General features: G+C 33.3%; 22 protein-coding genes, 7 long non-coding RNA genes and 3 other non-coding genes across 68 annotated transcripts; 16 read left to right on the plus strand and 16 right to left on the minus strand.

Moving 5' to 3' along the window:
* Nucleotides 1–3,220: 3,220 nt before the first annotated feature.
* On the plus strand, nt 3,221–4,247 carry LOC135150881 (uncharacterized). The gene is made up of 3 exons (XR_010289342.1): nt 3,221–3,592; nt 3,673–3,729; nt 4,059–4,247. It is a non-coding gene; the product is annotated as an uncharacterized LOC135150881 (long non-coding RNA).
* Nucleotides 4,248–4,624: 377 nt separating this feature from the next.
* Nucleotides 4,625–10,329, plus strand: LOC108222939 (pentatricopeptide repeat-containing protein At5g11310, mitochondrial). Its single transcript, XM_017397317.2, has 3 exons — nt 4,625–5,732; nt 7,042–8,338; nt 9,804–10,329. The coding sequence occupies exons 1-2, from the start codon at nt 5,198–5,200 to the stop codon at nt 8,262–8,264; spliced, it is 1,758 nt and encodes a 585-aa protein (XP_017252806.1). The 5' UTR covers nt 4,625–5,197; the 3' UTR covers nt 8,265–8,338; nt 9,804–10,329.
* Nucleotides 10,330–15,904: 5,575 nt separating this feature from the next.
* LOC108195412 (probable indole-3-pyruvate monooxygenase YUCCA4) lies at nt 15,905–18,718 on the plus strand. Its single transcript, XM_017362374.2, has 4 exons — nt 15,905–16,780; nt 17,065–17,313; nt 17,400–17,522; nt 18,366–18,718. Exons 1-4 carry the CDS (start codon nt 16,151–16,153, stop codon nt 18,579–18,581), a joined length of 1,218 nt encoding a protein of 405 aa, XP_017217863.1. The 5' UTR covers nt 15,905–16,150; the 3' UTR covers nt 18,582–18,718.
* Nucleotides 18,719–32,151: 13,433 nt separating this feature from the next.
* Nucleotides 32,152–35,049, plus strand: LOC108207000 (V-type proton ATPase subunit c''1). The gene is made up of 4 exons (XM_017377461.2): nt 32,152–32,344; nt 32,447–32,524; nt 33,758–33,928; nt 34,615–35,049. Exons 1-4 carry the CDS (start codon nt 32,232–32,234, stop codon nt 34,781–34,783), a joined length of 531 nt encoding a protein of 176 aa, XP_017232950.1. The 5' UTR covers nt 32,152–32,231; the 3' UTR covers nt 34,784–35,049.
* A 1,974-nt stretch (nt 35,050–37,023) lies between these two features.
* On the minus strand, nt 37,024–42,975 carry LOC108205367 (uncharacterized). Of its 2 annotated transcripts, none has more exons than XM_017375307.2 (7): nt 42,756–42,971; nt 38,720–38,762; nt 38,546–38,638; nt 38,402–38,464; nt 38,130–38,225; nt 37,968–38,045; nt 37,024–37,354 (listed from the first exon to the last, which is right to left on the minus strand). In XM_017375307.2, the coding sequence occupies exons 1-7, from the start codon at nt 42,869–42,871 to the stop codon at nt 37,268–37,270; spliced, it is 576 nt and encodes a 191-aa protein (XP_017230796.1). In that variant the 5' UTR covers nt 42,872–42,971; the 3' UTR covers nt 37,024–37,267. The 2 variants fall into 2 exon arrangements, with proteins under 2 accessions (XP_017230796.1, XP_017230795.1); XM_017375306.2 differs by lacking the exon at nt 37,024–37,354 and adding an exon at nt 37,432–37,779 and having other exon boundaries at nt 42,756–42,975.
* A 3,651-nt stretch (nt 42,976–46,626) lies between these two features.
* LOC108197311 (la protein 1) lies at nt 46,627–52,881 on the plus strand. The gene is made up of 10 exons (XM_017364923.2): nt 46,627–46,788; nt 46,890–46,968; nt 47,512–47,661; nt 47,800–47,942; nt 49,244–49,392; nt 49,638–49,733; nt 49,817–50,234; nt 51,699–51,846; nt 52,242–52,320; nt 52,507–52,881. The coding sequence occupies exons 1-10, from the start codon at nt 46,738–46,740 to the stop codon at nt 52,607–52,609; spliced, it is 1,416 nt and encodes a 471-aa protein (XP_017220412.1). The 5' UTR covers nt 46,627–46,737; the 3' UTR covers nt 52,610–52,881.
* Nucleotides 52,882–54,018: 1,137 nt separating this feature from the next.
* On the plus strand, nt 54,019–57,215 carry LOC108222729 (GTP-binding nuclear protein Ran-3). The gene is made up of 8 exons (XM_064084125.1): nt 54,019–54,160; nt 54,252–54,321; nt 55,205–55,261; nt 55,344–55,461; nt 56,068–56,157; nt 56,253–56,432; nt 56,522–56,599; nt 56,958–57,215. The coding sequence occupies exons 1-8, from the start codon at nt 54,158–54,160 to the stop codon at nt 57,025–57,027; spliced, it is 666 nt and encodes a 221-aa protein (XP_063940195.1). The 5' UTR covers nt 54,019–54,157; the 3' UTR covers nt 57,028–57,215.
* Nucleotides 57,216–67,157: 9,942 nt separating this feature from the next.
* On the plus strand, nt 67,158–70,067 carry LOC108222737 (GTP-binding nuclear protein Ran-3). Its single transcript, XM_064084118.1, has 8 exons — nt 67,158–67,348; nt 67,439–67,508; nt 68,080–68,136; nt 68,214–68,331; nt 68,911–69,000; nt 69,096–69,275; nt 69,365–69,442; nt 69,790–70,067. Exons 1-8 carry the CDS (start codon nt 67,346–67,348, stop codon nt 69,857–69,859), a joined length of 666 nt encoding a protein of 221 aa, XP_063940188.1. The 5' UTR covers nt 67,158–67,345; the 3' UTR covers nt 69,860–70,067.
* Nucleotides 70,068–71,866: 1,799 nt separating this feature from the next.
* On the minus strand, nt 71,867–78,359 carry LOC108194104 (boron transporter 4). The gene is made up of 14 exons (XM_017361006.2): nt 78,245–78,359; nt 77,135–77,261; nt 76,955–77,037; nt 76,660–76,852; nt 76,424–76,562; nt 76,174–76,339; nt 75,898–76,064; nt 74,947–75,120; nt 74,704–74,799; nt 74,056–74,172; nt 73,623–73,942; nt 73,004–73,283; nt 72,537–72,674; nt 71,867–72,310 (listed from the first exon to the last, which is right to left on the minus strand). The coding sequence occupies exons 2-14, from the start codon at nt 77,236–77,238 to the stop codon at nt 72,287–72,289; spliced, it is 2,001 nt and encodes a 666-aa protein (XP_017216495.1). The 5' UTR covers nt 77,239–77,261; nt 78,245–78,359; the 3' UTR covers nt 71,867–72,286.
* Nucleotides 78,360–80,039: 1,680 nt separating this feature from the next.
* LOC108205381 (BIIDXI-like protein At5g11420) lies at nt 80,040–83,383 on the minus strand. The gene is made up of 3 exons (XM_017375324.1): nt 83,225–83,383; nt 81,448–81,945; nt 80,040–80,791 (listed from the first exon to the last, which is right to left on the minus strand). The coding sequence occupies exons 1-3, from the start codon at nt 83,352–83,354 to the stop codon at nt 80,250–80,252; spliced, it is 1,170 nt and encodes a 389-aa protein (XP_017230813.1). The 5' UTR covers nt 83,355–83,383; the 3' UTR covers nt 80,040–80,249.
* Nucleotides 83,384–86,615: 3,232 nt separating this feature from the next.
* On the minus strand, nt 86,616–88,476 carry LOC108199103 (ammonium transporter 2 member 5). Its single transcript, XM_017366852.2, has 3 exons — nt 87,813–88,476; nt 87,429–87,714; nt 86,616–87,340 (listed from the first exon to the last, which is right to left on the minus strand). Exons 1-3 carry the CDS (start codon nt 88,416–88,418, stop codon nt 86,790–86,792), a joined length of 1,443 nt encoding a protein of 480 aa, XP_017222341.1. The 5' UTR covers nt 88,419–88,476; the 3' UTR covers nt 86,616–86,789.
* A 700-nt stretch (nt 88,477–89,176) lies between these two features.
* Nucleotides 89,177–93,062, minus strand: LOC108222747 (protein neprosin). Of its 2 annotated transcripts, none has more exons than XM_017396646.2 (7): nt 91,552–91,924; nt 91,236–91,322; nt 90,879–91,139; nt 90,600–90,761; nt 90,426–90,479; nt 90,035–90,181; nt 89,177–89,767 (listed from the first exon to the last, which is right to left on the minus strand). In XM_017396646.2, the coding sequence occupies exons 1-7, from the start codon at nt 91,693–91,695 to the stop codon at nt 89,378–89,380; spliced, it is 1,245 nt and encodes a 414-aa protein (XP_017252135.1). In that variant the 5' UTR covers nt 91,696–91,924; the 3' UTR covers nt 89,177–89,377. The 2 variants fall into 2 exon arrangements, with proteins under 2 accessions (XP_017252135.1, XP_063944563.1); XM_064088493.1 differs by lacking the exon at nt 91,552–91,924 and adding an exon at nt 92,923–93,062 and having other exon boundaries at nt 89,180–89,767.
* Nucleotides 93,063–93,619: 557 nt separating this feature from the next.
* On the plus strand, nt 93,620–98,402 carry LOC108204244 (uncharacterized). The gene is made up of 6 exons (XM_017373591.2): nt 93,620–93,911; nt 94,002–94,058; nt 95,741–95,894; nt 96,624–96,721; nt 96,810–96,875; nt 98,002–98,402. Exons 1-6 carry the CDS (start codon nt 93,792–93,794, stop codon nt 98,038–98,040), a joined length of 534 nt encoding a protein of 177 aa, XP_017229080.1. The 5' UTR covers nt 93,620–93,791; the 3' UTR covers nt 98,041–98,402.
* Nucleotides 98,403–101,025: 2,623 nt separating this feature from the next.
* LOC108193712 (large ribosomal subunit protein eL37z) lies at nt 101,026–102,330 on the minus strand. The gene is made up of 4 exons (XM_017360502.2): nt 102,197–102,330; nt 101,957–102,101; nt 101,367–101,468; nt 101,026–101,269 (listed from the first exon to the last, which is right to left on the minus strand). The coding sequence occupies exons 1-4, from the start codon at nt 102,197–102,199 to the stop codon at nt 101,226–101,228; spliced, it is 294 nt and encodes a 97-aa protein (XP_017215991.1). The 5' UTR covers nt 102,200–102,330; the 3' UTR covers nt 101,026–101,225.
* Nucleotides 102,331–104,991: 2,661 nt separating this feature from the next.
* Nucleotides 104,992–124,270, plus strand: LOC108203182 (uncharacterized). The gene is made up of 23 exons (XM_017371965.2): nt 104,992–106,109; nt 108,992–109,107; nt 109,900–110,108; nt 110,923–111,042; nt 111,978–112,106; nt 112,190–112,315; nt 113,182–113,237; nt 113,328–113,427; nt 113,514–113,631; nt 113,861–114,067; nt 115,480–115,816; nt 116,771–116,864; nt 117,035–117,143; nt 117,479–117,750; nt 117,891–118,018; nt 118,442–118,676; nt 120,806–120,994; nt 121,098–121,384; nt 122,591–122,807; nt 122,913–123,155; nt 123,425–123,504; nt 123,583–123,747; nt 123,837–124,270. The coding sequence occupies exons 1-22, from the start codon at nt 105,283–105,285 to the stop codon at nt 123,728–123,730; spliced, it is 4,347 nt and encodes a 1,448-aa protein (XP_017227454.2). The 5' UTR covers nt 104,992–105,282; the 3' UTR covers nt 123,731–123,747; nt 123,837–124,270.
* On the plus strand, nt 115,824–116,500 carry LOC135149166 (uncharacterized). The gene is made up of 2 exons (XR_010287337.1): nt 115,824–116,013; nt 116,136–116,500. It is a non-coding gene; the product is annotated as an uncharacterized LOC135149166 (long non-coding RNA).
* Nucleotides 124,271–126,821: 2,551 nt separating the features above from the next.
* Nucleotides 126,822–132,256, minus strand: LOC108209866 (glutamyl-tRNA(Gln) amidotransferase subunit C, chloroplastic/mitochondrial). 2 transcript variants are annotated; one of them, XR_001804746.2, is made up of 7 exons: nt 131,985–132,216; nt 131,861–131,901; nt 130,509–130,564; nt 128,137–128,188; nt 127,952–128,031; nt 127,396–127,451; nt 126,822–127,110 (listed from the first exon to the last, which is right to left on the minus strand). XR_001804746.2 is itself a non-coding variant. In XM_017381045.2 (6 exons), the coding sequence occupies exons 1-5, from the start codon at nt 132,195–132,197 to the stop codon at nt 127,956–127,958; spliced, it is 438 nt and encodes a 145-aa protein (XP_017236534.1). In that variant the 5' UTR covers nt 132,198–132,256; the 3' UTR covers nt 126,822–127,110; nt 127,952–127,955. The 2 variants fall into 2 exon arrangements, 1 of the variants encoding a protein (XP_017236534.1); XM_017381045.2 differs by lacking the exon at nt 127,396–127,451 and having other exon boundaries at nt 131,985–132,256.
* A 521-nt stretch (nt 132,257–132,777) lies between these two features.
* On the minus strand, nt 132,778–134,550 carry LOC135149173 (uncharacterized). Its single transcript, XR_010287354.1, has 3 exons — nt 134,371–134,550; nt 133,861–133,944; nt 132,778–133,415 (listed from the first exon to the last, which is right to left on the minus strand). It is a non-coding gene; the product is annotated as an uncharacterized LOC135149173 (long non-coding RNA).
* A 2,953-nt stretch (nt 134,551–137,503) lies between these two features.
* LOC108195375 (uncharacterized) lies at nt 137,504–141,442 on the minus strand. The gene is made up of 5 exons (XR_010287346.1): nt 141,250–141,442; nt 140,756–140,835; nt 140,220–140,317; nt 140,055–140,131; nt 137,504–137,931 (listed from the first exon to the last, which is right to left on the minus strand). It is a non-coding gene; the product is annotated as an uncharacterized LOC108195375 (long non-coding RNA).
* Nucleotides 138,219–140,121, plus strand: LOC135149172 (uncharacterized). The gene is made up of 2 exons (XR_010287353.1): nt 138,219–138,672; nt 139,817–140,121. It is a non-coding gene; the product is annotated as an uncharacterized LOC135149172 (long non-coding RNA).
* A 2,283-nt stretch (nt 141,443–143,725) lies between the features above and the next one.
* Nucleotides 143,726–146,993, plus strand: LOC108212327 (transcription elongation factor 1 homolog). The gene is made up of 5 exons (XM_017384060.2): nt 143,726–143,865; nt 145,017–145,155; nt 145,883–145,953; nt 146,581–146,602; nt 146,692–146,993. The coding sequence occupies exons 2-5, from the start codon at nt 145,043–145,045 to the stop codon at nt 146,795–146,797; spliced, it is 312 nt and encodes a 103-aa protein (XP_017239549.1). The 5' UTR covers nt 143,726–143,865; nt 145,017–145,042; the 3' UTR covers nt 146,798–146,993.
* Nucleotides 146,994–153,271: 6,278 nt separating this feature from the next.
* LOC108205482 (serine/threonine-protein kinase AFC3) lies at nt 153,272–158,054 on the plus strand. The gene is made up of 12 exons (XM_017375464.2): nt 153,272–153,557; nt 153,698–153,797; nt 154,685–154,711; nt 154,796–154,949; nt 155,045–155,093; nt 155,451–155,565; nt 155,725–155,816; nt 155,899–156,046; nt 156,966–157,030; nt 157,109–157,209; nt 157,352–157,454; nt 157,610–158,054. Exons 1-12 carry the CDS (start codon nt 153,477–153,479, stop codon nt 157,742–157,744), a joined length of 1,170 nt encoding a protein of 389 aa, XP_017230953.1. The 5' UTR covers nt 153,272–153,476; the 3' UTR covers nt 157,745–158,054.
* Nucleotides 158,055–159,472: 1,418 nt separating this feature from the next.
* Nucleotides 159,473–163,828, minus strand: LOC108205212 (uncharacterized). Its single transcript, XM_017375069.2, has 2 exons — nt 163,604–163,828; nt 159,473–160,430 (listed from the first exon to the last, which is right to left on the minus strand). The coding sequence occupies exons 1-2, from the start codon at nt 163,734–163,736 to the stop codon at nt 159,751–159,753; spliced, it is 813 nt and encodes a 270-aa protein (XP_017230558.1). The 5' UTR covers nt 163,737–163,828; the 3' UTR covers nt 159,473–159,750.
* Nucleotides 163,829–166,124: 2,296 nt separating this feature from the next.
* Nucleotides 166,125–169,867, plus strand: LOC108209927 (polyadenylate-binding protein-interacting protein 5). The gene is made up of 3 exons (XM_017381147.2): nt 166,125–166,260; nt 167,840–168,297; nt 169,502–169,867. Exons 2-3 carry the CDS (start codon nt 167,863–167,865, stop codon nt 169,652–169,654), a joined length of 588 nt encoding a protein of 195 aa, XP_017236636.1. The 5' UTR covers nt 166,125–166,260; nt 167,840–167,862; the 3' UTR covers nt 169,655–169,867.
* A 426-nt stretch (nt 169,868–170,293) lies between these two features.
* LOC108196556 (pentatricopeptide repeat-containing protein At2g22070) lies at nt 170,294–172,865 on the plus strand. Its single transcript, XM_017364006.2, has one exon. It carries the CDS (start codon nt 170,367–170,369, stop codon nt 172,722–172,724), a length of 2,358 nt encoding a protein of 785 aa, XP_017219495.1. The 5' UTR covers nt 170,294–170,366; the 3' UTR covers nt 172,725–172,865.
* A 1,950-nt stretch (nt 172,866–174,815) lies between these two features.
* On the minus strand, nt 174,816–185,193 carry LOC135149181 (uncharacterized). Of its 8 annotated transcripts, none has more exons than XR_010287385.1 (8): nt 185,066–185,193; nt 184,353–184,550; nt 182,623–182,722; nt 181,881–181,950; nt 181,201–181,299; nt 176,287–176,412; nt 176,045–176,151; nt 174,816–175,977 (listed from the first exon to the last, which is right to left on the minus strand). It is a non-coding gene; the product is annotated as an uncharacterized LOC135149181 (long non-coding RNA). The 8 variants fall into 8 exon arrangements; XR_010287377.1 differs by having other exon boundaries at nt 182,619–182,722; XR_010287367.1 differs by adding an exon at nt 184,852–184,986 and having other exon boundaries at nt 181,881–182,722; nt 185,066–185,167.
* A 2,528-nt stretch (nt 185,194–187,721) lies between these two features.
* On the minus strand, nt 187,722–206,773 carry LOC108212698 (protection of telomeres protein 1b). 3 transcript variants are annotated; one of them, XM_064084179.1, is made up of 11 exons: nt 206,577–206,773; nt 203,328–203,464; nt 198,456–198,645; nt 195,880–195,944; nt 195,636–195,721; nt 192,307–192,594; nt 191,903–191,979; nt 191,697–191,755; nt 189,791–189,943; nt 188,811–189,014; nt 187,722–188,025 (listed from the first exon to the last, which is right to left on the minus strand). In XM_064084179.1, exons 1-11 carry the CDS (start codon nt 206,707–206,709, stop codon nt 187,939–187,941), a joined length of 1,479 nt encoding a protein of 492 aa, XP_063940249.1. In that variant the 5' UTR covers nt 206,710–206,773; the 3' UTR covers nt 187,722–187,938. The 3 variants fall into 3 exon arrangements, with proteins under 3 accessions (XP_063940249.1, XP_017239908.1, XP_063940255.1); XM_017384419.2 differs by having other exon boundaries at nt 187,722–188,028; XM_064084185.1 differs by lacking the exon at nt 203,328–203,464 and having other exon boundaries at nt 187,722–188,028; nt 206,577–206,717.
* On the minus strand, nt 204,412–204,504 carry LOC135149990 (small nucleolar RNA snoR113). Its single transcript, XR_010288345.1, has one exon. It is a non-coding gene; the product is annotated as a small nucleolar RNA snoR113 (small nucleolar RNA).
* LOC135149989 (small nucleolar RNA snoR113) lies at nt 204,954–205,046 on the minus strand. Its single transcript, XR_010288344.1, has one exon. It is a non-coding gene; the product is annotated as a small nucleolar RNA snoR113 (small nucleolar RNA).
* LOC135149991 (small nucleolar RNA snoR113) lies at nt 206,237–206,333 on the minus strand. The gene has a single exon (XR_010288346.1). It is a non-coding gene; the product is annotated as a small nucleolar RNA snoR113 (small nucleolar RNA).
* A 2,620-nt stretch (nt 206,774–209,393) lies between the features above and the next one.
* LOC108194221 (uncharacterized) lies at nt 209,394–216,081 on the minus strand. Of its 17 annotated transcripts, XR_010287420.1 has the most exons (15): nt 215,783–216,080; nt 215,480–215,550; nt 215,012–215,343; nt 214,387–214,483; nt 213,843–214,128; nt 213,585–213,674; nt 213,257–213,310; nt 213,106–213,150; nt 212,819–212,994; nt 212,593–212,693; nt 212,387–212,448; nt 212,120–212,245; nt 211,447–211,588; nt 210,765–210,839; nt 209,396–210,490 (listed from the first exon to the last, which is right to left on the minus strand). It is a non-coding gene; the product is annotated as an uncharacterized LOC108194221 (long non-coding RNA). The 17 variants fall into 17 exon arrangements; XR_010287438.1 differs by having other exon boundaries at nt 209,394–210,490; nt 212,120–212,693; nt 215,012–215,149; nt 215,274–215,343; nt 215,783–216,081; XR_010287427.1 differs by having other exon boundaries at nt 209,395–210,490; nt 212,120–212,693; nt 215,012–215,149; nt 215,239–215,343; nt 215,783–216,081.
* Nucleotides 216,082–217,641: 1,560 nt separating this feature from the next.
* Nucleotides 217,642–226,350, plus strand: LOC108195570 (uncharacterized). 9 transcript variants are annotated; one of them, XM_064084200.1, is made up of 7 exons: nt 217,649–217,864; nt 222,818–222,911; nt 223,766–223,919; nt 224,030–224,078; nt 224,184–224,276; nt 225,696–225,830; nt 226,063–226,347. In XM_064084200.1, the coding sequence occupies exons 2-6, from the start codon at nt 222,845–222,847 to the stop codon at nt 225,813–225,815; spliced, it is 483 nt and encodes a 160-aa protein (XP_063940270.1). In that variant the 5' UTR covers nt 217,649–217,864; nt 222,818–222,844; the 3' UTR covers nt 225,816–225,830; nt 226,063–226,347. The 9 variants fall into 9 exon arrangements, 8 of the variants coding, with proteins under 8 accessions (XP_063940282.1, XP_063940285.1, XP_063940288.1 ...); XM_064084207.1 differs by adding an exon at nt 217,993–218,159 and having other exon boundaries at nt 225,696–226,085; XM_017362561.2 differs by adding an exon at nt 220,532–220,683 and having other exon boundaries at nt 225,696–226,085.
* The last annotated feature ends 1,681 nt before the right edge of the window (nt 226,351–228,031 follow it).

Consider the following 228,031-nt stretch of genomic DNA (forward strand, 5'->3'; position numbering starts at 1 on the left):
AGTTAAAAGTTGATCAATTTGACATATATAGTTCATTATAAAAACTAATAAGAAAAAAAAAATATAAAAAAAATTCAAAATGATTGTGCCAATTTAATAATATTGTACGAAAATCGTGTATAAATTAATCTTTCATAAATATTTTAAAATTTCTGAATACTCTTACGTGAATATGGTTTGATCACATTCAACTTATATATGTTTCAAATCTAAAATAGCTACATTAATCTCTATTATTTGGTAATTACATGTACTTAATTAATCTTTTACAAATCTAATATTACTAATTTTTTCAATCATGTAAAGTTTAAACGTATTTTAGTCACTTTCTTATTCGTTTTTATTTAATAAAATTTGAGAAAAAGTGTTTGGTTATGATATGGTCAATCAGACGTCTCGAAAATATAAAAACGGTTGTATTAAGAACCCTAGATGGTAAATCTCATTAATGATGTTCAAAATTCATTATAAATGAATTAGACAAAAAAATACCTTACCCAATCCATGCAGAATACCCCGCCAATAGGTAGACCTAATGACGTGACAAAAAGGTAGCTAAATTCTGATTCAAAAATGTTACGTACACAAAAACACCGAATTGACACATATTTACCGACACGAAACAAGATAATAAAGTCCCGAGAAGCCCACCCAATATGCAATCAAAGCACACGTCACCTCGACCAACAAGATAAGAACTACAATCGTATATAAATTTATGTGTTTTCATCATAATCGTAATTATCGAATATATAATCTAGATTTTGGAGAGATGGCGTTGCTAGTCTTTTTAATTATGTCACAATTCTAACCACTTGATATTTATTCTGTCCAACTATATAACATCTCACATTGATTAATTAAAGAGTATTTAGGCCTTTTATAAGCATAAGCAAATAACTAATGTATACCAATTTGCACTTTTGGACGTGGTGGGTTTTTAGGTCCAATATGCATCTAGTTGTGGGTTTGGATGTTATACTCTATGTGTACCCATCCTTTTTCGGTAACTGGTAGTGCTCGCACTCGGACAGACGCCCTCATCTCAATAGCGTTAATCTCTTTCCTAGCAACTCGAGGAGAAGTGAATCTCATCCCGCCTTTGGTGGAGTATCAAGCACTACGCTCAGCAGCCAACTACACCTTTAACTCGTCTACTCGGACCTCAGTTACGGCTAAGTCCAAGTGAGATGCCCTAAGATTTAATCATGTCCTGAAAAGTAGAGAACCAAGATCATCATGAGGGGCCACGTCTGAGTCGGAGGGGTCTAACTGAGCTCCTCAAAGTCTTAGCTAAGAAGTAGGGAGCTAAGTGGAGGCAAAAAGGGGTAAAGGGGTCGTTATTGCAGGGAGGGGGTACATATGAACATCCCTCCTTCCTACATCATCATCAGATCGCTCTCCGTCGTCATCATCTATGGGGTCAGGTTAACATCCTCAGCTCAACAGCTTATGGCTCTACATATAGCCCTTTTTGGGTCAATAGAAACATCAAATGTCATCTATTGCAACTTAATTTTTGGGTTGCAATAGGCTTTCTATGGTGTGGTGAATCTCCATCGGTACTGCAATCTCCAGAGAAAGATCAAGATAGATATACAAAATCGGTAACATTCACATTAAGATATAGTAGAGATAAAATTGAACTAATATGGCATACTAACCATTTGAATATTCATTGCTTGATGAATTAAAAAACACATGGTCTTGAACAGTAGAGGGTAAAAGTATACCTATTTTTGACAAACTAGAGGGACTTTCATTGAAGCTTTCAAAATTTGCATATGATGAGTTTGATATAACTGCATGATGTAGCGGATTTAGTCTTAATCTCATTACATGCTATACTTAAATCTTGATCGTAATTCCCAAATTCATGATCAAACTTAATTAGTGTCACTAGATATTCATTTATGAAGTTTCTTTGATAATTTTAGCTTATTTTTTCATTTATTGTGCTTGTCATTATTCTTGCTCTTACTTGTAAATGTTTGTACTTCGACTCATTCATTTATTTCAAAATATCTCGATCTAGAATAAGCAGACTTATTCTTACGATTTAAATTTTCCGCCAATTTCATCTAAAATTCGTATAGAATTAAAAGACTCTAAGAACAACCGACTTATCATAAACTTTTAGACTGGAGTTTGAGGTTTTTTTGTTAGTAGACTTCCAAGTGTTAATTTGCTCAATTAAAATCAAAAAAATGTTTGAAGATTTTTGATTGTGAGAAAGGAGCTATCAGACTTTCGGTTCTAATTTAGCTTTGTAGTGAGTCATTAAAATAATTAACTATATATCCAACATAGGATGTTAGATGAAGTCGATGAAAGTACACACAAAGAAATAAACTTATTGAAAGTAGAGTACTCCCTTCGTCTTCTCAATTATTTGAATTGAGGACGATGACTTGATACGGATCTTGAGACTCTCATAAAATATAGTTTGATAATTTTTTAAAAAAAAATTCTCAACAAATATGTATAAAAATGATTTTTTTTAAATGGATTTATGAACCAATTTAGATGTACCTTATAATACGCGTCAAACCGTTAATTTTTGGGCTTTTTTCATAAATACCCAAGTGGAAAAGAATTTTTGCAAAAATACTGTCACTTTTTGTAACAAATTACAAAAATACTATGTTTCAAAAAATATTTGCAAAAATACGACCCGGTCCGATCCAGGAGCTAACGGAGCGGATATGGATCACCTAAAATAAAATCTGATCCGAAAAAATCCGATCCGGAAAAAATCCGATCCGATTTGTATAGGATATGGATTTAATACGATACGAAAAAAATCCAATCCGACTTTATATATTTATTTATTTATATTTATATATTTATATATTTATATATATATTACTTAACTAATATAATATATATATATATATATATATATAAGTAAATAAAAGTAAAACTAATACAAAGTATAGACAGACACAGACTTACACTTGGAATGATGGCAGGTCCTATGAGGTTAAAATTTTCAAAATATTGGGATGAATGTTGTTTGTGTCTAGCTATTGCTGTGATTCTCGATCCGAGATTTAAGATGGATATCATCGAGTATTACTACGATAGACTATACGGAAAGGGACTTTCATTTATACATGTGGAAAGACTTAAAATTGTCTTCTTTGATCTTTATATTGAGTATGGAGGTAGAGTTATTTCGAATGAGAGTACAGTAGCATGGGATATGATGATCTTATGTCTAGCAGCCGTGCAACTAATTCTGCAATACCAGAGACTAGTAAGTTAACTGACTTTAGGAAGTGGAGGCAAATGGAACGTTCTGCTGGTAATCGTTACCTGCCAAAATTTGAGTTTGATCATTATCTGGAAGAAGAAGCTCATCCTACAGTTGGTAAATTTAACATATTAACTTGGTGGTCAGTTAATGGTACAAGGTTCCCGACAATCAGCAAAATAGCACGCGATGATTTGGTTGTTCCAGCTACAACAGTAGCATCAGAATCTGCATTTAGCGTAGGAAGAAGAGTGATTGACGAAACACGCTCTTGTTTAGTTCCCGAAGCAGTGGGGGCACTGATAACCACAGCTGATTGGATTCCGTCAAGGAAAAGTAAGTCCATGTTCTTGTTTTTTGATTAGGCCTACACATGCTTTTTAATATTCTGATTGTTTTCTTGTTCCTTTATTCAGATTCAACAGAAACAGAACCATAACTTGAACAGCCATGGATCTGGCAAAAAGAACAGAGTAAAATTTTTATTGCTTTAAAATTTTTATTGCTTGTGTTGAACTATCTAGAAACTTGGAATGTTGATGCTTAGGAAAGTAATTACTAGCACTGTTAATTTCAGCTTAAAATGTGTGAAATATCTCTGAGATGTGAAATTTCTTAAAATGCATGGTTGGATTTAAGATAATATCCCCGAGCTTACTATATGATTTAAATTCAGAACATGAGACAGTTTCCTGGTCTACTGTTAACTATTAAGAGTGTTGTAAGACATCTTAGTTATGTAGTGACATCGTTAGTCTGTGCAAGTTTGGCCGCGTAACTCTATTTTTTGTTTGTTTTGCAGAAATGTTTTGCCACTAGCTTTGCTTCGTACCACATCTGCTCAAGCTCAACAATTGAAAGCTGATTGCATTCCATTGCTTATGTTTTATATTTCCTTTAAACTACTGTAACGTGACAATGGATTAATATGTGTACTAATGTGTGTTTTTATATAACTTCGCTTTTTAGTTTTTATTTTGTAAGATTTCAATTTTTCTGCCATCTGGAAGTTCTAAATACAAAGAATGGAATTTTTTTATAAATATACATGGAGCGAAGCTCCGATCCGAAGATCTGTTATCCTACGGATTCAGATATAGATCATGTTGTAAAAAATCCGGCTATAATTCGATCCGAATCCAAATCCGAAAAAATTTAATGGATCAAGGCCGATCCCGATCCAAATCCGATCCATCGACACCCCTACCTTCAACCACCATGAACTCCACCAATTCACCGCCATCGCAGCTTTGTCAAACAAATCATATTTCAACCTCACGCCATCAAACTCTCCACTTCCGGCGGAGACCTCACCAACACCTCTGATTCAACAACCAAACTTGTTTCTTCAACCAACAACCACACCCAAAGCATCGATCCAACATCTTACGCGGATCCTCCCATTTCATTTACAAGTCCAATCAACACAAAAGCTTTATAAAACATAATATTTGTATTCTATAAATATGCACGACTATATATGTATATGTGTATAGAAGATGTAGATTCAGATGAGAAGGAGATATTTATTGTAACTTGAGAGAGAAAAGCAGAGAAATAGAGAACAAGAAGAGAGAACGAGAGGAGATAGAGAGACGGGGGAGAAATCGTAAAACAGCAAATTGTTGATATTTTCTTTGATGAAAACGTATATCTGCAATCATTACAAGGAAATCGTATTAATGCAATTAGTTTGTTAAAAAGGGTGTAGTTGATGAATTCCGTTAATTTTTTTTATTAAGATGAGTGTGATATATGTAGACTGTAGTATGATCCATGCTAGTTTTAAGAGTGTGATGTAGAAATCGCAAGTAATCTTAAACAGTTAAACCGGAGGTACATAAAGTGCAGGTTTGTCGAACTCGAGCGAACCATCACCTATTCACCTATTACTCTTGGGTTGAAAAAAATCCGGTCATAGAAACTCCGGCGGCGACAACCATGAACCGCCTCTCTTCCCACACAGGCCGCCGTGTTTCTCTCTCCACACTCCCCTTGCTCCACCCAATCAAAAACCCCAACCCCATCTCCCAATCACTCACACAACCCCACAAATTCTTCTCACATTTCTCCCCAAAACCCCTTCTCAACTCTCCCAAAACCCAATTTGATCCAAGCCCCACCAGAACCCATTTGACAACTATCACTGACCTTCTGAGAGACCCCAACATTTCACCAGGCAAACCCCTGGAAACAGCGTTAGAGCAAACAGGGATAAAACTCACTCATTCCCTGTTTCTTGAAATTTTTGAACATTTCGATTCGTCTCCGAAACCTTTGCTTACTTTGTTCCGATGGGCGGAGAGGCAAAATGAAAGGAAACTTCCGTTGAGTGTGTTTAATTCTATGGTTAATGTTCTTGGTAAAGCTAGGGACTTTGAGTCTATATGGACTTTGATTCTTGAAAGGAACGAGGGGGATGAAAAGCCCGATTTTGATACATTTGCTATTCTTATTCGGCGATATGCTCGTGCAGGTATTGCTTAGTTGCTTGTTCGCATCTACATCGTGAATTATCTTTTTTTCAGAGCATATTGTGATGGTAATTAAACAGTTTTCGTTATAATAGTAATAGTGATATAGAGTCTACATTATAACTGTAACCTGGTAGAACTGGGTGTAATTTCGGGTTTTTTCTGGTCTTCATAGGCTCATAGTGTTGCTCTATAACTTATCAAATTTGATAAAAATGTATTGATCAACTTAATGGCTTAGAGTTTTGATTAATTGGTGATTTCAGGTTGATCAAGTCGTGTTATGTCTTAAGTATTAAGTGGAACTAGTCATTGCGGAAATTGCAGTTGATCAGTGATTTGTTAGTCATTGTTTGTCATTTTACTCCTGGAGACTTATTTCTCGTCGAATATATCGTGTTTGATACTTCTATGCAAATCAAAAGTCTTCTAGAAAGATTATTTTACTTGGGCAGAATCAAATGAGTGAATATTAATAATATTGGTCAAAGTGATACTCTGTACTTCAAGCACATCCTATGTTACTCAGACTCGGGTTCGGAGTGTCCGACACGACACATATCCGAGTGTCAGATTCGTTAATCTCGAAAATTTAGGACACGGGGACACCGTCCAAATTTCAGACACGGGTACGGGGACACGGCAAATTTTAAATATTATTATATTTTTTATAGGTTATAAGTAATTAAAAATATATTATATATTTTTAAAATAAACTATTTATTCGAAAAATAAGTGTAACGTGAAAAGTAAACCCATTTTCTACAAAAAGAAAAAAGTAAACCCTTTTTAACAGTACAGACTTGATGCCAGCTGGTTCCCTTCATTATATTCAAAATGGATGTGGACTAAATCAAGTCCACATACATTATAATATTTAATAGAGTACTGTACAGCTTTGTATACACGCATATACATCCACAATTCCACATCGTCTTCTTCATTCCATTTTTCTCTTCATCTCCTTCAGACTTCTTCTTCTTCATTCTTCTTCTTCTTGATCTTTAATATCTTCTCGCCTCTCCTCAAAACGTGACTTGTCTCTGACGAGTTTTGATTTAAATTGCTCCGACGACCTTTAACTTTTCCGGCGACGGAGAAGAAGTGTCGGATTTTCAATGGACGAATCCGCCCCATATCCCGTGTCGTGTCCCGTGTCGTGTCGTGTCGACACGGGTACGGTCGCCAACTCCGGCGAGTCGGAGTAACACAGAGCACATCTAATTTAATAGGTGCATACAGAAGTGAAGTACATTTGAATCACCATGTATGTTGTACATCTGAATAATTGCTGTTTTTGATGGATTGCAGGTATGTTCTTACCATTGACTCGAGCTTATGAATATGCTTCTAGTCTAGAATTAGTATCTCATTCAAAATCAGAGGTGACCTTGTTTGAGATTTTATTGGATTCTCTCTGTAAGGAAGGACATATAAAAGAGGCGTCAGATCATTTTGATAGGAAAAGGGAACTAAACCCTGCCTGGGTTCCGACAACAAGAGTTTACAACATTCTTTTAAATGGTTGGTTTCGATCAAGAAAACTCAAAAAGGCTGAGAAACTTTGGGCTATGATGAAAAAGGAGAATATACCGCCGACTGTTGTAACTTATGGTACTCTTATTGAAGGATATTGTCGCATGCGACGAGTCAATATCGCTATTGATCTGGTTGACGAAATGCAGAAAAAGCGAATCGAGCCAAATGCCATTGTGTACAACCCAATAATTGATGCCTTAGGAGAAGAAGGTAGGTTTAAGGAGGCATTAGGGATGATGGAGCGGCTTACAGTCTTGGAATCAGGTCCCACTATTTCCACTTATAACTCTCTGGTTAAGGGTTTTTGCAAAGCTGGAGATCTTGCAGGGGCTAGTAAGATTCTAAAGATGATGATTAGTAGAGGTTGTGTACCAACTTCGACGACATATAATTACTTTTTTAGGCACTTCACAAAATTCGGAAAGGTTGAGGAGGGGTTAAACCTTTACACAAAGATGACCGAATCTGGATACATTCCAGATCGTCTCACTTACAATCTATTGGTTAAGATGCTATGTGAGGAGGAGAGGTTGGACTTGGCATTACAAGTTACCAAGGAAATGAGAGCTGCAGGATGCGACTTTGAATTGGCAACATGTACTATGCTAGTTCATTTAATGTCCAAATTGCATAGATTTGAAGATGCTTTTGGATTGTTCAAGGATATGATTCGCAGAGGAGTTGTTCCTCAGTACCTTACATATCAGAGACTGTATGATCAACTGCAGAAAGAGGGAATGACTGATATGTCAAAAAAGCTATCTGATATGATGGCCTCTGCACCTCATTCAAAAAAACTGCCAAATACTTATACGGGAACTCGTGATTCCTCAGAAGATAGGCAAACATATACCATCCAGAAAGCTGAAGAAATGTGTAAAATCTTAAAGACATCAAAGAATTCAGGAAATATTATGAGACAAAGAAGTTCAGTCAAAGATTATGTATCACATGCGAAGCGTTTGATAGATGATATCAGCAAAAGAGTTGATTAAAGCTAATATTGTGATAAATGTATTACCAGAGGAGCAAAGTATATTCACAGATGCCTTTCTCTTGGTCAACACAGGTATTACTAACTTAAATTTGATGAAAGCATGTTTTATTTTTATATTGTGTCGGTTGGCTATTTTAAATCTCTCACAGTGGAACAAAGTGTTTTTTAATGATTGGTTATCTAGGGTTGCAAATAGACCAATAGGGTATGGATTTATGTCATGAAATGAACACCAATTCATTTTGTTGAACTAGCTGTTCTATTTCTTCTGCCAGCTATAATTATGTAAAACAAAGAAATTATGTTCAACTGCTTTAGGGGCACCATTGAAGAGAAGGTGAGGAGAGGACAATCCTACCTTGAGATAAAAATCTCTAGAAAGGTACAACAGGACTCAACAACCTAACATCAAACAGATAATAATCTCGTAACAAACTTAGTAGATAAGAAGTGAAAGAGTGGGATCCTGCAGTTTCTCAAAAAGCAAATTACTTCTGTGAACTTTAAACCATACCGTTTGCTTAAGCTGCTCCCATTAATAAGCAGCAAAGTGTGGGGTTATGAAGTGCTTTCAGCAATCATGCTCCTTACATAACAGATAAATTTCAGTCGTTAAGGATGAACACAAGACCAGCACTTTGTTGCTGAATAGAATTACTTTTAAGAAGTTGAAGAAAAAGGAATAACATGCAAGGCTCATATCACAAAAGAGTAGGGGTTAAGGACAGGTGATCACAAGTCTCATTATGGCCATTTCAAACCATACGAGTTTTGATTGGCTACAAAACCTAAAATGAAGAAGACTGTCAGCAGTAGAGAGTCTCCATTTAATAGTGATCCAAAGTCATGAGGAGATTCGGGAATTCTTAAAGGGTGCTAGAGTACTCTATACCAGGTCTGTTCCAAATTGTAGAGAGATGAACAAAACATTTACTGTTTCATTTGATTAAATTGCAATTCCTGGAAAAGAGTAACTACTTCAGAAAAATTTGGCTGCGCCAGTACTTGACTCAAGTAAAACAGATATAGATCATATGTTATGTCGAAGATATTAAATGTGTTTTAGAGGTGAAATTCTGTCTTGTATGGTGCAAGTATTATTATATATCATTTGTCATTTTAACCCAATCCTATTATCGCAATTTATCCGCAAACTGAAGAACTCTATTAGTAAGTTATCAAAAGGCCATCGGCCTGGGTAAGGGGCGGTTTAGATGGTTGATGGAAATGGAAATGTGGCATATAGGGAGTGGGAAGGGGGAGATTAAGAATGTAAATTATTAGGAATCTTATTGGGCAAGTAAGGTAAGGAAATTTTTACTTGATTTAGGAAATTGTTTCAAATCAAACGCTGACACACGGGAAATAACATTTATTTTCCCATGAATAATACCTTGAACCGAACGGCCCCCAAGGTTTACTGCTGTACCAAGTACAGTTTGGAAAGACTAATTATAGTATTTGTTACTAGTGGTAGTAGGATTTCTTTTTCTCTTTTTCCATGTTCTCTAAGAATTTCATGTGCTTGGTTTTGCAGATGCTAAATTCTTGCGAAGCACAGTTTCTCAAAAGAACACCATAACCTGACAACAAATTTGAATAGGAGAATGATCTCTAGTCAAACCTCTCAGCCGTTTTGTCGACTTTGCAACTTTTGCTACCTGAAGAGAATGAGATGTGGCACAGGGTCAGGGACGGGCGGCTAGACATTTGCAGGGCCCTAGTCAAAATCAGTTTTCGGAGCCCTAATCTCTACAAAATCAGCATATTTCTGAGGCGTGAGTCTTGTCAGCCTATAGCCAAGACCACCCACCCCTGTATGTGGGAAGATGTCACTTCCAGTCAAGCTCCAATGGCAACATCTGCGTACATTATATTGCCTTTGAACGAAGCATCTCAGCCTTATGATGGACCAAACCAATCCAGCTGAAAAATCCCAAGTGGGAACCTTTACTCTTAGAGCCAATATCTAGGAGAGCTGTGATTAAGAAAACCTAGCTGAACTATCAGAAATATATTGTAAATTAAGTTGGTAACACAAGCATGCACTTAAACTTTTTATACACATGCATAGCAGTTGCTAGACAAGATCAACATATTGGGGATAATAGATTTGAAGTACTTGTATGCAAAGTAAAGCATGTATATTAATTTAAATTAATATAATAATATATAAAAAAGAATAATTAAGTTAGTTATAAAGTCAAAACATTTCAAGTCACTGTGAAGAGATTGTCATATTTTTCGCAATTATATCTTATTTCATTCAGAAAAATATAATTTTAAAATATAGAAGTCATGTATATTTATTTTAATTAATATTTTAATTTATGAAAAAGAATAACTAAAGTAGTTACAAGTACAAAACATTTGAATAAGTGACCAAAATGTCTGGTGATAAAAAAAAAAGGAGGTATTATAAAAAAATTGAAACTATGAAATTGGCGTTTAATAAATAATTAATATCTGCAAATGTATTAAGAAATGGTAAGAAGAAGGGAAAACAGATATTTTTACCATCCAACTTATTGTGTTTTTATAAACATACCACTTAACTAAATTTTTTCCTCTTACTCCCTGATGTTAGGTTTGGATTTTTTTAAGTCACCAATTTAGGTTCGGATTTGATTATCAGCATTATGATAATTTTTTGTAACATCATTTATATACAGTGATAATATGTAATATTTGATGATGTGATGTATGTTTATATCTTTATATATAGCAATAATAACATAAAATGAGCCGATAAAAAAATTAAAATCAGGAAAAATCGTAATTAGAATTCTAAAAATTCAATAAATCATCAATATGAAATCAATGACTTCAAACAATTCACCCACTCTATGAGAAGAAGTCTAATTGAGTGATATGATGCATCATCTTATCTTTCGCTATTAAAGTTTTAATCAACTAATTCAGTCTAAAATCTCTCTTAAATTTATTTTCATAAATTTTAATAACCATATCTTATTACAATTTTCAAGATAGATAAATAGAACGGAAAAATTAATCTTCGATGATTGTCCTCTATAATACGTCACTTTATGTTATTAAAACTCCATTCGTCCATCTCATTAGTTTACAATTTTTTCTACTGCTTAGCACGTATATTAAGACTCTTATAAAACATAATTTCATAACTTATTTTTGTGATTCATTTTTTGTGTGTAAAAAGTCACATGCTGAATTTTTATTCGGAAGAAAAAGATAAAATTATTTATAAAACTGCATCTTTTAGAATCCGTAAAATGCGTATAAAAATCTTATCACTCAAGGTAAACGACCATGGGGACATAAAAAGTTCTATATATAAAAATACAGACATATATCAAATCATCAAAATATTACATATATTTTAATAATGCTACAAAAAATTAGTGTAATGCTAATAATCAAATCCGAACCGAACTTTAGTAGCAAAAAAAAATTGAACCTAACATTAGTGAGTAAAATTTAAAAAATTATGATTGAGTGGTAAGTTTCTAAAGACGCAGTAAGTTTAGTGGAAAAAAATCCTAAGAATTAGTGGATTACAAAAATTAATGATAAGTGAAAGATGAGCCGGAATTAGTGGAAGAACATAAATTTAAACAAAATAATTATTTTAAAAATGAGATTTAATAAGAAATTGACATATAAAATTATTGATGTATAAGAATCTCGATGTTGTCATTCTCCTTGTTTCAAGGTTTGTCTAGTGTGTGTCCATGACCGCATGCTAAGCGCGGAATTTTATATGTTCGAGAGATTTTGATTGGTGTGGTGTTTGTATATGTAGGGGGTCCATCATTATTAAGATATGAGAGCCAATAAGAATGAGTCAAACTTATAAAATTCCGCGCTTAGAATGTGCCCATAAGCACACACTAGAAAAACCGTTTGTTTTAATAAATAATTTTTGGCGGCCTCTCTCTCAAAAATCTTAAAATCCTCTTTATTTTTGAAATAGTTGTCTCGTTATTTTAAGGGTTTTCGGTGGAAAGCCCCAAACTTTTATTTTGTTTTTATCTTATTTGTTTTTTTCCAATAATCTTCCTTTTCGAGAATTTCTTTCGTTTGGTTTGTTTTTCTGAATCAACATAATCGAATCTTTCGGTTCAAGCGAAGCTTATCCGATACGAGAGTTAGTGGTATGTCTTGTGGTTTCGACTATCAGGTTTACGTCTTTCATATCATTTGTTTTCGGTGCTTTTATTTCAATTTTCAACTTATATTTTGAGGCTCTCTCTCTTATCCCTCGATAAGAGAGGGTCTTGATTTGGTGCAGAAATGTTGTTTGAAATCGCGATTATGATCGATAACTCTGTCAGGCATGATGAAAAGGGTATCAGTGAATCAAAGAGAATGCAGAAAACAGATACTTGTACTTGTATTTATTATATATATATATATTATTTAATACCTAAAAAGTCAAATATAGAGATAATTATATAATTTTTTTTTATTTCATTTCCGGATTAAAAACAAATAGATAATACAATTCACTATTATTTCTTCTTCTTTATTCGTTTCTGTTTCTAAATTCCATTCTGTTTCATTCTGAATTCCATTCTGTTTCCTTGAGTTGAACCAAACGATCCTCGAGAACTTTTCAATATATGTTAATAAAGATAAAGATAGTTCAGATGAAACTAAAAGGTACTCCAAAAGTTTTTTATAATTCTAAGAATTTTTCTCTCTAATCTATTTTATCTTAACAGTTTTCACATCTTAATTAGTTTTTGTTATTTAAAAAACTTGCTAGCTCTACTACCTAGAATATATTTAATATAACACAAAAAATATGGGGTTAATAATCAAATGAGTCATCAAAATGGCTCGATATATCAAGTTGGTTACCGAATTCAAAACGATCTCAAATCGGTCACTTAACTCAATTACAAGTACCTCTAAATAAACTTAAATATGAATTCAAGTAAAAAATATTATTTATAGAGATCACATTATTTTAGAATGTTACTAGAACTAAATACATGGTCATGACTTCTACTATTTATAATAGTGTATTTAGATTTTATCAAGTTTATTTACTATTTATTCCAAATTTTATTTGACCTATTATATTTAGAATCATTTACATGACTTCAAAAGTGTTGTCGCATACTCCCCCGTCCCAATCAATTGTATACGTTTCTTTTTCACTGCTCAACGCGTATTTTAAGGTTCTTATGAAATATAATTTTATAATTTATTTTTAATTTTTTCTTTTTTCATATAAAAATATAGATGTTATATATTTTTAAATTAAAAAAAATATCTTGAAAATAAATTATAGAACTATATTATATTAAATTATTAAAATTCGTACTGCGTCCCCGTACTATTGTCCGGAGGGAGTAAGATATTTGAAAACAACGAATTGCTGTAATGTTATATGCCTTGTTTGTTGTGCGAATTGTATAGCAGTAGATACGAGAGTACCCTTGTTGAAATAAATCCGAGAGCAAGTCACAAACCCCGAAAGGAACAGTGTTTACATGGATACACCCCCATGACATAATATAGACACAGAGATACACGCAAATATGAGAGCAAGACTGAAGCAGCACATAAATGTATGAGTAAATTACAGTATGTGTACATCAAGTTTTGACAATATACGAGTTGTGTACCTCAACTTACGTATATATCAAAGCGTGTATATTGAGTTTGAGGTGAGCGTGCGATATGTGTACAACCGTCAACTTTTGCTAACTCCGTTTGTAAAGAAGAGAGGCAAGTGTGGGCTTTCTTGTAATTAGAGATGTTCAAAAAATCTGAAATCCGAAATCCGATCCGATCCGATCTGGAAAAAAATCTGAAAAACCCGATCCGAAAAAAACCCGGTCTGGCCCGGCCCGGTCCGAGGGCCTAAAACAGGCCTAGTATTTTCAAAAAAATCCGGATAAAATCCGGATTTTTGAAAAATCCGGGTTTTTTATAACTAAACCAGGCCTAGTATTTTTGGAAAAGCCCGGCCCGGTCCGGCCCGATTTTTAAAAAAACCCGGCCCGATCTGGTTATAAAAAAATCCGGATTTTTTTGGCCCGGTCTGGATCTGGCCCGAACAGATCTTTTGTGCATCTCTACTTGTAATAGCACCACATAAAGTGAGCTACCTCCCTTCTTGAGTTTGTTTTGCTGCCGATCTTCATGACACTACTCATCTTTACTGCCTAAGTTGCTTGTTGTCTAAACATATCAACTAAAGCTTAATAGAATTTACATATGCTGTTAGATTTTTAATGTTAGAATAAGTCTAGTTAACACTAACCTTAGACCAAACTCCACACGGACACCTTCATACCTTCCTGCAAATGAAAAAGGTTAAGCTCTTTTTATAAATTTATAAATTATCTTTTTGAAACAATAAATTTATAAATTATTGATAATAATAGATAATTATTATTAAAATATGGATTATTCCTATATATTAATAACAAAAAATTGTTATACTTAAATTTTAAATTTAAACACTTGTAATTTGTATACCAAATTTGATTTAAAATAAATTTAAAAAATAAAAAAAATATTAATATCATAGTAGCTGTCCGACTACTATTCCGAGTCCTCTCCGATCTTAGAGTACTCATTTTTTTTGGAACAAAACTGAGTCGATCCGATTATCAATTTTTACAACCTTAATTATATTTTAAACTTTGCATGTACGTTGACGAAAAAGAATAATAAATTTTGAAAAACATTTTAAATTACCTTTTAAAAATTTACAAAAAGATTTGATTAGTATTAAATATGATATTAATAATTTAATAATTATTTTATTAATTATCATGAAGATAAATATTACTCCCTCCGTCCCTCTCATTTCTTTACAGTTACTATTTTGGGATATCCCTCTCATTTCTTTACGTTACCATAAATAGTAAGTTTTTTCATCATTACACCCACTATCTTCTCCCACTATCTCATATTTAACAATAAAAACTACTATTACACCCACTACTTTCCTCCACTATCTCAAATCTATAATTAAATATTGATGGGTCCCACCAATTTACTCACTTTTCACCTAACTTTACACATTTTTCATACATTATCTTGGTCTCCGTGTCCCCCTCCAATGTAAACAATTGAGGGGGACGGAGGGAGTATAATATAAATATTAAAAAAACATATTTGTTCGTCGAAAGTAAGTCTAATTGAATATTTATTGATTGAAGATTAATTCAATTAAATTTACAATAATTTGATTTTATAATTTTTTAATGATATTTTATGTATTAAATTTTCAAATAATATTCCAAGTAAGAAAAATTATATTGATGATATAAATTTAGTAATATAAGAAAAATTATATTGATAATATAAATTTAGTAATATAATATTATTTCCAAATTATGATTTAAGGATTAGAGTTTTTGAATTTGAGGAAGAAATAAGTGGTTTTGGTTCGTATCGGTGTTGTTGAAACCTTCGCACCAGCTGCTTCAAAAACTTGCTAACGGCGTTAAGTAAACTTAACGTCTATACACCATTTGCAGCGTTTTTAAAAGTTGATGTACACACTTTGCAATATATTGAAATGCAGGTACACAAATCGGATATATCGGAAAGTTGGTATACACATATTGTAGTTTACTCTAAATGTATTTATATCTCCTCTTTGCCCACTGCCCATAACACTAACCCCCCAACTCTGCAACAGAGAGAGAAGAAAAACACCTTGAGAAGGTGAACCAAACCAAATCCTTTCTTAACCTTCACGCCTCCATTAAATCACTCCCTCTCTCCCACTCTCTCCCAATCTCTCTCCCCCCCACCCCTTGTTATATATGCACTGAAAAGGCCTCAACAAAACAGAGCCTTTTCTTGACAAAACAGAGCAACTTGTTGTCAAAAGCCTCATCTTTTACCTTAATTTCTTGTCCTTAATTTTGATAAATGGGGTCTTGTAAAGAAGAAGAGAGAAAGCAACAAAAGAGTGTATGGGTTCATGGACCAATCATTGTAGGTGCAGGACCATCTGGTTTAGCCGTAGCAGCTTGCTTAAAACAATCCCAAATACCCTCTCTAGTTCTTGAAAGAAGTGATTGTATAGCTTCTTTATGGCAACAAAGAACTTATGATCGTCTCAAGCTCCATCTCCCCAAACAGTTTTGTCAACTCCCTTTACTAGATTACCCTAAGCACTTCCCAAAGTACCCCACAAAGCATCAGTTCATTTCATACATGGAATCATATGCTAAGCATTTCTGCATTGAGCCTAAGTTTAAACAGCTGGTTGAAAAGGCTGAGTTTGTCAATGGGATCTGGAGGGTGAAGAGTCAAGATTGTGAGTACATTTCCAAGTGGCTTGTTGTGGCTACTGGTGAAAATGCTGAGCCTGTTATACCTCAGATTCAAGGCCTGGACAGGTTTAATGGAAATGTGGTGCATACCAGTGGGTATAAGTCTGGTTACGAGTTTCGAAAACAGAAGGTTTTGGTTGTGGGCTGTGGGAACTCTGGAATGGAAGTTAGTCTGGATCTTTGTAGGCATAATGCAAGCCCTCATATGGTTGTTAGAAATTCAGTAAGTTCATCTACAAATCTGCTTTTTTATATGTACATGCAGAGTATAATGTATTTGTTTCTGTGTTTTTTCCATCTTGGTCTTTATAACAAGTACTCATTTTGTCAATTTTGTCAATTCACTGTAGAATTAATAGTTGGGTAATTGAACTTTCCTGTATGTTTGTATGTGATATATTCATCAAGGCACTTACATGGTTAAATAAATCACCACTGTTGTCTGCACTTTAATTGGTACTTTTGGCTAAAGGGATTGTGATTTCATGTTATTTGTGATTTGTTCAGGTTCATGTTCTGCCTAGGGAGATATTTGGGTGCTCAACATTTGGAATAGCTATGGCACTTCACAAATGGTTACCCCTAAGGCTGGTAGACAAGTTCATTCTACTAATGTCCAATTTGATACTAGGGAGTACAGAGAATTTAGGGCTCCGGCGCCCAGAAACCGGACCAATTGAGCTCAAAAACATCACTGGGAAGACACCAGTCCTCGACGGAGGTGCTCTGAATCAGATTAAGTCCGGTAATATCAAGGTAAAAAATAAGTCGAATGACTTCGGATTTATAATTGGTTATAATTAATTGATTTTTGCCGCGTAATAATCTGTGAGTTTTTTTAGGTGATGGAAGAGGTGAAAGAAATAACAAGGAATGGGGCTAAATTCATGGATGGCCAAGAGAAAGAATTTGACTCAATAGTTTTGGCTACAGGCTACAAGAGCAATGTCCCATTCTGGCTCAAGGTGTGCATGAATATCATTTAAATTTTTTAGTTTTTATAAATAAAATTGCAAAGGTGTGCATGAGCTATCAGTACCTCAGTATGTGTGTGTAGAGTTTCCAGTGTTTTCTTATTACCAATCTTATATCGCTTTCTGGTCTTACACATGCAGAATACTACAAATAAGTCTTATATGCAAATTGTAATGCTTGTTGCAGCTGCCTATTACTCTGCTGCTGCCACTGATCAAATAAAAGTGAAAATCTGATGCCATTTGTTTGGATTATTCCCCTTGCTTCTGAGCAATACTTTTCAAAATTATTTCTGAGGTGTAACTATCATGTAAATCTTAATATTAAATAATATATACACTGGGTTGAGGGGATGAGGGGGAAGAAAAGGTTTTGTGAAAGTTTTCTTTTTGCTCTTTTCCAGAGACATAGTCCAAATAGGATGTCAAGACAGGAGGCACTAGGAGGGACTGTTTCGAAAAATCTTAGCAACATTCTTAAATGCCCCTTTTTAATAAAGATACTTGAACCTTGGCTTTTCCTGTGTGCCTTAGTGTGTTACCCGGGCTCAGCTAAAAGTGTCCGATATGAATACGTCTCGGACTGTCGGACTTGTCAATAATATGAAAATTTTACATGTTTTTGGCTTAAAATAAGTGTTGGAGTATCTATACTCATGTCGGAACGGCAACTACTTGAGACAAAATGAAGATACCGGAAAACATAGGTGCCTTATTCAAGCTTAGATACAAAATCAAGACATTTTTACATAACTTTACCATGCATAATTTATGTTTTAGATGATTCGATTTTTATCGGTTTCGGTTTTGTTGCTCACTGTTTCTTAAATGCAGGGGAGTGATTTCTTTACGGAACAAGGAATGCCTAGAAGACCATTTCCCAATGGTTGGAAAGGGGAGAATGGGCTGTACACGGTAGGGTTCACCAGAAGAGGTCTACTGGGGACTGCATCAGATGCCATTAAGATTGCAAACGACATTGCTGATCAATGGAAGATTAATAAAGAATGGGATAATATATGTAGCTCTTATGTTATTTTACAAATATAACGTTCAATAAGCCACCAATGTAAATTAGGATATTAGGAAGGTAGTTTTCTTCTTTAGAAAATTTATGCTATTTTTCTAGCTTTTATTTTGTGCGTTTTATGTTTTTGCTATTCTTCACCTGTAAATCAATCAATTTTGTTTCAAGCTCTTGTTCTACCATCAACTCATTATTATTTATTTTAAATTTATTGTTCTATAAAATTTTTATAGTATAAAACTAAACATGATTGTAGTGTGTATGATTTTTAATTATTTTTTACAAGAATACATGACATTAATTAAACTACAAGTGGTTAATAATAAATACTTACCCCCTTTCTGTCCACCTAATCTAAAACCACAGAGAAGATGCAGAAGTAGGCATATGTTTATGTTAGAGTAGCTACGTTACGTATGATGGCACAACGGATAATTACAGAGGTTTGGGTACTTGCAGATGAATGACAGCTCCACCAATTTTTTACATTAACTTCACTTTGACTTGTGCTTAATACTCAAACCTATATTCCCAGGTTTTTTAATATTCTGCACGGTAAACAGGCTACGAGCCTGTTTGCGTGGACCAAAGCCCGGACTTTAAGTCGGGCTTTAAGCTGAAAAATGTATGTTTGTATAATAAGTCAGAAGTCAACTTAAAGTCAGAAATAAGCCAGAGAATGACTTAAAGCATAAGTTAGTTTGAGGTATTTTTTTTGAATTTTTTTTGATAAAAATTACTCTTAAGTCATAAATTACCTATAAATCATTTTTATTTTTTTATTATATTTTTAATAACTTATAAATCATTAATAAGTCAAAATTACTCAAACAGACATTTTAAACTAACAGCTTGTTATGTCACGTTAAGTTATAAGTCGCGTTAAGTTATAAGTCATAAGCTCAGTCAAATAGGTTCTACATCACTGCCCTTAGCACCATCTCCAATGAATTGGTTAACATTTTTTTTAAGGATGAATTGGTTAACATTGATTGAACAGTAAAATATTGTGTAAATTTGATTAGCTAAAATTATATATTTATTAATATTTTAAATCGTTGTATATAAAAATATCATTTCAAACAATAATAAATAATGTGAATCATATTCTTTTAGGGTTCAATAAATAGAAAATGTTAAAAAAGGTTTTTGGTTAACAAGAATTTTATGATTTTGGGTGAGATTGAGAGATGTCTCGATTTGTCTCGGCTATTGGATCTCATATCCCAGGATGTTTGCATGCCTATATTTTTATAGTTACAAGCCCACGCAGTTATGTTATTGTTGGGCCTATCTCGAGAGACTTTGAGGATAACCTATATTAAATGCTGAATTAATTGATTTTTTTTACTAATGTGGCTTATAGTCTTATAAATGAGTATTTGAGAATTTTCAAATATTCTCGAGACGAGGTAGAGTCGAACTCATAAACCATTAACCACTGGACCATATTTGAGTTGTGATATCTTTCCGAATTAAAAGATATCGTTTGAAGAAATTTTCTGCAATAGGTTATTCTTTCCACATTTCAGAGAGAAGATAATTACTTGTGGTCAAGCAATTAGTTATTACTCTGAATTAATAAAAAAAGTAGACGACTATTAGAAAAATAGATTTTGCCAATGTTTTAGTTGAATACTATAATATGTATTAATAATTTTTAGTTAAGAGAGATATTATTAGAGCAACTCCAACGGGAGTAGTTATACTAGTTAGTTACTCCCTCCGTCCCCTTCAATTCTTATCGTTTGGAATGGAGTGTTCGGCCCCGCATTTTAAGACTCATATAAAGTATTGTTCCATAACTTATTTCTATTTTTTTTTCTGAATAAAAATCTAATGTCTAAATTTTTATTCAAAAAAAAATTATAAAAATAAGTATGAAATTATATTTTATATGAGTCTTAAAGTGCGTGTCGAGCCCTCCATTCCAAACGATGAGAATTGGAGGGGACGGAGGGGAGTAAAATAGTGTAAATACTCCCTCCATCCCATTTTAAGTGTCCACTTTGCAAATTTCACACATCTTAAGAAACAATTAATGTAATGTTTTTATCATTATCTTCACACACCTATTCACCTTGTTTTTATAAATATTAATTATGTATAGCACCACTCCTACTATGTATTTGACCTTTTTTCATGTTGGAACTAGTAAGTTGTATTTAATACTATATTGGAACTAGTAAAAAGTTGCATGGGTTAAAGAGTATGACACATATATTGGGAAATTTTTTTTTGACAAAATGGACACTTAAAATGGGATGGAGGGAGTATTAGTTAGTTGTATAAGGGTTTGTTTGGTTACGAGCACCTATGGCTTCTTTTGATAAGAACCGGTTTCTAGTTTTCTTGAACCGCCTGTATAAAGATCAGAAGCATTTATAAAAAGATAAGAATGCTATTTTTTGTTTGTAAACTTCTATTTTTTTTCCAAACAATTTAATCGCTTATAAATTTTAATTTAATTCTGACTTTTAGTACACTTCTTTATTTAAGCATTCTTTTAAGATTACCTGAACCGTCCTTAAATACGTATATTTATGTAAAGCGGCAGCAGAGTGTAAAAGCAAGTGCTGAGATCAGAAAATCTTAAAGGAACCAAATTGACGCCATACCTTTATCTACTTGCTTTTGCTGATGCCACAAGTAAACGCAGCAGTAACACTACTCCTACTTCCTTGCATTCATTACTGATATCAATGGGGTTTACTTGGTAAATGGTACTGTAAGTACTATACAGCTTTGACCGTTGTTATTTAGGGGCCGTTTGGATGAACTTAAAATAAGTGTTTATTGCTTAAAATAAATAAGTGGAGTAAAAGTTAGAAGCAAGATAAGACTTATAAGTGATTAAAGTGTTTGGGAAATAAGCAGAAGTCCTGAGACAAAAGCTAGCATTCCTAGTTTTTTATAAGTGCTTCTTGACTTATTACACAAACGGTACGAATAAGTGCTCATAACTTATAATCCTGGAAGATGGACTTATAAGTGTTCCCCAAACACCCACTTAATCTTAAATAAATTAATATATGTGCGTACATTAATACCGTCATATATCGATCTACAAAAATTAACTTATAAATTATATATCTAAAGATATCTTAAAGAAAAAAATGTTTAATATATTTAATTTTGATGACACTAAGATTCGGTACATTCATGAACAGAAAAATACAAAATCTCCATGTTGATCTAACCTGTTTTTTAAGTGCAAACTAATCTACTATTCGTTTTGAATATCCATAAGTAGAGAATTTCTTATTTATTATATATATATATATAACATGGTTTTTTAATAAAAATTATTTCAAAAGTTTATAATATAAATTATATTATATTTTAATAATATATTTTTATTCATAATACATTTGTTTTAAGTTTTAACCAAGTGTTTGTATGAGGTCTATTCATTAATCTGTGTGCTTTATACAGTGCATAATTTATCTATTTTTTTATCTTTTTTAAATTGTAGTAAGGAATAGGAGTCTGTCTTTTTCTCAAGACAAGGTTATTAAAATTTATGCATAGATTTAGTTGCATTCAAAACGTTTCAATAGAAAAGAATTATATATTTTTATTAGTGATGATGAATATTGTAATTTAATAAAATTCATTTTTACAATCAGTAGTGATTCATTTTTCTCAAAAGATAAAATACAAATGCTTTTGTTCAAATTACAGATTTCCCAACATTAAAAATTCATTTATATCTTTAAGAAACATTTTAAGTCTTTGTGACTTTCCTGATAGTCATATGAACGAAAATCAACAATCTTTATTACAAACTATAATTCCAAATTCATTACACATCCCAATTATTCCTCTAAAACACAAGTAGCCTATAAGAATAGAGGTCAATAAAAGACAACTGTACTTGTTGCAGCAAATAAGTATATGAGGATAGTGTAACCACAACTCTACCTCTCGCGGAGAAGATGTATATTCAAATTTGAGGTATCTATTGCTCGTCCATATTCTCTTAATAGAATGTAGAGTTGAAAGAGACAATAAAACAGTCTTTGGAAGCAGTGTAAATTCAATGAAATTCGCTCGTCAGCTGGAGTATCTTCTATTGAGCCAATCACATCATCAGTACTCACTCTGATGAAAAGTCTAAACAAAATATCTTTGAGACACAATGCAAGAGAATGAGGTTATTGGTTTATTCTAGAACCAACTTCTTCATTTACTAGTGGCGAAGGCGATACACTTAGATCAATAAATTGAGGTGATTATGATGGTTCATTGAGATCAAACAATTATTATCTCTTTGATGTAGCAGAAAAGTGCTTATTCTTTGAATCCATTAGGAATTTCTTTTATAAAAAAATGATGACTGAGTTGATATGATAATCGTTGCATATATGATGCAATGTACAAATATATTCAACATTATCGTTGCACTTTTTTAATAGAAATGTGTAAATTATAATATTTCATGTAATAAGAGATAAACATTAAATAAGGTAACCAAGAATATAGAAGTAATCTGGTCCAAATATAATAATGTCAGTTATTCATAATTTAAAATCCTTTACCGTCAAAAGTTTCCATTCTTGGTTTCCTTTACCGTCAAAAATTTAAAATCCAAGCCTAATACTCCCTCCGTCTCTCCCATTTCTTATCAAATGGGTTGGTAATGGAGGTTAAGAAATATGTATAAAATAGTGGAAAAGAGGAAGAAAAATGAGTAAAATGGTGGGACCCATTGATTTTAATGTATAAGGTCAACTCCAACCATAGATCCAAATTTGGATCACCTAATGATCTAAATTTAAGGCGAGATCCAAATCCTATTCCAACCATGTGATCCAAATATAGATCCAAATTCACCCATCCTTATAATATTCATAGATTTTGATTTTAAATATTTTAAAAAATGATTAATTAATTTCATCATTAATAATAACAATACAATTAATGAGTAGACAAAGATAAAATATTACAAAATAATTCGAAAAAGTTAAAACGGTTCAAGATGGGCAATATTTATCTTTGATTTTTCTGTAGGGATTAATAAATTGTTGAAATTTTAATTTATAATTAATCGTTGTTTTAATTATATTCTAATCTTAATTAATCAATCTTTAATAACATAAACAAAATCATCAAATAATAAAATTAATAATATTTTAATGTTCAAAAGATTTGGATAAGTGAATAGTAGTGATCCAAATTTGGACCAGTACCATTCACTGATCCAAATTTGGATCACTTTTTAGTCCACGGTTGGAGTGGTTTGGGGCAGAACTGCCCCAAATTTAGATTTTTGGATCACGATTGGAGATGCCCTAAATAGAAGATAGTGGAGTAAAAGCAGTGTGAAAAGAAAAGTGGAAAAGTGGTGGGACCCATTGACTATTTTTGATAAGTTTTGAAATGTAAAAAATTGGATAAGACAAAAAAAAAAGTGTAAAGAAACGAGAGGGTCGGAGGGAGTATTAAAAACGGGGAAGAGCAAAAAGGCTGATTTGGAAGGACAGGAAAACATACATAACTCGGTGCCGTCACAAGAGAACAAGATGAAAGAAGAGAAAAGAGAGAGAGAGAGAAGCAGATACAATGACGCAACAACAGCAGCGAATAAGAAGAAAAGTCCAAAGGGAGGGTGAAATAATAATACAAAGTGGAAAACCAGATGACACGCTTCTATATGCACGCGAAACGGTAAAACTCCTTTCTCCCATTGCGTCATTCACCATCACTCTATCTAATATCACTCCAAATCATATACTACTCCTCCTGACATACTCACTCCCCCTCCATTCTTTTTCACATTCAATTCTACCAACTGCTACTAGTATCTTTCCTGCATGCACAGGGTTAAAAATGGGGCGGGTTCGGGGCGGGGACTTCATTTCTCAGCCCCGCCCCATATATATTTTTTCTGCCCCGTTCCCGCCCCATTCCCCGCGGGGATTTATTTTTAATCCGCATCCCCGCCCCACCGGGGATTTAATATAATTTCGCCCCGCCCCGCCTCGCCCCGCTGTTATAATATTACACTAAAATTTAGTAATTTTTTCTTCAGAATTTAATAAAAATATACGAGACATGTATATTAAAAGCAAAAAACTAAATATAATAGAAATCAAAGAGACATGTTATACATTGTAAAATTATAGTTTTGTATATTATAAAATAATAATATTAAATATAATAAATATATTATATTAAATATAATAAATATATTATATTAAATATATTTATTTATTTATATTAAATATATGCGGGGCGGGGCGGGGAATCCCCGCGGGGATTCAACAAATACCATACTTGCCCCATATTTTGGCGGGGCGGGAAATTATTCCCCGTCACTACCCCATTCCCCATATTAGCGGGGCGGATCTGCCCCATTCGGGACGGGTTGGGGCGGGTTCCCCATTTTCCCCACCCCATTTTTAACCCTAGCATGCACATCTCAGCTCTCCCAGATTTGCTTGCATTAGTCTCGACCCCGTATTCTAAAAATCGGTGATTAATCATCGACTGCTTGTCTCGCATTTCATCGAACTGATTAGACACTGATGAATCTTATTAATTTCTAGTTAATTCTTGTTTCGTGATTTCATTGATTAATTCTGATTCTCGCTTTTTATAACACTGGTTTCGGCTGGATCACTTAAACATTTTATATATTTAAGTTTAATATATCTTTAAACCAAAATGATGGAAAAAAAATACAATTTTCTTTTAACTGTTATAATAAGGAAAATGTATATTAAGTCGAGATATTCTTAAGATTTATAGGGAAGCTGACCCCTGCTTACTTATTTACTGGTAAAAGACCAGACATAACAGAAGTTAAAAATATCAGTACCACCTTAGATCCTACGTAAGCAGGCGAGGGTGGGTATGTTCACAATTAGCAAGGAATAAGTTCTGAGAAATTATGGAAGAAAGTGCAAGATTTAGATACTGTCAGTTGGTTGATAGATTCACCTCATACTTGAAGTTTTTCTTTTTACTGTAAATGGTTGTTTCATTGGTTTAGTGAAGTATATAAAAAATCACTATTAAAGAAAGTCTTATACCATTGTCTTACTCTCGAAATTTAAGCCCTGCTACCGAGTTTTTTAGGAGAGAAAATAAGTGAAAGCAAATGTGTTTTCACTTTCATCCCACTTTTGAAATGAAAGTATGCTATATTTGCATCTATTTTCACTTGCTTTCCTTCTTTTAAAAAATTCAGGAGCACAAACGAGACCAAAAATCACATAACTTTACTTCATTTTGACTTGCTTTCCTATCTAATTATAACTCGGGAGCAGGGCGCGCGTCAGAACATATGACTAAAGCACATAGGACAATGCCTTTCTGTATATAGAATTGATATGGTTTTCTACCGAGTTGGTCCCGGTCCCTGAATATCGAACGATAAAGCTTAGTGTGAGCCTGCAAGTTATTATTGTTATAGGTTGGAAAGTTTGACACTTTCATAGTCAGGGTGGGGCTAAATATGGATTACATACACACCTTTCAATTGATAAATACAGGGTATCCTTGTGTCAGATGAAATAGAATGATGGGAGAAAAAAAACCGAAAAATTATAAAAAGATTTCATGCATGGAAGAAGAAAAATCGATGAAATTAAGTAATTAACTAATAAAATTTGTAGAAATTCACTAAATTCGGAAAAAGTTTGAATTAAGAAACTTTTCATGATTACATAGTACTGCATGGTTGGAAGGTCTTGTACCATGACTGTAGTGTCTTGAAACTTTTGAAGAAAGTACAGACTCCATGTAAAGCAAAGTCGCAGCTGAGCTTGCCATAAAAAGGGCTTATAACAACGTCGGAAGCCAATATATTATTGTAAGAGGTAGTTATTTATATATATAAAACTACCAAAAACCAGCAGTTGCTTACTTGCTTGTGATAGTTAACTGCGTGCAATGATGATTCTTTTCAGCTTTTAGAATCGATTGTTCTCTATTTTTAAGAGCCAAACAATCCAATGAAGTACCGTACAATCATCTACTCCCTCCGTTTCTTTTTACTTTGCTCATTTGAGATGTCGGGACTGTTCATAACATGAGACAAATGATTAATTTACGCCAAATTTATAAGACGAAATATAGTCATGAGTGATCTTGTTGGATTCGTATTTATGATTATTTTAATACAATAAAGTTTTTATATTTAATACTAATATGAAACTAAAGATATTAACGATAGAAAGTGTGCATTGGCAAACGTGTCCAAGGCAAATGAGAAAAGTAATAAGAGACGGAGGGAGTAGCTTAAAGCAAATGCATGTCAGATTGAAATGAAAAATGCCTTACTGCCCTTATAAATTTATCAAGTGCAACTTGTATGAATTGAAAAACATATATAGGTAAGAGAGTTTAAGCTAGCTACCATGGTTTATTCCATATTAAATCACAGGAGATGCCCGCGGCTGAAAGCTGTGATACCGGATAGTGTGCCTGTTTGGCTAACGAGCTTTTGACTTCTACTACTTTAAGTTGTTTCTACTTCTTGCGTCCAGTTTCACAAAAGATGTAGAAGTGCTTCTTATAAGTATAATTAACCAAATGTTTTTAATAACTTATAAGTAAAGTCCGTTGAGTTATAATTTTTTTTAATTTAATTTTAAGCAATAAATCACCATTTTGAAGCTAAGCAGTCGGCACCTATTGTTGAATTTGAAAGCTTATGATGAATTTGAAATTTGTGTGGAAGAATAGATCCAGACAGTATATATGAAAATGGAAAACAGGCGTCGTATCACATGTGATGAAATAAGCTTGTGAAACGTGTTTTTCATAGCGGTACTCTGCTGGACCATCTCTACAATGAAAGAGGGTACAATAATATTATTGAGTTTATTATTGAAACCGTACGATAAAATTAACGTTGAGCTGGAGGTGAATGTTTACACACGAAACCCTATGCTGCAGCAGTACTGAGGGTGATCTGAATCAAAGTATAGATTGGAATGATATGACATGCAAGAGTAGTAATCACCACCTCTGAGTCTCAGGACGCATGCATGCCACCAATGTGTATTGCCATGCATAACAGTACCCAATACATTATGGAGTATGTACATTACTCAATGTCCATACAAACCAATTTTCAAATATAAAACTAAGAGTTAGGTACATAATTTTACACAAAATGACAAGTTAACACATGCTCTTCTCTTTCCCACATGATTGTTCACACTTTTTTTGACGTCCTACTCATTTTTCTGCATCTCAAAACTTTCCAAAAATAATAAAATTTTATAATATAAAACTCAATCTCACCACTTTCTTCATTTTTCTTTCTCTTTCCTATTATTTTATACTACTTTATGCATCCCAATATAAAGAATTCATTTTATACTATTTTATATATCCCAATGTAAGAATTCATTGCAATGGAGGGATTAAATTTAATTTCATGCCATCCTCAAACCCTTTTTTCCTTTAAAGAATTTAATTTCGGAAATTTTCCAAGTACCACCATTTTCTTTTATTTATACAAGTTGGTATGGTGATATCTGTGCATATATACTTCATAGTTTATAGCAAAGCAAAAAAAAGAAAAAGAAAAGACTACATAAGATACCTATGTCTCCGGCGGTGTGATCCAAACCGGTTCAAATTATTATACAGCTCAAGAAAGAACCAGTCTTTAAAATAGAACCATGGAACCATTAAATTTTAAACAGATTTTTAGGATCTAAATCTAAATAGATGTTTTTTTTATGTTTTTCATCGTTGTGTGTGTTCAAAAATAATTTTAAAATATAATGCATAGATATTGACATTTTTTTTGCATGTTAAGTTATGCTGCAGAACCCTAACTAATGTGCTGCACAACTCTATTAATAAGGTCTCTAATGGTTCTCTCTCGAACATGACCCATATATTATATTAAAAAATATTGTATTAAATTATTTAATTTAAAATTATAATATCTAATAATCATGAAGTATTTGTATTATAATTTATAGATTTTTTAATATACTTAAATAATTATATATTTAATTAATGATAAAACACATTCATTTAATTAAATAACATATAAAATATAATTGATACATATTATTATTGATTAAATAATTAAACAATTACAATATCAAATTCCCCTCCCGCTCGGAAGATTTTTAAGCGATGGCAGTGTTGCCAAAGACATTCATGTGACACTCTTACGGGTTCTCGATCTAGACCTTGCGGGATGCTCCGGCATAGACATGATGAGAACTTGAATTCTTTCCTCTCGGCATGGGATGTCAACTTTTTTGTCCACGGATGACGCTGGTGCTTGGCGCTGCTAGGGTCGCGGAAGAGTCCTCGGGCTCTTGGAATTTGAGAAAAAGGTTGGTGTGAATATAAAACACTAAAAATATAAAATTAACAAAACAATTATATATCCTCAACAGATTCAAGTTCGGATCACTTCTTGAAAGAATTTGAGGTGTTTAGGGTATGTCCTAATACTCTGCACTTTGGAATAATACGGTATACGCGTATGTAAATGCAAATCGATGCAGAGGACAAAACGAACAAAATATACACTGTGATTCCCACTGTTGGAATTTAGTGTGTCTAGGAGGTGGTTTTGTCTTGTGGGAAGTTGATAAATTGATGATGAGCTAAGAAATGGAATTGGAGAAGGAGGTCCACATGCATGCGGCAGAAGCACGGACACGAAGCTAGGCTGGGAGCTAGCTAGAGATCACAGAATTCTCTCCTCCCTTTTCAAATCCTTCTTCTGTTCATTAAGAGATTGCTTTCACTTCTGATATATGTTGGGTCCACTCTTTTTTGGTTCCAATCTAATGCTAAATCTTGACTAGTGATCTGCACCACTGACCTAAAGAGTGCTCAGGTATGTTCATCAGCTTATGGGTTTATGTGTGTTTGTTTATCTATGGAGCTGCACCCACACCTGTCTGTTGTAGATTGTACAATTTTGCAGTTGTAATTCATTCATTTTACATATATTTATTTCCATGTTTCTTGCTAACATATTCATTTTACTTTGTTGTTAAAAATTGTTATGTTGTCAGAAAATTTAATTGCATATATGATTTTACTGATAAGATACACCATGCATGAAAATATTTACATTAAATTAAGATAGAAAATATTTGATTGTTAAAATACAAAATTATTTAAACTAGGATACCGAAATATATACCGCTTTTAAAATTTGTTGCAGCTGGACATTAAATTAAAGGTTATCTCTGTTGTTTACCAGACTTGTTTTAGGAAATTGTAAGAGTATGAGTGGTTTAGTCATGTGTAACCTATAAGGCTATAATTGTAATTTCAAACCAGTTTTCAGATTCTTGCGGTTGCATGCAAGTATGGGTCTGTAAACTAAAGGTTATGAAATATATTTTTTCACTGTGTACAATGTTTTAACCTTCCATACAAGAAAAAAGTAATATTTTCTAGCTGTATTAATTCATGAATTTTAACATAACAAGCACAAAAAAGAACTAATAAAGCAGTAAGGTAAAGTCTGTAGTTATATGTTATTAATAGAGATGTAATTGAAAAAATTTGTTGATTATTCTTATAAAACCTTCAACATATAATGGATCAAGTAAAATAGAAAAATAATATATAAGTTGTTTAATACTTTTAGAGGGAAACAAATTATGGTTTGTTCCTCTATTAATACGGATTAAAATATATAAATATGTCCTAAATAGTGATTGAGTAGGTGAAAGCAAAAGAGTTTAGCTCTCCCGTGTTAATACTCACTCTACAAAAAAAGAGTGATTATTAGATTAATCGGATAATAAGAGTGAGAGACAGCTCGTGCGGCTGATCGACTATAAGAAAATATGATTTAGGATTTTGTCTTGTATTTTTAGAGATTCTTATTTTTTATGTAATATATTAATATAATATATTATAATAGAATACAATATAAAATATATAAATATAGTTAAGTATGGATCGGATCGGATCGTTAACAGATCGGATTTGACCATATCCATATCCATTTCTTATCGGACCGGATTATTATCGGATCGGATTATTAGCAGATCGGATTTTTTTAATAAGAATCCATATCCATTTATTTAACCACGGATCGGGTAGGATCGGATCGGATATCCGCTCCATTTACAGGCCTATGCAAGTACATCTACATGGTTATGTACATAAATAAGTACATAGTGATGATTTCCTAGGCGTATTATTTGCGGATGGAGTGATGTTTGGCCCAAATGCGCTCCCTTCAGGGTCCTGTTGGGCCTTAGCCCACAAAGATAAAAGCCACCACGAAGAAAGCAGTCTAGATAACATCTTTGCTGATTCTGTAAAATGGGTTGGAAATATTGAGATGACATAATCCTACAGTAATTCTAAAATATCCTATTTAGTTGTCAAATTGTTTTCTCTCTCTGTGTTTTCGAGTAATTCTTTTTTTTTTTTTAATGAAATTTACATTTCAATTAAATAATAGATTAATTTAGTTGTAACTTGTATTTACTTTATTGAAAATCAAGGTACTCCCTCTGTCCCTCTCATTTCTTTACAGTTACTATTTTGGGATGTCCCTCTCATTTCTTTACATTACCATAAATAGTAAGTTTTTTCAATCATTACACCCACTATCTTCCCCCACTATCTCATATTTAACAATAAAAACTACTATTACACCCACTATTTTCCTCCACTATCTCAAATCTATTACTCCCTCCGTCCCTTTTTATCTGTCCATTTTGGAAAAAAAAACACATACCAAGGAATACTTGATTGTATAAACTTTTTCATTAAATACCTCTAATTAATGTCTTGAAAATGGTGGAATATCCCTACTTTATGTCTTGAAAACATGAATTCAACCAAGTTTTAAATAAGTCAAGCCTTGAAAATTGAAATTATGGAGATATATTTGAAAAACTATCAATAAATTAGTTTTGAAAGTATAAATGGACAGATAAATAGGGACAAATTTTTACTTCCAAAATGGACAAATAAATAGGGACGGAGGGAGTATTAAATATTGATGGGTCCCACCACTTTACCCACTTTTCATCTAACTTTACTCATTTTTCATACTTTGTCTTGGTCTCCGTGTCCCCCTCCAATGTAAACAATTGAGGGGGACGGAGGGAGTACTAGAATAGCACAAGAAGTTACTATGATACCATTTTTAGTTAATTGTCAAATTACTCCATTCGTCCCCCCATTTGTTTACACTGAGAGACGGGGTTTCGGCACGCATTCTAATACTCTCGTAAAACGTAGTTCGATAAATTATTTTGAATTTTGTTTTTTAATAAAAATTTGATGTTTAAATTTTTATAAAAAAAGAACAAATTTAAAAATAAGTTATAAAATTATATTTTACATGCGCCTTAAAATGCGTGTCAAACAGTGGGAAAAAATTATAAAGAAATGAGAGCGTCAAAAAAGGATTTTCTCACCTTTTATATATTTGACGGGGACTATTTGAAGTGATTCTACCATTTAATAAAATTTACATTTCCTTTCACACAAAATGGATTATTTTTCTTTCAATTTAAAACACATTCAAATGATACTCATGTAACCATCCTAATACAAATCTAGTTATTTCAAAAGTTTAGAAGCGTCAAAAATTGTTTTATTTTAAATAATTATATACATTTATTCAAATTTAATACATTTATTTTGCTGGGGAGAGACCGAGAGAGAGAGCGAGAGAGAGATTTGACGGAGGATAAGACGGGATGGTGGGAGGATCAAGCTCATGGTCGCGCGCGCTGCTGCAGATCTCACCTTACACTTTCTCCGCTATTGGTATTGCTGTTGCTATTGGTGTCTCTGTTCTTGGCGCTGCCTGGTACCTCCTTGTTTTTCTCCACCTCTTCTTGTATATTTCTTCTTATGGGTTTTTCAATATTTGATTTTTGTGTCAATGATTTATAGTATTTGATATGATCAGGGGTATTTACATTACTGGGAGTAGTTTGATTGGTGCTGCCATTAAGGCTCCCCGTATCACTTCCAAGAATCTCATTAGGTATTTTCATTTTCTTCTTATTACTTATGTTATTACATCAATTGCTTGCGTTATGTTTGATGATAAGTGCAAGTGAACATGATACTGACATTTATCTGGGCTATACTGGGTTATAGGATTAAAGGATTGCATCTTTTTTTGTGATTGCGCTTATAAACAGGCGTTTTGTTCTTTTAAATTCCGCTTTTGTGTTTATTATTCTGAATTGTTTGCAGCAATCAGCTCTATCTGTATATGAATGAATAAAGAAGTAGTGAAACATTTATGTTTCACAATTGATTGTATCAAAAGAAATAAATTATAAAGAGATGCTATATCGAAATACATGGTAGCTAATTTTTGCTGATAGTAGAAGAGTTGAAGCCTAGGCTAAGGTCTAATTTTCAGCTTAGGCAGAGTTAAGTTGAGATACTTGATAGTGGTGTGTTAATTATCACTAGCATTACCATATACTACTATTATGCGTTGCTAAATAGTAAAATATTTTACATTTTAGAATTAACACACAAGCCAAAAGTTCCATCCCACTTAGGCCTGCTCAAAAGAGAAATCAACCTTAGTTGGACCTTGCCTGTCTGGATCATAGTATATCAATGTCTGTCTGTGGTTTTCTGAAGCCAAATATATTTGAAAAAGCAATCAGGTCATGTGCAGACCCAGTAAAAATCATTCCAGGCTACTTTGTGTCTAATTAATTTGTGTGGAGACTTGTGTTTAGCAGCTGACATGTTATTCTCATATTTTGTTAAAATATAACTACTGGTTATGGTTTTAGGAAAGTTACCAATATTTAGTAACATAGCTAATGTTTTATCTGTTTACAACATTCATTATTTACGATCTATACATGATAGCTAAAATACTTATGCAGGTTTGTTCTAATATTCACTTTCTCTTCTTTTTTTTTTCCCCAAGTTTGTGAATATGCAGAATGAATATGCAAGATAATTATTATTTCATTCTGTCATAAGACTTACCTACGAATAGGCAGATTATAATACACACATAGTTGTAAACTCCCTAAATCAGGGATGTCGTACTAAAGTCCTAAGAATGAGGTATATACATTGTCAAAGACGTTGACATTTCTCTCTTGTAGTTCACACCTAATATGTACACCACAATTCTAAACTTCCCCTCAAGCCGGGTTATGTATATCAAACATTTAAACAGTACTGTCTATACACCATATAAGCAACACCATTTTTTTTTTTTTTTTTTGCATCATCCCAGTGTCATATTTTGTGAAGCCGTTGCTATATATGGTGTTATTGTGGCAATCATTCTACAAACGAAGTTGGAAAGTGTTCCTGCATCCCAAATATATGCACCTGAGTCTCTTAGAGCAGGATATGCCATCTTTGCCTCAGGAATCATCGTGGGCTTTGCAAATCTTGTGTGCGGGTATATATCAAATTCCCCTGTCTTATATTCATATAGTAACAGTCCTTATCTGTGAGACAGTATCTTGCACATAATCAATAAAATATGTGATGCTGAGATTTCCTTTAATTTGTTTACTGTATAGTTATGTTCGTAAGATAGAATATATTTTGGATATATTGGCATATGATCAAATAGAAAGCAAGCTTAGCCTAGAAAACAGAAACCACTCCCAAAATTACATAATGGCGTCCACCCTGGCCCACCCTCGGGTCCCACAGCCCCTTCCCCTTAAACCCTTATGTTGTGTTTGGTTGGGGAGATGGAATGCAATGGAATGAAATGAGTAAAAATTACTTGAAACTAATAGAGATGGGAGGAGAGTTTTGAAAAAATATCAAGGGAGTGCAAAATTGCTATGATGAGATTTTAGAAGAAATTTGGGGTAGGAGAGAATGGAGCATTCCATCTCAAATTGAAGGGTTGATTTCTAAAACATGAGGTAAGAAATGGAATGAAAGAAGGAATGAAATTTCTAAACAAATGTGCATAACATAGTTCATTTTTCATTCCATTCCTTCTGGAATCGTTCATACCAACCAAACACAACATTAGTTTTTGTTTTAGAATTGGTTTATATTTGATCAATTGTCTATATACATATAATTTTAACTTTTTTGGTACGTTTTTAATCTCTCTGCTTGCAGGTTGTGTGTAGGAATCATTGGGAGTAGCTGCGCACTCTCTGATGCTCAAAACTCGTCACTTTTTGTGAAGATCCTTGTTATTGAAATTTTTGGTAGTGCACTTGGCTTGTTTGGAGTAATAGTGGGTATAATTATGTCAGCACAAGCTTCTTGGCCCTCCAAAGTTTAAAGATGATCCAGTTTGGATGGATGAAGCAACCTCTGTGACTCAGCTTGGCCTTAAAAATTGGTATCTAGTTCGTCCAACGTTAAATTAGGCAAGTTGAGTAGTAATATGCCCCTTATGCTTGTTCCAATATTTGCCATAGGAGATCTGTGCATCCAATAAGATTTTCTCCACTACAAGGTGTGACCTTGCATCCAATAAGATGTTACATGTGTTTCTTTTACCATTATTTGACTTATATAAAATTTGTATATCTTTTGAACGTGCAACTTTGAGGAACTAACTAGCATTATTCAGACTGGTTCATAAAAGATTGGTTTGCAAATATGTGAACAAGAGTAATACATTATATGTAAAATACAAGGATGGAGAGACCTTGGGTTACAATGAACACTTGTGACCTTCAGGCCAAAGGTTATTGTTTGTTCATTATCACCTCGATTATGTATTTGGTGAGGTTTAAGCACGGAAGGAAAACACCAAACCACTTGGAAGGAAAGCGTAGATTGTAAAAGCATGTTTAATGATTGTGCTTAAAATAAATGGAGTTGTCTCTATAATTTAGTATCAAAATACAATCATGCACCACATATCACTTCATAGCTCATCAAGACCTCAAGCTCGTACCTCAACATACAATCACGAACCCGAATTTTGGGTTTCACAAGCGGGCTTGCCCACCTTCCCATGCCTCACCGCTTTTTTTATTTCCCTCCGATTCATGTGTTTGCTTGCCAGATTACTTTACGCAGAAAATATTTACTCGCCAGATAACTTCACAGACCCCCGGTCAGAAAATAGGCTTGCATTCGAGATGCCTATGAGCCTTCTACCGACTCAGGCCGGTTACATGGCCTTTTGACCGCCTAGATGACTCGTTGTCACGTACTATGAAATAGTGGAAGTGGAATGGACAAACCTTATACCTGATTTCAGATACCCGTGATCCAAACGACTCCAAAGTTTCTTGCAATTTTTAGTGAAGTTTCAACTTCACCATCCTTTCAGCAAAGTTTCATGCGAAATTTCTTGAGTTTCGACCTCTCTACCAAGATCCATGTCTGATAAGAACACCGCTCGTGTCGCAAAGATGAATGCCAGCTCTTCAAAGAAAGGTATCTTATTTCTTAACTCTCTATAAATGTTATTAATCGAGTTGATCAATCTTAGAGGGACGAGCACCTAAAAGTACCCTATTTTTATTAACTCTCTATAAATATACTTTATTTCTATCAACTCTCTATAAATGTTATTAATCGAACTGATCAATGTAAGAGGGACAAGCACCCTGACCATTATGGCCTAGAATCTTACGATCATAACAGTAGATTTCCCAATAATTTCTTAAACGCCTCTTATAACAAAAGATTTAGGGGTTATTTGATAACGCATGAATGAGAAGATTTAACTGGACGAGAGGGAGAGAGAGTCATCTAGATCATTTGTTTGGTTTTTTTACGCTCTGGACGAACCAAAATTCAGCTGGACGAATGGGCTTCACAATTCTATCCGAACGGTTCGGTATGCCACTGATGCATCTTTCCCATAGGGTACGTGTTATTTCTGAGTTCATTGTAAATGTGTTATATCAGTGTTTAGTTAATGAAATCAATTTCATAGAATAAATTTTAAAAAGAAAGATATGAACTTATTTAATTATTATTCCCATTAAAAATGATTTTTTATTTATATTAGTTAATATCTTTATTCATGATTAATATTAATTATAAGACTTATAACTAACAGAGACTCAGAGAGGTATAATAAAATCTTTTTAAATTATTAATTATTTCAAGATTATGAAGTGATTATAATTTATTTTTAGATTAAAATTTATTATATGTTCAGTATATAATTTAAAAGTTTTCATCCATCCAGAAAATATTGTTCAGATCAGTCAAATGACTCACATGAATGGTTCAAAAACTCGAATGATCCAGAAATTTATGTCGTTCAGAAAATATTGTTCAGTTTTATCAAATGACCCCTTAGGTAATATGTTAGCCCAAAAGCTTAAAAGCTACTAATACTTCAGAGTTCAGGGTAGGGTAGAGGAGCCGAACACTGAATTTTAAAGCTCTTCCAGGCTTTTTAAACACCCGACAGGTAGCATTCAATCTCCCCACCCCTCTATACTTACGAATCTAATTCATTTGAAAAAATGTAGCATACTGAAAACAAAACTGTTGTAGCCTGTTACATATCCGGTAATGCTTCAGTTGATGTTTTCTATACATTCACTATTTTCATAAAATAAAATGAGTTTTCAATATATTGTAATCTTTGTCCTAAATGTAGTTCAAATGTAGACACGAACGTATATTTACATAGGTCATCCACCTCTACAAGACCAGAAGAAACAGTCAAGTGAGAATCGGAGTGTGAACCAGCCATATACAAGTAACTACTGCTAGTACGCAATAGGTTTAAACTTTTTACACAAGCATGAAATATACAAATAAATCTATGTGTTTCATGAAGGATACTTCAGTAGGCCACAGCACCAGTAAAGCCATCACCATCATGAAGCACAGATTCTGTAAGCCAATAACCATCCCAACAACTGCCAATTCTCTGCAACCGGAAATGGCACGACAATTAACGCTTTCATCGTAGTGAAGATGAGGATACTTGGCAAAAACAAATTAATGATCAAAGCACACATAAATCTCTTAGTACCATGTCCACATTAGGGTATATATTCAACAGCAAATTAAATGTAAAATACAATGTGATTCATTATTGAAAGAATAGTATCTATATATATAAAATTATAAAGGGTAGTAAGGAATGTTTAATTAGTTTATAGACTATAGCAATGTAGACTCTGCAATGGAACAGAAGGCCCTCCTTAGAAGGTGACAAGAATCAGCATCTGCTCATGGGTAAGCGTAAGCCTATTGAGCAAGACATCGAAGCTGATCTATCTCCCAATCCCTCCTTTGTTGTTTTTGATTTTTTCTTACCCTATCTTCTGTCACGAATTCTCCACAATCATTCTGTTTCATTACCATAAATTATTCTTCCTAATAGCAACAAATATGATCACAAAAAAAGAATGATCATTCAAAAAGGGTTAGTCCCATGGGATGCATGTTCCCAAAGTATACTTTTCACAGTTGAGGGATAAATACTTTTACCAGTAAACAGGTTCAATTGTACACAGAAGAGCTGGGGAATTAATAACCTGAACCATAGTAAACTGAAATGTTTCCTCTTCCTCAGGCCGAGCTCCTAGTATCCATACCCGCTGCTTGTATAGATTCTGAAATCACCATATTTATTTTGATGCATTAGAAAAAACATTTAATGCTCCTAGTCACAAGTATAGTTGAACCTCTTCAATTACCTCCTCAACCTGCAAACTACTTAAGATCTTTCTCTCTCTGTGACCAAGCAATACTCGGTACTTCGAATGATGAAATATTCGTCTAAATCGTTCAAACTGGAGTCATAGAATGAAGCCGTTAGAAGATACAAGATTACAAGGGCATACAAACTCCTGAATATTACAATGAGGCAACTGTTCTTACTTCTTACTAGTCAGTTTGAAGATGAAACTTCAACAAGACCTTAAATATATAGATAAACATGACTATTGGGCATTATACAGTTACTGACCTGTCCCAAATCAAAAAAGGGTCCAAAATAGGTAGATCTTTCGAATGGATCGAAACCTGCAAACTGACATTGCACATAGGTTCATAAACTACTTAAGGATATAAAACAACCACAGGAGTATCGAACAAGTCAATATAATTATACCCTATACATGACTTCAATCCCATAATCTTGTCGAGGTTGATCATTGAACATCAGGGCATCTAGCTGATGCCCAACAGCTTCTTCTGCACTAAACTATATAGAAAAGTAATAGTAAACTAAAATACCATACTATACAAAAGTGAATATAATAAACCAGATAGTAAGAGAGTTTACACTTAATCTTGGACCAAATGGCCTCTTTCTGCGAGATTCAAGCCTGAAGAAATGTTTCTAGGTTAGTATGTCAGCAAACAGCAGAGACTCATATTCTGTAAAGATGATCACAGCTCGTAAAAGTTTAAATGTATATACTAATATACACCGAAAAAGTATGAGGTCCGGTCCAAAATTTTTTGCTTGGACCAGAGAGGAGAGGGGGTAAGTGATATATTTCAGAAATTACTAATTATTTATCTGACTTTAATGACATACTGGAGTGTAAGTTTGTAACTAAAAACCAAATTTAAAACTATATCAAATTTAAAAAAAAAAGTAAAAAAAAAACATGCAAAATATAAAAAAGTATGACATCAAAAAGTCCACATTCACTCCAACTTAGTTGTGATGTTGCAATCAAATTATTAAAATTAAGAAATATTATAATATACTGACCTTTTTCTATCCAAATAACACATATACGAAACTAGTAATTATAAACCATTATGTACATATATTATAACAATTTAGAAACCATGCATCACAAGGGTATAAAGCTGGTATTTAAGAAAAGTTGGGTAATGCTGGTGTGAAGGTGCTAGAAACAGCATCAGCAGCCTCTTCAAACCACTTGAAATTGTCCTTGTGTTATGGCTTGGTATGATCCTTAGCAATCAAAACTTAATCTTTTACAATACCCTGCAATATGTGGTCAGCTTGATGTATCTCAGTTCCTTCACTAAAGATGGTAAGGGACATTTCACCATCATCCCGGCAATTTATAGAAGATAAATATATATCCTCCTTGATGGATGATATCACCTCTATCACATGTTCACATGTACTTTTTCATTCACTTAGGCAGCTAGGCCTGATTAGAGCGCTAAGTTATCTGCTTAAGCATCATCTAAAAAGTGTAAACACTATGAAAGAAACAAAATCTATCAGTTCTGCATAAACCTTTAATACACTGATCTAATAAGCACAAGTTTCACTGAAAGGTGAAACCTGAGAAGAATGCTACCAGTGACTGCATCAGCTCACTTCAAACTACTAATACAATTTGTGACCATTATATATATATATATTTTGCAATCACATTTGCAGATTAAGGTCCATTGTCATTTTATCAGTATTTATAGTTCTCATGTTTAGAACTTGAGAACAACAAGATAGTCCAGTGGCTGTGAAGATTTTTCTTCATTTTAAATCGCTGCCCAAAGTTACATTGTGATAAAAATTCCATACTCAGCAACAATGGTAAATCGTTGATTATAATATATATTCATCATGAGTCTATTGAAATTGGCCTAAAACATCAAACTTGCATCTTTGGAAATGCAAAATTGCATCATCAATGATATACATATTATGATAGCAGTCACTAGCAGATAAAAACACACATAAACACACCCAAGTATATAGTAATTCATAGCATATCTTAGTTTGAAGAGTATCAGATTCTTGGATATGGATAAGAAAAAGACACAGTTCATGGGGATTGACCGTAAGAGTTTAACACGCAGAACTTTATATAATTATATTTCATAGTACATCATAGAGAGTAGCGCCTACTGCCAAAAAATCGTATGGACTTAATTACATGTGCTTAATTCATATTTAAATTGAACGGCAAATATAGAATCAAACTCCCATGAGCTTGCTATATAAATGATTTTTATCTAGATTTTTTTTACTGCAAGGTGAAGTGTCCGGGTTTAAAATAAAGAATCCAAATCAAATTACCTATGTTATGTTCTTATAGACACAGGTATGAAGCCAATATTGGCAAGTCTGAGTGACGGAGCTTAAATTTAGAACTTCATCTTAAAAAGGCTCTCATTAAAAATCATGGGAATCTGAAGTTAGTTTCTGTTAAGAGCAGACGTTCATTCGAGTCGGCATACTGCAATACTTACAGCAACTCGAATTATTATTTATCTTATTATTTTGCAAGGCAAGTAGGGTTGATGTAGGGGACAGCTTACCCCCCCTCCCTCCCTCTCTTCTCCAATTTAGTTGAAAATTGTGGAATATTAAACCCTGAAATACAGTTTGCCACTTGTATCACAAAATACAATTTTCGTAACATCCTCAGACAAAGAACTAGAAATCTGATGCAGGATCTGTATATTCAGCGCTTTGAGCTTTAATACAAAACAAGTAATACTGGAATAGTGAGTAATAATGAACTGATTTTATGGGATAGAAGGGAGACTAAAGTAGGCCTCACACCTAGATTACTTAGGCCTCACACCCAAGAAAGTAATAGAACTCAGGTCTCGCACCCAAGAAAAGTAATAAAACTTAATTCATTCCAATCTGCCTCAAAAAAACCGAGTACAAGAATTTATAGCTCTCTTTGGAACATTCTAGCTGAATAACATTCAAACTATTCAGTTCAAGGAACCTTCAAACTTCTACTTCTTGACTTGTTTGACTAATTTACTTGGACCTTATGACTCCTTCATTAATTAATCATGAACTTGATATTTTCTGGAACCTTCTTCTGCCTTCTTGAATATGTTTTTCCATACTTCCTTGAATTTGCATCAAAATCATATCAATAGATTCTACATTATAAATATTTGCTGCTAAAGCAACATGCACTACTTAGTTTCCATGTACACATGATGGCGTATGAATTCTTCATTAAAGCTAGCATCTTACTCAGTTTGCTTACATGTGGTGCCCTTGCCAAGTAGGAATCATGCTTCCATGTTTCAGAATTCAGAAAACTCGCCACATTTAGAGAATCAGTTTAACCTTAGCTTAGTAAGTCTCTATCCACAAGCTAACTGGACTCCCTTCACAAGGCCCTTCGTCTGTCATAGTGATGGATGGGATTCTAGGATTCTCTGTTTTTTGCATAAACCACTTCTTCTGCAGTGTTCCTGACCACTGCAGACCATTTCCCCACATGACCTTGCAGAGTGTTATCTGTATTGAGGCCTGAGGGATTAGCTGGCCCTACCAGATAACCAGGTTTTTCCAGGAACAGTGCTCCTGAGTCTTATGACTGCACCTAACTTCTTGTGCTAAAGACTTATCATATTGCTTAAACGAGGGTTCCACTTATACTCGGGATTCTAATCTACCATTCAGAATGGTCCCGGCACAAGATCTACAATTTCTTTTGTATACATCATCACTTACTTTCGACCACAACCTGTTTCTTTCTTTCTTTCCCCCACTGCTCCCAGGCAGCAAAAACAAAGAATCAATTACCTGAACCATACCTCGTTGGGCTGCCTCGCTCTCTGATCCTACAATCACATCAATTTCTCCTCCTGTCATGGTGGATGGTTTTGTTTTCTTACGTTTTCAATTAAATTAATTATTGGAAATCGGCTACCTAAGCTGCTAGTACTATTAATAACATGCAAAGATTTTTTACAGGAAGCAAACACTAGTAAATCAGGATTTTTATTTTTTGCTATGAACTAAACCCTCAACTCAAGGCTCAAAGATTTAATGTTTTAGAAATTACATTTCGCGGTAAACAATACAATAGGCCAACTTGCTGTCCGCATATGTAAGTTATTACTCACCAAATCCCACTATATCTAAGCTAATATGTTAGGGTCCTGGTCTGCCAGGGACCTTTTAACTGGCATATCAGTTTCTGGCCGCTGTACCCGTCCAGCGGTTAAAAGCGCGGGACATATTAAAATTTTGTTATAATCCTAACCGCTGGATATTCATCCGACGGCCTGAAACTGATATGCCAATCAAAAGGTCCCTGGCATACGACTGCCGGGGACCATGACCCAATATGTAAATACAGGTTACACTGTAATGAGAAGACAGGACGGTGAAAACAATTGTTCAGCACTCGAAAAATCTATAATTAGTGCAAAACAATAGTCGTCACGCTCAAACACGATAATCTGACAAAAGGGGTGAAAACATTTGGCATAAATATGGCAACTACAAGTACTATCATTCATCCTACTTTAAGCCTAAAACAAATCATATTGTTTAACTAGCACAAATCTTGATTAAAGAAATATTAGAACATAAAGGCAAAAGAATATAAATAGAGAGAGGCTACCAATTAGCAGACAGGAAATCAGGAACATCAGAAGCAGCTCTGAAACGACAACTCGTAGTATTTTCATGTGTGGGTTTGCAGCGGAACAGGGTCGTGGAAGAGAAGCAAAACGACATCGTCCCACTAATCTTCTTCTTTACTCGCCTTGGCTGTTATGATATGGTGCTTACTTTGGTATTCTTGACTCGCTGTGTCACATTGTTGTGTAAATTCCCTCCATACTATTTTTATTTCCTTATTTTATTACGGGTTGTCTACCCTGTGCCCTAGGGCACTGGTTAAGCGGTAATAAATGGATCTCCAGCTACTCTCTCTCCTGATTTTCCAATGCACTGCTCTCTCTTTCCGATATTTCATTAATTAAGTTTTTCTTATTGTGTTTTTTTCTTCAACCACATATTTTACTCTTTTTATATATTATATTCAAAAAAATATTATTTATAAATTATATACGAATTAAATTTTATTAAATACTAACTATATATTTACTTTTGATTTATCTTTCAAAATTTTATATTCATAATAAAATGTAATTTATTATAAAAAATGTCAAACATAAAACAAATTTTTTATCAAATTTTATGTGACAACTTTTAATTAATTTCGTCCCACAAATAATAACGAGCCCCCGTGCATACACACTAATTTTTTAATTAAAATCATCCAATTTGATATTTAATAAAAAAAATAGTTAGAAGGTGATTTTAATTAGAAAATTAGTGTATATGCAGGGGGGGGGCTCGTTATTATTTGTGGGACGAAATTAATTAAAAGTTGTCACGTAGAATTTGATAAAAAATTTGTTTTATGTTTGACATTTTTTATAATAAATTACATTTTGTTATGAATATAAAATTTTGAAATATAAATCAAAAGTAAATATATAGTTAGTATTTAATAAAATTTTAACTTGTATATAATTTATAAATAATATTTTTTGAATAATATTATGTAAAAATAATAAAGTATGTGGTTGAAGAAGAAAACACAACAATTAAATATTGGAAAGGGAGAGAGTAGTGCATTGGAAAAGCAGGAGAGAGAGAGAGTAGTTGGAGACATTTATTACAGCTTAACCTGTGCACTGAGGGCACATGATAGACAATCCGATTTTATTATTGTTTTTTTTTTTTAGAGTTTGCAGGAAAAAAGGACTTCTGTGTTATGTGTAACTATTAATTTTTTTATTTAAGTTTTATTTTGTCTAACTAGGTCCTTTTTTATATTTGTATAATTTTAACATAAACTGTATTAACTCGATCACTTTTAAGATTTTTATTATTGATATTGATATATGTTTAGGTGTCAAACTAGCACTAGTCTCGTTTGGTACCGTATAACCCAATGTAGTAACTCATGCTAATATACACAAACACACACACATACACGCGCGCGCTTGTGAGCGCATGATATACACAGCAACGCCGTACAGACATACAACCTCACATGTCTTACATGTCTTAGTAGTTGTACATTATCCTTCCACATGATATTTAATAAAGCTTATTTACCTTTTTTATTATTTTAATGTGAGACAAGCCACATTTACTCATTTCAAATTCTTTCAAGTTCCCCACTTTAACTCAATTTCTTTATGATTTACATTAAGAAAAACCCTTAGATCCAAACATGAGAAATTAAGTCTTCATTACAAGGAACAATCTCCAATTATTAGATTTCAGAAATATCATCAGGAGCATAATATAATTATCCCCTACAATCTCAATTTTTCTAACAATTCCCCCTAAATCCGTACAGAAATGTATATCACTCCTCATAATGACTTATTTCTCAAAATCAGTACCCTTTCCTGATTTGAACCCTCCTAAGTCTCCTATTTCGGTGACTATCAGATACAGATCGATTGTTTCATCTTGAATCTTTATCCGTTGGGTGTAACCACACTCCATAGACGAATACAAGTCAAAGGTTATGGTGCCAGTCTACGGCTTTGAAACATTGTGATCATGTCTCGATCCCGTTCGTCGAATGCTTCAAGGAATAACTCTTTCCTCTAATTGCGACCACATAATTACATCGGTTAGTTGGGCATTTTTGGATATGCGCTGCTATCATCTCATATAATAACTTGATCCTATTGAGAGTTCTACAACGCTTGCTATACTAGCAGTAACAACACCTTTTAAGTTTACAAGGGATGGACTCAGATATGTGAGCATCAATCTATGTAGCAAAGGTATTGTCGATTCACCGCTACAGCTTGTCATTACCATTTGAATACACTTTGAGGGATTTCCTCTCATGTGTATTAGGCTCCTGCTTTAGATGAACCACTATGGTTTATCAGGCTCATCCCCAATCTCGACTTAAGGACAACATCATGCTCAAGTCTTTTAATCAGTGGATCAGCTGTATTATCTTGAGTTCCAATGAACTTTATAGCTATAGTCTGATCAGACACCAAACCCTTTGTAGACTTAGTTTTAACTTGGACGTGTCTATTTGTTTTTGCATTATACTTGGCACTTCTGATCTTGTCAATAGTTGTACGACTATCACAATGAACAGAAATTATCGGCAGTGGTCAACTTACTACTGGTAACATTGACATAACTCCATGTAACCATTAAGTTTCCAACCCCGTGACATCCAATACACACAACTCAGTCTTAAAAGTAGACCGAAATAATATGTCTAGTTGACTTTCAAAATACCGCTCCACCCGCAAGGATAAACAAGTATCCAGTCACTCCATTGAAACTAGTCTACTCACTAAAGTAGTTCTCGTATTTGCATATAAAAGACCTCTCTAATACTTTCACATTCAACAAATGAAAGAGGTAGATTGTGTCTTACCACGTCACCGATTATCACATCTCTGAAAATCTTGGGATCAAGCGCTCCATTATTCATGAACATGGATCCTTGGCTCTTAGAAAAAAGCATCCGTCTAATATCGGGAGTCTTCACACAGATTTTTGATGCTTTAACAAATTTATATGCGATTGTATGATTACATTGCTTGCACTTGGCTGTATCTGACACACCTCTAACACTTGCGAAGTGGTCAAATGTGTCCCATGTTTTTGACCATTTTCTTTTCATACCCTTGTTCGTATCATCTACTAGTTTCACATAATTTTCTGTTGTTAGTCTCGTGTCTTCATTCTCATTTTTATCCATCTCATCTTCGTTTAAAGATTCATATTACTAAGGAATCACAAGAAGAAACCAATTGACTAAACAAAAATCGAAGATAAATAACGAAGAATCCAATAAATACTAAAGAATACAAGATTTGATGAAATCGAGCAACTATGAAACAAAATCTAACAAATTAAAACTAATATTAAAGACAAAAAATATGTTGGGCAAATTGAACATTTAATGAATTATATTAGTGATTCATACATCATCATTTGAATTCAATTGTCAAGATTTTCTTCCCCAAGTTGATTCTTGATTCGATTTGATGAGAGATGCGGCGGTCAGTCTTCACTCTAATCCTAAACTCTCTACGGTTTGATACTTTGATGAGTGCATGTGTTTTTTATTACATAATCACTAGTTAAAAGACTTTTTGACTCTCTTGTACACATCACAGATTCACAAATCAATTATATTTTGAAAATAAAAAAATTGTATATTTTATATAAAATACATGTTATAAAAATTGAATACTGGATTTTGAATTGTATCTACCACTTATATATTCTATACATCTCATACCCTGTCGTATACCCAAAAAATTAAAACTTGATTATGTATTCGTGTTCGTGTATCAAATACTAAATTTATGTGTCACGAAATATATATAAACTTGATGGTCCTAATTCATTATTTAAATAATCAACTAAATTAAAACATATTTTAATATAAAATTTTGGACAACGGGAGTAAAAACAATTGGACATCTGTGAAACTGTGAAGATAGAGAGACTAGTTGATATATTTACGCCTCTCTTCAGCAAAACCCTAAACCCCTTTGTTTTTCCTTGTCACTTCTACACTAAGTGCAACAATGGCGACTGCTGCTTTGGACTCTGAAACTTCGGCCAAAGTCATCAGACAGGTTTATTTTATCGTTCTTTTTATTCAGTTGATTTTTAATTCGGTTAATTATTGGTTCAGTTTTTGCTATATTAACACTTGTTTGATTAATTTTGGGTGCAGGTTGAGTTCTACTTCAGTGATAGTAATCTTCCCAGAGATGGGTTTCTTTCGAAAACTGTTAGCGAAAGCCAAGATGGTTGTATCCTTTCTTTTACTGCCTCACTTGTTATGTGTCTGGTTATGTATGTTTTGGCTAATGTACTTAATTGATTGAATTAGTTTTTTGGTGTAATTATTCGAATAATGTTGATTATGGCAAGTCCTGTGGAGAGTGGTTGTTGAAATGAACCTCTGCGTATTTGGGTTTTTTTTTTTTTATTTATTTGAAATAGTTACGAAAAGGGATAGGGGGTTGGGAAAGAGGTATAATTATTTTATGAAGTTTTGTCAGAGAAGAAACTATAATGATCGTGCTTTTAGTTGAAGGAGTCTAGTTATGAGACCACTACACGGTTATGGTGTTCATATTTTATGCAATTTTGAGAAGATATAAAGTTCTCAAGATCACTGCTTGTATCATAAATTTATTAATATTCTTAAAGCTAACCGAAGATATAACAGGGAAAGTTTTTAGACAAAAAGAACAGATGACGTGATTTTTTTTGGATATCTAAAAAAACCGAGTTGTGTCAATGCAAATAATTGAGCAATTAAATTGGTTTCTCTTAACTAAAATTTCTAGTTGTTAGCTTGGCTTTGATTTGCTCATTCTCTAGGATGAGAAGTCATTTGGGTCTGGGAGATGTAAAGGAAGAAGATGTATCTGAAGACACAGTGAAGGCTGTTGCTGAAACATTAAGGAGTTCTTCTTTTCTTAAGATTTCTGAAGATGGTGAGTGTTTTTTGTACCATTTTTACACTTTAGCTCATTACAAATTCCGGAAATTTTGCATGGTGTTTGTCAGATTCCATATCGTTCAGAAAGTAAATTGAACTAAAAGGTCAACTTTTTTCTTTTATTGCACTTTAGGTAAGAGAGTTGGCAGGACAATTGAATTACCAAAGCCAGAGGAGATTATTGAACAATTAGATGCTAAGACAATTGCTGCATCTCCGTTGGAGTACAACGTAAAGCGTGAAGATGTGGAATCCTACTTTTCTCAGCTCGCCAAGGTATTGGGTTCTTTCTTATTTGCACCTGTGTGCTGAATGCTTTCATTGCTTGCTCTAAACTCTAACTAGGTACTGTACTGTTTGACTGACTAATCTATAAAACTTACCACTACAGTTTTTTTTTTAATTTAGTTTCCTTTTGGTGGGAATTTTTGATTGCCACTATATAGAATTGTCATTTCTATGAAAAATTCCGTGTTTAAAAAGATAGAGGATAATTATTTGTCCATAGGTGCGTCAAAGTTGGATATATATAAGTAAATTGATTATATGTAAAAATATGAATGTGAGATGTGATGGATATTGTTTTTTTTTTTAGAATAAACATCCGAGTTTAAGGAAAGAATATTATCTCTTTATTGTTATTGTCTCTTTTTCTAGTGTAAAATTTTGCATTTCAAATCTCTTGTTTCAGTATCATAGTTCTGATTTCATACCAGAAGGAAAGATATCCTGTAGTTGTGGTGGTTAATATATTACTCTCTCTGTCCCACCAGGTTCTTTACGTTACTTTTTGACGCGCATTTTAAGGCTCCTATAAAATATACTTACATTATATATTTTTGTTTAAAAAATTCCTGAAACAAAGTTTGAAGTTTAAACTTTTATTCAAAAAAAGAAAAATTTAGAAATACATTATAGAACTATACTTTACGAGAGCCTCAAAATGCGTGCAAACAGTGTACGTAAACTTCATGGCAGGACGGAGGGAGTATAGTATAGTAGAAAGTGTTATATTGTATCAAACTAAATATCTTAAAAATGCTTTGATATTCTCCAGTCTCATCTGTAACACTCTAGATATGAGACAAGTAATGTTTAGTGAAGTCTTAAGAAATTCAGGTAAAACTTAAAAGCGAATCTTAAAGTAATAGCTTTAAAATGTTAAGTCGTTAAGACATATTCTAAAGTCGGATTAAGCCTATGTTAGATAAGCTCTGAGGTTGCCGGGGAATCGGGCATTCCCAAGTAGTTGAATAATTAACATCCCCTACACATGATAAAGGTTATGTGTCAATGTAATATGCTCTTGTTTTCACATTTGATGTATTTTCTAGCTATGCTTACTTTACTACTATTCTATATTTTATATGCTAGTTTCCTGTTTTGTGTAATTTGTTGTGTTGTTGATCATTAAGATGATAAGTTGAGAATTCTTTTGGATACATGCTTCAGTGGTTTGATTTTAGTGTTCGAGAACATTATAATATGAAAGAATAGAAAGGACGCTTTGTGGTGATTTGTATAATGCATTGTACGTGGCCATTAATTACCTTGCACATTTCTGTTGTATGTTCCAGGTTAATAGTGTGAGGTTGCCTCGTCATGTTTCAGACAGCAGGCAGCTCTGTGGCACTGCTCTGGTTGAGTTCTCAACCGAGGAAGAAGCCACAGACATTTTGAAGCAGAGTCTGGTATATGCAGGCGCCAAATTGGAACTTATACCAAAGTAAGCAGTGATTAACTGATTATATGGCAAACTAAAGTTTATATGATGTTACTTGTTATGCTACTTAAGGCGACCTTGTTTCTGGATGGGGGGTGTCATATTTTTAGATAATTTACTTACCTATATTGATTAGATAATTTACTAAATTTTGCAGATAACTTAACTGAATAGTTAGTTATGTTGTATACTGTTTGCAGTTAACTATATTGATAGTTAGTTATGTTCTGATGTATCCAATGTCTCAGGAAAGAATTTGATATGGAGCGAGAAAAGCTAGAAGAAGCTGAAAGTTCTCGTCCGAAAAACGACTTGAATCGTAAAAAAAATCCTAATGAAGGAAAGTAAGTGATAATTTGATTCGACCATGTTCATTTTGCTGGATTTTTTTTTTGCTGAACTGCTTTGTGTTTTTTGTGTGTTAAAGTTATCCCAAAGGCTTAATCGTTGCATTTACACTGAAGAGCAAGTTGAGTGGTGATTCTGCAGTAAATGGTGGACCTAGTGAACCAGCAAGTGAGAGTGACCTTTCTAAGGTAAATGCAGAACAAGATTCATTTAAAGCTGAGCCTGAGCAGACTGACGAGAAATCCAAAGATGTTAAAGTCAAGGAAGAAAGCACTGAAGAGAATGTTTTGACCAAGAGTGAAGATATATGTGAAGAACCACCGCTGGAAGTTGATCAAACTGAACATGGAAAGGAATCTATTGAAATTCCTATTCAAAAAGAGGAAGCTAAAGCAGGGGCAGAGGGCAACTCAGCTGCTACAATTTACAAGGACAACAAGGATGTTGTTCTGCGCGAAGATCTTAAAAAGGTCTTTCAAAAGTTTGGCTTTGTTAAGGTAAAGTTATGGGGTCTCTCTTGCTCTTTTTACGGGGCACAATTCTGGATACGTTTTACTTATACTGCTCTTGCTGTCTGTAAATTATATTGTTATCTAAATTACAAAGTGAATGGTTTCGTGTTAATAGGAAGTTAGGAACTATAAATCAAGTAGAAGCAGAATATAGCATGTGATTATTACATCTGTTAACATAAGCCACAATTTTTTAATTAAATAGTTTGAGATTTTGTGTTAGTATTGCATTTCTCCTTTCTAATCATGGTCAGGGTCGGCCTACTTTATATGGATTAGATAGGCTTAAAATGCCTTAAACAAGCTTTAAACAGTACTTAAGTATACACTTTGGTGGAAATTTCTTTTACTTGTTTATTTTTATTCTAAGAGCAAGGGTTATTGCAGTGTATGTTAGGGAAACCTACTTATGAATTACTCTAATAATTGGCTGTTTAAAACAGTTTATTTAGGATATGCGAATGGTTCAGTGTCATCCATTTGTCAGTTTTAGTGCCTTTGAGATGCAAGTATGGTACCTATGCACGTATAGATAAGCTATGTTTATTTTGTTGTATATCACACTTGCTGTGAACCCTATTCTAAGCTCATTTGACAGTTCGGCAATGCAGGACAGGTTTTTGAAAGGTCTGACATTAGATGGAGAGGTAGAACAGGGGGTTTAAAGATTCAAGAGGAGAGAAACAGCTTTGAAATGATAGTTCATATTAACTTGGAGCAATTAAGATGAACGATGACTGTGTATTGTGACGAGTCTACACTATAAACTAATACAATCAAATTCAATTTCTAGAACTTCAAGCGACTAAGTAGGTTGCCCTAATAGTACATTGAGCGACAAAAAGTAAGAGATGACTTGCTATTTATTTTTTATTTTTTAAAATTATGAGTAGAAGTTTTATTTCTATTTTTTATTCACAAAAACGACATTTTAATAATAATAATTTTAACTATGTTGTGAATGCTCCTAAAGTGTGTGCATAAAGTCAAACCTCTATTATTTAAAAACAGAGGCAGTAATAGACTATAAGTGAACACTTAAACTAATTACTCATTACAATTTGATCTTTTCCAAATATTAATTTTGTCATAACTGTTCTGTAATACTTAGGTTCATGTGTCTCGTCATGAATTCTACCCTATCTTGTTATGTGTATTAAGTTACTTTTCTTCAGTTTCTCTTCACTGTGATGGTGGTCTTGAAATAGTTAATTTTTTTTTGAGAAAAGCATTTTTTTTAATTTGTCATCTAAGGAAAGCGTAAGTAGTAATTATGCAAATTAAGAAGTGCTGCTTCTAATAATGTAGATAAACCAAGGTGTTGTATCACTGTATAGTTGGAGTTTTTGAAAATATTTAACGAAATCATATAGTATTGTTTAAGATAATTGCTACAGCTATTATTGAAATTATATTATGATATCTAATGCATGTTTTTGTTCCCTGCAGTTCATTGATTTCACAATGGGAGCTGAGTCGGGATACATCAGGTTCGAAGAAGCAGAAGCAGCGCAGAAAGCGCGTGCGGCTGCCGTACTTTCTGAAGAAGGTGGTTTGATGGTGAAAAACTATATTGCTACATTAGATCCTGTAACTGGTAGGCAGCAATTTCAACCTTATCTACAATGTTTTAAACTTCTCTATTCATGTTTTAGTTGAAATTTTGGTGCAAGTTGTATTTATCTATTACGTGTACTTGATGAGAATGATTAAGATGGCCAATAAAACAGTTGATTGCAGGATTTTTGTTATCGGGTCAAGTATAAGAGTTGATAGTTCAGGGAAGAGCTCTGTATAGCCTATAGTAAAAATGATCTAGTCTAGCCTGCTTCATGGAGTTGATTTAGTTTCTTCCTTGCTTCCACTAACTTTATTAATTACTATCTCATGCCAGTTTGTTTAGATTTCTCTCAGTGTTATGATTGTGTATATATATCACTAAATGCTCCATTTTGAATTTTAAATATTAACTGAAGCAATATATCCTTTTAGGCGAGGCTGAAAAAACGTACTGGGATTTACTTCGGGGTAATCAGGAGAAATACAAGGATAGGATGGACAATCGTGGAAGGTATGATATGTTATTCGCCTATTGCCCATCTTCAGTCTGTCTATGTTCCTTTTATTATTGTAATCTACTTGGTAGACTTTATCAAATTTATGAAGAGATGAACTTGCATTCTAATTAAATTTCACGTTCTAGAAAAGTGCTTAGTATGCAAAAAGGAAAATGCTCAAAAAATTTGTTCTTTTTTAGGGGTGGAAAGTCCAATAGAGGCGGGAGACAATCATATGGAAAACACTCACGTACAAGGGATAGTGACTATTCGAATCGCCCAAACAAAGCACAGAAAGTCTGAGCAAACTTGACTCGGCAGTAGTCAACTGTTCAAGTGCCAGTGTTGCCCGACACATCACAGTTTTGTCCAATAGTCACCTGGTTTCCTTAGAGATCGGCTTTACTTTATGCAGAAAGGCTTCGGAAATGTCCCCTAGTGTACCCTGTTAGCAAACTAAATGTGTTAAGAAAATTATAAATTTGAATTAGATATGAGTGCTAAGAACATTGCATTCCTTTTCTTTTAGCTCAAAATATTGCAAGTTTGGTTTATGGAAGTATTGCTAGTTTATACTGGTTGGTGCTTTAAGTGAATGCGAATAAATACGGTAATTTTTGACATCGGATGAAAGAAAAAATAAGAATTTTTTAATTTTTTACCAGTCTGCAAGGTACATTTAGCGGAGATGCTCAAAGAAAGAAGTGCGTTGTTTCATGATATACATGAATCCTCCAAAGTCACATCGTAGATATTACTAGATTATTTTGGGGAGGCTCAAGGAATAACCTGGAATTGTTTGAAAATCTGATACCTTCTTCGTCAGGGTTTAATTACGCTTTGGGACAGGGACAGAGATTCGATGTAGACTCTTATAAATTATTTTCGTAGCTATATTTTTTGAATTAATATTTGAATTTTTTTATAAAACATATAAAATTATAAATATATGTATATTTTAAAATGTGTGTGAAAACAACGAAAAAAAACCGTAATATACATTTTGAATTTGGAGAGATGGTATGAAATTATAAACTGTTTAAAAATACATGACCGTCAAAATCTCATGAAATTTGGTGGGATTTCAAAATCCCACAAAATCCATCATTGTATGAAATTTAAAAAAATTTATCAATATTTGAATCCGATCAGAATATGTTCCAAACAATCAAAATTGAAGCGTAATTTAAAATCCTGATTAAATACCAACAAATTTTGTAGTACAATTTAAAATCTCAATTTAATATCCTAAAATTCTGTTACAGTTTTTAAAATCCTGAATTCTATCGAATATCATCAATGGAAAAAATTCTTTAAAATCTCAATTGCCCTTATATGCCAAAGGATGCAATTGCATTAGTATTTAATTTTTGTTATTATAAAATAACTAGGTTCAATATGTCCAAAACACGAATAAATAATTTAATACTATATATGTTTTTATATCAAATTTGAAATAAATAAAAAAAATGTAATTATGATGCTCTAATATTTTTATAATATACTTATAAATAAAAAAATTCAATAGGCATATTGAATAGGATTTAAAAATCAAAAAGATATTTATTTGATCCGTCCATTTATCATGAACCGAATTCAAAAATAAAGTAATACAGTAGTAGTAGCTTAAAATTTAAGTCAAAACCGAAGCAACGCCAGTTTGAAAAAAGGCGAAAGGGGTTGGCAGTTGTGATCCGACGGTGGAGATACACTGCGTCAGATCAAAGCTAGGAGGCCATTTAAATTTCAAGCCTATTTATACCAAAACAAATTGCTCCTATATAATCTATACATACATACATCTCCAAACCCTAAATACAACTACTCTCACTCGATTTCTCACCCTCGCTAATGGTAGTAACTCATCTCCTCTTTTCACTAATAATATATCTTTATCGATTTCGATTTAATTAATCGATGATGAATGTTTATGTTTGTGTTGCAGGCTTTGCCCAATCAGCAGACTGTTGATTATCCGAGCTTCAAGCTTGTCATTGTCGGCGATGGTGGTACAGGTACTCTTTTTTAATTTTTATGTTTTTGAGTCGTGTTTTTTCTTTAATTTGTGTATCTGTGGAATCTGTTGTTGAAGTATATTTTGATTTGTGTTGTTGCAATTAATTTTTTTTAATTAGAGCTCAAATCTGAATGTTTGATGGGATTTGGACGAATTAGGGCAGATATACGATTATGTTATAGTGTAGCTGAATATTCTATTGGTGGATGATATTTGTTTTCGAATTAATAATGATTATTATTATATATATGATTTTCGACATCAGCCGTCGTTTCTGTGTGATTATGTGTGGGATTATGGATTGTAAGGAAGATGCAATTCTTCTCTAGTATTATAGCTTGCGGTACTGCTAGGCTGTTTTAATTGATGATTCTTGCTCATGTTTTATTTCGAGATTAAGAGGCATATGCTTGTGTGGTGAAAATAAATACTCTTTAAAAATTCTTTCAATTCGTGCTCAAATATAAATGTTTGATTGGATTTGGACGGATTGGGGCAGATATAAGATGATATTATAGTGTAGCTGAATATTCTGTTGATGGATGATATATGATATTTGTTTTTAAATTAATAATGATTTGTTGTTATACACGATATCAGCCATGGCTTCTGTGTGATTATGTTTGGGATCATGAATTAATAGGGAGGTTGCATTTCTTTTCTAGTATAATAGCTTGTTGTACTGCTAGGCTGTTTTAATTGACGAATCTTGCTCATGTTTTATTTTCGAGGTTAAGAGGCATATGCTTGTGTTGATAGTAGGAAGTGACAGATCTGATGATTTTAAAAGTCGTGATATTTTTTGTATTACATTGGACTTTTTTAAGTGATGGAGCACAAGCTGTAATTGTTTCTGAATTTTACTTTATTGCACATTGTAGGGAAAACGACCTTTGTGAAGAGACATCTTACTGGAGAGTTTGAGAAGAAATATGAGCGTAAGTGTGATACAGGGGATTCATGTCTTACAGCAGCCCTTATTTGTTTGTGTATTAATGAACGAAAATGTTTTTTTTTCAGCAACCATTGGTGTGGAAGTTCATCCATTGGATTTCTTCACTAACTGTGGAAAGATTCGATTTTATTGCTGGGATACGGCAGGGCAGGAGAAATTTGGCGGGCTTAGGGATGGTTACTAGTAAGTTTATTGAATATTTATATGAACCTTTGTTCTACATTGATACTAGTAAATTTATTCACTGCTGTTTTGGACTTGTTAGCTTGTGCATATACTTCTCAGTCATCTTTACATTGACTAATTTAATTATTCTCCCCAACAATTAAAACTGTTATATTCTGGAATACTGGATCAGATAATCTATGTTGTATATAATAATGCAAGATCACAAGCGATTGCTTTGTTAATAGATGGTTCCATTCAGAGTGGGTTCTTTAATTTGTAGTATACTTGGAACTTGGAAGTAGATAGTTGTTCATGTTACTTCATTTTCACCCAAGGAGACTGTTGAAACTGTAATACAATTCTGTATTTTGTCCTTTTAATTGCATGAGACGACCTTTTCTGAAATGGCGCAGTCTGCTTACCGTGGCCATTTGTGCAGTGTTCTCATACCATGTATTATCATGTGTAAAGCATCCAAGCATCCAAGTCTCTTTTTATTCTGGCCTTGATTTCAGAATCATATACTTGGACATGTGTAACGTACATGCATAAAATGCCTCATATTTGAAATGCATATCTGTTACTAATCAAGAACTGAGAGATTGATTTCATCATATGCAGCATTCACGGGCAGTGTGCAATCATCATGTTTGATGTGACAGCTAGATTGACTTACAAAAATGTCCCGACTTGGCATCGTGATCTTTGCCGGTTTGTCCAGAATTCCCTTTATTTATTAGAGTAGATAAAACTGTAATATGTTTAAGTGATTTGATTTTAATATTTTCCCCCTTGTTTGTCATCAGTGTCTGTGAGAATATTCCAATCGTACTTTGTGGGAACAAGGTTGATGTGAAAAACAGGCAGGTGAAAGCGAAGCAGGTTACATTCCATAGGAAGAAGAATTTGCAGTACTATGAGATATCTGCAAAGAGCAACTACAATTTTGAAAAGCCATATCTCTATCTTGCCAGAAAGCTTGCAGGGTAAAGTGACCAACTAATCATGTTGGTGCTTGGTTCTTTGAGGTGCAAGTCTTTTTTATATAATATAAAGACGTTATTTGGTTTTGTAGGGATGCCAACTTGCACTTTGTGGAGTCTCCGGCGCTTGCTCCACCAGAAGTACACATAGACATGGCCGCACAGCAACAGTAAGTTTTTTTCTTTGCATGGTTACTGGCAATTGAACCTGTGTTCTCTCGTGTTTTTTAATTGAAAAATAAGAAGAGACTAATTTCTGGAGTGATTTAGAACTTTATGATTTTCATTAAAGTTGCCAAGATACTAGCACCATGGTAATAAGGTATTAATCACCATGACATGTTTCTAAATTGTATACATATCAATATGATGTAAAATTTTGTGAACCTTTGCTTACGTTGGAAGAAGGCAAATTAGTGTCTGATATGTGACTAAGCTACATGAATGCTACAGCAGATCCTTTCTATGAAACTTGCCCAAAGTTCTATATATTTTCTCATGTGTGGTGGTGATTGTCCTTTTCTCCAGGCATGAAGCAGAGCTTCTTGCAGCTGCAAGTCAGCCTCTCCCTGATGATGATGATGATGCCTTTGAATAGAGGGCGTAGCTTGGTGATGCCCCGGTTTTATGCATAGCCTTGTACCCCAAATTTTTTGCGAGGATTTGCTCCTCCAAAATTACTTTTAAGGGTTCTGAGTGGCATGAGATAATTAGGAATGGATTGATGTAATGTATTTAATTTGATTCGTCTCCTGGGTGATGAGTTTAAAGTTTTTTTCATGGATATTTTATCTGGAATTGTGTTATGCATGTTTTAGTTGATTGTGTGCGCTAGGTCTCACTATTGAGAATCCAGTTCACACGTAAGCTGCGCGTATCCTTTTCACCCTGCTTCTCAGAGTAAAAATCGAACCGAAAACCGAATCTAAAACAGCACCAAATAAAAACCAAACTGAATATAAACAGAACTGATATCTTGGTTTTGGTTTCTAACGAATTTAAAACCGAATACAAACGGAACTGTGCTGCTTTAATATTTATATTTTATTTGTTTATTATATTATATATATATATATATATATATATATATATATTAAAATATGTATTATGTATTATGAAATATATAATTTATTGTAATTTGTAAATTATATTTATTTCAATATCGATATAGTATATTTTTCAGTCTGTTATGAGCTGTTACTGTAGTGCAGGGATGCTATCAATTTTATTGTCATATGATTCATATCAGCAATAGCGATATGCGATACTGTATTGCAACAAGCAGCCTATAATCTGGTTGTGCAGTTTCACCTTCTGGACCCTTGCACGACTTTTTAATGGTGATAGCACAGCAACACTAGCATTTCACAGTGGTTTTTATCATGGTGTAACAAGATGTTAAGTGCAAGTTTCTTGTCTTTCTTCCACCCAAATTCTCTAATTATTCATTGTACTAGACTTTTTGTGCTCATGGTTTTCAAATCGAACTGCACCATTTTAAAACCAAAACCGCTCAAATCATAAATCAAGCCGCACCAATGATGATTGGTTCGGTTTCGGTTTTCAATTTTTGAAACCGCACTTTTGTGGTTCCGGTTTTCAATTTTTGAAACCGCACTTTTGTGGTTCCGGTTGGTGCAAACCGCACTACGCATATACCTACTGCTTCCCAGGTGGGATAATTAGTTGTGTCCCTCTTTCTCTCCGCGGATGCGTGTCTAAATGCCAAGCCTTGGTAAAAAGTAGAAAGAAGTGGACATTCTTGCAACTCGAAATTTTATCCTCAGTGACCTCGACTTTAAAGCCCTGACATGCCCATTCAAATTGGTGTAGTATGTGAACATGAGTATCCGATCAGAATTCTGTTGCGGCAGTCTGTTTTCAGATTCGAAGCTTAAAAGAGTGTATTTGATTGGGATTTTAATGTATTATTTTTTAATCCATAAATTTTAATGATTTATATATGATTTTGATTTTATTCGGATTTTTCGGTAGTATGTCGTAGAGTTGATATAGAGTTATATAATGTTTTTTTAAATTGTTCTTTTTCTGAATAAAAGTTTAAACGCCAAACTTTTTCCCAAGAATTTTTAAATACACACACAGATATATATAGATATATAGATAGATATATATTAGGGCTTTTTTTATTCATAACCACGATTTCAATCTTATTTCTAAAAATACTACCTTATCCAATCTTATTTTCAAAAATACTACCTTCTCTAAAATATTTTCAAAAATACTGTGGTTGCATATGCAACCATATATGCAACTACAAATCCTGATTTCAAGTTTCAGATTTCAAATATCATTTTCGACCTCATCGTTGGAATCGATATATATATATATATATATATATATATATATATATATATATATATATATATAGGGATAGGATCAAATAAAAACTTTTTTAAGTTACAAACTTACAAATTTTTTTTTATTCTCCCATCGTGTTAATCCTTAGTTATATAAAGTATCCATAATGAAAATTCTTCAAAAAAACATCACATTTTTAAAAATAACGCATAAATAAATCGCTTTTTCAACACATTTATAACTGGGGTTCAACATCGGGTGTTGAACACTAATTATCATTGTGTTGAATATATCTAAAAAGATGTTTAAACTATACCTCTAGGGTTTGGGTAGGGTCTAGAAACATAAATATTAGTTATACAACATGTTTACCTTAGTTCTTACATTTCAAAATTGGTTTACGTACTTCTCCACCACTATTTTAATCGATGTTCAACAAAATATGTTAAAAAAATGTTGAACTCAAGTTATATATGTGTTGAACAAAAAAAGTTTGTAAGTTTGTAAGTTTGTACCAGAACCCTCCCCTATATATATATATATATTATAGGGGGAGGTTCAAAAGAGACCAGAGCTTAGGGAGAGACTCGAGAGACCGTTCATCTGACCATTGATTATTATCTGATCCTATGGCTTAAATGATATACATCTATATTAGTATTAATACATGTTTAACACTACAAGGATAGTATTTGTCAACTTTAAATACGATTTCCATATACATAATAAATGTGTATTCAATCATCATTATTACCATATTAAAAAGATAATCAGTTTTATTACTATGTGTCACAAGATTGTAAAGAATATTCACATAATTGCACACGCTTTAGTTGCTAAAGAAACGTAAAGATCATTATTGCATATTATTCCCATAATTAGAACAAATCTTTTCATAATTTAACGATCTATCTTTCTTATTTGTTATAATTTCATGTTTACTCCTATCTTATATTACACAAGATTCTTTAAGGTGCTCATCAGAAACATGATAAGAATTTCATATAGAAAATTGAAAATGTTGCTATTAATGATTTAATTTTTTAATTATGGAGATGTCATAACTTGTTCATATAGTGATAAGAATAAATACATTTTAATATTAAAATAAATAAAATTACAATGATATCAATGAGGTTCTACTTGTGATTTCCGCAAAATATATTGTATTTATTGCTATATTTTATTGTCTAATTTATACCTTTTTATATTAAATTATTAACTTAATTTCACAAGATTCTTTAAGGTGTTCCTTATACACACGATAAAATTAAATCTTTTTGTATTATTTTCTATAGAACAGGAAGCCGGTTCAAGGTGGGAAAATATGATCGGGAGATTTCTTAGGGTGTTCGTAAAGGGGGTGTTAAGAATTATTCATTTTCTTTTAATCTTAGTTGAATTCCTATTTTTAATAATTTTCAAATACATAATAAAATCAATAATGTCCTTTTACCATTAATTAAAAGTAGATAATGTATTTTAAATTTTTTTTATAGATATTGACGTTATAAAATTTAAAAAAACAAATATTTCACTAGATATTCAAATTAATCTCTCATAAATTTATTATTTTTTAAAATGTGAGAAAATTTATCTGGAAATTTGGGAAGGTGAATAGAGATTTGAAAAGTTTGTATTAAAGATCTAACGTTTAATTTATAAAGAGATTCCATAACATGTTCGTGAAAGTGATAAGAATAATTAGTATCTTCAAAATCGTTTATATTTATTATTATTGTGATTTAAAGAAGAAAATCTCATACTTCCGTTGCATCTAAGTATATTTTACCTACAACCTCATATCTTTTTTATATTAATTTACCAACTTATTTTCACAGGATTCTTTAAGGTGTTTTCTTAGACACATGATAACAATTTCACATCAAATATCTTGTTTTATTAAAAGTTAAATGACAAGATATAAATATTTTAACTTATTTCATTAAGTTTTATATTAATTAATGATTTCTTCACAGATGTAACATATCTTATGAATAATTAATATTTTAAAATTTATTTTTTCTTACTGATTTTATAGATATTCCTTAAGATGTTACGTACACATACGGCAAAAATTGCACCTTTGTGTTTTATTTAATTTTAGATAATAAATTTTAAAACAATTATTCGATTAAGTGTCTTGTGTGCCAAGTGGGCGATATTTTTATAAATTATTTTACATACTAATTTAAAAAATTTAAATATTAATTCAATATGTTCTTTTGTAGAGATTCTTTCAGGTGCTACATTGCAATTGAATAAAAATACATGGTTGTGTTTTTTTTAATATTTACAAATAGAGATTCCTTATTTTGATTAATATGGAGATTCATTAAAGTGTTCTCAAAAAACTACACGTGTGTTTTTTTTAAAATTTACTAATAGATATTTATTAATTTAATTATTATGGAGATTCATTAAGGTGTTCTCACATACTAAGATTCTAATTAGAGATCTAACAACATTTTTTGTTTTGCAAACATAGTGTTCTATATCAAGTGTTTTGAATTATGATATAGGATCATAATAACATATTGAACGTTAATGTTCTAAAAATATCAAAAGAACAAAAAAAATAATCGAAGTTTAAATTAGTGTTCTTTAGACGAATCCAAAGGATTATGATATATACTCTAACTAATATAATAAAAGGACAAATCTTAGCAAAATGAGCTAGATTAAAGATTAAAGATGATTATATAATACTAGAGCATTCAGTGTTTAAATTGAATTCAAAATGTAATAAATGACAATGATTTCTTTCCAAAATAGAAAAGATCATGCAATCCCTAAATATTAGCAACATACCATATAGAAATAATTAGATCGTATGCTGAGAGTTAGAATACAACTTGAAAGCCTTCATTATAATATATATTTACAGTAATGCCATTGAATGATGTATTTAGTAATGTATTCAAATACTAGTTAATCAATGGTCTAGATGTGGTCTCTCAGGTCTCTTGAGATGAAGGGTCTCTCTAGAACTCAACCCATATATATATATCGATTCCAACGATGAGGTCGAAAATGACATTTGAAAACTGGAACTTGAAATCAGGGATTCAGTTGCATATATGGTTGCATATGAGGTTGTATTCAGTTGATTCTATTGTAATCTAATGGCCCCGCAGGGGCACCCATACATCAGTTGCAACTTATAGTTTCGGTTGCATATGAGGTTGCATGCAACCTCATATGCAACTAAATGCAACTGAAAACTGTAAGTTCCAAATGATGTATGGGTGCCCCTGGCGGGGCCATTAGATTGCAATAGAATCAACTGAATGCAACCTCATATGCAACTAAATGCAACCTCATATGCAACTAAATGCAACTGAAAACTGTAAGTTCCAACTGAAGTATGGGTGCCCCTGGCGGGGCCATTAGATTGCAATAGAATCAACTGAATGCAACCTCATAGGCAACTAAATGCAACCTCATATGCAACTGAAAACTGTAAGTTGCAACGGATGTATGGTGTGCCCCTGGCGGGGCCATTAGATGGCAATAGAATCAACTGAATGCAACCATATGCAACTGAATACAACCATATGCAACTATATATGCAACTGAATTCCTGATTTCGAGTTCCAGTTTTCAAATGTCATTTTCGACTATATATATATATAACGACACCAAATATGAGGTCGAAAATGACATTTGAAAACTGAAACTTGAAATCAGGATTTGTAGTTGCATATATGGTTGCATATGCAACCACCGTATTTTTGGACAATATTTTCAAAAAGGTAGTATTTTTGAAAATATTTTAGAGATTTGAAAATAAGATTAGATAAGGTAGTATTTTTGAAACTAAGATTGAAAAAACAATATACAAGATAATTCCCCTATATATTATGCAAATATACTTTATTGAAATTTTAAAATGCGTGCCAAAAAATAACGTAAAGAACCTGATGGGACAGATGAGTATATAAATAAACAACAGAGGGAGGATAATATGTTGGGAATAAATAGTTGCTGCAACTACGAAACATTTGATCGGTGTAGAAACGAAATCTGATCATGGTTTCCGTGCGTTATAATTAATTAAAAGTACAAACAAGATTTCTTCTTAAGCTCATTACTTTTTCTTCCATCGCTATTTTTGTTCGATATGTCCATTCTATTCCATCATCTTGTCTTATCAAATTTGATTTGATTTATAAATATATCGATTTTTTTGATTCTAATAATACGAGATTGATTTGGTAGAAAGTTCAAAATTATGTAGATTTGAGTATTGTGAATTAGAATTAGGATTTTTATTTATAATTTAAATGTGTTTTACGTTTTGATCAATGTGCTTTTTATGTATTATGTTGATTTAGAGACACGATATAATTCTTATAAATCACATGTAAGAATTCTTTGACATCTTTGTCGGTGGTGATGCTGATGGTGTAGCGGTGCTTAACATGGATGTAATGGTGCCTGAATCTGTTATATTTTTGAATCCCTAATTTCTAATGATTGTTTAATTTTAGGCAACGGTTTAATTTTAAATTGGATTGGATTTAATGACGGGATCTTTTTTATTGGCTATTCATTGTTTGTCTCTACTAGTTGAGAAGTTGCGCGTTGCGGCGGCCTATAAAAATTATAAGACATCTAGTCATATACATTGATTGACCAATAATAGCCAGTAAGTTTGTAAGAACATAAGTGCGTAAAAATCAAAAACATATTAAGATGCAACTCCGAAACCATCCCCAGTTTTAATAGAGATAAACATTACTCCCTCCGTCCCAATGAATAATATACATTGGGATTGGACACGGAGACCAAAAAAAAGTGTAAGAAATGAGTAAAGTTAGATAGAAAATGGGTAAAGTGGTGGGACCCATTTATTTTTAATAATAGATTTGAGATAGCGGAGGAAAGTAGTGGGTGTAATAGTGTTTTTATTATTATTGAATGGAGATAGTGGAAGAATCTAGAGGGTGTGATAGTGTTTTATATTGTAAAAAGTTGCTATTTTGGCAATGTATAGAAATGATGCGACATCCCAAAAAGGAAACTGTATAGAATTGATTAGGACGGAGGGAGTATGTTTTAGTTATACGAACATTAATCATGTCGGGACGTATGAATTTCAATCCATGCTGGTGTATATTAGTGATTACTTCCTTCAATTTCTTTGGATTGTTTGTCTGCAAAAACATCAGTTTAAATTCATGAGATAGCAGTCTACTCCCACAACCGACAAACTCTTACTCTTGTCAATCAATCATCTCTATCGTCATTCCAAACATTTATCATAGTGTAACTCATTATTGTATTAAATGAAGAAGATAAATAGGCAAAATAAAATTGTTTATAAAACGTATTCGCCTCTCACTGTATGTGTTGAACGATAGCACCACGAGCGAGTAGGGTTGTGGTATTGAGAGAGAAAGTAGGTTGTGTTTAGATGATCCAAAAACCTACAACCTATAGGGGTATTTATAGGTGCAGAGAGACTTGTGTGCTACTCTTTTCCATAATTAAATAATTTGAAACAGAATCAGATTAAAAAACCTGCAAGTTACTATATTCCATAAATAATTTGAAACAGGCGCCACCTACACACCCCTCGCTTCTAGTTTATATAAGTATATTGATTAGCTTTAATTATAATTGTTGCGTTAAATTGCGATTGTGATTGGATAAATATTCTTTATGAATATTTAGTACCATCTATGAGGGTCATTATTGATGACTTTATTGTGTCGTTAATGAATTTTAGTGTCATTTTTATGGTTTGTGTTACCATCTTGATGGTCAAAATAGATGATATATTTAATTGTCTTTTAAACTTTATTTTTTTATTCATTAATTAAATTATTAAATTTTTATGTGTCTAACCAAGTGATTTTCCTTTGGATAGAGATTAATTAATATTTCTACATTATTTTTATTTCTTACCTATTTTTGATATATATATACTCTTCTGTTTTTGTTTTTTTATTAGATTTACTATCATTTTACATTATATATATATATATATATATATATATATATATATATATATATATATATATATATATATATATAGGGTCAGGTTCCACATAGATTATCTTAATTTTAGAACCCTAGAACCTTCATTAAATGACAATATTTAATTCCATGATTAATGTAAACTTTCCAAAATTAAATAATTCAATCATATAACTTATAGGCTTGTACTGCTGCAGAATATTCGTTAAAGATCTTCAATACAAATTACTACGTCATACTGCTGCGGAACATATATTAATATAATTAAAAATGATTTTATAATACAATATTTTTGTAGGAAAATACGTCTGCGGAACATATATTAATATAATTAAAAATGATTTTACAAATTGTAGGAAAACACAAAATATGCATATACTGCTGCAAAACATATATTAATATAATAGAAATGATTTTATAATGCAATACATTTGTAGTAAAATGCAAATTATTACGTCATACTGCTGCAGAACATGTATTAATATAATAGAAAACAATTTTATAATGCAATATTTTTATAGGAAAATACAAATTACTGCGTCATATTGCTGCGGAACATATATTAATATAGTAGAAAATTATTTTATAAAGCAATATTTTTGTAGAAAAATACAAATACTGTTATAGCACGTAAATATTATACACTAATATGATTTAATAATTATACCGATACTGCCGTGTAACATAGGAAGTATGTTATCAACTAATATAACAAGCAATTTGATTAGAAGGTAATAATTAAATTTTAATACATCTAATTATAGCATTTAATGCATTCATTAATTACCTATAATCAAGTAAAAAAGGATATTAAATGACTAATATTAAATGCAACATTTGATCATAACCATTGATTTAACAATAATCTAATGATTCTACATGAGTTCTAAGTTCTAATTTAAAACAGGTTCTAATTTGAAACTCGCCCTACATATATATATATATATATATATATATATATATGTGTGTGTGTGTGTGTGTGTGTGTGTGATTTTCTTGTATATTGATTCATGTTTTGTTTGGTTTGTTTTTTTCTCAGGATACTTGGGAAGCGAGCTGTTTCGTGACTTTCTTAATAAGTTTTATTGTCTAAACCTTCAGAATTATGCTTGCATGACTATCAGTTAGATAATAAACTTTTTTGAAAGGAAAAAATCTCGGACTTAAAAAATTTCGATACAATTCATTTATGTGTATATAGACTTTAAAAAAAATTAAAATTATTTAATTTTTTTAAAATAGAATCAAATATTTCTATATGAGAATCTATATAATGTGATTCTTTAAAGTTTATGAAACAATGATACACACGTGCACACACATAAATAATATATCTATACAGGGTCATATCCAAAGGTTTTAAGGAATAATATTTTCTTTTAAGAAAATATAAACCTATATTCATATATAATAAAATTGTATAAATAATATTTAAATATTTTATATTCAAATTTATATATTAATGAAATTATTTTTATAATAGAATTTACCGCTTGATATGTGTTAACATGGATAAGACGCTACTATGCATAACAAGACACATATTGTGTTCACTTCATGGAATGGATTGAGAGGAGAATGAAATAAAATTTATATTATAAATTGTGAGTGATTAATGTAATTGTTTATAATTTTCATTTCTTTCTCATTCCATTCTAACTATTTTAACTAAAAATCTTACCAACATGTTTTGAAAGGAATGTTGATTCCATTTGTTCATCATCTTTTCCTATCATCTTTTTCATAAAAAATTTTAACTCACTCATATTTAATCATTATAGTCTCATACTTTCTCCAATCTCCATAAAACTTGTTCATATAGTTTATTCCATTCTCCCCTCGTTCCATTCCATGAAGTGAACACAACCTCAAATCTCAATGTTGTTATATTTGTTATTAATAATTAATAAATTAACTAAGGTTTAATATATCATAAACACAAACAATAAAAAATTTAATACTCCCCCCGTCCCATAATTCTTGGCTTGTTTGACTTTTTCTGGTCAAATTGACCGAACTTTGATTACAAATTACATGTAATTCTCTTGTAATTTTAAAAATATAAAATATGCATAATAAAGCACGTAAAGTATATTTTTTAATGATATAATATTTATGATTATTCCTAATCATGTTATATATGTAATTTATGGTCAAAGTTTGATCAATTTGATCAAGCCAAAAATTATAGGACAAAGGGAGTATTATGTATATACTCTTATACGAGAGTATGAAACAAATAAAAATTATAAATATGACGCTCTAATATATTTATTACATATTTATAAAAAAAATTCAGCGGACATATCAAATAGAATTTAAAAGTAAATAAGATAAATATTACCCCATCCGTTTATCTTGAACCGAAAAATCCAAAGTGTAGTAGCTTAAAATTTAAGTCAAACCGAGTTTGGAAAAGAGGAGAAAAGGAGCTGGGAGTTGTGATCCGACGGTGGAGATACACTGCGTCAGATCAAAGCTAGGAGGCCATTTACAATTTTAAGCCTATTTATACCAAATCAAATTACTCCTATATAATATAATCTATACATACATACATCTCCAAACCCTAAATACAACTCTTCTCACTCGATTTCTCACCCTCGCTAATGGTAGCAACTCATCCCCTCTTTCCGCTAAATATATCTTTTATCAATTTCGATTTAATTAATTTTTGATGAATGTTTATGTTTGTGTTGCAGGCTTTGCCCAATCAGCAGACTGTTGATTATCCGAGCTTCAAGCTCGTCATTGTCGGCGATGGTGGTACAGGTACTCTTTTTTAATTTTTATGTTTTTTGACTCGTGTTTCCTTAAATTTGTGTATCTGTGGAATCTGTTGTTGAAGTATATTTTGATTTGTGTTGATGTAATTATGAATCTATGTGTGTGAAAAAATCTTCTAATTAGGGCTCAAATCTGAATGTTTGATTGGATTTGAACGAATTAGGGCAGATTTAAGATTATGTTATAGTGTAGCTGAATATTCTGTTGATGGATGATATATGATATTTGTTTTTGAATTTATAATGATGATTATTATATATGTGATTTTCGATATCAGCCGTGGCTTCTGTGTGATTAGGTGTGGGATTGTGAATTGTTAGGAAGATGCAATTTTTTTGTAGTATAATAGCTTGTTGTACTGCTAGGCTGTTTTAATTGACGAATCTTGCTCGTGTTTTATTTCGAGGTTAAGAGGCATATGCTTGTGTTGATAGTAGGAAGTGATAGATGTGATGATTTTATAAGTCTGTGATATTTTTTGTATAACATTGGACTATTATAAGTGATGGAGCACAAGCTGTAATTGTTTCTGAATTTGACTTATTGCACATTGTAGGGAAAACGACCTTTGTGAAGAGACATCTTACTGGAGAGTTTGAGAAGAAATATGAGCGTAAGTGTGATATATGGGATTCATGTCTTACAGCAGCCCTTATTTGTTTGTGTATTAATGAAAGATGTTTTTTTCAGCAACTATTGGTGTGGAAGTTCATCCATTGGATTTCTTCACTAACTGTGGAAAGATTCGATTTTATTGCTGGGATACGGCAGGGCAGGAGAAATTTGGCGGGCTTAGGGATGGTTACTAGTAAGTTTATTGACTATTTATATGAACCTTTGTTCTATGTTGATACTAGTAAATTTATTTACTGCTGCTTTGGACTTGTTAACTTGTGTATATACTTTTCAGTCATCTTTACATTGACTAATTTAATCATTCTCCCCAACAATTAAAACTGTTATATCCTGGAATACTGGATCAGATAATCTATGTTGTATATAATAATGCAAGATCACAAGCGACTGCTTTGTTAATAGATGGTTCCAGTCAGAGTGTGTTCTTTAATTTGTAGCGTACTTGTAAGTAGATGGTTGTTAATGTTACTTCATTTTCACCCAAGGAGACTGTTGAAACTGTAATACGAGTCCGCGTTTTGTGCTTTTAATCGCATGAGACGGCCTTTTGGCGAAATGGTGCAGTCTGCTTACCATGGCCATTTGTGCAGTGTTCTCATATCATGTATTATCATGTGTAAAGCATCCAACTTGCCTTGATTTCAGAATCATATACTTGGACATGTGTAACATACATGCATAAAATGCCTCATATTGGGAATGTATATCTATTACTAATCAAGAACTGAGAGGTTGATTTCATCATATGCAGCATTCACGGGCAGTGTGCAATCATCATGTTTGATGTGACAGCTAGATTGACTTACAAAAATGTCCCGACTTGGCATCGTGATCTTTGCCGGTTTGTCCAGAATTCCCTTTATTTATTAGAGTAGGTAACTCTCTAATATGTTTAAGTGATTAGATTTTGATATTTTGCCCTTTGTCTGTCATCAGTGTTTGTGAGAATATTCCAATTGTACTTTGTGGGAACAAGGTTGATGTGAAAAACAGGCAGGTGAAAGCGAAGCAGGTTACATTCCATAGGAAGAAGAATTTGCAGTACTATGAGATATCTGCAAAGAGCAACTACAATTTTGAAAAGCCATATCTCTATCTTGCCAGAAAGCTTGCAGGGTAAAGTGACCATCTATTCATGTTAGTGCTTGGTTCTTTGAGGTGCAAGTCCTTTTTATATAATATAAAGACGTTATGTGGTTTTGTAGGGATGCCAACTTGCACTTTGTGGAGTCTCCAGCGCTTGCTCCACCAGAAGTACACATCGACATAGCCGCACAGCAACAGTAAGTTTTTTTTCTTTGCATGGTTACTGGCAATTGAAACTCTGTTCTCTCGTGTTTTTTGATTGAAAAACAAAGAGACTAATTTCTGGAGTGATTTAGAACTATATGATTTTCATTAAAGTTGCCAAGATACTAGCACCATGGTAATAAGGTATTAATCACCATGACATGTTTTTTAATTGTATACATATCAACATGATGTAAAATTTTGTGAACTTAATTTGGGAGAAGGCAAATTAGTGTCTGATATATGACCAAGCTACACGAATGCTACAGCAGATCCTTTTTATGAAACTTGCCCACAGTTCTATATTTCTCATGTGTGGTGGTGATTGTCCTTTCTCCAGGCATGAAGCAGAGCTTCTTGCAGCTGCAGCACAGCCTCTCCCTGATGATGATGATGATGCCTTTGAATAGAAGGGGCGTAGTTTCTTGCTGGTGTCGGTGATGCCCCGGTTTTATGAATAGCCTTGTACCCCAAAATTTTTGCGAGGATTGGCTCCTCCAAGATTACTTTTTAAGGGTTTTGAGTGGCATGAGATAATTAGGAATGGATTGATGTAATGTATTTAATTTGATTCTGTCTCCTGGGTGATGATGAGTTTAAAGTTTTCTTTCATGGATATATTATCTGGATTTGTTTTATGCATGCTTTAGTTGATTGTGTGCCAGGTCTCACTAATGAAAATCCAGTTCACAACTTGAGCTCTGTATCTTGTTCACCCTGCTTCCCAGGGTGGGATAATCAGCTGTGTCCCTCTTTCTCTCTAGGGATGCGTGTCTAAACGCCAAGCTTTAGTAAAAAGTAGAAAAAAAGTGGACATACTAGCCACTTGAAATTTTATCCTTAGTGACCTCGAATTTAAATCCCGACATGACCATGCAAATTGGTGTTGTGTCTGAAGAGTGAAGATGAATTTTCAATCTGAATTTTGTTGAGGCGGTCTGTTCTCCGATATGAGTTTAAGTATTTGTATTCGGATGATGCATTATATTTATTTCACCCGAGATTATTGCATTTGCATATGTGCAAGTCCATCTGCTGTGCAATCCTCCCCGGCTAGATGGATGAGTTACACAGCTCAAGTAGGATTGTAGGGAGTGCAAATGGCGTTGAGTTGTCATAGCCCATTGGCCATTGGTTGGAGTTTGGACTGCTTGTTGGTGACTGTAGGAGGTAGTTTCTCAACCCCAACATGTTCATTTGGTGTTTATTTATCATTTTGCTTTCTATACTCACTCCTACACGTTTAATCAGGAACAATAGTATTCCTGCTGATATATCAAGTATTAAGCTAGCTGATTATGGAACAAAAATTCTTCTTTCACTTACAATATTTAGAAAAAGATTTTTTTATGGTGTGTCCATGAGCACATGCTAAGTATCAAATTCTTTGCACTTGACTCATTTTGATTGACTTATATTTCTTGATAATGGTGGACCTCCCTGCATATATAACAACCACACTAATCAAATGGAGCTAAATGCATAGAATTTAGCTCTGTGCTCATGGGCACACACTAGACAAACCGTTAAATAAATAACAAATAAATAACAGATGGAGGATGACTTGATCACATCGCAGTTTATAGTTAGTTTAATCGTTAAATAAATAACAGATGGAAGATTGATCACATCGTAGTTTATAGTTAGTTAAACCGTTAAATAAATAACAGATGGAGGATGACTTGATCACATCGCAGTTTATAGTTAGTTAACATGTGATAAGGGATATTTACTAGTCTGCTTGCAGGCAAAAGTTCTAAAATCAGACATTTTTATGATATAGTCCTCTCCATTCAAATCAAAATTTAGACTTAATGTCTTTTGGCGCAAATTATAGACTTATTGTTTGCACTGATAGATTATTGCATCGATTGTCCAGAATTCTACTAATAAAAGCCATTAGTCTGTCGTAGGTTTAAATCAAAGGAGCAATTGAACTTTGGATTTTCCACCTAAATCCTCCAAGTTCTGCATTTAGGGAGGAACACCTAAATAATCCTTAAACCAATGTTAAATGTTGCTTGCAGGGAATTCAAGATCAATTTGAAACACCGGTTAGTGGTTTAATAAAGCGGATTCATAAGCAACATATCTAAGCTGGGGAAACGCAAGAAATAGATTAATTATAATTGATGTTTCATGCAAAATATGGAACCTGCACTAACAACAATCTGAACTATATTCAAACCTGATACATAGCAATCTGAAGCATACTAAAAGAGAAACTGATCAATACTAATTCTTATTCATGTATTGGCTATGTTAGCCTTTGTGTGCATGCTCTACTCAGCTCTTGATACGTAACAATATGAAATATACAAAAACCTTGACTAATTGTTACTAGTTCAATAAGGTCAGGCACTAGAAGTGCATATGCTATGGGGATGGGGGAGACTACTAAGCGGGGGCACACGGGCTTATGCATAATAAGATCTTGCTTCATTTATCAAAGAAATACTAGACATACACGAGTATAACCAAGCATAATAGAAGATCTCCATATGCTTTTCAGTGAATCGTTGTAAAACAATTCATAGAACTATAGGTTCCTAGAAACTTCTCACATCAAATCATACCAGAGAATATAACAATTTATATTAGATAGCAGTCTACATATCCTCCACTTGTTATCAAATAGAGATATAGTCTACACTGTGCAGACAATATGTGTGAGACTCTAGATCCAGCTTCCTTGTTCATCTCTGTGTCGTATCTATCTTCCAATAGTGGAGGTTATCCACATACACAAATGGAGATACCGTTCTATGGTTAGTACTCTCTTCTTCTCTGGAGATCACACACAAAAGTTTATCCTTGTATGATCATCACGTCAGAATTTATGCACCACCTGTTGGATAAATCTGAAAACAAAAAAGAAACTGTCTGATTCAGTTACTTAAAATACACTGACCAGTTATTCAATTGATCATATAAATTATCATTTTTTGAATAGTTAAACAGAATCGGTTGTATTTGACAAGCAAACTCTACTACTCTAGGTCTTTTGTAAATTTTAATTCTCTAGAGAATGCATTCGATATTCTATATGAAGAACATTAAGATTTTAAAAAATCGACGAGTCAAAACCTGTTGCTGTCTATCGTTGAAGCTTATGGTCCTAAGCTTCAACTCGCCTCTGTGAGTTGTCATCTCATCCAAAAATTCTGCAGCAGATAAATCACCTTCATCTTCCGTGCTATCAGAATAATTTTCTGTTCCGTGCTCCTGCTAACACATCAAAGACCATTTATACTTCGAGTAGAAATACATCAAACACATGGTATTTTACTTTCACGATAAAAACAAAATTAGCATTTACATAATAAGAAAAGGCAAGCTCTAAATATACCAATATTAAGATACGTTAAGCTTATCATGTTCGTTTTTGTTGGAGTTCTTTGTTCTTTATTAATGACCACGGATTTAATGAGCATGTAACTATTAGAGTCCAGAATAAAAGCTGATATTTGTTGTATGCACATTGAATTCATGCGAAGATTGACAGATTTTGACTAAAGAGTTTCATAAAATTGAAAAACAAGGTAAATAAATACCCTCATCGAGGTAGTCCTGTTGTGGATTGGAACACCAGTTGATTCCTCATACTCAGCTGAATCCAGTTCCTGAAGATACTCGGGCGGGAAAAACTTGGGTAGAATATGTTCTCTGATCCATATAAGCATAAAAAATGGCAGTGGGAATAATATCCCAGCTATGGGAATCCATGTCACTCCGAAGATCATCAAGAAATACACCAGTTGGAAGAGTGTAAATGCGGCAATAATTTTGAATGGTACTGATTCAACAAAAGAAGCATGGGTGCCTTCCAGGACTCTACAACAGATGGCCAATTGATAATTAATAGTAGTTAGTCTGGGTCTAAAAAATCATAACAATTGATATTAGCTTCAATACTTTCATTTGTACTTTTCCTAGGGGTCCTTGATAAACAGAAATTGAATCAAGTGAACTTGTTATCCTCCAGGAGTTGAAACGATTTAGTTTGATATGATTTAATGAGATTATTGAAGACTCATATTAAATGGCAAAACAGCGTAATGGACTAGATATATAAGAAGTTTAAGTCAATATGATCTTGATCAAATAGTTGACCAAAAAACTATAGACGGCTGAAAACAAAAATGGAGATGGATCAAAAGGGGCATGGCTTACTTGAATCGCCGATTTGAAGGAATAAAGAGCAGCAAAAACCTTTCCCAAAACTGGTTACCAGGGAGGCTATCAATGGCCATGTAGGCAAAATACCCCCACAGAACTGAGGTAGGTATCCGCTTAAGCACAGGTATAGCAGCGACACAGCATGCCACAAGCAAGGATTGCAATAAATTCGTGACTCTTTGTTCATTAACTCGGACAGGCAAGTGATCATCAATGTGCTTTGTTGGATCGAATTTCCCATTAGCCTTTTCTAGATCTTCAGAATTCAGAACAGCATCTTTCAAATCCTTCAACTCCTTATCAACAGAAGTAGTCTGCAGCAGAAACAAATCCTTCTAAACTAATACATTCAATTGCATAACTTACAGATTCATGCATTGCAGATACCATAAATATTAATTGCATAATATGTTAGTATGTTACATACATTTGCTGAACTGTCCATCTCAATGAACACAGCATGCATCTTTCCATAAACTTCTGAGCTGGTCCCCTGATTTTTTATGCATTCTTTTGCTCCCTTAACCATTTCCTTTCGCATTAGCTGCATACCAAAAACCATATAGTGTGTATGATTATGTACAGTGGCATAACTAGGAATCAGAGTCGCTTAATCAAATTTACTTTTAAAATTTTGTAATGTACTTTTTTATTAAGAACAACCATAAAGTGTTTATGATTATGTTAAATGACATACCAGGAATCAGAGCCAAATTTAGTATCGTAAATATTTTTCTAAAAATATTTAACATATATAATCTCTGGAATCTGGATTGAGTTCTATTGAGACCACTTTTATTAGAGACGTGAGACTATATACGTATATATGTTCTGCAAGCTGAAGATAGCAAAATATTTTGTTATGCAGACATGTTCTGCAATGCAATGGACTCCGGGGTCTCCAACAAAATAGTGGTCTCCATATAAATTTTCCTTATTATCTCTGTTGTTTTAGATCTCGTTAATTGAAAGAGGTCAACCGGTGACAATACAGTGGAACACCCTTAAATATGTAAACAATATTCCAAAATATAAATGGGAAAGGGAAAATCATCTGTGATTCATATATCCTTGCCTGTTTTTTCAGGACCGCAAGACTCTTGGTGTGCATTGGCGACTGAGGGAGAACTCCATTAGACGGAGGGAGTCCAAGCAACCCACAAATTAACGTCTGATCCCAAAGAGAAAGCATAACAATTAGAAAGAAAAGGTAAATCTTTGAAAATATAAAATAAGGAATAACTTATCGAATGATGAATATAAAACTAATAATGTGAATCTAAGCAATAGAATTACAATGTTCCAAAATAACAAATACCGTGACTCCAAGCACGAATATGTCATAATGGTAAGCACTTGGTTTCTTAAGATTGAACTCCTTTTGCTGAGCCATTTGCGAAGCTACACTATGGTCAAAAAAGTATAGACCTGCTACCATTAGAGCTGGTATAATGGCAAGAAAGATGTATTCCACAGGAACTTTTCCCATATCCTGCGGGAAAAATTGTAATAAACTTCAGCACATCACCTTTGGGTTCCTTGTAATCTATTCAAGATAATAACATATAATATAAAATAAAGACAATCACGTAAACGTCCATTAGTTCAATCACATGATCCTAACTTAATGTTGGAATAGATAAATTTTTCTTTAATACAGAATTTTAAATATATTATATTCACAGGGCCAGTTTATTTTAGTCTCTATAAATTTGTTGAATGTAAAAAGCCAACTTTATATAGCATCAATTCAACCATCTCCAACCAATAACTCCAAGACATTTTACACTGTGTATTACACTAATAAGAACTTTTTATCCATTAGTCAGAAGACATATTCCTTAACTTTTTTCAAATTGTTTTGTTGGGATAATCGGAATAAACAGGGACACAGAGAGAATAAATTTGTTTTGCTTAAAACAAGAAGGTATACTTGGATGTTTGGAAAACGCCAAATCTGGTGCAAGACTTGACACCATATAAACATCTGACACCAAATTTAGTGTCCCGCTAATCATTCATTCATTTGGTGTAATTTTACACTATTATAGAGTTGTCTTGGAGTTTGGTTTACACCGTAGTAGTATAAAACTTACAATATTATAAAGTTGTAGCGTTGAGTTGGAGATGCTCTTATAGCATTGCATTGGACATGCTCTAATAAGAACATAATTATGATTATGAGTTGGACTATTCTACAATCACATGATGCCTTTAATTATAAAGTCATCTTGATGGTTACTGGAAATATAGGTTTTTTCATATATACCTTAATCACTGTCCAATGACGTGCTGATTCAGAATCCCAGGGAAGAGGACTTTCTAGCCTGCGGGGAACTCCAGAAGGAACTTTTGCAGGAATTGCATAAGACAATGCTGTCCACAAAATGGTCATAACTGGAACTCCATAATCAGCAACAAAGCTTCGAAACAACCCTGAATAAAAGAAAGCCATAGAGGGGAACAATTGTAGTCATTGCGTCCTTTTTAATATAAATTCAGAAAAAGAAGGAAAAGAATTAATGATTGTGGCCGTCTGGTGTACCAGTTCCATATCTCCAAGATCTAGCGGTTCTACTCTTGATGGAAGTAAAGAGTACACCAAAAGAGAAGATGATAGCAAGTAGACCATTTGTATACAGCCAAGTGAACTGGTACTTTTCTTCAGTGGAATCTTCACCTTTGGGAACGTTAAATTCACTGACCAGTCCCTAGGATTGATAGGTACCTCTTAGCTTAAGAACCTTAAAAGAATATAATAGATTTAATAGACTATCGTATGCGTGAGCACATACTTTGACGGCCTCTTGAATGAACAGAACAACAATCAACATGCCAAAGAGTTCATCAGCAATCCTGGTGAATCTACTGATGATATTGCCAGCATTGAATATTGCTAAAAGAAAAAGAAAAATGGAGGTCCAAATACAAACCCTGTTGATATTAAAGCTCGAAATCAAACGTACATTTCTGTTTTTATAAAATGAATCATGTATAGAGTTAGTATAGGAAAAGAAGGCGACAAACATACCATCCAGCCCATGCTATAAAGAGGTGTCCACCTAAACTGCTGCTATTTTTGGCAATTTGGTATAGGACTGTATACATATAAACTGTTGGTTCCGCGACTCCTACGATCAGCAGTGGTTGTCCCCCAAAAATTGAATGGATAATCCCACATATAGCAGTAGAGGCTAATGCTTCCACCGTGCTTAAAGAACCATCTAAATTCAAGAAGACGATATATTAGTATATTACTCCAGATAGAAATTAATATTGAAATGTCTTATTTTTAAAGAAATCAAAGCAATTTATTAAATATTTACCTGTGTCTCTACTCAGTTGCTCCCCAAAGGCAATGACGGGAAGGGCAGAAGCAAAAAAGATATATGTTGTTGGTGCCAATAAGCTAATTTAAGGATAAAATTTCATCAAAATGAATTTCACTGAAGACCGTGGTAATAGATTTTGTTACATTCTTATCAAAATACGCAAGAAAGCCATACCTTGCACCTGTACCAAGTGCACTAGTCCAATCCTGTCTATAACATGCTTTTCTTCCACGGAAATCTGTAATCATCCCCTTACAAGGGGATTTCAGGCTATTCATTGCGGAGACTATGATCTGAGATACTACATAATTAAGTTACTAATCATGTTAGCAACCAATATCAATAACATAAACAACAAAATTTGTACAAATTATTGAGAACAATAGAAATCTAACTCAAAACCAATGTAAGTATGATCCATAAAGTCAGTGTACAATACAATTGAGGCGCGGAATCACAATTTAAATATTAATCAAGGGCCTGCATCCCTTGTAAACAATGTATCATGCATTGCACACACTACTGTACTATAAAAGAGTCTAATATAACTGATACATAACTGGCATACTATTGCTTGAAACTACAGTTGTGATATATACATACATTATTACATTAAAAACATAAGCCGATTTTTTTAAAGAATATGTGTATATGATGAATATATGTTCGCGGTAAATCATATTTCTGTTTTCTGAAAAGAAATTTATCATTATTCGGCATTTTAATACAGCAAGTCCATAAGTCTTTATTTGATTTCTCTTATTACACGCACTATCTCAAATAGCTGCACAGCAAACATACATAATCTACATTAAATACATTATACCGGAAATCCAAAGGAAACTACAAAGATGCTCCCCATCCCAAATTAGATGACCTCGTTGATTTTATACAGAATTATCAAAGTGCATATACCGCATAGCTACGTAATTAATTTATTTTTAAAAATCCTTGTCAACAAAATTTTAAGTATGCAATTTTTATTTATAAAGAAAAAGATAACTACAGATATAGACGATCGATCAACTAACTCATCTAAATTGGGACGAAGGGAGTAGTAGTTTTATATATAATCACATGATCGAATTTCGCGGCGCGCAAGAATTTGCAGGTTTTGGCAACCAAAACTTTCCATGCAGGCATTTACAAATCTTGAATAGCTCATTTAAACAAATAAGCACGACATGCATTTAACATATAATACGCGAGATCGTAAAATAAAATGACAAGATAACAACAAGAGATCGACAATGTAATTTAACAAGATTGGGTAAAGAGAATTACAATGTGAGCTGCAGAGAATAGAGAGTTGCCACCGGAAAGTTCCGGCGACAATATTTAATTGACTCGCCGGAGGGGAGAGGTAGGGGTGATTTTAGAAGGTCTCTCTCATCTGTTTCGTTTCTCTATGTGCACATTCATATATACACACTCTCTTTCCACTCTTTTTTTGGTTAATATTTATTTAATAAATTTCTTAGTGTTAAGAAATAATAATTTTCATTTGTTACATGTCTAAATATAGAAAATATTGTGTTTACTATTTTTAATACATTCTTTTGCGCTTAAATATTAATAATACTCCTCTTTTTCAAAAAAATTAAAATAATAATACTCCTATGTTATATACTCCCCGTCTCAATATATATGTCACTTTTGAATTTTGACCAGTCAAATTCACTAATACTTTGACTATTTTATTTTTTTAGCAATTTGTAAATGATGAATAGACTTGATACATAGGTGATGCAAATAATAAAAGTTCTAGAAATCACATTATTACCGTAGGCTTTTAATGCATATTTGAGATCTTTTTTATACATTAGTCATCTGAATTCGGAAATAAAGCTTAAATGGATTAATTTTCTGTAAATCAATCATCTGAATTTGGTACTATAAATCAATAAACTGAGTTTGGAAAGTGAGCTGAGAATTTACAAATCCAGCTAGCTAAGTCCACACAACAAATACAAATTAGAAAGCAGATTATAAATCGATACTCAAAAATAGAATAAACAGATAAGAGGACTGATTGATTTAATTTCCTCTTCCTCATCGAAATGTTTACCATGTCTTTAACACTTTTTCAGATTTCCAAGGTGCTTATGAACTTTGATAGTTTGATGTTTGCGGTCTCCTATTTCTTTTGCGGTTATAGTCTTTCTTTTCATAATAACCAGCTATGTGAACAAGCCTGCTATTAAAATGATAGTACTACCTCCGTCTCACCCAATTGTTTACATTGAGTTTAGGCACGGAGGTTAAAAAATATGTATAAAATAGTGAAAAAGAGGGTGAAGTGGTGGGATCCATTGATTTTTAATATATAAAAAAAAGATAGTGGAGTAAGAGTAGTGTGAAAAGGAAGAAAAAGTGATAAAGTGGTAGGACCTATTAACTATTTTGGAAAAGTTTTGTAATGTAAAGAATTGAGTGGGACGTCCAAAAAAGAAAACTGTAAATAACCTGATGGGACGGAGGGAGTACTAGTTAAGGCCACTCCACTTCTAAAGTTGGTTGACTAGTAATGGAGTTTCCAACTTAAAAATTATGCCCAATTCGAATTAATCATTCCAAAATATTAAATTGTACGGTTAGATGGAAACAATAGAATTAGAGAAACCTCCTCCTTTTGTGGATTTAAAAGATTCACTCTCATTTTTCTTTCAAGAGTATTGGTCCGGGGTCTAGACAATCGAATGTCGTATGAAATCCCAGATTTTTGACGTATATGGGGTTATAGTGTCATCTAACGGAAAGCTGACCTATTTTAGAATTTTCTCTTCCAGCACTCTTTTTTCGTCGGACATATGTTAATAATATTGGATTGTTCTGAACCACCCGAAAGTATATCCGCATATGAACTACGAAGAGAAAGTAACTGACAATATCTTCTTACCTGAATGATCTTTATGTAGCCAAGAAAAGCTAGCCTAGATGCATGCTTTGTAGCCTTGATTCAATTAAACAATATGATTTTATCAACAAACAAATTGAGAATCATCATGCAGAACAATTGCAATGAACCTCCATTATATATTTTATTTTACACAAGTTAAGAAAATAAGCAGTTAAGCACTTGTAACAGAATCACACTGATATACATATACCATTTTGGAAAACTACAATAGTGTATATATATATGAAGGTATATTAGTCCTTCATGCCCAAACATCAATATATATTGGATGAAACTTAAACATCTTGTTTCACTCAAACAAAACTACTCATATTCATAGTATACAACTTAAAACTTATTAGTACTCAGACATAGTCAGCAAGAACATCTTCACACAACCTTGTTACGCGGATAACGGACACTCAACAACTTGACATCATCAACAACAGGGCCACAGAGTGAAGCAAAGTCATCACTCCTCATAGTGTAAAATGTGCTAAGGAACATGATCTGAGTTCTAGTAGTCGTGGCAACGAAACGTAGCACTGCACGTTTGAAGCCTCCTTTGCCCTTGGATTCATAAGGAACCTTTAAAGTGTCTCTACCAGCAAAGGCCTCGACGATCATGGACCCTTCACAAGAGTTGCTAGCATCTCCAACCGCAAATGACAGATGGTAAGTCTTGCCAGGAGTGGTCCGGGCTATTTGAGTAATGACACTTTCTTTTCCAGCCACGAGCTCAACAGCTCGTCTGCCTTGTGGCACCGAAAAATGCTCTGAATCTATGTATTTGACAGCTTTGAGAGACGGAACCATCCAGGCAGGGAGAGGTGAATGGTCATCCTCAATGTTTGGAGGAATCAGAACACCCCATGTTGTGTTAGGAAATACATATGGCCCTTCTTCAAACCCCCCATTTTTCAGTATATTTTCTGTTTATTAAAAAAAAAATTTATTAGAACCAAATAGTTTCCTTTTTGGCATCACATCGCAAAGTCGAAAGTGATTATCTGAATGAGACTGAATGGACCCTGTAATAAATCTTGCTTACCCCATAACAAGTTGTGCCAGTAATGATACAGGTATCTGATACAGAGTCATATGACAATAATGTAACAGGACCACACGTTATAAATATCCAGATCTCGGTGAATATATAGCTAGGCCATGTATGTTCTCTAAGAAGATTTAAATCTAAGAACTTAAAGTCAATAGACAATCATCTACAAGTACATGCATAACAAGGCATGGACGGATATACTAATTAATCAACTGAAAGAGTCGCATATGAAGGTCTAATTTTGTTAATGTCCTAAACTTACACTTCAGTCCTTGTTACTTGTCGTTTCTTCCCTCATCCAATTAATACTAGATTCCGCTTGTTTGAGTTCATAAGTTGCTGTATAAGTTAAGGAAAAGACCTAACTTAGCAAGAAAAGGCCTTTGTGATCAACTATGAAGTCGACTTGACTGTTTGGCCAAACTTTAAAGAGCCCACTTAAGCTCACACAATTAATCAAGGCCTTAGGACGTGCAACTGAATGATAGTATAATGGAACAAATACGTAGAAAGGTGAAAATATCTTACTGCTAGTTGCTTTAGGAGGGTAAAGAGCCTTGATTGCGATGGAATCAATAAGTGGTCCGCAAGCAGGATCCTCTTCAACACCAGGATTATGAATGACAATCTCTGAGTAATCATACTCAGCTTGATATGCCCAAGCATACGAGTCCCATCCATTACTACTATACAATGTTTGCATGGGCAAAACGCCTGAATCAGGTGCCACCGACACGTTCAATTTCTCTTCTTGAGCACAAGTTCTTGCTGCACTAAACGTAAGTGAATAGTACATTCCCTTTATCACACTCACTCTCTGTTTAATAGATGCCTCATTTCCTAGCCTGACTGCATACGCTCCCTCAGGCACCACTAGCAACATGTCACCTTGTGTCTGTCCTGATTTGATGTACTCGACAAATCCTGATATTTCCCAATCAGGTATTCCGTTGTGTTTTAGAACTTCGGTTCCATTCAATTCGGATGCCTTTGGTCCGAGCTCAAAGTTGCCATTGCTCAGTAGCCCTGTGGTACAAGTAAATTCGAATTGATGATACTAAACAAACAATATTCTTTTTTGAAAAGTTAATAACAGAACAAGATGTTACTTGTTACTATCTTTTACTGCAAAGTTTATGATGTGGTTTCCTTTTGTTACAAAATAGCCCTACTAACCAAACGAATATCAAGAATTCAAGTTAACAAATCCCATTCAATTTTTAACCTGAAAACAGACAATTTGAACTAGAACTATGCTGGTTAAAATCCAGTTGTTGTTGCTTTGGCGATGACCCTTTACGCGATCAAAGACATACTTGGTGCATAATATATCTTTCGTGCTCCGTGTAACATTTAGCAAACAAAAGTGTAACACCCCGGGATTGTAGAAACTTTAGTTGCATAAGTAGTTGAGTACTATTATCAATTACACCAACAAATCATGATCTCTTGGGGACTTGTGATGGGACTTGACCCGATTTTTGTAAAAACTCGGGATTTGACCCGGCTTGTCACAAAAAGGCACATAAATTATTATGCAGTTGGATAGGAAACAGTAAAAGAGCTTACAGAAATTGGACCAGTAGTCATATACTAGTAATTAGCATATGGACTGACATAGATACATATATAGTACTATGTGCCCGTTTGGCTTACATTGTAAGTTGAAATATTTGACAGGCTGTTGATAACCAAATTCAAATTGTATGGCAGAATTAGCTACTATGCTGCCCCTGCATTTTATTGTGTCATCACCTCGACTCATTCTCCTGCTACTACTGCTACTTTTTACAAAGGACCACGTGCTCCCCCCAGAGGACCAGGTAACCGTTTGCAAGCTTGTTTTTCAAGACCTAAATCACCCTTATAACCACCACTTTATAGTACATGTACTGATGTACACTTGAACCTTGAAACCTTAACAAGTTGAATTTAAAAGCCTAGAACTGTACATGAGTAAATCATTTGTGGACATGGATCTCAGATACTTGTTTAACACATAACTCACTTATTTACTCTCCCCACAAAAAACTAGCCAACTTTAGGATACTCTATCCCAAGTAGAAAATTACAGAAATTTAAATACGCATGCATATATAATTCGGCTAACATTGAAACTCTAGTACTCTTATGACCATGTGTAGAGTGTTAATGTTAGACTAAGCCTACAAAGTAGTTGTTAATTTCTGAGTTTTGTGGAAACAAGCTCATGGTAAAACAAGTATGTTTGGATTGATACATCACAGACAACATACATCTATGGTGAACACTGAGCTTAAGAGATGGACAGAGAGCAAAAACTCACCATCTAAGACAGCCAAGGCAGGATTGCACAAGGTGCAAAACAGGAGAAGCACTCCTATGTTCACTGCTTGCATTCTTGGAGTTGTGCTCATTTTTATGGAAGGAGGAGAGGAGCAGAGGAAAGAGAGCATAAACAAGTGTTTTGTTGCAGAATGAGTGTAGAATTTGTGGCTTTTTATGCATGCCAGCTTGTTCTATGCCATTAGATTCTTGCATATTTGCAGTATTGCCCTTGCTGTATGTTTCATATGTATCCCCTAGGTTCCAGTGAACTACTGATCACTCTATCCTTTAAAATAAACCTGGTTTCTTTTTAACTTTATTTAATTTTGATTTTTATGCATGAATTTATTAAGAGATTTTGGAGAGGTAAATGACAAAATGTTTCAAGCATCACATGTTGCTTCAGCCAGGCATGATCCTTTGTATTTACGTTTCCTTAAATTTAGCATGGCAAAATAAAATACAGTTTGCTCTAAGCTTCATTTCTTTCCCCGTTTGTTTCATCATTGAAGGTTCCCCAAATATTAATAGTTAATTCTGTTTTTATAATTTGATATAAATGTTGAAAGATAGATTTGAAGGAATTTTATTTTTGATGTAACTATACATAAATATAGTATTATTTATATATCTAAAACGAAAAAAAGCATTTATATGTTGTAACTGCATCATCGTTCACTAATTAAAGCAAAAATAGATAGATAAGTTTTTATTGTATATCACAAAATCCTGAAAAAAATGAAAGTCAGTAAAGGTTAAAAATAATAATAAAAAGTGATTTGTAATTAAAATAGCACTAGAATGCAAGTATAATTATAAGTCACTCTATATTACATGATGATAATTGAGTAGTACTACTACATATAATTTTTTTTCTCTAACAAACAAATATCGTAATATATAAGCACATAATGTGGGTGAAGTACCTCACAATTTTATGATAATTGTAATTATTTAACATCTATTTTTTTCAGGGTCGAACCGAGGAAGTACCTCACATTTTTTATGATAATGATAACAATATTTGATTATTTAACATTTATATATCTTAGAGTCCAACTCAGGAATGATAAACTCTTAACTGTACTCGTTTAACATCTATATTTGTTTTTTTTTTTTTTTGAGAAACATCTATATTTGTTGAAACACTTTAGTGAAGTGTTAGTAGTATTTGAGTATCGATCTGCGAATACGGTGATTTACTTGTTCGCTCGAACTGCGTTTTCTATTTCAGGTCTAATGGAATGATATTATACTGCTCTTGAGTTTATTCGATGTAATCTTATTTCTGAAGCAAGTTAATACAAGCAAGTGCATTATTTCAAAGAAAAAAAAATGGACCAGAGAAAGTTTGCCATTCACGTGAGAACGCGACACATCGAAGAGAGAGAGATGTGCATGAATTTGGGGTGAGATAAACATCAGCCTCGATGCTAGATGTCTTTTATTTATCAAACCAGGGCTGTGACGAGGACACCTCTCGATTATTTTATATTATTATTGTTTTATCAAAATAAAATTTCTCCGTGACAAAATAGCTGGAAAATACATGTAGTTGTGTCGGTTTAGCTTCTACCCTATTTGCAAAATTTGTTTTTTGACGGAATCTCTCCCGGTGGCCTTATATAAAAATTAGCAATGAACTGGTGGTAACTAAATAATACTAATAATTTAAATAATTTATATTTTTATGTTCCTTTTACAATATTTTCTTTCGATATTTCATGTACATGCATTTCCATCACGCTCAGAAACGAAAAATACTTGTTTTGATGGAAGGGAACATAGCACGAGGAAAAATAGGGCAATGATGAGGATAAAAGGCCCACAAAGAGAAAAATCCAACAGAGATTGTGCTTGGTTTTGGGCTTTTATGGTTGGGTTTAAAAGCATGTGGGGGCTTTAAAAGCCTATCCATCTTAAAATCTATTCGTCGGCCTAGTTGAAACCCAATCTTTTCTCTCAACCATATGTCATTTACCATTTCCTTCTCTTCTCTTCTCTTGTCTTTTCTTTTTTTTTTTTGCTTATGGGAAAATATTTATTATACATTGCTTGTACACGTGAGCTTGTCTTTCATTGTTTATTTTGTTTTTTTGAGATTTAATTTCTAGTTGCACAGAATATAATATGAAAGGATGCAGGTGATAAGATATTAAGATGAATGAATTAGTTATACTATCAATTCAACTTAATTGCACTCCCAACATGTAATAAATGGCCGATGCCTTACGTGTTTTTAAGCTACTATTAGTAAACGTTGGAAAATACTAGTTCCAAATTCCAATACAGTTTAAATTTTATGATTAATAGTTTTTTTGTTGATGAATTTTATTATTATATTATTATTATTTAAGTGAAATACAATGATCATGTTTGCTACCTAGTAGTTGAGCAGTCAAACAATCTCATGGTTTGATCTTTAAATATAATATAAAATATTATGTCACTAAGATATATTCACTTAAATTCGATTTCAATAATGTGTCTTTACTAGAGAGAAAGAAAAGGTGAGTATGTATAATTATTTATTATAAAAATATAAGATAGCGTAAGAAAAGAAACGATTTAAAATAAGATAAGATGTTACGACATGGGACAATATAGGATAGAATCTGTAACACGACCGAATACATTATTGAAAATTTTCCACACCTTTCGTTGACAAGGTCTCGATGAAAGGGCAAAAATATTAAAACCATATTTTATTCCGAAAACACAAAATATATAAAAAGAACATATTACATAAAGGGTTTTGGTCCAGAGCAGTCGATTGTCATTGAGCCCTTATCCAACACACAACATAAAACCTTTAGATCTGTATTTTAATGGTGGGGATGAAAGCTTTTCTTTTTTATCAATCCGCTATAATTTTCCGCGGATCGGAGTTTTTCCCTTCCACGGATCAGTAAAAAAAAAAAGCTTCAATCCAGACCCTTCGAATAGAAATCCGACGGCCCTGGTAGTGTGTTATATAAACGGTCCCTGACAAACGGTTGTCAGGGACCAGGACCCTTACATAAAATAGATATTTCCACTTTACTAGCGTGTGAAAACATATATTGTAAGCAAGTCTAGCAGGGAAAGAAGTAAATCAAGACAGACCATTATTGAACGTTACATGTATCGAGGACCACAACTTGCAAACAGGAGTTAACATATCTACTATTGAAGATTTGCAAGACCGGTCAATTTAATCAAACATGGGTTTTTCGAGATTTATTTAAGTGAATCATCCACTATTTTTTTCATCCGAATGAGTCACATTCACAGTACTTGTGCCTATACTTATTTGCCTATCTTTTGTCAAGCACTGAAGCACATTAAACTTACTCCAAGGTACAATTGAGTGTGTTGAGAAATGAAACCAGAGCCTCACTCCACAACTGGAAGTACATGAAAGTTTTTATTAACTCTTAGTGTGGTCTTGCATAACAGCCTTCCTACAATTTTATTAATGTTCTTTGCCACACATTCATGGTGTCTACATAAACTATAAGAAAACCAACTAAGCAATACAAACATTACATTCAAACACATGATAAACCAGACCAAATGCAGCTTCACATCATTTCAACATTACCTCCTGCCTTGACCTTCTTCTCTGGATCTTCCAGATCATTGTAAGTCGAAAACCTGGAATTCTCATGAAGCCTGTCTCCTTGTCCCCATATAGCATAAGCTTCTTCGCCATGAGCAGCTTCGTCTCCTATTTCCATATCTTCGTCGGACATCCTCAGAGGAACTATGAGCTGAATGACTAGGCATACAATGCTTGTAATTATAACATTAACTCCAACGACGAATAAAATGCCAAGAAGCTGGATTCCAATCTGCCTTATCCCGTCATGGGTAAGTCCGCTTTGGAAGCCATAGAATAGGCCTACGTATTGTTTATAGCTTCCATAGAACAAATAGCACAAATGAGGATCTGCAAAGAGACCGGTGAGGATTCCTCCCAGACATCCAGCAATCGCGTGTGTGTGAAACACCGCCATGGTGTCATCAACTTTCTGTAGAAGCCCTGATCTTTTGTGCACAACCATCATTGTGAACCAAGGTATAGAGCCGGAGCAGAGTCCCATCACAATTGCAGCCCATCCTTGCACAACCCCTGATCAACATATTTGGCCTTAAGTAACAGCAATAAGCGAACACAAATTAAAAGAAAAGTTTGGGAATTTTTTTTTTTATAGTAGTACCAGCTGCAGGAGTGATGGCAACTAAGCCGGTGATCATGCCTTGAACAGCGCCAATAACAGATGCTTTCCCGAAAAATGACATATCAAGTATGAGCCAAGTTAACAAGCTTGTGGCAGCACAAACATGGGTGTTCAGAACAGCCAAAGCAGCATCAGTGCTCGCGCTGTAAGGATCTCCTCCATTGAACCCCGTCCAGCCCATCCACAACAGGCCTGCTCCTGCCAACATAAGAATGATGTTGTTTGGGGGAAATCTTTCCCTGTCTTTCGTTAGCCTCGGACCTACCTGCATACATTCATATATCATTTCTTTTATCTGCACCAGCACTTGAGGCTCAAAAAACACGGCAACTTATATACTAAGAAGAAATATAAGTTTCCTACCCAATACGCAGCTGTGAAACCTGCCACTCCAGAAGACAAATGAATGACATAGCCACCTGAATAGTCGATGATTCCCATAGTTGCCAACCAACCTTCAAGTGACCAGATTGAAAACGCTACAAAAGTGTATGAAAACGTTAACCACAACGGAACAAACAACATCCATGCATGAAAGTTCATACGTCCCAACAAAGCCCCAGCTATCAAAATCAAAGTAATAGCTGCGAAAACAAACTGGAAAAACACCATGGTAGCATTAGGAAATAGCCCTGAAAATGCTTGTTTAAGGAGATACTTTTGCTCCAGAGCAACATCAAGTTTTCCCCAGATGGGAATAAGCTTGTCACCGAAAGATAATCTATAACCCCAACATACCCAACAAACAAGAACGGCAGCAAATGCATATAGCGCCATAAAAGCAGAATTTACAGCCCATTTCTTCTTGACAGCACCTCCATACAAAATAATAAGCCCGGGCACGCTCTGCAACCCGACTAGAGTTGCAGCAATAAGCTGCCATGCATTGTCAGCTTTGTTCATCCATTCTGGACTTGCTTCACTAAAAGCTAAATTACTAGGCAGCCCTGTGAAAGTACTATTAGACATCGCGTATTAGTGACAGAAAAAGAAAGATTCAGGGTGCCATTGACACACTGCAGAACAATTCTATATATAACATATTCATAATGTTGAGATGATTCTTATATACGCTAGCTGTCAGCTAAACTAAGGGGATCCTTTGTATCGTAGTTGGAGTAAACAAATATAAGTCTCTGTCAAACACAATACTTTCTGAACATATGTCCATTGTTGTTTCTGTACCAATACTACATTGTTTAAGATTTGGCGGGCATCACAATGATAGACCGATCAAAAGACAGTTCTGAAGTATAAATCATTAGGAAACTATTATAAAATTTCTGCATTGTGTATACTGATTATCATAGAAATCAGCACCATATTGTTAATAGATTCTAGGCGTTCTTAACATGTTCTTAATGCAAGTTTAAGCCTTTTATTATGATAACACATAGCGTGTGTGTGTGTGTGTGCCTGTGCCTGTGCCCGTGTGTGTAATTTCAGAATCAAGGCTTAGTAGGGTCACCTCATTGTAAAGATGTCGTATCCTAATTAACAAAAATATACATAATACCTAGTGTTGTGAGCTGTTTTTAGAAGCAACTAAGATGCTTTAGAATGAATAGCAGAAGTCTAAGAGAAGACGAATTGAACAGAGTAAAAAGCACACATAGCCGGGGAAGAAGTTATTCGCCTTTGGTGGAAATTAGTGTCACCATAGTAATCAAAAACATAGTTAACTGCTAATCAGGAAATTATACATATGTGGTGTAGAGCCACTAAGAAGCTGCAACCTATCTGAATCGTGCAGTAACAATGAGACGAGAAACACCGTGTATGAACACATGTGGATTAACTTAGATATTGTCATCAGAAGTTTAATTTATGAATAACATAGAAATCTCCTTCAAAACTCAAGAAAAGGAATAACATTATAAACTAGTAACTAGCTATCCTCCTGCATGATATAATGACTAGTGCTTTTATCAAGGGCACCTCCAACTTCTACCAGGGCCACCATAATAAAACTCAGGATCGTCGATATAATCACTAACATATATTTGATCATAACAGTCATACTCTTCAGAATAAGGGAACACATATTCAGGGAACTTTAATTCATGCCCATTTTCTTGGACCCTCATTCTTGTAATTTGGCCTGATCTGATCCAGTGACCAGTAGGGTCTGAATATTGGCCGCTTCCCATTGCAGTTGCTGTGTGTGGATGAACTGGTCCAACTCTTGTGCTATAAACTTCACCTCCCCATTGAACCACATTAGCTTGATACCATAACATTTTGAATAATTCTGGTGGCCAATACCCAATGTTTATATTGTCTCCATATTGTAACCACCAATTATCAGTGATAAAATCCTGCTCAGAAATTTAGATATTTCATAAGCTATGCATATTATTTCGAGTAAGGTTCACCTAAATATCATTTTTGTGTTTGGAAATCTAAGTTTTTAGGAAGTCTGTTTGCATAAACTTCGAAGTAACTGGCAACAAGAACATTTAAGTCCTCACAAGCATGCATATATCAGTAATGACATTGTTATTTGTAAGTTTTGTTACAATCAAGTCAATAAGTAGATTTTGTAATTTAAGAGCATGTAAAACACACAAAAACATTCTCCGCACCTTGTAAATGTAGATGGTAATTTTGTATGGCAGACCATTTGGCTTTGAGATGGGACAGATTGCAGCTCCTAGTGCTATCTCATTGTTTGTTTGAACAAATCCAGGGCAAGTGTGATCGAAGCAACCAGTCTTGTTTGATGAATCAGCCTAGAAAGTGTGGTGAGGAATAACATTCACTAAACAATTATCTCACCTAAAATTAATTTTTTGGCCCAGCGTATAGCAAAAAACAAATAGCTTAGTCTAATTATACTTGATGATATGATACTTAAGCACGCGAGATGGAGAAAGCTTTAGCTAGGGGTTTATATAAACTTTTATAGACTAGTTGAGGATGCTGGTTCAAAGCAAAAACAAAATTTGCTGAGCATGCAGTTTGACAGAAACTTACAGTCCAATAAGCAAAAAACCGAGTCTGGCGATCCCCATACACACCTGGATTTACCTGAATCGTTTCCCAAAACATCAATTCTCATCTAGTAGTCTCAATAAGCAGATACGTTATGGAACTATATAATTCTACACTTATAACGACAGTGCTAGTTTAGTTGATGGATATACTAACTGCCCATCCAGATTCAATTTGCTCATACGCATGCAGAGGACCATGTCTGAGTGATACATGAGAAGTACTATACTCATCATCCGACTCCACATTTGGATTCCAAACTATTATATCGCATTTGCCAGCGGTGTACTTAAATCCTTGGGCAATCAGCACAGCAGTCTAGCAATTTAATATAGCCAAAGAATTTAAGTCAGTGAAGATGAAATTCATTTCAGCTAGAAAAAATTATGGTCTCAAATAAGATCATTGGTACATATGACATATATAAACACTTACCGAGTGGTTTGCTAGCAAAAGATTAAGCGTGTCAGTAGATTGCATAACCTGATAAGTAGGATTTTTCCTCCCATACTTATTTTTCCGAAGCTTCTTGAATTTTTGGACTCTTCGGATGGGTATCGTCCCATTGGGACATGCAATTCCATTTCTTTGCCACACTTGTGAAGTCACTATGATCCTCTCAAAATCCTCTTTTCTTGTCCATTGTGTTGTTTCTCTTTCTGTAACCTTTGTCTTTGGATTGAAATTTGGTTTCATCTGTATAAAAAGATGGTAACTTATTATCATAAAGCACAGTCAAATTCTTATTAATAATTCTTATACTTAATATGAGCTAATTGGCTGATAACTAACCTGAATTTTGTGATTCTTCAGAGCAGGGTGGCGAAAAGCTGGCTGCTTCAAAATGTCAATGCAGTCAATTATATCCCCATCTTCACTCTGCAAAACATATGTAATCTTGAACTTCACAATATGAGTATGCAAATTGTATAATAAAACAAAAAAAATATAATTTAGCAAACAAAAACGAGAAAATATTTAAACATTCATCGCGAGAGTACAGGCCAATATGGATCAAAATTATATATTTTCTCGTTTTTTTTTTTTTTGCTGAAGAGAGGATGACTAAAGAATAACTATACTGATACTGAAAAAACAGTAACATTACCTGAATGCTCTTGATAACATATGTTTTTAAATTGTTCCTCTTTTTCTCAACTTGTCTGAAGCTGCTGCCACAACTAACTCCATGGAAACTAATCACTTTCAGCACTAAAATTACTAGTACTAAATTAAACTTTATTGCCTCCATGTGGAGAAATGAGTAAATGAGATTTCTAATCTGGCCTTTTGTTGTTTAGGAGGGAAAGAAAAATGTGACGCCTTATGTGGCTAATATAGCATGAGTACAGCAGATATTAACAAATTTTCGATTTAGCTTTTATATGTCATTTGCATGATTCAACTTCTACTCATCCAAAAATTTATTTACACTTTCTAACTTAGTACATATGAAGAATACTTCACCTCCCATTGTACAAGATATATGACATATTTTTGTAGATATATCCTGATACAAATTCATTTATTCTTATGAAATATTTCTCATATAACAGATTCTGTTAAACAGAACATACAGAGGAATAAATTGACAAATTGTACATATATAACAGCTTTTTTTATCTATAGTATTTACACAAGATATCATACATGTAAGATTGAACAATAAAGATTAAAATTTGTTTAATCTTATGTAAGATTGAAATATGTTACCAGTTACTCTGTGTCGAGGATCATGCTGAAAAATGTTTTATTTTTATTTTATGTTCTCTTTCATCTATATTTCTTAAAAGGTCTAACGTTAACTTTGTAATTAAGGTCCCCTTTGGTATTACTGATTAGGTAATACTGTTTGGTATTACTCTTGTGTACGGCAAGAACTATATTTTTACCGGCAAAGTATTGGCCTGTTTGTTTGTAAGAATCAACTTCTACTTCTGGCTTCTGCTTTTCTTGACCCGTTTGTGTAAAGAAGTAGAAGCACTTTTAAAAAGCTGAGAATCCTAACTTCTCTCTCACAGCTTCTGCTTCTTTTCCAAACACTTTATTAACTTATTTACTTCTCACTTCTGCTCCACTTCTCTATTTTAAGCAAGAAGTCACTTCTTTTAAGCTTGTCCAAACGGCCCCTATGTATTTTTAGCTCTTAAAAGTCTATCGTTAACTTACCATACGGGACCTTGATTTTGTAATCAAGGTCCCGTATGGTATTACTTATTTGATATTACTCTTATATATAGCAAGAACTATATTTTTGCCAGAAAAGTATGTATTTTTAGCCGATAATTTTACTAACCGGACGATAATTTTAAAGTGCAATCACAAACAGACCCAAGGGGTGGGAATAACTAATCCAAACACTTGTTATGGGATTAAGGTTCCGATTCCCGTTAACTGGACTCATTAACCATGAACCGAACACACCCTAAGTTATGCAATGGATTAAGAAGAGTTTGGTATTACTACGAAGTCCTCGTACCTGCAAATTGACCGCTCTGAGTGATCAAGTTGCTGAAGATAGTTTGCGTTTTGCCTATCTCATAGTCATGTTCATGAATCATTGAGCAGCTTCTTCTCCTTCACCTCGCTAGATGGATATCTCGTTACAAGATTTTGTTTGAATCCTTCTTCAAATACTCCCTCGGATATAATAGTCTTTTTTTTTTTGCATGTATCTTTGATAGTTTTGAATGCATACTTAAAAAAGAAAAATTTTAAATTTTTTTTCTAAATAAATACATTAATATCATATTTTTATTTACAAAAATAAAATTTTAAAAATAATATTCATAAATGTGGGTCAAAACTCTTAAAACTACGTGAAAAAAGTCAAATGATTATCATATTCTAATAGATGGAGTATTTTTCATTTGAGAGCTGATATATTTTTCAAATTTGACTTTTTGGACCTCCGTTACTCTACGATCGGTAGTCGGTAAAGTCACCGTATTAATCGGGGATTAATTTGATTGATTGGGATTAATCGAATGATTAACGAAATAATTGATTATTTAATCAGTTCGGCGAACTACGAAACAAGGATTAATCGTGGTTAATGAATGACTTTTAAACGACTATCGGTAATAGTTTAATAGTAATTTTTTGTAAAGTAAAGATATAAAACTAAATAAAATAATTAATAATTAAATAAATAAAAAGGAAGGAAATTGTAAGGTAAAGAGAAGTCGTCTATATGCAGGCGGCCCAATAGCACAGTCTTGGGTGTGTAACAACAACTAGTATTACTCAGACTCGGAACAGATCACTAACTTGGATCCATAAATCTTCAGAGATTCAATAACCTATTACACACACATCACACCAGTGTGTGTTTTGTGAAACAACAAGATGGACAAAGGTAAAGGATCAGGACGCAGATGGGCCGTTGATTTCATCGACAATTCTACTAATCCTTCTTCTCGTGATATCCCCGATCCTCTCGGCTTCTCTCGTTCTTCTCACGATCAGGTTTCGATTCTTCTCTCGCTCTACATCCTCTGTTCTATTCTTCTGTCTTGTTTTTCGATTTGTTTATGATTCTTGATTTCTGTTGCTCAGGATGATTCAACGTTGAGTAAGCAGAAGAAAGATGCTGAAGCTAATTGGAAGTCCCAGGTCTAATATCTCTTTTCTCCAATTTGTTCAATTCTTTTCGAATTAGGTTATATGTGACTCAATTTCTCGCAAGTGTTTGTAATTGCCGTTTATATTGTAGCTATTTGTTGTTTGTGATTTTTATTTTTGGTTTGTAGGTTTGACTTTTTGTAAATGATGATACTAGATCGTGTTAGGGATTACAGGAGAAAAATTGCCTTCATTTTAACCAAAGTTATAAGCCACAAACTAAATCTCGAGCCATTTGACTAGTTCACTTAAATTGACGAAAGATGATGCAGGATAACAATTGAAAGTTGTCTAATGGTAATATAATTGGCGGGAACTAACATATAGGAAAAAGTTTGATGTGGAGTAATAAAGCGAGAAACACAGTAACCGTCATCCAAGACTATAAATGGAAAATAACGAAGCTAATGGACAAACTCCGTACGCCATTAAAGTAATCCACTACCAGCTAACAATGAATAAATGATATCCATCTCTAACGTTGTCTATGGTTGGATGATCGTATTGGGAGGGAATGAAATGTAATTAATACTATTTTAAGCATAGAGATATCGATAACTGTATACTTTCTTCCATTTCATATTCCGGAATCTATATTAGAAGTTATAACGCAAAACCCCCAATTTGAGAAGGAATATTCCATTCGCAATCGCAATCGCAATCCTGCTCATTTCTTCACAAATCTCATCATTGAAAATATGAACACTGTCATTATCTTTTACTCTTCCTTCCTACCTTAGTTGTTTTCAATGTAAACCTCAATTTCTCTTTCCTTTTTATTCCATTCCATTCTCCCGAACCAAACCGGGCAAAACTTTTATATAGTATACTTATAAATTCTTACCATCTACAAAAAGTTCATCAGACTGTAGTATATGATGCAAAATCAGTTTGTCTGTGTGCAGAAGCCCAAAGCGGCACAAGGTTTATAATTAATACTGGACTTTGAGAGTGTCCACATGGCTAGAAGTAGGATTGTGAATTAGGCAAAGTAGCTAATGAAGAAGGTGCATGAAATGGAAAAGTACCAAAGGGTCAATGGAAAAGGGTAAAATCTTCCACATTAGATATAGGACCTGTCATCATATTACTATATCACTAGCAATATTTAACTCATAATTATTAGTAGTTTAGTACTAATATTTTTTGGAAAGAAGAATGGAAGCATCGTCTTAGCATGCACTTCCCTAAACATACTACAAAGTACTCTCTCAGTATCGTGTCACAACATTATTTGTTCATTTTTGCTGTACTCCCTGAAATCTGGGATGAACTTCTGCAACATGCTTTAAATTTATGTTAAAAAGTCTATTTTTCCTTGCAAATTAACTAAAAAATGTTGGTATGTGCCACGCTAGCCTAACTAACACCCTATATGTTCAGTATGAGAGGTCAATGGTTTCAAGACTTGCTGAAAAGCATGTGTGTGTGAGTGTTTGTATAGTTTTTGTGATCGACTAGAAGCAAAATAGAAATCCGTCTTTTGGCTTTAGCATTTTAATTTTTAGATTACTTGGAGGGAGTTTAACGTTTTAGTCATCCCTAATTTGTATGATCAAGATTTGCTACTTGGTTTCTCTCAGTAATTTATTATACTGGTTTTTTGTATTTTTCACTTTTATCTGCTCGTGATGATGATTAGTAGTAAACTCATAGCTATTGTATTCCTGCAGAAAGCATGGGAAGTGGCACAAGCTCCTTCCAAGAATTTGTTGATGATGGGCTTTATGATGTGGATGGCTGGAAGCACAGTGCATTTATTCAGCATCGGTATCACGTTTTCTGCTCTTTGGCAGCCCATAAGTGCGCTTCAAGGGGTTGGGAAAGGTAACACTGAAAGCTACATAACTTTATACAGCTTCTGGTTGTGTGTGTCTCTGTGTCAGTTTTAGATTATATTGTCAGCCTGAGCTGCATTAGTGAAATAGAAGATGGTTCTGGGTGCAGGTTGTGGGGTAACTTGATATATTAATTAAGTTCCTAATTTTAGGTAATAGGTATATGACATCAATTATATAATTATGCTTGAGAAGTTTATTTACTTTTCTTGAAGCATCTGGTATCATCACATGCTGATAAAGGTAGATAGCATGACAGTCCACACAAACCTACATAGATACATTTATAATCTCAGATATGGTTTTACTGTGTTCTAGTGTAGACACATTCGTTATTGTAGATATCATTTTCCTGTGTTATAGAGCTTTTAACAGATCTATTGCTATCTCTTTGCTTGAATTACACACCTGTGACGTCATTGTTCTGATTACTGATTATGTATATTTTCTAGCTATGAATATGAACATCACAGAACTGATCAAAAATAGCATAATAAAATTTGATCAAGAGAATTGCTGGTGTAGCAGTGATAGAATAATATTCGGATTTTGTCTGTTAGAAACTTCTAATTGATATTATCAAATAGCTTGGGTAAATAGTTATACTCAAGTTTTAGCATTTGTATGCTATACCCTTATGTTATCGCCCTATGTTATCGTGTGCGCATTATGTTACTTCTGCATCTCAAGTAGGTCTTTTTTAAACCTTCTGTTACAGTTTTCGAGCCTTACAAGGATGGGAGAGTTGATCTCCTTGGTCCCAAACTACTCTACATTGCGCTTAATTTGGCCGCTCTAGCACTTGGTGTCTGGAAAGTAAGAAAATATCCATCGCATATATGTGGTACACCAATTATTTGGATATAATCTGAGTGGTTTGTTCATTTCACACTACTTGTGGCAGCTCAATACTCTGGGTCTTCTTCCAACCCATGCATCAGACTGGGTGTCATCTTTACCTCCTGCCCAGGTTTGTGTCGCCATTTTTCTTTTATGTTTATTTTATTGTCTTTGCTGTTATTTTGAAGGTATGATCAAACTATTGTAGCAGTGTAAGCTTATAGTAGGAATATCGACCTTCAATGGGACCAAAATGTAAAAAAAATTTAAAGAAGTGAACTTTAATGGTTTTGAATCAATGGCCTGAATGTCACACTCTATCTATTCCGTGGTCTAATGAATTGTAAGCGACAGAGTCCAGAGCATTGTGCATCTATCATCTGAGCTTCTTTGCTTGTGATTCAGGCTTTGTAATTTGTACTCTAAGCTTCCTTAGTTAAAATTTAAGCTTTATATTTTGAAATATAATCTAAATACTCTTTTATTGATAGATTCAGCACATGTTGGTTACTTATACTTTACATATCTAAGAATAGAATATGAAAGAGGTGTGCACATACACACGCAAGTGCACAGAGCGATAAAGACGTGCATGAGAGTGTGCCCCCTTCGTTTTATGTTAGATAGCCATAACAATCATATGTGTAGATGGAACACACAAGTAACAATGTAAGAACATACGAGGTACAAAATCAGAACATACATACTGTTGGGTGAATACTCTTTTTAGGAAGGAAAATGTTTCCATTCCACTGATAATGCAGTTATTTGATTCCAGTCATTAATAAAGATAGCAAACAAACAATTTGATATCCATTTGTAGCTAAGTTTTGGCTTCATACACCTTTGAATTGATGCTTTGTTCATCTGGGCTCAACTTTTTCTGAGTTGGTGCTTTGATTATTTTTGCTGATGACAGAGAGATTCATAAAACTTACCATGCTATCTTTTTATGTCATATATTGAAAAGCACACTGAGAGAGCCACGTTAGCACTCCTGTAAGATTCTGGTATGTAATTTCTCCATCCATGTGCCGAGAGATATTGAGAGAAGACATTCATCTAGTTAGAGAAACAAAATATTCAGTAAATTAGGGCTAATACACATATATTTAGGCTTATATACTGTTAAATGGGTAATTTTGCCACTATATTCATGCATCAAGGTTCAATCATTTGATACTTGTTGGGTGATATATTTTTCAAAGTATAAATGTTGGGTTACACACTTACTAATATATCTTTCTCATTTGCAGGAAGTTGAATATTCTGGCGGTGGCCTGCCTTTGTACTAGGCGCTCGTAGTTTTTATATCCATCAAGAAGAGTTTCTTGGATGATGGACGTGTCTTAATGTCGGCGGCGGCGGCATTGAAGCCAATGACTGGGTTATGTATTTGAGCTTTATAAGCAGCAGACTAATAGTTTTAAGAACTTTACAGAACTGTATGTGCTCAAGGAAGATAGGTTATTAACGTTTGGCATGATGACTACTTTAGCACATTCCAGTCGTACTGAACTATGTGGGCAAACATTGAGACGCAGAATTGAAATAGTAATGTTGTATTTAAATTAAAGAAATGTTTTATACTGGTATTAAGCGTGAGAACTTATTTTGCCAATTATCTTTTATGAGAAAACTATGGTTCTAGGTTGAATTTTTAAGGTGTTTTGTCAGAATCGTTTAAGCAGGTTTCAATTACTAATATAGTAATGCTGTCGACCCAAAGAGAAGCCAACTTAGTGAGGGGTTTGATTCTTCACAGTGATTAAAACAAATCGAGTGCTTTTTCTTTAATTTGGAATATGTGAAGACCCTTGAAAAAACAATTTGGAAGGATGAGCCGACACATCTTTTAGGGGCCGTTAACAGGATTGGGAATGATGTAGAAACCCTAGGGGTGGGAAAAGGATGATTTAACCACCTAAGAGGATTGGGGTTCCCATTTTATACCACCAAATAACTAATCCAAACACCCATGCATGGGATTGAGGTTCCGATTCCTGTTAATCGGGCTCATTAACCATGAATTAAACACCCCTTTAGAAGGGAGTGCTTCGGTAGGCTGCTTGTAAAAGGGAGCAGTGACTAAGTAGTGTAGTAATCCAGCCACCATCCGGAGCTCCCACTAAGCTTGAAAGAAGAAGATGATGTTATTGATGAGGATTCTCTATGTATACTTGCAACAAATCAGTTGCAGGCACTTCCATTTTTACCTGTACTGGTGATGATATAACTGTCACAAGACTTGTGCGGACCCACACGAATAAAGAACTACAAACATAATTTACATAAATACCCCTCGCTCTACTACCACGCTCTGACAGTGATATTTACGTTTTTATTCTTTGTCATTTTTGTGCGAAGAACCTGGGTTATGAATGTAACGATTGTGATTTTGATGAGTGCGTTGTTTGTGCTTTTGTTTCCTCTTTTTTTGAACTTAATCATGAAGGTCATGGGGAACATAAAGCTGAAATCACAGAGGGAAGCTTTGTTTGAGTGTGATGCTTGTGGAGTGAATCCACAAGGCCTGTAGTTTGTCTCCATTAATTATTCGAGCTCCTATTTAACACCATCACCCTCTCCATCTTGTATATTCCATTTCTGACATCCGTCGCCATTTTCGACCAGATTGCAACATCTCTAAAAAAGTGATTTACAGACACAACTGGTTCTATTATTGTCACCTGTGCACATACTTTTGTGCATATGACATGTACTTGTGTCATCTCTTAACTAATTTCAATTTTATGTTTTCAGAACTGAGATTTAAACGGATGGCATTGGTAATTAACCTGATGTGGTACAGTTTCCTCTGGACAGCAAAGAATCACTGCTTCATCTCATCATACTTGTGTGGCAAGCTCCTAGTTAACTTTCAAGGTGGAATAGGAAACAGTACAGCCATATCGACAATACCAAAGATCTAAAAATTGATTCAAGAGCATTAGAGTCACATTAGCCATCCTTGGAGCAGCTTCGCATGATGGACAAATTCTATGGCTTTGTGCATTGTGAAGTTTGTGACGAATGGATTCTTCTATGAATGCGACTTCTGATATTAAAATTTATCTGTCCATTGGTTGTAGCAAACTAATGATCAACTAGAAACTACTTGCCATCCTCTGTAATACACTTGCGAACATTATGTTCTCTTTCTCCACTCCGACTATAAGTTGTTTCTTTCTCCTATGTCGGAGCAAACGATTATTTGCTATGACACAGTCGCGTAGATACATTTTCCTGTTTTGTCAAGTGTAGAAATTGTGACTGCATGACTAATGGATTCTTCCATGACTTAGACTTGTGTTATTAAAATTGATATCTGTAGCTCATATCAAACATGAATCTCACCAACACCACCCCTTGTTCCCCAACCAGTCTCACAATTCGTATGTAGTTTATGCAGATGGCCGAAGAATCAATAATGTGAAAAATGTTGTCAAATAAAAACAATCATTAACCAAAGATTGCAGCAAGACCTAAAGTATTTTCTTATAACCTAAAATTCCAAAAACCATACACATGCTCAGGAAATTCAAATGTGCACTGACTAAATGACATGATGGATTAAAGCTAAATTTAACATGCAATTCATTTCCACATGGATCCCATCACCATATGAAAATGCTTAATCTATATAATTCAAAACAATGTTCTACAGAATACATTTTCAAGACTTTTCTGGGAAACCAAACAACGTGTAATATATGTAACTTGAAATTCCTCTTTAATTGCAGGAACTTGCAATAAGCATATACAGATGTAAGTTCTTAAAAAAAAAAAACAAAAGTATATACAGAAGCTCAAATTTATAGCAACAAAATGATATCATCATTATGAATTATGCCCCTGAATATACTTCCATTGGGGAAAATTCAAGGGCATAAATTCATTTTACAAGACTCAGCTATGTATGATACTTATTTAAAGAGGACCCATCATGGACAACGAATATAACATCCATATATGCCTCACACAAAAAAGCTCGAATGTGAAATGCACAGAAACCACAATGAAAGTATAAAGGGTCCTTTGGTTCAATTGTTGTGGAATCACGGATGAGTTTTGTCTATTCCAGACCTATACCTGTTGTTTGGTTGGAAAATATAAAATTTGAAACTTGTACCTTAATCACACAAGGTATGGGCTTTAGATACCATACCTTAAACCCCCAATGTATGAGTTCTTAAAAAAACATAATACACACGTCCAAACCTCCAACTTTTAACTTTAAAAGAATAGATAATCAGTATATGTAAAATTGCAAATTTAAATTGAATTACACAACATGCTCCATCAAATATATTATGCTTCTGTTGCAAGGCAAACTTAACACATCCATAGAGTATTACGAAGGTGGGGATGGGATATAAGTCCAACCTGAGGTACAGCAAAAAGCTACATATTCCAAAATCAATAACTTGAGTTTAATATAAAACAAAGAAATCTGTGAACTATCTTCATCAATGAACTTTTAAGATGCTGCAATTCCCTTGGTTCTTGGAGTTGCTTGAGTACCTAAATAATTTAAAAAAAAAAAAAAAAGAAATTGAAGAAATCAAGTACAAAGTAATAGACAGAAACCTAGAGGATAGGAGAGAAGAATCATAATTACCTTCTCTAAAATTGGACTTGAACCTGCGGGGAACATGTTTAAGGTACCTCATACGACCAGTTCCTGTTGTCTTCCTTCTGATGGCCTTTTCACTCCAATTATCTGAAACCAAAACCATTAATGATCAACCTTTAAAAAGCAAAAAAAAAAAAAACATTAATCTACAGAAATAACTAGTTTAATATAAATAAATATATCTGGCCGCCTGGTTAAGATAAATTACTGATCCACACGACTTGTAAAAAAAACAATATCAGCAGAATCACAGAGCAATCCCTAGAGAAGATTAAAGATACAAAATGAAGCAATCTCTTCCATAAAACCCGCATCTTAAAAGTAATTAAAACCCGAGGCCAAAGGGATTTGGATAGACAATGTTTGTTTGGTGGAGATTAAAATCCCATTCCAATTGTATGATAGATTGAGTCAGTTTAAATGTAATTCAGAAGTAAGGTAATACGCCGGAAATTATAAGCATTGCTACTTACAAGCAAATAATATACGTAAATTTCAGTCAAAATTTGATCGATTTGACTCGACAGGACATGTAATTTGAAACGAGTAATAAAAAAACAGAGAGCGGAAGATACATTTGCGGATACGGGCAGCAGGATAAGCACAAGCAGAGCAGCGGCTCTTCTGGAGATGAAAGCTCCTCCGGCCGCACCTTACACACAGTGTGTGTGTTTTGTTCCTCCTCTTCCCGAAACTTCCTGTTCCCTTTCCTGCTTTTCCCTGTCAAAACAATACAATACAATCATTCCTTTTAATTCTATCTTTACATACAATACAATTGTTGTATGTGTTGTAGACTCATCAAAATTGCTTACCATTTTGCTCAAACCCTAGAAACTTGAGGACTTAAGTCTTCGTTGCAATTTATACTAGTGAATTAGGGCTTTGGTCAAGGATGTTTCATATGGGCCGCGCTTTTTTTCCTCAGCCCGAACCCGACCCGTTGTCGGATTTACTCGAACAAATTTTGAAAGTAACAAACAATTATCCGACTGCTCAAAAAACAGAAAATTATCCGGCTGATCTGAAATTAAGATTTTATTTTAAAATTTTCAAATTTATTTAATTTTAAATAATTTTATCTTAACCCGAAATCAAACAACATAAATATGACTTGTTATCCCAAATTGTCACAAAGGAGTTCTGCCCATTTTTCCCCACATATACCAATTAAATATGTTTATTTTATATTCATTTTTGGTTTTTCGTTTTATGCATAAATATTTGTATTCACTTAACCGCACAACATTTTTATAAATAAACTATTTATGACTGACAATCTCGTCTTTTAAGTTGTGACTACTTAATATAAAAAGGGTATGTCAATCAAGCTAATCTTATCAAAACCTTTTAATTTATCATTTCAATTTGTTAAACTAACATTCATGAATTACCGCATCAATATTTATATTTAACATATAATAATGGGCAACTTTTAAAAAAATATTATGCAAAAGATATTTTTAAAACAAATAAATTTACAACAAACGTATTTTAGATAATTAAATCTAAAAAATAAAATAATTATGCAAGAGTAATTTATGAGATAGGGATAATTTTGTATTTTGAATTTAAGAACTATCTATCTGTACTGTTCAAATTAAAATATTATGGACCTACTTATATAATCAAGTATCTTTTTTAGGTAAAACTATTATCTTTTTTATATTTTTCTAACTAAAAAAAACTCAATTTTCTAAAAATAACATTAGACAACATAGCGACTACCTTTTTTTAACTACAACGCCATTATCTTTTTTAGATTTCTAACCAAAGAAACCGATTTTCTAGGAATAACACATGTAACATACCTATATAACAAATATTAATATATATAATTATTAATATATAACCGATGATATGTTTCAAATAAATACATTGATGTTATTTTTAATTACTCCATATTGTCACTTTAAAAGTAATATCATAGATCTATAATATTTATTTATATTATACTATATTATATATTATTATTATATTAAAACTGAAATATTAATAATTTTATTGGTCGGTCGAGTTTTATCAGCCAGTCGGTATTATTTTACGAGTCTGCTTAATATATAATGTGTTATAATAAAAAAAAATTATTATCAATTAAGCCAAAACTTTTAAAAATTCGGTCATGTTCGGTTTGTATTTCAATTAAATTTAAAATATAAATGATAAAATTACAAATGATATAAATCACCGGTGAATGGCACGGCCTATAAACTGGTATGTATAATAATTCTTCACAACAGACGAGATATCATAATTGATTATAAAAATTTGTTAATTCAACAATACAAACAATAAGGCTATGTTACAAAATGGGATGAATACAATCTACAGAACTTATCAATTTTCTAAACTTCAACTATATCCAAAAGCAAGAATAATAGAACTGCACAGATAAAAATTAAGAACAAGAGGTTTTTCAAAATTTCAAGTGGATTGTGATTCTCTGCCTGAAGATTTTCTATATTGAAGAATCTTTCAAGTAAAATTACTTGTCTGCCTACAAAATTTGAAGGGCAAAACTTTATAGATTAGTCTTGCTTAAATATTCTAGATTGCACGTTAGTTGCTACTTAATGAATACATAAAAATGAAATACAAAGTTTGAATATATATCCAAGAGATATGGTGTGCTGCAACAGTTCCCTAATTCTTTCTTTGCATTCAACATTTAGGAAAATATTCGTCCTCTCTAATGGAAAGCATAGTTGTATATTTCCTTGTTGTATTGTTATAATTGATAGGTTTCGAAGTCTTCGATATATAATCAAGACTTTTTATAACTTATCTTTCAAAATAGTTGCCACTTTTCTTTGTTCAACCTATGTGACTATTGTCTTTTTTTTGACATATAGTCACCAATTTATAAGTATTAAATTAACAGTTGATATGCTAATTTAGTAGATGTCGATGACTTCTTACATTATCAGTTGGTAATCGTGGATGGGTTGAATAGCAGTTGATAACTTATTTATTCCTCGTTTGTTGATACTTTGACTAGTCGTTAATATTAACTCCACATAAGTAGTTTAAATGACTTAGACTATTTACAATATGTCATTCTAACCACAAATGCGTTGATAAAACAGTTACATTATCAATTGATCAATCAAATCCTAACAACAATTAATAATTGAAAAGAGCTAGTTTTGTTATATTACCCTATCATCTGTTGATGGGCTTTTTGATCAACGAATATCATATAATTACTTGAAAATTATTATTTTACACGATTTCATCATTTATTTATATCAGCAAGACCTTATTATTTATATTGGTAAGATTTTGAAGAAGAATTAAATACCCGGATATAATTATAATCGATAAGATTTAATTATTGAAATTTGATAAAGTTATATATATGTAAATATTAATTGAATTACTAAGATATTAAATATTAATAGATTGATCTATTATAGTAATAAAATATTGCTACATTATAGTATATCATACTTTATCCAACAGATTTTATAATTCCATTTTCCGAAAAAAATAAAATGCAATATAGTTTACCATCTTGAAGTTTCCGATGAAAGATATCTCTAATAAATGAAGTATAATTAAAGCAACTTTAAAAAGGAAGTTAAATTTAATAATGCAAAGAAAGAAAGTAAATTAATAATCTCCACTCCCCACTCTCTCACCTTCCTCCATCTACTCCCAATTCACTTACCTTTCCTTCTTTCACAGCAAACCCAATTCACAATTTAGGGTTTTTCCCCATTCCCCTAATTTTCAATATATACATACACGAATCCTATCTCTATAATCTATAATCACTCTCTTCACTTTACACACACTCACACACTAAATTAGGGTTTTGTTCTCCGATATGCAATTCGTAGCTCCTGATTTAGGGTTCACTATGTAATCACACTATATATACACTGATTATTATATATATATGGGGAATTTATATGTTTTATCGGTTGTTCTTGTTTTGTTTGTTTGGATTACAAACCCTAGGTTTTTTATCGGTTATGTGATTTCGAGAGATGAAGAGTTTTCGATCTCGAATTTCGATGATTTGAGTTTGTTTCACCAGGATTACTCACCGCCTTCGCCACCGCCTCCGCCTCCACATCCACCGTCGGTGACTTGTGAGGATGATTTAGGTGGAGTAGGGTCGTTGGATACTACTTGTAAGATTGTTGCGAGTGTTAACATTTCGAAAAATGTGTATATAGCAGGGAAAGGCAATTTTTATATCCTTTCGAATGTTAGTGTTACTTGTTTGTCTCCTGGATGTGAGGTTTCGATTAATATAACGGGGAATTTTAGTTTAGGGGAGGATGCTCAGGTTGTAGTTGGTTATTTTGACCTTACGGCTGATAATGCGACTTTTGGTAACGGTTCTGTGGTGAATACGACTGCATTGGCAGGGGATCCGCCGGCTCAAACGAGTGGGACACCACAGGGTATTGAAGGTGCGGGTGGAGGACATGGAGGGAGAGGTGCTTGTTGTTTGAATGATAAGGAGAAGTTACCAGAGGATGTTTGGGGTGGGGATGCGTATTCGTGGAACTCTTTGAGGATGCCGGATAGTTTTGGGAGTAAAGGGGGGACAACAAGTAAGGAGGAGGATTATGGTGGCGGTGGAGGTGGAATTATTAAGTTGATAGTTAACAACTATCTTGAGGTGAATGGTAGTTTGGTGGCTGATGGTGGGAATGGAGGTCCTAGGGGTGGAGGAGGATCTGGAGGCAGCATTTTCATCACTGCTCATAAAATGTAAACTTCTTCTCCTATTTTGCATGACTTTTTGTTCTTAATTTAATCACTATTCGCTTGTTAGAAATGGTGTGCATTTATATTACATGTATTTTTTTTAATGCAATCTATCATGTATTTCATGTTGCATATTTGGCATTGCCTGGTTTAGTGTCTTGTCAGGGATCTTGGCTTCCAATTATTCTGAAGTGTTGTAAAATTTTCAGGATATGCAAGATTGTTTATCTCTGTGTTCATAATTTTGAATGATGATTTTAGGGCTGTATTAGTGTAATCAGAAATATGCATCCGAGAGAGAGAGAGAGAGATAGTTTCTTCCTAATTTTTACTCTCCCTTGGTTAATTATTGACAGATTTTTTACTATCTGTGAATGTCATGCTTTTTTATTGTGTAGATACAAGTTTATATTGTTATATAGAGGGTAAAAACTGGGAACTAAGGAGCTGCTGCACATATTATGCTTTGGGAGGAAATTTTATCTGTCTCCTTGAGATTAAACTTGCTTTACATGTCCCTGCAAATGCTTTTCTCTAATGATTATGGAAAGTGGATACTGTTGAAATGTGCTTCTTCGTAAAATACTGAGAATATGTGAACTTCACAATATGGGAACACAGAAGGAAGCAAATTGATAAAGGACTCAAATTTTGTGTTACACTGCGCACAAATCTACTGAGTAACATAATATTTACAGCAACATAAGTTTTATGTTTTTTCTTTAAGTTGAATGCTGGAACTTACTAATTTCTATCTAAACTTACTTGAGCTCCATATCATGATAGTTATACATAATTCTAGAGAATCATAAAAAAGTCACTAGATCAGGTTAGTTTGGTTAAGGCTACTAGGTGCTGTATCTATCTACAATCTGCCGGTGATTTGGTGGTAATGTGTTGGCTGCTTTGAGAATAAGTATAAGATGATCACTGTTAATGTGCCACGAAAGTCTATCTGTTTACTTTTGATATATAATAGGCTTGTAAAAATTAAGATGAAGTTGATGAGGCACATAAACAAATTTTGCTATTTTTTAGCAATTAGGATGAAGTAAACAGAGATAAAAGATAATTGATAAGAGGGAAATTGTGTCAATGGAAGTGTTTAAACTAAAAACACGCAAACCTGTAGCTGTAGAATTATTGGCGCTGATGTTTAAATCTTTCTGAAAAAACATGCTAGACATTTAGGCTTCATGAAGAAAAGTCCTACATATGTGCAGGCAGGAGGTAGACATGATTCATGATTATAATTATTTGTTACCCGCTCATTGATATTATGGATACATCCTAGTGTACTAATCTGCTGATTACTATAACAGCCCTCTATATTTTTTCATAGAGATTCTTAACACCTTCACGTATAACTGAACTTAAAGCTGTGAAGTATTATGTAGAGGAAGCAATGAGTAGACATCATACCAAGATAGGGTCGATGGCTAGCAAGATTATTCTTTTCATGAAGAAGCTAGAATTTCTTTCTATATGCTGCCTCGTATCATGTATTTCTGATTCTCCTTTAGTCGTCTGTATTGTGTAATTAGATCACTGAGTTGTCTCCAAGTTATTGCCTAGTTAGGACAACTATGAGGTCGTACCTAAACTTGATATCAAATTCTTGCCGCAATTCGGAATCAATTTGAGCCATAGTATTTCCGTAAAATTTATTCATAGGATAATTTTTAGTAGCTAAGTATTTTTATTACTTAATAAGCCTTGTGGATGAATGCTAGCATGTTGCGAGTACTTAATTGAGTAGGATATGCAGAAGGAACGTAAGACTTGTATTTGAAGAGCACAGAAAAAAAGAAAAGAAGTTCTTATACTTGTAGATATATGTCATTTTTGTTTTTTTTTTCCTTTCCTTGATTGTCTTTCAATTTTTCCCTAGGATGTCCATATTAGTCCATCTGCAGATGTGATCTCATTTTTCTTCTTTACAAAGTTTGGTATCAAGATGATTAGATCCTTAAGTTCTTTTGGTTGTGGATGTATGAGTCCATATTAAAACAGAACTGAGTGTCAGTTTAATGTAACTGGACTAGTGAATTTGTAATAGTTTCTAGTCTTTCTGAGTTAGTTTGCTTTATGTATAATACATTAACACTTTTTTAATCGGATATAATGAAGGATAACAACTACAAATTCAATATTAAGGAAATTAAAGTAGGACAATTCTATGTTGCCAATGAAACAGGACACTCGAATTCCTACAAGCATCTCTAGAACTCTTGTATAGTTATTCCCTGCAGAATAGGTTACATTGTGTAGCAATGTTGGTGTTACACTTATGGATGGGGTAAATAGTGTACGCCTACCTGTATACACAAAAGTGATGCTCATGTTTGACTGCTAATGGCCACAGTTTTCTTTTTCACCCACAGTTACAGAAATCACAAATTACAGTAATGTAACTTAAAGGTTGCCCTGACATCATATATTTATATATCTATGGTTTATTTTTCGAATAATCAAGAACTGATTTTAATAAAATATATCTTCCAAGGAAATTGAACTTGATTTTTGTATCTAAAAGAGTCAGCATCATATAAGCCAACCTACTGCATATATCATTTGTTTTGTATGAAAAAATCAAAATCGTCACCTTTTGAGGCGATAAATTTGTGTTGTTTATTGCCTTGTCTTTAAGTAGTGGGTTAACTTTGCTGTGTCAGAGGTTAGTTCCTTGAGAATTGGGGCTTATCTATGCATGAAATTGTCTGTGCTGTAAGCACGATTGTGAACACAAATTATGCCAAGGATGCATTCAAGTGTCAATATCTGCACTATTACTTTATCCGCTTCTGAAAATATGTGGAGTATTGTTTATCACACATCAGTTGCCTTGATATACTGATCGATCGATTATACATCTGTGTTTACAGGATTGGTACTGGCACAATAACTGCTTGTGGAGGTGATGGGTTTGGTGGCGGGGGTGGTGGAAGGGTCTCTGTTGACGTGTTTAGCAGGCATGAGGATCCTAAAATTAAAGTTCATGGTAAGAGCTATTATGCGCGCGCGCACATGTCAAATACAACTGCTGTTTGGTTGAATTATGACTAGATTAAACTTCATTTCTTGCTGCCAGTGCTAGAATCAACTTGCTAGTGGAATGTGTGTTTCTCTGCCTTATTTTCTGTATCTGGGTGTGAGGGGGATATATGGGAGGGCTGGGATGAGTTAGCTGAAGCCAGGCTACTGGCACATAAATTTTAAAATTGGCTCCACAACCACAAAAGTTCATAATATCAGTGGAGCTCTAGAACCTTATGGAACGTTCACTCTAGATAGGAGAATCACTTAATATGACGTTTCTATTATCTAGTATGTTTCGACACAAATGATGAAGCCAAATTTATGTAGGTCACATGTCAATATATATCGTAAAATTCCAATTAGATTACTTCAGGTTTGATAAGATTATAGTTTTTTTCCTTTTGGAAGATACAGGAGGGGTGCATGAAAATGTGATTGATAAATGGGCTTTTGAAAACGATATTATATCATTTTAGGAGTAAATGTGATAGTTCATCATATCCCCTTAGGTTTTCTAATCTCAAGAATCAAGAACAAGGAGACTTGGAAAAAAAATATTATATCTAATACTGCTGTCACACACACACACACATAATTATATGCGTATGTGAGAAAATTTTAGTCTTCTTTTTTTTAGGGGGTAGATTTGATGTTTTCAACCTTGTCTGTTAGTGGTTACAGGCTTATGTTTCATTTCATACTATTTTTTGAGTTCAAGTTCTCGCAGCTGAAAATTATATGTTCTTGGTTGCAGGTGGAAGCAGTCTTGGTTGTCCTGAGAATGCAGGTGCTGCAGGGACTTTCTATGACACTGTTCCACGGAGCCTTTTTGTTAACAATCATAACAAATCAACAGATACTGACACACTTCTTTTGGAATTTCCATACCAGCCCCTGATGACAAATGTTTATATTGAAAACCAAGCTAAGGCTGCTGTCCCTTTGCTCTGGAGTCGTGTCCAGGTCAGTGAAATGTGGATGATATTCCACAATTCTTTTTGAACTAAAAGAAGTAAGAACTTCGCTGTATGGTCATTAGGATTTGACTTTTTTATGAATAGTTACAGCATAACCTGAACTTTAAGTCTTTGACTCAATATAGACTTACAGTCTGATATCTAAACTCTTGGCCTGACATTTGCTTCACGTCTATAAATAAACCCGTGTTCTTCATATTTTAGTATAAAGAAAAAATTTGTACATACCGGTACACAATGAGGGTTACTATAAACAATTTGGATTTGGGGCTATATACTTGTGTACAATAGTCACTCTGAGTTCTGTCCCGTACTGAATATAAGTGTCTTCACTTGTTGGAGAATTCAATATGAGTAATCTAATTAGTGATCTCAGAGGAAATGGGACAACCAAACAAATCTGCCTGTTTGGGGGATGATGCATCCTTTAGGCAAGTGTGTTGATTTTATCTTAACACTCACATCTTATCTGCTTATGCTGTGTTACTGGTTTACCAATATTTTAGTGCATTTCAATTTCATTATTTTTTTTTGACAGGATCCTTGTTTGTCCTTTAAATATTAGAAGTGCATCTGCCTAGATACCCCCGTCATTCATCCGAAATTTTGATTTTTTCAGTTTACCAATTAATGCTGAGTTACTGTGTACAAATAAAAATGTACCTGTAAGCATTAAGAAATGTAAGAGTTTCAACACCTGCATCTGTAAGATGGAACTATTTATCTTAAAACCTAATATCTTCTGTGGAATGTATCTCTAGGCACTATAATTAAGCCAAACATGTACTAAATATTTGCAGGTCCAAGGACAAATCAAACTTGTAACTGGTGGAGCGTTGAGCTTTGGGCTAGCACATTATTCTTTATCAGAATTTGAACTGTTAGCAGAAGAGTTGTTAATGAGTGATTCTGTAATCAAGGTATTCATCAAATCTCATTTGTAAATGCTCTGTTAATTGTTGTTATGTGGGCAATGTTAAGCGTTCATAGAAATTTTCTCAGATTTTGAAAAAAAGAAGAAAGGATTGAGATAAAAACAGAAGATATTGAGATCATAAACAAAAAAGATTTAGATAATGGGAAAGAACACCTCTGTCAGATAATCATCTAAGATTCTGTTGTTATTACTTAGTAGTATGTGCTCAGGCAACCTGTAATATGTCTCCAAATATCGAATTATTACTGTACAGAACTTAAGAAAAGCAGCTAGGATCGAGCTCACACTTTGGTTTGAACATCTAAATTAATGATACAGAAATTACTGACTAGAAGATAATAAATGGCATATACCCAATTGTCAGCCAACTGGGAAACATCAGTAAATCGGATTTGGTTTTGAGAAAAATTCATGGTTTTTATAATAGTTGTAAAAAGTAGATGGGCTTTTATGTATTGTAATTGATCACACTCCCTCCGTCCCATTTATGTCAGCCACAATCCCAAAATTTTACTTGTCCCACAACAATATAGTTCTTTGGTAACTATCAGTGTGTTTAAGGGGATTGAATAAAATATGGAATTTGATTGATGGACAAAATAAGTGGGACGGAGGGAGTAATATTTATTTTCCGTTAGCAGTGAGATTTTTTCAAGAATGTAAGAGCAGCTTCTGTTTACATCTTAGTTTATATCTATATTTTTGTTTAGACTCTGATTGTTTATGAACATGAAGTAAAATCTTCTACATTTTAAAGAAAAAGTGACTCGTAAGAGGATTATTTGGTCAGATAATCTCCCTTTCAGACGATCATCGTCATAGCTTAACCTTTTGAACAATATGTTCTCTGTTTTCTAGTTCTGTTTGATGTATTCTAAGTCACTGATGGCGTGCCCTAATTTTGTTGATGCTTTATAGGTTTATGGTGCACTTCGGATGTCTGTCAAAATATTTCTGATGTGGAATTCAGAACTGCTAATAGATGGCGGTGGAGATGCTAATGTTGAGACATCCTCGCTTGATTCTAGTAATCTCATAGTTCTCAAGGTGCTCCAACCTAATGTCAATTATTGCCTTGGCTGGTTCCTGTTTGGCCTAGATTTTTGACTTGTAATTATTTAACTTTGCAGGAATCTTCTCTTATCCATTCAAATGCCAATCTGGGTGTTCATGGACAAGGTTTATTGAACTTGTCTGGACCAGGAGACACTATTGAAGCACAACATCTGGTTCTGTCTTTGTTTTACAATATCAATGTAAGTGGATGTCTCATGTAGTTCTCCTTATTGTTCATCATCTCTTGGATTTGTGGCCATAAGATGTCCAATTTTTACTTCTGTATTTCTGTGAGACTTTTACATATTGTGGCTCTACAGAAACCTTTACTTAGCTTTTGCTGTGTTTTTTTTTTTTTGCTAAATTGTTTCTGTTTTTTTGTTCTATTTTATTTTATTTATAATTGTGACCAGTAACAAGGCATATGTTCAAGTTTGATGGTAGTAGTTTACTAGTTTCTATCAGATTACATATGGTTGCTGTGGCATTTGCATTACTCAATACTTTTTTTTGGCAACCATCAGTTATCTAAATTGGGTTGTGTCTGGATCACAAGTCAAATCTTTAGATTTGTAGTGTGTTGAATGTCTTGTTAATTAGTATAGAGTTAATGATTGAGGAAGGGGGATGCAATTAGGCCAAAATTATTGGACATTATATTGTATATCAGAATTTACTTGTAAGGTGCTAAGGTTCTCAAATTCTGACATGCTTTTGCTAATTAAGTGTCCTAGTATTATATATTATATAAGTGTGTGTGTGTGTGTGTGTATTTAGTGCTGAAATTAAACCTTCCATACACCATCTTTTTAATTTACTGCTGATGGCAGAAATGATTCACAGGATGTGCCTTTATTGTTTGTGCTAAACTTAATAGTGCCATCTCATTCTAATGTATCTGGTGTCATTGCATAATGAATCATTACTGGTTTACATATTGATAGTATGTTTAGCGGAATCACAATTGCTCTATGCTTCAAGTACTTTGTGAAGTGTAGGTTGTACAACATCTGCTTTATGTAACAAATTTATATTAACTACAAGTTTTGCTTCTTTTGGCATGAAGGTTGGCCCTGGATCTACTTTGCGTGGTCCACTAGTAAATGCCACCAAAGATGCTGTGTAAGCAGTGCTAATTTTTTAATTTTGTTGTGATATCATCTTTGTATATCAGGAGGCAAAATTTAATTAACCATTTTTACCTGAAACTAGGGTACCAAAGCTGAATTGCAACAGTCAAGAGTGTCCAGTTGAATTGCTTCATCCACCTGAAGATTGTAACGTGAACTCTTCGCTGTCCTTTACGCTTCAGGTGTTTTTTTAATAAATTACGTGGTTAGCCAATTGGTGTAGTTTTTGTAAAATCGTTTAATAATTTTCATTGTAAATCATGCTTAGATATGTCGAGTTGAAGATATCCTTGTTGAAGGCCTTGTAGAAGGGTCAGTTGTTCATTTTCACCGTGCAAGAACTATTGACATTCAGCCTTCTGGAATCATCACCACCTCTGGGATGGGTAAAGCGTGCCTTATTACTTTAATATGTCATTAAAAATATATGGTTATCTTCTGTTCGAACATGTGTTAAATATGCGTCCAGTGTGGTATAGTCCATATAGAATATATCTCACCCCAAATAACCTTTCCTGAAAGGAGTGCATACCTTTTGATGACATTTTCTAGATGCGTATCACTGTGTATTGATATAACTAGTTATCAGTATTGTCTTTTATTATGTCTTTGCAGGTTGCATTGGTGGTGTTGGTAGAGGTAAATTAGTTGGTGGTGTTGGCAGCGGAGCTGGGCATGGCGGGAGAGGTGGTAATGGCTGTTACAATGATAGCTGCATTGGGGGTGGTATTTCATATGGAGAGGCTGATCTTCCTTGTGAACTGGGAAGTGGAAGCGGAAATGATAGTGTAATTGGTTACACAGCTGGCGGCGGTATTCTAGGTGAGCTTGAGTTTTTTTTCTTTCAGACTTGTCGAGTAAGAATATTAAATTTCTGATCAAAATCTCATTTAATGCCGTTGCTGCTAGTCATGCTACCTGTTGTCGCTCTTTTTCTTTTGCCTCAAAAATTGTTCGACATGGTGTGTAGCTGGAAAAAAATTTTCCTGTAGCAAATTAATCAGCTGACCCGTACTCAAGAATTTTATGCTGTAATGAAGTCCAATGACTTTCTAAAAGATTAAAATAGGTAAGAGGCTTGCTAGTAGCTTAGTAGGACTGGTGATTGTACTTGTAAATTGACTTACTTTTACTTGATGTATATAGGCTGAAATCGCACATCTCTAAGTGAAGAAACTTGTAATAAGAGTGCTTCAGTATATACCTTGGATTGGAATTTGTATTCTCAAACCCAGGGACGGATCTAGAAATTTGTGATTGTGGGGGCAAAAAAGTTTAACCTTGTAATTGGTGAGATTTTAAATCAGTTTAAACATAATATTAGAGAAAAATGAGGTACAAAGGCAAGCGAAATGATAAGTTTTTTGAGAAAAAACACCAGAAATAAACTCTGCTCTTAGGTGTCAACATTAGGTCATTTACCATGTGGGCAATAACTAACATATTCGCACTCATGGAAGATATATCATACATATATAAAATTCAGTGGGGGAAAGTACCCTCACTGCCCCCACTGTAAATCCTCCCCTGCTCAAACCTCTCTAAAATTATCTTCTGAAGACTGGAGTGAGGCCTTACATGAAATGTAAACGTATAGATAAATACATTTTATATCAATAGATACAGAAGAGGGGATCTTATTAGTCTGCCAACTTCTATCCTAAAGAAGTAGCTCCATCATGCAGCAGTAGTCATCTTTGTATATTGTAATTGTAATACAGTTAAACCTCGATGAAGTAATGCTCAGGATCAGGATAGAAATCATTTTCGAGATTAAATATATAGTATCTCTATCAAGTTGTGACCGATATATTTTGTTAATTTATCGATTCTTATTGAGATTCTACTGTACGTGGTGTTTAAATACAGTAATCAAGTACTACCAAGACATGTACGAATATGACTCATATTCGGTTCTGCCGGACCGGACCGGACCGACCGAATTATTTCGGTTCGGTTCCGGTTCGGTCCATATACAAACTTCGGTCCGGTCCGGTCCGGAAAATTTAAGAACTTCGGTCTTCGGTCCTTTCGGTGCGGTCCGGTTCTGGACCGAACCGACCGAATGCTCAGCCCTAAATATGAGTAAGCAATGTTTCAGATGTCCATCTAAGACATCAAATGATATGCAGTATGCACTTGAGTTTGAATGCTGCAATTTTCTTAGGTTAATGTCTCGGCTCGGTTAAAATTAAGTTTTGTACTTTTATCACTTGTGTTGTTTTACTATGCAGTGATTGGTTCGTGGGAACAGCCGTTAACAAGCTTATCAGTTAAAGGCTCAGTGAAAGCTGATGGAGGAAGTTTTGGGGACAAGAGTCATAGTAGATACTTTGTTGGGTCAGATAATGTGAATGAAGGTATTGGCGGTGCATCTGGTGGAACAATTCTTCTGTTCTTGCGGGCACTTGCTCTTGGTGACTTGGGTATTCTTTCAAGTGTTGGGGGTCATGGTAGTCCAGATGGAAGTGGCGGAGGGGGTGGTGGTAGAATCCATTTTCATTGGTCAGACATTCCGACAGGAGATGTGTACCAGCCTGTAGCTAGCGTGGAAGGAAGTATCCATGCTAGGTTTGTATTTATTATTCTGAAAGTATCATCATTTGTTTGTGCGTTCTTCTGCATCTTCATAAACTAACCTTCTGATTTGTTTGTCCCAAGTTAGTGCCATCTCTACGTACTGTGCTGCTGCTGTTTTATTATACTTCTCAATTATCTTGATTTTTCTTTTAAGTTTTAACTGCAGTGTTCCCCCATCTCCTTACTTGGTATGTGTTTATATATCCAATGATATGGGGGTTCAATCCTTTTCTCTGTAACTTTTATATATGTCTCTCTAGTAGTAGAGAAACCTTTTTAAGAGCACTTCGGTTGTTCTGTTTGACCATAGAATTATATGTACCAAGCTACAAACCTCCCGACTAAGCTGCCTGATCAAAGCTCTTGGTAATTGTTTCTCGGACCATTTTCAGTTACTTTTAATCTCTTTTGTGAACTTGTACACTGTAGAAATTGTTTTAGTTCTGTGTCATGTATCTGCCTTCGTTCTTTTACTTCACTCTCTGTACTAATTTGTCTTTTTTTACATATTACTAAGCTAAGTTTAGATTGAATTATAGCACAACATTACAATAAGGCTACTTAATTTGTTGTGTCCAACATATTGATTAATTATACGAGATGAGGCCGGATATATAGTTTGGAACCTAGTTTATTTCTGTTGAGTATTGAGCAATATATTTCTTTTCTTTTTTTCTAAATGATACAACACTCATATTTTGCAAATACTACATCTACAATCTAGGAGTCAGGTTCCTTATGTCAAGCTACAGATTATATTGTCTTCAGTTATGAAACATCTCCTTCTAAGAGTCGTAACCTTTTTGTATTTGTCGCAAATATTGGCCTTCAGCAGATTTATTTCTCATGATATCAAAGTTTTAGCTTTCTATTAATATTATTGTCACAGGTGTTGCAAACTTTTTATCATTTAATTTCACTGATTTGATGTTAATTACTATATAGCGGAGGCGTGGGTGGGAAGCAAGGTGGTGCAGGGGAAAATGGAACAATAACTGGAAAAGCTTGCCCAAAAGGGCTTTATGGGACATTTTGCACGGTATGTACACTCTGAGTTCTTCCATTTTACTTATATATTGTTGGAGTACATACAATTCTTATCTATTGCTTAAGAGTAATATATGAAAATCCAGATGCTACTTGAAATGCTTTTAAATAAAATTGCTTGTAGTAATGAGGTTAGTATGTTTGCATATTGCCTTATTGCAGGAATGTCCTGCTGGTACATATAAAAACGTAACGGGATCCGATATGTCCCTTTGCTATGAGTGCCCGTCTTCTGGTCTTCCCAGGCGTGCATTTTATGTTGCTGTCCGAGGTTATCACAGATGATCTTTTCTTTTTTGATTATTCATACTCAAGTTCCTATGTGAAACTGTGACTTCTACGCGTAGTTATCAGTATTAGTGTGTACACAACTAGTCTGCTTCAAGTTCTGGTATATGCTACTGTTGCTATGGCAATGGTGCTGCAAGCCTATTGATGTTTATTACTTGCAAAGGTTTTGTCAGTTGCTACTTTATATTATGAAATATTGGTGTGAGTTTTATAATATTTTTGTGTTTAATCTTTATCGACGCAATGTTATTGTTGCTCCTGTAGTGTTTTACATGATAATTGCATCTTTTGATTATGACCTTACTGTTGTAACAGGCGGTATCGCTGAATTACCCTGCCCTTACAAGTGCATTTCCGACAGATATCACATGCCACACTGTTACACAGCACTAGAAGAGTTAATATACACATTCGGTGGCCCATGGTTATTTTGTCTCATTCTTTTAGGGATTCTCGTACTTTTAGCTCTGGTGCTTAGCGTTGCTCGAATGAAATTTGTGGGCACTGATGAATTGCCTGGTCCTGCCCCCACACATCATGGGTCTCAGATTGATCACTCATTCCCTTTCCTGGAATCACTGAATGAGGTTATATTTTACTCATCATTAAAATAGCTTCTGATAATGTGGGCCAACATGCTTTACGGCCCTGTATTTTGTTGAGCTTTTTTTAATGTATCATTCTTTTATCTTTTCATTTTTAACATGAACGATACTTTACATATTAGGTCTTGGAGACTAATAGAGTTGAAGAATCACAAGGTCATGTGCATAGAATGTACTTCATGGGATCTAATACTTTCAGCGAACCTTGGTATCTACCTCACACTCCCCCGGAGCAGATTAAAGAAATAGTGTGAGCAGTCCAGCCTTCTTTTTTTATTTTGCTTGCTGCTTCCCGTTGTTCAATTGAGATATACCTTTGTTTATGTTTTCTATTTGTCAGTGAAAAACAAAGATTCTATGGGTTAGTTTTTTACATGTAAATACATACTCCCTCCGTCCCTCTCGATTCTTAACATTGGGGGGACGTAGGCGTGGCACGCACTTTAATGCTCCTATAAAGTATAGTTTTATAACTTTTTTTTTAAAATTTATTTTTGCCGAATAAAAATTTTATGTTTAAATTTTTATTCAGAAAATTAAAATTAAAAAAAAAGTTATAGAACTATGTTTTATAGGTGCATTAAAGTGCGTGTCAAGTAATGAAAATAAAAGTTAAGAAATGAGAGGGACAAAGGGAATACCTTTTACTAAGAGTATTGCACTAATGTAACAGATACGAAGATGCCTTCAATAGATTTGTGGATGAGATAAATGCAATATCAACTTATCCGTGGTGGGAGGGATCAGTGTACAGTATTGTTCGCATACTGGCATATCCTCTAGCATGGTCCTGGCTACAATGGCGGCGTAGAATTAAGTTGCAAAGACTTCGTGAATTTGTGCGATCAGAGTATGATCATGCATGTTTACGTTCATGTCGCTCACGTGCACTCTATGAAGGGCTGAAGGTATTGAATAAGAGTTGGTAGTGGTAAATGTTGTAACATCATAAATTTGACTTTAGATTTAGTAAAATATGTCAAGTAGCGAAAACTCCTAGCCGTATAGTAAGGAATTAATGCCCTAGCCTGTTCATTTACTGCTTTTCTACTATGTTCACCTCTCAATCTCCCATGTGAATTACTAACTATAACTTCATAAAGGTTCTAAAATAGTCTAACTTGCTGCCTAACTTGAGGGAGATCTGGTATTTGAGAATTTGTCAAACTTCCACTTGTTGAAGTAAACTAATGTTCTAACACACTTATACACTTATATATATATATATATATATATATATATATATATATATATATATATAGTAAAGTTCTATTGAGACCACTTTTTTTGGAGACCGTGGAGACCGTTTATGTTCTGCAAGTAAAATATGCATAAGAATATTGAAAAACTCATAATTTTGCAAATCATGTTGTACAAAGATCAGTATATCATTTAAAATCTTGAATATCATGTATGTTTTGCATGTAGAATATTATATAATATTTTATCCTGCGGAATATGTTTAGTTTGCAGAACATTTGTTCAATTTGCTGAACATGCACATTCTACTTATTAAACATATATGTTCATCAATAATTTTAATGAATTGGTGATATTTCTTCACAAAATAATGTATTCTGCAGTATTTTGATTTGCAAAATTATGAGTTTTGTAATGTTTTTATGCAATATTTTACTTGCAGAACATAAGTGGTCTCCACGGTCTCCAAATAAAGTGGTCTCCATAGAACTTTACTCTCTCTCTCTCTCTCTCTCTCTCTCTCTCTATATATATATATATATATATATATAGAGAGAGAGAGAGAGAGAGAGAGAGAGAGAGTAAAGTTCTATGAACATATATATATATATATGTTCCTTAAATTCTGTGGTTTAGTCGGAACTTGTTTGTTACAGCTGTTTTCAGAATAGATGCTCAAAGCTTGCCAATTAGTATAATGCAACCTGTTACCGAAGAATATGAAGTAAAGGTATTTTAGATAGTCCCAGGCTAAAAGTAATCAATCCTCACCTGAGCCTATGTGGCATTGTCAGCTATTATTTAAATTACTCTGCTGTGCGCTGTTGTCTTGATATTGGAGCAATACAACAAATGGTGATACTAGTTAGATGCAGTATTGGAGAGAGCAAGACCATCTGTAGTTATGAGCTTTATATGGATTGTCCATTTTGATTTGGCAATGCACCTGCTATCGTGTCTATCACTCAGTGTCAGTGGTCTTATTGCATACTAAATTTGATGCTACAAAATGACAAGTCTCCTAGGAGGGAATTTTTCCCACTTTCAGTGGTAATATGGTTCTCACTTTCGGTCTAGTTAATTCAGTACATATTATCACGGTATATTTTTATGAACAAGATATTCCTATATGTACCTTCGTTCCGGAAAAGAACACTAGTTGCAGCTGAGAGGAATTTAACACTCTTTTCCCTCATATAGGTCAGAAGTAAGAATTATTGTTACTCCTGTTTAGTTGTCCTTTTACTTTACACTCCTTGATAATGCTGTATAATCAGAACATTTAGTTAATTTATTCAAATTATTATTTTTTAAATAAATAAATTGTGCTAGTTCCTTTTCCACAAGCATTTAAGTACACTAGAAAGTAAAAGGACAACTAATCAGAAGAGAATATATAATAATCCTTACTTGTGACTAAGCATTTTAGAAACTTTAAATATGCTAATGAAGTAGAAGGGAAAATTAAATAATAAACAGTAGGGGAGTGAGTGCAAGTAATTTTATATTTATAAGTAATTTCTCTTAAGAGGGGACTGAAAGAGACTCTTATTTGCCTAAATTCATTCTTGGTTGATCCTTTGCCTAAGTATTTCTAGCGAAATCAAATGCAGGACAATACCTTTATTTGTAGCTTAAAAGCTGTAAGCTTTGATGATTAGATTTATTAGCTCTTCTGTGAATGTATTAAAGATAATCACACATATGCAGACTCACATAACTTTGTTATCCCCTTTGAAAGAGTACAGTAAATTTGTTCTGGTATATGTTGTATATATTATTACAATTGAAATGTAGTTGAAGGTTCTTGTAGCTAATTGCACATACAATGCTATAGGTAGCTGCAACCCCTGATCTAATGTTAGGGTACGTAGACTTTTTTCTTGGCGGTGATGAGAAGAGGACGGATCTTCCTCCTCGTCTTAGTCAAAGATTTCCTTTGTCTTTGATGTTCGGAGGTGATGGAAGTTACATGGCACCTTTTTCGCTTCACAGTGACAACATCATCACAAGCCTCATGAGCCAGGTTTTTCATTATTAAAACTTACTCTTCAATTAATGTTTTATCATTTAAGCCTTTATAACCATGGTTTGGAAATTTGTTCTAATTAGTCAACTGTCTCTGTCAGTCTATTCCACCTACCACTTGGTACCGATTTGTTGCTGGCTTAAATGCACAATTACGTTTGGTACGTCGGGGTCGCCTCAAAACAATGTTTCGAGCCGTTCGCAGATGGCTTGATACTTATGCCAATCCTGCATTACGAATCTCTGGTCTTAGGGTTGATCTTGGTTGGTTTCAAGCTACTGGAGGTGGTTATTGTCAATATGGACTTCTTGTCTATGCTGCGGATGATGCTAATCATCTATCCTTTGGAGGTGTGGACCATGCAAAACCTAGTCAGCAGCACTCACGGTAATTGTTTATCAGTCTCAAGTTTCTAAGCTTGCAATCATGGATAATTATGTTGACTAATTGCGTTTTTTTGCAATCATGGATAATTATGTATATGTATCATATATATATACCATAAAGCTGTATCAATTTAAAAGGGGGTTTTCGGTGTCAGTGCTATCACGGATGTGTTAACGTCAGTATGTGCTGGCACCTTTTTATTAATGTAATGGTATATTATGGACATCATGCAACACTCATTTTCTAAAATTGTTTTGTCATCCTGCTTATTTTTCATTATTCGCGTATACCTTGACTTGTCATTTAATGTTTTCCTTAGAATGCTTTCTGTTGCATATATGTCTCATTTACTGCAAGCTTTCTCCTGACATGTTTTGGATGTAATTTGAAAATTTTACAAGCCTACTATTTGACTATTACCTGCCCCGTATTGTTTTCAGATGCTGCATATTATTTGGTACACATTTTTATGGTGTTATATGCTCATAATTGCGTTGTCATGAATCATCACTATTTTATATGATAGTACAGATTTTACTTTCGAAATGAAACACTATAGCAAGTTTAGAGACTAGTAATTTTATAAAAAGTTGTAGCTCTGGCACAATATGGAAGATTTAAGATGCCAAGTCCCAGGTGTTTCTTGAGCGTTTGAGCTCTGTAGTCCTATGCTTATAATTGCGTACATCAGCATAAATCATCACTATTTTATATGATATGGATTTTACTTTTGAAATGAAACATTATGGCAAGTTTAGGCACTAGTAATTTAATAGAAAGTTGTAGCTCTGCCACAATATGGGAGATTTAAGATGCTGAGTGCTAGGTCTTTCTGGCGTGGGTGAAAAATTAGGTTACTTGTTTTCTTAGTTTGATTTTTACAACGGAAATGGTGTATGTTTCCACTGGTGGAATCTCAATTTTACCGAAGTAACTTAACCCTAAGCCCAGATTTAGTTATTCGGGTCATTAGGCACAAATAGGATAATTAGTAAAAAGCTTGTAATGGAGTGAAATTGGTAGCGTGCCTGCAAACTGACAGGTTGATGATCTGGGTCTTGCCTCTTGGTGATTTCAAATCGTTATTAAGCACTGGCCTTCTTTCCGCATAACTAAATTGAATTTGTTTATTATTTCTAAATAATTTTCTTAGCACTGGCCTTCGTAATACATAAATAAATTAACCCTTCTACTCATTGTTGCTAGTGTGGAAGATATAATTCATAGAGAGAATTATTATGGCCATCTGAAAGAAGAGACAACCTTAATCCAATCACCCGTAGTTGATGAAACTAATATGAGACGAAGAATGATACATGGTGGAAATGTAGATGCTAATGACATAGAAGTGCTGGAGGAGAAGCGGGATTTAATTTTTCCTCTCTCTTTCATCATTCACAACACTAAACCCGTAGGCCATCAGGTAATCTCCCCCCCCCCCCCCCCCCCCCCCCCAATCTCCCTCACCCCCTCTCCCACCACCTCCTCCACTCCCTCTTCCTTCAACTTATTTAAAGTAATTTTGCAGGATCTTGTTGGGTTGATCATTTCAATGCTGCTACTAGGAGATTTTAGTTTAGTTTTGCTTACTTTGCTCCAGTTGTATTCCATTTCATTGGCCGACGACTTTCTAGTTTTGTTTATTTTACCCCTTGGGATCATACTACCATTTCCTGCTGGAATCAATGCTCTATTTAGTCATGGACCCAGACGCTCAGCGGGGCTTGCACGTGTCTATGCTTTGTGGAATATCACTTCTTTGGTTAATGTGGTAAGAAATCTCCATCTATGGTAATATCTTTATAAATTGAATAAGATTACATCAAATGCCTCCTTTTTTCCCCTCCCTCTACCTAATGCTCTTCCTCCATGTTCAGATTTAATGATAATTATATTTTCCCAGTTATGAGACACCACATGACACTCTATGGTTACAAATGGGCGTCGCAAAATAGTGTTGCATTGTGCTTCCTTCTTAAAATTACAATTTTCTGCAGACTCCATAACATGATTCATTGATGTACTCTAATTTTTTGCTAGGCGGTTGCATTTATATGTGGATATTATCACTACAGCACGCAGTCAAGTAAAAAAGTACCTTATATTCAGCCGTGGAACATGTAAGTTTTGGGCACACTTAATATGTACATATTTGGATAAGAATTTGTATGCTCAAACTTGTTTTACCTTTGTTGCAGGGATGAAAGTGAATGGTGGGTGTTTCCAGTTGCACTAGTTCTATGTAAATGTATTCAGTCCTGGCTTATAAATTGGCATGTAGCAAATTTGGAGATTCAGGATCGATCATTGTATAGTACTGACTTTGAGGTGTTCTGGCAGTCATGATATTTAACCAATCAAAAGTCAGTTTCTTATATTCTCTTTCGTCTAATTTGATCCTGTCTTTTCTGTGTTTTTTTTAATTTTTTTTTTTTCTTGTCCCTTTTTTAAGATTTTAGTACAGTAGGAGTTACCTATGACGGCAGGTTAGAAATGAAAGGAAATGGAAGTACAGAGAAGATGAGGGAATATTTTGGACCCCTCATTTCAGTGATATAGTTATAGTTTTCTGCACCGTGTAAATATTGCCTTGGCAAATCATAGAGGGTTGTAATCTTCGGTGATTTTCATAATGTTATCATGTTATGGTCCACTTTATTATATATATAGTTTTGGAAAAGCTTAATGAATGCAAATGAGCAGGAGGATTAAAATGTCATATGATGCAGTCTTGTTATTATCACAGTAATAGTAGGTACCTTTTAATTTGAGTGGATTACTTGGTGATGTTTGTGTGTCTCTTCAGCTTCCGTTGCCTAGGCCAAACATTTGTGTGGTACAATGTAATAGTAGGTAGCTTTTAGTTTGCTTCTCTTCTTTCAAGCATATGTTTTCTTTCCTTTGTTTTTCATTGCTTGGTTCGAGTTGGTTCTGTGATTCTTAAACCTGCTTCGGAGTGTTTCTATTTGTATCCCCTTGCCAGCGGAACCCGGTAATACTGTTAACACAATCGGAGATAAGAAATCCAGATCTGAACCTTGTCTTTGGGGGCTGTTGACTCATTTGGGTGTAAGCTTGTGTGGTGTGTGTTACAACTTACTCCCTCCGTCCCACTTGTTCCTATACGTTTCTTTTCACTACTCGCAGATACTTTAATTCTCCTTTATAGTATAGTTTTATAACTTATTTTTAAAATTTTCTTTTTCTCAAAAAGCAAATCTTAAAAATAAGTTATAGAATTATGCTTTACGGGAATATTAAAGAGGTCTGTGTCTAATAAACCTGGACTTTATTATATTAACTGTTGGAGGATATGTGTTGAAAACTGAATTAAATAAATTTTATTTTATTCACATGAGAAAGGACTATCAGGATTGATATAACGAGGAGCGTACCTGTATTTAGAGGGGTGTATTGGATTGGGATTTTAAAGCATTTTTTTGCATTCATGAAATCTGAGGGTATTCGATTGGGATTGTTTGAAATCCATTAAAATCTTGAGGTATTCAATTGGGATTTTAAACTATGCTACAAAATCTAGTGGTATTCAATTGAGATTTTAAATTATGCTTTAAAATCTGATGGTATTCAATTAGGATTGTTTAAAATCCATTATAATCTGATGGTATTCAAATGCTGATGGATTTTTTTTCATTTCATAAAATGATGGATTTTGTGGCATTCTTCGGTGTATTTTAAGTTTTTTGAAATCCCACCAAATTCAATGGGATTTTGAAGCATTGTACCTAAATCCTATCAACTCTGCGACATTTCATCAAGAATCCGCAAAAAATCAAAATCCCATACAATCCATTAAAATCCATAGACTAAAAACAATGCATTAAAATCCCAATCGAATACACCCCCGTTAGTTTGATGTTTTGAATTTGACCAACTAAACATTTCAAACTTGAATTTGCCTTGATCTTTGATATGCAGTATTTGGATTTGGATTTGAAAATTTGAATTAATTTTACATGTCAATACAAGTAATAAATTTTATTTGTTTTTCCTCGATCAACTTATCATATATTATACTATTTTTATTATCAAATTATAATATACTCCCTCTGTCCAATCAAATCAGGATGTTTATGTTCACCGTTTACAGTTTACACGTATTTTGAGTTTCTTATAAAATATAGTTCAATAACATTTTTTAATTTATTTTTTTTTGAATAAAAATTTAAACGTCAAATTTTTTTTCAGAAAATTTTTAAAGAAAAATATTATGGAACTATAATTTATAAGAGTCTCGAAATGCATGTCATTAAATAACATAAGGAACCTGGTGAGACGGAGGGAGTACATTGTTATTGTTATATATTATTACAAAAACTAAATTTATATAAAATGAATTTAGAATATGGATTCTATTTTATATTATAATAAACAAATATAGGTATAAATTGGATATCACAATATTTTGGTTATGTTTTTGTAATTTTGTTTTTTTTTGTTCATTCCTAAATTATCTTTATTTAAAAAGAAAATCCACCATTGAAGAAAATCCTCTTTTGTAGCTCCAAATCTATAACACGAACTCGTGACGATAATGATACGTTAACGAGGATGGAGATTAAAACACGTGTGAAGATGTAAGAATGGATTAAAAAAGCAGAGACATAATATTGGCACAACCAACTGCATCTTAAAGAAAACTTACTTTATGTTGATACCAAGCAGTGTCGCAACGAATAAGCTACACCCTCCATTTTAAAATAATAGTCACTTTATAAAAAATAAATAAAAATCAATCATGTTAAATTCCCGTTAATAGAAAGCTTGAAAGGAAAGTGTTTTAGTGGAGCAATGGAGCTGCGAAAGGTTTTGCTCTGTTTTAGGAAAGATTATGTAATGCATGACTACTTAGTTTGCCAAGTTATTTGAACTTGACTGTGATGCATCTATTGTGGGAGTGACTAGTGAGAGCAATATTAGAGTGAGTAGCTTAGTGAAGCAAGGAAGAAGTGAAGTACAAGCTTTATGACATTGGACTCATTATCTTATGTATCCAGAAAGAATTTGTCATTTTTATTCGTCACCAGCACTACTGAAACAGTGGAACCTAGCTAGCGCTTGCACGAGCTGTCTTAAACTGGTAATGAGCTAATGGGGCAGTGCTAAGAAATAAAACTGATTGTTAATCTTATACTATCACTTTGTTCACCTAATGTGGGAGTTCCAGTGCGCTCTAGGCTTAATAGCTTGTGCTAAGAGAAACGATCTTCGTGTCTACCAAGTACCATCTGTTGATCAACTGGATCATCTGACTTCAGCCACGATTTATATCCCCTAGCTAATCTGCATATTAAATGGACAATGAGTTATGTGTGCATACTTCCTCCATATTGATATGAGATTGCCAGTGTCAATGTCTGTAATGCTGCTCAAATCTGCTGCGTAGTTGTGATGTGTTTAAAATCTAAACAGTGTATGCTCAAATAGTTAACCTACTTTGTCATATATAAGCAGATACAGATCTTGTATTATTTTATGTGCTGTTACAAAGAAAAGCTAAATGTGCCTGGAAGATCATCAACATATAAATAATTTGGTTCGAACTATTGTATATCCAAGAATATTTATTTGCATTTTCAAATATCAGATCTGGATACAATCAACAATTATACTTGCCATGCGTGCCTCCGAGAATATCTGACTGCAATTGCCAACGCTTCACTTTCTTGGTTCTCAATTTGTCATTGCATTTACTGTTTCTGAAGCTGAGATACAAAGAGAAATCTGTGAGCTAATAATAACTAACTAAACTCTATATTTTCTTGTTGGGGTGAACCATCAAACTGTAGTGCGCCTTTTGGTTGTAATAAGTGTATAAATTGGAGATGATGGAAAAAACAAATTAAATGTGAAAAAAGAACAAGGAGGAAAATGAGTGATTTTTCTATGATGATATTTGTGAAAAGCTGGGTACTGAATTTGTGAGATTCAGCACTATATATAATTTGTATGAATGGAATGTGATAGTAATGAAATTTCTGAATACTTACCTACCAACACTACAATTTTCATTTCATTCCTACTACCACAGTTCATTCCATGTAATCTAACAGAACATGAGAGATAAAAGTCACAAACTTCTTTCAAACTAACAATTAGATCATAGTGTCATCACATACCAAAATACAAGCAGTACACATTTAAATAATTAAGATACAGAAGCAAGCAAAAAAAAATAAACAATCGAGGAAAACTGAAAACCACAATGACATAGACACCAGTATTATAAGGTGCTTTCTACATGGTAGGTCTTGTCAAATATTGGAAGTGATTCTCTGGATTTTAATTCCGTTTATATGTATGAAACCTAGATGGTTAATATTCTGTTTTTGGTTTTTCTTTAGTCTGATGGTGAAATAAAAGTTTTTCAGTCACTTGGCAAAAAATAAATAAAAAATAAAAGTTTTTCATTCCTTCTTCAGGACAATCTCCAATTAAACAAGTGTACAGGTAATTCTGGTCAAGCTTGATTTAAGGACACTGGTATGGCCAAAACAAGAAAAGGCAAGACTTGGGTGATTGAAAAAGGATAGACAGATAACATACTTGTCTACTCTTTGTTCAAGACTTTTGGAACTTTTATGTATGAATCCTCGTAATTTGGAACAGCAGCTACTATGGCCTCCCTAAGAAAGAGAAAGAATAATCACATTAGAAATTTTTTTCAATCAAAAAAGAGGTCCATGACGTATTTGTTTTCAAAAAAATTAATAATATAAAGAAACTAGTACCTGTTCTCAAATGTTTCAGGCAAATCATCACGCCAGTTGCTTTCTTCAGTATCTGAAGTCACCGGAAACATCTTTAGCAGGGATTATCTAAGACTTCTACATACAAAGACTAGAACTTATACACAACTTTTTTCACTAAACAAAAGCTCAACTAATATAATAGTTGCTGAACTAATCAGACTAACACCCTAAACCTCGTTTTTCGAAATGATAATTTATCTGCACATTACTTGACAGGAAATGCTGACAATGAAGATGTCTTTAAATGGGAAACTAGCAAGTGAAACATAACTATACTAGTTAACCAATTGGTAAAATATAAAGCTACTTAATGCACTCGACAAGAAAAGTATATAATTTTCGTCCACACCACAATTATAGTATCCTGCCTGCAGTTTGACAATGTGTCCAACCATCATCATCCAATTACCTTATCTCCTACCATTCCCCTCTTAATGCATTGGTGCTTCTGCTGTATGTGTGTATGTTAAGAAAGAGGAGCTCTGTCTCCAACTACTTAAAGTCAGTTCAATTATACAGTTATATACTCCCTCTCTCCCAACCATTTCTTTCCACTTTCCTTTTTGGGATGCCCCATCCAATTCTTTACATATCAAAACTTACCAAATATAGTAGGATTTTATAATATAAAAATCAACTACACCCACCACTTTTTTCCAATATACTTACTTTATACATTGAATATCAATCAATCCTACCACTATCTTCAATTTTCTTACTTTTTCACTCTTACTTTATATATTTTCTTAACCTCCGTGCCCAACCCAAATGTAATAAACATTTGGTTGGGATGGAGGGAGTAATAGTATGAATGTCGATGTAGTAGAAATCTTAGAGCAAATCTTTATAATCACCTCAGTGTATCAATTTATGGTATAGATCAACAACAGTGTGTTTTTACGTGCAGGTAGCATATATCGTGCCATCGTGGTATTCACTGATAGTTGACTGATGACAGCATCAAAGCAGTGTCATTCAAATTTTGACTGTTTGAGCACTGTGATATGTGTGAATGAATTGTTGATGTCTGACGGCTGGTTAATTTTATATGAAAAATTATGTCATTCAAATTTAGAAGTGATAGGTCGATTAGCTAAGTAATAATCTATTTCAATGACATATTAAAAATACTCCATAAAACAGTGAGAGTCGCATTGTGTTAGATTTAAACCTCCTAACATGGGCAAACTAAATTGTCCATATTCAATACTTTTTAACATCTGTTTTCTCTGCCTTAGCAGTGCAAGTCTGGATTCTGTGCAGTTGCTCCAATAAAGTGTTCCAAATTATATGCTCCTATATCATAACAAGATATATAGCCATGCCCCTATTATTTCTGTTAGGCAATGGAAGGTCCAACTGACTACAAGAAAGCTGAAGTCTGTTGAAGTTCAATGATGAACCATAAAGAGGGCTGTCATTAGTGACCAAAAGGGTATTCAACCATCATATAGACAGATTTAAGGACAGTCCATGCAAATTGTGTTGCAACTTTATTACATCTGTGACAGTTTTTAATTCTTTTGCTATTTAGTGATTTAGTCTAGGTACAGGAATTCCATAGAAGTTAAACCTGTGAAATCCACAAAAACGATGCACAACAGATAACCACATACAAAATTAAGGGTAATAGAAGGTTTAAGCAATATTCTCCAGTAACATAAGCACTTCTATTAATATATTCTTTATAAATGATTCCCCATTATTTTGATTACCACATAACTAATAAGTCCACCAATATCCACAAAGAAATTAGTGATCTTTTATGTACCTCAATTTTTATTGGATTAACTAACACCTATTACTTCTCTTATGCTATCTTTGCCTCACTGCATTTTACATATAAATGTCTACAAGCACAAACAAGACACATTACAACACAAAAACACTTATAAATGTTCTTGGTATATTCTTTCAGGACCCTCATCTACACCTACTTGGCCACACTTGTACGAACCAAGACTTCATTTATTGGTATATTCTTTCAGGACCCTCATCTACACCTACTTGGCCACACTTGTACGAACCAAGACTTCTCCTAATTGAAGTACTACATGTTGCACTTTTTACCATATACTTGCAAAAGTTTCTAATACATACGGCTTCCATGATTAAAGTACTAGACATCAATATCAAGTTTTAATAATTCAGAGTTTGTCATAGTATTCAATTGACCTGCTGAAAATTTACTTTGTAAGATCTTATTAGGGCCAAGGTCAAGTGAATCCGGACACACATGGAAAGTTAAGCTGCTGGCGAAATTCAGAGAGCAAACTTGTACAAAGAAATAAAATTAAAATTTTGGAACTTGTTGGTAAACAAAGGGAGTTAGTCAGATATTGTTCATGTACCTGCCCTAATAGCTGGTTCAATGCTCTGAAGATCTACATTTTGAAGTTGTCCAAACCTGTAAATAAAAAAAGAAAGAAAACAATTCTTAAACAATCTAGATTGTAAAAGAAATCATAAGAAAAAATGATCCAAACTCGATTGTGAAGCAGAAAAATAAATTATTTAGCAATTTGGAGGAAGTAAATTACCTTGTAGGTAAGTAAGAGAGAAAGACTCTCTTGTTATGCTATTATGCTAATGTCTTATACAAGCAATTATAGTTGCATACGGTGTAAGCAATTCATGAAACGCTACTTCACTTTCTTAGTTGCCGACGGTGTTATAGAAAGAGTAGCTAGTGACTCCCCACCCTAGATACTTTCTTAAGTGCCTACCGCTGTCCAGAAAAAAAAAGAGCTAAAAAGAGAAAGTAGATAAAAGAGAAAGAAGCTTTAAAATGACTCTTAGAGGTTATAACCAGGGATATATAGTTATAAGAAGGTAGTTTACTTGGGGGGTGTTTGGTTCATGGTTAATGATCCCGGTTAACGGGAAACGGAATCTCAATCCATGCATAAGTGTTTGGAATAGTTATTTGGCTGCAAGGAATGGGAACCCCAATTCTTATAGGTCGTTATATCATATCCTTCCCACCCCTTGGGTTTCCACACCATTCCCATTCCCATACCCTCCATTTCCATGTCCTATGCTAAGGACTTAGCAAGAAAAGGGAACAGTAAAGCTAAAGGCCAATAAAGTCTTAAATCCGTAAAAAGGGAATGCTTTGCCAGTGAAGCTGTAGCACTCTGGTGAAAAGCAGTAGAGCCAGGGGCGGTGCCACACTGGGGCCTGGGGGGACACGTGCCCCCACAGATTTCCCTTTGTGGGCCCCACATATTAGTAATACTCGTATGTTTTGTCATTTGTGTCCCGGATAAATTACTAAATCTCTCCATGAAATCATCTCAGCTTCAGTCTATTTCAGTTCTAGCAGTAGTTTCAGCATGGTCATGCTTCTCTAGGATTTGTATGTCTAAATCAGTTGTGGTAGCAGGTTGGTTTTTAAATAAGATTTGAAGGGTAGGATGTTTAGCCAGGTCTGTTTGTTCCAGTATGTAGTAGTTGCTGTTCGAATTTGTAAAACTAATTAAGTAACATATTTTGAGAATAATCGAAAAATTAAAAGTGCCCCCCTTGAATATTTTGTCGGGCTCCGCCGCTGAGTAGAGCATCAAATTGAATAAGGGCTTTTATAGTCTAGTAATCGTAACCACAATTCACATACTTAAAACCTTCACAAGTAAAACGCAAGCATATACCAACAATGAGAAACACAATGCAGATAAACATACATACATACATACATACATACCAATCCACAACTTGCTGAATTTTAGGAGAAAATTCTTCAACCTACACATACACAATCCAAAACTTAAAACCCAAAAAGTAAACCAAATTAACTGCAAAAGGGGAGAGTTGTGATGAATCGAAACCTCGGCAGGAGTGAGTGAGATGCGAGCGGTTTGGGCCAAACGAGTGAGGTCCGGAGGGTCCAGACTAGACCTAGCACCGGAAACGCCGCGGCGTTGCTGCTTCTGCTGCACTCTACATATAGAGAGTGGTTTAGAAGCAAAAACTGCCCCCGCCATAGCTCTGTATGTGTGTATGGAGAGAGATGATTGTATCAACATTAGTCTGCTCCCCATTTTGTCTGCTCAGTCTTGCCTGGTCCTGTTTCCTATCTTTATAACTTATATTCTGCTCTCACTAATTACTCCTGGTTGTCACGTTTTTGTTTTTGTCGGTTGAATTGACTAATTTTTTTATCAAAAATTATAAGTTACTCTTTCATTATTTTAAAAAACTGAAAATCATATAACAAAAAGAAAAAATCACATCTTAAAGTAGATTATAAGTTATTTTCGATGACATTTTTTTTAATTAATCAATTGATAAAGTATTAAAAAAATTCAATCAAACTTTGGTCAATTTGACCGGCACAAACCCAAATGTGACAACTAAAAAGAGACAGAAGGAGTACTGTATTATTTAAACGGGTCCAGATCCCGACATACGATTGCTGGCAGAGTTTTTATCCAACACACGCCACACTGTCGGATTACATCAAAAATTTTATTGGATATCCGCGTTTAAAAAACGTTGTATACCTGTCTGCAACGATTTTAAGCGCTGGACGGATAGATTGTTTTTTATCTGTATGCAACGGTTTTAAGCACTAGACGGATAAATTGTTTTTTGATATACTACGCTTGAAAAATACTTTAATTTTATTATTATACGTAAAATATAATAAGAATTTTTTTACAAAATATTGGTACTTTTGTAAGTGATGACTCCTTTTTCCTTTCCCTCTTTTCAGGATCTTGTGAAATTAAAATTCTGATATGTTTTTTACAGAAGCTCAAGAACAGCTTGTCGTGATGATACCTAGCAGCATCAATAACTTTATAAACCTATCTGTGCTTCCAACATATTTTAAGCGTTGGACATCAAAATACAATCTACAGTTTACTTGTTTGATTTCTGAAGTATGTTTGAAAACATAAAGGAGCTTATTCCTCTCAGAGTCCATCATCGTATTAAGTCCTCCCGGAATAAAAGGTTCCCTCAATCCAAATTCCTTTAAAGCCTCAGTTGCTTCGAATCCAAATGACACTTTAAATTTGGGAACCCAGAACTCGCCAAGTCCCTCAGAGCAATTGGAATGTGCAGGTGCTCAAGGAATCCTGTCCCCGTGGCAAGTTTATCGACCAATTATGGCGCCCGTCTTTAGCATATGGAAGAAGGATGTACATGGATATCTGGCATGTATCCTTGTACGGGAGTTTTAAAACCTTAAACCCGTCACAGACCTTAATGAATGCATGCCGCATGTAGTTGGAGTGCAAGTATAAACTCAGCATCTGTTAATTTTAACGATCAAATTGACAGAAGATGGTGAAAGTGGTGCACATCGAAACGCTTTTAAAACATTGAGTGTGTATTGGAAAAAAAAATTATTTGAGAACAAATCGAAAAAGCGCCTAAACTTCTGAGGTGCAAAGTGTAAATCACTCTATTTTTTTAAAATAAATTTATATATTTGATTATTTACCAAAATCCAAACTAATTCATACTAAATATTAGTTATATCCCTCATATACCATCTTTGTATGTAAAATCTTGACTTTATTTTGCCTCTGATATTTCTAATAAATCATTTAATTGATATTTTAAGAATCACAATCAAATAATTTATGTATAACAAGAATGATTCATGTGAAAGTAATTAAGCATACGCATGTAGAGGTTAAAAGTGAGCTTTTTGTATTGTGCAATAACAACAAAAATTAATAAATCATAACTTACTGGGTGGGAGAGATCAACTGTGACAGCCCACGAGAACGTCCAACTCCCTGTCAGCATTTAATGGAGCATTTTCTTCATTATTTACTGCAAATATTCAACAAACATTTAGATTTAAAAACAAAATAATCAAATAAATAAAATTTTAAGAAAAATTGATATGTGCATTTGAGGAAAATAATTCACATCAAAAATTTTGTGCCATGATGTATGGCACCATAAGAATTAAGAATTGAAAAAAAATCCAAAATTATACCTCATAAAAAATGATCCAATATTATAAAATTATAATTTGATTTATATGACTCAAAATCTTAATTCATATATTATTCTTATATATGGTATATAGGCTTTCCATCAATTTACAATTTCAACCTAAAACACTTTTGACGATAATAAGCACAATATGTTAAGAAATTTATAAGATATTCATAACAATATTAGCAAATTAGGGAAAAAATCAATGAATCGGCAAGAATAACAAATAATACAATATTCATAATTGAACCATACTATGTTTATTCATAATTCCAGTGACATTGTGATCGAACGATGACGCATGATACGTAGATGAATTTAATGTTTGAAAGATTATATCAAAATTTTGTTTATAATATTTGGAAAAATCAGAAAACAAGTTTACAGAGACAAGAGGAAGTGGTTTGGAGGCGATTGGAAAAGATGAGAGATGAAGAACAAGGATAACTGATGGTATGTGGTGGTGCATACTGACGAAGTTTTTGTTAAGCATTTGGAAAGATCTAGAATTATCGAGATTTTGATGTAATGTCACATTTACCCTCAATTTTTTAACTTATTACAATCCCGTTCCACACATTTTCTTCATATATTTTATTTTCTTAAATGTAAAATTATTTTCATACTTACTTAATACATTTATTTAAAAAAAGTATAGCAAATAATGTAAAACTCACAACTAAAAAATCTAGCGTAATACTAAAATAAATTTATGGAGAATCTTTAAAAAAATCACAACACCAACAAATAAAACCCGTATCTATAATTTTAGTTAACTACATCACATTGGCCATATAATTCAAATTAACCAGATAATATTAACAATGGATTTATTAGAAACATATAAATTCTTAATAACATATATATTGGAAAATAATTAAAAAACACTCTACGGCTATAAGTTAGTGTGTGTCTCTCTGTGTGTATTAATTTCGTAATTTATTAACTTAAGAATTATATATTAAAAATATATTTGATTATTCTTTATCAAAAAGTGATCGTCAAGAAGTTTATTTAATTTTAAAAACTCAACTAAATTTTATTTAAAAGATTATTAATTAGCTATCTATCATAATATCCGCAGGGTGACCCTAGTTTAAGGATTTTCCGTAAATCCTTGCGGAGTTATGATTTTTGAGTAATCTGCTATTTAAAGTATTTGATAGACACTTTCTCCTTTGGATATAAAACTAATCAATATTTGTGTAACTGCTGGGGATCCCAAAGAAAGAACATTGAAGAATTGACTGATATTCCCTAATTTAGTAAATACAATTAAATCAATTATGTTGCTCGTCTGGATCCCATTAGAAGAATGAATGCGGTACGATTCAGTTTAAGATCGTGTGAAAATGATCTTCTATCAAGTTGTGTTGCTTAATGATATTCATCAATGATTGATGTGTGTCCATGCTTTATTTTCACATTTTATATGATATGTTTCTTTGTAATAATAGTTGGAAATTCTATGAATATAAAGGAACGGTGAATAGTAACTTGGATGATGATGTATACAAGAAAAAAATAAAATATGAATAATAAGTATTTACAAAAATTATAAAAAAAAATTATTGAAACATGAATGAAAAGGACAAAAAAAACTATAAATTAATGGATGCACTAACTAAACTCAGAAAAGGCTACTAGAATGTCATATTGTTAACTTAAAAAATTAGATCATTCCTCCATTAGAAATGAGTAATAATTTAAAATTTAATATAAATTTTAGGGTTTGTTTTTCATAAATACCCAAGTCTAAAAGAATTTTTACATAAATACTGTCACTTTTTTAAACAAATAGCAAATATACTATGTTTAAAAAAATATTTGCAAAAATACGGAGGTTGCATATACAACCATATCCGCAACTGCTAGCAACCATATATATGCAACCACAAATGCAACTTTGAAAAAATCTGTTAAAAATTATATTTATTTGCATAATAAGTTGCAAGTGGTTACAAATAATGAAAATGAATGCCCTTATGGGGCCGATAGCAATTATATAAAACAAACACAAAATCAACCAAAAAACAACCACTCTCCACCCTTAAACACCTGCGACTGTACTCGCCACCATCACCAGCCCACAGCCCCACTTCTAATCTACCTTGATCGCTCAACCCAACACAACACTATGAGCCACACTCCCACCTCTACACACCCGTCACACCCACCTCTGTAGTCACCATCATTACCAGCCCACAGCCCCACCTATGATTTGATCTGCCTAAACACAACACAATGTGAGATCTGCTGTAATATGAACGTCATTTATTTCGTCTCAATCGAGAGAGGGGGAGCAACGAATTTAAGAGATGAAAATGATTTTTGATTGTAATTTGAGAGAGAGATAGAGAGATGGATAGAAAGCAAGAGAAATCGAGGAGAGAGATGGAGAGAAAACGAGATAAACCGTATATATGCAAGTTGTGAGTTACTTTTTGAAGAAAATCATAAATTTGCAATGTTCGCAGGGGTATCGTAATTATCGCAATTAATATGCTAAAAGGGAATATATTTCATACATAGCCCAGATTTTATCAATATTTTTGTGAATGTATGTTTAGACTTGTGTTTCTGTTATGGATTTTATTAATATGAACAACAAATTTTGCTATCATATCATATAAAATCAAAATATATGATGATTTGTAGTTAGTTGATCATACATAACTTGGATCAAATATTAATAAGATTTCACAACTTATTCAAAAAAGCTTACAATTCAAGATATTATCACTAAAATTACAAACGAATAATAGCTAAAAAGTTTAGCACTCATGTAATTTTTTTATCCTTTCGACAAGGCATGCCTAAGATAATGGAATTTAACTTATATATCAGATTATAGTGTACTTATGCTAAGGGGTCATTTGACAAATTTGAATGAGTTATATTTGATTGAATAAAATATCTTAATAATCTGAATCAATAAAATATCTGAATGTCGAATAATAAATATCATTTGACATATAAAATTATAATAATATCTGAATGATTTGATTTTCTAATTTTTACATTAATTAATTGATTTGAATTTAAGTAATTGTCATATAGATATTATTATGTTATTGAAAGTAATTATATTTATTTAAATTCAAATAATTGTAAAAAAAACTTTGTTAAATAAATAACAAATGAATCGTTTAATGGCTTCATTTAATTAAGGAATAATTAATTCATAAATTGTTAAATATTTTTTTGCACATTATAAAGCTAAAAAATTAGCTTTCATCTTTTTTTCTATTGATACTTTATGTTAATCTATTATCTACGTGAATATGTACATCATTCCAAAACATGTTGATTTTACATAGATATATCCAGCTGAACAGATGAGATAGAATTTAAAGAAAGAATGAATCAACACTTTACTCAGCTCCACGAAAAAAGTTACCAAATGAGATGAAATATCTTAATTGGTCAGCGAAATCCATTAAGCTGTCATTAATCAATAAACAAATGAGGCTTAAGACAAGAAAAATTAGCATCATGCTAATCTTGTCAATCTATAAAAAAAATTATCCTTGAATGGTACCTTTTACTATGTTTAGACTTTTATACCCCATGATTGATACAAATATACAACAACACTAAGTTAATAGTATGATACATCTGGCATGCAAGCCTATTAAGAGTCACTGGAAATTACTGGATCTCCTAAAGAAGCTCATGAGTTTGTTGTCTTAGACGTGCATATCAAGTCACACGACATCGAATTCGTTATTCATCTATGCTTAGGTCCCCTCTTTGCAAACCATGAACCATCAAGCTTGATCTTAACTTCTATGGTGTCAGCCCAAATCGATGAATCTGAATAACTCAAACAAAAAATGAACTCAGATTAATGGTGGTCGAAATGTTTCCATGATTATATTCTAACCAAACTTTCATCATGAAAAAAAGTGGTCTCATATATCATACCAAATATTGCAGCTTTTTTCACACGATAAAAGTGCTACAATTCTACAAACGTATTTGTTAAGCATGAGTCATTGCGCTTTTGCACTTTTGTGTGCATGGGTTTGTTGGTTTTGGAAAGAATATCATTATATATTCTCAAACTAAAGCCTTTTTCTTGTCACCGATATCACAAGTATCACCGTGCATATTAGCATAATTTGTTGCATTCAAAAATTGTACATGCAAATTAGTGTTGTAAAAAGCGGGAATCGGACTTAATTGGTGAAGTCACGGAACAACGATTAATCAATGATTAATTGAATTGATCGGGGATTAATCGGATTAATCAGAGATTTAATCAGTTCGGCGAGTTACGGAACAGGGATTAATCGGTGACTAATCGTGATTAATCACCGAATTTTAGAACAGATGTTTAAAGTATAAAATAGCTTAGTATGTCGATTACGTGGTTTAATGGCTTCTTCCCGTTTTGAGATCATCATCGCCGTCCAGATTCGCCATTACAAGTGAGATGGATAACACCGTTTTTTGGTTTGTATTGGGGATAACAAAGCTACCTAGGATTTAAGCTATTTGCTGCCGTTGATGGAACTAATCGGATATGAGCCAATCACCACCGCAACCATTCAGGTCACCACTCTCTCTTCTTTGTTTGTACGCATGTATCTGTATGTATCTATCACAACTCAATTCTCAATTGTGTGTTTAATTTCTTTCTTTCACTTTTGTTGCAATTCAAGTTTCAATTATAGTCAGATCTGATATTGATTCATTCAAGTACTACTATCATGCATGTTTGTTTGATTTTATCTATTAAACTATCGAGATTCTCATCGTGTGGTTTAATTGTAATGTTTTGGTGATGGTGATTGGTGAGCATGAATCTAGGTGATATGCAATCGTAAGAAATTCTATTTTAACTTTTTGATAAAACTGAAATGGAATTGCATTATAATGTTTTAACTTCTGTTATCGGTGTAGATCTATGATTGGATAAGTACAATTTCTACGAGATATCTGTTTCACTCGGCGTGTCAGCTGTAAAACTTGAATTTTTTGTTTCTGAAAATACGAGATTGATTTGGGAGATAGTTCATAATTATGTGGATTTGGATGTTGTGAATCATGGTGTAACGGAGGTTACGTTTTGAATCCATAATTATCATGATTTTTAGATATTTAGGCAATAATTTATTCTTAAATTAGATTGGCTTTAATTACGAGATCTCTTTTATTCTCTATTCATTATTTGTCTCCATTAGCTTTAATTAGAACAGTTACATTTTGAATTGTAATTGTGATTGGATAAATATTCTTTATGAATATTTAAATACCTTTAAGTACCATTTATGGGAGTCATTAATCATGACTTTATTGTGCCTTTAATGGCTTTATTGTGCCTTTAATGGGGCTTTATTGTGCCTTTAATGGCTTTTTGTTCCAATTTGGATGCCATTTTTATGGCTTATTTGACTTGTTGATGATTATATATAATATATTTAATCATGTTTTAAACTTTATTTTATTCATCACTTAAATTATTAATTTTTAATGTGTCTAACCAAAGGATTTTCCTTTGGTTAGAAATTAGTTTATATTTCTATATTTTTTAATTTATTTTTGTTATATATACTCTTTTGTTTTGTTTTTATTAGATTTTCTATCATTTTTACATTACATTAAATATATATATATATATGTGTGTGCGCGCGCGCGCGTGTGATTTACTTGTATACAGATTTATGTTTTTTTTGGTTTGTTTTGTTTTTTTCAGGATAATTTGGAAGCGAGCTGGTTCGTGGCTTATGGGTGTTCTTTTCTCATTCATTTAAGCTTTATTGTCTAAGCGTCCGGAGTTGTGCTTGCATGACTTTCGGTTAGATGATAAACTTTCTTGAAAGAAAGATATCCCGGATGCGGTTTATTGTATTTCGATACAATTCATCTACGTATATGTAGACCTTACAAAAAAAAAAAAAAAAAACTTTCATCATGAAAGTATTGTATTATACCTTTCCAATAACTTGATTGAAATAGGGGTCTATAATAAAGTCCTGCCATGATGATCTTTTAAGCAAATGTGATATTTCTATTAAAAAAAGGACACTCATTATTTATACACAAATCATAGACAAAAAAGGAAAATGAAGTTGTTAAAAACACAATCACTTGGTTACCTCTCGAGCTGTGCAGTAAGTTCTAGAAATGATTCGAGATCAAAGAAACCCATGTGGATGCATGACTTGCTAGACGTCTTTATTCTGGCACCACTAATCTGTCATTCACATGTTGACAATGAAAATAATTGATTTTCATAATTTAATACTAAGAAGATAATATCAACTATAATTAGTTCCATAACATTAAAACGTTATATAGACCCAAGGGTGTTGATTAACTTTCGGGATATCTATTTAGATTGTTGCATCCCTTTTTTTTTAAATAATTTTATATATTAGATTATTTACTAAAATATAAACTAATTCATTTTAAATATTAGTTATATCCTTATATACATCTCTGTATGTAAAATCTTGACCTTATTTTGCCTATGATATTTCTAATAAATCAGTTAACTGATATTCTAAGAATCACAATCAAACAATTTATTTATAACAAGAATGATTCATGTGAAAGTACTTAAGCATAAGCATGTAGAGGTTTAAAATGAGCTTTTTGTATTGCGCAATAACAAGAAAAATTAATAACTTACTGGGTGGCAGAGATCAACTGGCCCACGAGAACTTCTAGCTCCCTGTGAGCATATCAATGGAGCATTTTCTTCATTATTTACTGCAAATATTCAACAAACATTTATATTTAAAAGAAAAATAATCAAATAAATCAAATCTTATGAAAAATTGATATGTGCATTTGGGGAAAATAATTCACATCAAAAATTTTGTGCCATGATATATGGCACCATAAGAATTAAGAATTAAAATAAATCCAAAATTATACTTTACAATTATAAAATTATAATTTGATTTATATGACTCAAAATCTTAATTCATATATTATTCTTATATATGTTATACATGCTTTCAATCAATTTACAAATTCAACCTAAAACTCTTTTGATAATAATAACCACAATTTGTTAAGTAATTTATAAGATATTGATAACAATATTAGCAAATTAGGAAAAAAAGATCAATGAATCGGGCAAGAATAACAAATAATACAATATTCATAATTGAACCATACTATGTTTATTCACAATTCCAGTGACATTGTGATCGAAAGATGACGCATGATACGTAATTCGAGATGAATTCAATGTTTGAAGGATTTTATCAAAATTTTGTTTATGATATTTGGAAAAATCCGAGGACAAGTTTACAGAGACAGGAGGAAGTGGGTGGGAGGCGATCTAAAAAGATGAGAGATGAAGAACAAGGATAAGTGATAGTATGTGGTAGTGCATATTGACGAGGTTTTTATTAAACGTTAGGAAAGATCTAGAACTGTCGAGATTTTGATGTAATGTAATGTCACATTTACCCTTAATTTTTAAACTTATTACTATCCCGTCCCACACATTTTCTTCATGTTTTTTTATTTTCTTTCATGTAAAATTATTTTCATAACTATGAACTGTTATGTTTCTGTTAATCTGTTTTTGTCCATCCTTTTATTCAATTAGTCAATTTTTGAGTAATTTCCAGGTTTTTATTTCAGACTTGCCATCTATTTTTTCAGGAAAAACTAATCTATAAAAATAATACTGAAAATGTACGGATGATTTGATTATTTGTATTTAAGACTTTAAAAAAATCTATGAACAAATGCATGTTGACTTCGTAATTACATAATTTTGTTGAAGAGGATCCGTTTATGTAATAACTTTAAAATGTAAGTTTTTGTTCAAAATTTATATTTCCTTTTTCAGGATAATGAACACAATTCTATTTTATTTTATTTTATTTTTTAACGTAGCCTCTGACCAGGAGGCATAATCAGAAATTCTCCTCTCTTCGGAAGTCGAACCTGTGACCGACAGGATACAAGTCCTATCTTTTTAACCAGCTACTCCATCCGTTTTGAAATATAGGTCGTTTGACTTTTGTGCACGTAGTTTTAAGTCCTTCTACCGCATGCTTAAAATCATTATTTTTGAAATTTTTTTTTTTGAATAATAATATTAATCATATATTTTTATTCAAAAAAAGAAAATTTTGAAAATAATGATTTTAAGCATGCGGTCAAAAAACTTAAAAATATATGCAAAAAAGTCAAGTTACCTATATTTCAAAACAGAGAGAGTATCTTTTAACCAGCTGAACCAACTCTTCGAGCCACAATTATAATCAATATATATATATAAAGGAGGATGCGGGCGTCTCTAGAATTGTTCGATTCAGTCTTCTGATTTTTCTTAAATTTTGGAGAGAAAATATAATTATAATTCAAAAATAAGGTTCAAGAATTCTAAAAGTAATACAACTCTTTTCTTATTGAATTCTAAAAATGAAGCCCGCATCTAGAATTGTTCGATTCAGTCTTCTGATTTTTCTTAAATTTCGGAGAGAAAATATAATTATAATTCAAAAATAAGGTTCAAGAATTCTAAAAGTAATACAACTCTTTTCTTATTGAATTCTAAAAATGATACAACTCTTTTTCTTTTTATTTAGTATTTCTTATTGAATTCTAAAGATAATACAATTTTTTTCTTATTTAGTAATCCTAAAAGAAATAGAATTATATTTAAAAAATTAGGTTTTAACCAATGATTAGGAATCATAAAATAATAATAATTAACAAAAAAATAGGATATATAAGATAAGAATCATATATTGATTTTATAATAATGTAAATGATTCTTCATTAGTATTGTGTTTGACGTGCACGGGAGGCGGCCCAAACTAATTTTTATCTAAATAATAATAATTTTTCAATTAGTATTATGTTTGACGAGAAAGTGGCTAATATAATTTTTATCTATGTTATAATTTTTTTTTGTTGAAACGGCGGTTCAAAATAATTACAAAATAAAATAGGATATATAAAATAGGAATCATATATTGATTTTATAATAATGTAAATGATTCTTGATTAGTATTGTGTTTGACGGGAACGGGAGGCGGCCCAAACTAATTTTTATCTAAATAATAATAAATTTTCTATTAGTATTATGTTTGATGGGAAAGTGGCTAAAATAATTTTTTGTCCATGTTATAATATATTTTTTTTTTGTTAAAACGGTATCACGGTTCAAATTAATTTTTATCCAGTTATAATCTTTAATTTTATCATAATTAGAATAATTTTATTAGTGTTGTGTTTGACAGTATAGCGACTTAAACTAATATCTAAATTGTAATGTTTTTTTATTAGTACTGTGTTTGACAAGAGAGCGGCTCAAACTAATTTTGATCTAAATTATAATATTTAATTTTATCTTAAAAATAATAATTATGGATTAATATTGTCTTTGACGGGAGGGAAGTTCGAACTAATTTTATTATTAGTATTGTGTTTGACATGATGTTCACTTATACAAATTTTTGTACTAATTATAATATTTTTTTATTAGTGATATGTTTAACGGGAAGATGACTCAAAATAATTTTAATGCTATTCATATCAAAATTTATAACGTCGCCGCGAAGCGCGGCTTTTTTCACTAGTTTAACAAAACGGAAAACAACGCGGTGACCATTGACCACTGACCCGTGAAAAGGGATATGGGCTTAGCAAGGCAATGGTCCAGAATGTTCTGCACGTGACTACTAGGAAAGAAAGAGCTATAAATACGAGGAGGTGTGTTCCATATCCTAGTACTATTATCGTTCCCTGAACTCCATACATATTCATCAGGTACGCATGTTGCTGTTTTTTTTTTGTTTTTTTTTTCTTCTGTACTACGCTTTCTTGCTTTATTTTTTGTTTCAATTACTCGTTTCTGTTGTTTGTGATTGTTACAGTATATACCTGTTATCAAATGTTTGGATTATTCGTAGACATCGTTTGTGTAAATTAATTTAATTCTAGGGTTTTCTTTCGGTGAGTGAGGCTGATGAATAATCTATTGCTTTGTTGTTGTTGATTGATATACGTTTTAAGCTTTGTTTTGCAGCTCTATCATTTCAGACTAGATTTTATTTTATTTTTTTTCGGGGTTTGCCCCCTTTTCTGTGTCGTTTTGGCCGTAATCCTGTCTGGTTAAGTGTTTTATTATGTAAAGGACTGGGAAAACTTTACTTGTTTTATTTCTTCCGGCGTATTAATAGCTTAATATGATCATGTGTTGGTGAGTATTCGAGACGAAAGAGTGTCGTGACGCGGTGATAACTATGAAATGAATTTAATTGTACTCTATCAGGTTATGTTAATTAGCTTTCCTGCCATTGTTTGTTTTTGATGTAGTAAAGCGACACGGTGCCCTTATTTTCTTCTAGCTTTTTTAGTTATGTTACCAGGAAGATTCCATTTCTTTTGTGTTTCTATGTGATAAGTGATAACGTAAGAAGCCTAGTATTTAAGCAGGGAAAACGATAGTATTTGGTGGCTGAAATGCGGATAGTCTGGGTTTTTATGATAATTGATGGAGATTACTGTTAAAGTAATAAACACACTCGAGATTTCATATTTATTGTATGTACTAGAGGTGTGGGAGCTGTCCTGAAGAGATTTTGGTGTTTACTGTATTTAATTGGGAGGGTAGAAGTGTAGATTAGTGTAAGTATGGAAGTGTATATATCGGGCAATTTGCTCGAAGATCCTTATCTTGTATTGATGTTGTTGTACAACTATTGATTATAGTTGGAGACTGGAGTGCTATGATACTTGCCAGTTTTGCCCGCTGTTGTGGTAGGGCTATATCTTTTTTGTTTGACTTTGATCCATTTTATGCTCTGAAACGGTCCAACTATCTGTTTATATGTGATAGCATCTGTACGTAGAATAAATATTCGAGTTCTCATGTTCACGAAAAAACAATTACTTACAAGTTAATCTTCTGATGACAGTATAAGGAATACATAATTTTTGACAAATGGGCAAGAGGAAGTCGAGGGCCAAGCCAGCACCCAAGAAAAGGATGGACAAACTGGATACAGTATTTAGCTGCCCATTCTGTAATCATGGAAGTAGCGTGGAATGCCGTATGTATGTATTCTAGTTTTAGAGTTACATTTTATATGCTATAGAGTGCGTGCATGGCTAAGTAGCTATAATTACTGCCGTCTAGAATTTTAATTTGTTTTAGAGCTGTATCTGTTGACAAATAGGGCAGTTAATCAAATTAAGAGATAGTAAAATTTAAAACATATGTCAAAAATATTTTTTCGTACAGGTCAAAAGAGTGGCGGGCTTTATTATAATCATATCGATAAACAGATTGTGTATATTTTTCTGTTTAGAAACTGTATTGGAAGTACACTGGTTGCAGAATGTCAGAAAGATATATCTGCATGTTGGTTGAGTCTGTTCTTGAATAGAGTTCCACATCTGGCAGAATGCTTTGAGACAATATGTGAAAGAGGGTGTAAAAAATAAACGAGTTTTTTTTTTCCTGTTGAAGCAGTTGACAGACACGCGGTCAAGGTTGTAGGGTTAAGGTTAATATTGTTTTTTTGATTGGGCATATCTAATGGTTCTACTGCTCTAGATATACCAACTTTCCTTCTTTTTCTCTTTTTTTTTGTCTGTGGGGATTGTGTTGTTTCACTTCTGTAGTTGGACTTTGCATTCTGTCCGTTGTGATGTTATGTGTGCTTTTGCAATTACAATGTTTGTATATTGATGTAGGGTTGCTCATTATGGAAAGCGCAAGTTCATTATTTACAATTTTATTGCATATTAATGTACTGAACTAAAAGAAAATTTGTTTCAGCGATATGAAGAATCTGATTGGTGAGGCTTCATGCAGGATCTGTCAAGAAAGTTTTAGCACAACTGTTACTGGTAACTAATTATTACTACCTCCGTCGCTTCCATTTGTCAATACTTTTTTTACATTGCTTGACACGCATCTTTACGACGTACATAAAACTTGTTTTTGAAATTTTCTTTTTCCGAAAAGTTTGAACATTAAATTTTTTATTCAGAAGAAAAACATGTTAAAATAATTTATGAAACTACATTACATAGGAGCCTTAAATTGCGTGCAGATGATCCTGTCCAGATTGTTGTATTTCATCTTGTTATCTTCCTTAACAAGGCAGAGAGAGATATCCGTGATACTAAATTATTGAGAGATATGTTGCTGATGCATTTGTTATTGAGTTCTAGTACTACTGTTACTGGAAACTAAATATTAGATGATTTTGTCTGGAATGCTTAATTTTGTCCTGTCATCTTCCTTAACAAGGCAGAGGGACATATCACTGATACTAAATTATCGACGGATATGTTTCTGATGCTTTGTTATTGAGTTGACTAATTTAGGACCTTTTCTTTTGCTTTACATGCTTTGTTAATTGACCACTTGCTAAAAACTAAATGACATGAGATTGTCTATTCATCCTGCACAAATGTAATTCCTTACTGGTTCCTTGGATGTGCACTAAATTATTTTGATGGTGTTTGCAGCTCTGACCGAAGCAATCGATATGTAAGTAAATCCTTTGGATAAATATGAGAACCGTAACTGTTGTCACAGTTTTTCTTTGAAAGATGTATGATTAAAAATTGTGGATGCAGATACAGTGAGTGGATCGATGAATGTGAACGTGTGAACAACCCTGAGGAAGATGGTGCAAAAAATCTTGAAGATGATGATGAGGAGGAGGCTTATGAGAATGTTTAGCTGCTGTCTGATGATATCAAGTTGTAATTTCCAAATGATCCTAATTTCCAAATGATCCTAACAGCGGTTGGGCATGTCAGTCTTTGTTCTCTTAGATGTCATAGTAAAGACATAGGCAAATATACTTGTGTATGTTTTCTGACTTTTTATGGATGGTTGTGTTTCTGACATAAATCTATCTCCTAACCATTCTACATGTTGCTGTTAATTTGTTGCATGCTGCTTGTGAAAATGTCTTGGAGTGCTATACATCCTTGGAACTCTCAGCAATAGTTTTTTTTTTTTTAAAGTTTTCCTTCTTAAAAGGCTTATCCTTCTCCCCCTGCTAGTTTCCAATCTGCTGATTTGAAATTTTAGTTAAAATCGAGTGATTTATAAATATGATGCGACCCTGGTGCAGCTTTCGTTCAGTCTTTTACACTTGTAAAATTATGATATTGTTATTGTTGTCCTTTTGTCCATAGGTATTCAACTGCTTTAAATTATGTTTTTTAAATTGATGCCTCATAAATCTTTTCTTTGCCAACATCTATAGTCGGGTTTAGACCATCTCTTTCTCTGGCGATTGGTCTATGACAATCGATTATTAGTAGCATATGCACGGAAGAAAATAGTATGCTCTGATGTAGGTACCGAACCCTTGTTCTCTAACTAGTGGTGACTGTAATCTTGTAAGTTTTGATCCTCGTTATAATGGCAGAGGTTTATGCACATCACTGATTGTTACATTGAACCTCTTTGTTTTAGAGGACTATCACAGGGAAAGTTTGTGCTTGTAAGAAAGATTGACTAGATCTTACGTTGTTTTGCTGCATTTTATTACAGATTACGCGGAAATGAAATATCCCATTTACATAATCTGTTAAAAAGACCAAATCCAAAATTTATAAAGTGATTTTGTCAGAAGAGAAAACACAGGTAATATGATATTGTGCTGGATAAGATATCATAAACTATAGTAATAAGTCATCAGTAAAATGTGCCATCTAGCTTCAGAAAATGTTAATAATTAGTTCTATCTTTTTGATTTAATGTTTTGAATTCTGACGCAATATTTTAGATGTTGCAACTTTATAGTAAATTTATTTATTTGTGATTTATTTTTATGAATTGAAATTTTAATTATATATTTTTATTCCAAAAAATTAAATAATTTTGATGAATTTATATATGTGTCAAAAATTAAAACGTCAAAGTACTTAAAAAAAAAACTGATGGGAACGTCATATTAACTTGAACATATTCATGCTTCTGGGTAAACTCAAAAAAAACAGAGAAAAGGAGCCGTTGTATCACAATTTACAAATCCCAATATGATTCGAAGTGAGAAAGCAAACTCCACTCCTAGGTTTGATGGGAGTAGCCAGAGTTATGTATATATACCAACACATACTCAGCGTTAACTTACGACATAGACCACCATGAAAGACCTTCAACAAGAAGCCATCGATTTTGTTTATGTTGTGAAACGGAGATTCACTAACCAACCTTCTAAATTCAACGAGTTTGCCCAAGTTCTCGCTAGTCTGAAGCTGCAACAAGATCATACTCGTCTCATTTCCAAACTCAACTCTCTTTTCGCCGACGATCATCCTGACCTTCTCCACGCTCTCCAGCTTTTCTTGCCCAACACGTCTGAATTCTCTGCTGCCAACAACAACGAGAACGACGACGACGATGATCACGTGATTCGTGATGAAGATCATCCTCCCAGCAAGAGGCTCTGCACGGCTGATAAGTCATGGTTTTTATGTGAATCTTCTAGCGAATTGTTCGATAGGATTCGTGATCGGTGTGTGGAGAAGAATGATGTTGCGTTTCGTGTTTTGATTGAGTTTACTGAAAGTGTTTTGGCGTATTATGAGAAGAGGATTAGTTATTGTCAGGTGGATCAGATTTGTAAGGATTTGTTTAGGGATGATCCTGACCTGTTTATTGAATCGAATCGCGTGATTTCACAGTCAGTAAAAAAGTGTGATGAGAAGAAGAGACTTGGATTGTGGGGAAATAGTGAAAAGGACAAATTGGGCGAGAAATATGAATCGTTGAGCAACGGTGAGAAGAAAGACAAGTCGAGTGATAAAGGATATAATAGTTTGTATGAGGCCACGATGGATGTCAAGGAATTTTATCTGTTCGAGATGGACTTGGCTTTCTCACGGGTAGATTCAACGATTGAGAAATTGGAGAAAAATGTTGATAACTTGGAGGAGTGTTTAACAGTTCTTGATTTCAAGTGTATTAGAAAGTTGTATAATGACTTTGATGATGATCGTGATGGTGGTTTTGGTGAGGCGATGGTAGAGATTTTGAAGTCGGATTCTGTTGCACGTGTACAAGGAAGGGTAGTTGTATTGCAGCGGCTGAGGCAAAAGAAGATGCAATTGGAGGAACAAAAACTCCGGTTGGACAAAATCTGGAATGAGATATTTGAAGATATTATGAAGCAGGGACGTGTTTGTCGTCACAGAGAGTTTTTGCGAAGAACAAAAGAGGCTTCAATAAATGGCTATAAGAGTAGGAGCAATCAGGTCTGATAGTTTAAGAAAATGAGACCAGTGTAACATTTATTTTAGCTGTGTAAATCATTTGTTTGGTAGATTAATTAGCAAACTCCAATCAGCTCATTCTAGGTAGGATTCTGCTATGACCATTTAATTGCATTTGTACGACTTTGTTATTACAATGAAATGTCCTTATTGTTCTTGTTAAAGTTCCTTCTCTACTGATACTGAATTGCTCAATTAAATTGCTTCTATCTGGATAGAATTATAAGTTATTTAAAGGTATGCATTGCTGTTGAGTACTACTGCGCTTTCGATTCTAATTCTTTGCATGGCCTTTGCATCAACTATAGGCCTTTATTTGCAAATAGCTTACAAACCATTATGCACAGTCTCCTTGACAGACAGAACAGGATGAGATCGTAATATTAGAATGTCAGACTTTGTTTCGTTTCCTAAAAAATCAGGTATTGTGTCTAATCCCCAATCATCAGGTAAGCGTGCTTAAAATGCAAGCTTGTAGAATATGTTTTCACTCGGTCTAAAACAAATTCTTCATATGATATAAATCTTCATATTGCAGAAAGATAAACTTAAATCTTGTAATTAAAAGTTTATGCCACAAGGCTTTGTCGCTAGTTGAAGAAGTTTGCGACTGGGAGAAGGGAAATCATCTTGGGGCCTCTGGACTGCAACACCTTTTTTTGGTGGTAAATTACTAAATTGTTCAGAGCACCCTATACTGGATATATAGTCGAATCTGTAAAATCATAAAAAGAAAAGAAAATAAGATATCTTAATACGATCTTATAACCTATTAAATGAAGATATCTTGATATATACGATCCTAATGTGACAAGAAAGAATTCGTGCCTATGTATTTCCCATATCTCTAACCTTTTATATTTATAGGTTGTAATCTGTACCGTTTTTATGTTACTTGGCTTGAAGCTTTGCTCAATATAATACCATTAGGTTTCTTTGTTATTATATATGCTAACTCATGTTGGTTCATTCACATTCAAATTTTGCAAATGTAATTATGAAAATGTGACAGCAGATTGCATGCAAGAAAAATTTACTGTACCAATGAAACCAAGAAAAGAATATGAATTATGTGTTTCCTTGTACTTGTAGTGCCTATTGGTACACTAGAATGAATGAAAATTTAATTAGGTATAATTTTACTTTTGCTTTTGAATCATTTAGATTATCAGTGTTACACTCTTACTGATTGTGGTTGTTATGTTGAGGGAAAATGTGTAGTATTCTGACTCTGAGAGATCAATATACTCTGAACAAAGCCTTTACCAGAATATTTGCTTTGTTCATGTTGTTACATGCCTTAGATTATCAAATCAGTAGTATGGACCTTCCCTGTCTTCTAAAAGGTGGAGTGAGTTCCTTTCTCTGGCATCTCCCTTCCCTGTAAAATTGACATTTGGTCGCGTTTTCTGTAGTGGATAGTCGATGGACCGCCACTGTTTTTGCTACATTTTGCAGCTTTAGTTTGTAATACCATCAGACTCCACATTAAAAGCATTATTGGTTTGATAATTGACAGCTGCTGCTTATTCGATTACACCTAGATGCTACCCGTGTCGTTTATCCTACTATAAGACTTGTCTGCACACAATTACACAGGTGGTTTAGGTAGATGAATATGTTGCATATTCATTAAAATCTTCGAGTGTTTTGATGAACCTTGCATATTTGTGCTTTACATCTAACTTGATATCTTTTTTTGTGAGCATTACAAGTATAATGCTTTAGTTGTGAACATCATGGATGCTTTTCCACCTTTCCTAGATCATCGAAAAATCAGTAGGAGAAGAAGAGAGAGAACTGCAAGCCTGAAGTTGCAGAAACAGGACTTAAACCCAACTTCCGTTACACTGGGCCGGACAAAAATTTCATGCCATTTTCTAGAATTAAGCATTTAAAAAATATTTAATTACTAAGGGAAAATAGATTTTTTTGCCATCCAACTTATTATTTGTTTAGAAACCTACCACTGAACTATAATTTTTTTCTTTTTTGTCACTAATGTTAGGTTCGGACTTTTTTTTGTCACTAACGTTAGGTTCGGATTTGATTATTAACATTATGTTATTTTTTTAGTATTATTAAAATATAGTATTAGTCTGCAATATAATGGCGATCTGATATGTGTCTATATCTTTATGTAGTGTCCTAGGTAGTTTACCTTGGAGGACGAGAGTTGGACACGCATTTGGAGACTCCAAAAAAATTCAAAAATTATTTTATTTTATTTTTTCTGAATAAAATTTAATGTTGTTTTTTTTTTCCTTAAAAAAACGTTGGATTTTTTTTTGTCACTAACGTTATGTTTTGATTTGATTATTAACAATATGTTATTTTTTTAGCATTATAAAAACATAGTGGTGGTCTGTAATATTATGGTGATATGATATGTGTCTATAACATTATATACAGTCATCTATATGTCCCTTAGCTAGTTTACCTTGAAGTATGAGAGTTTAACAGGCATTTTAAGAACCTAAAAAATTTAGTTTTATGAATTATTTTAAGACTCCACAAATATATAGTATCACTTGACTTTATAGTTCTTTACTACTACTTGTCACGTATTTTAAGGTTCCCACAATTTATAAATATAGTTCCATAAGTTAATTTTGAGATTTCCTTTCTGAGTAAAAAAATCCGTACTCTTGTCATATAAGATAAACTACCTAGGACACATATGGAGTACTACATATAAAGATATAGACACTGATCACTATTATATTGCAGACTACCGAAAAATAGATTTCCGAATAATATCATTTAGATGGTCGGAAAATTTAAATAAAGGTCTGATTTTAATTAAATATAATAAAATTTCCCAAAATGCCCCTTCAAAAGTTAACGGTAACGGCAGAAGATAACGGAAAGGGTGCAAAGTGTCTACGGGTTAAAAGTAAGGGGCTGCATAGTGTTTATTCCAAAGCTATTAGGTGCAATGTGCAACATGCTGAAATCAAAGGGGTGCCAAATGCAATTAACTCTAAAAAGAATAACATAGTGTTAATAATCAAATCCGAACCTAACGTTAGTGACAAAAAAAAATATCTAAACCTAACATTAGTGGCAAAAAAGAAAAAAATTATAGTTCAGTGGTAGGTTTCTAAACAAATAATAAGTTGGGTGGCAAAAAAATCTATTTTCCCAATTACTAATAATGTTTAGAAATACATAGAAAATACTTATATTATTTATTTTCCGGAACTAAACCAATTACTTCTAGTAAATAAGATATAATTGTTTGTGTTTGTGGAGAAATTTTATAGATGTCCAATTTTTTGTAGCAAAAATCGAAACACATATTTAACTATCAAAGAATTGAACCATACATTAACGAGTGAACGTCTTTTATAACATATATTCACTAAATTTTGATCAAAATAATTATAAGACGAAAATTAACGAGTGAACGTCTTTTATAACATATATTCACTAAATTTTGATCAAAATAATTATAAGACGAAAAAATGTTTTATATAATTACTGAAACCACTTATTTAGAAGATATTTTACAATAAATACCGCATAGCGTGTAGCATTGGAATATTTTTTTCTAAAACAAATATCAAATATACCATTGAAAATTAATTTTCGAAATTTAGTTGTTGTTATAATTTTATTAAAATTATGATATTTTATATAATATCAAATTAAAAAAAATTGTAATCAAAATTCAATTTGTACTTCAATTGATCACATTTAAGAAGAAATAACATTTTGTGTTTTTTTTTTTGAGGAACATTTTGTGTTGTTAAAATTGCATATCAGAACTTAAAAATAAAAATAATTTGAATTATATTTTGAATAATTTTGGAGCGTGAATTACACATTTACAAGATAAAGATATTTGGAAAAAATAAAAGGGGTGTGGTAATTTTTTTTTTTATCATTATCCAAAATTCAAAGCCTCTCCTCCGGTCTTAATAGAGAACCCTAATCCCTTTTGTCGCCAATTCTCCCCCTTTGCTGTCTAATTCTTCTTCTCTCTCTCTCTCTCCCTATAAATATATCTCTCCAAGTTGTAATTTTTGTTGCAGATACAAACATTTATACAACACATATATAGACACACATACGTATATATACATATATGAACACACATCTCTGAGTCTGTTATAAGCGGAGGAGACATGGTGGAACATCAGCAGCAAGACACTTCCAGGAAACGACGTCGTTTTGCCCTGGAACAACCCCCTCCCCAACAACCACAGGTCTGATTCTTGTGTTTTATTTGATTTTATTTATGTTAATTAGCGAGATAATTTATTTATTTTTTGATGTTTGGGTTTGAATTGAATTGGGAGCTAGTTACGTATCTGTCTGTGTGTATTATGTGATTTTGTGGGTGTAGCCTTATGTCGACAATCGGAAACGGACAGATGAAAGGAAAAGGACTGATGATCGTGAGGGTCATTTCGAGTTTAATCTTGGCGACAATTTGACTTCAAGATGTAAGCTTCTTTATTGTTTCTTGTTTATGTCAAATTATTTCGATTTTACTTGCACCAGTTATTGTTCTTGTACAATTTTATTTTCGTGGGGTTTTCGTCAGTGCTGTAATCAGCTGATGGAGTCATTTACAATAGAAAATGCTTTGATTACCCACGTCGAGAATTATTGTTGATTTACTTTTTGCACCTTGTTGTTCTCCTTTTTTTTGCTAGTTGATTATGTATTAAGGCTTGGTTGTATCGATGGATTTATATTACCTTATCTATCTCACATTTAAAGGATTATTATCACATAACACTACATTTTCATTTTTGATATAGTTAATTTAATGGTATTATAATACCCAGTGAGAGGAAATATTACAATCCCAGAGAAATAAATCAAAAAGATGTGAAATAAATGTAGTTGCATTGGATAATAGTCCTCTAAATTTCGAAAAGTGAAAAACAAAGATTAATAGTCAGGAGATTATAGTCCCTTGAAACAAACATGGTCTTTGGGAGAGAAAAGAACAGATTACTGAAATTACTTCTCGACTGATTTACTTTATAGAAAAATTATATAGGAATAAATAAAACAAATTAAATAATTAATTACGTAACATGTATACAGATTCGTGAAATTACTAATAAATTAACCATGTGCAACTGCACAATGACGAGCCTTCTGGTCAGTTGAATTTACAATTCACTTTTAAACTTTTCAACTTGAAAGACTTTGACTGAGAAGTTGACTGTAAAATTTCAAGCAGTTTTGCACAAAAGTATACTAATTGAATGATATAATGTTTTAATAAATCTTTACATGTAGTTATGTCCTTTGAGGATCTTTAACTTCCACTTATGACGCTCTTTGATTTATATTTTCCATCTTTGATGATTTACAGATAAAATACTCAGCAAAATGGGTGAAGGTTAGCTGTCAAGTGTGTGGTTTCTACAAACTCTTAAATTTTTTGCCATAATTCTGTTATCACAGAAAGTTGCTAGTGCTGTAGGCACATTTGGTCGAGTATTGGAGTGTTGGGATCGACAAACACGAGAATATGTGGCAATCAAGGTGGTTCGAAGCATACGCAAGTATCGTGAGGCAGCAATGATTGAAATTGATGTACTTGAGCAGCTTGCTAAAAATGACCAAGGCGGATCACAGTACGTAGTGTTAAGTGCTTGAGCAAGTGTCTTCCTATTTTGATGCTTGATGTATTTTCCTATTTATCTTCACTCATTGTTGCTTCTTTGTGCAGCTGTGTGCAGATTCATACGTGGTTTGATTACCGCAATCATATATGCATAGTAAGTATGCCATATGAATTTACTGTTATTTTATTTTTCATCTCTGCCTCTTTTCTTTTATGTTTCAGTGCATATATTGATCAGGAAAGTATGGTACTGTCTGCATTGCATTTTATATATTACTTGCATCGACTATGTGAGTTTCTTAAGTGTTTATTGGTCAATACATAAATACTGATATGGTTGAATGTGCCTTTGCTTATGATTTTGATCACTGTAACAAAGATTATGTGCTTGAATCTTCCGTGTGTGAAGGCTCAGATTGTGAGCCATCGCTTTTGCAACTTGATTCATACATCGTAATTATGTAAACTAAATTGAGAACTTCATTTCAATGAATTTCGATGGTGTTATCAGGTGTTTGAGAGGCTTGGACCAAGTTTATTTGATTTTCTTAGGAGAAATGAATACTCACCATTCCCTGTCGATCTTGTTCGAGAATTTGGACGACAGCTTTTGGAATCTGTAGCATGTGTGTGGATTGTTCTTGGCCTTGCTATGTCCCTGCTATTTCATACTTTCTTTATTTGACCAATTATCTTGATTTATATGGGCTAAATTTTGCTTGTCCAGTGTATGGTAATATGCCGAAATTTTGCTTAACATACTTGTGCTCTATTATACGTAACAGATATGCATGACCTACGATTAATCCACACTGACCTGAAGCCAGAAAATATACTTCTTGTGTCATCTGAATATATAAAGCTTCCTGGCCGCAAGGTATCTGTGTTTTCTAATTGGACAGTCTAGCACCAGGTGCAGACTCAAATTGTTTATTAAATAAATTTTTGGAATGGTACAGAGGAGTTCGTCAGATGAAACGCGTTTCAGGTGCTTGCCAAAGTCAAGCGTCATTAAGCTGATTGATTTTGGTAGTACTGCATATGATAACCACAAACATAGCTCCATTGTCTCAACAAGGCATTACCGAGCACCTGAGGTTATTCTAGGTAACTAATACTGCTGGCAAAGAGGGATGCATTAGTGTATATCGTATATTCTGTGTCTGTATTTCAATCAAGACCAGTAACGTAAGTATTGTAAAGGTGAGCTGAATAATGAGCATCACTAAAATGAGAGGCAGCATGGGATGCACAAAGAAGGCAAGGGACAGCTATCAAAAAGATAGGAGTATAATATTATTGATTTTTGGAAAGTGATGGTTTTGACTGCCTCTTGATACTGTTACCTGTGTTCTAGCTTATAAAATATTTTTACTTGTGCAGAAAACTATGATTTGAAAATTGGTAAAGTTTAACTGTATGACTATACTTGTTATGACTGATTTTGGATAGGGAGCTTTTTTGCTCCAACAGTTTCATCTCTTAAGTGTTGGGTCTTCTTCTTTTATGCCGTAATATCTTTCATGTTTTACCTTTTCCACACATTTAGAAGACTCTTTACTTTTAATTGACCGTTGCAGTAGTAGCTATATCAGCAACTTGTTTAGATAGGATCTAGTCATCCAGGTTTAGTGATGGAATTGAAGGTTCTTGTTTATTGACGTATATGATCAACTTGTGCAACAGTTTTCTTGACAACTCCTGTTTTCAGGCAACTATAGTATATTTTAGTTAGTGCAATAACACTGTTTACATTAATAAATATATATATGTTACCTCTCTACCCATCATGTGTACAAGTCTCTGTATTTTAATTTATTTGAAGTTAGAAGCTTTTTGTATAATGATTGTTATGAGCAATGAGTTTTTTGGCTCATTTTATGAGCTTTACTACTACAAATTACTGTACAAGATTTAAATGAATAGTGATTCTAAAATTATATTATATGTTTGGTGTTTTGATTTATTTCTTTATTTTAAACTGGTGCCTCATCTTATGTTGTGATCTGCTTTTATTTCTATGCAGGTCTTGGATGGAGTTACCCATGTGATATGTGGAGTATTGGTTGCATACTTGTTGAACTCTGCTCGGTTAGACCTAAATTCTCTTGTTGCTATTGCAGTTAATATAAAACAAAATAGTTATACAGAGATGCATAATCTTTTCAGGGAGAAGCTTTGTTTCAGACACATGAGAATTTAGAGCATTTGGCAATGATGGAGAAAGTTTTAGGACGACCTTTGCCTGAGCATATGATTCAAAGAGCAGAGTAAGTTATTTCTTAAAAGTAGGGACTAGAGTAGGTATACAAAAACGGTGCTGCCTTGTGTTCTATTGTATAAAATAAAAGGTACTAATTGTTAATGTTCTTGCTTTAGTGGTGATTGTAAATGTCCTTCCTTTCATTGCAGCCGTGGTTCTGAGAAGTACTTTAGAAGACATCGACTGAACTGGCCTGAAGGAGCTGTTTCGAGGGAGAGTATCAAATCAGTGAAAAAGCTAGACAGTTTGAAGGTTTCATCATACTCTTTCTATAATATTCAAAATTTTGTTGACCATGCTGTACAATGATGTCAATAGTTCGTTCAGCTTAAATATTTACTTATTATATAAATAATAGTTGTATATTCAGTAATCACTGACTTTCAACTAATCCACGATGGCTGCAGAATATGCTGTCTCCATATCTGGAATGCTCAAGGTCGTCATTCATTGACTTGCTGCATCAACTGTTAAAATTTGATCCAAAGGAAAGGCTCACGGCCCGAGATGCTCTAGGGCATCCTTTCTTCCAGACCTCGTAGTGATGGGCATACAAAATTATTTCTGTACTTGGTTCCATCTGTCGTACTAGACATGTGATATCAATGTACATTTGTGAATCAACCCAATCAAATGTTGCCTGAAGCTGGGATAGCTGGCATATAAACAAGATGATCGAACATAATTATTTGGGTACAACATTTAGGAGAGTAAAGGAACAAGTCCCAACCAGAAATGCACTTCTGTTTGTGAGGGATATTCTAGACTAATTATGATTGTGGTGAAGATTTAATAAAATTCAGAACCTAGTAGAAATAAAATCCAGATCAGTGATGTCTTCGAGGAATATCATTCTAGCTCAGAGCATCTTCAACCTGAAAAACCCTTAGCCAAAATTCTCTAGATGGTATTTAGATGACACTTATAAAGATTATCTAAAGGTTATACCATTTCAACCCTCCATCCTCTTAGCAAAAGATAGTCTATCATGTTTGCTTTGCTATATTTGTCACGGCAAATGAGCCCTCAGGTATAATTTTTACACAAACAAGGTTATAGATAATTCTTTTGTAAAAGAAGTGTATGGGCATGGATTTCTATTACTTAAGTAAATAGATTTTAGTGCATTAGGCTCTGGTACATTGGGTTATAGGTTGTAACTTATACTAAAAGTATGGGTTATATTTTTTTCTACATGCGTTACTTATAATATTGGACTGATGATATGTATAAATTCTTTTGTGTGTTTTGAATCAACCTGGGCTGCATCCCACCTCAGCCATGGATGGCTTCCGTCCCTGAATATAGCCAACCATTATACATAATCTCTCGGAGATGCTCACAAAACCAGTTTTTACAACTGCGTCATGTGATGTTTACAATGCTCGAGTTGACAAGTACATGAAACACAAAGAAGAGCGGAATCCCATGATATCCACCCCGACCACATGCTCCATTCTATAACTAGAAATCATTCACTTTTCAGAAATGTACATCCTATGGTAGCTGATGTTTAGTCATCGACTATCAACTCTGTCATACTAGGTTCCCATGAAGCCATGAAGGTAAACTGGTAAAAAAATTTAGATCATCTTCCACTCGGGGTTTAAGATTAGATGCGTATATTTAAGTTCTAACCCTCTAAGATCCTACTTTTGGGTTTCGGAAGGGTCTACTGCTGGGGCGAATCTAGGAAGAGGCAGGGGGACACTTGTTCCCCCTAAAAATTTTTTACAGGTGTTTTCCAAAAATTTGCTGAGTGCCCTCTCAACTTTTGTGTGCTAAATCCGCCCCTGGTCTGCTGAGTACTTGGCATGTAGACATAAATTTGCAGAATAGTGTACTCTTTAAGGACTATGCTCTAATATATCAGAGGAAAGATTAATCAACTGACATCCTTGTAATAAATTGAGAAATCAAGGTTGCTTTCTTCATCCTCAATGAAATGATTACAGACCATAATTTTCAAAAGTTTTTTCTTGTTTCCTTACCGCCAATGTCAACGGAACTGAGCTTTTGACTACCCTTAAGCACTTACTAGACTGATTATAATTCTCAGTACATAAATAACTTGATAATAAACATTTCAATTTGCAAATTCGATATGTTGAACTTGGCACTGTTTAAATAAAAAACCGCACTGTAATATGTGAAAAATTGTATACCCATGATTTGGGTGTAAATTTGTTAATTGAGCTGGAAAAAGTTGTTTCAGATTCATTTGCAAGACATATAAGCAGCGGTCTATCTAGGGATTTAACAGCAGTCCATACAAATTAATTGACATTATAATGCTGCATCAACTACTTGGGCCTTGAATCCACTAAATAAACATACCTTTCAGTCTCTATATATAAAATTTTTATCTCTTTCTACACGCTAAATGCACCACGTGAAAATAGCAATTCAGTAAAAAAAATTTAGGAAACAACAAATGCCACAAAATTTGGAAGTAGGGTTGTGGAATGGACCAGTTATCACTGACAGCCCTGCTGAGGACCAAAAGCGGAGTCTTTTTACTGAGGTAAATATAACTTTGAAGCATCATCTACCAACCAAGTTTCTGAGCGAGGGATAGTAAACATACGACCACAACTGAGTATACACTGCAGTCCATGAAGAGTCCACCAAAAACTTGCTGCAGCATCATGCCAACCTCCAGGGCTTTCCCGAACTGAAATGCACCTAATGGAGATGCACCACTTGCTTCTGCACTAGAGTTTACTGGTCTTTGTTTATCTAGAAGAAGAGGAACAAGCACGATTGATATATTAGTGACCATAAGAAGATACAGTGGCCTGGAAAGTATGACGCTTTTTATGATGCCATTGCCAAGAATAGGAAATCCTATATACGACAGGAATACTACAATGGCAGCTGCTAAGGAACAATAAATACGAATCATCTCTGAAGCTGCAACTGCAATGCTTATTTGCCTTGGGCTTATACCATTAGAACGAGCATGGATCACTGGTTCAATGTTTGCTGACTGATGCTCAGCATTCAAAGTTGAAATAGGTGAACCTTCAGTTTTTGATGAGACTGGTCTTTGTTTTATTTTTTCATCAGCGTCCAGGGCAGATGGTCTAGATTCTTGTGAGCTCGAATGAGATTGGACCCTATGTTGTTCTATGCCAGTTCCTCCCTCATATTTTTCATGCTGGGACGGATCATTACTTAAGTCACATGAGAAAGAAGTGGTGTGTTTATCCTCTTTCTGAGGGACAACTGCAACCAATGAAAAAGAAGATAGTAAATAACATGATACGTGTTAAAGTCCATCCAGTTTTTATGTATGTAATTTTAGTGGTTGTTAAGGAGTCCAAATTTCAGCAACAGGCCTAACTTGTTTCCCAACCATAAGAAGCATTAACCTCTACACTCTGCTAACTTGTCTTCTACAAGAATAGAATTTCCCAACAGGCCTAACTTCTTTCCTGCGCGAAGGGCACAATGAGGTGCATCTCACATGTCCGCGCAGGAGGTGCAGGTGCGGGCACTTCATCAAAGTGGATCAAATTTGCCCTATTTGGAACAAAAAAAGTTTCGGGCAGCCCAATCCTTGTACTACTTCAGCCATTGCAATAATTTTCTTCATTTTACTTCTTCCTTTGTTCTTATTACACAATCTTTTCTATGAATTACTTTTTTCTTATCTTTTCGATGTGTGTTACACTGTTACATGATTGTAAGAACATACAACACCTGATTGTTTTGTTTGTTACTTTGTATTATCTGATACGTAACTACCTACTTAAAATAAGTTAAAAAGGAATTTATTTGAATGTTTGTGTTAAAAGCTAGGGTAACTTAAAACCAACTAATCAACTGAATTAGGAAGTAGGTATTTGCAGTTAATTTCTTATATTTTGTACTTTGGCTTGGAAAAAATTATCACTGCCTGTACTTTATAATATTGTTTTGTATAATGGGGAATTAGTTTCTACATTTTGTACCTCCAATTGTGTGTGTAAAATAATCTTGATATGGATTAATTTCCTGATTATTCAGTTACATTATTATTTATATGCATATGCGAAGCACCTCTCATGCATATAGTCGAGAGAAACATACATTCCTATACATTTAATGCACACAGATTTACACTTGCACTAAGAAAAGACATAAGGCTGATTACATGTTTAGACTCTCAATGCAAACAGAAAATAGCAAACGCCTAAGAATTTGAGTTACTACAAAGATCTTAACCGAACAAAGTAAAAAACCATCCATAAAAATTAATTATTTACAAATGTATCTAGCAGCTGAATCCATATGAACAAAACAATTTTCAACAAATATGATTTGGGCTTTACCAGATCTAAGGCATACTAAAATGAGATTCTATTAGTTCTACTTATTCATAAGTGACCTAATCTTTTGTTGATGCAATGAAATGTGATTGATTAAGCTGGGACTGCTGAAGCGGATGTACCCCAGAATCAATCATGAATCACTTAACACCTAAGAGTGGTCAAGATCAGCACTGCATGCTTTAGATGGAAAAACATAATTCTTTAATAGAAAAATATTTGCAAAAAACCTCTATTTTTTTTCAACTCCTTGCTATACCTGGTCCTAGTGTTAAGGACCAAAAGTCGGGTGTAAGCAAACTGAAAGGTATTTGATAATTTATTGAGTTTTAATTAAGGGTTAAATTGCTACATCATAATCAAACTTACCCCAACTTACATCTGGATCATCAAACTCAGATAGCTTGTAGTAAACTCATTAAACTAATAAAACCTGCATTTTTTGACCAACAGTAACATACTTTAGCGGGACAGATAGAAATGTGAGGTTGCACACTTATTTGTCCATCCAAACCTAACTTCACTGACCCTATTCAACCCAATCCAACCCATTAGAAAGAAACCCAAAATTCTTTCCACGGCTTCTTCTTTTTCAACTTGAAAGTTGAACCAAACATTTCTACTTCTTCAACAAACAAGGATGACAGAAATAAATGATAGACATTTAAGAAAAAACTTGGACTTGATTAGAATACATGTGGATGAATGGAACTTGACCATACACACTTAACATGCTGAATTTAGCACAATACTAAAACTAATAAAATTTTACTAAATCCAATCAAACTAAAATTAGACTAAAATCATGGAAACAACGTCCCGCTTGACATTTGTCAACTTAAATAGTCATGTACAGTCTGCCATACTCTATACAGAGCCTGAATGTTAAAAGCAGGTACATTTCTAAACCATTCCTATAAAGTTAAAAAATAATTAAAAATGGAGATGAGCGAACAAAAAAACTAGCATAACCAGGCTTCTAAATCTACTCACTCACTATGTACTCTTCTTCACATTTGGACAACAATATCCATATTTACGGACCATATTAGCTAATCGCTTTTCCGTTGATAGCAATGATTTGTTTAAACCTTGTAAATGCCTTACAGTCCACGACAGTTGACACTATTAGAGCATCTCCAAGGGGTGTAGCTAAATAATACTCCCTCTATCCCATAGATTGTTTACGGTTGGGACAGAGGGTTTGGCACGCATTTTAAGACTCTCATAAAATATAATTTCATAAATTAGTTTCAAAATTATTTCTCTTCTCGGAAACAAAATAATACAAAAACAAGTTATCGAACTATACTTTTTAGAAGCCTTAAATTGTGTGCCAAGTAATGCAAAAAAAAAAGTACAGAAATGAATGGGATGGAGGGAGTAAAAGTAGTGGTTAGGTAAAATTTGTTTAACTTGTAAGGTGTTGTACTACAATGGTGTTAGCTATAATGGTTGGATACTTAGATATATTTCAAATAAAATATTTTATTATTATTTTCAAATTCCAACGGCTATATTTCCAACAATCATATTTCTATGTTTATAAATAACAAAATTCAGAACTGAACAGAACAAAAACTGCAAACAGACTCAATTTCATTCACACTTGTAAAATACTTCAAAAACAGTATTTATCATCTATAATTACTGCTGTTTGATGCCAGGTGGGATGTCATAGACTCATAGCTAACAGGTTGGACTAAGCATGGCACTTAATCTAGGTGTTGAGGGTTTGCCACACTAAACATAATGTACATATGCTGCCTTGATATATTCTTCCATCAAAAAAGGCATATCATAGTTAATTAAAAACGCAAGAAATTCAAACAAGGACAACAATACCTATCAACGGAAACAATGTCAAGTAGCAATACGATCTCGATTAACTAAAGAAAATCCTTGCCGATACATCCATTTGATAAAATTGAAACACTCAGCATCACAGAAATTGATTAGTTAATAATTCGAATCACAAAAACACATAATCACATCTAGGATATGATAAAATACAATAATCTCTATGGTAAAAATAAGTGATGATATATACATATTAAAGACACAAATTGTTGTGTATCGATCGAGAACCTGTAGGAGGTAGATCTGAGAATGATTTGGAAGAAGGAAGACTATTGAGGCGACCGGTGATGAGAGCTAAACGGTCGGATCCTCTTTCTGCTATACGACGTCGTCTTGCGTCCCTGCTGCTGCTCGTCGCCATGCCCCCTGCCTTACGCACCAGAATCAACACGTATGTATCTCTTTTATATACATACAGTGTCCCGTTTGTATCGGTTTTTCAATATGCTCTCTCTTTTCCAATTTCACTTGTATTTTCTCCTTTTTATGATTTGAACAAATTTTATGTTATTACTTTATTAGCTTACATTTTTTTAAAGGGATTTTTTTAGCTTACATTTCTTTAAAGGGATCTTTTTTTTTTAATATATGTTCAAGACGTTATTTTGAATGTAAAATTGATTATCTAGGTCTCCCTGGTTCTGTGATTACACCATAAATTTATCATCCTTGGAACTAGGTTGCCGAGTATAAACTTCGTAGTAAATTTTTCTCTCTCTTCTATATTTTAAAAATCTGTACATGACACTTAACTAGTTTTTATTACTAAAAATATTCATTCCTTAATTAAATATTTACAAAAATTAAAAAATGAACTAGAAATACATGTATGTTTGCCATAAAAATCGTAAAAAGATTAAAAGAAAGAGACTAGATATTAAAGTTGCCGATTTTACTCAAAGTTAGTAAGCAAAATCGATCAAAATAAAGGTAATAGTAGGAATCACAAATTATTTTTCCAAAAATATTCTCAAATAGGTGATTTTTTTTTTGAGATGATTATATTGATGAGGCTGATATAAGTGCAGGTCCATCTCTACTTAATGTCTTGTATTCAATAAAAAATTGACATATGAAATTTGAAAAAATTTTAACATAATATATTGAGATAACATTTTCCCCAAAAGAAAATAAAATTCATTACTTATCAATTCATTTTCTCATATAAAAAACTAGCTTATAACCCGTGCAATGCACGGGCGGTTAACTTATTTGTTATTTTATTATATATATTTTAAAGTTACCTAATTTTATTGTAAAAATAAAATTATGATAGAATAATATGGTTTAATAAATTTTTTACTTAACAGTTGGATAAATTCTTCATAGTTAAGTCCGTTAAATGGCTAATTGAAAATTAGGTCGAACATATATATTTTAATGAGAATGTTAAAATATTTTCTTTTACATGTTATAATTTAAGGTGGCCTATAAACTCAGATATAAACTAACCAATCAACCTTTGATATTTAGTTAATAATAATTAATAATATGGTATAAAACATACGCATGAACCAAATACCTCCCCATCATACTAACCTAAATTTGATGTTTTGGTTTAATTGATAATAAAAAATATACTATAACATGTTATAAATTTAAGAGCTCCGTGGGTCGAATACCAAACGATTCACCAAACTCAACTAACTGACCAACCAAGTGAATTTTTATTTTTGGCTTTAATAGTGTAATAATATATAGTATATGACAGATTTGTAATATTTCTTTTAATATGAGATCATTAGAGTATTTAAAAATAATGTTATTAATGTATTTTGGTTGAATAATATCACATGTTATTTATTAATAATTATATTTAATGATATTATATTTTTATATATATGACGCCCGTGTTGATTGTAAAAACTCGGTTTTTTTAGTTAGAAAATCTAAAAAAGATAAAGCGTTTTGATTAAAAAGACAATTACTATGTTGCTCGATATTATTTTAGAAGATTGATTTTTTTTATCTAAAAAATATATAAAAGATAATTTATTTTAGTTAAAAAGAATAATTGGTTATATATATAGATAGGCCCGTACTTCGGCCCAAGTACCGACCGCCCGACCAATATAATAATACTCCCTCTATTTTTTATTATTTGACTTTTAGACTTTTGGCACACATCTTTACGTATAAATATGTCGCCCATGTCCGTATTAATTGTAAAAGATTAATTTTTTAGTTGGAAAATTTATAAAAAGATAATATATTTTAGTTAAAAAAGTAATTACCATGTTTCTCAATGTTATTTTAGAAGATTGAGTTTTTTAGTCAAAAATATAAAAAAGTAATATATTTCAATAAAAAGGATTATCTAGTTATATAGATAGGCCGGTACTATAGCCCAAATTAAAAAGAATAATTGGTTATATAGATAGACCCGGAATAATTGGTTATATAGATAGGCCCGTATTTTGACCCAAGTACTGACCTACCAAACTTTTAATGTTTCAGTTTTAAAAGGATTATTATTAATTGGTTATATAGATAGGCCCGTACTTTGACCCAAATTAAAAAGAATAATTATTTATATAAATAGGCCCAGAATAATTGGTTATATAGATAGGCCCGTATTTTGGCCCAAGTACCGACCGACCGACCAAACTTTTAATGTTTCGGCTTTAATAGTATAGTATAGATTTATATAAATAGGCCCAGAATAATTGATTATATAGATAGGCCCGTATTTTGGCCCAAGTACCGACCGACCGACCAAACTTTTAATGTTTCGGTTTTAATAGTATAGTATAGATATGCCATTCCAAGTCGCAGTACTAGGAATTTAATGAAGTATAAAAGCATCCCCTGATTTACCAGTTTCTTTTCACTAGAGAAACAGAAACACAATACGAGAGGTGAAATCTAGGGTTTCAATTCAACTTGTGAGTTTTCCATCCTCATTTCTCCTTTCTTTCTATATATATGTATGCGATCACACATATATGTACTGTTTGTATCACTTTCATGCGTTTTTGATCGATCATTTCCACACCGCCTTTATATCATCTTATTGTGTTGTAATTGAATCGCTTGAATGCGATCATATATATGTTAATGTGTTCGTTTTCGTTTTTGTATCACTTGAATGCGATTCTGATCAATTAGTATCGTTTATGTGATTGTTTAAGCTTTGTTTGTTATGCGCAAAAGCAGTCTCGATATGTGTTTGTTGCTTGCTGTTCGAAAAATAAAATAAAATGTGTTTTTTGCTCTAATAGCTTAGTTAGCTCTATGTGCTTGTTTTCAGTTTATTATGTCGGTGTGAGTGCTGTGATATGGACGTTTATGATACGGCGTGTTGTAGGAATCTCTATGTGGCTGGTAGATTCAAAAATTAGTCTAGATTTTTACTGTTTGATTCTCTACTAGATTTGTAGAATTCTATTGTTGGTCAACAAGTCATGTTTTATTGATTTAAACAACTTTTAATTCTTCTAGTTTGAGTAAAAAACTAATGAGTCGACTTTAGGTTCATTTTATTAAGCAGAATATTTTGTCTGGAGTTGTTCAGTTCAATAATGTACCAGATTAATGAAATGTTGCAGCTAGCAAGTTACATTTTATTGTTCCAAACTATGTTTACGTTATTTATTCAGATATAGTATGCATCATGTTATATATATGTTTAATCTCAGTAATGGATCACCTATATCGCAAAACATGTGAGCGATTTTCACCCTGCGGAGCAAAATCTGAGGCACTTTGATTTGATAACATGTTTGATTTATTTAAATTATGAAGATCTTAATCTTGTATGTCATGGCATTTCCTGTTTGTTTTCAGTATTCAAGTTCTATTGCACATTTTTTTGTTTTCTAAACGTGTCAATCGAAATTTGTTAACAGTTTCATATTGATTGTTATATATTTAAATTGTATGGTAGGTTATTTTAATTTGGATGTTCATTGTTCGTATAAGTATGGTGACTAAAACCAGAGAAAATATGATTACGCTATCAATATATTAGTTAGTGACTAGTGATAGGTTCCTAAAGGTCTATTGTGTGGCAATCTAATAAAATTTTCTGATTACTGAATTTGGACCAATGCTAGCAAGTTGTGTATGTTTATTTTTAAAATGGTTTAGGTATCTAATTACATTTAATTCGTGAACATGCCAATGGATCACTCTGACACCATATAAGAGCAATTTCGACCCTGCTCAGCTGAGTTTGGGACACTTGCAATTTGCAAACATAATATTGATTTAATGTGTTTTAACTATGAAGCTATCAACATGTGATTCTTGCTTAGTCACCATACTTGTTTGGAATATTTTGGCTGTACTGAACCTTTTTGTATTACATATCTTTTCAGAATATCATAGTTGGAATATTTAGGCAAATGCATGTAAATAATGATTTTGAAGTGAATTCATGTTGAGGGAACTTATTATTATTATTATTAATTATGTTAACGTATTGAAACTTAATCCATGCTTTTAATAATAATTCCTTCTCAGTGATCTGTTTATGAACTGAGGCAATGAAGGCAGGAACATTTTCTTTGAATCCATATGCAGCATCATACATCCCGCTCTCCAGAAGAGGTATCTCTAATGAAAACAAGGGGTGTGAACTGACAGAAAATGCCTCTAAAACTGGAGATGAGCCTTTCGGGGACGGGTCACAGCCTGTGATTAAAACAACTCATAAGCAGTGCCAAAAGACTCCTGAAAGCTACAATATCCAAGGTACTGTCTCTGAGGATTCTAAGTTGAAGAGTCAGACTGTTCATGGCTCATCCTCGCTGTACCCTAATGAGATGACAGAGAAGCACAAGTGGGACGATCAGAGGGACATGGATTTGACATATCTTCAGATGACGTTTCCTGGTGTATCAGATGATTCTCTCTCTGTTGTCTATCTAGCAAATAACGGTGACCTGGATGCGACAGTCGAAATGCTTATTCAACTTGAGGTAAAGTTGTGTTTCTATTAAAAGTGTGTGTGAATTGTTTAATCCCCTCTTTAAGAAGTATGCTTGTTCTTCTCTGTTACTGATGGAGACTTGATACTAGGGGGTCTCCTACCTATGTAGTTTGTTATTTTGTTTCATGTGCCATCATCCTAATTCGTAGATGAGCTGTTAATCATGCTATCTTAAATGAGAAACAACAAGGATATGTTACTGGACCAATTAAATATAGGAGATAAGAACCTAATAAGGTTTGAAGTGGTACAATATGATACTTTAGGTTGTCCAAATGAGTTGAATTGAACAAACAAGACTATGCAGAAATAGCAAAAAAAGTTGAATAGCATATTATTGTGGAAGGTAAACAATATAATGTCCGAGTTTATTCTTAATAGCTCATCTAGTGAGTAGTGTCCCCTTTATGTTAACTATTGGCAAAGTATTTCATGCCTGATTAGGTACTACCACCGCCACTATTACAGTAGTATTACACATAGACGCACCTGTTTGTAAATTATTGTGGAAGGAAACAATATAATGACCCAGTTTATTCTTAATAACTCATCTAGTGTCTCCTTTCTGATGACAGTTAGTCCTAGAACATCCTTGGTGTTAACTATTGGCAAAGTACTTCATGCCTGATTAGGTACCACCACCACCACCACTATTACAGTATTACTACACAATACACGTAGACGCACCGGTTTGTTTTTAGTGGAGTTGTTTGCAGAATCAATATTTGGATGTGGGATCCATTGCTTGTTCTTGGAAAACCAGAATAAGCATTTTCTGATTCTCTTTGTCAATTTTTTTATTTTTTTTTGAGGTAAATTTGTTTGGAATCCTGTTTATTCTTAATTCTCAAAGAATGTGTATTCTCTCCTACATTTGTTAGCCCTTGAAATGAGGTATGGAATCATGATATACTATTGCATTGCATTCTGGATAAAGCTTGCATCCTCTGCACCATCATTCCCCAGATACCTTCATTGCTTCTCTTCCAATGAAAAAGTTCATGACCCATAGTTCTTCTACTTCGGGCACCAGCGGATAGTAAATTACACACATGTTTGTAGCTTAGTTTATAATAGCAGATGCTTGTAATAGGGATAATGTATGATAGGCATTCTTATTAGATGAGGCAGTAGTGGGTAACAAATTACACATGTTCTTGGATTTGTAGACTACTTATTCTTTCACTTTGCAGCTATATACAGGTGATTCTTCTGAAAATCTTCCCGACAGTTTGGACATTGGTGATGTAGCAGAGTCAGGGACTTCAAGCCACAAACTGAAGAATGTGCCGAAGAGTGAAGTTGGAGGTTCCTCATCTGGGGGTAGTCGGCCTCTTTCAACCTAATTCAGCAGGCAAATAACAATAGATACCATCTATGCTAGTCCAATCCTCACAGTGTAGTTCTATAAAGACCAAATTGTGAATGTGCATTTAAAGTAGGTTTTGCTTGCATACAGTTCGTTGTTATGTACAGGTTGGAGAACCGCGTTTACTCTTAACTGCATTTTGGACCTGCCACGAAAATATAAAATTGTTGATGCAAATGATTTTCATTAATGACTACAAAAGCTACTTGTTACAACGTTGTATATGAAAAGCGGTAGTATAATCAAATGGACATTTTGAACTAAAATGATATGACTGGGATGCATAAGACCATATACAATAATACAGTATTCTAGTTAATTTCTAAATATAATATAAATGATCGAGTTATTAATAAGTTGCCACATTATAAAGAATGTCTAACCATAACAATGTCTTTATAAAATCTTTTACTTGTCTCACTTTTTATTTATAATTGGACCCTACTGTGACAAAATGAGAGAGTGAAATATAAGAAAGACTTTTTAATATTTCTTTTAAATCTTTTATTTATCTCATTTCTTATTTATAATCGGGCCTTAAAAAATTAATATAATTTATAAAACTAATATGAATGAATATGTGTGAAACTCTATACCCAAAATTATAAAAAAAAAAAAAAAAAAAAAAACTGGGGTCGGGGGAGGAGCAAGTTATTTGAAATTTACAGCAGGGAACTCTTGATTATCCAATGGAGAATTCAAGATTACACTCGCTCATTTCACAATCTTATTACTACACATCCCTTCTCCAATGGAGCTTAAGAAACAACGACCCATTTACCGCAAAGTTGGTTCATGTCCGAATAATCAAGTCAGGGCTCCACCTCAGTGTTTTCCTCATGAATAATCTGCTCAATGTGTACGCAAAAACTGGGTTTCTCTCTGATGCCCACAGGATGTTTGATGAAATGCCTGTTAAAAACCCCTCTTCATGGAACACCCTTTTGTCTGCGTATGCTAAACAGGGTCACGTAAATGTTGCTCGTCGTGTTTTCGAGGACATGCCTGAGCCTGATGCTGTTTCTTGGACTGCTTTGATAGTGGGGTATAATCAGACTGGCCAGTTTGTTGCTGCGATTCGTATGTTTCTAGAGATGGTATATTATCAAGTTGCGCCGACCCAGTATACGATGACTAATATACTTTCATCGTGTGCTTCGTTTAGTGCTTCGGATATAGGGAAAAAGGTTCATAGTTTCGTTGTTAAATTAGGGCTTAGTAGGATTAATTGTGTTGCTAATTCACTGTTGAATATGTATTCCAAGTTAGGTGATCCGGTGACTGCGAAATTTATCTTTGATGGGATTACGTCCAAGACTACCTCAAATTGGAACGCGATGATTTCGTTACATATGAAGTCGGGTAAATCTGACCTTGCTGCGAAGCAATTTGAGCTGATGGCTGAAAGAGATATTGTTTCATGGAATTCTATGATTTCTGGTTATAATCAGCATGGATTTGACGCTGAAGCGCTCGATATGTTCGCAAAGATGTTAAGAGATTCAATATTAAAGCCTGATAAGTATACATTGACGAGTGCTCTATCAGCGTGTGCCAATCTTGAGAAATTAAATATGGGGAAACAGATTCATGCTCACATTATTATCACTAACTTTGGTACTTCTGGGGCGGTGGGAAATGCATTAATCTCTATGTACTCCAAGTCTGGCGGTGTTCAAATTGCTCAAAGAGTTCTGGAGAATAACATTACTTCTAATTTCAAAGTTATTGCACTAACAAGTATACTTGACGGATACCTCAAGCTTGGAGATATATTATCAGCCAGACGTATATTTGATTCAGTAAAAGACCAGGATGTTGTTTCATGGACGGCAATGATTGTTGGCTATGTTCAGAATGGCTTTAATAACGAGGCTTTGGAGCTTTTTAGATCAATGGTTAAAAATGGCCCAGATCCTAACAACTACACACTAGCAGCTATACTGACTGTTAGTTCAAGCTTGGCTTCTTTAGATCATGGCAAACAAATCCACACCAGGGCGATACGATTTGGGGAAGCATCATCGGTTTCTGTAAGCAATGCTTTGATCACCATGTATGCTAAAGCTGGAAGCGTCAATGCTGCAAAGCATGTTTTCGATCTAATACCTAGAAACACTGATACTGTATCTTGGACTTCCATGATTATAGCTTTAGCGCAACATGGCCTTGGTGAGGAGTCCTTAGAATTATTCAGACAAATGCTTTCATCTGGCATCAAACCAGACCATATAACTTATGTAGGAGTACTCTCTGCATGCACACATATGGGATTAGTAAAACAAGGCCGTGACTACTTTAAAATGCTGAAAGATGTACATGGGATTGAACCCACTTCAAGTCACTATGCGTGCATGATTGATCTTTATGGACGTGCTGGAATGCTCCTAGAAGCAAAAGAGTTCATAGAAACTATGCCAATTGAACCTGATAACATAGCCTGGGGTTCACTTTTAGCTTCTTGCAGGGTTCATAAAAATGTGGAGCTTGCCAAGGCAGCTGCTGAAAGATTGCTTCAAATCGATCCTGAAAATAGTGGGGCATATTCCGCACTTGCTAATGTATACTCCGCATGTGGTAAATGGCAGGACGCTGCTATGATAAGAAAATCAATGAAGGATAAGCAGGTGAAAAAAGAGCAAGGATTTAGTTGGCTTCAGATAAGAAATGAAGCTCATGTCTTTGGGGTCGACGATGCGCTGCACCCACAAAGAGATGCCATTTATCAGATGATGGATAAAATCTGGAAAGAAATAAAAAAGATGGGGTTTGTTCCACAAACGGAAGCAGTGTTACATGATCTTGAGGAAGAACTTAAGGAACAGATTCTTAAACATCACAGCGAGAAGCTTGCTATTGCATTTGCTCTACTAAATACTCCAGAGAATGCAACTTTGAGAATTATGAAAAACCTCAGAGTGTGCAATGACTGCCATTCTGCCATTAAATATATTGCTAAACTTGTTGGTAGGGAAATTATTGTTAGAGATGCTACACGTTTTCACCATTTTAAAGATGGTTCTTGTTCCTGCAGAGATTATTGGTAAGAGTTGAGAAATTTATATACAAGGAGTTGCAAGACATTTGCAAATTGACACTGCCATCATATACTCATTACCAGCTTCATGCTTCTTCATGGTTGCTGCTTCAAAATACTATTATTATGTGGGTGCTATCAACCTGAACAAGCCTTTTAAAACATGCTGCAATTATCTACCAAGATCATGCAATTGCAAAAAAATTCTGAATCATTCACGTCTATGATATGAGGAAACCAAAAGACATCTGCTCTGATCTAAGTTCAACACCAGCGATGTCGTCCTCGCCCCCTCTACAAGAGATTCAGATATCTGGGAAGAGCATCGTGCGGAGTTTATTGTGGTTGATGTTGACATCATGGAACCTCACAAAGGCATAATTGAATCTATCAGTAATGGTACATCTGCACTTGTATATATGTTGATGATTTTTGGTAGTGAAGGATTGAGATATTTGGTAATTTGGAATTTGGAGAACAGGTGTGGGTTTACTTGGTGAGTATTTTAAATAGCTGATAGCATATCTTGTTTTGTTCTTGTTTGAGGTTCAACAAGTGAGATTGAATGCAAAAGTAGATTGACAAGGTGAAGAAGAGAATTGAAAATATTTGTGTTATACTGCAAAGTTTTTTGGTGATGTGAATCATCTGTACCAAGGCGAGTAGAGTGTGAAGCTGGTGGAAATGTCACAACTCACAACTCTACACTCAGAGAACATGCCTATCAACAAGAGAAGCACAAGTGTATGTTAATTATGATTGAAAGCAGTGCAGATTTTTGAGTAGGCAAGCAAGTGTGATTGAATTGAATCACTTGCATTTTATACTCCAATCTGCAGACTATTTCAGATCACGCCCAACTATTTTATACTCCTATATCCTTTTGAGCCACCAAAAAAAAAAAAGTATTCATTGGTGGAATGTGTCGATCATGACCTTTTGGCTTTTGCAGCCATGTTCTTCACGAGAAACCTAATACTATTGTGGTTCATATTAAGTTCACTATTCTGTCAATGCCGACTAGATCATCGAAAAAGGGTGGTTCGAATAGCATCGGGTCACTTCTCTTTTCAGTACAGGAATTGGAGCCAACCAAAACCTTAGAAGAGCCCAGGGATGTCACAAACTGAGGTGCTCAAGAATGAGAAGATTTTAATGTTTGTATTGTCTTGGTCTCAATTTTTGGCAAATAGATTGTGTATCTTCTGGTGATATTGTGTACTAGTTCTCTGATGGTACATGAAAATTGTTGATACTATGTGGTTGTGTACCGAGCAGTGTTCTAAAAATCCCTGATTTAACCTATTAATCCCTGGTTAATCCTCAGCAAAATCGGCCACCGCTTTAATCTATTAATCCCTGATTAATACCCTGCAAGGTCGGCCATCGAGTCGATTTTTGAAATCCGATTAATCCTTATATATATTTCTTAATTGAAGTATATATGATAAATTATTAAAATTAAATATTGTATTACTTTAAATATGAATAATTATAGAGTTTATGAATATAGTAAATATATTAGTTACTAAATAGCTAATATAATAATAACTAAATATTAAATAATATTTTGATATTAAAATAAACCCGATTTTAACTCCGATTAATCCTTCCGATTAATCTTTGAATCGGTAGCTCAACCGATTAGATCCGATTCCCGATTTCTGTAACACTGAATATAGTAAATATATCAATTACTAAATAGCTAATATAATAATAACTAAATATTTAATAATATTTTAATATTAAAATAAATCTGATTTTCACTCCGATTAGTCGTTCCGATTAATCCCCCTTTCTGATTAATCCTTGAATCGGTAGCTCAACCGATTAGGTCCGATTCTCGATATCTGTAACTTGCATAATATCTATTTTATTTATAAATGAAGATCAAATAAGAAGAGGCCTTTTAAAATTATCATTTAGTCCAATTTTTTCAATCCGCTAAGCAATAAATAGCAATAATTTATAATTTATTTGATCAAATTTCAATTTTTAAAATACAGTTCTTTTACAAATCTCAAGCTTCAACACAAGCATATCCCATCCGAACTACCCTTGAGGCCTAGACCGAGTATGATCCAAAAAGATGCATGGAATATGATCTAATAGATGCATTTTGTGGTTAAGATAAAAATTATGAGATGAAATTGTTGAAATTATGAACAAAAGTATTTGTGACTTGAACCTGAACATACCCCAAACCTCCATGTGTCCTCCTGCTTCTATTCTATGTACACCATTCTTTACATAATTACATCTCATTTTCGACCAATGATTTGTAAATGTATTTCATGCATGGCTCAACAAAACAAAGCTCAACTATCCAAAAACGCATATCATCGCATAATTGTCTTAACATTTTCACCTCATCTTCCTCTCTTTCTTTCTACAATTCCAACCTTCACATAACATTGATTCATCTCTCATCTTTATTCTCTCTCTTGATGCCTATGGAATGGGAGAGGGAGAAACTAAGGATGATTCCTCCTCGGAAGGTGATCCCAAGTCTGAAAAATTTGTAACAGAGCTGTCACAACCACCACCACCACCACCACCTCAGGGATATCCTTTTCCACCACCATATCAAGCCCATCCTCCATATCCTGTCTACCCTAAATCTGATTACCATTATGGTCCCGTGAAACCTACACCACCCGGCTATTACCCCACCACTGCACAAAACTTTGTATTAATCGGACCTCCTCATAGAAGCCCGGGTTACAAATTTGCTCGTGTGTTTCTTGTGGTCTTGATCATGATATTTTTTGGAGTAACAGTACTAAGCCTCCTAGCCTGGCTTATTTATGGCTCTGATATTCCTGTATTTTACGCACAATCATTAAACATGACAGTTTTCAGACTTGATAACACCGGGATAAACGCGACATTGAGCGCAAACATGAGTGTCAGAAATCCAAGCGAGCGGTATGAAGTTCAATATGAGTACGTTGAAGCTGCATTGGTCTATGAAGATAATCTTCTGGACACCAATTATGTGAATCCTTTTGTATTGGCAAAAACTGAAAGAGGGAGTATCAGTTTCAAGTTTCAAATACCAAATGCGCATCAAAAGAACATCGCAGGAGCCGCATGGGAGAAAGATATAGAAAGTGACCGACGCGATAAAGGAGCAGTTGTTTTTGATATGAGAATCATCGCGAATGCTGTATATAGAAGGAATGATCATCCCACAACAAGCCGAACCCTAAGAATTTTTTGTGGAGAGCTAGAGATTGTGTTTCCATCTCCTACTGATACAACTGGGAAATTAAACGATAAATACAAAGACTGTATAATATTGAGTAACTGAAATTTAAATGTCCATACCATCAAGTATGTTCTTAAGGCATTCAAACTTGAACCAAGAATGGCAATGAATTTCCATATCCTACTTTCTGAAGTTGAGCATCTGCAATCGTTGAATCATATAACCCCTGCAATAATATAATGAAAATATCAGAGCAAGTGACCAACTAGAAAAAACAGAATAGGGTAATATAATATTAGTTAATATCAGTTAAAATTTGCAGTTTACACAACCTTAAATATAGGAAATATTAGAAATTTACATATAAACTTTGCAATTTCTCCTCTACCAACTTCAATGCAGAATGATCTGCAACTACCACTCCAACAAGATTTTCATATTTCACATTTAAAGATCCAGCTTCTGCAATCACTGAACGAAAGATATTCTGCAATAAAACATAAAAAATTTCAACGGATATTTAACTGATTGGGAATTTTGGAACAGGATTAGCCCAACATAATGCTATGTAATTTTGTTCAATTACCAAATCCCTTACTCCTAGTTATTCAGTTTTCTTCATAATTCTATTTTGGCTGTAACTCGCGTCACGAGTTAGTATTTTGATTAGAAGTACATTCAATCCCAGAATCAAAACTTAATAAAAAAACATGATTTCTGCTCCTAAAATTTAGATACGTGTGAAGCTAACATGTTGGATGTTTTTACAATGCATTGTTAATGATTGTATGGAATCCTCACTTGTCCATTAGTACATTCATCTTGAGATTGTCATATGACCACAACTCTCTATCGTGAATACATCCAGTAAACTGGCTTTACAAGCATCTCGCATGTGTACGGATCTTACAAGTACAAGTACAAGATCATATGAACAAACTAATAAATATCTTACAAATATCTTGTAAATGTGTAAAGATGATAGAACCAAGCTAACACCGGTACCAACAATTTACATTTACAAGAAATATAAACAAATTAATATCATTACCATGATGTTCGCTTGAGCCTAACATGGTAAATTAATAATTCACTAGATTTACAAGATAATAAACTGAGAAGAAACCAAATAGGATGCATTGGATATATGTACTAATTAGAGAGAAGGGTAAAAATAAAGTGTTTTCAATCTAAAAAAAAGAAGATTACCATTTCTAGGTGGAATTGGTGATATTTACTGGGTGGGATACCCAATTAAAAGTTTGGTATTCAGGATTTCAGGTTACGCATTTGTGATTTGAGTAACAAGACTTGTTCCAAAAAAAATTCTTATATTTACATGTAATACACATTTAGGAGTTGGTTATCACGCATTTGGCAGTTGGGTGTTACATTTGGGATTACCCAAATCACAGTTGGGTATCATAAGAAAATATTTTGTTTGCAAATTTATTTTTGTCAAAGGAGTATCCTATATAAATGTGATACCCCATTCAGAAATGAGTATCCCAAACGTTAAAAACAAATGGTGCATCCGAGATTTGTTATTAACGTTAATTATATAAACAAATATGTTATTTTTAACATTTTTCCCTGTAGGTATTAGACAACCTAACTATAATATACAACTGGATAATGAGGTTTTGCACAATATGGATATATCTTTACTTGTTTTTTTGATTAAAAAATCAAATATTATTTCTAAAAACTTAACAGCTTGCATGATTCTTGCATATGATTCTGGTTTCGTAATTCCACTTGTTTTAAAATACTTTAAATGGTATTTTTTAAAATCTATCTTCTATTTACAAATGACCATACTTGGTCCATCTGGAAGGCGACCCTGACCCCTGGGTCCATACCTTTCTAGAGTTTAGCCAACCGAAATGTTAGTGATGGTGTAGATCGTTATTTCATGTAAAAGTTAAATATATTACAAATTTATCCAAATACATGTCTCTAAATTGTAAGTTTTTGCGGTACTCGATCTATACATATGTTATACTCCTTCTGTCCCTCTCATTTCTTTATAATTTTTTCCCACTGCTTGGCACGCATTTTAAGGTGTATATAAAATTTAGTTTCATAACTTATTTTTAAAATTTTCTTTTTTTGTATAAAAATTTAAACATTATACTTGTATTCAAAGAAAAAAATTAAAATAATTTATGAAACTTTTATAGGAGCCTTAAAATCCGTGTCATACCCTCCGTCCCCAATGTAAAGAATCTACGGGGAAGGAGGGAGTACATACAATTTTTACAAGTTAGGAGTAAGATTTAAAAACACAAATTTGTTTTATAGCTTGTTTCTTCAACTTTCTTGATGTCTAAGTGGTTTATGCTCATCTTTATCTCGTAGAATTGTGATGTTATGTAGTTCAAGGTTAGTAATATGCTTCTTCAAGTTTGAAAAAAAAATGCCTTAGTCTTAATTTCATTAAGATTCTTGCAGTATCATATTCCCCTGAATCTTAATTTGCATTATCATGCTTTTTGAGAAGTAGAAAATCAAAGGCCTATGTTTTTTTGTTTGTTTTCTGGAATTCATGTTTTGCTTCTTTTTTTTCTGTTTGCCTATTTTGATTTGCTTAATATTAATATATTAGAGTTAAGTTCCATGTAGTCCACATATTTACTGTAGTACCGTAGACCACGTATGTTCTGCAACTATAGAATGGCATAAAAACATTGCAAAATGTATGAAACTTGTTATTTTGTGAAATACATTCTATAAATATCACTATTTCATGAAAAATATTGAAAATCATTTATGTTCGACAAGTAGAACACATATGTTCTGTAATATGTAAATATGTTCTGCAAACTTAACATGTTTTGCAGAATAATGTGTTTTTCACTATTTAATTTGTAGAATGTTTAGGATTGTCAAAATTTTTAACAAAATAATGATGTTTATAGAACATGATTTGCAAAATAACACATTTTGCAATGTTTTTATGCCATTCTATAGTTGCAGAACATACGTGGTCTACGGTACTACAGTAAATATGTGGACTACATGGAACTTTGTTCTAATATATTATCATATTTACATGATCTCATCTTGCATTATCAGATATTATATTACGGACGGAAAAAACTAGAGGCCCCATTTTCTTTATATCGTCCTAGGCCTTCATAAGATATGGAACGGGCATTTAAAAAATAAATAAATTAGTGTCTATCAATACATAGGTGGGTAATTATTTTAACGTGATTTTCATTTAGTGGTAATATTAATATATAGACATTTAATGAATTAAAATTAAGAATTTGTGATAATAAGCCTCCAAGTTTAATATCTCTGCCCTAGGTCAAAGAATATTTTACTGGAGCCGCCTGCAACAACTTCATTTCTACCAAAGAGAAGCTGAACGACGTTCGGTCAAAACACCGATTTCTCTTATCAACCAGCTAATGTCTTACACGGAAGAAGCTGACTGCTCCATGGGAAGCATGAACTTTGAGAGCCTTCAACTTCAAGCCCAAGGAATCAAAGAAATACAGGCAGAGCACGAAAATTCAGTCCCGAGGGAAGAGAAACAAGATGAGATTGAGAAAATTGGGGTTAAGCTTGCCAAAATTGTGAAGTTATCTAGATCTCCTGCGCCGACAAAGGTCAAGCTTGCTAAAAGTGTGATGTTATCTCGATCCCCGCCTCCTGCACCGATAAAACGAAGAAGGAAGGTTGGGGATGCAAAGTGTTTTTCAGGAAGGAAGCTATGGGAGGATGATGAGGAGGCTGAAGAGTGTGGGATGAAGGAGATTGCTGGATTTGAAGATGTGTTGACTAGGAGTCCAACTGCGACATCTGACTAGGACAGAAGTACGGGAAATGGTGGAATAGCGGTAAGCGCCTACAATAGCTAAATGTGATTAGGCTTAAATTGTTTGATGTATTGCGTGAATAAATGTGTCGGACAGCCTATAGGTTTATATGATTATTTCCATCTTAACTTATATTTTAATGTCTGCTTTGTCCAAAGGCTATAATATATTATAGGATTCATATGATTGTTTCTTTCTTAAATTTGTTTAAATTTCTGTTTTATCCCAAGGCCATAATTTATTACAGGGTTAAATGTTTGTTGCCATCTTAACTACAATTAAAATTTCTGTTTTGACCGAAGGCTATATACTATTAAACCATAATGATAGATGTATATGGTTTGAGATATTCCACCATCTTCAATTTCATTTTCCCATCACCTTCATGTGTAATAGTCAGAGATCTTCTTCGGCCCTATATTCTATGTCAGTAGTTGAATATCTGCAAAACATTATAATATTGTACACGCTCTGTCCTGACAAAGTAATCTAAAGAAACTAGGAAGCTGTTGCATCAAATGTTTTAAGGATGTAATAGAATAAAAACTGACGGGTCAAATTCTCGACTTGCCGAAAGTAGAGAAAATTTGGTGCCGATGATTGGCATAAATGATAAAATTGGGATACTCAATGACGTGCATAATTGTAGCCTAGAAACAGGTACTTATTGGTGTCAACACCATCAAAGATATGGTGATTTTTTGAACTATATAGATTTATTATGAGTGCTGATGGAAGGCAAGTTTTTGATCTGGAGAAAAAGAGAACTCCTTATAAAATGCAACTGATGTGACCAATATGAAGAACACGTATTAGAAGAAATAAACAATCACAGATCAATATATCGCGAATGTGAGTTCATAAAGAGCTGCTTAATAAGTTGCATATTGATAGTGCCTCCAGCAATCACATGATTGGATTTACAAAGCTTCACATTTGAGGTGAAGCTTGGAGACAAAATTTGCCGTTATGCATCAATTAAAACGACAGCTTGATTGGTTACAGGAATATACTATGATCACTTCCCTGCCTAATATCACAAGTGATGACACTGCAGAGCTGACCTAAAGGAAAATGGATATATTACCAATCCTAATGGTTCTGTACTTGAGAATAATAGCTAGCTACAATATCACGGGCACCTTGAAACACCAATGGTTCTTTCATTACTCATGACTAACAACTGACTACATTGCATATCCTAGAAAAAGAGCATATACAGTTCAAATTCCAAACATTAATTTTGACTACTTGTTCAAACGTATTATCATGATTTAAATATCTCCAAATTCTCTCTCAAGTAAAAGCACATATCAGAGAGTTACTGATCAGCTTAAAACCAAGGCAACAATCAGGTAAAGTCAACTGTACAAGTGTTATGTAAAAAAAAAGCTAAAGACATGATATCACTAGTAAACTGAAGCTAAGTTTTGTCAACAGTATACCTGTGAGGAAATTTTGCGGACCAAGGACTGGCTAGAATTCTGATCTCCTGCAACTAGCTCCCCTATGGTTGGACGACAGAGAATGAGTAATAATCATATCTGCAGAATAGAGTAATAAATATGTAACTAAATGGAAACAATGGTGTATTAAATGAATTTGTAACAGAAATAAGAGTAAACTTCAGAGTTGTGGCCAAAGTTTACATCGATTTTCAAAACGTTGGCTAGAGTTCCAAATTTTCAAAAAGATGGCCAAACTTTGGCTTCGCTTTTTAAAAGTGTGGCTCCCGTTAAATATCACTAACGGGAGCCTAACCGGAGCCACATTTTTGAAAAGCGGACCAAAGTTTGGCCACTTTTCTGAGAATTTGGAACTCATTTTTACCCTTTTGTTCATTCCAAATTCTCCGAAAAGTGGCCAAATTCTGGTCCGCTTTTCAAAAATGTGGCTCCCGTTAGGCTCCCGTCAATACATTTAACGGGAGCCACACTTTTAAAAATCGGAGCCAAAGTTTGGCCATCTTTTTAAGAATTTGAAACGCTGGCCAACTTTTTAAAAATCGGTGTAAACTTTGGCCACAACTTTGAAGTTTACTCCAGAAATAATTTGCTATGAAGTTTGTAAAATTTAACAAGAAGCCATTCTTTGCTAAAGTCGTTTTCTTAAAAAGAATACTCACCAGTGCTCGAAACCTGGATATTCCACATGGCTCAATTCAAGTCAGAAATCTTTTCCCCATTCAAACCACCCTGACACAAACAAATTAATAATATCGAGTAATATAACAGTTAACAAAAAAATGCATGCCCTACATCACTAACCTATGGCCTAACATGGCTGCGTGTCAGGGACGCAAAGCCTATAAAGCCTCAAGGCACTACGGTGCCAGGCATCTGACACCGGGTCCCGGCTACCAGAACCATCTACGAGTGCAAGGGCTGATAAGGGCACCCCTCCTTTTTATTGAACAGGTTATTTTCTACCTAAATTCTAGGGATGTCCAGATCTGTCTAGGGCATTTTCGAATATGATGGAATGTAGCAGATCTCTATATAAGACACTTGGAAATGGGAGAAGCAACTAGAAGAATATTCTACAGAGTATATATAGAACATTATTGGCAAATACTTGCAATGTACTCGGAAAGCTGCACTATAACAGTGCAGGGTGTACCACCACAGAATTCTACTTGGTGGAGGCGGGACACCTATATTCTTAACACTAGATGCCAGAATTTGAGCTGAGGCTGACCTAGTAGTTGAGAAGCAATGACAAACACAGGATTACGGTACAATTGGCTTACAAATTCTAATGTTGTGTTTGGTACTTTGGTTATCTCACTTACGTAGATTCATGTCATATTTTCTGATCACTACCAAAAATTTATAGCCAATTCCAACAAAATCTTTGAACCTACATACTATCATGAAGCAGTACAAGATCCTCATTGTTGCAAACCCATGCATACAGAGTTGGCAGTAATGGAGGCTAGCAACACCTTGATCATCACAGATTTGCCTCCTGACAAGGAAGAAGAAAGTAGTGAGATGTAAGTGGTTGTTTAAGGAGAGATACAAGGCAGGCAGGTCTTTAGATCATTATAAAGCTCGTCTTGTTGCTCGTGGATTTACACAAATAGCTGGTATATAGACTACTTTCAAACGTTTGCAACGACGGGCAAAATGACCACGGTTCATCAAATTTTGTCTCTTGCTGCTATAAAAGGTGGGCGCATCACACAACTGGATGTAAACAATGCGTTCAAATATGGTGATTTACATGAGGAGGTTTTTAAAGGTTGCCACCTGAAGTGTCTGTTCCAGCTGGATTTAAAGGACATCACCCTGTCTGCAAACTTGTTAGATCAATTTACGATTTAAAACCATCACCAAGAGAGTGGTTTACAAAATTCAAAACTGAGGTAATATCTTATGGTTTCTATCACTCTAGGTGTGAAAGTTCATGTTCATACATTAAACTGCTACTTCCTTCATATTATTGTTAGTCTAGGTCGATGACATAATTCTTACTAGGGCATCTTTATTACTTGCTGGGACTGGAAATCACTCGGTCTGTTTACATCCATCAAAGGAAGTATGCTCTAAACCTCCTTCTGTTGGCTTATTAGCCTCAAAACCAGGTAAAATACCTATGAAATCTAAACAATCTTTTACAAATACTGCTGAAACTCCTTTGAGCGATGGTAGTTCTTACAGACTGATGGTATTTATCTCATGATTACTAGACCAGATGTTGCAACACACATTTTGAGTCAAGATATGGCCAATCCGACTACAGTTCACTTGAATGCTGTTTTAAAACTGCTACATTATATCAAGAAATCTCCAGACCAAGGGCCCCCAATACTCTTTGCTTGTCTATTTACAGTGATGATGACTGGGAAAAAGCCACATGACTCAACAATCCATTTCTAGTTACTGGCTATGATGGGCAATTCTTTATTGTCCTAGATATACAAGAAACAGAACATTGTAGCATGATCTGCAGCTGAGACTGAAATGCTGAATATCGCTCCATGGCTAATGCCGTCTGTAAAGCAACTTGGCTATTCAATCTCTTGCAGGAATTATCAATAACAATTCGTACACCATTAACTTTATTTTGTGATGATACTTCTGCAATCCACAATGCATAAAATTCTGTTCTTCGTGACCATACCAAGCATATCGAGTTAGATTGTCACCTAGTTCGTGGTGAGGTCAAGTCTGGATTCATTACACCAACTTACCTATCAACCAAGCTCCAATTGCAGACTGGTTTACCAAATCCTTACCCGCAGCTCATTTTATTAATTTTACTTGGCAAATTGGGAGTCTGTACCCTCCATTTTAAAGGAGGCTATTAAGCATAAAGCTCCTGAATAATTCTACTATTAGGTGTCAAGTTAGTTAAAGGAAAGGGTTAGTTTAGTTATTTACTATGATATACTTGGCCACACTTTCTTATACAAAGGTGTAAAGTCTGTGATTTTTTAGCTTTGTTAATACAATTTTATCTCTCGCTCTGAATCGATCTCTCTCTAGCTATAATTTTCTACAAGTATCTAAAAGAATAAAGGATTACATTAAGTTCTGAATTTGACATATTATATGAGAAGTAAAAACTACGACTTTAAATGTAAGAAACTCACCAAAACTTGAAGCATGATGTGAAACATATATTCCGGAGTGAGTCGTTCCCGATCCTGCTTCACCTTAATTGCTCTTCGAACAAGTGAAAGTTCTGTCTTGGTCTGAGTGTGGATAGCATTTCTTTTCTGAATGTCGATGACTTGGCAAAAGCGTAGTTCTCATATTACTTGCAACCATTCTCAGTGCCATTTTGTGTTCTGCAGAAAATAGGACAAGAAATTTGATCAGCATTCAAAAAAAAATTCTATGAAACAAAACCAGACAGTGTAGGGAAACCATAAAACGGAACTGAAGCCAGACACTAAGGCCGCGTTTGTTTGGAAGGATTATAATCTGGTGATAACTCCATTATTTCTTAAAATTTACAGAATTATAATCTCTTAAATTTAAACAAAAATAATGTAGTTATTTCGGGATGATAATCCTTTCAAACAAACATGGACTAAATCATATTAGGTTAAATATAACAAGAATTATCAATTCATAATCAACACTTACAGTGAACTAATCAGCAAAACAGTAATTGGAGTCTGAGGAGAAACTATTCCTAAGCGTGTTGCAGAAACTTCATAAATTGCCAAGTGCATATTCCATATTGTACATTAAATTTGAATTTTGTTTTATATCATTAACCTGAATAATCCTTATGAAATTAAAAAATGAGGGGAATATTAGGGCAAATCAATTCTTAAACCAAGTATAACCGTAAAACCTGGTACAGAGACAAATGGTGCAGTGATGTAGATCTGCTGCGGCCTGCAAGTGAAGCTCAAGTTCCCCTTTGAATACGAGGAACGAGGAACCAACACACACTTCCCCTTTGACGGTACAAAATTTAATGCTCTATTAAATTACAGTTTCAAAAAATATTTTAAATTTTTAAAATAAAAATTTAATATTTAATTTCGATATAGATAAATTAAAAAATTAAAAATATGTTCAGTATTTTTTTAAAATATATATATATATATATATATATATATATATATATATATATATTATTTAAACTATTAGAATTCACAACTTTTTACTTGGTTGGGATAACTAATTATAAATATTTTAAGTTATGTATATTATTCGAATAAAATAAAGATCAACGACTGTATCAAAGCTATTAACAAATGTAAAATAATGTTTAGGAACGGTTTGGGGGAGCTGCTAAAAATTGTTGTCATTAGAAAAAGTGCTGGTAAAAAAATGTTATTGTAAAAATCAAACACTGTTTGGTAATTTTTTGATATTTGCTTATTTTGAGTTATAATATAAAAAAAATATTATTTTTAATGAGGTTTGATAGCGAAATCTATAACATTTTTTTTGGCAATGTTGGAAAACAGTTTTTTCCAAAAGTAAGAGAAGGTCTGCTTTTTCTAAAAGTAGTTTTTCAACTCATATTAAAATCTATCAACGGGGAATGAAGATTGTCTCATTAACTAACAAGAATGAATGTCAGGAATATGGTGTTCCTCGATAATAAGTCAAAATACTTAGCATAATTTTTTATAAATGTTTGTAATTTATTAACTGATAACATACTATCTATTTGTAATATCCATTGATTAGGCAGCTCATAAACAAACGGGTAAGCTATTTTATAACAAAACAAAGACTTTACAAATTAGCAGTTGATAAAACAAGTTAATCAACCTATATGTAGTTTAGGTTTATGAAGAAACTAGTTGAGAAGCCGCGCGTTGCGGCGGCCTATAAAAATTATATTAATTATTCGAAATTAGTATTTGTAAAATAAATAAATGTGTGGCAATCTATAATTGGCGAATTATAAATATTCTAATTAAGTCATGTAAATTCTCAAATGAAGTAAAGATCAACAACTATGTCAAACTAATTAACGGTGAAAGGTGAAAGAATGAGCATAAAAGCTATTTTTACTGGATTCAGAAAGCTAATTTATCAGTTGTCTAGTAAAGATTATAAAATTGAGATATATAATCGAGTAATGTTTTTCATTTTTAATGTATCAATCCAACTAAGAAAGTAGAAAATTGCTTAGTGCCGTTAGAAAAAATCTATTACAAGCAAACTCTCAATTCTCATTCCACAAGCAGTTGTGTTTCTAACACAGGTAAATTCTTGAATATAAAGAGCTTATTTCTTTTCACAAATTTTCGTAATCTTATGGATGATCACAAAATTACCCAAACCGCATATACCGTTTGAACCACATCATAAAACGCGATTCTTAGTTTTTGTTGTGCGGTTGCGGATCAAATTTTTCACAAACCGCGAATCACGATTCAGGTTGCAGTTTGACATATTATTAATGCAGTTCAAACTTCACCGAACTACAATATAATAACATACATAAATAATACATTAGTAATTATTAAATAAAATTATATTATATGCACATGTATATTTTTTTATAATTAAGTTATATATATTTGTTGAACCTCTTCAAATAATTATTAATTATTATTTTATAAATCTAGCATTACTATTATATCAAATTTTATAAAACAATATATTAATATAATATATCTCTTATTACTCATTATTATTATATTTTCAATTTTGTTTAGTAGTTGTAGTTCTCAAATGATAAATTCATTATAAAAAATATTAATTATCATATATTTAAATTTTATTTATAATTTCAACTAAAAATATTTATTCCTAAATGTATAAATCGTATTACACTGCACCACATTTTTGTGGTGCAGTTTACGTGATTCTTATGCTAGCTCAGTCCGATTGCGGTTTATCCAACAAACTTATAAAGAAAAAAGATCTCAAACAGGGTATCATGGATAATAAGGATGAAGGTGTTAAGATTCCGATACTTGAGAAAGAACACTATTTTTATTAGAAAGTAAAAAATAAGAATGTATTTTCTATCACTTTAACTGTATCGAGGTCCACATTGTCCCTGTGAAGATAAACATTATATTTAGATTTGATGTGTGATGGATCCGAAGATAAAGAAGTTCCCAAACCTATCTTAAAATATACTTAAGATGATGAGAAAGAAGTGCACAAAGATAAAAAGACTATAAATATTCTATTTAATGAACTACAGTCATACATGTTTAATAATATTATGAACCGCACAATAGTCAAAAAGGTATGAGACACCATCCAAACCCTATTTGAGAGTATATTTTGTTGAGAAATGTTGGAAGTCACGAAAGAATATCAAAAAAAATGGCGTGTTAAATTGTTATTAGTTAATCCCTATAAATACTAGTCTTCAACCCGTGCGAAGATCGAAAAAACTAGTTTGAGCAATCTAGTCAGCTACAGCATTGCAAGATCGAGGCACAAAAATGATTTTAGTATGAAAGGCAACAACTATTGATCTAATATCTCCGATAAGAACCACAAAATTTTATGACGAACACGCCCACTAAAACAGAAACTAATAATTGTTTTGCAATTTGATTCAATGAAGGCATTAAAAGATGATGTTGCCTTATGATTAAACAAGTTTTACGAATAACAATCAGCTCAGATCGTAAAGAAGAGGTGGCTGAAACACAAAAACCTCTACCATCTACAAGCTTTTCATCAAAATTTCTACCGATAACCCTGATAGCCCCAACGGCTCGTTTTAAAGCAACATCGCTATTGAACTTCACCAAATTTACAGGGGGAGGATTCCACTGCAGTATTGTCAACACTCAACAGAGTTACAAGACTCCAGGCGAGATACTTCTAACAAAGAAGAGTATTTTAATTGAGCAGAACAACTAGCCTTTAAAACTGAAATATGACAAACTGGCACATTGTCAAAAACAAATTTATTCCTCGCTAACCAAATGGACCATCCAACAAAAATAAAATTTGAAAGATGTATACGGTCTCTTCTAGTCTCTAACTTCGAAATAAGAGTTAATAAATATTGTGGAACAATATATATATATCCAGACTTAACCAGATTGGCCAGATTGTGTGTAAGAGACGGAGAACACTTACGCTTGAAAAGATTTTCCCGAGTAGCTATGGCATTAGTACATATCCTCCAAATAAATTTTTTTAGTTTAGACTGTGCAGAAATCGAGCAAACGAGATTCCAAAATGATTATCAAGTACCAAAGATAAAGAAGCTTGATGAGAGGAACAATCAAATTGATGAAATCCATCCTCCCTCAATTTCAAAACTATATAATATCCAGACTTAACCGTGTAATTACCATTAGAATTATAATGCCACACAAGCCGATCATTAACATCAGCAAGGTTGAGAGGAGTGGATATAATATCTAAAATAGCTTCATCAGACACACAGTTCCTTAACTTATTAGCATTCTTTTTTCCTGTTACCCCTTTTTAGTTTCACAGTTGACTTTCCACCACAATCACATCTGACTTTCCCACCACAAACGAAACATATTTATTTACAGAATATAAACATCACAATAGCTTAGCACTCGAACTATATCATATAACTATATATTACAGCATCATCAATTAGGACCAGATAATAATTCATTTACCAGTCTCGTGCCAAAGATCCGGTAGCGTCGACTTCCCCATGTGTTGTGTTTGTCGAGGTAATAAGATTTTATGCAACACTGAACCCAGGGGGTGTCTCTTAGAGCATTCTTTGACTCATTACTATCACAACTACAGATACCAAGCAGCATATTCCTCTTCCTCTTCAGGACATCAATCGGTTGAGAACCTCCAAAGAAATGAACCTATAACATCAACAAAAACATGACACCAAAAAAATCTATTAATTATCACATCAAGGAATGCAAGTAATTCCGAGGATACACTAAACAGCAATGTTCCATTGCTTTAATTCCACCACAATATTCATTTTAAACTCTGCAAATTTGCATTGAACAAGAGTGCATTACAGGTTTAAATTTTTGCATAAAATATTTGTTACTAATTCTTCAGTTTAATACATATTCGGTGAAGTTTTTTCCTTTCAGCTCATTATTTTAATATGAATTGCATCAACGACTAACTAAAAAGAAAATAACATATGAAAAGTAATGTAATAAACAAAAGGTCACAAACTTATGTACTCATATTAAAGCAAATACTCATGTTAAAACTATGCACTCATGTTAAAACATGAAAATATATTTGAAAACATTAGTTTCTTGGTAATAATATAATGCATTTGTAAAGTTTGTGATTGTCTGCTATTTACATTACTTTTCATACGTTACTTCTGCATAAAAACATCCTTATACAAAGAACAGTAAAGACTATAGAATCTAACCTTAAATTTCATTTCGATTCTAGTTTTAAATTAGTTAAGCTTCTTTTCTGAATAATAAAAGAATCTAACAGACTTAACAACACAAGTAATATGATTTTGTGTAAATTTCATTACTAAAAAAATGTATATAAGATTCTGTGAAAGATTATGTAACATTTCATTTTTTTTTAATTTAGATAAGATTCGATGATAGACTCATTATGTTAAGGTTAATTGTTTTTAAACTTGGTGAATTACCCCATCTTCAGCATACACATACGCATGGATTCTTGCAGTTGGATCCTCTAGGGTCAGCCTAATTCTGCAAGTCCCAAGAGGAGAGTGGAAGTCTTCAACCCGCCATGGATACACATCTATTACCTGAACTACACACTTGAATTTAGCAGTCACCTGTAAAGGATAAAGCAAAGTAGGAATGTTAGATAAATGCTCCCAAAGAAAACTTGAGAATGTGAATATAATAGTGTTATATAAAAAAAAAAGAATAAAAAAAAGGTAAACATATTAATAAAAAAATAGGTAAATTCTCCGCGGTACCCTTCTGCTTATGACTTGAGAGTATACAAAGTTAAAAAGTAGACCAGATTCCAGTGACCCAACAAATATAATGAACAGAGGGAAAGGGAAAACTGGCAGGAACTATAAAGTAATGATGACCTGACCAAAATATCTTGCAAATCTGTATCATTCAACCACCTATTACAGCACTAACCAAAGCAATCACATGGTTGATTACCAACGTCAGCGAACAGGACCAAATTAGTATGCATCTTGTGCTGATCTGATAACCGTTATTGACAGTAACAAAATGGGCAAGTGGGAATTTTAAGTTTTTGGAATTTATAAATGATTTATATAACTTTAATCATATAGTGGAGTATATATATGTAATTGGAAACCAGAATAGAATTAAATTAATATTAAATATATTAAAGAGAAGCAAATAAATTGATACAATAAGTTACCAGGCAATAAGTACGGCCGACAAGATCCAACCCGAAATATATGAATTTGGGAAGGGGATTCTCGGGGTTAGGTTGAATGAGTTGAACGATTTATGAGCTTTTTGAGTTCCACTCTAAAATAATCAAATTCAACTTGACAATAATCTAGTCGAACAAGCTATTCAAATACGTTATTGAGGGAGTCAAGCTTAAGCTTCAAATTACTTGACAGGTGAACCTCACTAGCCTAATTAACCTCTTATTTTATTATTTGTATATCTTAAATAATAATAATAATAATAATAATAATAATAATAATAATAATAATAATTATTATTATTATTATTATAATAATAATGATAATAATAAAATTTATTACGTTAATGTCATTAACATACAACTACATAATTGCTAGGTTTTCTAACTAATATTTCTTTAATTACACATTCAATATTTAATATTTAAATAAATTCTTGTAATCCATTTTTTCTAAAAAAATTCACATAGAAATAAAAAAACATTACAACAAATAGTAGATGGAAGTTTAAAATAGAGGGCATGATTAGAATTATTAATGCATAGGAATAAAATGGCGGAGTATTTAGTAATTCAGTACTTTATAAAGTTCTTTAAAAAAATGAATCGTGCATCCAAAGTTGAATTAGGTTCCTGAGGTTTTCCTAGAAAAATTCATGATAACTTTATAGCAAGTATATATTCTGTTAGGATAATAATGAATATGTATACATTTAGGAGGCCTGTATATGTTTGAGGCCTGAAGCAATTATTTCACTAGCCCAGTGAAAGCACTGCCCCTGCCAAAAGGATATTAATTGGACAGATATATGAATATATTGAGTTTCATGACATTCCTGAATCAAAATTTATTGTTTGAATTAAGAACTTCAATTTTTGGTCTTGGACTTGATTCGAATTTTATTAAGCCATGACCCTCTATCAGGTAGAGAAGTCCCATAGAATGCCACGGAGAAACAAAAACTTTTGTTGAAGGGATCTACAATAAAGTTTTATTTTGTAATTGTGCAGATGGATACAGACAGAAATGAGAGCATTTCATATGGAAGTTTAATTAAAAATTACATGGTGAATAGTTGCATCACTATTTACCATAGATCTACAATGTAAAATACAGAATAAGCTGAAGATGATGATCATAAGAGGTCTAAAATGTATAATACCTCTGGATAGGTCAGAACATCCATCAGAGTACAAAAGGAAACGTTGGGATAGTCGGTTTCTGTATATAAAAGAAAAGATGAAGACAACACCAAGTAGATTATTATCAAAATGACAAATAACGAACATATTTACATATCCACTATAAAATGACAGTGGACAACATGACATGTCGCTAAAGTACTAATTACGAAATGATAGTGTAGACCTGTTATATGAGAAGGCCACGGAAAGCTCATCCACGGCATGCGTCCAAATTCTAATTTTAACCGCTCATCATAATCTCTGAATTGTAAGAACATAGATAAACAGCTAAGCTAAAATATAAATGACTAACGTTGCCAAAAAAATGCAACAATATATGCTGAACAAGATAGATTAAACAAAAGTCAAGACTTCTTTTAAGACAAAATATATCTCTTTTGGTGATAGGTCTTTTCTTCTAAGAACCTTATGAGGTAAAATCCAACTAAGCAAACAACCTCCAAGACTGGGTAGATTCAAAAAAATGTTGCATGGGAGCAGTGTAGTCCGCAAGGAACATTAAGAACACAGCAATAATACAGCAGTGAGTTAAAGAAGCAATAATACAGCACCGAGTTAACGAATGACCTTTGGCACATGAACACATGTTTGTTATCATCAACCAAATAGCGGATTTTAGTGAAGGGCATCAGCACACCACACCACATTCCTTTACGAATTTCACACTTCATTTTCATAAATTGGACCCATCTGCCAGTCTTTAGTATGTGAAGCCCAAGCTCCTCACTGCCGCTATCAATATAGACTCGTAAGACAGTGCCAACAGTTGGGAACATGCGTATTACATCTAGCTGTAGAGGAGGGCATTCCAACTGTAATGGAAGCAGATCTTCTACATTATCTTCTTGCCTGAAGCTATTAATGCAAAAAATAGTTTTGTTATTACTTGAAAGTATATAACGCTGAAAAAGAGAGATGTGATTGAGGGTGATGGCCCCTTAGAGGCACAATTTAAGTATTTAAGTAAAAATGCCCAAAACGGCACAACCCTTGAAATTGGCCCTTCCTAGCACAGAGAAATGCAACAAAAATATGCGTTGGTATGAAAACACAAGACAAACATTTGCTGTCATTGCAACACATTTGAATAAAATGTTTGTAATCTAGAAAATGCATGTGAAGCATACATTTCTTCCGCATAAACAAAGCATTAACATGCGTTTATGCTGATAATAGTTGGGCTAATGGACTAAAGTATAATGGTGTCTCCCCTACTTTTAAGAATGGGACCCACACAGTAGGTTGTTTATTAGCCAGCCTGTGCTTCAATCTCGACAAATCACTAAAAACAACTTTGTAATAGATAGGAAACACAAGATTTAGTAAAGTTTTTATGTGCCCCAAAGGGCCTTTATTTTGCTCTGTGCTCGTTTAGGCATTTTGATTTTAAACTGGGTCAAAAGGGGCCCTTTTCTCTGTGTCATTGATCGACAAAAATCTACAGATTGGAAGATAACCATTTACCGTCCCACATTCAGCCACTGAATAGTAAAATGTAAAATAACACAAATATAAACTGAATCAAAAACAATTTCTTGACCTATATGGAAATATGCTATACTGCTTTAGTATTTTAGAAACCACCACATATCATGTTAAAATTCTGAAGCATTATACAGTTCAAGGGGTTTAGTTAGAAGTCATATAATATCAAATACACTAAACCATCCTCCCTTCCTCTCCAGATATAAGTAATCTTAGGAGTGGATTAGAGAAACCCAAGATAACTGGATATAACAAATAAGAGGGGGCATTGAAATTTAAGCAAAATCATTTCACATCTGCTTTACTGCTACATACTCGTTAGGACTTGTCCAATACTTAGCCAAAGTGATTGTTAGTATTGAGGTAATATATTAATGTAGGAGACGAAATAATAAGTGATTGTTCAGTAGCCTGCCCATAAAAACATTTGTGAGTGCTTATAAGATCCTTGTTTACGCCTCTGCTGTGGGTTCTGTTATATATAGAACGGAACTTCTATATGAGATTCTTCGGAGATTCTATGTAACAAAGGCAAGAACCTTGTACCAACATTGATATGCAAGGATTTGCCTCGACACAATCTAATAAAAAAGTGCAAAAAGAATTTATTTCAAGAACAAGGACTCAAGGACCTGGATTTTAAATAACAAAATCAGACACTCTAGACTCTCAAAGTCAAAGATACAGATATACGAAGACACAACTATAACAACACAAACCCACAACCAAATGCATACCGGACCGAACAACCCACCACAGGTCGGTCTAAAAGTGCAAGCAATTTGGTATAAATTAGTTATTGACTTGTATCTAGAGAGGGCTCAAACCTTCTTATTGTAACTGATATGGGATATTATAATGGTGATTTTAGTTTAGTTTATAAGTATGACTACCAAATGCATCAACAAATCATGATCTTTTAGGGGTCGTGGTGGGTTGTGGATTACCCAAGTGTTGTATTTGGGATTATTTTCAGATTTGGAATATGCGACTTGACTTGATTTTCGATAAAAACTCAGGATTTGATCCGGGTTGTCACATATATATAACAACCCAAGCCCACAACCAGATGCATACCGGACCCAACAACCACCACAAGTCGGTCCAAAAGTACTAGCAAATTAGTATATATTAGTTATTGGCTTGTATCTATAAAGGATCCAACCATCTTATTCTAATCGATGTGAGATGTTACGAACACCGCATCTTATAAATTCGACATCCTCATCGAATTCATACACAAACTTCCGGAACCGGAAAGCGCCTCTGCACTTCCAGCCGGGTCAGGCTCTAATACCATTTTTAACATCCAAACCCACAACTGAATGCATACCGGACCCAACAACCCACCGCAGGTTTGTCCAAAAATGCTAGCAAATTGGTATACACTAGTTATTGACTTTTATCTATAAAGGAAGCATCAAATATGCATAAACACCAATTCATATATGTGGATGCCGTAAAGGAAAAAATGCTACATTCAGTGACAAGATTGGAAAAACTATTACACAACACCCTAAAAAAGGGTCAAGGTAATACACTTTCGCTACATCAGTTCAAAGGGTTTTCCTATATCAAGTAACAAACTTTAATGGTGAGATGGTATTACAGAGACCAGCCAAGAACCGTTTTTATATATCGACGAACAAAAGTCCATGTTGCAGGCATCAGCTGGGCAGAAAATATTATATGGTACAACAAATAAAAAGGAAACTGAAAACTTGATCATATACCGGATTCACCACAAAACATAAGATTTAATAAGTTTGTCGGGTAGATGCCCCATATAAATGTACAAGACTCTACTCGGTCATCATATGCACTTTCAAAAGATTTTAAAGAGAAAGAATAGCACATAAGGAGAAAAAAATTGGAATTAGTAGCAAAAGGTGCGAATGATATTTAACCACCATTGGTTAATTGATTTACAATTTTTTCAGTAATGCTTATGTTATTCTTAACTCTTTTTCTTAATTTCAACCACCAGCTCCTGTGTTTCAGTAATTGTGGTATCTACGAAATCCGCTGCGCCCTGCCAGTCTATTATTCTGTGTATCAAAGGTTATCACTTAATGTAAAGTAACTAGGATGTATGAGTTGGGGGAAAATATATAAAGACCTTTAAGGCAATAATATACATTGGCTCTCAATAACATAATAGCATATATAAATATAATATCCTCTTCCATGTGCATTATACTAGTCCTCCATGTAAAGAAGATCACTAAAGTACAAACAAAATCTCAAATGTAAAGATGTACAAGCTTAAGGGCAGACAATATAAAAAAAAGCCCAATAACTTCAAAACATGCACTATGACACAAAAACTGTCAACTTTCACCGTATGGAAGCCTAAAACAGATTAAAATTTAAAAGCATATTTGTAAACCACCAAAAATGACAACACTCACTTCTTTTGTTTGGCAACTGGAGTATCAGTTCCATCCCAAACAAAGAGAATACGCTCATCTTTTGTGACCTCACATATATGAAGAACCTGCTCAATTAAAAAAAATAAATCAGAATTTGAAGAAGTGGCTTTAACTGAAGTAATCAACATCAGTGACTAAACATCCATTATACCTGCATGCTTCTAAATAATATAAGCTAATTATTTGACTGTAAGCATGAAGACTCAGAAGACTATCAAATTACCTTGCATACCAGGTTCAGGTGTTCGTTCTCCCGAATATCTTTCAGTGACAACAAATCATCTTCCCCTATCAAGAACATACATATGATAAAGAGCCAGTTGCCAGAAGTAGAGCATTACATACCAAATTAATCAAGCAAACCTTTTAAGAAATAAAGAAGACTTCTATAAGTTTTCATATTATCAAATTTCAACCAGCATTCACTCTTAACTATAGAGATTTTAGTTGTACTAATATCATGTGATCAAAGGAATGCTAGTGGGTATTGAATCATTATAGTTTGTAGAAAAAGTACACTGTTTTATAATAAATTATTCATAACATATTAATTTTAAACCTCACCTTATTTGTTATATTCTGTATAAGATGTGTATTTGGGTGTACAGACCACGGAGCCACAATTATATTTATAACAATGACATTTGAGTACCAACTTCAAACAGAAGAATACTGCCTTCAATTTTTGTTTTTTAAAAAATTGTACTGTAGTGAAACTTTTATATTCAGTTTCTTTCTAAGTGGCAAATGAAACATACATGACATTTCGAATATATTAATAACAAATTAATTTTATACTTCAAAACACAATATTCTACAAATAAAAATAACAACCAAAAAGAACAATAAAACTATATATATACAAGTAAAAATTAAATAAATCTTAGCCTCGTAAATAACCCTACAAATCTCGAACTATTTACATAAATCTTCTTTGGAGTCGAGGCCTAAAGGGTGTCAACTAATAATTTACAATATAAAAGCATCGACATTTAATAAATAATCCACGATTTATTAAAATTAACAAAAGATTGTTAAACTTATATATTCTTCTCTCAAAAAATAACGATAAAAATACAACCCACAGATTAAAATAAAATTTAAAATTTAGTATGTATTTGGTGCATTTTACAAGATCTAAAGATATTTTACACCTATATTAGAGGAAATATAAATCATGCAAACAGAATTCACATTTATATGTAGTATAAGAAGCAGAAAAACAAAAAAGGATGCAAAACATAACAAAAACAATAATTCAGAAAAAACAAATAATTAAACTCATGAGTATCTGACAATAGAACAAATCTAAAAAAATATATACACTTAACCCAGGAATTTAAGTAAAATGTCATTTAAATGTAGAAATGAAAAACAAATAAGCATGTACATTTTGTTAGCGAAATTTTTATAAATTATCTAATCTTAACACACATATTAAAATTGAGTGTGCTGAAGGTTAAAAACAAATATATATATATATATATATATATATATATATATATCTGTGTGTGTGTGTGTGTTCACACACACACACAAACATATGATTCCGCCTACAAATCAAATATTTGACAAAAATTGCATTAACTAGATCACCTAAAACATATCATATTTATAACAATTTATGCATTTTTGAATTATGTGAGTGTTTACTGACGGAAACAATGCTCATAAGAGATATTTCAATCATTATATAAGCATAACGAAAGAATTAGACATGAACATGTTCAAAGAAAAAAGCAGTATCAGCAAAAAGGGACACATTTACATTTCATCATTAGGAAAGAGCAAGATCAGGATATGGCACTGGTCAGAGAAGCTATATTATGATATCGAAGAGGGTTTAGTTGCAAGTCAGGTTAAAATTAGCTAAAAAGGTAACATCGAGTTTCACTAGAAAATAGGATAAAGGTTAGTATCCAGAACGAGTTACATATTGTACACACACATTACATAATATATATTCTGATTCTGGTACGAAAGAATAAAATACAGGAATGAAAAACTACAAATAATTATTCAGCTTAGATATATATGGTACAAATTGGGCTTAACAAGCACAGAATTTGGCCATTTTGGCCGAATTTTCTTCCAGAAGATGTATACTATCTAAAAAATTTCATTACATATCTAGGTTAAAATAACAAATAAATTTTGGCGTAAAAGTAACATTCTAGTCTCAAGTACATTGAGTTTACTATGCCATCGATAAACAAAATACGAGTTTTAAAATCTTTAATTTTCTACTGTAGTGTTGCATCCTTAATAATTTCTAACCAATGGAAACAAGCATACATCATGCAAGCGACTTCATATATTTGCATGCAGTCTACTAAGAATATCTCCAAACCTAGAAAAAGACTAACCAACAAGCTTATAAGAGAATCCATGTCTACTCAAAATTTATAAGCGGGGAGATTGCTTAGAATGTTAAGCTTTCACATTAGCGACAGGTATAGTCTTGACATAAATCTATTATTTACACTTTCAAAAACAATATATGAAGTCAATTCAAAATTAAAACTGTACCTAGCGCATTTTTGGTGGAATAATGGAAGGGAATAGTTAAGTTAAGAGCTATCGGGGACTCGGGACAATGGATTAACCTTTTATCCAAAGAAAAAAGCATTACAACACACCAACATTATACTTGAAACATGTAAACATCGATTATGAGCTTCACAATCGTATTTTTAAAAAACTTCTTATGAATATATGTAACATATATATATATATATATATATATATATATATATAGATAGATAGATAGATAGATAGTAGTCAGTACATGGAAATAACCTGAATCAAGCTGGCTATCACCTAACCACTGTCTTAACCCTGCTATGAACTTCTTGTCCTGCTCTCTGCCACGAAATTTAGATGAAACTTGATACGGAACAAATTTTGAACCTCCTTTGCCTTCATACAAAGCAAATGATGCACTTCTCTTGTTAAAAAGAGCATACACCTCTGAATTGTGGGTTTTCATCTGCACAGAGATAGGCAATATACATAAAATTTAGCAACATAAAAGTACATGATAATCTGCAATTGTATTACTAAATCTGTTGTGTATTAAATCTAGTTGACTGAAGAAAAAAGTTTTTCGAAAGCATGGTTGTCACAGCACTAAGTCGAGTGAGTCGATGGACCTCCAGCTAGTCGACTAGTCGACAAAAAAATATGAACTTATAATTAGATATTATATATATATATATATATATATAGGCTAGTGATCAAATAAAAACAATTCTTAATACAAACTAAGAAGTAAGAACCAGTTCTACAACCACTGTTTACAACTATAGGAATCATCCCTTTATACTTCATCAATCGTTGTTTTATACTGTAAAATAAACAAATTTTATTTTTCATAATTGAGAAAATCTACTTACGTTAACTATTGGTGGTCGATTATTAATGATTGATTGTAGTTGTATGAGGTCCATAACGTTAGTAGGTAGTAAGTGATAAGAGGAGGTGTGTGATGGTGGTAATTAGTTGCTAGTTCTTAAGTAATGGTGGGAAGCAGTGGTGGCTATTGGTGATGATAAGTGATGGTGGCAAGTCATGAAAAGGTGTTAATAGTGGCATGAGATCCATTATTACACAAAAGATTGGAGTATTGGAGTTCAAAATTGGATAAATATAATCTAGTCATTTTAATTTTATTTTTTTTTGTTTTACAATATTTGTAAATATTCGACAACAAGCAGATTATGTTTCTCCAATATAATCGCTATAACTAAAAGGTAGAACAATTATTTTTATAAATCACAGCACTATGTTCTACAATATAACTCATGAGCAGAACAATAATCTTAATGATTGTTAAAGTTACATGTAGATGATTAACTGATAATTATGTTTAAGACTATTTATGAATGACAAATTATATCTAAATTTGGATAATCAAAGATATTACTTATGATTAACTAAAAAAATTATGACTATTACTCCAGCTTAAATGTAGACTCCATAGAACCTAACTCTATATTTATATTTCACAGATATGTTATATATATATAAGATAGTGATTTATGATGTACAGACGGATGATTTTCTAGTTAAAAACAGTGATTAAAAAATTGGTCAAGGATCAATTTTAGTTTCTAGGCTAATTTGGTTTGTATTTGAGTAAGACTCTCTCTATATCTATACTATACTATAATAAGCCAACATAGGTATAATTTGTAGTCCTATTTTTTGTTCACATTTTTTGGTTTCGTCTCATTTGTTTGGTTTGGTCTCAGTGCTATACCGACATTTAAAAACCGTCTCCTACCACGGCTCTCTCTCCCAACAGAGATCACCACAATCGCCTCATTACTAACATCGCAATTGCATCAAGACTCTTACAGCATTGTCTGGGACAGCGTTTACTTTGTTCGTATTGCGCAATGCGGATATGAACACGAGCAGTCCTATGCTTTCTGGCTTTCTAGGCTAATTTGGTTTGTATTTGAGTAAGACTCTCTCTATATATAATATATATACACAAACACTATATTATTAGAACCGAACATGAGAAAGTTTAGTTAGTGGTTTTGTAGTTTAGTATAATCAATTACCACCATTAGATCTAATATTAAATAATATATAATATTTTAATAATAAGATTGGTTTGAATACTCTCAGCAATATATTAAACTTAAAAATATAATTTTTTGTTCTAAAAATAGAAACAAAACATTATTATAATATTTTCATTTTAATATGAATTATATTTTTTTATATTATAAATTTAATAAATACACATATATATAATTATTAATTGAAATTTAATATATATAACCTACGCATCACACGAGTTATGGGGCTATAGGCTAGTATATATTATAATTCGGGCTTCTAAATTCCAAGTTTCTCAAATAAACCAAAATATAGATTTTTAGATCCAAGGATGAGACTTGAAGAGAATGTATAAAAACAAGATAAAATCTCTCGCGAATTACAATTTGTAATTATGTAACCACTAATAAGTAACAAGTAAATAACAATGCAATCCACAAATTTATGAACATAATTTAAGCAAATTTAATGCAAAAAAAAAAAAAGACAGCAATTTTAATGCAAAGAAAATGGACCTGTCAATTTATGACACAACACGACAAACCGACATGAAACTTTTGTGTTTGGGTTAAGATTTTAAGTACACGACAAGAAAAATACACGAACATGTAAACACGACTTCGATTTCATGTAAGATTTGTGTTTTTCTCTCGAGTACACAACACGACACGAGTAAAAAACATAAATAAATATATAAATAAATACTTTGAAAACTATATATATAAATATATGTGTGTGTGTTAACACTTAACATAATTATAAAATTTTATATGTAGTATACATATATAGGGTTGCGCTCAAGAGAGAACCAATTCTTAAAATAGCACCATAGAACCACTAAGGTTCTACTGCACTACCCTAAATTTTATATAGATTTTCAGGATCTAAATCTATAAACATGTTTTTTACATCTTTGTCTGTGTTCAAAAAATTTTTTGAAATATAATACATAAACACGACACTTTTTGATGTGCAGTTCTATTGCAGAACTCTTATTAATACTAGAAGGTTCTAAAGGTTTTTAGGCTAAGGATTCTAAGAAGAACATGACCCTGCATATATAATTTAGTACACAAACGCGAAGGTACACGGTGAATTTAGTGTTGGATATGGGTTTTCATTTTGCATACACGATATAAAAATATTTTTGAATAAATAAGTCTATTTTCATGTAAAAAATATATATATCCACATATAAATAATATATATAAATGCACAAATTTGTACACAGCCGTATGCAAATACAAAGATTTAATATATACTTCATATATTAATACATAAAAAATGTGTTTTTGAAATATATTTTAATTGAATTTTATTATTATACTTATATTAAATGTACACGAAAAGTGCACAACACGTTTCTAAATCGATATGGGTTTGCGATTATGTATACAAATCCTAAACGGATCGGATATGGGTATCACCTTCAAGTACACGAAATACAAAAATACACAGCACAAACGATTTGCCAGGTCTAACATAAACATAGCATAATGTCATGACCCATGCAGAAAACTGAGAAATAACAGAGCAGTTCTGCAGAATGCAAGTGCAACTGCAGAAAACAGAGCAGTTCTCCAGAATTCAACTGTAGAATATACAGCAGCAGTCTGCAAAATGGTGAACTGCTGAAAACACAGCACAGTGAAACTTCTATTAGACTAAAAACAGTGAGCAAAGCTCACTGCCACCGTACCAGCAGAATGGATACTCCATTCTGCAGATCTGCATAACATAATTAAACAAAGTTCAAATTTCACACTATAAATCTGCAGAATGGTAATTGCTTTCTTTAGTTAAGATCAAGTTTTGACCCGGTTTGGGTCCATTAATAACCCGAAGCGACTAGTCAACCCCAGACGCTCCAGGTCGTCGACCAGCAGACTAGTTGCCCGAAAGATGGGTTATTTCCCAGTCAACCTAATTTGTCGCCTACCCTGCCTCGATCAGTCGAGCTCTGCAACAATGTTTGGAAGTCTACTGTATTACAATATATATTTCAATATTTTATATGTAAAACCTTTCCTTCCTATGATACATACATGTCTTATGTTACCCCAAAACGGTATGTCACATCTAAGGAATCTCTAGCCATGATAGTCAGTTCTAATCATCCTAAGCTCTCAAGGATAGATATCATTCAAGTTTAAATTCTCAAATCATACAGTTCAGTTTGTTTTCTCAGGAAGTGTCGATAAGGTGTCTCATTCTTTTTTGTAATATACACACACAAAGGCATAACCATGTGTGTTCATATTACATTATGATATAACATAAACAACATAAATACTAGGAAAAAAAAAATTAAAAAAAATCTTAGGAATATAATCAAGGTTTTTACATTACAAAAATTATTAGATACCTAGAAATACTGTATGTAGTTTGTTTTACTATGATTTTCAAAAACAATTTATGAAATTCTTTTGGCATAAAACAAAGCCTAAGATCTTACAAGGAAAACAGAATAAATACTCGCCAGAACAATATGAGCGGTCAATTAAGCTTTTAAATTTATGAACTTAAGCCGGTACGAAGTTGCATACACTTGAGATATTACAACATCCTATATGAAGGTTGGATATATTAAGTTAGGTAGCACTACAAGCTACAAGAAAAAGACATCTCGCATTTATTTATTATGTGCAAACTAATGCAATCGGAATATGATACTCCCTCCATCTCATATTATGTGTCCTCTTTTGACTATTAGATAGTCAATTTGACCAAACTTTGGCCATAAAAAAAATATTAATAATTTTAAAAATCTGGAAAATGGATTTTGAAGGGGATTAGATATATTTTTTAATAAAATAAGTTTTTTAATTTTTTTAAGTCGGATAATATGTGTAATTTGCGGTCAAAGTCTAGTCAATTTAACTCTTCACTAGTCAAAACAAGACACATAATATGAGATGGAGGGAGTAGTGCCGTTTTCTTTCAATTACCATCAAACTGTCATGGACTTGTTTTAATATTATCTGATAAAGAGCCAAAATAAAAGCTTTAAAATCCCACAGCAAGATATGGCGTTAAAATAATTTATCAAAGTGGGTATCTAGAATGAAGAGATTATGTGGGGAAGAAAAATTACAATACCAAAATATTTGAAAGCAAAATGATATCACCATTGCACTCAACTTGGGGGAGATTACCCATATTTTCAACAAAAAACTTAACAGCAATCCCTGGACTTGGACATGATTTATCAATGATATTTAGTGAACAATAGTAATCTGCAAAAAAAAAAAAAAAGAACTAAAGCATGATAATAGAGTAGAGAAAAAGATGAGGACAAGTTCAAAGTCTTGGACAGTACACACGAACAGATGCCTTGGAAAACTTAAGAACCCCCCCCCCCCCCCCCCCCCCAAACACAGACACAGCAGAGGGTAAGATAAAAATATTATTGATTTCCCACCCCGAAAGCTCATGTTTAACCTAAGAACATGAAACCATGTTTCTGTTGCAAGTCAGCAAGTAAAACTACAGCTAATCCCAACCAAATAATATATAATAAGATGACAAACTATAAGCCAGTAAGCAACAAAAAAATATCTCACAAAGATGGAATGTGTAGCCACCAAGACACAATTACAAAATCCCAGCCTGTAATTATGAAGTCATTGCATGCACCAACTGGATTATCAAGCCATATATCGCATAACCTTATATATGGTTCTTTGAACTCCAATACCAATAAAATGAAAATAGACAAACCACCACACTTCATCAATAGTACTGATTCATACAGTTAAACAGCAAATTCCCTCACAGTTCCTTTTTTAAAGTGTCACCATGCAAACATTTGTAATGTGAAAATTATCATAAAGAAAAAAAAACTTTACAAAACCTGCACGGTGCTTCAGAGAGCAAGCACCTGCAAAGTTCTCTCAGAATTGATGCACAAACTAATTATTTTAGTACTCTATAGAAATTAATAAATTATAGAATTTAAGTGTAAATTATAATTTTCAATTCCAGAAGAGCAGGGGCATGTGTATATGCATCTAGACCTATATAGTATAAGGCTAGAAGCTTCATTACAGAGCTGTTTAAGGTACTGTAGAATAAAAATAATTTTTTATACCAGTTTTAACCTTTAAAGTTATCAAATGGACATAATGTTATCACCTTTTAAAATACATAAGTATTTCCACAGCATAAAAAGAGGAAATAAGCATTGGCTCAGTATAACCTTTGGAAGTGGATCATCAATCTACTACCAACAACATGGAAAGCAGCTGTAAGTTCGGCCTTTTTATCGTCATTGCCATCCAAGAAACAAAATTAAATCAATCATAGAGTGGTTTGCAAGAACCGCAACTCAAGATTAAGAATAATATTTAATGCAATAGCCTCATCACTTAAAAGATGCGTAATTATATATTCACATGACCTCCCGGGTTAAAAAGATAATGCAATAGTGTATATACTGTAATCACCTCAAGCCAAACGTTACGTTCATTTAAACGCACATATACATAATTACACAAAAACAAACATGTATATAGTATAAGGCTAGAAGCTTTATTACAGAGTTGTTTAAGGTACTGTAGAATAAAAATGATTTTTTATCCCAGTTTTAACCTTTAAAGTTATCAAATGGACATAATGTTATCACCTTTTAAAATACATAAGTATTTCCACAGTAAATGTTGGATATATATAGCTGTCTCCCAAGTTTGATCTTTAAAAAACACAGCATAAAAAGAGGAATTAACATTGGCTCAGTATAACCTTTGGAAGTGGATCATCAATCTACTACCAACAATATGGAAAGCAGCTGTAAGTCCGGCCTTTTTATCGTCATTGCCATTCAAGAAACAAATTTAAATCAATCCTAGAGTGGTTTGCAAAAACCGCAACTCAAGATTAAGAATAATATAAAATGCAATAGCCTCGGCACTTAAAAGATGCATAATTATATATTCACATGACCTCCCGAGTTAAAAAGATAATGCAATAAGTGTATATACTGTAATAACCTCGAGCCAAAGATTACGTTCATTTAAACACACAAATACATACTTACACAAATAAAAACATGTATATAGGCAAGTGTTCAAATGTAATATTATTTATAGGTAACAGTAGAGGTGGCAATATGGTTGCAAAACCATTAAACCAATCCAAACCAAACTAAAATTGTGAATTTGGATCAATATGAAATCACATTTAGGAAAATGGATTTGGTTTGGTTTCTAGTCTCACATTTCTCACAAAATATAGTTCTAAATATACTGTGTCTCACTTTTAAGATTTCTCATAACTCTTCACACACACACTATTGTGTTCTTTTCTTCTTCTTTTTTTCTTTTTGCTAGTTACAACACATGCACACCCCGTGATTCGAACTCATGACCTTTCTTGGAGAAGCCAAGAGCTTGAACCACTACATCAACTCACACACCCATACACGCTATTGTTATATTTACTATTCATTACATTGTCACCTGACTACTTGAGTGTATTAATTTTTGTGCATCATATAATACTTGTTTTTACTTATTAAACTAGTTTACCCATAATTCAAACTAAAACCATAACCACATTTATTAATATATGGTTTGGAAATGGTTTTGGTTCATTGATCCAAACTAAATCCATTTTATGAGAACCAAAATCAAACCAATCACACATTTTGCTACCTCTAGGTAATAGTGTATACATATAGGACAAATGAGAACCGTGACAACCAAAATACATACACATACACACACACACACACACGCATAAATCACCATTTTCTTAATGATCGTTTCAAAAGATCCTGTAAATTGCTTTGGTTCTCATCAAAGCATGACCCTGCATATATGCACACAGCTTGGAAAAATTAACTATACATCATGCTTGTTACACAAAAACAAAGGTAGAATAGATTAAAAAATCATAAACTACACCCAACTAAATACTCATCAAAAAGATATGAAAAAATATTTAAAACAAACAAAACGTAGAAATAAAAAAATAAAAAAAAAGGGAGCCTAAAAGCTATAAAATACGAAGCAGCTCAGTATAACCTTTGGAAATAATCATCAATCTACTACCAATACCACAACATGGTAAGCAGCCGTAAGTCCGGCCTTTTTGTCCTCATTGCCACTTTAAAAACCAAAAAACAAAAAAAATTCAAACCAATCAAACAAAACCCCTCTATCTTACTCAAAATACACATTGCAATAAGATCTAAACAAATCAGCCCAATAATAATCCACAAATACATACAATATATAAACACGCATGCGCATCTACCGTATTCAGCTAAAGAAATGCAATGTCGTAAACAAACGTCTATTTACGATGCTATTAAAGTCGAAATATTAAAAGTTGATGTGGTAAATATACCGGTGCCTTTGGATTTCTTGGGAATGGTGGAGTCGACAACAACGGCGATGAGATTAACCTTCTGATTAATTGCAATAAGAGCGTCTGCTATTGGAAGAAATTTGTAGTCGTCCACTCTCTCTTGCTTCCCCATTTCGCTGCCCCTTCTAAAACCCTAGACACAGAGAAAGCGCTTTTACTTGGACGTTTTAAATTTTTGAATTCATAGGCGTCGTTTGCACAATTTCGTTTTTATTTATATTTTTATTATTATTGGTATTCCAAACGCATTCTTAAAATTAAATATCCAGCATATTTGACAAAACATTAAATATACAAACATTAAATACTTTCTGTTGGCAAAAAAAAACATTAAACAGTTTCTTATTCATTTGGAAGAAACATGAATATGACTAGGGAATTATGCCCGCGCTACGCGAGCTCCCCGTACAAAAGCTGGAAATTTTACAAAATTTGTGTACTTAATAAATAATAACATAGCATAAGGTATTTCGCGAAAAATAAGGGAATTATGCCCGCGCTTCGCGTGCGGGTAAATTGTTAGAATTTTCATTAAATGAAGTCGGAAAATGAATTTAATCATTATTAACATTAGATTTTTAATCTTTATTTAGCATATTATGTATATTATGTATATTTACGGGTAATGCATCATCAAAAATTAACTGTTTGGGATATATGATATTCACCATTAACAATTGAGATTTATGCTAACAAAATATAGTGAAAGTAATATTTCACACTATGCCATTCTTCAAAAACCAATAATCTCCTTGATGAATTTATTATGAATATCATGTAAATATCTTCTTATGCATGCTGATCTCAAATTACTTTAAACTTGTGGCCATAGTTATTCTTTTCAATAAGGTCGTGGTCATCATACAATTTTTATTAGAACTATGATCTACCTTGAAAAAGTCTCGAAGTAATAAGCAATATATTATGCAGTTTAATAGATTGAATAAGCGTCTGCATTTTGGGGAATATTGGTTAAAATAACTCCAGTTCCTTTGCGTTTCTTGGTGAATTGTTCTAGTTAGCTGATAGAATTGTCATTGCGATGATGGTCACGGAGTTGTGTTTCGATGTATTGTTCTTTATTTTTACTGTTTTTACCAACCAGAGAGGATCAGATTCTAATAGTTTATTTTAATTGAACTACCGATTTGGACTATAAAAATTGACGATTGTTTGATCCAAAAATATGAATTATTAACAATTGTTGGCGGTGATCATAAAGAGATAACCGGTGCAGGAACTATCTGGTGATGATGATGGGGAAGAGAATGTTTTCTTAGAAGGAACATATCATTCTTCATCATGGTTGCAATTCAAAATTTATTTTAGACCGTTTATATGGCATCGCCTGTACGATAATCTTTAAATTGAAATAAATTAATATAAGATATTTATTGACAGTTTCTTGGCGTCGTCTTCAACGATGCCTTATATTCTGCAACTAAAAAAAAAATATAAAGAGACGCTATACAATAATTTTCAAATTGGAATAAATAAAAAAAATATTTTTTCCTACTTCTAACAATATATTCCTACTATTATTTAGAAGTAAATTTTTGAAATTAAATTTAGTATAATGCGAAATTCACATATCTAATAAATCTAATCAAAAAGAAAAAAATGATATAAAACAAATAATAGTAGAATATATTGTAACATGAAATTATACTGAATGTTGGAAGTTGATATCGAGTGCTTCTGTTTTTCAAAGGTGGACTATTCTGTAGATTCTGGAAAAATGGACTTAGCAGACCAACACCTAAAACAGGAACAGTAACATTGAAAGAAATAGAATAAACTCAAGTAATAAATTAATTAATTTATTTGTGCTTAGTCAGTCTTCAGAAATAACAGCTATTATATTTATATGCATCATATGTGAATCATACATACATATATTGTGGGTGTTTGGGAAGAGGGCTTCTGGGCTTAAAAGCCTAGAATCCCACTTCTTGGTTTATTGCAGTGGCGTGGCTACTGTATTGAGACACTTAAAATAGGTAAAAGAAGTAGGAGAAGAGAAGTTACGAAAGCTGTCTTTTTTTGCTTATCAGCTTTTGCTTCTTTTAGTTTCTCATGTTGAGACACTTAAAATAGGTAAAAGAAGTAGGAGAAGAGAAGTTACGAAAGCTGGCTTTTTTTGCTTATCAGCTTTTGCTTCTTTTAGTTTCTCATGTTGTTGTTTATTTTTTATTCCTCATATTACATCAAGTTATCTCCATGATTGAATATAAGTATTTTTTTTTATTTAAGCTTTTGTCTTTAAGTTTATGAAATATTCAAATATATTAATATTATACATTAATATTTATATAAATTCTTTAACACACTTATAGATTACATAAATAGTAAAATGTGAGACATTTTAGTCCATCACAAAATATAGTTTCAAATTATAATTTCACTTATTTAAATTATTGATTATTAATAAGTTATAATAACCGAAGTTTGGTTAAATCTTTTCATTCATTCCTAAATTATATTTTTAATATAAACTTAAGAAATAAAAATGAAAGTTATAACAAAATGTGAGACAAAGCAAACCAAAAATCACTTTTTTATATAATATAAATATTAATCTAATCTAATATTTTCATCAACTTTTCTCAATTTATTTCGTAAATATCAAATAATTATATTACAAAACTATGAAACTATACCAACTTATAAGTTAAATTATCCAAACACTTAAAAAACTTATAAGTCACGGATCCAAACACTTATAATAGCTTATAAGTTCAAACTAACTTCTCACTTCTAATCTACTTTTTTATTTTAAGCAATAAGTCACTTCTTTTAAGCCCAGCCAAACGGCCCCATTATATATGGCTATAGATGGGGTATAGAACTTTTCCATGAGACTTTACTGAATCAAAATCTTGTGGTCTCACTGTTAATTCAATTGATCTTACAACTACAAAAAACACTCTTAGGTATAGGCTGTTAAATAAAACGAACTAAATTACAATATCATCATAACCAATCCATGTACTCCCTGCTACTGAATAAGTAGAGACACTTGCGGCGTCATGTGTCACAGCAGCCTTATTTGCCAGGTTGTGATTCTCTATTTCAGAGAATTTTAGTACAGTATGCCTTCTGCCGCTGGACCTATACCCATAGCTGGGGCTCCAAGTCAGCTCACTTCCGGATCTTTCAGGCTCCAAGTCTTCCCCTAAAGTGGCAAGCCCATGATCACTTTTCTTCTTGGAACCCCGGCTTTGATCCAGGACTTGAGGCCATAACAGGTGCTCAAGTTCCCTGTTAAATCTAATAGTGCTGCATGGCTTCCAGTGTCATTTCGCGTCCACTTACCATAATAGTCATAATTCATTGCATTGATCCAATCCATATTTTTGCTAATTGAAGCTCTAGGGTATTTTACTGGAATCCCAGTAAAATTACCATTGGCATAATAGTATGCAGCAGCAGCAAGTAACAACTGAGGCTTATATGTAGCTTTAGCCTCTTTTTTCACCCCAGCTCTCCATTCATGTATTAACATCCCAAAACTTGGAATGCACCCTTTAGTCTTTGATGTTTGAGTAACTTGTATGCTTCATCAAACTTTTCCCGCCAGGCCATATTCCATAATCATGGTGTTATAAGCATATGCACATGGAACTTTCCTGTTCAGCTCCATTTGCTCATACATATTCACAGCTTCGTCCAATCTATTAGCTTTGCAGAGTACTCCTATCATGCTGATATATGTGACATCATCAGGACTGAGGCCATGTGTTCTCATCTCATGAAAGAAAATCCAAGCCATATCCACTTTACCAACCTTGCCAAAGGAATCAATACAGATATTGAAGAGGACTATATCCGCATTACAGGAGTTGCTTCTCATCTCATCCAACAGGGCCACTGCAGCATCAACCCGCCCCTCCCTACACATCATCATATAGAAAATTCATGAATTGCCTTTTTATGACTCATTAACCCGCTATATAGATTCAATTTTGGAAGGAACTGTCCAAGGGAAAAAAAAAATCCCCTATCTCACTACCAAACCTCCTCCTTTCTTATTTCATTAACTCAATTTATTATTATATTCTTTAATTTTATAAAGATTACCTTTCCTAATAAGAAATATTAGTGGTCATTGGAGTTGAAACTTTTCAATAGAAATATAACATTTTTAAAGATGCCAAAAAACCTTACCTTTTTCACGCTTTTGGTAATTGATTTGAAGGTTCCTGGTATGTCGGCATTCTGAGACAAATGAAGAGCAGAGTTCTGAAATAGAATGCATTTCGTAGATGACTTAAAACGGCTTGTAGAAGAAAGTATTATGAATTTAGATGAAGAATATGAATTTATGCATAAATTATGTCAAACTGTAATAGACAAAGGTCATGCAGAAAGTTACATCTCCAATTCTAGAATTTGTGCAAGTTGTTTCTATTGAGTAACATACCGTATAAGTAGAACCAATTGCATCACACGCATCAGTAGCAACATACAGTATGCTCTTTGCGATAATATTATTTTTCTATCAAAAACTATTTTAAGCTTAAGCTCTTTTCAAGTTAATGTTGTAATCTCTGAAGAAAAGACAGTTGTTGTATGATTATGAGTAATAAATCATATGTTATAGGCGGTTGACTCCATCCACTGTCATATTGTATAAAAACACGGCATCCATATTAGTATTTTAACCTTAAACTTATCCAAAATCATCTTTAGTGTCATAGTGGAGCAAAGATGATTTAACTACACTGATCCTTAGAAAAATTACTTCACTGCATTATTCAGAATGATTTCTCTTAATAATAAAAAATGATTTAAATATTTGATGCTTTAAATTTATAGATATAAAACGAAGTGTTGAATGAGAAGTGACCTCTCCATTAAGCTTGGGATTTACTGGATTGATTAATCAGACAGCTTCTCCAGAGGCAACGGGTTGACTTCTCCTAGGTAAATGATCATCCGGCAGGGGCATCCATCTTTGCCTATTATCGTCTACAGCCATATATTCAAACCTGTTTATCCAAGTACATATCAGCTATTAAAGATGGTTCAAGTGCCATATAATGCAGTAGTTAAAACATATTCATAAAAAAATTCTTGGGCTGGCGTAAAAACATTATGAAAAATTGGTATTTTTGTTTATCAGATTCATAAATTTCACCTGTGTCAACATACTTCCTATTTATTTCAGATATGATCCCTGTAGGGTACTTATGCCAGTTTGCAATGGGTTAGAGTCCAGTAAACACTGACTATTTTCCTTTAGCTCTTGAAGACCAAAATTAATTCTAAATAGTTACTCCCCTGTCCAGAAGGTATAAGTACCATAATGTATTAACAATAGTTCCAAAATCAATATTCTCTCAGATCTAGCAGGATTGTTTTACGCTAATAGCCACATAGAGTTGCACTTCAATATTTGAGTGTTCCATTTATCTATACAAATATTACATACTACCTTGATTACATCGATAAAGCAAAAATTTTTTTTTATCAATTTCAGTAATTTAAAATTTAAATAGAATACAGAGGATGATACTTACTTGTCTTTTCTTAGCTTGAAAGTGATTCTGCTTTCACCAATGCTGAAGCCACGCCATTCCTCTGACCCCAAGTGTTCATAAATGGCATAAGTATAGAAGCCTGAACTACCACGCAACAATACAAACCTAAAAAAGAAAAATATGTATGATCTCATAAATTAAAGCAATTCTTTAATTTATATGCATATATATTGCCGAAAAATTTAAAAATTATCAACAGATAGATAATCCGAAAGAAAAAATGTGATCATAAATCCGAATGTATACTTCAGGCGCCACTTATCCAAGTACAACAGAGAGATTAGTCTAACTGTCCCATGCTTTGGAAGCTGCAGTTTAACACAGTCGATTCATTAGTCCAATTGAAATGTCCATAAATTTATAAAAACGCAGGAGTGGACGAAAGGTTTATAAAAATTAAATGAATCAGGCACTTTGGGGTAGAAACAGGCCTAAGTCTGCGAGTTGCTTGCCTATTATAAAAATTTGACACAATGCACAGGTTGCCTTCAGCTAGAATCTTTGCTAAAGAATTCCACTTAGCAGGCATGACAATAGCGTGTACTGGAGGTTCCTACAAAGTGGACAAATTTAAAAAATAAATGAAATGTTTGTACATTAGAAAAGCAACTAATTTTAAATGTTAAGATTTTCAAAATTCAAAATCATTAAACATATAAAAGGATCAGGAAGCCATACATCACTATCGAGTGTAAAGAGCCAAGACACTCAGCCACAACTCATAGAAATATAGTATATTCTATCCAAGTGTAAAGAGCTTTTTACTAATAGTATTTGGCTTCTCCACCACTGAATTTGGATGCGAAGTTGAAGTCTTGCTTTGTTGAATCCTAATCATCCGATCATGCAGATACCTATTGAGAGCAGTACCATGGGAATTTCACGTGTGCTCTATATAAATGTTGGAATTCTATTTAGATAATATTATATATTCACAAAATCAATGTCTGTGAATCATACATTACCCAGTGCATTTTCATTCGAAATTTTAGTCCAGCATTGTTTCCGACCTGCATCGGAGATTCTTGGATTAGGAATTAAACAAAAATAAACGCTTACAAATAGATTAAAACACCACAATGCCATCTTTGGGGAAGATTATTTTTGAAAATTTACCGGTATCATTCTCCTTGTTATCGGAGAAGCTGAGCTTGGAATCCATAAAAGAGGCTGTGAGATAAAAGATTGTAACGCATGAGTCTTGTGTGGGAAGGCGAGTCTAGTAAAATATGAGCTGATTATTGGCATGACTACTGAATCCTACAGTTAAGTACATATGCTTCTGGCTACAACAATGCACTAAAAATAGAAAAGAATTACTACATGGCCGACTTCACTGCAATGTCCATGTCTTGTATTGCTCAATGTTAAAGCTCACAGAAGTGTATTAATATGAACAAACCCAAGCAACTATTTCAAAACTACAGAAAAGCTAATTACTTACCTTCTGGGTATTTTTTTCATCCGTCACGAAATCCGACCCAAAGTCCTGTGATCTCACCAAAGTATACAAAAAAGTTTTGCTTGCAAGTCCCTGAAAAGTATACAAAAAATATCTTAAAAACCTTTTAAAGTTTCTTCACTCGAGCTAAACTTAACTTCACATTTAACAAACTCGTGTTTCAGTGATGGAGTTATGCCCGCGCTACACATGCTAAGATAAAAAATAATGTGAGAAATTATGTTAATTTATGAAATGTACCTGAAAAGAGCTAATGATAGAACTGATGATGAGATTGATGAAATGTACTCTACTGATTCTGTCCCGGATATGTCCACTACTCCTGCTACTAAGACAGTGATGAGTGATATGTTAAGGTGTACAGAATCCAAGATAAAGCTTATTGATCTCCGTGGAACCTCAGATAACAAAGAAAATAAACATGAAAGGCCGGATGCTCCTACAAAGATGCTTGAAAGACAGGTTCACATCAAAAGATCAGTGTGAGGGTGGCTGCTTGAAAGGTGGAACCTCAGTATCGGCACACCTACAGCCACTCGAAAGAATTCTTACCTCAAAAATATTCCATACCAGCAGACCCCTCATTTAACCTTATGGCAATTACTGGTGGTATAATGCATTACGAAATTCTGGTGTTTATTACGTTACATCTACATCACCTAAAATGTCAACCCAATTAAATTTATATATTTATCATTTGAATCCCCATTATTTCCACCAATGTGATTGTGTTGGCCTCTGAGAGGTGTGATAAAAATATGCGGACGAAGACTACTATATTTACCTAAAAAACCCATATTTGAATGCCACCAGCTATCAGTTTCTGGTAGACAGGAAGCATGGTTCTTGGAGAATATGCTCAGTACTCCCCCACAATGTCGCTGCAAAATAAGATATCTGTAAAATGCTTCACAACATATATAAGATATACTTTAGAAGTTCTAAACTTTGAAAGCTACATGCAAGTTTTTCATGGATAAGGAATCTTGGTTATGTTGGCATGGAATGCCTTCTGGACTTCTGCAATATTAAAATAAACTTCTGAATGTCTCTCAGTGCATGGGTCATATGCCCTAGTTATCCATGGCTACACTCAAAAGCGGCAACATTTAGCTCGACAAAGTTCATGGACCACAGACAATCTTATACAAAAAACTTAACATAGAATATAATCATCATTTTTATTTTTTTATTTATAGACAGAATGGTGAAATTAATAAATTGAAAATAATCATCATTTTTTTTTTGAGATTATAATATGCATTCTAAGCATGTCAAAAAAATTACAAATGCAACATTGTGGGAAGTCGCTTTGGCCAAAATACATTAACGGGTACAAAGATTTATTTTCAGCCAAGATCAACAAAATCGAAAACAGCTTCAAAATAATACATAGTTATTGCCGGTACCTTCTACAGTCTCACTGGAAGCAGCACTGAAAGCTCCCGACAAATCCTGGTGGTAGTTAGCGAGCGGAGTTCTACTGATGACTGTGACAACATTAACAGGTCAAAACGATAGAGATAATTTGACACAATCAGAAGGACCTGTAAATCGCAGTCAAGCAATTGGTTAAGAAAGCCATAATTTGAAGAAGCCTTAAATCAATACCTATAATCAATTGAAAAGTCCTAACCGAAATGAAATAGATGGCCGAATCCAGAGTTTTACCAAAGTTTCTCGGAAGAGACTTACAGACAGCCACAGGAAAGAGTTTGGACAGAGGCCAAGCTGCGAGAGACTAAGGAAGAGGCCAGAGGTCATTCAAAACTTACAAATGCATCAACATACAAAATCGATATTGAGAAATTATCTACAAACAAACCAAAACAAAGGCACAAATATACACACAATACATAAGATGAAAGAGGATGTACCTTTAAACGTAAATCGAAGCCTTGATTATATCGAATCCCCTGGTTTGGTTATAGCTCATTCGATTGAAGCCCTGAAATTAATGGTAAAGGAAAGAATCAGATTAAACATTCTTATTTGGAATGCGTAAGATTTAGAAAAACTTTCTTATCTGGAGCCTTTGACAGCAAGCAAAGAAATTCAGTTTGAATTTTGAAAGATAAAATTCATAGTCTAACATGAATCCCTGATTACGTGCACTTTCCATGATGGAAGAGTAGAAAGTTGTATTAAGCGATGTCGAAATCAATCATATAAAAGCATACCTGGTGCGGATGAATCACTCTCAGCAGTTTCCATGGCTTGCTGATTAAGATAAAAACTGATTGCCAATAATGGTTTTCAGCAGAGTAAATGAAACAGTGGATTAAAGAGTGGGAAGAGATCAACAGCATGCTAAATGTAGAATTTCCCAGCGCGGATCAGTATGATAATCAAGGTTAATCCACATGATTTGAAATTTGAATTCAGAGGAAGAGAATTGAACGGCAGAAATTAAGGAACAAACTGTGCTGGGCAGATGGGTTAGCGGGTCTCGGGTGGATGGAGCACGCAAACAAAACGGGCAAAATTAGGATTATTTTTGGAGCCTTCACTAGCATGCATTAAGAATATATGGAATATGGATGGATATGGACTAGCATGCATTAAGAATATATGGATTATTTATAAATATATATATTCAAAGAATGTAAATGATTATTTCAGTTAATCTTAATCAAAATGATTTTTAACAAATTTTTGTAAAACAAATTTTGGAAAAAAATAACTTTATTATACATATTTGTTGAAAATATAATAAGTAATAAGTAATAAAATTAGAATAGGAAATTTAAATAGTGAACAAGGATACATTTATAACTATATCTATTAGAACACACTATATATCATAATTTAAGTAATTTTTATTTTATTTTTTAAATTGATATGTCAATTAGTTTATATTATTCAATACTCTCCACTCTCATAGGGTAATTAATTTATAATCAAATATAAAAAAAATTATATGGTCAATGAATCTCATTAAATAATTAAAATTTTCGATCCTAATTAAGAATAATAAATGAAATGAATAATCAACGCATGTATTGATGAATAGCCTTTTTCGAAATCATTGAAAACCTTCGTAGTCTATATCAAAGTCATCCGAAACTTCGCCAACTCAACTAAACTCATGTTCTCTTTCCGGTCTGAGGAGGAGAGTAGGGTTTTAGGAAACCCCAAGACAAGCCTTTAGCTACTTGGTTTTTTTTTTTCCATAAAGACGGTTGTATTATGTCAAGATTGAAAATTACAATATACGGATGGACAAGTTTCCTTCATTCAAGAAGGTATATCATCTAACCGAAAATATGTAAATACTTCGGATGTTTGAATAACATAGCCTTTCAAGTCAAAATAGATAACCCGCAAAAAAAACCCTCGTTAAAACCCCTCAAGAGTAAAATCCTGTGGTATAAAAAACTCAAAGTAGAAAAAGAGTGTACGACAAAAATTACATCAATTACAAAACAGACTAAAAATTGATGTCTTCTTTATTCCTTTGTATCAACATTTGTAGCTCAATTGTCTGGGACACCAAGATTCACGTCTTGTCGGAAGTAGCCTTAATAAGTAAATTTTTTAAATCTCTTTCAAACATCCTGAAAATAACAACACCGGATGAAAGGAGAATGAGCGAATTTGAAAAAAAAATAAAATAGATACATAAATGAGCCAACATTATGGCACTTAAATGCATCCATGTGCCAAAAATGCCCCAATCATGATCGTCATAAATGATACAAAAAAACCTTAATTAAGAATAATTAATATCCTTAATTAAGGCACAATTATCGCTCAATTTGCACCCTTCTTTTCCGCCACCTTCTTCTCCACCCTTGTGAAATCTGTAACAAAATTGTGACTACTATATACTCCCTTCGTTTCAAAATATTAATCTTGTTTGTCAAAAAAGAATTTTTCATAATGTGTCGTGCTCTTTTCCCAATGCAATATCTATCTATCTATCTATATATATTATAGGAGAACAGGTAGATGCAAAGGCTGGCTCCTGAGCAAAAAAAAATAAGAACAAACCTCGCTCCGAGCCTAACCTAGACGGGCGTGTTTTAACTAAATCTAAATTAAAAAAACATCACCTCCGCACCGTACCGTCGTCTTCCTGCTCTACCTTCCTCTTGCCCTTCCGCTCCTGTTGGCCGCCTAATCTAGGTCTTATTCCCTCCACTGAGGTCTTGGGTTTTGGGTGTTGAAGTTTGTAGATTGATCCCCGGAGAACGAGAAGACTACAGCGTCTTTCGAATTCGGGGTTCAAGACATGTATCCATTCCAATCCTTTTCATCAGGTTTGACTCCGCTGTACTGCTTTGCTTACTAGAAGTTTTACTTATTTAATTTGTAATTTGTAATTTTCGTATGATTGTGTTACTAAATTTGTTTAGTTATGCTTATTCTTGGTTGCGTTTTTGTTTAGTTGTATATGAATCCATGTTAAAGCATGATTGTTAGAGCAAGTTCATCGGTTCTGCCTAAATTTGTTGGAGATATTGCTGAAATTTAAAATCAGAGAGGGATTTCTGATGCTAAACTATGTCCCTAATGGTGTGCTATATTTTGTTCCAAATGTAACTTATTCTCCAGGTATCTCACTCTTCTAACTACAAATTGGTTTTTTAAAGATACGGTTTGGGGGGTTTTCGCGTGTTGGCGATTATAACTCCATTTATCTTGCGTTTGATATTTAGAACAAACTGTGATGTTTTAGTTTAGGCAGGATGTATAACACCACTAGAGTGCTGACTTTAGGTATTGGTTCTTTAATATGGCTATGAGACAAGACAGAGCATGGTATTTGACCTCCTGTTATGTTTTTATAAAGTGAATGCACTTTCTTTTAGAGATAATGCCCGATCTCTTTTATCCTGGTGCTTATCACTACACATGCACCAGCAGTAAAGAAATATACTTGCCTAAACTGGAAATAGAGAAAGCATTGAAGAGCTATTAAAAATTTTGAAAGTGCAGTATTCATATTTTCATATGCTACATCAAATTCCTCTACGGCTACTTCTTTCTAATTGACTGGAAGTACTTTGAATCTTTTTGTGGCACTTACCGACGGATCAAAGTCCCCGGAAAGAAGGCTTGACCCGACCTCGCAAGCTACCCTCCTGGCCCCATTTTAGCGTCCCGTAGCATGTAGTAGTGACGAGTGTATCAAATCCGTAACGGCACATGTCCCTACCCTTCTTTGATGTTGTTTCATTCAATCACCTACTGTACAGATTTAGGATAGCCAAGGTGGCAGGAAATGAGGAAAAAAGAGAATGACTCATAAGGAAAAAGGGTAAAAGAAAATGGAAAAAGAGAAAAAAGGGACAGACGAAAAATAAAATATATCTCGAATATACATATTAATTAGTTGAATTTTCATTTACGCATATTTACTGGTTTATTAATCTAAGACGATTCCCAAAATTATACTCCTAAATAAAATTTTACGAAAAATATAAGAACATCCATCTCCCTGGAATGTTCCTTTTATATAATGGTCCGAGCATGTTTGGAATGTTCAATTGCAAAAGGCCAAGGGGTCACATTTTTATTTAACATTTGATATTTGAAATGCGGTTAGTTAACAGATTTGATGCCCTGATAAAAAGGATGTTGCAGGCTGGCTGCAACTTGCCACTGGGAGCAAATGAAGAATCTTCTGGATTATATGATAATATTTATAATATAAAGTCCTCCCTGCTTACGTTTAGGTCAGTGATAAGAATATTTATTTTTAACTGAAAACTTGTGAAGACCCATATGGTGAGGATAATATCGAGGTCTTTTTGTTCTGCTCGCAAAGGAGGGGCAACTGTTGTCTTCTTGTTTTATCCCCTCAAACTTATAGGCCAGCTTTAGGTCATAGGTTAATTCGCACATGAATTAGGCATCCCAAAAACCTCAATTGATCTAACAATATTCAAAATCATGGTAAAATGAGTGGGCAAATGTTCCCCTCAATCGGCAAATCCAGGGAAAGACATTACTTCCATTTTGTGAATATGTTCACTCTCCCCAGGATGAGTATTTCAAGATGTGTGTGTTTTGGTGCTGTACAACATAGTCAAACGAATTGGGCTATGCAATAGTTATATCACTTATTGACACATGTCGAGACATGAATCTTCATGTCTTGAGCCCTTAAGAATTTAAACTTACAGAAAAGTGCACGGTTAAAAATAAAGATTGTAAACTGCATTACACAGTTATTCTGTTTTCCCTGTGGGGTTTGAAATTATGAACTATAATTCCACATATATGCAAGTGTAGCAGCTTAAATATAATCAACTACGGAATTTGAATATGAGTGCCAAATTGATTTATCAAAGTCAAATTGGGTGAACTATCATAGGAAAGAGGGAGTATTAGGATTTGGCTCTGGTATTAGAGACAATCTACCCAGTAATTATTGCAATGCCCAGTATAATAATGGTCTGTAAATACTTGGAAGTAGACATCTTCCCTGGACTATGTTGTTTGATTTTAAGTTTTATGTGAAGTGAGTCAAGTTTGAATCACTTGTGAACAACTCAAACAATTTCATTATATTATTTTAGTTTTTTAGTTTTGATTTGTGTAGAATTTTAGTTAAACATTATTAATTTAAAAAGAATTATTAGATGAATTCCAACCTAAGATTATCAAATGAAAGAAAAAACGTACAAAAGATAAAGTAAAAAGATATAATAAAAATTTATTATCAGTAAAAATCGTAAATAAATTTGGAACAGACCTAAAGATTAAATGATCATATACTAGACCATCTTAGGTATGTTTAGTATAATAAGCAAGTGCAATTTTAATTGCCCAAAATATTGATAGATTAAGATTTAAATTACCTGATTCCTAAGCACCTTATTAAACAGATATTTATTACAAACCTATCCGAGCCTCAATTTCCAGTCGAACTCCTATTACTCCAAACCGTATTTTGAGTTGAAATATAATTCTTAGCCTAGGTTTTAGTTGAATTGCAATATTTGCTCCAAACAAGCTTCCGCTCAATCCTCGTCGCCGCCTACTCCGGAGTGTGCCTCACCTGCCGATAGCCTCCGAACTCCTGTTTAGATCTCTGTGCTTTGTAATTCGGAATATTTCGGCAATACTCAAGGTAATGTCTCTGATTGGGTTCCCGTCTGATGATTTAGATTCCTTTTCAATTCAGAATAAAAGTTCTTCCTTTTACTTTATCCTTGAGTTTGAGTGTGTATAGTATACGAGGTAGTTTCTGGTGCTTGTATTAGCACTTAAAATATCAATCATAAATCGGATTCCAGTTTTATAGAAAATCCTAATAATGACCTGTTGGTTTGCGATTGGCGTATATCTAAACTCTTGAGCCGGTTCTTTGATAAAGGGGGATGAGTATTTTCGGTCTGATAATTTTGATTACTATTTCCGGTTCAGGTTTGCAATTTTCTGCTTCACCTAATCAATTGATAATATTAATATCGTGCCAAATCAGTATATCAAGGTCATAATAGCATGTTCAATTTTGGTAGCCTTTTTTAGTTTCTAGAGACAAACAACTATTGATGCATTTATAAAATGATTTTATTAATTTGTAACTAAATAGTTGAATTCACCGCGTCCTAAATCTTGATGATCTGTGGGCCACTGAATGAGCTCTTACAATAGGAAAGAGTATGCATGTGAAATCAATATACATATTTAGTTTTGGTCTCTCGTGAAATAGAGTTATAGACGCCTACAAAGAAGAAACTCGGTTCCGCTCCTATACACTATTGTATATATAATTTAAGTTTATTGTTAATGCTTGAGATGAGATAAAGGAAGCTATGATAATAATCAGGAATTATAAACTCTCGAAAATAAAAATATGGATGTCTTGATGGTGAAGAAGCTCTGCAATAAGGAAAAGTGGAACCAAAACCATCTAAGCTTCGTAAAAGTTAAAATACTGCATCTACTGATTTATCATATTGCACCGGTCATGGGTCATCACTCTGTATGATATAGTTTTAGTATAAAATATAAAAACATCCCTAAATATAGGTATCACATGTTTTTCATGTTATGCCTTATTGACACTGTATCTTCTTGGGCAACAAATAACCATTCTGTAGCAGTGGAGATATGAATTTCTTCATACCTAAAATTTTACTACTTTTCTTTTCTATAAAAAAGTACAGGTTTTCTATGCTGTTTTGCTTGATTTGAAAAGATCTCATTTAAGATTAATCATGATTGTAGTGCGAATTGATAGAGAAGAAATGCAAAACCTTTGCATCGCACAGATTAATGAATGCCTATTTTAAAATTTAGGTCTTCATCACTTAATTCATGAGAAACAAGGAGCATGATTTGACCTAATGTTTTCTCTATAAATTGCATGTCGCAGTTTGTCATATTAAAAATAAATAAATTATAATTGGTGAAAACTTTGCAAGATATTATATATTACAAAGTACCAGACTTTGTGTCTTATTATGCAATATTTGTATGCTTAAACTCCTGCTATGTGCAATTTAGTGGGAAAATCTTGCACTATATTTAATAGATAACTAAATTATGCTCTAATTGGCATGAGTATTTCCCCTTATTTGGTGTTTTTTTTGGCTTGCTTTTAGCACTTCAGAAAGTTAAGTAGTTAAAGTGTATATAATACAGACCAGGAAGAGAGAGTCTTATACTTGAATCGCCAAGATCATTCTCCCACTTCTTCCCATGGTTTAGTACTAATTTCCTTTCTACTATATATGTTACCTAACCGTTATGATATTTTAATATTGTCACCCTTTATTTGTTATAATAAATGCTCAAAATGACGCTCTTCGCGCTATATGTGTAGGTAGTGATCCTAACATCTTCAAAAAAATAAAATTGCCATATAAATTGTTTTTATGTTTGGTATAACTTATTTCATAAATGATATAGTATAATATATGCGATTGTTGAATTTTAGACCACCTTTATATTCAAGGCCAAGAGATCCCGTAGATTATACACACTCAAGTGCTGTGCATATTGAATTAGGATTGCTTGCTTACTTTGCTTTGTAAGATAAATTTAGGCCTTCTACTGTTTTGAGTCGACGAGGCAGTCTACGATGCATTTTTGAGAAAATGATTCTATCCATTTATCTCAAAATGTATAGAGTAACTATACTGTCACAAAGATAGTTTTATAGCTTATACTTTCAAAGTAGCTACATTTAGTGCAAGCTATTAAGTATCCTTACTACTGCTTCTCAGAATTATTACTAAAAACAAACAATATTGCAGGACTATGTGGTCACATTCCACCTGGAAATGGACAGAGTCAAAGATCAACAACAAAGGCAATTGTTTAAACAATCAACATGGCCCGAGTTTGAAGGTATGCGACAAAATGTTACCGGAGATTCGTTTTTACATTACTGTAATTATTTAAGAGCACTGCCTCCAAAATATCAGATTAATAGAATAATAGTTTAGTACAAATGACGTTCTAATTTACACTGTTGTTTTTATCAAATATTTACTCAGGATAAGACATTTAAAATGGGGATCTTTAAAAGTTTCTTGTTTCTGAGACAATGTTCTGTTGTATTTACTAATTTCTCCATGTTCTATAAGATTGGTCACCTAATTCAAGATATTTATAAGATTGCAAGTTCCTGGTTAACATTGTATAGAAGGCATATTTGGTTCTGCTTGCAGTTGGGCATTCATTTTCTGTTGTCTTACATTTCAACCAACTTACTAATTTGACACATTTTATACAATTACTTTGATATGGGTGTCACTCTTATACTTCACGTTCCCAGTGGCTTAAATCACAGAGATGTTTGATATTTTTTTTATTAGAAATGGGAGTACCCCAGATTCTTTTAATTACAGAAGCCTGGGGATTGACACATAATGTTTGGTATAAGCTGACACAAGTCAATGACGTCCCAAGAAAGATACTATTCAAGTGTTTTCCCTAAGTAATTAATATAAAAATCATAGCAAAAGGAATAACACTTTAAAATTCCACACATGCGCTGTTAGAGTTCGATATTACAAGTTTATTCATGTCCAGAGGAACTGCTTATAGTTTATACGAGTACATACTTGCTCACAACTCATGCAATTGAAATGATAGAATGCTGCTTTTGGTTTAGCTCCACCTTATTATACTCAATACATGATGCACCTACAAGGGATGAACCACACATTTAACTTCATATATAAATTGCAATGGGGCAGGGTACTTCATCCTCTTCCCGCACCAACTCAGTTCAGAGGCTGGGGAGTTACCAGGCGAACTAAGTTCAATTCTTCATGTTATCGGTCAGATTTTCCCCTCACATCAGAAAGTTTGGGTTAGATCAAAGTCTTTGTTGGATAGCGGCCGAGGAAGGTTGGTTGACATGATTTGATTGATAAATGTCAAGGTTTTAGTTGTATATTGTTTATGTCTGTCATACTATGTTTACTTGATTTGTCATTTTGGCGTTGTATTCTTTACAGCTTTACTCTTTCAAGCAGGATTTCTGGTGGTCGAAGGAGCAGAAAAAATGTATGGATCACAATTTGTGAATACTATGACTGATTAATTATAATGATAGATCAGTAAATAAAACATGTATAATGATCAAACAGTCTAATGTGCATTCAAATGCAGGGCTCAGAGTCATCGGGGACATTGGGTGGACAACATTGGAAGAAGAGGCATCATAAAGTTACCTCCCAGAGACAATTTAATCTCAAGACAGAGGTTTGTTCACTGAATAGCATACATACTCGTGTCTATTGATTGAGTTTTTCCCTTCCTTTTTTTTTGTTGCTAATTAAATGCTTTTAAATTTAAAAATGATGATTCTATTATTGGCGTTTAATAGTATATAATATTCTACCAGTATGTCCTATCTATTGATTGTAGATCGCTTGGTGAATCACCCTTTTAGCATTATTGTACAACAGAATTGACGTGTTTTAGATGACATCTAACGGGATATATAGACTTTGTAGTGGAAGAATCAATGTTTCTTTTGGAAATTTGGATTATGCTTCACGGAATGGAAGTGAGAATCCTTAAGGATGAAAATTTAAAGTTTAAACCTAAATTTGGAGAAAATAGAGCTTGTACCATTTCTGTTGTGTGCTTAAAGTTAGCGGCCGCCGGCCGGGGTTAGAGATTAACCCTATTGAGCATTGGATAACCCTATTGAACATTGAATTATAGGTGTGCCAACTGCCATGATCACCTCTCTGTGTAATCACTTCTTACTAGGCTCTAACCTCTGTTATACAGCCTTCTCTCCACTCTATTGTGCAGCCTCAGATGAAAAGAAGTGACCAATTAAGATCAATTCTGCATTAAGTCTTATTTGGGTCATTTGGTCCTGGAGAGGGAGACATAAATTGATCATAGAGAAGACATAATTTTCTTTTACAAATGTCACTCTATTTGTGGTGGAAAGCAGCACGGCTAATATTAATGAGCAACATCGTTCCTCCTGTGATATAACCCATTTTATACAGGGGGTAGCCAAGAAGCCCATAGGGTTACTGCATGTGAAGGTTTTACGTGCAGAGAAGCTTCTGAAGATGAACTTGCTGAGTGCATCTGATCCTTATGTGAAACTCAGTCTAAGTGGTGAAAGACTTCCCGCTAAAAAGACCTCCATTAAGATGAACAATTTGAACCCAGGGTGGAACGGGGACTTTAAGCTTACCGAAAAGGATCCTCAGACCTAGGTCCTCCGGATACATGTCTATGACTAGGAAAAGTTTTTTTTATAAAATTTTTGATCAAATATAATTCTGTCTAATCAAGTAAAATTATATAGCTGATACCATAATGCTTAATGCGTATTGTTATTTTATTTATTGAGCACATAGAATTTTAATATCATAATCCCCCAAGTTCCTAACTAGAATTGCAAACGGGCTTTGTTTTCAAAGGGCTCCATTGTCTAGAACCTAAATCTTGAACCAATTACTATAAATCTATGATGGTAGATCATAGTCATTATGAATAAAGATGCTCTTGTAACCTATATCAGAAACTTGAAGTACTTATAAAGTTATAATTATAAAGGTTTGCTCAGGATATGCTATTTGGTGAAGCGGACTTTATTTACCAATATGAATCAGGATTCTGAATAAGATATATCTTGAATCCGATTGCTAGGTCGGGCGACATGACAAGCTCGATATGCAACTCATCCCATTGAAGCTACTTGTGCCGCACGAGAGAAAGGAATTTGCAACGAATCTGCTTAAGAACATGAATCCTAAGGACACTCAGTGACAGAAAACTGAGGGGGTAAATTATGTTAAACCTTTGTACCTTTTAAAGAAGATTATGAAAGAAGCCGCTCTGTTGTTCTACAACATTCTATGAAAAATAGTTCAATAAAACGGTCTGAGTCCTGGTCCAGTCATGTGTACAGAGCAGGTTTACTTTTAGTTACTGTGTAGGTGCAAAAGATGTCAAGGGGAATATTTTTTGGTGATGCAATGTTACTGATATAGTTCATGTATTTTATCTTTTGCAGATAATGGGAGAGCTAGCTGTCTATGTTCTTTTGTGAATCACATAAACCGGCTTTAGTCTAGAATTGTTTCAAATAAAAATCACATGTCAGTGATAAATGGATGTAGAGTCTGGGGTTTGTAAAGTATATTACTTTGTGGGTTGGAGGGTATTAAACTGAGTTTTTATTTAATTATTTGTATCATAGATATACATTAAAATTTCATTTAGCTTTTTATTTTTTAAAAATTCCTGTTCAAATTGAAAGTTTCAACCATTTTTCTGACTTTTCTTTTTGAGTAATATATATTACTGTAAAAAATGAATTTAAATAGAGGCCCGTGCCTTGCACGGGCTTTTATGCTAGTTTCAAAACTTAATTTTGAACTTCTCTTTCAAAAATCAACAAGTTGTAAATATTTAACACTCTCTTGAGATTTTATATTATCAAGTGAAAGTTGGTTTTAGATTACAAGAGTTATGTGAGGTAGTTTCATACATTAGTTAATCCTATTAATTGTATTTAGCTATTTTCAATGTTTACAATCATCAAAGAGTATAAAAATAAAAAGAAAAATAAACACATTTAAAATACTTTAATATGTGTGAAAATGATAATTAGGACTAACATATTAAAACGGAGGGAGTAATTTTTTATTTTTTTGTCATGCGGAGGGAGTAATTTTATTCTGTACTTCCCATATGATTCGCAAGAAATTGAATATATATTTTAATATTTATTTATTTTCAATGTGATAATCATGTCTGTATATTTAGTTTTTTGATTAAAATCAAAACCTTAAATACAATGAATTTTGAATAGAAAAATTTTTCTATAACAGCCTTCCAACACTTCACCGCAACGCTTACTTTGCAATAACAAGTCCGGCGGACGTGGTCTGATCAATTGAGTTTGGACTTGGGAGCCCTAAATCTAACGGGAGATATGACATTAGATAAAAATGATTGGCGATGGCGTATTAGAATAGTTGAGACTCGGTTTAGTGGCTTACAGGGGTTTTGAGTGTTCTGGTGTTATGTTTTTAGGACAAGACTCAGGTGCAACGGCTCAGATCATTCATGGACAGATGCATTGCCGATAGAGGTGAGTCCCATGTGTTAGAAATCATGGGCCAAGGTACAATTTACTTATATTTCACACAAAATTTTGTCTTGCACTAAGTCGGGGGTCTCACGGAAACAGCCTCCTTACTCTAAATGAGTAGGGGCATGGTATGCGTACATTTTACCCTCCCCAGACCCTGCTCTAAGCGGGATATATTGGGTTTGTTTGGCTTGGTTTGGTTTTATATTTAAAAATTATGTCCAAAAGCAATATCTCATAAATATATTAAAAAGTAATGTCCAAATGATTGAGGATATTATTTTGTATATAAATTTCAATAGCATTTCGTATAATTATGTATTATTGTTAGAATAATTGAAGTAGTATTTGAGAAAAGGGAAAAGAAGTAGTATTTGAGAAAAAAGAAAAAGAGAGAAGGAATAGCATTTGGTAGTTGATCAAAGAAGGGATTTATATTCTTTTGATCACATGTTCGAATCTCAAAGGTGAAGAAGAATTTGTGATCATGCCTCATGCATCTGAGCATGAGCCTGTCACCTGAGTGCGGTATACCGATCTGAGCCTAAGTGCGGATTACCTTGGTGAGTCTGTCGCTTAAGTGCGGTTTACCTTGATTCACGTGGTTTGCAGGCTATTGTGTGAGCTCGTGAGTTTACTGACAGCGCACCCAAAGGATGGTGACTGCGAGTTTCTACGTTAAAGAAAAAAATAGCATTTGGAAAAAAATAATAAGAGAAAGATGCGTCGAGAAAAAAATTAAATTTTTTATTAATAAATTAGTTTAGGATATGCATAATGCACCTTAAAATAAGACATATCATGTTAGTAGCACAAATTTTCACGCAAAACCATGTTGAGAAGTTAAAGTGATCGATCTTAAGTAAATATTAAAGAAAAAATTATT

The sequence above is a fragment of the Daucus carota genome, chromosome 1 (genome assembly GCF_001625215.2).
Source record: "Daucus carota subsp. sativus chromosome 1, DH1 v3.0, whole genome shotgun sequence".
Classification (NCBI taxonomy): Eukaryota; Viridiplantae; Streptophyta; class Magnoliopsida; order Apiales; family Apiaceae; genus Daucus; species Daucus carota.

What these genes read in the sequence shown, in the direction of transcription:
- LOC108222939 (XM_017397317.2), top strand. Translation starts at nt 5,198, where the DNA reads ATGAACCGCCTCTCTTCCCACACAGGCCGCCGTGTTTCTCTCTCCACA. An exon ending in TCGGCGATATGCTCGTGCAG is followed by an intron (nt 5,733 to 7,041) that starts GTATTGCTTAGT and finishes GATGGATTGCAG; the next exon opens with GTATGTTCTTACCATTGACT.
- LOC108195412 (XM_017362374.2), top strand. Translation starts at nt 16,151, where the DNA reads ATGGGGTCTTGTAAAGAAGAAGAGAGAAAGCAACAAAAGAGTGTATGG. An exon ending in TTAAGTCCGGTAATATCAAG is followed by an intron (nt 17,314 to 17,399) that starts GTAAAAAATAAG and finishes GAGTTTTTTTAG; the next exon opens with GTGATGGAAGAGGTGAAAGA. An exon ending in ATGTCCCATTCTGGCTCAAG is followed by an intron (nt 17,523 to 18,365) that starts GTGTGCATGAAT and finishes TCTTAAATGCAG; the next exon opens with GGGAGTGATTTCTTTACGGA.
- LOC108207000 (XM_017377461.2), top strand. Translation starts at nt 32,232, where the DNA reads ATGGTGGGAGGATCAAGCTCATGGTCGCGCGCGCTGCTGCAGATCTCA. An exon ending in TCTGTTCTTGGCGCTGCCTG is followed by an intron (nt 32,345 to 32,446) that starts GTACCTCCTTGT and finishes TGATATGATCAG; the next exon opens with GGGTATTTACATTACTGGGA. An exon ending in TTTGCAAATCTTGTGTGCGG is followed by an intron (nt 33,929 to 34,614) that starts GTATATATCAAA and finishes CTCTGCTTGCAG; the next exon opens with GTTGTGTGTAGGAATCATTG.
- LOC108205367 (XM_017375306.2), bottom strand. Translation starts at nt 42,871, where the DNA reads ATGTCGTTTTGCTTCTCTTCCACGACCCTGTTCCGCTGCAAACCCACA. An exon ending in GGATTGAAGTCATGTATAGG is followed by an intron (nt 38,465 to 38,545) that starts GTATAATTATAT and finishes GTGCAATGTCAG; the next exon opens with TTTGCAGGTTTCGATCCATT. An exon ending in CCTTTTTTGATTTGGGACAG is followed by an intron (nt 38,226 to 38,401) that starts GTCAGTAACTGT and finishes CTATGACTCCAG; the next exon opens with TTTGAACGATTTAGACGAAT.
- LOC108197311 (XM_017364923.2), top strand. Translation starts at nt 46,738, where the DNA reads ATGGCGACTGCTGCTTTGGACTCTGAAACTTCGGCCAAAGTCATCAGA. An exon ending in CGGCCAAAGTCATCAGACAG is followed by an intron (nt 46,789 to 46,889) that starts GTTTATTTTATC and finishes TTTTGGGTGCAG; the next exon opens with GTTGAGTTCTACTTCAGTGA. An exon ending in AGGATGGACAATCGTGGAAG is followed by an intron (nt 52,321 to 52,506) that starts GTATGATATGTT and finishes GTTCTTTTTTAG; the next exon opens with GGGTGGAAAGTCCAATAGAG.
- LOC108222729 (XM_064084125.1), top strand. An exon ending in GGGCTTAGGGATGGTTACTA is followed by an intron (nt 55,462 to 56,067) that starts GTAAGTTTATTG and finishes CATCATATGCAG; the next exon opens with CATTCACGGGCAGTGTGCAA. An exon ending in GACATGGCCGCACAGCAACA is followed by an intron (nt 56,600 to 56,957) that starts GTAAGTTTTTTT and finishes CCTTTTCTCCAG; the next exon opens with GCATGAAGCAGAGCTTCTTG.
- LOC108222737 (XM_064084118.1), top strand. An exon ending in GGGCTTAGGGATGGTTACTA is followed by an intron (nt 68,332 to 68,910) that starts GTAAGTTTATTG and finishes CATCATATGCAG; the next exon opens with CATTCACGGGCAGTGTGCAA. An exon ending in GACATAGCCGCACAGCAACA is followed by an intron (nt 69,443 to 69,789) that starts GTAAGTTTTTTT and finishes TCCTTTCTCCAG; the next exon opens with GCATGAAGCAGAGCTTCTTG.
- LOC108194104 (XM_017361006.2), bottom strand. Translation starts at nt 77,238, where the DNA reads ATGAATAGCCTGAAATCCCCTTGTAAGGGGATGATTACAGATTTCCGT. An exon ending in AGATGGACAGTTCAGCAAAT is followed by an intron (nt 73,943 to 74,055) that starts GTATGTAACATA and finishes TTTCTGCTGCAG; the next exon opens with ACTACTTCTGTTGATAAGGA. An exon ending in CCTTCAAATCGGCGATTCAA is followed by an intron (nt 73,284 to 73,622) that starts GTAAGCCATGCC and finishes CATCTGTTGTAG; the next exon opens with AGTCCTGGAAGGCACCCATG.
- LOC108205381 (XM_017375324.1), bottom strand. Translation starts at nt 83,354, where the DNA reads ATGCTCTCTTTCCTCTGCTCCTCTCCTCCTTCCATAAAAATGAGCACA. An exon ending in TGCCTTGGCTGTCTTAGATG is followed by an intron (nt 81,946 to 83,224) that starts GTGAGTTTTTGC and finishes CTTGTACCACAG; the next exon opens with GGCTACTGAGCAATGGCAAC. An exon ending in CCCTCCTAAAGCAACTAGCA is followed by an intron (nt 80,792 to 81,447) that starts GTAAGATATTTT and finishes TTTAATAAACAG; the next exon opens with AAAATATACTGAAAAATGGG.
- LOC108199103 (XM_017366852.2), bottom strand. Translation starts at nt 88,418, where the DNA reads ATGTCTAATAGTACTTTCACAGGGCTGCCTAGTAATTTAGCTTTTAGT. An exon ending in GTTTCACAGCTGCGTATTGG is followed by an intron (nt 87,715 to 87,812) that starts GTAGGAAACTTA and finishes GAATGTATGCAG; the next exon opens with GTAGGTCCGAGGCTAACGAA. An exon ending in TGCCATCACTCCTGCAGCTG is followed by an intron (nt 87,341 to 87,428) that starts GTACTACTATAA and finishes TATGTTGATCAG; the next exon opens with GGGTTGTGCAAGGATGGGCT.
- LOC108222747 (XM_017396646.2), bottom strand. Translation starts at nt 91,695, where the DNA reads ATGGAGGCAATAAAGTTTAATTTAGTACTAGTAATTTTAGTGCTGAAA. An exon ending in TGAAGAATCACAAAATTCAG is followed by an intron (nt 91,140 to 91,235) that starts GTTAGTTATCAG and finishes CTTTTTATACAG; the next exon opens with ATGAAACCAAATTTCAATCC. An exon ending in GGTTTTTTGCTTATTGGACT is followed by an intron (nt 90,182 to 90,425) that starts GTAAGTTTCTGT and finishes CACACTTTCTAG; the next exon opens with GCTGATTCATCAAACAAGAC.
- LOC108204244 (XM_017373591.2), top strand. Translation starts at nt 93,792, where the DNA reads ATGGACAAAGGTAAAGGATCAGGACGCAGATGGGCCGTTGATTTCATC. An exon ending in AAGCTAATTGGAAGTCCCAG is followed by an intron (nt 94,059 to 95,740) that starts GTCTAATATCTC and finishes GTATTCCTGCAG; the next exon opens with AAAGCATGGGAAGTGGCACA. An exon ending in TAGCACTTGGTGTCTGGAAA is followed by an intron (nt 96,722 to 96,809) that starts GTAAGAAAATAT and finishes TACTTGTGGCAG; the next exon opens with CTCAATACTCTGGGTCTTCT.
- LOC108193712 (XM_017360502.2), bottom strand. An exon ending in TGCTGCCCGTATCCGCAAAT is followed by an intron (nt 101,469 to 101,956) that starts GTATCTTCCGCT and finishes TTTTGGTTTCAG; the next exon opens with ATAATTGGAGTGAAAAGGCC. An exon ending in CAAGTCCAATTTTAGAGAAG is followed by an intron (nt 101,270 to 101,366) that starts GTAATTATGATT and finishes TAAATTATTTAG; the next exon opens with GTACTCAAGCAACTCCAAGA.
- LOC108203182 (XM_017371965.2), top strand. Translation starts at nt 105,283, where the DNA reads ATGGGGAATTTATATGTTTTATCGGTTGTTCTTGTTTTGTTTGTTTGG. An exon ending in TTCATCACTGCTCATAAAAT is followed by an intron (nt 106,110 to 108,991) that starts GTAAACTTCTTC and finishes CTGTGTTTACAG; the next exon opens with GATTGGTACTGGCACAATAA. An exon ending in AGCTGGCGGCGGTATTCTAG is followed by an intron (nt 114,068 to 115,479) that starts GTGAGCTTGAGT and finishes TTTACTATGCAG; the next exon opens with TGATTGGTTCGTGGGAACAG.
- LOC108209866 (XM_017381045.2), bottom strand. Translation starts at nt 132,197, where the DNA reads ATGGGGAGCAGACTAATGTTGATACAATCATCTCTCTCCATACACACA. An exon ending in ATTCAGCAAGTTGTGGATTG is followed by an intron (nt 130,565 to 131,860) that starts GTATGTATGTAT and finishes TTTTATTTACAG; the next exon opens with GTTTGGACAACTTCAAAATG. An exon ending in CCTGAAACATTTGAGAACAG is followed by an intron (nt 128,032 to 128,136) that starts GTACTAGTTTCT and finishes TCTCTTTCTTAG; the next exon opens with GGAGGCCATAGTAGCTGCTG.
- LOC108212327 (XM_017384060.2), top strand. Translation starts at nt 145,043, where the DNA reads ATGGGCAAGAGGAAGTCGAGGGCCAAGCCAGCACCCAAGAAAAGGATG. An exon ending in TTTTAGCACAACTGTTACTG is followed by an intron (nt 145,954 to 146,580) that starts GTAACTAATTAT and finishes TGGTGTTTGCAG; the next exon opens with CTCTGACCGAAGCAATCGAT. An exon ending in CTGACCGAAGCAATCGATAT is followed by an intron (nt 146,603 to 146,691) that starts GTAAGTAAATCC and finishes TTGTGGATGCAG; the next exon opens with ATACAGTGAGTGGATCGATG.
- LOC108205482 (XM_017375464.2), top strand. Translation starts at nt 153,477, where the DNA reads ATGGTGGAACATCAGCAGCAAGACACTTCCAGGAAACGACGTCGTTTT. An exon ending in GCTTTTGGAATCTGTAGCAT is followed by an intron (nt 155,566 to 155,724) that starts GTGTGTGGATTG and finishes TATACGTAACAG; the next exon opens with ATATGCATGACCTACGATTA. An exon ending in TACTTGTTGAACTCTGCTCG is followed by an intron (nt 157,031 to 157,108) that starts GTTAGACCTAAA and finishes TAATCTTTTCAG; the next exon opens with GGAGAAGCTTTGTTTCAGAC.
- LOC108205212 (XM_017375069.2), bottom strand. Translation starts at nt 163,736, where the DNA reads ATGGCGACGAGCAGCAGCAGGGACGCAAGACGACGTCGTATAGCAGAA. An exon ending in CTCAGATCTACCTCCTACAG is followed by an intron (nt 160,431 to 163,603) that starts GTTCTCGATCGA and finishes CATTGGTTGCAG; the next exon opens with TTGTCCCTCAGAAAGAGGAT.
- LOC108209927 (XM_017381147.2), top strand. Translation starts at nt 167,863, where the DNA reads ATGAAGGCAGGAACATTTTCTTTGAATCCATATGCAGCATCATACATC. An exon ending in AAATGCTTATTCAACTTGAG is followed by an intron (nt 168,298 to 169,501) that starts GTAAAGTTGTGT and finishes TTCACTTTGCAG; the next exon opens with CTATATACAGGTGATTCTTC.
- LOC108196556 (XM_017364006.2), top strand. Translation starts at nt 170,367, where the DNA reads ATGGAGAATTCAAGATTACACTCGCTCATTTCACAATCTTATTACTAC.
- LOC108212698 (XM_017384419.2), bottom strand. Translation starts at nt 206,709, where the DNA reads ATGGGGAAGCAAGAGAGAGTGGACGACTACAAATTTCTTCCAATAGCA. An exon ending in ACCTGAACCTGGTATGCAAG is followed by an intron (nt 195,722 to 195,879) that starts GTAATTTGATAG and finishes TTAATTGAGCAG; the next exon opens with GTTCTTCATATATGTGAGGT. An exon ending in GTGGCCTTCTCATATAACAG is followed by an intron (nt 191,756 to 191,902) that starts GTCTACACTATC and finishes TTTTATATACAG; the next exon opens with AAACCGACTATCCCAACGTT.
- LOC108195570 (XM_064084200.1), top strand. Translation starts at nt 222,845, where the DNA reads ATGGACAGAGTCAAAGATCAACAACAAAGGCAATTGTTTAAACAATCA. An exon ending in GTCGAAGGAGCAGAAAAAAT is followed by an intron (nt 224,079 to 224,183) that starts GTATGGATCACA and finishes ATTCAAATGCAG; the next exon opens with GGCTCAGAGTCATCGGGGAC. An exon ending in AATTTAATCTCAAGACAGAG is followed by an intron (nt 224,277 to 225,695) that starts GTTTGTTCACTG and finishes TCCGATTGCTAG; the next exon opens with GTCGGGCGACATGACAAGCT.